The 288,358-nt window shown below is 40.8% G+C and overlaps 6 protein-coding genes across 20 annotated transcripts; 2 read left to right on the top strand and 4 right to left on the bottom strand.

Annotated features, from left to right (window-relative positions):
• Positions 1-5,490: 5,490 nt before the first annotated feature.
• Positions 5,491-31,848, bottom strand: MTURN (maturin, neural progenitor differentiation regulator homolog). Of its 4 annotated transcripts, none has more exons than XM_058182807.1 (5): positions 31,779-31,848; positions 31,381-31,645; positions 19,846-19,968; positions 17,483-17,630; positions 5,491-9,707 (listed from the first exon to the last, which is right to left on the bottom strand). In XM_058182807.1, the coding sequence occupies exons 2-4, from the start codon at positions 31,540-31,542 to the stop codon at positions 17,523-17,525; spliced, it is 393 nt and encodes a 130-aa protein (XP_058038790.1). In that variant the 5' UTR covers positions 31,543-31,645; positions 31,779-31,848; the 3' UTR covers positions 5,491-9,707; positions 17,483-17,522. The 4 variants fall into 4 exon arrangements, with proteins under 4 accessions (XP_058038790.1, XP_058038791.1, XP_058038788.1 ...); XM_058182808.1 differs by having other exon boundaries at positions 31,736-31,836; XM_058182805.1 differs by having other exon boundaries at positions 31,381-31,818.
• Positions 31,849-32,216: 368 nt separating this feature from the next.
• Positions 32,217-49,230, bottom strand: LOC131198232 (uncharacterized protein K02A2.6-like). The gene is made up of 5 exons (XM_058182723.1): positions 48,661-49,230; positions 38,115-38,448; positions 36,566-37,527; positions 35,958-36,463; positions 32,217-32,322 (listed from the first exon to the last, which is right to left on the bottom strand). Exons 1-5 carry the CDS (start codon positions 49,228-49,230, stop codon positions 32,217-32,219), a joined length of 2,478 nt encoding a protein of 825 aa, XP_058038706.1.
• Positions 49,231-102,036: 52,806 nt separating this feature from the next.
• On the bottom strand, positions 102,037-118,479 carry EAF1 (ELL associated factor 1). 2 transcript variants are annotated; one of them, XM_058180209.1, is made up of 6 exons: positions 118,309-118,479; positions 111,412-111,506; positions 109,009-109,145; positions 107,851-108,017; positions 107,229-107,447; positions 102,037-104,573 (listed from the first exon to the last, which is right to left on the bottom strand). In XM_058180209.1, exons 1-6 carry the CDS (start codon positions 118,409-118,411, stop codon positions 104,527-104,529), a joined length of 768 nt encoding a protein of 255 aa, XP_058036192.1. In that variant the 5' UTR covers positions 118,412-118,479; the 3' UTR covers positions 102,037-104,526. The 2 variants fall into 2 exon arrangements, with proteins under 2 accessions (XP_058036192.1, XP_058036193.1); XM_058180210.1 differs by lacking the exon at positions 118,309-118,479 and adding an exon at positions 116,284-117,614.
• Positions 118,474-131,390, top strand: METTL6 (methyltransferase 6, tRNA N3-cytidine). 7 transcript variants are annotated; one of them, XM_058180204.1, is made up of 6 exons: positions 118,474-118,562; positions 119,882-120,286; positions 122,519-122,653; positions 123,753-123,923; positions 124,301-124,442; positions 125,779-130,903. In XM_058180204.1, the coding sequence occupies exons 2-6, from the start codon at positions 119,990-119,992 to the stop codon at positions 125,919-125,921; spliced, it is 888 nt and encodes a 295-aa protein (XP_058036187.1). In that variant the 5' UTR covers positions 118,474-118,562; positions 119,882-119,989; the 3' UTR covers positions 125,922-130,903. The 7 variants fall into 7 exon arrangements, 6 of the variants coding, with proteins under 6 accessions (XP_058036187.1, XP_058036189.1, XP_058036188.1 ...); XM_058180206.1 differs by having other exon boundaries at positions 118,558-118,684; XR_009154834.1 differs by lacking the exon at positions 118,474-118,562 and adding an exon at positions 130,993-131,390 and having other exon boundaries at positions 118,586-120,286; positions 125,779-126,066.
• Positions 131,391-143,032: 11,642 nt separating this feature from the next.
• Positions 143,033-203,372, top strand: SH3BP5 (SH3 domain binding protein 5). Its single transcript, XM_058180021.1, has 8 exons — positions 143,033-143,315; positions 173,373-173,501; positions 192,535-192,699; positions 193,573-193,703; positions 195,007-195,049; positions 196,679-196,898; positions 200,269-200,526; positions 201,764-203,372. Exons 1-8 carry the CDS (start codon positions 143,226-143,228, stop codon positions 201,943-201,945), a joined length of 1,218 nt encoding a protein of 405 aa, XP_058036004.1. The 5' UTR covers positions 143,033-143,225; the 3' UTR covers positions 201,946-203,372.
• Positions 157,921-269,581, bottom strand: CAPN7 (calpain 7). Of its 5 annotated transcripts, none has more exons than XM_058180018.1 (21): positions 269,377-269,581; positions 251,620-251,728; positions 250,222-250,379; positions 246,895-246,962; positions 245,930-246,124; positions 243,659-243,745; positions 242,216-242,342; positions 241,294-241,379; positions 239,817-239,910; positions 239,138-239,284; positions 238,116-238,222; positions 236,990-237,110; positions 235,756-235,900; positions 233,998-234,097; positions 233,364-233,499; positions 214,733-214,808; positions 213,410-213,555; positions 206,792-206,854; positions 205,185-205,315; positions 204,645-204,737; positions 157,921-159,869 (listed from the first exon to the last, which is right to left on the bottom strand). In XM_058180018.1, the coding sequence occupies exons 1-21, from the start codon at positions 269,476-269,478 to the stop codon at positions 159,788-159,790; spliced, it is 2,373 nt and encodes a 790-aa protein (XP_058036001.1). In that variant the 5' UTR covers positions 269,479-269,581; the 3' UTR covers positions 157,921-159,787. The 5 variants fall into 5 exon arrangements, with proteins under 5 accessions (XP_058036001.1, XP_058035999.1, XP_058036000.1 ...); XM_058180016.1 differs by lacking the exon at positions 157,921-159,869 and adding an exon at positions 201,962-204,581; XM_058180017.1 differs by lacking the exon at positions 157,921-159,869 and adding an exon at positions 201,962-204,554.
• Between the last annotated feature and the right edge of the window lie 18,777 nt (positions 269,582-288,358).

Genomic DNA, 288,358 nt, shown 5'->3' with positions numbered 1-288,358 from the left:
CATAGACTTCTGCAAAGTTTTTGACTCAGTAGTACACGATAAACTTCTCCTAAAACTAATATCCTATGGCATCTCAGGACCCCTCCACAAATGGATATCTGTTTTTCTGTCTAACAGACAACAAGTGGTCAAAATTGGCAATGCTTTATCAAATCCTGTTCCTGTCAAGAGTGGCGTTCCTCAAGGCAGCGTCCTTGGACCAACAGGGCCGGAATAGCTCAGGCTGTAAGGAGCCTGTTATTAGAACACAGTAGCCTGCAATTACTGCAGGTTCAAGCCCGGCCCAAGGTTGACTCAGCCTTCCATCCTTTATAAGGTAGGTAAAATGAGGACCCAGATTGTTGGGGGGGCAATAAGTTGACTTTGTATATATACAAATAGAATGAGACTATTGCCTTATACACTGTAAGCCGCCCTGAGTCTTCGGAGAAGGGCGGGATATAAATGTTAAAAAACAAACAAACACTCTTTATACTATACATTAATGATCTTTGTGACCATATCTCAAGTAATTGTGTTCTCTTTGCTGATGATGTCAAACTATTTAACACCACAGACAATATTTCTATCATTCAAAACGACCTTGATCATCTAACCGCTTGGTCTAAAAATTGGCAGCTCCAAATTTCAACCAGCAAATGCTCAGTCTTACATATAGGAAAAAAGAACCCAAAAACTAAGTACATACTAGATGGTCATTACCTTACAGACGACCCCCATCCCGTTAAAGACCTTGGAGTTTTCATGTCAAATGATCTAAGTGCCAAAGCCCACTGCAACTACATAGCAAAAAAACCTCTAAGAGTTGTAAACCTAATTTTGCGTAGCTTCTTTTCCAAAAACACGACACTACTAACAAGAGCATATAAAACATTTGCTAGACCAATTCTAGAATACAGCTCGCCTGTTTGGAACCCTCACCACATCTCTGACATCAATACAATTGAACGTGTCCAAAAATATTTTACAAGAAGAGTTCTCCATTCCTCTGAAAACAATAAAATACCCTATCCCACCAGACTTGAAATCCTAGGCTTAGAAAACTTGGAACTCCGTCGCCTAAGACCTAAGTTTAACTCACAGAATCATCTATTGTAATGTCCTTCCTGTTAAAGACGACTTCAGCTTTAATTGCAATAATACTAGAGCAACTAATAGATTTAAACTTAATGTCAACCGCTTTAATCTAGATTGCAGAAAATATGACTTCTGTAACAGAATCATCAGTGCTTGATATACTTTACCTGACTCTGTGGTCTCTTCCCATAATCCTAAAAGTTTTATCCAAAAACTTTCTACTATTGACTTCACCCCATTCCTAAGAGGACCATAAGGGGCGTGCATAAGCGCACAAACGTGCCTACCATTCCTGTCCTATTGTTTTTCTTTTCTTCTTCCTATATATATGCTTATACCTCCTTATATTTACTCATATATGTGTTTATATACTATATAATATTTTTTGTATGATACCTACATATATTGTTGTGACAAAATAAATAAATAAAATAAAATAAATAAATAAAAAGTAAAAAAGGGACTTTTGATCATTTATGGTGGATAAAGCAAAGAAATTTTGGAGTGATTCATACTTTAATACAGAAAATTCTGAAAATAAATATAAAGATGAAACCAGAAACTTTTCTTTTGGATCTAATGGAAAAAGACTTGGAGAAAAAATTTGGAACTTTAACTCTATATATGTTGATAGACTATTATACGCACAAAAAATGGAAGGACACTTCAATTCCCACTATGGATGAATGTTTGCAGAAGCTGATGGAGTTGGCAGAAATGGCTAAACTATTTTGATTAAAGAAAATAATGTAAGTATCTTTATTTCTACATGGAGACCACTTCTAAACTTTGTGCTTGAGATGGAAAAAAATGAAACAAATGATTTTGGGTTTTACCAATTAGATTGATAGATACTTATAGAAATGGCTAATTTATCTTATTATGAAAAAGCAAAAAGTTTTGTTTGATGTTGCTGCCTTATTTTACTGCAACAGAGGAAGTCTTTTTTCCAACCTTTTCTGACTTCTCCTCCCCACCTTTCCCTCACTGCTTTCCTATTTAGTTTTGTATTTTGTCTTATATTAACTTAATAAAATGTTAAAAAGTTTTTTTAAAAAAAGAAGTGTCTTCAGACAACACCGACTCCCTCAACTAAGAAACAGAGATGAGAACCACCCCTAGAGTTGAACATGATTGGAAAGGGGAAACCTTTACCTTTACCTTTATTTTATTTTATTTTATTTTATTTATTTATTTATTTATACATACAAGCATTTCATAAAGGGTTATATAATATATGAACGTATATATGAGGAGAAACGAGGTACTATAAACATATATATACATAGGGGAAGAAACAATAGGACAGGAACGGTAGGCACGTTTGTGCTCTTATGCACGCCCCTTAGAGTCCTCTTAGGAAAGTGGTGAGGTCAACCGTGGACAGTTTATAAGTAAAGCCTTTGGGGTTATGAGAAGAAACCAGAGTCAGGTAATGCATTCCAAGCATATACAATTCTGTTATAGAAATCGTGTTTTCTGCAATCTAAACTGGAGCGGTTGACATTGAGTTTAAATCTGTTGGTAGCTCTTGTGATATTGTTATTGAAACTAAAAAAGTCATTGACAGGAAGGACATTACAACGGATGATCTTATATGCTAAACCCAGATCCTGTCGAAGGCGACAAAGTTCCAAGTTTTCTAGACCCAGGATATCAAGTCTGGTGGAATAAGGTATTTTATTGGTTTCGGAGGAGTGGAGAATTCTTCTCGTAAAATACCTTTGGACACGCTCAACTGTGTAGATGTCAGATATATGGTATGGGTTCTAGACAGGAGAGCAGTAATCAAGAATTGGCCTAACAAATGTTTTATATGCTCTGGTCAGTAGCGTGGTGTTTTTTGAAAAGAAGCTACGTAAAATTAAGTTAACAACTCTTAGAGCCTTCTTAGCTATATAGTTTACTTTACCTTTATAGAAAATCCTTAATTTACAACTGTAATGAAGCATGCCCATTATGGTTGTAAGTCATGACATTCGTAAAGAACCCACATGACTAACCCAAATTTGACTCATTTTTGCAGCAGAGGTTAAGTGAATGTGGTGTTTGTTAAATGACCTAATTATTTGCTATGTTTTGCTGTGGTCATGTGACCTTGGGACACTGCAAATGGCCATAAATGCAAGCCAGTTGCTAAGCACCCATGCCGTCATGTGACTACAGGGAGGGGGAGCAGCCATTGTAACTTTAGAACTGGGTCATAAGTATCCCCAGGGAGATCTGTTGTAACTCCAACACCTGGTTATAAGTCAAAGTCTACCTGTAACTCTAGAAACCTATGACAAACCAATCCAGCATTTTATTCGCACAGTGGTACAGGGGTGCCAAAGAACCCTACATTCCTATTCAGGATCACAACAACTGTTCAGGGTCAAAAGGAATTGCTTTTGATGCTGGAGATAATATATGTTACATTCCTAGTGAGTAACTGGTAATAGTAGTCTTCTCTTTGATGATTTTTTTCTCTAAGTTTCTTCTAATCCATTATTACTAATCCATTATTACATATTGTGGTAGTGAAATCTAAGCATTGTTCAACTTTACTGAATTCCAATTTTGAGAGAGAGAAAGACAGAGAGATCCTAACTTTTGCCTTCACAATTGAGTGTCTTTCAAATTGATTTGACCAGGTATGGTAAATTCATGGACATATCCATGTTATTCAAACCCATCAAAAAAGAAAAAAAAAATGCCAGTTTAAGACTAGCTTGCCTAATCCAGGTGCAAATATTTACAACGTAGGGATCAGGCATAATAAGCAATTAAATAAACAGTTCTGGTTTCCTCCACATTGCTTTGTATGAACATTGTGCTAAGCTGTAGATAATGTAAAAAGACTGGCTCAAGGTCAGATTGTAAAATTGTCAATCTTCTGGTTTCTAGGCACCTTAACCATTGCACCAAATTCACTTTTTATTTATTGGAATAATACTGATCTGTAGAAAAACAAATGAAAAGAATAAAGCAATTTAGACAATCATTTTAAATTCAAAGACTTGCACTGCCTATATTATTAAAGACATTGCATTCAGTTTTCTGTTGCTTTTATTATCTGATATGTCTCTTTTGTGTTTTGTTAGTGTTAGTATCCTTTTTAAATTGAAGATAGTGCACCAAATTCCACATTTGGATGACAGCTGGATGACAGGAAGCAAACATACTTTGTAAACAAGGACTTAGCAAGGGGTTAGAACTAAATAAATGTCATTGCAATCTAAAGACTATTGCTAATTATTTGGCCTACCTGCTAATAGGCTCTACCCGCCACCACTCTTTGGAGATGGTGTTATTTTATATACTCAGATTAATTGCAACTCCACCAACAATAAAAATAGATTTTTCTCTTTTTTCTTCTGAGCCTTGAATGATTATTTCTAACTTGGTCTAGTTAGGGTTCATGATGGTTCATGAGGAGCTTCTAATAAAGACAGGTTCCTGTGTAATCTCTTGCTAATATTTCATTATTAGCATACTGTAAATATTCCTCCGTGAAATGGGATCATGGCAGAGGTGAAATCTAAAAAATGTTCCTATCGGTTCTGTGGGTGTGGCTTAGTGGGGGGGTGTTCTGTGACTGAGTGGGCATGGCCAACTTGATGTCACGCACAGCCACGCCCAGTCACAAGACCCCCACCAAGCCACGCCCACAGAACTCGGTAGAAAAACTTTTTAAATTTCTATTCTTTTTTTCCCCTTTTTGCTAGATGCCTGCCTCAACCGGGTCAGGGAATGCACCATTTCCCGACTCCGGTCTTGCCCCGGAACCACTGTCTGCTCTCCCTTTGCCATGCGGGATGTCCTTAGAGGAGGGTTAGGAGGGGAAAGAGATGCTGCCTGAGAAATGATCAGATAAAAGAAACAGGAACCCACAACTGAGTAACAGGCAGAGAAAAAACTCTGAAAGGATCTGCCCTAACTTATCAGGTAATAAAAAGAAGCAGTAGGAGAATTGTGCATTCAGCCTGCAAGATTCTATTAATGTAGCCTTACAATAAAGTAGAATTAATTCATCTTGTTTGTTTCCTGTCTGGTCTATTGGGAAGCAGACATCTGATTGTGATTGCTCTCTGGTTTAGGCTGACGCTTCACCAGGTAACAGCTGTTCCATCAGTCTATAGTAGAGTTTGCTAGATAGAAGTAAGGATGCTAAATCCCATTAGCTGTTCTGGAATAACAGCTACATCAAGTTTCTCTTCCTGAACCAAATTTACCTGGTTATTATTTAAGAATCACACAATATAAATAAGTAAAGAAGTCAATGCATACAGTAAATAGTATATATCATTTTATCACTCATTTCATTATAAAACCAAAAAGGAATTGGAAGGTGGATGAAGATTTCATTGCTTGGGATTGTGTGTTTTATTTTACTCAAACAAATAGACATATAACGCTCTGTATAAGACTCTGGCAGTGATACACATATTAGCGAGGCAAATACAGATCAGTGAAAAACAAATCTGATGATCATTTTTCACAGCTGTGAAACAAACTACACATGGTGTAATTGGCAAAACCTGTATGTCACAGCAGGGAAAGATGGTTGTTGCAGTGTACAGTGTAACATTGGCACATCCTCTCATCATTTGTCTTCTGTCTTTTGTTTTGTTCTGGCCTCTCACTATGACCTTCTTGTCAGAAACACAACTCTGAACAGTTGTGCTCTTGCAGCTGTCTTTTCACATGGTTTTACAAGAACTTTACACAATTGAATCCAATAAACATGGTAATAAAGCTTTCTTTCTAGTTGTTCATTAAATAAATCCCATTTTTAAACTTAGAAACAGCATATAAGGAGGGCACCAAGATTGTGAGTCTGATTATTGAAATTATTGAAATAATCATGAAGCTTTTTCTCTTATATCTTTTTCAAGATGTGCAGGAGAAAAAATGTTTTTTTTAGCTTCTTAGCAAACAACATTGTTAAGCCAAAAAATAATTATCTATTGTTAAGAGGAATTTCTTTAGTATTTCCTCAAAATGTAATGCTTCCACTTTTGATTTTAGCATAAACTTAGGAATCTCTCTCAAATACAAAGTCCAAATTAAATTAAAGATAAGATAAACTGAAGCATTTTTCCTAGATCTTCTTTGTGTTACCATTTTTACAAATACTTTTACAGCTGTTCCATTGTAATAGATAGCAAGAGACAAAACTGCAATCCCTACTTTTGGTGCCCCAATTTAAGAATAGCTAGAGATTTAGCTTTTTAGATTTTTTTCAAATGTATTTTATCCTTTTTCTACAAAAATGAAAGTTTAAAAATATTAACTTACAAAAATACAACTGACAACTAGTTACATTTAATACATTTATTTGCAACCATAGTTTTTAGCAAAATTCATATAAAATTACAACAATCTTTATCAGTTTAATTCGTATAACCCCTACAATTAATAGTACTGTCAAAATTGGCATTCATTGTCTTTTTTATGGCCATTTCAGACAACACAGCTTGGTGGTTTTTGTTTTTTTTAATGTACATGTTTATATACGTCAGCCTGAAATAGATTTTTTCTCCTATGCCAGACTGATTAAGCTGGGTTAACAAAAGCATAATTAATCTACTATGGCATAATAAAGGTATAATAAATCTACTATGGGTTCCTGATATAATTTGCAGTGGATCAGATCTTTCACCTGTGAATTAACACAAATACATAAGTGGTGTATAATTGGTAATCCTTTATACCTTCCAATGAACAGGCTGATGGCATTGTCAAAAACAAAACTGTTTTGTGAAAGCTTGTTTCAGGGAAATGGGATGTGAGAGATGTAAATAAATATTCCTTTTCCATCTTTAAGAAATCTGTATTAATTAGCCAACTGAAGCTTGTGTAAGTGCTCTTTATACTCTCTAAAATATTTAATTATATAATAATAATCATCTTTAAATAATGTCTCAATAATGTATGGTAATTTATGTAATTCAACAGTTGTTGATCAGGTAAAAATTGTGAGAATAGTTTGAACATGAATTTGCTTATTCAGTACTGTTGAATTTTTCGTGGAGGCATTGTCTTGCCATGAGAGCTTGTCCTCTATGATGTGAAATTGTTTTTGTTACCCTTATGCAAATCAATGGATGGCCCCCATCTAATTTCAATGCCACTGCTGGTGTACATCAGGGTAAACCAATACTTATGTCACAAATTTTTCCTGGACCATCTCTAATTCCTCTGGTTCACTTAATCCTCAAATTGGAGCTCCCTATGTCTACTAGGGGATCTCATATCTGGCACGTTATTCTTGCTGTTATATATTTTCCATAACATTTAATGAATTGGACACTCAAATGTATGAATGACCTCGCTTATTCTATCTTCTTAAAATCTAGGATTATTTGCTAAAAGGCTAAAGGCCCCTTAAGCCTTTTGGCAAACAATATGATGGCTTTAAATAATCTATTTGTAAGTTTTCTTTTTATAATAAATGCCACATTATTAATGGTTCTCATTCCAATTAATGACCAACAACTAGTTAATCCCCATGACTGCTTGATAAACACAGGTGGGCATAGGAACATATTTTCTTTTCATCTGCAAGTGGAAAGAAATAGCATTGTTTATAGTGTAAATTACACTAACACATTATGTCTTGTTTCAGATATTAAAAAGATTACAAAATAAATGAATTAAGAACTATAGACTTTTTGTTAGGTGTAATTTAAACTTAAATCTTCACCCATGAAGAAATGGGGTAGTGGGGGTGTACAACTTGAGGCTGCACAGAATTTCCAGGTTTGCACCCCTCAAGCCAGCACTTAATTTCTACCCTTTTGTTCTGCTTCATGCCCTAAGCTATTTCTTTCCCTGCTTTATTTAAATTAATTAAGATCCTCACCATTTAATCCCATTTTCTCTCGACTGAAAGACATCATGGGTCTCTCCAACCTTCAAAACTGAGTTTCTGCTTCTTCCAATTCAAATGGAGTTTGATCAGGAGTTAGAGATTCTAATATTTAGTACTTGGACAAAGACAAGATAAATCATATCTTCTTTTCAATTAGTCTATGTAAATGTCTCTGCTCACTTAACAAGGTAGGACTTTGTAAACAATTGTTTTTCCTTTACTAGGGAGTCCTTTTCAGAATCTATTGGAGGTGTGATGTGGTTTACAATTGACAATGACAGTGCTAATTTTCTATCAAAGATACAAGCAAAAGTTACATTGTTAAGAAAATAGAACAGCAAAAATTGGAAGTGCGGTGAAAATCTAGGCTGCACTGGCCCCTAGAGGTTGACAAGAAATGTTGCTAGTTTTTGCTCATGAAAGACTTGCTGCAAGTCTTTGGGTAGGAAAACAAAACAACCTTTATTCTAACTGAAGCATCTGTTTCTATTTCAAATTTCAAATTTGCACAGGTCTACGTTAATGTATACTGTCTTTTCCTGTGGCTTCATTTAGCTTGGAATTGCCTAATTAATGACATTGCAACTCTTCAGTTCTGATGGAACTATTTTCTTGCTCTGTGTCAAGATAACAGAGTAAATGCAGCTTTACAGTATGCAACACATATCATCCATCTATTATCCCCATCCATCTTATTTTATTGAATGAATTTGTTATTTGTTATCAAATTACAAATCCCAAAAAGTTGAGAAAACATAATATAGCTACTCGAACTTATACTGTTAACAAAACAACGGGTTTGTCCAGACACTTAAAACTACAATGAAATAGGCTTGGTCATGGGTTGCTTTTTTCTTATTAAGCTATCACCCTCAACCTTTCCCCTTTAGTCATTTCCTTTAAAGAAAGTGAAAGCGTAGATAGTTTTCTGTGGGCAAAATATTATTCATAGCATACATTCTTCAGTAGAAGTAGAAAAAAAAGACTTCATCATGAAAAAAATGATAACTTTTTAATTGCAAGATAGTGATGCTGAGCTACAGTTTTTATTTTATGCCCAGGCATTTAGGAGAAGGCAACATGAATAAGATTTCATTGAATGACCACTAATTTTAAGCAGGTTAACCAATATCTTTCTTTCTTTTGCAATACATTTGACAGGTTTGCAATCTCTAAATCATCATCATCAACATCATCATCATCACACTAAAGGATTCCTCTTAAAAAGAATTCTTTTTTAAAAAAGGAATCTGTAGCCCTCCAAATGTTGCAGAACTACAATTCCTAAAACATAAAGATGCCAACAAAATGATGAAAACCTGCCTCCCTTCCTTAACGTTATGAACTTGAAATGTAATGTATTTTGGATTCTAGTTAATCAAGGATGTATCTAGTTACAGTGAGGTAACTAATCTCTGTATTGTAAGCCATCTTGTTAAAACATAGAGAATTCAGATATATAAAGAGCACCTTCTTGTGCATAAATATTCAAAAGGTTTTATTGCACTTTGTAACTTTAATGCACTTATTTGTTGAAGGACAATTCCAGCAATCCTCCACCAGCCTGGACAATAGTTGAGAGTTGTTCATTCATTCTTGTGATAGAGGTGCTTTTCTTTTTCCATGTCTTTGTACTTGGATCAATACATGTATTACAAATAAAATGTAAAGTCAATCAGAACAAAACAAACGTTAAGTCAAATTTGAAAACTGAGGTCTTTGAAGTGCAGCAATACCGCTATTCATTGTCAAATAGCCTGATAGAAAGGGAAACCTGAAAAGAAAAAACTCTCCGGTCAATAATCTTATTATGCTATTTCTTTTGGTGCCTTCTCAATGATATTTTCAAATCCAACGAATTTCAGGCTAATGACTATTTCCCATAACTTTTCTAACAAAAAGGCTACACTCAAATCTGTTTTATAGCTTTAGAATTTTTCCCCCTGAGAAAAAAACTACCTTTTTTTACTTTATTTGCAGGGTGCTTGGCATTTACTTTTGAATTTCTTTTAAATGAATTTGCTTGTTGTTGAAAGATGCTTCTTTTCTCTCACACACCTTTCCATAATCCTGAAATAACCCTGGATGTCCACATTTTCCAATCTGAAAGAAGCTCAATGGAGTTTTCTCATGAACTTAACTAACGGCATGGAAAGGCAGGGAGGCTGCAGACCAATAAAGATATTATTGGACAATGAAAGAGAGGATATTTACTCTTTGGCCATCTTACAATGAAGTAAATCTAAGAACATTACATTCCAAATATGAGACTTCTGTCAAAATCTAATTTTCCTTTGAAAGAAATTTCAAAAGAAAAGTTTCTTTCAATTTAAGAGTGAGAACTGATAGGGAAGAAGAAATTTTTGGCGTGGAAATATTTGCATCTTTTGAAAGAATACAAAATTAATCATAATTACTATGAAAATGTCTAATCACAACTATTCTACATTCTTTACAAAGGATTTCTACATTAAAACATCAAATAAGATTACCAAATAAGACATCAGAATGGAAATTACAGATCAGTATCCTCCCCTTTGTCCCTCCTGGCTCTGCTGAAGGGATTATGGGAAGGGAAGAATGGAAGTCACAGGAAAATAGTTCTGTAAGAACTGCTACACAGAGAAATCTACATCACATAATAGAGAAGTTCAAACGGAAGTTGTTTGAACTTGCATTACAGGTTTTGCACATGTATACAGGTAATACTTAGGATACAATCAGACACTTAGCAGTCATTCAAAGTTATGACAGCTATATAAAGCTACATAAAAAGGCCCCAGCTTCTGCTGCTGCTGCTATATGTTGTGCAGATTGTACTCTACCCGGCAGAACATTTTGAGCTGAACTTTTTCTTCAGCTTCTCAATGCAAGCAAGATGCAAAAAAGATTTTCTTTGCTTATATCCTTCCTTTTCTCTGCTCTTCAGCTTGGCAGTTATTCATCATGGTAAGTAACTGATTTTGACACTCTTTTTCTAGGCATGCAGTAAATTTAGTAAATAAAATGGTTAAAAAAGATCAAGATTGGAGGGCAGAAGGGGAGAGTTTAGTTCCAGCACTAATTAGGGAAACAAGTCTGTTTCTTCCCCCCTCCCCCCTCTCTTTTTGATGTTTTCTTTATTGAAGAAATGTGGGTTTTTGAAGGAAGAAGAGGTTAAGCAAAGAAAATGTTTTGGAGAGCTCCTCCTGAGTTTTCACAAAGCCTAGCAAGAGCCTGGTGATATTTGCAATCTTACGATGGCCAACTGTTTGGGGCAGAGGGCCAGCCCACAAGCATGGCTTAATTGGCCAAGCACTGAGGCTTGTTTGAAAGCCTCTCTAGCAATGGAATGTAACACTCAGCCCTAATCTAGTTGAACTCTTTCCCTCTGCTGAGAGGTTTTTGGGTAAACAGAGCTTTCTGCTGCTTGTCTGCCTCCTTTATGGACCTAGCTCAGGCTCCTTTACAGTCATAGGTTGAGGACTACCTGTAACTAGCGTGAAAATGTAGTTTGGCAGAGAATTGGATCTTCTGAGCCAGCATTGCCCAAGGACATCTAAATTTCTTTCTTGGATGAATCATTAATCAAAACAAAGAGACACAGTACCACTATAAATGGCTTCTCAATAACTGCCAAATAAATCCTATTTCTGAAAAAGGGCTTCTGATGAGTCTTATTAAGCATTAGTGAAGAAGCAACATGAGCAGTATTAGCTCCCTTTGATGACTCCTCCCTCCCCCGATGGGAGAAAGCAAAAGGAAGTGGGAAAGTAAATTAAGTTCTGCCTCAATAACAGGAAGCAAGAGAAGAGAAAAATCAAAGAAGACTAAGCTAGCAAAGAACAGGCCAACCCAAGCAGAGAATAAAATGTAGTTCAAATCCAAGTAGACAAGCAGACAGACAGACATCTTGTTCAGTAGGGTAACTGAATCAAAGGTTTTCTTCTCCCTCTGCATTCCTTTTCCTTGGTCATGAATCTTTCAGATTGCCTACCAATTATCCTTATGTACCTATTGAATTGCTGTCTGCATATGAAATTGCTTTGGAAGCTTTTTGGCTAAAGAGCATAGTTCGATATTCTAATAAACAATGTACAATAAAGCAACATTAAAAGAATCCAAGAGCCAGAACTAAAAAGCTGTGTGAATGCAATCACTACACTGACACAGAATATATATATAAATTTCAGAAAAGGAGATACATATACTTTTTCATGTTTCTGTAACAGCAGAGAGAAGGGATGTGTTATTATCATATTAAGTTTCTCAGGACCTACAGATATTTTATTTACTTGTTAAATTTATTTGCTGACTATCTCATCATGAGGCTACTCTAGGCAGCTTACAACAGTAAAAACAGAAATGAACAGAAGTGTAAACATAACAGTAGCAAAATAATGAAACAATAAATTAAACAAATGAAAATGCAATACTATGAAAAGGTAGACGGGAGTGAAGCAGGAAATACAGAGCAAGTAGGGCATGCTATCAATCCAGCAGCCACCTGCAATGTGGAATTTCCCCATTGGGTTCCCAGGCCAAAGAAGGGTGGGGGCAGATCTCACCCTGGGGGTTAGGATGTTCCATGTTCCTATACTAATCATTTCTCACAATTAGCTAGTTTACTTACAATACATTACTTCTGTATAAGAATTGTAATGCAACATTAAAGGGCAGTGGGATAAGAAAAATACTTTTAATTGATATCTAACTAAAAAACTTTGAGATATTGAGAAAACTCAAAATCAGTATAGGGAAAGGTCATTGGATTCTCTCATGCTTGGTATTAATAAAAATTCATCTTAGCTCACATTTGCTACACAGAGAATTGAAATTTTTTTCTTCTGCTCCTTTTATTTAGTCTTTTCTTCAATAAATGCAGTGCCCAAATATAAAACCTCTATGTATTTAACACTGCTCAATTTGAAGGATCTGGCTTTCAATAAGAATTAGATTACAGAAAGCTGGAACTTGTACTTAGTCAGAATTTCCTTCTGCAAACTCTTAAATCTTTCCTTCAAAAACCTCCTTTCCTTCCCACTTTGTAAAAATCCTCGGCTCATTTACTGATCAGCTCAGGCTGTTATGCAATACCGATTGGCATCAATGATGGATAAAATATCACAACTCAGGAAATTTTTCAGTATTGATTGAACATATTTTGCAACAGAATTTTCAAATACTGTATTGGCAGTCTTTGACTTAGGACTGGTTGTTTAGTGACCAAAGTTATGACAAACCCTCCAAAAGCTACTTATGACCTGGTTCTTAAGTTCTGGCAGCAAGCCCCCCCCCCCCCCCCCAAATCATATAACCGCACAAAAAATGTAAATCACACAACTGTGCTTTACATTTTTGCAAAAGCATTTACTTTCAGTTTTGGACAAAAACACCCCATAGTAAACAATGGGTTTGGTTAACATTCATGGTGATTAGCATAAGAACTGCAACAAAAAAGGCTGTAAAATTGGGTGAGTCACTTGGGTGACCTGCTTTAGAACTGTCATGACTTAATGACCATAATGGGCATAATATTTGTAAGTCAAAGACTACCTGTATGTCACTTTTTTCCATTCTTAAAATGAATGTAAATATATATTTATTGAGAAATTAAAATGAAGCAAACAAAAATGCTTCCAGTTTTTGATGCATCCATCCCGATTATCAAACCTCTCTTTTTCATCCTTATCTTTGCACTCTTGATTCTATTTTTGGTCATGTATATGTGAAGCCACTAAATTTAGGCTGCAAAAATCCAGATGCTCCCTTAGCAATGATCTAATAGATATCTGGTTTTTCATAGACCAGATTTGATAGTACTATATAACTGAATGTTGAGAATATATAGCAGATAAGCAGCAAGCTCGATAAGAGCTTATTCCATAATGGCTTTATTCAAATGATACACTTGCCCTGACTGCATAGGTAGCCTAATTAAAAAGCATACAGAACATAAACTGGATTGGATTCACAGATACCAGTCAATAAAGTTAATTTGTAGTTCTATGTCCTTAAAAAAACAGCTAGCAGGTAAACTTATGTCACTTCGTAGCCTGAGTACAATTACACATTACTTTTTCTTCTAGTACCTTCTTGCTAGTGTTAAATGGAACCTATGTCTTTAAATTCAAAACTTTATTTCAGAAGTTTAAATTTACTGTATTATATTTGCAAAGTTTCAGACAGATGTGAATGTGTTAATAATACAATGGATTATCTAGAAAGCTCAACTCTACTTTGATTATTTTGAATTGTTAAATAATAAATGATCGAAGGGTAAGAAGAACTGGTTAACTTCTTTAAATGTTTGAAATGTGTGTGTACACAAACATACACAATTTGATAGTGACATGATTCACAAATCATGCTGAACTGCAATACTCTTAAATTTGGTTTAGCCAAGTTACTGTTTATAAACATGGTTATACAAACCATAGCTTACTGCAACATGTGAACCAACGTGAACAGTAGTTTATGTTTTTTATAAAAGCAGGTAACATAGATGATTCCTATTTTAATAGTGTTCCCTACATGAAAACTTGCTTAACATAATCTGAGACTTTATTCTTAGCTGAATGTGGGAGTTGCATTTAATAATGGAAGGTCTATATACATTGTGATCAAGGTCTACATACTTAGAAGTAAGTCTTATTACATTAAGTAGGACTTATTTCCTGTATACATCTGTAGATTTATAATGCTAAGTTGTTTTAGAGACCAGACATGGAATATAGATAGTGTTGAAGACAGGAGCAGAAAGCAGTGTGGTACGTTTTATTTTGATATTTTCAGCCCTTCATTCTCTTTCAGCCCAATTAACCTCACAGGGTGATTGTTATGGAGAAAACAGGAGACAGGAGTATTACAAATATTCACTGATTTGAATTATATATAAAAAGATGAGAATAATGATAATAATCTTTAAATCTTCAGCAGACACAAATTCCAGAAGAAAATACTGCCTCAAAAAAACCTTTCTTTGGAAATAGTCTTGGCAGAGACAATGACATCAATCATTAGAAATTATAAAAATATTCCTTTATTAAAGACATTTAAAATATGATCTCTTTGTTTTGTAAAAATTAAACTGCACTTAAGAATATTATTTTTCTTCTTGAAAAATCTTAAGATATACAGTTATGCTTATTTTAGTTAGGAACCCAGCTGTGGGTTACATTTGGATATAGAGGTGAATTCATGATAAAATTTTGATCAAAAATTTTTGTCCTTTTTTTAATATGGAAAACTGCTTTTAATTGTTGGTAAGTTAATTTACCCAGAAAGCTAGAAATATAACTTTAAAAATAGTTTTGTAAATGTTGAGATCAAATCTCCAAGAGCTTTGAACAAACTGGGATTATGAACATAACACTGACATGGGGTATCACTTATACAAACTGAAATATAGAAATCAAACCCAAGTCTTACAAAACATGAAAAAGTTGGAGCTGCCTAAGCCAAAGATTTATGCTGCCCTCCAGAAGAGGGAAGCCCCTTTTATATCTTACAAGGTGAAAGGAGCCAACCAAGAAGCAGTGGACAACCACCATTTAAACACTGAAGGATGGCTCATTCAATTAGCTAGGTAAGAGTGAGTAAATTCGGGAAAGATAGAGACAAGTAGAAGAGCTGCTTCTAAATGCAACGCAAGGAAGTGATGCAGTATATGGAACATTGCCAATTACACTATTATTCATTAAAGTTTTCATTGGTTATACACCACATGGGGTTCCACATCAGTTCAGTAGAGGACTCCCAGACCTGCAGTTAATTTATAGACTCTTTCCTCTTTAGGAAATGGCTGGATCTGGGATGGATAATCCAGCAACCTTTAGGGGCCAATAGATACATCTGGAATTTGGAAAACACACTGTGAATCTCCCATAAAATCACAATGTTTGGTCACAAAACACCCATTTATCAAAAGGCAAGTTGATGACATTGCTCTAATATAAAGATTCCCAGGAAGTCTGCTGTCTGCTCCTGACATTAAATACTGAAAAGTTCTATACTAAGATTTCTTCGGCCCTAATATTTACTAAAAGGCAAATCAGTAATAGTTTCCTTGTGCAAAGCAATCACAAAGGATAGTTTTCACTCACCACCACTTCTTGTATTAATATAGAAGATAAGGAGTAAGTCTGTATTTTTAACTTACTTGTGTTTTTTGTTAAAGCAAGATTTGTGTGTGTATTTGATAACAAAAGTATGTAAAACAGATTGATAATGTCAATTCTGCTTTACCCCTTGTCTTTAAATTTAAAAATTCAGAAAATTCTTATTTTAACAAAAGCCTGCACAATATTTAAGTATTATTTGTGAAGAATTAATCTATAGGGATCTTTCTGCAATAATTGTCATTGATTATCTATTGAATATTCTGGCCAAAATAAGTAAATATGATTAGACATTGGATATAACACCTGTTCCCTACCTACACTAATACTCGTCTCCATCCATGTGTTAGTCCCAACTATAATCAGTGCAGCCTTCATTAGTATATGCACTGCATTAGTGTTATTGCAACTTTCAGTATTTTCCAGCCAGAGTCCATGATAATCGGACAATTATTGGAATTGCAACCAGCACACTGGAAGGTGTAACTGATGTAAATGTTGTACCTGGACTGTTACTAATTATGAGTATGACATTTTAACAAAGGTTGCAAATAATTTAGAAGCCAATCACGAGGAAACATGGCCCGAGTTATAATACTATATCAGTGTTAAACCAAAATATAGGAAGGAAAGGAAGAAGTTTGCAAAAGATGGATAAAGGTGTATATGGCTTCTCCCAAGGCTTTTAGGAACTGGTAACATGGGCAACTTTGTTGATGGTGGTGAGCCAAGCCCTGCAGAATTTAAGAAGAGCCTATTAGGAAGGTATCTGGGAAACCACTTTCATTTTTCAGCCATCATGATCACTGTAGGCTGAACGAGATGGGGGGGAAAAGATGACCTGGAGGACACACACAGTTTTGGAACTGAAGATTGTGTCTCAATTAAAGATTTTAATAAAAATAAATACCTGTTTAAATATTTCCAACTAAAGTTAGGGAGACTTGGGAATGCATTATTTGATGGCATGCTATCCATTTGAAACATGACCCTTAATCTGTAATATTTCTTTAAAAACAAAAGTGAGAGAGACACACAGTGAGAGAGGGGGAACCAAAAGTGCTGATTGCATTTATTCTCTGCATGGATGGTCCTCAGTAAGGGCCTGCAAGTATTTAACACACCAACCAGTTCAACATTCAAATCACATTCAGATCAGTGAAATGTTAATCCTTCTTCTATATAAACAAAAATGATAATAATATCAACAACAAAAAAAGACAAGTCTGTGTGAGAAAAAGAAATAAGTTAACAATGGCAGAATGCTACCAAGACAACATCATAAATCTTAACTGAACCAGGAGTTAATTCACATCACATCTTAGCAAAGCTCATCACAGACTTTCAAAAATAATATTGCTGCTTTATTATTAAACTTTGGGTTTGGGTGTCAGGTTTTCCAGTATGATGTGCTAATTAAAAATGCCAATGCAGAAGCATAAGACCCCACCTGGTAAGATAATATATATATATATTAATTCCTCTGAACATTACTGCTGACTGACACCCATCTGCTGGGGATCAGCTTCGGCCTCATCTTCTTCCACATCTGCATGATATTCTTCAAATGCATCATCTACATCTGGAAGCCCCAATAGCTATTTGTAAAGAAGGAAGAAATCAACTGTAAGTTTACAATGAAATAAAGACATGAGAAATATAATTATATTCCAGAACAAACCTGAAAAAAATATCTAAAATGAAAAGGTATGTCAAGTAAGTGGCACTGGTGTAATACTTTTCATATATAAGAAACAAAACTAGATTCTATTTAAAGGCATTTCCAGACAAATTCTCTCTCTGAATCTAGCTTTCAATACAATGAAAATGAAAAGTATTTTGACCAGTTTTTGATGTCTTTTGAATAGAAAGATGAAAGACAACATAGCATTGACTAAGTCACAAGTGGCAGAAAAGCATCAGACAAAACCATGAACTTGCTCGCAAATTTTTAATATCGATTAGTGAATCAAGGCTTCTAAAAATCTAACTCTGTATCATCCATTTCAGAAAAAGCTAGCTGGGAAAGAAAGCAAAGGTGACATAATGACAGATGTTTGCAAGAAAACAAATAATTTGATAAGTGACTAGTTAGAGCACAATTTTATCACCGTGCTTCATCTCACTCAATGTCAGAATTTCACCTTTTACAAAGTATTTTAAAATATTTCTTATTCAGAAGCTGCAGCCAGTTCTAGTTCTCAGACATTCAGACATTCTAAGTAAAATACTTAAGGCTGCAAACTTAAGTCTTATTTGTTCTTAATTTGTACATTCAAGGACATTTTAAAAATCTTCATATGAAAAAATGCAACAGACTTATAAACCTATTGCTGCTCAATTATTGATAAATCTGAAGGGGCTTAGGTATTAAGAGAAATACGAGCATTTCCAAATGAAAGATGTGTAATTGGCTTTCAGATTATTCAAATTATAAACATTGGAATTTGCTTGTAATGTAAGAAAAAAGGTGGAATATATGTTTAATAGTATACTTATAAAAAAATAAGCCCAGCACTGTAACCTTTTTGATTCTATATTTTTAAATTAAAATTCAACTGAAGAGACTGAAGAGATGCACAAATGCTTTTCAATGACAGCATCAGAAAACCTCCAGATGGAAATATCCCTTACAATAAACATCCCTGAAAAACCATTGAAATTATCAAATTAAAACTATATTCGTCTAATACTCTAATTCTATATAAGACTGCTACATATATTTTGAGCTGAGGAACAAAAAGTTAATCTATTGTTCTGCTGATAGGTTCAAATGTATCCTACTTGAATTTTTAAGTTTTCCATGAAAATCCACAGAAAATGTGTGTGTTTAAGTATTAAAATTGAAAACCGCAGAAAGTATATATTAGTAATGTACCTAAAATGTATCTGAATTCATTCATGTACAAAAAGAAGCCATGACTAAAAAATGAACAATACAAATTAGCGTTGTTCATTTTTCAATCTTGGCTTCTTTTGTATGAACGATAGCAGATTATGCATCCCAATATTTCTTATTCTTTTTGAATGAAACTGATGCTTTTATTTACATAAAAAAACACTTTCAAGTTAAATATGCTTATAAATAATTATGTCTATATTGACAAGTCTTTGAAGTATTGCTTAAGTCCTACATTCAATAATTTACAGGATTCTGAATCATAAAATTGTATCTAAAAGTTATACATTCAGGACCAAAGTTTATTTTCCTGCATTTGTCTATCTCACACCAATCTACTAACACAGAAAGAATCATCTGAGGAATTATAAGAATGCTTACCTTCTATGTTATTTGTATCTGAAGAGGGTTTTATTAGTTTTGGAATAAATAAGCCACAAACAGATAGCATATTGTTTTATTATCTATTTTGAGTGTTTTTAGAAGTGTGGAAAAGATCAGGCACTTGAAGTAAACTTTTTTAACAGGATACACATTTTTTCCAGTTTATGAGGAAAAAAGTGCTTGATCATCTATTCCTTCTTGTGAAAGTCAATACATCTACGTTATGAAATTCCATAAAAAGTAGTAGAAAAGAGTTCCACCATAGAAATCAATATAGACATTCTCCCTATAGTTCTTCAGACCCAACATTTAAATATCAAGCCTCACATAATTTCTCATATGGCTGGGGATCCGTCTCTGTCCCAGAGAAAGTCTGTAAAATGGAAGATCGGAGATGGAGAAAATAAATGAGGCTGATGAAAATAAACATTTCTTTGTGTTTTGCCAGACAGCTTATGAGACATTAGAAGAAACATATATTCACCTAGTGTATTGGATCCAAACCATTGGAAAAGAAAATGTGCACTTACAGGTCTAAATGATTTGAAGACTTTTTCCAGAATTTCATGTAGTGTCTTTTTACCACAAGAAGAAATGTAGTCCTGAGCCAGCTGCAGAAAAGGTAAGCAGTCCTCACTTTCACTCCAAACATGCTGAAAGACAAGGTAAGGGTAACCAACCAGAAATGAAAAATGCCAACATACAAATATTACTGGAAACTCTGAAAGAGAAAGATGATATTCTGATGTTCCCTGAACTATAGGTCCCAGCAACTCTAGTCAGCATGGCCAATTGTAAGGGATGCTGGAAGCTGTTGTTCAGCAATATCTGGAAGACAATAGGTTCTAATCTGATCTACAGAGATTATCAAGAAAGAAGAACTTAATACCCGGCACTCTGAATCCCCACCCAGTAATGGAATTCAAAATTTTTTACTACTGGTTCTGTGGACATGGTGTGACTTGGTGGGCATTGTTTGGTGGACGAGGCAGGGGAAGGATAGTGCAAAATCCCCATTCCCTCCTCACTCTGGGGCCAGCCAGAGGTGGTATTTGTTGGTTCTCCAAACTACTCATAATTTCCACTACTGGTTCTCCAGAACCCGTCAAAACCTGCTGAATTTCACCTGTCCCCACCCCCAAATCCAACCTTCTCTAGTTTACTATTACTGTATTATAGTTATATTTAAGTCCTACCTTTTCCATGAATAACATCTGCCATATAGACACAGGAAATACCAAAAAGATATATCTGTACACGTCCGCTATTATGTGACAAGAAAATTTATACTTTTCACCTATGCAACATGCAAGCTCCTTGCCCATAACATAGCAGATGGACAGAAAATGAGCAGGTTCAATGCACAACAATGGCATTGTCAAGCAACTATCAAGGATGCTCAGCCAAACTCCAGAGCTTCTTGAACCTGCTGATGCTTCTTCTGTTCTTAGCAGCTGAATGCCTGTCTTGGGTGAACAAGCTGTAACAGTTTGATATTTTTCCTTGCCTTTCCGTTTAGTCTCCATTAAGCAAAAAGTGCAAATCAACTTAACGGGAATAGTTAATTAGATTACACTTGCAGGTAGAGCAAGGTAGAGGGAGAAAAAAGGGTCCATAAACCCTCTTATGCCAGCGACCTGCTAAGAGATTTTGTCTATTCACAACAAACTGATTTTGGGCCAATATTAGTTACAAAGCACCAATTTAGAAGATTATTTACTAATTTAGAAGATTATTTACTAAGCACCAGAAGATTATTTACTATTCCACTTATCATAACACTCTAATTGCCATTCACTTTTGTCATTTTTTTAGCAATAACTCACACTTCAAACATTGGACTATAATTGCCATATTATTATTTTTTTAGGAAAGCTCCACAATCATAGTTTGAACTTGCAATTGTTCAACTTCTCATTTTTAAAAAAATCTAAAATGCCAGGCATGGCAGTAAATTTAATGGGCACCAATGAAGGCAGATCTTAAAGACACAGATTTTTAAAATCTTAGTCCAAGTTAAAAAAACGAACCTCTTTGATCAAATTGTGGATTAAGTATTTTCAAAAAGATCATCCTTTCCTAAACTAGGAACTTCAAATATGTTGGATGATTGGATATGTTGGCTAGGAATTTTTGCACATTATGTTTCTAAACACTAAGAAAATATAAGAAATTTTTCTTTTTCTTTAAGAAAATCGTTTTCAGATCTTGTATCAATCCATTCTATGTATACATCAAATAACAGCTCAGATTTTAAGATGCTCTAGTATGAGAAATCTTGTTTATCACTGTTAAATGATCATCCAAAGAAATAAATCTGACAGAAGATGATCAAACCAAGCTTTAGCAGACTATAGGAACCACTGAATCCTAGAGCTAGAGAGCAAGTACCAATAGTGCCTCTCAGTATATCTGCATTCCAGATATTCAGCCGGTTCTATCTGGATCGCGCGATCCGGTAGGGTCGACTGCACAAAGCCCCACCCATCCATGTGGATGTCATGATGTCCTTTTTTTGCAACAATTTTCAGCCTCTGCGCATGCGCAGAAGGCTTTGTACATGCACGGATAATGGTGCATGCAAGCAAAGTGAGTGCATACGCAGCACGCGCACATTTGCAAACCAGTAGGGAAGGTAAGTGAATTTCACCCCTGCTGCATTCTCTATCAATCTAATAAAAGTTCAGACACTCTATATCACTTAATGCCTGGAACATCAAAGGAGGACTTATTAACATGCATCTTGAGGGAGGCCAAGCTTTCTCAACACCTGGCACCGCTTCAAAAAAACAAGATTTGTTTTTTTGCAATTTCAACATTCAAGAGATCTTCCAGATGACAGCAAATGGAGCATTTTGGTTGGATTGGTCAGTAGTCTAGCTTGGCAAAAAGTCTGTATGCAATAAACATTATATCCCAACTGATAATGATTTGTATAAAAATAGAGCAGAAGGAACGATAAAAATTGCAAGGTTATTCTATTACATCCTGTTTCATTGTTTTGCTGTGATAGAACCTCTACGATATTATGCATTTGTCATCCAGTTCACGATGGAACTTAAATATTTTAAGCAGACTTTCTTTTTATTCTGGGCATATTGGTAGATAAAATTTTACTGTTTTCATTATGTTTATAAAGTGTCTAGAACCATTAGGAGTGAGTAGAATAAAATCTGTTCAATAAAATAATCACTGATTGCTCATCTACATCAAGAAAAACAGCAGAACTAAGTATGTTCAAATAAAATAAAGGCATGATTGCTTTTTGTTGTTGTTTAATATTTCATTGCCCTTTCCTTTCTCTGTTTATTTTCCCCAGTCTATTGAATTTTAGATTGTAAGATCCTCAGACAGGGATTATCTTTTTATGCTTCATAAAGCCCATCGACGGATGAATGAATAAAAATTCACATTGGAAAAGATTCCGTTAATAGTTGTGTAGGAAGCTGAAAAGGAAAAATAGTAATTAATCTACACTTGAAAGAAGAAGAAAAACAATAACACGTAGAATTTTAAAGGGTTAAGAGTAAATCTTCTGGATTCCCAGATATAAACAAGAACATAAATTATACTACCATGCCATCAGAGATTGGATTCCAAAAAATTTTTACCGGTTCTGCGGGCATGGCTTGGTGGTCATGTGACTGAGTGGACATGGCCAACTCAACGTCACTCATAGCAAGGTGGGGCGGTGCAGAGGGCCGATGCTGCAGAGACAGGGTGATTTCTAGGTACCATTCTGAGCCCCTTCACTCTCACCCTCTTGGGCTGACAAAATAAAAGCCCATCTAAAGAGTGTGACTGCCTGCCGAGGTTGCCTGGCGCATGCTGGCAAAAGGAGGCGGGGGGGGGGGAAAGGGCCAATGGAAACGCTACGTTTTCCGCCTCCATTCGGCTATCTCTGCCATGCTGGACTGCGATGAGGAGTTTGGGGGGGGGAGAAAACAAGCCCACTCGGTCCATATTGTATGTACTCACCAGCACAACAAAGAATCTCTCTTCCAGCTCGCCGATCCAGCATGGCGCAGCCGAATGGAAGCAGAAAATGGGGTGTTTCCATTAGCTATTTTTTGGTCATTTTGGGGCCTTTTTCAAACCCGGAAAATGGCCAAAAATGGCTGAAGCTGCTGCCTCTTTGCCAGTGCAAGCACCCCCCACCCGCCACTCTTTCCCAGATATAACTGAGCTGGCAGCAGCTGCTTAAGGCTGCTTGTGCCAGCAAAGAGTGGCGGCTGGAGGCTTCTTGCACCAAAAAAAGGAGGAGGTGGATGCAGGCATCTCGCGACAAGAGGGGATGACTTGCGGGCTGGCGGGAAGCCGAATGGCAATAGCTCAGCCCTGGCTTGCCTTCCCTCTGCTACCAGCTGTAAGAGGAAGGTAAGGTCATGGGGTGAAGAAAGAGGCAGTCGTGGGGAAGGAAGCAGGGAGATTGAAGGGCCTCTGAAGAAGAGGAAATGGGGCGACGCATGTGTAGGGAAAACGGGTGGCATGCAGGAAGTGGCCCTGGGAAGGCCAGAGCCGGAGACTAATGTGTCCCCGGACCCAAGGTGAAGGGAGAGCAGGCAGCATGCAGGCAGAAGGATGGCGATTGGCAAAAGCCAGGCCCAAAAGACGGCTGAGCCTCGCCATGTTCACCCTGAGGCAGCCGTTCAGCTGAGCGCCTTACTTTCACAGGCAGCTACAGTGAGCAGAACGGGCGAGGTGCGGATATCAGCTGGGTGACATGGCCGGTGTTGTAGGCCGTGATGAAGGCAGGCAAGCTGGCAGTGCCACGTGGGGCAGTGGGAGACAGCTAGCTAGGTGGCTTAGACCGCGACTCACAGGCTTACCCAGGCCAACTAGGAACACTCAGTTGGGCCAGGGCACCGCATGGAAAGGCAGGCAAGCTGGATGGCCTGCAGAGACCATGTGGTCAATGCAAGTGAAGAAACAAACAGAAGCAACAGCTATGCTAGGGAGGCGAAATGAGAAGTGACTAGGTGGGGCAAACGGGCGGGCAGAGCAAGCAGGCTGGGGTGAGCGGCAAGCAGAGCCAGCCAGTGGTGGGATTTGTCAGTTCTCCGAACTGCTCAAAATTTTCACTACTGGTGAAACTGGTGCAAAACGGCTGAATACCACCTCTGCATGCCATCTAAATTGCATATTTGAACATTTATTTAAAGGTTCACAAACTAAACTGAATGAAACTAAAGCATGAATTCCTTCCTTCCCCTCCTACAGAAGGGTAATGCGAGTGGAAATCTTAGTCTGATATAGGACAAGTTCCATATTTTCCTAAATCAAAAGCTATGCTTTGCAGTGGTTAATAATCAGAATCTCATCCTTAACTTAAGCCGCAGTTGAATATTTGTTCCTTAATAAACCAGGAACTCAGCACTCAAGTTCTGGAACAGAAAAAAGAAAGAGAAGCATCATGGATTACGAAGAGATGGAGGAAAACCTGTAAGCTAACAGTGAATGAGAAAGGAAGAGAGAGGGATAAGGAGGTGATACTACAAATGATTTGGCAAGGAATTCAAAAATTACGAACAGAAGTGGGGAATATTGAACAGAGAACAGAGAATATTGAGCAAAGAACAGAAAAAACAGATGAGAATCTACAAGAAATGATGAAAAAATATGAGGAAAGACTTCAAAAAATTGAAGAAAAAGAAGAACAAAGAGATAAAAAATTTAGAGATATTGACAGACTAGATGAAGTTGAAAGAGATAAGAGTGGAATACTGGGATGAGAGGTGGATAGATCAGAATTTTACCTTAGATTTCAAAATATAGAACAGTGGTAGTCAACCTGGGCCCTACCGCCCACTAGTGGGCATTCCAGCTTTCATGGTGGGCAGTAGGGGTTTTGTCCAATACTGAAGCACTTTCCTTTTTAAAAAAATTTAATTGACTTTTTAAAAAAATTTCATGGCATTATTTAAAAACATTTTCATTAGATTTTCATAAAACTCCCTGTGACAATTTAAATTTCTGAAAATATACTATTTGTATTGCCCATGCATAAATTTAGTTCACATTATGTAAGTGAAACTAAATGGCATTATAGTGCGACCGCAAACAAGAGCCTCGTTCCACAATAGCTCGCACATCTCCCCACACACCACCCAGCTGTTAACAGACAAGCAGAGCTGGTAGCCGGCGCTTCCCCCAACCCAATCCACGATGCGCGAGAGGCATGCCCAGACGATGATACACTTTATAAATCACCATTACTGTGGAACCATTACTACTAACAGATACAAAAGTGGGCAGTAGGTATAAAAAGGTTGACTACCGCTGTTATAAATGTACAAGGGTTAACATATTTGCAGATGCTGCAAGAATGAAAAATTTAATGGTATATTCTTGAAATAGCACTATGTTAAATATGTGTAGAACTAGTCACAGAATTAGGTGAATGTTAATTTATTTATTTATTTATTTATTTTTTACATTTATATCCCGCCCTTCTCCGAAGACTCAGGGTGGCTTACAGTGTATAAGGCAATAGTCTCATTCTATTTGTATATTTACAAAGTCAACTTATTGCCCCCCCCCCAACAATCTGGGTCCTCATTTTACCTACCTTATAAAGGATGGAAGGCTGAGTCAACCTTGGGCCGGGCTTGAACCTGCAGTAATTACAGGCTACTGTGTTCTAATAACAGGCTCCTTACAGCCTGAGCTATTCCGGCCCTTAATAAAGCCTTGGAGAGATAAAATCAATGTATACAACCCCTCCTCTGTGATTCAGCACCAAGACAAAAAGTATTTAAATAATTCTCCTTAAATGAAGGTAAAAAGGTCATTGTGCTCTTGCCCAGAGTGTTTTCTGGTTATCCTATCTAATTCTACAGCCCTGAGATTTCCTCAAGGCTTCCTATCAAAATACTGATAGCAGTTAAGGTCAACCCAACATGAATTTTTCAAGAACAGCCAAAAACAGTTAGGTGCTTAATATTAAGAGTATTATTGAAGTAATAGTACACACCCTGTAAAATATATAAGGTTGCTAGCTAACAAAGAGAAAAAAAGGGGAAGAATTGTTTTTGCTTCCACCATAGCAGCTAAAAAAGAATAAGCAAGGTTCATTTTCCCCCCAGTTAAAAACAAAACTGTATACTTAACTAAACAGAGCAGTTTCATGCCAAACTCCTTTGAAGAAGGTACTACTGCACTCAACCAAACCTTCCCAAAACAAATAAAAAATCCTATACATAATTTTGGATCCACTGAGGCCTCTAACAAGTTCTACCCCTCCTAACCCAAAGATTGACTCACTGCTTCTCCCAGATTCTGATATTTTTATTTAAGAATTAGGCTACCCCAAAGAAGCATAACACCCTCAGCTTTTGTAGAATTCAGATAGAGTGATTTCCATTAACTATTCCGTATTTCCAAATGGAAGCTCACTAAGCAGCACTCACTAGATAAATCATGTTATGACACTCACTATATTAAATTCTATATATGCTCTGCACCATTACCTTTCAAAAGCCCCAAATCATTGAGAATATTGTCACAGTATTTTTCAATGTAACACACAATTCCACATATTAATAAATCTCTTTTTAGAATTTAAGAAGTTTAACACTATGTTAAATTAATTTGCAAGGCCATAAATTGCACTAAAGGTCAACAAGTCAGAGCCAGGTCAAATTATTTAATTATTATTTTCCCCTACCTGTTACATAATTCTTAAAATAATGTTGAGTATTTAACTATTAGGTTTTCCTTTTTACATTTTTTATTGATCTGCATTTGTTTCAATAGAACTTTAATTTCCTTTAATCTTAGGGCCAGACTTGGCCTTTTTATTGCCATGTCAATGGTTGCACTTCAAAAAGCAAGCAATGGTATGCAACAAAATTTAAATTTGATTTATCTAGAGTTAAAATTAGAAATATTTTAAAAAGGCAATAGCTCACATCATCTTTTTTTACAATAAAGACTAAAATTCCTGAACAATCTTTGGAGACTTTTTAGCAATTATATCCAATAAGTGGGGAGAATAGTGATTTTTAAAAAAAACACCTTTGTCAGTACTTTGGGGTTCCAATTTGATGAAATGTGAGTTGTTGGAAAGAGATTTTAATTCATTTCTGGATCCACTAGTGAATCGGAAGAATTTTTTTTTTCTTTTTAAAGACCTCCACAGGGACACATCTTTCTCCTTCTGTCCATCTAGGAATTGGTGCCTGAAGTCCTAAGCCTGGTACAAGTCCTTGGCGGCTGGCGCCCCATCCGCTCTTCCGGGTCAAGCAGGAGATCCTATACCAGTGGTTCTCAACCTTTATAGTACTGCGACCCCTTTAATACAATTCCCCATGATGTGGCGACCCCAACCGTAAAATTTTGAATTTATCGCACCTGAAGCCGTATTGGCTAGCGATCTGAACTGCTTGCGATTGCCTTTAGGATGGAGGCATTAAAGCAGAGACTCCTCCCCTATTAAGTTTATCGCGCCTGAAGCCAGGTTAGGCTAGTGATTGGGACTGATTGCAGCTGGCTTGAGAGGGAGACATCAGAGCAAAGATTTCTCTCTTTTTTAATTCATCGCGCCTGAAGCCGAATTCGGCTAGCAATTTGAAGAGCCTGCAGCTGGCTTGTGGAGTCAACCATTGGAGCCTGATTCTTCGACTCACAAGTATACTTTCCATATTTCCGATGGTCTTAGGCGACCCCTGGCAAATCGTCATTCGACCCCCAACAGGGTCGCAACCCACAGGTTGAGAACCGCTATCCTATACCATTTCAGGATCTACTGATATAGGATCTATTTCAGACAAGTGACTATCAGTCTCTTTTTAAAAACGTCCAGTGATGAAGCAACTGCAATATCTGAAGGAAAGCTGGTTAATTGTCTTCACTGAAAAGAAGATTCTTGTGAATTCGAGATTGCTTCTCTCCTTGATTATTTTACATGCATTGTTTCTTGTCCTGCCCTCTGGTGCTCAGGAAAATAAATTGACACCCCCCCTTTGTGATGGCCTCTCAAGTACTGGAATACTTGATGACTACTTCAGCTTCAACCTTAAGCTGGGCAACAATAGATACAAACTCAAAGTAAACCGCTCCAAACTCAATTGCAGAAAATACAACTTCAGCAGCAGAGTGGTCAACGCCTGGAATGCTCTACCTGACTGTTGTTACATCCTCTAACCCTCACAGCTTCAACCATAAACTGTCTACCATGGACCCCACCCCATTCCTAAGAGGTTCGTAAAGGGGGCGTGCATAAGCGCACCAGCATGCCTACCATCCCTGTCCTACTGTCCCTATTTATTTGTACTCATTCCTTGTTCAGGTTCATGTTTATACTTATACCTGTTATCTAGTACATGATCGACAAACTAAATAAATAAATACATAAATACATAAATAAATAAAAAACATAAAGTGAATTTGTGAGATTGCATCTAAAACAGACGGCCTAAATTGATTTATACCAAGAACTTGCAACCCTCTTGATATTATAACACACTTCAAAACTGACTGTTCTTCTATCATTCAAGGTAGTAGGAAAAAATTAAGTATAAAAAAGACACACAGTGGATTCCTATTACATTTATTTTTGCAGCAATCTCTAGGTGTTCAGTTTTCAAAGTCTATATGACTATGGAAATTGCCAATCGTCCAGGTCCTGGTTATCCCAAAGGTGCTTTTTCAAAAAGGCAACTGGACTTTTCTAGGTTTTTTCCTAGAAAACATTTAGCTTCTCATCCAAAAAGCTTTGAAAAAGCACCTTTGGGACTTTTCTATTTTCCAATTCAGACCCTTAATGGTTTTTATTATAAAGATTATACTTAGCCTCTGAACTGGAACATGCAGATGAAATTAAAGGCAGACTAATAACCAGAATAGCAACCCTTTTCTTTTTACCCCTCCCTAAAGAATAGTTCTGGGAGATCAAAGCTTGCACGCTATTTTGTGATCCTGAGTTAGCTGGAATATGGGTTTTATATTTTAACTTTCTAATTTGACTGGAGAATTTGAGTTAATGAGTAGATTAGCAGTTATGGATAAAATAACCTTTTCCCCTTATGGTTAACCAAACTAGATTTGCTTTTTATCTCTATTATTATTAAGAGAAAAGGTGAGACACTTGCTACTTTGGCAAACTAAGACATGCTGTTGGCAGAAAGTAGCTATCTCCTGCCTGTGTCATGTTCTACAGAGAGGCAGATCTGCTTAAGAAAGGTATGTCCCATCCTAAAACCATTTGCTTGTTTAAATTACTAAAGGCAGCAAATCAAAGGCATTCTCCCACAGTGGTTCTTCAGAAAAAGTCTTGGAAGGTGGAGAGGGTATATACATTATTTGTTTCTCTCCCACTCCACCAAGTCACCAACTGATGTGTTTGTGTGTGGGGGTGGGGGGAACATCTACCATCCTCTTCTTAATGCAGTCTGGAGCTGGAACAGGACGTCAGTTTTAATAGATGACTAGACTGTGGGGTTTAGCTTTCTGGCAAAATGTCTCTGGTCTTGCTCAAATATTTTGGGCAGCTATATTCAACGTGACCTAACCACCATTAAACCCCATTCAAAAGTAATATGAAAACTGGCATGGAGAGAATTGTGCCATGGAGAGCATAGGAAAATGAGTTTTTTCTTTTTTTGGTCTACTATACAATCTCACTATAATCACTGATCAGCTGCTTTTCAGGCTGATCCAGTTCTCTGCCCCAAGGATCAGTTTAAGACCTACCAGTACTGATCAAACAGGGTGAGCTGAATTTGAAAAGCCCAGATTTGCTCCCTATCAAAAGCAGACAGTTGAAAACAGTACCAGAATTTGAAGTGGGGTATTTGAATTCATGTAGAAGTCATTGACCAATTAGTAAATGAGTCAGTTTACATCCATCACAAAACCTGTTTGGGGAGAAAACTCTTATTTTGTTATTTAATAGCTTAAAATTACCAGAGTTATGTGCTAGGCATCAGATGAAAATAGAAAAGGGAGGTTGCTATAGATAACTACAAAAGGTGAAATCCATGTATTGAGTAACACTGGGAAACTCTTGGCTCTTCAGATAATATTCAGTATTCTTGATAACTAATCATACTGTCTACTGATGCTTCTATGACATACTAAACCAATAATAGCTAACCAAACAGTTTGGCCCAGCCCGTTGTACAAAACCAAGACCACATAGTTGAAAGTGTTATGGAAACAGGGTAACAAAATACCTGGTCTTGATTAACAAAATAAAGCAGTGTTTCTCAATCTTGACTTGACAATATGTGGACTTCAATTCCCAGAATTCCTCATTCAGTCATGCTGAGGAACTCTGGGAGTGGAAGTCCACATATTTTCAAACTGCCAAGGTTTAGAAAACCAGAATAAACTTTGGGTTCCTTAGCCAAACTGTGGTGAACTCAATCAGTATCTGAAATCCTTGTTCTCAAGATAACCTAGATGTGATTCTACTTCCAAAGCTCAAATTACATACAGTTACATACTCTCCATAACCCCAGAGGTCTTCTGGTACTCTGAAAGTTCCAGAGCGCAAGCACAGCCCTGAGGGGAGACAAATGCTAACCAGAATTTAGGATATCTTCTGAGAGAAGCAACAGTCCTTAGCAAACAAGCAAAGGTATTTCACATGCTGAAGAGATGAGAGAGTGGGAGAAATCACAGTAACTGGTTATTGTTAAGCTGCCACAATAGGCCATGATGTATACCACACCGAAACACACATTTCACCATTTAACCTTCTAGGACCAAACGCAGGTGACATTTTCACTATGTTCTGGGGATGGGAGGGTGGGGGGGTGGGAGAGAGTAGAATAATGCCTTGCTAGACTTCCCGAAAACGATCCAGAATAAACAGGATGGCGGTCCTTCTTGTAAGGCTCTTCCATCTTCCTTCCACCCGGTATGGGTGTGGGGGAAGGAAGGGAAAAACGTTTCTTTTCCGCCATCTCCGCAAAGGAGCGGGGAAAGGAGGAATGAAACTTGGACTAAATCAAAAACCGCGAACAGCCTCCCCATTCCAGCCTTTTGCCTCGGCCAAAAAACGACGGTTCCCGCTCGCTCGCTCACCCATTCACTCGCCCACCTCCTCTTCCTCCACTTACAAAATTGTCTTCGCATCCGTTCTCCGGGCACAAGACATAAAAAGAAATGCCCGGGTCTGCGTAGAAATCCATCCTCCTCTCGGTCTCCTCCGTGGCAATAAGCTCGAAGGGGGTGTTGGAGCACCATTTATCCGCAACGTCAGCCAGCTGCTGGAAATCCATCCTCTTCTGTACTGGCTGCTGCCTTCAGCCTCTCCTTCCTCGGTGTGTGACTGTATCCGATTCTGCTCCGCTCGCCCGCTAGGAAACCGGGCAGTCGGCCCTTCTGTAGGCAGGGAAAAGGAAGGGTTACGGGGTGGGGGGGCGCTTCAGGCCAGGGGCCTCCTTTGCACCCTGGGTGATTGTTGCTGCTTACTGGTTTAAGATTACTTGATAACTTCCATATATTGTTTACATACGGAGTGTAGAGGGCTGCTTGGCTCTGTCGCTCACTGCCTTTTCCCCGCCTCCTGCCGCCGCCTTTTCCTCTTCAGCGGCCGCCTAATATAGGCTCAGGGCAGCTGCGCTAACTTTTGTGTGTGGGGGTCAATTAACGGGTGTGGGTAAAAGCTGGATTTTGCCGGATCCTACTTGGATTTTAAAGGATCCACCCGTTTCTTCTGAAACCCGAGTCTTTATGTTATGCTCGCGAGCTGCACCCATCTCTTCACCTGCTTGAAGGCCCCTCCTATCAATTCGTAAGATAGTAATTTTGGAAATATTCTGCCAGCCCGCATATAGAAAACTGAGTTTTAAATATTTGCCAATATTTGCATGACAACTCTTTCTCTACGTCGATTTTTGCTCCAAAACAAAAACCAAGTTGGGCCTCTTCTACTCCAAAGCAATCCAATGCATTAGCGCCTTGCAAAATCACACTGAGCATTCTGGATCTTACCAAATCCAACCAAAGTGGAACTTGCATTTTCGAATATTAAAATCTGCCTTTGATGAATTTCAAAACTAAAAGTGTAAGAGTGCTCTTTAGTTACATTTCAGTAGTGTAATTTTTTAAAAATTCCAGTCTTGAAAAATATGGGCAATCTGGCCTTATGTTTTACACAGAAGTCTCTTTGTTTGACTAGCATTTAATGATTACTAAATTGGCAGGCAACATGTGTAAGTGAAAAACCTATAAACTCAATCTGCCTCCCCTCCCGCCCACCCCACCCCACCCTCAGGATCTTGTGTGATCAAAAGGCACACTAACATCATGTTCCTTTTAGCCATCAAAATATGATCATGATGCTTTATACAGTAGGTGTTTATTATTGTTTTATAACATGTTTTATGTCCTTTCTTACATTAATCACCAGAGGGTTTTTTATCACTGTGTTGTTGGAAGAAATATCCATCTGGGTTCAGTTCCAAGTGGGGACAAAGACACTGGAAACATGGAGACTGCTTGGAAAGATGGTTTAATGGTGGTCAGGATCACATGGCTTGAGTTCCTGAACAGAAAAGGGCTGAGATCCTGTGTGCTCCCTGGCTTTATGCTTTTTCTGAGCTTTGAACTTTCTGGGGCATAAGAAGAGTACCCTGATTGGCTGTCAGACTCCCAGGGTGTGGGGGTCTTAGCTAGCCTTGCTGGCTGATGTAATCTTCCCAGGTGCCATGTGGTGAGTTTCAGTTGCTAGATGGGTTCTATTATGCAGATGATGGTTGATAAAGGTGGGGGGAAATGAGTGAGCTTGGTTGAGGCTTTAATGGCCCATTGACAAAGGTGGGGGGTGGCAGGAAGTTGCTTTGACTTTAAAACATGTTTCTCCATTTCTCATCCAGGGAAATATATTCTGCCTTTTTAAATATTTTCTAAAATATTTCATTCTTCTAGGAGGGGGGTGGGTGCTAAATTCCTACAGTGTGATAAAAAAAACCTGAATGAACAAACATTAAGACAGTCCTCTCTATAACTGGACACTGTTACTAGACAGAAATAATTTTAGACTGTTCAAAACCATAATATACTTGAGGGACTTTTTGAACTGTCTTTCCTGAATTTTTTTCAACTTAATATGGGCAAAAACCCATATTTTCAGTGTGATTTCATGTATTTGGCCTCTAGATTGAATTTTATTAATTTCATGATTCTTGAACCTCCTCTTCCCCATTGCTCAGCAACACAGGGCACTAATACACTTACAGCCTTTCTGATATGGCATTTGCTCTCTTCCCAAAAATACTTGGAAACAGAGGTCACCTCTGATAGTGCATTTGTTTGCTCACATGCCACCATTTTTGTGAGCAACACACCCAACTCATTTCTGGCCCCAACAGAACAGAAATTGTTGGAATACATTTCTGCAGTTAAAGCTTAAGGGTAGCTGAGTTTTTCTGGGAGAAATTACTGCCTTATCATACCTCTTGGTGTTTTTCCTGTTTTATAACTACTAAACCACCACAGCATCACATTGTCTTTGTGATAATTCTTTTCTCATTGGAACAAAGAAGCAGCCTTCACAGCAAAGGATAATTTTATACTAATTATCTCTGTAACCTCAGTATCAAAACCAATTATTAATGAAATGATTGGCCTTGTGGGAAGGTCTAATTCATCTATTTCCTAATCTAGCCTAGTTAAAATGCCTTTGTTCTCCATCAGGAAAAAAAAGTGAATGAATGTTCTTCATTATATTGCAACTTTTCTATGGATTAGCTGTACAACATGAAGCTTGCAGACCATTGATTAAACATCTGTGTACTAGCTCATACTGTGAATGTTCTCTTGAAACCTACTATTCCATGAATTACTGTACTCTTATTAGGATTTATAAAATAAATCTGTGCAGTGACCTCTAGTGGCCTCTTTCGGCAAGCCAACAATATAATCAGGTGACAAAGTGAACCTAGAAGTTTCCACAAACCAGGCTGCTATCTGACAGAGGTGGTATTTGGTTTGGACCGATTCAGGCGAACCGGTAGTGGAAATTGTTCGGAGAACTGGCAAATGCCACCTTTGGCTGGCCCTGCCCCTGCTTGCTGCTTGCCCCACCCTCTTACTGCTCGCTCTGCCCACTTGCTGCTCGCCCTACCCACCTGCCACTCACCCTGCCACCCAGTCACTCCTCATCTCACCTCCCTGGGATAGCTCTTGCTTGTTTGGCTTCTCACCTGCATTGACCATGCAGTCTCTGCGAGCCAGCCAGCTTGCTGCCTCCCTACATGGTGTCTACAGCCCAGCCAGTTCCTTCGCTTGCTTTCCTGGTTCCCCAGCCATCACAACTTGCTAGACCCTCTCTGATTCCTTCACAGGCTCACCCGCTTTCCTGGCTCCCCAGCCATCACAGCTTGCCTAGGCCCTAGCCTAGACCATGTGGCACCCGCAGCCCAGCTGCTCTCCAGTTTCCTCACTCCTAATCTAAGCTTTTGCCATTCCCTATTTAGGTAAGTTTCTGTTTTACTTACATCTCACCCTTGGGGCCATTGAATGCATCCCCCCCCCCAGAAATCTACATTCGCTGCCCACGCTCACCTAGCAAACCCTGTCCTGGCCTCAAACTGCACCCTTCCCCTGAGCTGAAACAATTTACCCAACCTGCAGCCTGCCACACTGCTTGCCCCACCCCCAAGGGCCATGGGGGTGTCAGCACAGGGGGGGGAAGTGGGGGCATGTGGGAGGTGGCACGGACACAGGTGGGCTGAAGTGGTTTGGGTAAGGTTTTTACCTTACTGTCCCATCCATAAAGCACTGCAGCAGAGAAAAGCAGCTGAGTCAGGTCATTGTCTCAGGAGAACATGTGGAGCATCTCCCTGAGCACCCGAAGTTCGCTGTGCTGTGAAAGACACTCTCCCAGCAAGAGCAGCAGCACTGTTGTGGCTCCAGCACCTCCCCCCCAGGCCTGGCCCCCTGCCAGAGAGTGACTCAGAGAGTGAGGGGGAAGGGCCATCAAGGCTCCCTTCTGCAGGGCCGGCTTCCCTGGCTCAGCTCTAGGAGCCAGAGGCAGGCCAGGTGAAAGAAATAACGAGGCCTCTGTCTCCTATATCTCCCCCTGCCCAGGCAATGCTCCCAGACCCAGCGGAGGACAATCAGTTTGTTTTGTTTACATTTACATTTATATCTCGCCCTTCTCCGAAGACTCAGGGCGGCTTACAGTGTATAAGGCAATAGTCTCATTCTATTTGTATATTTTTTACAAAGTCAACTTATTGCCCCCCCAACAATCTGGGTCCTCATTTTACCTACCTTATAAAGGATGGAAGGCTGAGTCAACCTTGGGCCGGGCTTGAACCTGCAGTAATTGCAGGCTACTGTGTTCTAATAACAGGCTTCGTAACAGCCTGTGTTGTATTCGCAAAACAACAGCAAGAAGTGAAGCAATGCAGGAGAACCATTAACAGTTCTTTTATTAACTACAAACAATTAACTGAGGTGAGCAAGCGAGCAAGCTCTAAACTGACAGCCCTTTTATATTGGAGCTGTAAACAGCTCAGCCAATAGCAGCTCCTTAATTCTCCCGCCGGCTATAGCATCGGCGGTTAACCAATCAACTGCTGGTTACTGGTCATGTGTTCTCCAGCCGAACACAACACCCCTCCCTTCCCGGATTGCACAAGCATAATCGGCCAAGTAGGCTGGACGTCTCCTGGCTCGCTCTGACCTGCGCAGTACAACCGTACCAGGTGCTGTTGATGGGACCCGCACAGGAACTTCACGAACTTCTGGGGCTTGTTCAGCCGCGCTGGATGGAAACTCATTGGACTGGTCCTGATGTGGCCTTTGAGGTAAATCGACAGCTGGTGAAGTTGTGGGTGGACTATCAGGATTGGGCATGATTTCTGGACGGGACTCTTTGCTTTGTACAGGTGGTGGCTGATTCGATGCGGCCAGATCTGTGTTGCTCGGTACATTGGATGGGGGCATGTGGCGGCGGCACAGTTGATCCACATGGCGCCGCCACATGCGACCATCTTCCAACTGAACCCGGTATGAACGGGGGCCGGTCACTTCTTCTATTTGACCTGGCAGCCACCGCGGGTCCCCCCCAAAATGCTGGGCATACACCCAATCCCCCACTTGGAATGCGCGGGCTCCACTGGTAGAATTAGGGGGTTTCTCTGGCGAGTACTCAGGATGCAAACGATCTAACACAGTCCTCAATCGTCGGCTCATCAACAGTTCTGCCGGGCAGTGGTTAGTCGTGGGGCATGGAGTGGTGTGTTGTGCCAATAGGTAGGTCGCTATTTTGTCTCGCCAATCTCCGGAAACTAATTTAGCTAGGACTTCTTTAGCTGAGCGGACTGTCCTTTCAGCCAGGCCATTCGAGGCAGGACGAAATGGAGCAATAGTGGCGTGGCGAATGCCCTGCTTTGCCAGGTATGCTTGGAAGGCCGCTGAGGTTAGCTGCGGCCCATTATCTGACACTAAAACATCAGGCAAACCATGAGTGGCAAAAACTCTCTTAAGTGCATGGATCAGTGCCTCTGAGGTGATAGAGGTCATTGAGACAACCTCGACCCACTTAGAGTAAGCGTCAACGATAATCAACAACATGTGACCTTGGATGGGGCCGGCAAAATCTATGTGGACGCGGGCCCAGGGGCTTTTTGGCATCTCCCATTCAGTGGCCACTGCCGCTGGAGGAGCTGCTCTATGGATCTGGCACCTTGGACACCCGGCCACCCACTCAGCGATTTCCCCATCTAGCCTTGGCCACCACAGGTAACTGTGGGCTAATGCCTTCATGCGGGTGATGCCTGGGTGGCCTTCATGCAAGACATTGAGGATCCGGCCACGGAGCTCATCTGGAATTATCACTCGGGAGCCCCAGAGTAGGCAGCCTCTGATGATAGAAATTTCATGCTGCCTGACCTTGTAAGGTTGAAACTCGGAAGCCAACTGCCCAAGGGGCCACCCCCTCCTCACCCAGTCGGCCACCTGGCGGAGGGTACGGTCCTTGGAAGAGAACTTCGCCACATCTGATGCTGACACTGGAATAGCCTGGTCGTTGATAAACAGGACTGATGAGGCAGGGGCAGGGTCCTCTGCAGGAATTGGAAGGGGGCAACGGCTCAATGCGTCCGCGTGCCCAATAGCCTTGCCTGGCCTGTAGACCAAGGTGTATTGGTATGCTGCTAAGAACCCAACCCATCGTGTCATCCTTGGTGACAGGATGAGGGGGGTTTGACGATCCCCAGCCAGGATGCCCAAGAGTGGCTTGTGGTCGGTGACAAGCGTGAATGCATGGCCGTACAAGTAATCATGAAAACGCTTGATCCCGGCCACGGCTGCCAAAGCCTCCTTATCTACCTGTCCATAGTTACGTTCTGCGGGTGACAAAGTCCTAGCAAAATAAGCAACAGGAGCTTCTGATCCATTTGGTAGAACGTGGCTCAAGACAGCTCCTATCCCGTAGGGTGAAGCATCACATGCCAGGAGCAAAGGTAAGTCCGCATGGTATTGCATGAGGACACTGTCAGAGGTGAGCAGTGCCTTCACGGCCCGGAAAGCTGCGTCCTCTTTTCGTCCCCAATTCAAGGTGTCTTGCTGTTGAGGAGGCGATGGAGAGGTTCTGCGACTGTAGCTTTATGTGGCAAGAATAAGTTATAAAAGTTAAGGAGGCCAAGGAAAGCCTGCAGTTCAGTCTTAGTCGTGGGTGTAGGAGCCTGTTGTACTGCACGTACCTTTGCGGGGGTAGGGTGCAGACCTCGCTTATCGACAAGAAAACCAAGAAATTCGACCTGGCGAACGCCCAGTATGCACTTTTCACGCTTTAGTTTAAGGCCAGCCTTCCGGAAACGGATCAAAACGGCACGGAGGCGGTGTAGCAACTCAGCCTCATCGGTGGCTGACACAAAGATGTCGTCGAAATAGGGGACGACCCCCGGCAACCCATGTAAGAGTCTCTCCATCAGGCATTGGAAAATGCCGGGGGCCACACAGACCCCGAATTGCAGCCGGCGACATTTGAAGGCACCGCGGTGAGTCACGATCGTCTGCGCCTCCGCGGACTCATCATCTACCTCAAGCTGCTGATAGGCCTGTGCCATGTCGAGCTTGGCGAATATGCTGCCGCGGCCCAATGAATGCAGAAGATGTTGGACCACCGGAACAGGATACGGGTTTGCCTGTAGAGCCTTGTTGAGCGTGGCCTTGTAGTCCGCTGTTATGTCCTTGGGAATATGATCCGTGGAGAGAAGGCTTGTTGCTAGCCGTTGCTGATTGGTTAAAGCACGGCTAGTGTAAAGAGCCAATAGGGAGGTTTTGTTGATGGGTTCCGCAGCTTGATAACGAGCTATACTTAAGTAGTATACTTAAGTAGGAGCCGAGCCAAGCTCGGCGTTCCTTTTATTGCCTCCAGTGAGGAGTTGTTAAGAGTTGTTAATAAACCAGTTTTAAGCCAAGCCTCGGACCCTCGCATTGTTCGCAAACAGAACACTGGCGACGAGGAGTGGAACTTTACGTGAGGCGACGGTTTCCGTACTAGCGGTAGGAGCAAAATTTCCTAAATGACAACTGCCATGTTAACCTTCTCCCCTTTTGAGCCTGCTAACGAAGTCTGGGAAGCGTATTTAGAACGTTTTGAATGCTTCCTGCAGGCGAACAATTTATCTGATATCTCGAGCGCTAGGAAGCGTGGGTACTTCCTTAGTTTTTGTGGCCGTCACGTCTTTGCGACGGCTCGGGCTCTTACCGCCCCGCAAGCAGTATCGTCCGTCCCTTGGGACATATTATTGGAGAAACTACAGGCCCATTACTCCCCGAAACCCTCCCGCGTGGCCAGACGACATCTTTTTAGACAGCGGCTCCAGGGTGAGGGTGAGTCTATCAATGATTTTATGGCGTCCCTTCGCGATGCTGCGCTACAGTGCGAGTTCACCGATTTGGAAGACATGTTGTTAGACCAACTAGTTACAGGGGTCAAGGACCTGCGGTTGCAGCGCCGCCTACTGGCCCGCTCTGAATTGACACTTCAGGTGGCTATCGAAGAGGCGCGAGCTTCTGAAATGTCGGAACGGTCGTCAGCAGGGATCCAGCCGGTCCATGTCCGAGCCGCTGCGGCTGCTGCCGTCAAGCCGCTATCAGTCCACCATGAAGACGCAGATGGCGACGTGCCGTTCCCTGCTGATGAAGCTGTGCGCCGCCTCAATGCAGCTCGAAGAAATGAGGGCAATTGCGAGGGGAGGGGAAAACCAGAGATGTGCCTCGGGCGCGGGGGAAACCACAACCGCTCGAGTTGCAGATTTAAAACCGCGATTTGTCGCCGGTGTGGCCGAATGGGCCACCTATCGAGAGTCTGCCGGGCCCTACTTCCAGCTTCAACTACATATTCGACCCCGCTCGAACCGAGGCGCGATGTAAGACGAATGCCGAGCCGCCGTGACGAACGCCAGCCCGTCTCCAAGGGCCATGATGTTGCAACGATTGACGTCAACCACGCCTCTTCCGGTATTCCTGCTCAAAAGATCTTCCTTAGAGTTCTTTTAGAAGATGTACCAATTTCAATGGAGATTGACACCGGCTCCTCTAGATCACTCATCGCGTGGCCGACGCTGCAGAAGTTGATGCCTGTTCTGTTTCCCTTCCCCCAATACTCCCAGCAAAGAGTCCGTCAGAGGCCTTCCTTTTTTCCTTTTATTTACATAGATACATGTCCTGGCCACGTCTACCCACGGGCCTGCCAAGTTTCTGGAGATAACGAGGAAATTATAGATAAGGCCAGAATTACTCACGAATATATTCTTCCCTCCATTGAAACAGTTAGCTCGCGCCAATTCATTACTTTGTCCAAGACAAAAAACCAGGAAGTCCCGCCTCCTATTTATAGTCTCTGCAGATGTCACTGCATGACAATTATGACTTGGCTTTGTCCCAACTCTTCCGCTGCTGCGCACGGCGATCACGTCTACGTAACCTTGCATCACTCCAAAACTGTTCTTGGGGCGTTGCCAAATCAGAAGGAGGCTCCATGGAATCAGGCTGTGCCGGCCCCTCCTCCTCCCTTTGAGTGGGTGCCAGGGAGGGAAAGGGCTCAAGAGAAGCAGGGCTGGCCAGGTCTTCTCCCTCACTTTCTGAATCATCCGAGTCCAGGAGTCCGGGTCCAGGAACCTGGGTCACAACACTATCCCTCACCGCAGGGCCCTTCCCCCGGGGCTGACGATCGGGATGCGGTCGGGCTGGGTTCTGCTCATGGAAGGCCTGCACCAGGTCAGGGGCATGAACGTCGGAGGCATCTACCCAGGAGAAATCAGTCCCGTATCCCTTCCATGCGATCAAATATTGGAAACGACCCTTCAGCCAGCGGGAGTCTCGTACGCTGTGGACTTCGTATTCCTCCGATCCGTCCTCGGCGACAGTGACGGGTGCTGTTGGGCACCGAAGGGGACTCGGTGTGGCCTCAGGAACTAGAAGGGACCGGTGAAAAACGGGGTGGATCCGCATGGATCGTGGCAGGGTCAGTCGGTAGGCTACCGGGTTGATGACTGCCTCGACAGGGAACGGGCCGATGAATCGGTGGTCCAACTTCTTTACTGGGCGGTCGGACGGGAGGTGTTTGGTGGAGAGCCACACCCGGTCTCCAACTGCCAGCGGGGGCGTTGCCCGTCGGGAGCGGTCGGCGTACCGTTTGTAGTCCTCCTTTGCCCGATTCAGCTGCTGACGTACCAACTGTTGGACCGCATGCAATTCCGTCAGGAAGGTCTGCGTTTCGGGAACAGGAGAGTCCGGTGGTGCCAGAGGGAAGAGCCGCGGATGGTACCCCACATTGGCAAAGAATGGGGTCATCTGAGTAGAGGTGTGCTGAGAGTTGTTAAAAGCAAACTCCGCCAGGGACAGGTAGTCGGCCCAGTTGTCCTGTTGCTGGTTGATGAAGCAACGGAGATACTGTTCCAGTATACCGATGACCTTCTCTGTACCCCCGTCGGTCTCCGGATGGTGCGATGACGACAGACACACCTGCACCTCCAACGCGGCCATCAGGCTCTTCCAGAAGCGGGCTGTGAACTGAACTCCCGCGGTCCGAAACCACCCTGTCCGGTAGACCATGGGCGGAAGATGTGCTGCAGAAAGAGGCGGGCGTTTTGCGGCTGTGGGCAGTCCAGCGGCATGGGATGAAGTGTGCCATCTTGGTGAGCATGTCCACCACCACCAGCACCGTGGTGAACCCAGAGGACGGCGGCAGGTCTGTCAGGAAGTCCATAGAGATCGCCCCAGGGTCTGTCGGGTGTCGGCAAGGGCTGGAGGAGCCGGGAGGTGCCCCGTGGCGGTCTTGGCTTGCCGGCACAGTACGCAGGATGTCACGTGAGGCATGTATATCATGCCGCACTGGGCCACCAAAAGGTCCGTGTCACCAGGTGGAGGTCTTGAAGAACCCAAAATGTCCTGCTGCAGGGTTGTCGTGGCACTGGGTCATGACGAGGGCTCGGAGTGGTCCTGTGGGCACATATAATCGCCCGAAACTTGAGTAAGTCCTCCTCCAAGGTCCAAGGAGGCGTGGGGCCCACCTCCGCTCTCCTTTGCTGCGACCAGGCGTCCTGGCGCTGCGCCTCGCACCTGGGCCCGCAAGTCCACTGGCTCCCGTGCTGCGGCCAAGGCTTCTGCCGGCAGCACTGTCCGTGGAGGAAGGGGGTCCTTGGCGCAGAGGTACTCTGGCTTGCGGGACAGGGCATCCGCCCTCCGGTTGTGACCGCTGGGAATGTAGGTCACGCAGAAGTTGAACCGGGCAAAAAACAATGACCACCGGATCTGCCGCTGGTTCAACTTCCGAGCTGTGGTGAGGTGCTCGAGATTCCGATGGTCCGTTCGGACCTCCACCTGATGTCGGGCCCCCTCCAGATGGTGTCGCCAAGCCTCGAATGCAGCCTTGATAGCCAGCAACTCTTTTTCCCAGATAGTGTAGTTGCGCTCGGAAGGATTGAGTTTCCGGGAGTAGTAAGCGCAGGGAAAAAGTGTGCCACCATTCGTCGGAGCCTGTAGCAGCACCGCTCCCAGAGCCACATTGGACGCGTCCGTTTCCACCACAAAAGGCCGGAGCGGGTCGGGATGCCTCAGGACGGGTTCCGTGACGAAGGCTTTCTTGAGGGCTGTGAATGCTTCTTGCTGCGGGGGACCCCACCGGAACGCAACCTTCTTCCTGAGGAGCTGGGTAAGTGGAGCCGTCAGTGTGGCGAAGCCCGGGATGAAGGTCCGGTAGTAGTTGGCGAAGCCCAGCAGGCGCTGAACATCCTTTACCCGACGAGGGGCTTCCCAGCTACACAAAGCTTCTACTTTACATGGGTCCATGGCTATGCCCTCGGGCGAGATGATATGCCCGAGGAATTCTATGGAAGTCCGGAAGAAGACGCATTTCTCCAGCTTCGCATTGAGTTGTTGCTCCATAGCGTTGCAGAACCAGACCGACGTGTCGAAGGTGGCTTTCCCTGGACCGGGAGTAAATCAGGATGTCGATCAGGTAGATAACCACGAACCGATCCAACATGTCTCGGAACACGTCGTTCATGAAGTGCTGGAAAACGGCGGGAGCGTTGGTCAACCCAAATGGCATGACAGTGTATTCGTAGTGTCCGTATCGGTGCGAATGCCGCCTTCCATTCGTCTCCTTCTCGCATCCGCACCAGGTTGTAGACCCCCCGGAGATCGAGCTTGGTGAAGATCGTGGCCTCCCGCAACCTCTCCAGTAGCTCCGGAATGAGCGGCAGGGGGTAGCGATTTCGTACCGTAATGGCATTTAGCCGGCGGTAATCACAGCACAGGCGCAAGTCCCTGTCTTCTTCTTCACGAAGAGGACCGGGGCCGAGAGGGACTTTGAAGGCGGATGAACCCTCGGGCCAGGTTTTTGTCCAGGAAGTCCCTGAGGCGGCCAACTCGGGCTCCGACATGGAATACAGGCGTCCCACAGGCAGTGGTGCGTTGGGCAGAAGGTCCACGGGCAATCGTAGGGCCGATGCGGGGTAGTCGGTCCGCCTCCTTCTCGCTGAACACGTTGGTGAAGTCCGTCAGCTCAGGAGGCAAGGTGATGGCAGCGGTGGGGCGTTCTGGCGGCACAGGTGTGGCGGATGTGATCGACGCACTGCAGACTCGGGAAAGAGATGGCGTTCGCGACCAGGCCACCTGAGGATCGTGGGTCCGAAGCCAGGCCAACCCAAGGACCAAGGAAAATGAAGGTCCGCCGTGACATAAAACTGGATCGCCTCCTCATGGTCCCCAATAGCCAGGCGCAAAGGCTGGGTGGCGAATTTAATGGGGCGGACACCAGTTCTCGTCCATCAATTGTCTCTACCGCATCGGAGGGTCCACGGAACCACGGGACCGCAAACTGGGTCACAAAGGCCTGGTCCATAAAGTTTGTTGTGGCCCGAGTCCACCAGCGCATGCGCCTGGAGCCCGTCCGACTGGTTCCCCAACCATATCCGTGTGTCCAGAATCAGATGCCGAGGGGCCCAGAGTCTACTTCCATAGCGTCCAGTGGGGGCTTAGTACGTGCCCGACCTAGGGTTTCCCAGGTCGGGCCTGCTCCGTTCGATTGGTCACGCTGTGATTCGGGACCGGCGTGCGTGCCCCACCGCTTTCTGGGGCAAGAAGCGCGAAGTGGCCAGGCTCCCACAGTACAGGCACAATCCTCCTTGGCGCCTCGGTTCCGCTCCTGGGCTGTCAGGCGAGGTCTGGCGCTCCCAACTCCATGGGCTCTTCCGCTGCGGTTCCAAAACGTGGGGCGACCCGGGGTGCTGGGGGTGCAGGAAGTGGGGGTGCAGATGTCGACGGCGGGTCCCGGGGGGTGCGATGGGATGGTCGTCGTTGCAGACGGGCATCGAGGCGGAGACAAAGGGGCACCAAGTTGTCGAGGGTCCGCGGCGCCTCCACGTGGGCCAGCTCATCTTGCAATTCCTCTGAGAGTCCCTCCTGGAACGCGTCCACCAGCGCTGCATCATTCCAGTCAGAGTCCTGGCACAAAAGACGAAATTCGCGATGTACTCCTGCAGGGGCGTTTCCTTGACGGAGTTCCTTAAGGCGCCTGGTTGCCGTCAGCATTCGAACGGGTCCTCATACATGGTGCGCAGGTGCTGCCAAAACGCTGTTGGTCCGCCAGCAGGGGCTGTCCTGGAGCAAGAGGGCGTGGCCCATCGAGCAGCCGAGCCGGAAGAAGGTTAATCACGAAGGCCACCTTAGCCCGGTCGTCTGGGAAATCCTCTGGCCTCATAGCCATGTAGAGCTGGCACTGTCCCAAGAAGGTCGGGAACATCTCAGGCTGCCCAGAAAACTTATCCGCACGGTTATCGGGCACTGCGGCGAGGAGGAGGAGTGGGAGGATGGGGGGGGGCTGCAGGCACATTCCTGGCAGCAAGTTGGCCTGCCAAGTGAGCCACTTGCTGCTGGAGCTGTTGATTAGCCGCTTGTAGCTGCTCTAACTGCTGCTGTACTGCTGCTGATCCATCTTTGGTAGAAGATGTTTTAGTCAGGTCTTGGACAAAATGTTCTGTTTCCCTTCCCCCAATACTCCCAAGCAAAGAGTCCGTCAGAGGCCTTCCTTTTTTCCTTTTATTTACATAGATACATGTCCTGGCCACGTCTACCCACGGGCCTGCCAAGTTTCTGGAGATAACGAGGAAATTATAGATAAGGCCAGAATTACTCACGAATATATTCTTCCCTCCATTGAAACAGTTAGCTCGCGCCAATTCATTACTTTGTCCAAGACAAAAAACCAGGAAGTCCCGCCTCCTATTTATAGTCTCTGCAGATGTCACTGCATGACAATTATGACTTGGCTTTGTCCCAACTCTTCCGCTGCTGCGCACGGCGATCACGTCTACGTAACCTTGCATCACTCCAAAACTGTTCTTGGGGCGTTGCCAAATCAGAAGGAGGCTCCATGGAATCAGGTTGTGCCGGCCCCTCCTCCTTCCTTTGAGTGGGTGCCAGGGAGGGAAAGGGCTCAAGAGAAGCAGGGCTGGCCAGGTCTTCTCCCTCACTTTCTGAATCATCCGAGTCCAGGAGTCCGGGTCCAGGAACCTGGGTCACAACAATGTCCCACATCTCTAAACGCTGCCTTCAGCCCTGTCAGATCTCTTTAAGGGACTATCAGGGCCGACAAATTCCGACTGTGGGATGCGGGGTTTTTCGGGTTGCCTATGGGTCCTTCTTGGGGAAATTACCCCTCATTGTAGTTAGGGATAACCTCCCAAGTCTCTTAGGGCTGGACTGGTTTGCTGCCTTACATCTTGAAGTGTCCGGAGTCCATGCTAATGTCCTAGATACTTCAGACAATTTATTTTTAGAGTTTGGGGATGTATTTGACGGCAGTCTGGGCAAGTACACTGGTCGCCCTATTGCGTTTAATCTGGACCCTCAGATAGCTCCCAGGCGCCTTAAGCCTCGGTGGGTTCCCCTAGCGCTCCGTCCCAGGGTAGACAAAGAGCTAGATAAACTTATTTCCCAAGGAGTCCTTGAACCTATAGACCATTCTAATTGGGAAACCCCCATTGTGATTCCATTAAAGCCGGACGGATCCATTAGGATCTGTGCCGACTACAAATGCACCATAAATAGAGCCCTGCAGGATAATCCTTATCCGGTCCCAGTTGTACAACATCTCCTTCACTCATTGGGGCAAGGCAGAATATTTGCTAAATTAGATCTCGCCCAGGCGTATCAGCAACTCCCGGTGGATGAGGAGACCGCCATGGCCCAGGCGATTGTCACCCACCGGGGTGCCTTTAAGTGTAACCGCCTGCAGTTCGGGGTCAGCATAGCCCCCGGGCTATTTCAAGGCTTGATGGAGCGATTGCTCCACGGAATTCCAGGGGTTGTACCCTATTTCGACGATGTTCTGATCTCCGCCAGGGATAGGTCAGAACTCGTCGAACGCTTGAGAGCCGTCCTTAGCCGGTTCCGGGCTGCGGGTCTAAAGCTAAAAAAAGAGAAGTGCCGTATTGGGGTTCCGCGGGTAGAATTCTTGGGATTTTTGGTGGATTCTTCAGGAATCCACCCTGCGCCCTCCAAAGTAGAGGCGATTAAGAATGCCCCGACGCCTGTAAATAAGGCGGAGCTTCAAGCCTTTTTGGGGCTTCTTAATTTTTATGCCATCTTTGTGCCCCATAAGGCCACGTTAGCCGAGCCCTTGCATAGGCTGTTAGATTCCAAAGCCCCATGGCGATGGGACCAAGCTGCGGCCGCCTCGTTTCGAGCTGTCAAAGATGCCCTTACGTCGGCGGCTGTTCTAGTGCAGTATGATCCCTGCCTGCCACTGTCATTAACGTGTGATGCCTCCCCCTATGGCGTGGGCGCCGTTCTGAGCCACCTTCTTCCTGATGGCTCCGAAGCCCCTATTGCTTTCTATTCACGCACTTTATCCCCTCCCGAACGAAACTATAGCCAACTTGATCGGGAGGCCCTAGCTGCAGTAGCTGGAATCAAAAGATTCCATGACTACCTTTATGGTCGGTTTTTCTATCTTGTAACTGACCATAAACCATTGCTGGGGCTGTTGGCAGGCGATCGCCAAACCCCCCAAATTCTATCCCCACGCATGTCCCGCTGGGTGGAATTCCTTGCCGCCTATTCCTACCAACTGTTGTATAAGCCCGGGAAATCTATAGGGCACGCGGACGCGCTTAACCGCTGCCCCTTACCTATAACGGAGGCCGACCCAGCCCCGACGTCCGCTGTCCTTCTTGTTGAGGACTGGGACGTTCCTGTCTCTGCTGTCGATATCGAGAGTTTGTCTGCTAAGGACCCATCTCTGTCTAAAATCATCAATTGGGTGAAAAGGGGTTGGCCGCGGAGATCATTAGCTTCTGAATTCCTTCCATACTCCCGCCGGCAGCATGAACTATCTGTTCTTAAGGGGTGCCTGTTGTGGGGGAATAGGGTAGTAGTACCCCCCGACTTGCGTAAGCGTATCTTGAGTTGTTTGCATGATGCCCACCCAGGAATGGTAAGAATGAAAGCCTTAGGGCGCAGTTACGTTTGGTGGCCAGGGATGGATCAGGAGATCGAGGCCTGGGTGGCAAATTGCCCCCAGTGCCAAGCCTCTAGATCAGCGCCAGCCGCCGCTCCCGTTAGGAACTGGGAGAACCCCAGAAACCCTTGGGCGCGAATCCATGTGGATTTCGCTGGACCTTTTTTGGGCCAAACCTTCCTAATATTAGTCGACGCTTACTCGAAGTGGGTTGACATTGCATTGACACCTTCCCCCACGGCTGGAGCCGACGTCAGGGTCTTGGAAACCCTGTTCGCCACCCATGGACTTCCCGATGTCATTGTCACGGATAATGGGGCCCAATTTACATCGGCCTATTTTCAGCAGTTTATGGCACGGCTGGGAATCCGCCATGCCCCCACGGCTCCTTTCCACCCGGCGGGAAATGGCCGTTAGGGCAGCTAAAGAAGCATTAAGCCGCCTGGGCCCCTCTAACTGGCACCACAAGATCTGCCAATATTTATTGGCACAACATTCAACCCCATGCCCAGATACCAATCGCAGCCCGGCCGAGATGTTGATGGGTCGGCGTTTACGAACCACTCTAGATCGTTTGCATCCGAGTTTCACTCCGGATATACCCAGATGCACAGATTCCAATTATAGGAAGTTCAGGGTGGGGGACCTGGTCTATGCAGAAAATTTCGGGGCTGACGCCCGGTGGCTCCCCGGCACTATTGTGCAATTAACTGGACCCTATTCTTATAGGGTCCAACTGGGAGATGGACGCCAGTGGCGCCGACATATAAATCAGCTGCGCCGAAGAATCGTTGGGCCGGCTGATCCATGTCCTGAGCAAAGCATCGCTGCTCCAACACCTGACCATCTCTTCAGGGGTTCGGTGGCCCAGCCAGACATACCACGTACTTCAACCCCCGAAGTGGTCTCGCCGGCTGCCTTACCTGCGGTTCCCGTTGCTGCAGCGTCGCCAGGGTCTTTTCTCGATCCCGAGGTGCACTCTCCACCCTCGGAGCAGGATGGTAGTCCGGCTCCTCCTACTCCAGCGCCACCGACTCAAGAACTAAGACAATCGGGGCGGAGCCGAAGGCCCCCGGCATATCTCGCAGACTATGCATGTGCCATCCGGAGGGTGAAGGGTGTTATGTCCTCGGGAATATGATCCGTGGAGAGAAGGCTTGTTGCTAGCCGTTGCTGATTGGTTAAAGCACGGCTAGTGTAAAGAGCCAATAGGGAGGTTTTGTTGATGGGTTCCGCAGCTTGATAACGAGCTATACTTAAGTAGTATACTTAAGTAGGAGCCGAGCCAAGCTCGGCGTTCCTTTTATTGCCTCCAGTGAGGAGTTGTTAAGAGTTGTTAATAAACCAGTTTTAAGCCAAGCCTCGGACCCTCGCATTGTTCGCAAACAGAACACTGGCGACGCGTGGCCTTGTAGTCCGCGCAGATCCTTATCGATCCATCGGCCATAATGGGGATCACTATAGGCGTCTCCCAGCGAGCATGGTCCACTGGTTGTAGTATACCTTGTGCCAATAATTTGTCAATTTCCTGATCAACTTTAGTGCGAAGGGCGAAAGGAACCCTGAGAGGCTTAAGGCGAATAGGAGCTATTGAGGGATCTAAATTTAATGAGATGGGAGACCCCTTGTATTTGCCTAATTCCTTACTGAAGACATCAGAGAATTCCTGGAAGAGATCGGAGAAGTGGTCTGATGCAAGAGCATGTATGCCTGTTATGGCCAAACCCAATGCATCGAACCACTCCAGACCTAGCAGAGAGGGGAGAATGCCATCAACAACTATGATTCTAAGGCGATCATTAAAGTTCTTATATTGAACTTGAAAATACCCGGAACCCAAAATGGGAATGTGATTACCTTGGTAATCACGAAGCTTTAGTCGAGCCCGATCTAATTGGTGTTTTCTAAGGGAGGGCACTAAGCGGGAAATGGTGTGCCACGCTATGATAGACACAGAAGATCCCGTGTCAATCTCCATTCTACACGGTTTATTCTCAATATGGACTGTGAGGAAAATTTTTTTCCTAAGTCCTGACCTGGCATGACTTACTCTGGTTTCCCCCTGTTCTGTGCCCTGGTGAATAGAGAAACAATCTTCCTCAATCCATTCAGCCCTATCTCGCTGCCGTGCATCACGATTGGGTCTCACAGGGTTGAAATTAGTATGCTGTTTTGCAGGGTTGGAAATTGAGGGCAGCGTGGCCCTACAGACTCTAGCGAGGTGGCCCTTCTTGCCACAATGCCGACATTCCACGTTCTTAAATTTACACAAAGAACGGTGGTGGTTTCCTCCACAACCTAAGCATGGATTCTGTGGCTTTTTTTCCTCTGTCACCCAACCCTTCTTAGAACTCGAATTAAGACGGCTTATCTCTTCCTTCTCCTCTGAGAACTGATCAGAAACCATCTCCTGCTGATGCACTGTGGCTGGTTTAGCAGCTGCAGCAGTGCTGAAAGGCTTCCTTATTTCAGAAGCTGACTTAGCAGACAGTTCTGAGGTTTGAGCCTCATCTATTGCAGTTTGAAAAGTGATATCTGTTCTGGCCAGTAGGTGGCGCTGCAATTCGATATCCCTGATACCACAAATAAATTGATCCAGAAGGATATCCTCCAGGTCACTAAACTCACAATAAAGGGCAGCCTTCCTTAACGCTGCTGTGTATTGACTTATAGACTCTCCCTCATTCTGGTACCTGTGCCTGAAGGCATGGCGCCTGGCTACTCTTGAGGGCAAGGGAGCATAATGTCCCTTCAGCTTATCTAATAACACCCCCCATGGTACATCCTGAACATTTTGAGGCGCCAACAGCGCTTGGGCTGTTTCAAACATGTCATGCCCACATATACTAAGGAATACTGCTAATTTCCTGTCATCGGGAAGTCTCTTGTAGTCATTTGCGGCCAGGAAACAATTGACCCTGTCTACAAAGCAGTCCCAGGATTCCTTCGCCTGATCGAATGGAGCGAATGTGGAAAGAGTGGCCATTGATCAAGGAGACTTGCCTGAGGTAATTTAGTCCTCAATGTCTTGTTGCCTTGGCTCTGCTCTCTGGCTAGCTCTCATGAATGGCTTTGTTCCCCTGCGATCTCCGCTAACAAAATCCTCGTCGCCAGTGTTGTATTCGCAAAACAACAGCAAGAAGTGAGGCAATGCAAGAGAACCATTAACAGTTCTTTTATTAACTACAAACAATTAACTGAGGTGAGCAAGCGAGCAAGCTCTAAACTGACAGCCCTTTTATATTGGAGCTGTAAACAGCTCAGCCAATAGCAGCTCCTTAATTCTCCCACCGGCTATAGCATCGGCGGTTAACCAATCAACTGCTGGTTACTGGTCATGTGTTCTCCAGCCAAACACAACAGCCTGAGCTATTCCGGCCCTTAATAGTCCTGGTTGGACCCTAGGTTTCATAGACAGGAGAGGCAGGAACAACAGAAGCAAGGTGGGGCAGGCCTAGGAAGTGCTGAGTCACGGAGCCACACCTCACAGGATATAAAGCAGCAGGGGCTGATTCCATAGCGAACAAATCAAGTGCTTAGAGAGAACCTGAGCTGAAGTACTGTTTATTTCTGGTTTCCTGATTGACTCAAGAAAAGCATCAAGAAAAGATAACATAGAAACTTGGCAGACGCTCGCTAGTTTGCTGCCAGAGCTGATAGCTGCTGTGGACTGAACTGCCAGCTAATTAAGTCATCGCTTGTGCCTCCTGGACTGAGGTGGGGGGGTGGGGACAGAACAAGCAGAGAGAAGCAGCTGCTGACCTGGAGAACACATAGAGCCGCTCCATTGGTTCTCCGGGTCGGCAGCTGTTTTCTCTCCACCACTTCTCTTGCTGGGAAAATATCTTGTGCAGCACAATGAAATTTAGCAACCATTAGTTGCCGCTTTGGGTCCTGTAAGTCCCATTGGGAAAGCGCTGCGGCAGAGAGAAACAGCATTCAACCGGGCCACTTCTCTCTGCTGCAATGCTTTCTGGATGGGACTAAGTGGAAAGCAGCAACTCATGGCTGCTAAATTTTGCTGTGAATAAAGGGACAGGCTGTGGCAGCTGCCTTCTGAGCAGCTTTGCTGCAAAGGGAAGTAGAAAAGTTTGGCCCAGTTGTATCCTTCTTCTCAGCATCAAACATACACACAGAGCAAACATGTGCATACCTCATGGCACCAGGACCTTCTGTGAGAAGTTGGCACATGGGTGAGTCCCTCCGGTGCCATGAGATGTGTGCGTGTTTGCTCCGTGTGTATATTTAAGGCTGAGAAGGAGGAGGCAACTTGGCCGAACTTTTCTGCGAAATGGCAGCGAAGCTGCTTGGAAGGCAGCCGCTACAACTCTCCCTTGAAAGTCCCCCTTCTGCCACCTGGCTTCAGTTTACAGAGCAACCGGGTGGGACCAAGAGAATCGAACCCTTTCCTTTTTGCAGCAGTGGCCCTGCTTGGCTGCCTTTGCACAGGGCTGGACAGCGGGCAGCATCAAAGTACCTTAAAGGGACAGGCTGCAGCAGCTGCCTTCCGAGCAGCTTTGTGCCTCTTCTTGGAGGTGCATTTTGGAGAAGTGTGAAGAGAAATGCTAAAAGGGCAATCATTTTGGGATTAAATTCCAAATGAAATTGGGTCTTCAGGATAAGGGAGACATGAAAAACTTTCAACTGCAGGTTTCTAAAAATCTTTTTAAAATGAATGTCTAGAAGCAGCTTTTTAACTCATTAGTCCAGAGGGAGCAAAAGAGATAGGGTCCCAATGAGGGTCTTAGCTATTTAGCTTAGGAATAACAGAATAAATTGTTCTTGTTTTGCCTTCTGCTGCTTTGGAAAATACATTGCCCCACCTTCTTTGTGACAGCCCCTCAAAACCCTGTTTTGTGAGCTGCCTATCACACTCTTGGGCAAAGCATGTGAGCCATTTCACAATACTAGACAACACAGTATCAACAGTAGAAACCTTTAAATTTCTAGGTTCTATCATATCGCAAGATCTAAAATGGACAGCTAACATCAAAAACATCATCAAAAAAGGACAACAAAGAATGTTCTTTCTGCGCCAACTCAGTAAGCTCAAACTGCCCAAGGAGCTGCTGATCCAGTTCTACAGGGGAATTATTGAGTCTGTCATTTGCACCTCTATAACTGTCTGGTTTGGTTCTGCAACCCAACAAGAAAGACATAGACTTCAGAGGATAATTAGAACTGCAGAAAAAATAATTGCTACTAACCTGCCTTCCATTGAGGACCTGTATACTGCACGAATCAAGAAGAGGGCTGTGAAAATATTTACAGATCCCTCACATCCAAGACATAAACTGTTTCAATTCCTACCCTCAAAACGATGCTATAGAGCACTGCACACCAGAACAACTAGACACAAGAACATTTTTTTCCCGAACGCCATCACTCTGCTAAACAAATAATTCCCTCCACACTGTCAAACTATTTAGTTTAGTTTAGTTTAGTTTAGTTTATTTAGACTTTTATACTGCCCTTCTCCCGAAGGACTCAGGGCGGTTCACAGCCAGAGTAAAAAACAACACAATATATACAGTAAAAACAATAATAAAAATCTTATTAGACATCAGGCCAGATTAAAACTATTAAAACATAAAAAAACCCCAAATTAAATCAAAATCTTAAAACTGCTAAAAATTTATTTTTAAAATTTCTATGCCAGTCCTGCGCGAATGAATAGGTAGGTCTTCAACTCGCGGCGAAAGGTCCGAAGGTCAGGAAGTTGTCGTAGTCCTGGGGGAAGTTCATTCCAGAGGGTGGGAGCCCCCACAGAGAAGGCCCTTCCCCTGGGGGCTGCCAACCGACATTGTTTGGCGGACGGCACCCTGAGGAGTCCCTCTCTGTGAGAGCGCATGGGTCAGTGGGAGGCAATCGGTAGCAGTAGGCGGTCCGGTAAGTAACCCGGTCCTAAGCCATGGAGCACTTTGAAGGTAGTAACCAAAACCTTGAAGTGCACCCAAAAGACCATAGGTAGCCAGTGCAGCCAGATTTACTAAATCTGCACTACTATTAATCTTCTCATCATTCCATCACCAATCTCTTTCCACTTATGACTGTATGACTGTAACTTTGTTGCTGGTAAACCTTATGATTTATATTGATATTGATTGTTCCTGATTGCTTATTTGTACCCTATGCTTATCATTAAGTGTTGTATCATTAAGTGTTAAATTGTAACCTATGACCCTCATTTGTGTTGTAAATGTTGTACCTTGATGAAGGTATCTTTTCTTTTATGTACACTGAGAGCATATGCACCAAGACAAATTCCTTGTGTGTCCAATCACACTTGGCCAATAAAATTCTATTCTATTCTATTTTATTTCCTCCTTTCAGTGGTCCATGAAAATACATATATAGTATGTAGAAGCAGATAATAAAGTTAAAAAAGGTGAGCAACATTTTTATAGAACTATAGATACATTGAGGCTGGGGAGAGGGGCTGGGCGAAGCGACCGTTGACATGAGTGACATTGAGTTGGCCATGCGCACCCAGTCACATGACCACCAAGCCACACCACCCAGTCACATGACCACCAAGCCATTTCCATTCCTTCTCAATTTAGCCGCTATTCCACCATTGCAAAACAGTCGGGGAAGAGCGAACTCTGCTGAGCTTCGTGAATTCCCGAGCTGACAAATCACCATCGGGGGGTCTTCGGACCAGATCTGTCCTGTAGGGATGGTGAAGAAGGAGAGGCATCTCGGATGACCGAGAGAAACCAGCAAGTTCCTCAGAGGTCAGAGGGAAAGCTCTTTGACTCAGTGACGGGGACGGTGGCCATAGCAGCCATCATTAAGCTGGAGCAACCGGACCAAGATATTGAGCAGGAGCGGTGATTTGAATGGAATGTTGAAGCTGGGTGAGTGAACATAATTTGAAATTGGCAAAGAAAATTTTTTGGTGGTGGAATAGCGGCTAAATAGAGAAGGAATGGAAATGCAGTAAGAAATAAGAGAAACAGAATCATTTAACCTAAGATCCAAAAGGAATTTGGCCTTTTAAACTGAATTGGAGATCCTCCAAGCAGAAGGGGGGAAAAGGGGAAAAAACCCCTCAAATAAAGCTGGAGAGGTTTGGAGATTTTTAAGTTTGTTTCCGAAATATAAAAGAAAGCTGGGGGACTTAGAATTACAATGTGGTGAAATTTCTCTGACTTCCTTTTTTCCCTGGTGATTTGGATTTAAAATAACTGGACATAGATTCTAAATTGAACTGTTGGGAGAAGATAAAAAGTAAAGCAAAATAAAGTGCAGCTTTAAGAAAAAGAAACAAAATGGATACTGTCGCTAATTGTTGATTGGAACTCTGGATTGGAAAGAGACACCCTTAGGTGGATGGAGAAAGTATATGGACTAACATCTGTTGCGGAAAACTTTCTTGTTGAAGCGATAAGGCTGGTGAGAATTTTAACGGAGGATTTTATGCCTGCATGCTGTTTGACTTTGATAATTAACAAATACCAGCCTGAAAATACAGAATGGCGCAGGAAATAATCGAAATGATGAAAAAGATGCATATGACTTTAAAGCGAGAAATAAAATAATGACAAGACCATATGGATAACTGAAACCAGAAGAACTAGGAGCTGTGTGGGAATTTACAGAAAACAAAGAAATCCTGAAGCAAGAGAGGACTTTGAAAGACAAAGGAACAAAAATTGACTGTGAAATATTAAATGATTGTGAAACATCAAATGAGTATATAGGGAGAGATGAAGGGATTAATAAGGAAAAAAGGGGAAAAGCAAAAGAATTTAGAAGATTACACTGGGATTGACAGTGATAAGAGAAACCATTAAAAGGGGAATGAGAAGAAGAGTAAAAGGGAAAATATTGCAAACAAAGAGGGGAAACAAAAATGAGGGAAGGAAGAGACAAGGAGAGAAAGAAGGGAAGAAAAAATACAAAGTTAAAGGATTGTTTTGGGATGAATAGAATAGAATAGAATAGAATAGAATAGAATAGAATAGAATAGAATAGAATAGAATAGAATAGGATAGGATAGGATAGGATAGGATAGGATAGGATAGAATTTTTTATTGGCCAAGTGTGATTGGACACACAAGGAATTTGTCTTGGTGCGTATGCTCTCAGTGTACATAAAAGAAAAGATACGTTCATCAAGGTACAACATTTACAACACAATTGATGGTCAGTATATCAATATAAATCATAAGGATTGCCAGCAACAAGTTACAGTCATACAGTCATAAGTGGAAAGAGATTGGTGATGGGAACTATGAAAAAATTAATAGTAGTGCAGATTCAGTAAATAGTTTGACAGTGTTGATGGAATTATTTGTTTAGCAGAAACAAAATGGGAAAAAAATGTTCTTGTGTCTAGTTGTTCTGGTGTGCAGTGCTCTATAGCATCGTTTTGAGGGTAGGAGTTGAAACAGTTTATGTCCAGGATGCGAGGGGTCTGTAAATATTTTCACAGCCCTCTTCTTGATTCATGCAGTATACAGGTCCTCAATAGAAGGCAGGTTGGTAACAATTATTTTTTCTGCAGTTCTAATTATCCTCTGAAGTCTGTGTTTTTCTTGTTGGGTTGCAGAACCGAACCAGACAGTTATAGAGGTGCAAATGACAGACTCAATAATTCCTCTGTAAAACTGAATCAGCAGCTCCTTGGGCAGTTTGAGTTTACTGAGTTGGCGCAGAAAGAACATTCTTTGTTGTCCTTTTTTAATGTTGTTTTTGATGTTAGCTGTCCATTTTAGATCTTGCGATATGATAGAACCTAGAAATTTGAAGGTTTCTACTGTTGATACTGTGTTGTCTAGTATTGTGAGAGGTGGAAGTATGGAAGGGTTTCTCCTAAAGTCTACCACCATTTCTACGGTTTTGAGTGTGTTCAGTTTCAGGTTGCACCACAAGGCTAGTCGTTTGACCTCTCGTCTATATGCGGATTCGTCATTGTCTCGAATGAGACCAATCACTGTTGTGTCATCTGTGAACTTCAGTAGCTTAACAGATGGATCATTGGAGATGCAGTCATTGGTATACAGAGAGAAGAGAAGTGGGGAGAGCACAGAGCCTTGGGGGGGCCCCTGTGCTAATTGTACAGGTATTTGATGTGATCTTGCTTAGCTTCATCTGCTGCTTCCTGTTTGTTAGGAAGCTTGTGATCCTCTTACAAGTCTGTTCCGGTATCTGTAGCTAGTTTAGCTTAGTTAGAAGAATGTCTGGAATGATGGTATTGAATGCTGAATTAAAGTCTACAAAAAGGACCCTTGCATAACAGAGAAAAGATAAAAATGGGGGAAGAGGAGACAAGGGAGAATTGATGGAAATACAGGACAAGCAAAGAGAATAGAGAATTTTAAGAGAAAAAAAGCGGAGGAAGAGAAAGAGGAGGAAAATAAAAAAGGATTGAAATGTATACTGTATGTATGTATCCAGCTGGCGGCCTGGCCTAGGGGACGCCCTCCCTATCATCTTGAGGGCGTCTATGGCCGTCTGTGGGGGCTTTTTTGAGTCCTTTGCCCCCCCCCTGGATTTTGGGAGAGAGGCGTCTCGTCGGTGGAGCGGCTGGCCATTAGGCACGTGCTCGGCCTCTTTGTCAACTTGAAGGACGATCACGGGCCATGTGGGCGCCATTTTTATCATCTTAGAGGACGCCTAAGGGCTGGCTGCAAGGGGACCTTTTGAAGATCTTTGGCCCCTAGTGGGGTGAACTGAGGTTGGTCCTGGACAATCCTAGCTGGACTATTGTAGGACTTTATCCTTTTCCCCCTCTCCTCGTCCATAGTCCACCCCTCGGGATAGGAGGGGTTGATGCTCTGACTTAATCATGGCGGTTTTTCATCTACCGCCTAAGAACTATATCTCGTCTGTCTTTCACCCGGAATTACTGGTGTGTCAATTTCCATCTTGACAGGTCCAGGATGGGTCTGCTTGCCGGACTCTTATCATGCGGACATTTACAGCGGCTGACCTTCTTGCCCTGCGAGATTCCCCTCTCTCGCGGGTTTGGCCCTCCACACTATCGAGGGCCCATCTTGAGGACGGGTTTTGGAACCCCGAGAGATGGCATGCCAAAAATAGGAGACTCAGGGGTTTTTTAATTAATTGTTTTAATAGATTTTTTAAGGGGAATTTTAATGGGAATTTTAAGGGGAGGGTGGGGGGGAGGGATTTGACGGGTGGGGGAGAGAACCCGTCGGGGAGGGATCCAGCCCCTGTGCTTGTTCGCGGCACTACTTCATCTGGTCTGAAGGCAGGGGGGGAGGGCTCAGTTCCAGGATTAGAGGGATGTTCGATCTGTACGGTAAGTGGGAGAGGCAGATATGGCGGGGGGGGCCGTATCGAGAGCTGGGAGCACGTGTCTGAAAGCGATCATGTGCTCCGGCCCCCCAGTCCCTACCCGTTCCTTGGGCGGTCATGATCCTCAGAGCTTGGATCTTCGGCTGATGTTGTGTAATGCCCGGTCCGTGGCTAATAAAGCTCCCCTGATTTGTGACCTTATTCAGGGGGAGTCCACGGACCTGATGGGCATTACGGAGACCTGGTTGGGTCCAGAGGGGGGGGTTCCCCTTGTTGAGCTGTGCCCTCCAGGTTTCCGAGCATTTCATCTGCCGAGGGCCCAAGGTAGGGGTGGGGGGGTGGCGGTTGTTATTAAGGAAGATCTAGAGCCGAGGGAGGCCACTGTTCCTCAGATTGCCGGCTGTGAATCCCTCTATGTGCGGTGGGGCCATAGGAATCAGTTGGGCTTGTTGATCGCATACCTGGCTCCTTGCTGCGTGACCACAGCCCTGCCTGAGCTGTTGGAGGTACTTGTCGCTGTGGCGGTTGAGACCCCCAGACTTGTAGTCATGGGGGATTTCAACCTTCCATCAGCTGGCTTGTTATCGACGGCAGCTCAGGAGTTCCAGGCTTCCATGACGGCCTTGGACTTGATTCGAGTAAACGATGGCCCTACGCACTTGGGGGGAGGCACGCTGGATCTAATTTATATCTCTGGACAGTGGTTAAATGATCTGCAATTAGATGATTTAGTAACAGAACCAATGTCATGGTCCGATCATTTTCTCCTTCGCCTAGACTTCCGAACCGCCACTCACCATCGCAGGGAGACGGAACCTATACGCTGGTTCCGTCCCAGGCGCCTGATGGACCCGGAGAGGTTCCTGACGGAGCTTGGGCCATTCCCTGAGGATCTGGCCCGGCACGACTGAGGAACTAGTTGTGGCCTGGGAACAGGCGCGGCTGGGGCCTTGGACCGTGTGGGGCCTTTGCGGCCCCTGACCGGACGTAGATCCCGTCCAGCACCTTGGTTCTCCGAGAGGCTGAGGAGATGAAACGCGGAAGAAGACGCCTAGAGAGCACTTGGAGGTCCAGGCGCTCTGAAGCTGATCGGACACTAGTTAGGTCCTATTCTAGGACCTACCTAGTGGCAATGGGGAGGCGAGGCGTTCTTCGCCTCCACCCTCATTGCGTCGGCAGATAACCACCCGGCCGCCCTGTTTGGTGGCCCGCTCCTCCTTCATCAGGAGGTGCGGGATGACCCTTTGCAGGGACGAGCCGAGGAGTTTAGTGGTTATCTATACGATAAAATCGCTCAGCTCCGGGACGGTCTGGACCAAATTGGGATGATCCAAGCGAGGGAGAGGAGACACGTCTTGTTGAGCCGGTTTGGGATGAGTTTGACCCTGTGGCTCCGAGGGCGTGGACAGGTTGTTGGGAGGCTTCACGCCACGACATGTTTACTGGACCGTGTCCTTCCTGGCTGGTACTGGCCACTCAGGAGGTGACACGAGGCTGGCTCAGAGGATTATCAACGCTTCTTGCTGGAAGGGTTTTCCTGCCGCCTTGAAAGAGGCGGTGGTGAGACCCTCCTCAAGAAGCCCTCCTGGACCCAGCTATTTTGGGTAATTATCGTCCAGTCTCCAACCTTCGCTTTGTTGCGAAGGTTGTAGAGAGTGCTGTGGCGACAGCTACCCCAATACCTGGATGAAGCCGTCTATCTAGACCCGTTCCAGTCCGGCTTCGACCTGGAGACAGCATGGAGACAGCTTTGGTCGCATTGGTGGATGATCTCTGGCGGGCCAGGGACAGGGGGTACTCCTCTGCCCTGGTCCTATTAGACCTCTCAGCGGCTTTTGATACCATCGACCATGGTATCTTGCTGCGCCGGTTGGGGGGATTGGGAGTGGGAGGCACCGTTTATCGGTGGTTCTCCTCCTATCCCTCTGACCGGTCGCAGACGGTGTTGACAGGGGGGCAGAGGTCGGCCGCGAGGTGCCTCACTTGTGGGGTCCCGCAAGGGTCGATTCTCTCGCCCCTGCTGTTCAACATCTACATGAAGCCGTTGGGTGAGATCATCAGTGGCTTCGGGGTGAGATACCAACAGTACGCTGATGACACCCAGCTGTACTTTTCCACCCCAGGCCACCCCAATGAAGTTGTCCCGGTGTTTGGAAGCCGTACAGGTCTGGATGGGGAGAAACAGGCTCAAGCTTAATCCCTCCAAGACGGAGTGGCTGTGGATGCCGGCATCCCGATTCAGTCAACTGCAGCCGCGGTTGACTGTTGGAGGCGAGTTATTGGCCCCAAAGGATAGGGTGCACAACTTGGGTGTCCTCCTGGATGATCGGCTGTCATTTGAAGATCATTTGGCGGCCGTCTCCAGGAGGGCCTTCCACCAGGTCCGCCTGGTTCAGCAGTTGCGCCCCTTCCTTGATCGGGATGCCTTGTGCACAGTCACTCATGCGCTCGTTACCTCTTGCTTGGATTATTGTAATGCTCTCTACATGGGGCTCCCCCTGAAGTGCACTCGGAGGCTTCAGTTAGTCCAGAATGCAGCTGCGCGGGTGATAGAGGGAGCTACGCGTAGCTCCCATGTAACACCGATCCTGCGCAGACTGCACTGGCTACCTGTGGCCTTTCGAGTGCACTTTAAGGTGTTGGTTACGACCTTTAAAGCGCTCCATGGCTTAGGGCCTGGGTACTTACGGGACCACCTGCTGTTACCACATGCCTCCCACCGACCGTGCGCTCTCACAGAGGGACTTCTCAGGGTGCCGTCCGCCAAACAATGTCGGCTGGCGGCCCCAGGGAAGGGCCTTCTCTGTGGGGCTCCCACTCTGGAACGAGCTTCCCCAGGTTTACGCCAAATACCTGACCTTGGACTTTCCGCGAACTGAAGACACACCTTTATCCGCATGAGCTGGCTTAAATTGAATTTTAAATGTTAAATTTTATTAATTTTAAAAGGGTTTTTTTTTTAGTGTATGGTAAATTTGTAAATTTTCAGGCTATTTAAATAAGTTTTTTAAATTCCGTTTTAATTGTATTTTGTATTGTTCGTTTTATTCTGCCTGTACACCGCCCTGAGTCCTTCAGGAGAAGGGCAGTATAAAAATCAAATAAATAAAATAAATAAATAAATAATACTGGTTGAAGTGTAAATGGAGTTCAAAGCACAAAAAGAGTTGGCAATATATTAAATGATTTAAGCATTGAGAATAGAATTTAAAATAAGAAAAAACGTTTGGAACAGAAAAGAGGAAACTTCACTACAGAATGTGTAGGACACAGCAAAAGCTTATATCAGAGAATTAGCTATAACTTATATAGCGAAGAAGAATAAGAAAAAGAAACAATATCAAAGACTTTGGAAGAAGAATATAAAGGATTTGAAATAGAGTTACAAAAAGAACCACACATGGTATGCTTAAAAAAACAAATGGAGATGATTAAACATAAGTTAAATATCATGACAAAAGACGAATTGTCACAACAAATAAAAAGAGCAAAACAAAACTTTTTTGAAAATGCTAATAAACCTAGAAGATGGTTAGCTTATAAATTGAAGAAAGAAAAAGAGAAGTGATGGATAAGTAAATTGCAGGATAAGGAAGGCACACTACAATACCAAACGGGAAAGAAAAAAGATATAATATAGGATTTTTTTTATAAGAAGCTATATGATTATGAAAAAACACCAGAGGAAAAAGTAATACAATATTTGTAAAAAGCTAATTTACCAACAATTCCAGAAACGGTGAAGAATGTGTTGAACGAAAGAATACCAATGGCAGAATTAACAGAAGTGATCAATAGGCAAAAAAATAACAAAACACTAGGTCCAGATGGTTTACCAGCAGAAATTTATAAAGACCTCCAAGATGCTTTGAGTTTGTCAATGTTAAAGGTGTATAATGAGGTCCTATTAGAAGCCAAGATACCAGATATGTAGACAGAAGTCTATATTACTTTGATCCCCAAAGAAGACTCAGATGCAACACAAATAAAGAATCACAGGCCAATATTGCTACTAAATGCAGATTGCTACCAAATACTAAATACAAAATATTTGCTTCAATAATTGCTGAAAGACTAAAAAGATTCCTAATTGAGTTTATACATTCTATTCAAAATGGGTTTTTAACCTAAGAGGCAAATTAGAAACAATGTTAGAATAATCTTGGATACATTGGAATACTATGAAATACATTGTGAAAGCAATTAGCACTAATTTTTTTGGACGCCCAGAAAGCATTTGATAACGTAAATTGGCAATTTATGTTGCAACAGTTAAAATACATGGGCCTTGGAGAGGAATTTACAAATATGGTAAAGGCAATTTACGCACACCAGAGAGCTAAAGTGATGGTGAATGGAGATGTAACAAAAAAAATCAATATAAAAAACAGGAATGAAACAGAGGGTGGAACTGACGTCGCGACGATACAATAGGCAATTGGGTAGCTGCCAGATTGCCCTTGATATCCCCTTCGCTGGTCAGTCCTCTTGGGACCTCACCATCCTGTAGAGATGATGATTGAAAAGGGCACATCCTTACGATCCCAGAGACAGTGCAAAGTCCCTGGTTGATCTAGGAAAAGCCCTTTTTTCCAGCGGAGAAGAGGCAGCCATTAAACTGCTGAAGTTGAGACAGCTCCGGAGCGGAAGAGATTGAAAGCAGCATACTGGTGTGGTAAGAGACTTCTTTTTAAATAAATGATTAGAGAGAACACCCTCAGAAGGAAAAAAACAGTTAAAATTGAGGACAGAAGAAGCTAAGCAGTGGAATTAAGAGTGAGTCGAAGGGTTTTCTTTTTTCTGATTTTTTATTTTATTTTATTTTATTTATGTGGATGCCTATGGATGATTTTATTTGCTAATTGGAACTGAGCTGGATTAAAAACTTTCACTTCTCTCTCTCTCTTTTTTTTTTAAAAAAAACCTTTTAAAACTCCCAGTGCCTTTATAGAATAATTCCTTGCTGGCTCTGTTTTTTTTTAAATCTTTTTTTCCCTTTATTTTTTGTGTATGTTTATTGGACTTTAGGAGGAAAGTTGAGGAAAAATAAGTAACACTGCCATCTACTGGACTGGATTTTTTTTCCTTTTCTCTTTTTGGGTGCAAATAAGTAGCAACTGTTTTACTTCAAAGACCCTGTGCTTATTCCAGATAAGATGGTGGGGAGAGCATCAAAGTCAATTTGCAAGATTGTTTATTCAGGTGCTCTTCTGGGACCTATCAATAGTAAGAGTCTGAAATTGAAATTGAAAAGGAGAAGATTGCAGTGATCCTGGAAAGAGAGCTGCAAATAACATCTGCAAATTTACAAAACAAAGTTTCTCCTTTGCCTCCTCAGCTTTTTTCCTCTCCCATTTTTCCTTTCCTCTTTTTTCTTCTCTGACTGAAAATTGTCAATATGATTATTATGCCTTTAAATAATTGAACTAACTGAATTAAGACATACAAGAGTCTGAAGAGTCTTCTTCCTTTTTTTCTTTTGCTTTTTCCCCCTTTTCTTTATATTTTTCGAATTGTGTTTTTTTTTTCTTTTTGTCCTTCCCCCTTTTCTTTTCTTTTATTGTTATCTGGGAGAATTTTTGCCCTACATATAAGTGGATTAAGGTATAGAAGAACCTGAAGATTATGCTGAAATGAATAGAAAGCCAGCAACATTTGGATCTTCTTCATCTACTCCAGCTTCATCACCATCCGGGAGTCAAAGATCAATACAGACCATGTTACAACAGGAGAAAGAAAAAGAGAGAGAGAAGGATAAGGAGGTGACACTACAAATGATTTGGCAAGGAATTCAAAAATTACGAACAGAAGTGGGGAATATTGAACAGAGAACAGAGAATATTGAGCAAAGAACAGAAAAAACAGATGAGAATCTACAAGAAATGATGAAAAAATATGAGGAAAGGCTTCAAAAAATTGAGGAAAAAGAAGAACAAAGAGATAAAAAATTTAGAGATATTGACAGACTAGATGAAGTTGAAAGAGATAAGAATGGAATACTGGGATGGGAGATGGATAGATCAGAATTTTACCTTAGATTTCAAAATATAGAACAGTGGTAGTCAACCTGGTCCCTACCGCCCACTAGTGGGCATTCCAGCTTTCATGGTGGGCAGTAGGGGTTTTGTCCAATACTGAAGCACTTTCCTTTTTAAAAAAAATTAATTGACTTTTTAAAAAATTTTCATGGCATTATTTAAAAACATTTTCATTAGATTTTCATAAAATTCCCTGTGACAATTTAAATTTCTGAAAATATACTATTTGTATTGCCCATGCATAAATTTAGTTCACATTATGTAAGTGAAACTAAATGGCACTATAGTGCGACCGCAAACAAGAGCCTCGTTCCACAATACTCGCACATCTCCCCCACACTACCCAGCTGTAACAGACAAGCAGAGCTGGTAGCCAGTGTCCCCCCCAAACCCAATCCACGATGTGCAAGAGGCATACGCAGATGACGATACATGGCGCATTACTGGGGAACCGGTGGGCGGTTAGAAAATTTTACTACTAACACAGATACAAAAGTGGGTGGTAGGTATAAAAAGGTTGACTACCCCGATATAGAAGAGAAGGGAGAAAACCTGGCAGAAAAAATGGTAGACATTCTAGCAGAAGCTTTAGAAATCAGTAAGGAAAAGATGATGGATGGTATGGACGAGATATTTCGAGTGTACACAAGATATGCAATGAGGAATAAATTACCAAGAGAAGTCCACATAAGATTTACTAAAAAACCGACTAAAACGAAAAATCATTGCTACATATGAATTAAAGATAAAGATGGTTTATAATATAAATATACCAATATATTTAACAGAATTATAAATAAACCAATATAAAGAGAAGTTTAGCCAAAATTATTCTGTTATATTATTATTATTGTTACCAATATATGTGTTAATATTTTTACTGCCTTTTCTTTGTTTTTCTTTTGTAAATGGTATACCCTGACAATACACTGTATTCAAAATGTTTATGAATAAAAAAATTGAAATAAAGAAGGGGGAGGAATTTTCATGATACTTTAAAACTTTGTCCTCTGTAAAAATCTTAGACTAGCAATTCCCATCCGTGAGTCATGTGCAATCTCCTGAACATAGCAGGGCCATGAAATCATGGTGCCAGGTTTTGATAAAAACTGTTTTATAGGGGATTTCTGCAGTGACTCTAGTACTAGGAACTGTGGATACTGGCTACACATGGTATATCTCTGTTATTGTTATTAAATAAATCCTGGAAGCTTGTAAAAGAATTGGGCATTATCTTGCTTGTTATATATGCTTATTATATTATGCTTTCAACTCTGTTTGCTTGAGCTAATAATAAAGCTTAAATTCTTTTATTCATTGGGGTGTTCATTGTCTTTGGATCCAAAACAGAGGTGGGTTTCAAAACATGTCACTACCGGTTCATTCATGGGTTCATGCATGCTTGCAGGTGGGTGGAGCCTCCCGCTGCCGCAGATACAGTTTGCTCAATTCAGGGTGAACCGGTAGCAACCTACCACTGATCCAAAAGAACCAATTGCCTAAGCCACTGATCACTGCCCTGACAATTGGCAAAACATAATTGGGATGAAGGTGGAATCTGGTGACAATGCTCTGCTTCTGGGAAAGAATATATGCTAGGCATGGTGCTAGTATTCCTAATTATATCCTTGTTTGTCCAAGAACAAGTGTTTGGGGCCAGTGACTCAAATATTAAACCAGGCAACCCACTTGTGACATGCCAGCAGGGGTTGGTACAATTGGGAGATTCAGTTCCCAATGCAGTGCTTAAATGCATGAAGTTACTGTTGGAATGGGACAATTCACCACTGCCAACTTGCTGAGACCAACTCTTTGCTGCCAATTCACTATGGCCAACTCATCGCAGGACAACTTACCACAGGACAATTTAACAATTCAATTTAATTATTTAAAATAAGTTTTTAAAAATTATTTATTTATTTATTTATTTATTTATTAAACTTTTATACCGCCCTTCTCCCGAAGGACTCAGGGCGGTGTACAGCCTTCGTTTAAAACAATATACATATTAAAATAACAATTAAAAAGTTTATTCAATAAAAGGCCGGAATTAAAACCGTCCAATTGACCATATAAAATACCCAGTAAAATTACCATTAAAAATTAAAAATTTAGAATTTAAAAATCAGGCCAGTCCCGCTTGGATAAATAAATAAGTTTTCAGTTCCCGGCGAAAGGTCCGAAGGTCAGGCAATTGGCGTAAACCGGGGGGAAGTTCATTCCAGAGGGTAGGTGCTCCCACAGAGAAGGACCTTCCCCTGGGGGCCGCCAGCCGACACTGCTTGGCGGATGGCACCCTGAGAAGACCCTCTCTGTGAGAGCGTACGGGTCGGTGGGAGGCATATGGAAACAGCAGGTGGTCCGTAAGTACCCGGGCCCTAAGCCATGGAGTGCTTTGAAGGTGGTAACCAAAACCTTGAAGCGCACCCGGAAGACCACAGGTAGCCAGTGCAGACCGCGCAGGAGTGGTGTTACCCGAGAGCAACGTGGTGCTCCCTCAATCACCCGCGCAGCTGCATTCTGGACTAACTGAAGTCTCCGAGTACACTTTAAGGGTAGCCCCATGTAGAGAGCATTGCAATAATCCAGTCGAGAAGTGACGAGAGCATGAGTGACCGTGCATAAGGCATCCCGGTTGAGAAAGGGGCGCAACTGGTGGACCAGGCGGACCTGGTAAAAAGCTTTCCTGGAGACGGCCGTCAAGTGATCTTCAAACGACAGCCGTCCATCCAGGAGAACGCCCAAGTTGCACACCCTTTCCGTTGGGGCCAATGACTCGCCCCGAACAGTCAGCCGCGGTTGCAGCTGACTGTACCGGGATGCCGGCATCCACAGCCACTCCGTCTTGGATGGATTGAGTCTGAGTCTGTTTCTCCCCATCCAGACCCGTACGGCCTCCAAACAACAGGACAGCACTTCGACAGCTTCGCTGGGGTGGCCTGGGGTGGAGAAGTACAGCTGGGTATCATCAGCGTACAGATGATAACTCACCCCAAAGCCACTGATGACCTCGCCCAACGGCTTCATGTAGATGTTGAATAGGAGAGGCGAGAGAATCGACCCCTGCGGCATCCCACAAGTGAGGCGCCTCGCGGCCGATCTCTGCCCCCCTGTCAACACCGTCTGCGACCGGTCGGAGAGGTAGGAGGAGAACCACCGATAAACGGTGCCTCCCACTCCCAACCCCTCCAACCGGCGCAGCAGGATACCATGGTCGATGGTATCAAAAGCCGATGAGAGATCCAACAGGACCAGGGCAGAGGAGCAACCCCTATCCCTGGCCCTCCAGAGGTCATCCACCAACGTGACCAAAGCTGTCTCCGTGCTATACCCAGGCCGGAAGCCGGACTGGAACGGGTCTAGATAGACAGCTTCCTCCAGGTACTGAGGAAACTGCCGTGCCACCACACTCTCTACAACCTTCGCCACAAAGCGAAGGTTGGAGACTGGACGATAATTACCCAAGATAGCTGGGTCCAGGGAAGGCTTCTTGAGGAGGGGTCTCACCACCGCCTCTTTCAAGGCGGCGGGAAAGACCCCCTCCATCAAAGAAGCATTTATAATACCCCGGAGCCAGCCTCGTGTCACATCCTGAGTGGCCAGCACCAGCCAGGAGGGGCACGGGTCCAGTAAACATGTAGTGGCATGCAGCCTCCCCAGCAACCTGTCCACGTCCTCGGGAGCCACAGAATCAAACTCATCCCAAACAACATCAACAAGACGAGCCTCAGTCATCTCATCCGGATCATCGCAATCTTGGTCCAAGCTATCCCGAAGCTGAGCGATTTTATCGTATAGATAACCGCTAAACTCCTCGGCACATCCCTGCAAGGGGTCATCCCGTCCCTCCTGGTGAAGGAGGGAACGGGTCACCCGGAACAGGGCAGCTGGGCGGTTATCTGCCGACGCAATGAGGGAGGAGGCGTAAGAACGCCTCGCCACCCTCAGTGCCACTAGGTAGGTCTTTGAAAAAGACCTAACTAGTGTCCGATCAGCTTCGGAGTGGCTGGACCTCCAGGCACTCTCTAGGCGTCTTCTCCGGCGTTTCATCTCTCTCAGCTCCTCAGAAAACCAAGGAGCTAATTGAGATCTGCGCCGGGTCAGAGGCCGCAAAAACTTCATAATATATGGGAACAATTAGAAACTATTCATAAAAAGGTGCAGCAGCAAGCTGAAGAAATGTAGTGCAGAAGTATGGTATTCCCTATTGAAAAAGCAATTGCTGATAGCCTACTATGCACTACAACATATAGTCCTCCAAGAACTATAGTTCTCCAAGGAATTCTCCAAGATGGTGCCGATGAAGGCTGCCTCGGTGAAATTGTTGTGTCTGCGCCCCCCAAGCTGGGCCTGCTGCCAGAAAGTGACTTGGACAGTGAGGGAGAAGAGCCGTCAGGACTTACCTCGGGAGCACCGGCTTCCCTGGCTCAGCTCCAGGAGTCAGAAGCAGGCCAGGTGGAGGAGGGAACAGCAGAAGCAAGGGTGGGGCAGGCCCAGGAAGTGCTGAGTCATGGAGCCACACCCCACAGGATATAAAAGACAGTGAGAGCTGCTGTGTCTCTTTGTAACAGGCAAATCCACTGATTAAGAGCTGAAGTTTGTTTCTGGGTGACTCACCAGCATCGTGGAAGATAACGAAGGCTCTTGGCAGACGCTGGCTATTCTGCTGCCAGAGCTGATAGTGCTGGCTAATTAAGCCATCACTCGGACAGAGGCGAGGGAGAACACAACAGAAATGTTCTTTAATGGTTTCTTTATTTCTAATTATTCCCTGCGACTCACTACGGATTTCCTATTCACAAGACCATCTGCTAAAAATTAAGCAACATTTCTTTAAGGAGCAGCTTTCTGTAATCTCACCCATCCACCCACTTCCATATTTACAAACGTGGAGGAGATTCTAACACAGAAAGAGGCAATTTCCTCGGAGCCATGGATTACCAAAAAAATCAGATGGTGGAAGCAGTGAAGGAGCGGTAAATAGTCGGGGATTCTAATCAAGCTAAGAAATAAGAGAAATAAAATTCCTCTGCCTTCAGTTTTCCTAACCAATGTACGTTCACTTGCAAATAAGATGGATTAAATACTCCTCTTAAACAAATACAGTTCTGATTTTCACAATTCAACAGTCCTATGCTTCTCTGAAACCTAGTTAAATGAATCAATTGAAGATAGCAGCCTGCATATCCCAAGGTTTCATATTGAACGATTAGACAGAATTACAGAAACTGGTAAAAGAAGGTAAAAAAAGGGAGGAGGCTTATGCCTATATATTAACAGAAGCTGGTGTCAGGATTTAACTGTAATTTACAAATTCTGTGACAAAAATTTAGAGACTTTAATTATCAACTGCAAACCATACTATTCGCCTCGTGAATTTTCCTCATTTCTTCTAATTGCTGTTTATGTCCCACCACAAGCCTGTGTAAACAAGGCATTACGAACTCTAGCTGACCAAATCATGGAGGCTGAAGCCAAATACCCCGATTCACTGGCCATTATTTTGGGAGATCTAAACAAGGCAAACTTAAGGAAAGAGCTACCAAAATACTTTCAGCGTGTCAGTTGTCCCACTAGAGGCAAGAATACTTTAGACCATTGCTACACAACACTAAAAGATGCTTATCGGTCTTTATCACAAGCAGCTGTAGGAAACTCTGATCATTGCATGATTCACCTTGTACCTGCTTACAGGCAAAGACTTAAAGCCACAAAACCAACAATTAAATCAATGAAGACCTGGACTGAAGGCTTTATGTCAGCTTCTGTGAAGACCTATGTGTCTTCACAAGGAACTTGTGAATATACAGTAACAACAAACCTTGGTTCACATCTAAACTTAAGCAGCTACAGCATTCCAAAGAGGAAGCCTACAGAAAAGGTGATAAAATGCTGTACAATCAGGCCAGAAATGTACTAACAAGGGGGATCAGAGCAGCAAAAAGAAGCTACTCTGAAAAGTTGCTTTAACATCTGTAGTCATGAAATCTGTAGTCATGACATCTGTAGTCATGAAAACCTTTGAAAGGCTAGTGCTGTCCCACTTGAAAACCATCACGGATCTGCTGTCAGACCCCTTGCAATTTGCATACCGAGCAAATAGATTAACAGATGATGCTGTTAATATGGCTCTGCACTACATCCTACAACATCTTGAATCTTCAAAGACCTTTGCAAGGGTCCTCTTTAGTAGACTTTAGTTCAGCATTCAATACCATTATCCAGACACTCTTCTAACTAAACTAAACCAGCTACAGGTACCTGAACAGACTTGTAAGTGATCACAAGCTTCCTAACAAACTGGAAGCAGCAGGTGAAGCTAAGCAGGATCACATCAGATGTGTACAATTAGCACAGGGCCCCCCCAAGGCTGTGTGCTCTCCCCACTTCTCTCTGTATACCAATGACTGCATCTCCAATGATCCATCTGTTAAACTACTGAAGTTCACAGGTAGACATAACAGTGATCGGTCTCATTTGAGACAATGATGAATCTGCATACAGACGGGAGATTGACTAGCCTTGTGGTGTGACTGGAACAATCTGGAACTGAACACATTCAAAACTGTAGAAATTTGATCATCCTTATCTTCAAAAATTTGATCATCCCTATCTTCAAAAAAGGAGACCCCAGCCTAGTTGAAAATTACAGACTTATCTCTCTGTGTTGCGTCTCATGTAAAGTAATGGAATCTATCATAAACCAATCCATTACACTCCACCTTGAAACTAATAACCTACTCTCTAATAAACAATTTGGTTTCAGAAAAAAATTGTCTTGTAACTTACAACTTCTCCACTGCAAAAACATATGGACTACCAGCCTTGATCAAGGAAAACCAATAGATGCAATCCACATAGTCTTCTGCAAAATGTCAGGCTGCCTCTGATTATATCTAGGAAAGAAATACACCTTGACTTCATTTGCAAATAAAGAAAAGTACTTTTACTAGACACATCGGGATAGCAGCTGCGTTTAGCGGTGGAAAGTTGAATCTGAGACAAAATATGGCTAACAATCTGTATCACTCTATTCCTCCCTCCCCTTTCCCAAAGGTCATCAGGTTTGGTCCAATGCCAGCTCCTTCCCGGGGTCCCGGGGTAATCTTCTTCCGCAGGCCTCTGGTTGTCAATCATATCAGGAATGCAATGTCCGTTAGAGTCCGCGCCAAACATTCCTGTTGAATTCAAAATAGCTATCTCCCCTCCCACCTTTAATTATGTCAGACCGACACTCTTAAAGGGCTCTCTCTACTTAACTTGAATCCAATAGCTATGTACATTAGAAATACAATCCCATGCTATCTATAACTAGATTTAAGGAGCACAAAGAGATACGAAGGTTGGAGTGGAGGCTGACACAAAGCTTTTGACTCAGTAATACATGACAAACTTCTCTTAAAACTAAAATCCTACGGCATTTCAGGACCTCTCCACAATTGGATAAATGCCTTCCTATCAAACAGACAACAAGTGGTCAAAATTGGCAATGCTCTATCAAATCCTGTTCCTGTCCAAAGTGGCATTCCACAAGGTAGTGTTCTTGGACCAGCTCTTCATACTATACATAAATGATCTCTGTGACCTTATCTCAAGTTATTGTGTTCTCTTTGCTGATGATGTCAAACTATTCAATACCACTAACAATACTTCTACTCTTCAAAATGACCTTGACTTTGTTTCCGATTGGTCTAAAACTTGGCAACTTCAAATATCAACCAGTAAATGCTCAGTCTTACATATTGGTAAAAAGAACCTCAATATCAGGTACAAGCTTGATGGACATTACCTTACTGACGATCCCCTTCCTGTCAAAGACCTTGGAGTTTTCATATCAAATGACCTAAATGCCAAAGCCCACTGCAACTACATAGCAAAAAAAGCTCTAAGAGTTGTAAACTTAATTTTACGTAGTTTCTTTTCCAAAAACTCTACACTACTAACCAAAGCATACAAAACCTTTGCCAGACCTATTCTTGAATACAGCTCATCCGTCTGGAACCCATACCACATCTCTGACATTAATACTATCGAACACGTCCAGAAATATTTTACTAGAAGAGTTCTTCGCTCCTCCGAAAACAACAAAATACCTTATACCACCAGGCTTGAAATCCTGGGTTTAGAAAACTTAGAACTCCGCCGACTCCGACATGATCTGTGTTTAACACACAGAATCATCTATTGTAATATCCTTCCTGTAAAAGACTACTTCAGCTTCAATCACAACAATACAAGAGCAAACAATAGATTTAAACTTAATGTCAACCGCTTCAAAATTGATTGCAGAAAATATGACTTTTGTAACAGAGTTGTTAACGCTTGGAACTCACTACCTGACTCTATAGTCTCTACTCAAAACCCCAAAATCTTCAACCAAAAATTGTCTACTATTGACCTCACCCCATTCCTAAGAGGACTATAAGGGGCATGCATAAGAGCACAAAAGTGCCTACCGTTCCTGTCCTATTGTTCTCTTCATTATAGTATTATATGCATACTTTTACTTATACTTTTACTTATATATACTTTTCCTCTCATGATGGGTTATTATTTATGTTCATGATTGTATATACTTTTGTGACAAAATTAAAAAAAAATGGTGGTAGACTTTAGGAGAAAGCTTTCCATACTTCCACCTCTCACTATACTAGACAATACAGTATCAACAGTAGAAACCTTTAAATTTCTAGGTTCTATCATATCGCAAGATCTAAAATGGACAGCTAACATCAAAAACATCATCAAAAAAGGACAACAAAGAATGTTCTTTCTGCGCCAACTCAGTAAGCTCAAACTGCCCAAGGAGCTGCTGATCCAGTTCTACAGAGGAATTATTGAGTCTGTCATTTGCACATCTATAACTGTCTGGTTCAGTTCTGCAACCCAACAAGAAAGACACAGACTTCAGAGGATAATTAGAACTGCAGAAAAAATAATTGCTACTAACCTGCCTTCCATTGAGGACCTGTATACTGCACGAATCAAGAAGAGGGCTGTGAAAATATTTATAGACCCGTCACATCCTGGACAGAAACTGTTTCAACTCCTACCCTCAAAATAACGCTATAGAGCACACCAGAACAACTAAACACAAGAACATTTTTTCCCAAACGCCATCACTTTGCTAAACAAATAATTCCCTCAACACTGTCAAACTATTTACTAAATCTGCATTATTAATCTTCTCATTGTTCCCATCACCCATCTCCTTCCACTTATGACTGTATGACTAACTTTGTTGCTGGTAATCCTTATGATTTATATTGATATTGATTGTTTCCTGATTGCTTATTTCTACCCTATGATTATCATTAAGTGTTGTATCATTAAGTGTTAAATTTGTACCCTATGACCATCATTAAGTGTTGTAAGTGTTGTATCTTGATGAGGTATCTTTTCTTTTATGTACACTGAGAGCATATGCACCAAGACAAATTCCTTGTGTGTCCAATCACACTTGGCCAATAAAAATTCTATTCTATTCTATTCTATTCTATTCTATTCTATTCTAAAAATCAACCCAAGCAGAATTAAAACAGCACCTAATGGTGGATAAGTGACTCTAAAAGAGAGAGAAAAAAGGTTAAAGTCAATTTAAGTCTGCTTTGGTGAAAGGAAAACCTTATTTATATAAAAAAAGTTGCTCACTTTATCACTATTACGTTTTGAACAAAAGGTAACTTGAAGACCTGTCTCATTCCTGGAAGAAGTTACTAACAATCCCACTCTTCCAGGGATCCCTCTGGCAAATATTAATTGGTTGAGAAAAGCAGTTGGTAAACTATATTTGCCCTCTCTTTTGCAAATTATTTTGATGCCCACACTCTGGCTTTAATGTACAAATGTCTAACTATGGGCACTAAAAAAGCAATTGGACTACATCTCTGGACCTGTAGATCTGGTCTCATTTGTCTACAAATGAAACCAGGTGTTAGGCTGAATCCAGATTACAGAAGAGAACTTTAAGTTGTCCTACATAATAAAGGGACAGCAATATGTTTTTCAAAAGTTACTATTACTAAGTGAAAGGGATTGATAGACCAGAGAATAATATTTTAATGGGTCAGTGTGGATTTACATCCACAAAAAAAAAGAAAAGCCTCATATAGAAAAGCAGATGGTGAACTAGCAAAGAAGTGCTAATAGTAAATGTGTTATTGTTTCCAACTGATTTCTATCTTCTCTTTGAAGAGAAAGAAAAATATTCATGTACATTCTGGATTGCAACGGCTTGTGGAGATAATTGGGGTCACAAGGATATCTAACATGAGTATGACTCAATAAATTATTGTTAAAATAGTTGGATTTGTTCTAATTTATCAGTACATGAGCATTAGTCCTTGAACACAATTGCTGATGTCCTATCATTGTGGCCTGCCATCTGCTATCATCTAGGGAGGAACAGCCATTAAGCAAGAATGCTGTCTATTCATCTTGCATACACAGTTTAAGAAAACCAAACAAGGCCATCATAACTCCAGATGCTGCTGGAGAAGTTTAATACATGTAGTCCTTAACTTACAACAGTTTGTTTAGTGATCATTGGAAGTGGCACTGAAAAAAGTGACATATGACCATTTTCACACTTACGACCATTTCAGCATCCCCAGTCATGTGAGCAAAATTCAGACATTTGGCAACTGACTCATATGTATGACGGTTGCAGTGACCCAGGATCATATGATCACCTTTTGCGATTTTGTGTAAAGCAGAGTCAATTGAAAAGCCAGATTCGGTTAATAATCATCTTACTAACTTAACTTCAGTGATTCAGTTAATAACTATGGCAAGAAAGATTTTAAAATGGGGTAAAACTCACTTAACAAATGTCTCACTTAACAACAGAAATGTTGGGTTCAGTGGTGGGTTTCACTTACCTTTGCTATTGGTTTGCTCATGCATGCGCACTCACTTCACTTGTGCACACACCATTTCTGCACATGCGCAGAGCATATTTGGTGACATGCAGGGGGTGAGCGGAGCCTCCCACCACCGTTGCTACCAGTTCGCCTGAACAAGGTTTAACTGATAGCAACCCACCACTGGTTGGGCTCAATTATGGTTGTAACTTGAGGACTGCTTGCAAAGTGTTTTCAGAATCCAACTATGATCAATATTTTAAATTTGGCATAGCATCCAATAATTATTTTTCTAATAGCTATATGGATATGTATTCTATATGTTAAAGTTAAATGACTGTATGTAAATGTACCATTTGTTACTTGGAGACTTGGAATTCATGCAAAGCAAAACTATGGAGCGAAATTACAATATATCAGTGGTCAAAGGTAGTGGCAATGTGGGAAGAGCATTATTATTTTGAAAAGTTACTGACATATTTTGATTTCTCCATATTAAGAGTAGTCTAATTTAGAACTAGCCTGTTTCTTTTCCACTCTTGCTTGCTGAACAAAGGAGAGTGGGGAGAAATCTTCATGTAGCTTCAAAGCTTCTCTTGCTGTGAAAATCTCAGACTTTCAATTCCCATCCCAGATTCATGTGCCAATCAGTCAAGGTCAGGTCTTCCAGTCTCCTGAACTAAAGTGAAATAACAGTGCCAAGGTTTGATAAAATCTTTAAGATTGTTGCTAATTAGGGAGCTTCGCAAGGGAACCTAGCACTGTGTACTGTTGATAGCATCTGTGCTATCATTTTTAAGGAACTCTTGACAGCCTTTAAGAGATTTGGGTGTTATCTTGCTTGTTATGTATGCTTTTAATTCTGTTTGCTTGAGCTAATAACAGATCTTAAAATCCTTTTATTTACTAGTGTGCTTATTATCTCTGGAACCAAAAAAAACCAAGTGCAATTTACAGGTGCATGTAATTTTTTTTTAGCTTTAGTAACTGAGAAAATTTGTTAGAATCAAACTCAATTTCCCATTACTTTCATAAATGTGCAGATTATCTAAAGACTATTTTTTTCTTTGTTATAGTTTCATAATAGCTTTAAATGTGTTGATTGCATAGTGTCAAGATTAGCAGTGCATTAATTGTTTATTACTATGCACATTAATTTATTTTTAGCACTGATCATTTTTAAAATAAAAGCAATTTCTCCTTCTTGAGCTACTAATGAACTCCAATATCCAATTTTTCAGTCCAATGGGTCACAGAGTTATAGAGTAACTACATTTTTGATTACGTAAGCGGATCTTATCATTAGGTAGTTGTTTCAGGATCAAACAAGGGGAGTAGAGAGTAGTGACGGGGTCTCAGGAGCTAAAACGTGTATTTTAACTCAAAGCAGGCTCTGGGGTCCCTCAGGGCATGCAGTTCAGGATAAAGGAAATTAGGAACCTCTGCCCATCTTCCAATGTGGATTTCAGCCAATCCACAGGTGTGAATATGAATTGCATCAGCCTCTCTGAGAAAGAGAGAGTTTCTTTAAGAATTTCTCAGAGTTCTTTACAATCCATTCGTTCCCCCTTTTTCCTGAGGTGTGAGATTTCTTCAGGGATTCCTGGCGCCAGGCAACGGTGATAAATCAGGGTGAAGTTTATACAAAGAGGATCAGTCAAGAAATTGTATACTCAGGAAAAGACCTAAATGTGACACTCCAAATCCCCCCCCTTCCACAAAGAATGGTAGATACATGGATCTTAGGGGTGAAATCTAAAAATTTTCCCTACTGGTTCTGTGGGCGTGGTATAATTGGTGGCGTGGCTTGGTGGTCAGGTGACTGGGTGGGCGTGGCCAATAACAATAAATAATAAAAATAATAAAGAATACAAAACAATAAGGGATACCAAAAACCAACTTTCACACTTTACACGCATACAACACAACACAACTGACTCACACATAATGTAAAAGCAGCTGCACCTCACCCTAAATGGCCCCTGCAACAAGCAGGAACTTCACACAGCCACAAAAAGCCCAAAAACCAACTTTCACACTTTACATACACACAACACAACTGACTCATACACACTACAGAAACACACCAAATCTCAGAAAGCTGCACAAATATTTTATTTTATTATTTTATTTTATTTATATTTTTAGATAAAAGCAGCTAAATTTAAAACTTCCTTAACTTTAAATTGTTATGTCTAAAAATCAAATAAAAATAGTTAATTGGGATCTAAAAAAAACCCCCAATTGACTATTTTTTAAAGTTCCCCCCCTTACTTACCTAATTCAAGGGGAAAGGCAAGCAGATTGAGTTGCTCATCGATGCAATGGATTGCAGGCAGGCAGATTCAGTTGCTAGCTGATGCAATTGGTTGCAGCAGCTGAAGCAAGGCTGGAATAGCGAGCGAGACTGAAAGAAGCAGGAAGCTGCCAAGCAGGCAAGTGGGGACCGGGTGATTGGGTGGCCGTGAGCAGGGTGGCCAGGGATTTTTGCCACTGATACTCCGAACTACCCGCCCTCATCGCTACCAGATCGCGTGCTCCAGTCCGAACCGGGAGCATTTCACCCAACGGATCTGACATATTACCCTCCTCAGAAAAAAGGAAAATCCACCTAGAAAGACATAAAACATATAATACATTAAGATTTAAGATGGTTTGTGTGAGTATTTCAGGTGGAATTTCCATAACAGTGTGGGGGTTTTTACATGTTTTTTGGCTACCCATTTGTTCTGAGAGGATGGTAAGTGTTTCCATGCCACTAAATATTGTGTGGAGCTGTGGCGAATGCGGGAGTCAAGGATGTCTTTGATTTCAAAATGTTGTTCGCCTTCCACCATAATGGGGATTGGAAATATGAGTAAAGGGGGTCTGACTTTTGAAGTGATTGCTGGCTTGAGTAGGCAGCAGTGAAACACTAGATGAACCTGCCTAAATATCTTAGGAAGGAGGAGTTCTACTGTAACAGAGTTTATGATTCTGGTGATGGAAATGGGCCAATGAATTTTGGTCCCAGTTTCTTAGACAGTTGTAAGGATTTCAGAAACTTTGTGGTTGCCGTCCCCAACCTTGAATGGTTTGGATTCAGAGCGTTTCTTGTCAGCTTGAATTTTAAAAGCTGCTCTAGCCACTTGTAGCGCTAGTCTGACCACTGGCCAAGTGGTTTGTAGGTTGTTTATCCACTCCTTAAGGGAGGGAATGTCAGGTTCCTTAGTTAGTAGCTCTGGCATGGGGTTAAACTCTTGTCCTGTGGCTATTTGAAAAGGGGTGAAACCAGTGCTACGTGGTACAGAGTTTTTGTAAGCTACTTCAGCAAAAGGTAACAGGTCAGTCCAATTGTCCTGTTGGTAGTTAATAAAACATCTTAGATATTGTTCCAATACACTGTTCATTTTTTCAGCCCTCGCATTCATCTGGGGGTGGTGTGAAGAGGACATCCCCTGGGCAGAACCTAATAGATTTTAAAAAGCCTGCCAAAATTTGGAGGTGAATTGGACGCCCCTGTCTGTGATAATCCATTGGGGAGCTTCATGGAGGCGGTAAATGTGGACTAAAAACATTTTTGCTAATGCCTTGGCTATTGGGATCTTCTGGCAGGGTATGAAATGGACTTGTTTTGAAAAGAGGTCCATTACAACCAAAATGGGTTTCTTGAGCTGTCAGGCAGCTCCACTATAAAATCCATAGAAATCTCTCTCCAAAGTGCTGAAGGATCTGTTACAGTTTGTAAGAGCAACGGGAACTTTCCTTGTCGTCTTTTTGCAGCTGTGCAGGTTGGGCAGCTAGCCACATAGCTCTCAATGTCTTTTTAAGGGATGGCCACCAGAATTGCCTTTCGATTAGGTATAGCGTTTTCATAAATCTGAAATGTCCAGCTATCTTGGAGTCATGGCATCATTTCATAAGCTCCAATCTTTGGCTAACAGGGCCAAAGTTTGTTTTCAACCCAGGCTAAATCGTTTTTGAGCAAACATGTGTTTGTGTGCCTGGAACCAGTCATCCTTAAGTAGTGCCTCTTTAAATTTTGAGACCGTTGCATTGTCGGCAAGTGGTTGTTTTTTGACTTGTGCACAGGTAACAACTTTGGTGGCTAGGTGGGGTGTTTGGAGCATAAACAATTTCAGTCTTTTTACTGTTGTATTGGGGCTTCCTGGACAAGGCATCAGCTAAGAAGTTTTTCCCTCCTGGGAGATATTTGAGGGTAAAATTAAAATGTTTAAAGTATTGTGCCCAAAGTATTTATTTGGGGGAGAGTTTTCATGGGGTCTTCAAAGCTTCTAAGTTTTTATGATTTGTCCAGACTTTAAAGGGTATTTTGTTCCCTTCTAAGATGGTCTCCATGTGAAGAGGGCCCATCGTACTGCATAAGCCTCTTTCTCTCATATGGCCCATCTTTGCTCAGTTTCTGGGATGTGTATGCATGTGGTTGCAATTGTCCCTGTTCATTGTTTTGAAGTAGAACTGCTCCTACTGCCATGTTGCTGGTGTCTGCTTGGATGACAAAATGATGTTCTGGGTCTGGGTGTTTTAGGATTGATTCGGCTGAGAATAGCTGTTTAAGTTGTTTGAATGCCACTTGGCATTCCATTGTCCAGTTAAAGGGTTGCCTTTGTTTTGGTTCCCTCCTCCTTTCACCTTTAGCAAGTTCGTAATGGGGAGGGCAATTTTGGCAAAGGCTGGAATGAAGTGACAGTAAAAGTTAGCAAAACCAAGGAAACTTTATAGCTGTTTACGGGTTCGGGGTGACTCCCAGTCAATGACGGCTTTTACTTTAAGTGGATCCATCTCTATCCCCTTGTGGGATATTCTATACCCCAGGTAGTCAATCCTTTCTTGGTGGAACTCGCATTTACAGAATTTTGCATAGAGTTTGGCGGCATGGAATTTTGCAAGAACTGCTTGGACTAGTTTTATGTGTTCTGCTTTTGTTTTGGTGTAAATAACAATGTCATCAAGATAAATCAGGACCCCTTTGTATAAATGTTCATGAAGCACCTCATTAATTAATTGCATAAACACGGCAGGGGCCCCTTTTAATGTGAAAGGGAGTACCTTTAACACCCAATAGGGTGTTAAAAAGCAGTCTTCCACTTGTCTCCTTCCCTAATTCTGATGTGGTAGTATGCCTCTTGTAAATCCAGCTTTGAAAAGATTTTTCCTTTAAAGAGGTGAGCCAGCATGTCCTTCATGAGGGGGAGTGGGTACATATTTTCTATGCTGATCATGTTTAGATTATGGTAGTCAACCCACAGGCATAGAGAGCCATCTTTCTTTTCGTAGAATAACACTGGGGCTGCTATTTTTAGTCAGGTGGGTTCGATGAAGCCCCCTTTTAGGTTTTTGTTGATAAATGCTCTGAGCTCGTCTAGTTCTCTGGGGGACATGCAGTACATTTTTGCTTTTGGACATTTAGCCCCCGGTAAGATCTCAATGGCACAGTCCATGACACAATGGGGTGGAAAATCATTGGACGCCTCCTTGCTAAATAACTGAGCCAAATCCTGGTATTCTTTGAGGATGCTAATGGATACAGCAGGGTAGCTGGTCATTGCTGTTTCCCTGCTTTCCTTTCTTTCCTCTTTCACATTTGTGAAAGTTACATGCCCCTGGAATTTTATGGTTCCTCTTTTCCAGTTTATTTTAGGGTTCCACTTCTGTAGCCACATTAGTCCTAGGACTAGTGGCCATTCCATTCCTGGGGCTACTATGAACGTGAGATTCTCGTTATGATCCCCCAGCTTAATTTGCAATGGTTCCATGGCAAAATTGGCTGCCCCCCCCCCGCTAGTTCTGTCTAGCTGGTAAAAAGTGATGGGGGTTTTTATTTTCCTTAGGTGAATTCCCAATCTCACTGCCAGGGTTGGAGTAATTAGGCATCGGGTGCACCCCGAGTCCAGCAATGCTGCTACTTCCTCCCCTTTTCCTCAGCTGGGGATAAAAAGTCTTAGGGGTAGGGTAAGCTGTTTGATTGGGTTGCTTATACCACTAGGTCATCTTCCAGATCACTTTCAGAGTAGCTCAGGTCCTCTCGGGGCATCCGCAGTCATTCCTCTGATTTTGGAGGGGAATGGAATTTTGCAGCCTCTCAGCTTCTCAGGACAATTTCTTTTCCTCAGGGGGTGGATTTTGCAGGCTTCCCCCCAACAGGCAATCAGGTTTTCCAGCAGGGGTTTTCAACTGGCATTCTGCTGTGCTGTGTCCCTCTTCCCATACTTAAAACAGCCTGATGGCTTTGGTGCCATGGCAGTTTGGGGTTTGAATGGCTCTCACTTCCCCTGGAGTGGGGATCTTCTCCAGGCCCTGCCAGTGCGGTACTGGTTTCAGGTCATGTCAATGTTTTCCTCCTCTGCCATCAGGTACCATTCATGCAGGCAGTTATTTATTTTATTTATTTATTTTATTCAATTTTTATACCGCCCTTCTCCCGAAGGACTCAGGGCAGTGTACAGCCAAGTAAAAAATCACAGTATCAATATTAAAAGAGATTAAAACAAACATATTATAAAGTGGCCAGATTTAAAACGAATTAAAATATTAAAATATAAATAACCCAATAAAATTTTAACCCAATAAAATTTTAGGCCAGTCCCGCTTGAATAAATAAGTGCGTTTTCAGCTCACGGCGAAAGGTTTGAAGATCAGGCACTTGACGTAAACCAGGGGGAAGCTCATTCCAGAGCGTGGGAGCTCCCACAGAGAAGGCCCTTCCCCTGGGGGCCGCCAGCCGACATTGTTTGGCGGACGGCACCCTGAGAAGGCCCTCTCTGTGAGAGCGTACGGGTCGGTGGGAGGCAAACGGTAACAGCAGGCGGTCCCGTAAGTACCCAGGTCCTAAGCCATGGAGCGCTTTAAAGGTGGTGACTAAAATCTTAAAGCGCACCCGGAAGACCACAGGAAGCCAGTGCAGACTGCGCAGGAGAGGTGTTACATGGGAGCAACGAGTTGCTCCCACTATTACCCGCGCAGCTGCATTCTGGACTAATTGCAGCCTCCGGGTGCACTTCAAGGGCAGCCCCATGTAGAGAGCATTGCAATAATCCAGGCGGGAAGTTACGAGGGCATGAGTGACCGTGCATAAGGCATCCCGGTCAAGGAAGGGGCGCAACTGGCGCACCAAGCGTACTTGGTGGAAGGCCCTCTTGGAGACGGCCGCCAAATGATGGTCAAACAACAGCCGCCCATCCAAGAGGACACTCAAGTTGCGCACTCTCTCCGTTGGGGCCAATAACTTGCCCCCCACAGCCAGCTGCGGCTGCAGCTGGCTGAACCGGGGTGCCGGCATCCACAGCCACTCCGTCTTGGAGGGATTGAGCTTGAGTCTGTTTCTCCCCATCCAGACCCGTACGGCTTCCAGACACCGGGACAGCACTTCGATAGCTTCGTTGGGGTGGTCCGGGGTGGAAAAGTACAGCTGCGTATCGTCAGCGTACAGATGATAACTCACCCCAAAACCACTGATGACCTCGCCCAGCAGCTTCATGTAGATGTTGAACAGGAGGGGCGATAGAATCAACCCCTGAGGCACCCCACAAGTGAGGCGCCTCGCGGTCGACCTCTGCCCCCCTGTCAACACCGTCTGCGACCGGTCGGAGAGATAGGAGGAGAACCACCGATAAACGGTGCCTCCCACTCCCAATCCCTCCAACCGGTGCAGCAGGATACCATGATCGATGGTATCGAAAGCTGCTGAGAGATCTAATAGGACCAGGGCAGAGGAACACCCCCTGTCCCTGGCCCTCCAGAGGTCATCCACCAACGCGACCAAAGCTGTCTCTGTGCTGTGACCGGACCGGAAGCGGACTGGAGCAGGTCTAGATAGACGGCTTCATCCAGGTACTGGGAAGCTGCCATGCAACCACTCTCTACAACCTTCGCCTGGCGAAGGTTGGAGATTGGACGATAGTTACCCAAAATAGCTGGGTCCAGGGAAGGCTTCTTGAGGAGGGGTCTCACCACCGCCTCTTTCAAGGCGGCGGGGAAAACCCCTTCCAGCAATGAAGCATTTATAAGTCCCTGGAGCCAGCCTCGTGTCACTTCCTGAGTAGCCAGCACCAGCCAGGAAGGACACGGGTCCAGTAAACATGTGGTTGCATGTAACCTTCCCAGCAACCTGTCCACGTCCTCGAGAGCCACAGACTCAAACTCATCCCAAACTACCTCAACAAGATGTGCCTCCTCCATCCCATCTGGATCATCGCAATTTTGGTCTAAACTATCCTGAAGCTGAACGATTTTATTGTATAGATAACCGTTAAACTCCTCAGCCCGTCCCTGTAGGGGGTCATCCCGCCCCTCCTGATGAAGGAGGGAGCGGGTCACCCGGAACAGGGCGGCTGGGCGGTTATCTGCCGATGCAATGAGGGAGGAAACGTAGGAACGCTTCGTCTCCCTCATTGCCACTAGATAGGTCTTAGTAAAAGACCTCACTAGTGTCCGATCAGCCTCGGAACGGCTAGACCTCCAGGTGCTCTCTAGGCGTCTTCTCCGGCGTTTCATCTCCCTCAGCTCCTCAGAGAACCATGGAGCCAAGTGAGATCTACACCGGGTCAGAGGCCGCAAAGGCACGACACGGTCCAAAGCCCCAGCCGCGGCCTGTTCCCAGGCCGCCACTAGTTCTTCGGTCGTGCCGTGGGCAAGATCCTCAGGAAACGGCCCAAGCTCCGTCTGGAACCTCTCCGGGTCCATCAGGCGCCTGGGACGGAACCAACGCATTGGCTCCGTCTCCCTGCGGTGGTGAGCGGCGGTCCGAAAGTCTAGGCGAAGGAGAAAATGATCTGACCATGACACCGGTTCTGTCACTAAATCTCCTAATTCCAGATCATTAATCCACTGTCCAGAGATAAAAATCAAGTCTAGTGTGCCTCCCCCTGTGTGTATAGGGCCATCAGTTACTTGAATCAGGTCCATGGCCGTCATGGAAGCCAGGAACTCCTGCGCTGCCATCGACGATAAGCCGGCCGATGGCAAGTTGAAATCTCCCATGACCAAGAGTCTGGGAATCTCAACCGCCACGCCAGCAAGCACCTCTAGCAGCTCAGGTAGGGCTGTAGTCACGCAGCAAGGAGCCAGGTACGTGATCAACAGACCCATCTGATTCCTATGGCCCCACTTCACAAGGAGGGATTCACAACCAGCTATCTGAGACACAGTGGACTCCCTCGGCTCTAGGCTTTCCTTAATCACAACCGCCACCCCCCCACCCCTACCTTGGGCCCTCGGCTGATGAAATGCACGGAAACCTGGTGGGCACAACTCAACCAGGGGAACACCCCCCTCTGTGCCCAACCAGGTCTCCGTAATGCCCGTAAAGTCCGCGGACTCCCTCTGGATAAGATCATGAATCAAGGGAGCCTTATTAACCACGGAACGGGCATTTCACAGCATCAGCCTAAGACCCAAGCTCTGAGGATCCTGACCATCCGGGGAACGAGTAAGGACTAAGGGGCCGGAGCACGTGATCACTTTAAAACATCGAGCACGTGCTCCCAGAGAACGATACGACCCCTTGCCTCCGCCATATCTGCCTCTCCCACTCACCGTACAGATGGAATAGCACACTCCGCTCTGATCATCCCCCTCCCCCCCTGTCTTCGGACCCAATAAAATAGTGCCGTGAGCATGCACTGGGACTGGCAATACCCTCCCCCTCTTTAAAAACCCCCCCGACGGGCTACCCCCATTACCCGACCTTACCCTCCCAACCCTTAAAAATTCCCTATTTAAAAAACCCCACAGGTTCTTTTTTTTCCGCATGCCACCTCTGTGGGTCCCAAAACCCGTCATAGAGGCCGGCCCTCGGTAGTGTGGAGGGCCATATCTGCAAGGCGGGGGCACCTCGCAGTTGCAAGAGTTCATAAGAAGAGTAGCGCGTCGTAATAGAAGATAGGACCGGCGAAAGGGGTCCAACTCCGAAAGGCAAGAACGATGGTAAAGTTAATGATGGTATCTGTCCTAGATAAAAACAGGCCTAAAATGATGGCATAAATAAATAAACCAGAATGCTGATAATCCTAATAAGTGTAGACAAGAATAGAAACCACAAAACAGTCCAGATGGTGGTCTGTCGGAAGTCTGAAATCAAACATCCTGGTGTAAGAAGAGGGGGAGGGGGATGTTCCATCATAAGCAATGTCGGCCTCTGTTGCATCTCCTGCATCTTCCAAGGCCCCAAAAGGGCCAACACAGGCCAAGAATGCCAACAAGGCCAGAAGAGGCGTAGCAGATGTTAAACCGTCCAAAGAGGGTCTCCAAGCTGATAAGTCCACAACACCTCCATCGCCTTCCCGCTGTCCTCCAACCACCACATCCAAACCAGGATAGAACACACAGTCCAGGGGTCCCTTCAACTCCAGCACCCCCTAGTGCATCCTCACCCGGTTCGGAGGCCCGGACTCTCCAAGCCTCTCCTTCCGAGGGGCCAAGCCTATCCCGCAGGTTGAACCTCTCCGAGAGGCTGGAGGATAGAAAGGACGCCAAGATCATCCACTGGCAGCAAGGGAAAGCCACAGGCGCCATGGCCGGAGAAAGATGGAACGTCACAAACGCTGTTGCCATTGTCCAGTCCGGGTTAAAAAATCCAAAACCCAAGCGGCCCAGCGCAGCCAGGACGACACGATGTAACACGATATGGTAATCAGGAGGGAGGTCGACCATACCAAGCCAAGACCCAACGCCAATTGCAGGAGCCAACTGAGACTTAGCTGAGAAACCGGCCAGAAAAACGGCCGAGAAAACGCCGAGTCATCGCCGAGTCATCGCCCCACTCGCCCCGCTCCCAGGCCCGAAAACAAACATGGCCGCCGGAACTTCGCTGATTGCTTACCCGGCCCCATTCTCAGCAGCCGTGGGCTCAAAAAAGTCCGAAAACCCTTCCCATGGCTGCCGATCAGATAACAGTCCAGGCCGGGGGCAGCAGGCAGCTGGGCGGCGGTTTAATCATTTGTCAAGCCTCGGAGGCCCCTCAAACGCCGGAGCCGACTCTTCACCGGTGCGCCATCTTGCGCATGCGCAGAACCAAAGTTAGGGGCACCACAGGCCAGGCAGGCAGTGTACAGGACATCATTGAGTCCATCTTTGAACCAGCAGACTAGAATATAGGTGGTTGTGACCTTGCCCTAGTGGCGTGGATATTTGGTAGCGCCGGAGGAAGACCTGCGGGCCCAGCGGATACCCCTCCACTATTTACCATCTCTAAATAATATTTTTACCATCGTTCCTCCCCCCCTTCTTCCATAGTCCACCCCGGGTTGTTTGTATGGGGTGGTTAATTGACTGAGTCAGCGGTTTGGTCATCTACCGCACATGGATTACCTCGAACTGTTTCCCATCAGGACAGACTGGTCATGGTCACTTTACCATCTGCTTTGTCACCTGCTACCAGCTTGACCAGCCCAGGATGGGCCTTTTGCCGGACCTTCTCAGTGATGCGGACATTTACTGCGGCTGACCTACTTGCCCTGCGAGATGCCCCTCTCTCGCGGGTTTGGCCCTCCAGATTATCGAGGGCCCACCTTGAGGACGGGCTTTGGAGTCCCGAGAAGTGGCATGCGAAAAATAGGAGGCTTAGGGGTTTTTTAATTAGTTGTTTTAATAGATTTTTTAAGGGGAGTTTTAAAGGATTTTAAGGGGAGGAAACTGACGGGTTTGGGTTGGGGTGGGGGAGGTTGGGGTAGCCCGTCGGGAAGGAGACCAGTTCTCTGCAGCTCATGCGACTATTTAATGGGTTTGGAGGTTAAGGGGGGAGAATGCGTTCCTTTTTATGAGGGTGGTTCTATTTGCACGGTAAGTGGGAGGGGCAGATATGGCGGAAGGGGGGGATCATATCGGTTTAGGGGGGCACGCGCTCGATGTTTGCAGGCGATCGCGTGCCCCGATCCCTCGGACTTTTCCCGTTCCCCGGATGGTCAAGACCCTCAGAGCCTGGGCCTTCGGCTTATGTTATGCAACGCACGGTCCGTGGCAAATAAGGCCCCCCTAATACATTATCTTATTCAGGGGGGCGCCGCAGATCTTATAGGCGTTACTGAGACCTGGTTGGGCACTGAAGGGGGCGTGCCCCTGGTAGAAATGTGCCTGCCGGGCTTCCGTACATTTCATCAGCCGAGGGCCCAGGGTAGGGGTGGTGGGGTGGCGGTTGTTATTAAAGAGAGTCTAGAGCCGAGGGAGACCACTGTACCTCAGATTGCCGGGTGTGAATCCCTCTTTGTGAGATGGGGTCATAGGTGTCAGATGGGCTTGCTGGTCGCGTACCTGGCTCCTTGCTGCGTGACAGCTGCCCTGCTCGAGCTCCTGGAGGTGCTTGCTGGGGTGGCAGTGGAGACCCCCAGACTTTTAGTCATGGGGGACTTTAACTTGCCATCTGCCGGCTTGTCATCAACAGTGGCTCGGGAGTTCATGGCTTCCATGACGGCCTTGGACCTGACTCAAGTAATGGATGGCCCCACGCACATCGGGGGAGGCACACTGGACTTGATTTTTATCTCTGGTCAGTGGTTGAAGGATCTGGACTTGAGAGATATAGTCACAGAACCTTTGTCATGGTCAGATCACTCTCTCCTTCGCCTAGACTTTCTGTCCGCTACCCAACACCGCAGGGAGACGGAACCATTACGTTGGTACCGTCCCAGGTGCCTGATGGACCCGGAGAGGTTCCGGACGGAGCTTGGGCCATTTCCTGAGGGTCTGGCTCACGGCACGGTAGAGGAACTAGCCGCAGCCTGGGACCGGGCTGCGGCTGGGGCTTTAGACCGTGTCGTGCCTCTGCGGCCTCTGACCCGGCGCAGATCCCAACCGGCTCCTTGGTTCTCCGAGGAGCTGAGGGGGATGAAACGCCGGAGAAGACGCCTAGAGAGTTCCTGGAGGTCCAGCCGTTCGGAGGCTGATCGGACACTAGTTAGATCCTATACTAGGACCTACCTAGTGGCACTGAGGGAAGCGAGGCGTTGCTACGCCTCCTCCCTCATTGCGTCGGCAGATAACCGCCCAGCCGCCCTGTTTCGGGTGACCCGCTCCCTCCTTCACCAGGGGGAGCGGGATGACCCGTTGCAGGGACGTGCTGAGGAGTTTAACGGTTATCTATACAATAAAATCGTTCAGCTTCGGGACGGTGTGGACCAAAATTGCGGCGATTCAGACGGGGCGTCTGAGGGCGGTCTTGGTGATATTGTCTGATATGAGTTTGACCCTGTGGCTCCCGAGGACATGGACAGGTTGCTGGGTAGATTGAATGCCACCACGTGTTTACTGGACCCGTGCCCCTCCTGGCTGGTGCTGGCCACTCAGGAGGTGACACGAGGCTGGCTCCAGGCGATTACGAGCGCTTCCTTGTTGGAGGGAGTTTTTCCGGCCACCTTGAAAGAGGCGGTGGTGAGGCCCCTCCTCAAGAAGCCTTCCCTGGACCCGGCTGTTTTAGGTAATTATTGTCCGGTCTCCAACCTTCGCTTCGCGGCGAAGGTTGTAGAGAGTATGGTGGCATATCAGTTTCCCCTGCACCTGGATGAAACTGTCTATTTAGACCCGTTCCAGTCCGGTTTCCGGCCCGGTTACAGCACTGAGACGGCTTTGGTCGCGTTGGTGGATGATCTCTGGAGGGCCAGGGATAGGGGTTGTTCCTCTGCCCTGGTCCTATTAGACCTCTCAGCGGTTTTTGATACCATCGACCATGGTATCCTGCTGCGCCGGTTGGAGGGATTGGGAGTGAGAGGCACCGTTTATCGGTGGTTCTCCTCCTATCTCTCCGACCAGTCGCAGACGGTGTTGATGGGGGGGGCAGAGGTCAGCCCCGAGGCGCCTCACTTGTGGGGTGCCGCAGGGGTCGATTCTCTCGCCCCTCCTGTTCAACATCTATATGAAGCCGCTGGGTGAGATCATCAGTGGCTTCGGTGTGAGGTACCAGCTGTACGCTGATGACACCCAGCTGTACTTTTCCACACCGGGCCACCCCAATGAAGCCATCGAAGTGCTGTCCCGGTGTTTGGAAGCCGTACGGGTCTGGATGGGGAGAAACAGGCTCAAGCTCAATCCTTCCAAGACAGAGTGACTGTGGATGCCGGCATCCCGGTACAGTCAGCTGAGTCCTCGGCTGACTGTTGGGGGCGATGGAGAGGGTGCGCAATCTGGGCGTTCTCCTGGATGAACGGCTGTCTTTTGAAGACCACCTGGCGGCCGTCTCCAGGAGAGCTTTCCACCAGGTTCGCCTGGTGCGCCAGTTGCGCCCCTTTCTAGACCGGGATGCCTTGTGCACAGTCACTCACGCCCTCGTGACGTCTCGTCTGGATTACTGCAATGCTCTCTACATGGGGCTCCCCTTGAGGGGCATCCGGAGGCTTCAGTTAGTCCAGAATGCGGCTGCGCGGGTGATAGAGGGAGCCCCTCGCGGCTCCCGTGTGACACCTATCCTGCGCAGACTGCACTGGCTACCTGTGGCTTTCTGGGTGCGCTTCAAGGTTTTGGTGAACGTCTTCAAAACGCTCCATGGCATAGGGCCGGGCTATTTACGGGACCGCCTACTGCTACCGAATACCTCTCACCGACCCGTGCGCTCTCACAGAGAGGGACTCCTCAGGGTGCCGTCAGCGAGACAGTGTCGTCTGGCAATGCCCAGAGGAAGGGCCTTCTCTGTGGGGGCTCCTGCCCTCTGGAACGAACTCCCCCCAGGACTTCGTCAACTCCCGGACCTCCGAACCTTTCGTCGCAAGCTTAAGACACACTTATTCATCTGCGCAGGACTGGATTAGGATTAGTTTTAAAATTTGTGGGTTTTTTTAATGGGTTTTTATCATTTATTCTAAATTTTTAATCTCGGCCAATTGAATAAGTTTTTTTTAATTGTATTTTAATAGTATTTATATTGTAATATTATTGTTTATTTTATCTGGCTGTGAACCGCCCTGAGTCCTTCGGGAGAAGGGCGGTATACAAATTTAAATAATAAATAAATAAATAAATAAATAAATAAATAAATAAATAAATAAATAAAAATATCTTATGGCAAGTCGACTCGGCCGGCCAGGTCCTGGAATTCTTCGGTGTATTCCACTACAGAGAGCAGCCTTGCGGTCACGGGCTTTGCGATCGGCTAGGGGATCTTCAAAATGGTGGTGCAGGGCTGTCATGAATTGATTAAGTTTCGCAGCTCTGGAGCATCAAAGTTGTAGAGACTCACCATCCATCTGGCTGCTGCTCCTTCTAGGGCTAGGGTAATGACTCACACTTGTGCCCCCTGGGTGGGAAAATACATACTCTTGCATGTAAGTGAGGATTTGAGACAGGAAAAATCCCAACTTTTGGAGGTCTTCATCAAATTTTACCCCCAAGGGAGGGGCTTTCCTCTCTAGCTGTGGGCCCCTGGGTTGGCAGAGGACGATTGCCTGGGCTGGGACTATGGGAGGTTGGGTACCTGGTGCAGCTGCTGCTCCGCCGGCTTGGTCATCTGCTTGGTCAGCCGTGGCTGGGTCAGGGTGATGGCTTGAGTTTCCTCAGTTACTGATCTGCCTGCTCTCCTTTGTGGGCAACCCTGTACATCTCAACTGTTGAGATTTTCCAGGGCTTCCATCATGATATGGTTGATGTACTGCTTCAGTCGATCATCTGCCAGTGGTTCCTCGGTCAACTCTTCCTGATCAAAAGAGGGTCTCCAGCTCCCTTTTCTACCCAGGCTTATGGCTGCTAGGGGTGAGGGTCACCCCCTTGGCTCTTCCATCCCAGCTGTCTTTTTTTCCTATGCTGATTGACCATCGGGGCTTTATGGGACTATCCAGCTTCGATGTCCTCGATGGGACATATAGCACTGGTGTCTGGCTGGGTGGTTGTTGAGGTTTCTCCCCAGCACTCAACTTCTTCTTGCTTTTCATCTGCAGACTAATGGAGCTGCAGAAAAATTGAATGCGATGGTGGAACAGTATATTCAGAGTAATGTAAACTACCAATAAGAAAACTGGGCGGACCTGTTATCTTTTGCGGAAGTAGCATACAATATTGCCGTACACAGTAGCACGGGGTTAACTCCTTTTTGGATAACCACCGGCATGGATTTTGTGCCGATGCCTGAGCTCCCCGTACAATCTCCAACTTCTGTGTCCCTGACGGACTGGATGAACTCATTGAAAAAGGGTGGGAGGACAAAAAAAAAGCTTTGGCTGAAGCAGCTGAAAAATATAAAACCCAAGCTGAAAAACACTGCTCCCTTCAACCCCCTTTTCGAGTGGGGGATAAAGTGTTTTTGTCTTCTAAATATTTAAGATTAAGATTATCTAGCAAAAAATTTGGTCCTAAATTTTTAGGTCCTTTCCCCATTGTAAAGGTAATTAACCCGATAACTATCCAACTTAGTGTCCCTCGAATATTAGGGAAAGTACACCCAGTGTTTCACAGTAGCTTGTTGAAACCAGCTAGGGAATCTAGGTTGAGACCCTTATCAGCTGCTCCCCCCCTCCTTTGGTAATTCAGGGGGAGACCCACTACAAAATTAAAAAGATCCTTGACTCTAGACTATACAGAGGTCGCTTACAATATTTGGTCCACTTGAAGGGGTACCTATTGTCTGAAGCTACTTGGGTAAAAAGCTAAGATGTAAATGCTGATGCTCTAATCAAACAATTTCATGATAAATTCCCTGACAAACCTGAAGGTCCTCTTGGGGGGGGGGTTAGAAGGGGACATACTAGACGTTAACCCCATTTCTGGCTTTTGTCTGTTTTGTTTTCTAGGATGTATTTTCTTCTGCAAGGGGGGATGTCTGTCAGCTTTGGAAGCCATGCTAGGTCGAAGGCTTCCATGCACTGCCACAATTCTCCTCTGTGGGAAAGGAGGGGAGGAGGGTGGTAGTGCAAGGGATGATTAGATATAACAACATTTTTCTGCCGGTCAAGGTCAGGCTGGGTTCGCATCTGGAGAAGGAGTGGCTGGAGTGATGCTTCGACATGGGACGGTTGAGGATTGGAGCATGTGACCGGCAGAGGGGTCATGAGGTTGGAGATTTTGGGGTTTGTATTACTGAGGGACGAACCGGAATCCCCAGTTTCGGTTTTCATCCAACTGTGCCAGTTTACCTATGCTAGTAAAAGAACTTTGAAAGATGTTGGTTTCGGAGTCTTTTCTGCAGGAGGGGTTTTCTGGAACACTAACACACTGCTTCGTTCAGATGTTGTTAAAGGTCCCCTCAGTAGAGTGGAAATTAAGGGGATTTTTTTTTTTCTCTCCGGGTTGACCACTATTGCAGAGCCTGCTTTATGTAGAACCAACGTCTCCCTACCCTTCCAAGAAAGTATGAACTCTTGAGAACTTTGTATTTCAAAAAGAATCTTTTACTGTAAGGGAAGAAAGCAAGTCAAAAACTCAAAGCAGGCTCTGGGGTCCCTCAGGGCATGCAGTTCAAGATAAAGGAAAATAGGAACCTCTGCCCACCTTCCGATGTGGATTCTAGCCAATCTGCAGGTGTGAGTATGAATTACATCAGCCTCTCTGAGAAACAGATATGAAGAATTTCTCAGGGTTCTTTTTACAATTCACTCTTCCCCCTTTTTCCCGAGGTGTGAGATTTCTTCAGGGATTCCTGGCAATGGTTATAAATCAGGATGAAGTTTATACAAAGAGGATCAGGCAAGAAATTGGATACTTAGGAAAAGTCATAAGTATGACACTCCAAATCCTCCCCCCCCCTTCTTCCATAAAGAATGGCAGATACACGGATCTGACAGCTACACTAAGTAGGGGAGGAGGAAAAATAAGTGCAGAGTAGAGTTTCATTTTGTGCTGCCTTTGTAGGGATAGTTTGAAAAACATAGATGATTAATACTTCATTAATTCTCTCAAAATTGCTTATGTGACAGTTAACTGGAAGGCATTAGTTTGAAGCTAACATTAAGTCCAGTTGAGCCAATTTTATTTTATTAATTAATTAATTAATTAAACTTTTATACCGCCCTTCTCCCGAAGGACTCAGGGCGGTGTACAGCCTTCATTTAAAACAGTTAATATAAGACTTCCGCTTGGCTCCACCTTTCTCGCTGGGTGCTAATTTACGGCACTCCGCGCTAGATAACTGTAAAAGCCGGTGTAAATAGCTTTCGAGCAGCTGTTCCCGACTTAATTTTCCCTCTCTGGTTGAGAGAGCAGGGGAATGAGCAGGGGGAAGAGAGGTAGATTCCCTTAGGGGCTTTGTTTTTGTTATGCAAAGTCCTGGAAGGTGAGTCCCTTCGAATCCCTCCTACCTCCATTATCCAGCGTGTCTCTTGCAACAGCAGGAAAAGAGGAAGGTGTCCTGCTAACAATTGATTTCTTTTTGTGGATTTATAAGCAGGCGGAAGAAGCATGAGTGAATAATTATTGGTTTGCAAGTATTGTTTTTTTTTTTTTATTAAAAAAGTTTTACAACAATTAAATTTTTTCCCCTCCCCCCTCCCTCCTAAACCCCCCTCCCCCCCCCCCGGACTTCCCGGAGCAAACACAAGGTATAGTTCCTTAAACAAAACAGTCATACATTAAACTTTTTAAAATCTAACACAATTATAATCTTTCTCTCTCACATAACCTGACTTCTTCCATTAAAATCAAAAATAACATCCTTCATTCAAAAGCAATCCGAAATTTCTTAATCCGATATCTATTTTGAATATAATCAATCCAGTTCTTCCATTCATTTAAATATTTTTCTTACCAATTTTCTGATCTTCTTTCCATCTAGCCTTTAACTGTCCATATTGAAACCAAGTATAATTCCTCCCTTCTTCTTTTAATGTATCCAAAGATTTTAGTTGTAAATTTCCCCTCTCATTGTATAAAAGATCTTTATAAGTAATCATTTCTTGTTCCTGTTCTATATTTATATTCTCTACTGCGTGCCGAGGACATACCCATATAGGAATTTTATAATTTAACTTATAATAATATTTTTTCCAGACACGCAGAAGAGAAATTCTCAACACATGATTCTTAAAAGCTTTATCTACTTTCTTATCATACAATAAATATGCATGCCAACCATATAATAAATCATAACCTTCTATATTCAAAATCCTTTCCTCCGTCAAATTAAACCAATCACTTATTACCGAAAGAACAACTGCTTCATAATACAGTTTTAAATTAGGCATTTTTAATCCTCCTCTTTCCCGTGTATCTTGCATTATTTTCATTTTAACTCTCGCTTTTTTCCCTTCCCATATAAATTTATTAATTCCAATCTGCCATTCATCCAAATTTTTATCTTTCTTAATTATTGGTATCATCTGAAACAAGAACAAGAATTTAGGCAGAACATTCATTTTTATAGCTGCTATTCTCCCTAACAAAGATAATTGTAATTTTTTCCAAGTATTCATTTCCTTCTGAATTTTTTTCCATAACACATCATAATTATTCTTATACAATTTTCCATTTGATGAAGTAAGAAAGACTCCTAAATATTTAACCTTTTTTACAATTTCAAATCCTGTTATTTCCTCTAGTTTTTCTTTCTGGTTCTTAATCATATTTTTGGTTAACACTTTTGTTTTATTTTGATTCACTTTAAACCCTGAGACCCTTCCATATTGATTAATTACTTCCAACAAATATACACTCGAATTTATAGGCTGAGTCAACATAACAACCAAATCATCTGCAAATGCTCTAACTTTATATTCATATCTTCTAATTCTAATACCCTCTATCTCCCTTAACTCTCTTATCTTATCCAATAAAGGTTCCAAAGATAAAATAAACAATAAAGGTGATAAAGGACACCCCTGCCTTGTTCCTTTCGCAATTTTAAAACTATCTGTCAAACTACCATTAATTATTATCTGAGCTGTTTGCTCTCCATAAATTGCCCTAAGTATTCGTATAAAACCATTTCCAAATTGCATTTTGTCTGTTAATTTAAATAAAAATTCCCAATGCAAACGATCAAAAGCTTTCTCTGCATCCAAGAATATAAACGCTGCCGGAATCTGATTTTTCTTTTCCAAATATTCCAATAAATTCACTATCTGCCTAACATTATTCCTCATTTGTCTCCCTTTTATAAAACCAGACTGGTCAGTGTGAATCCTTTGTTGTACAATTTCCATTAACCTAATTGCCATTATTTTCGCAAAAATCTTATAATCATTATTCAAGAGTGAAATCGGTCTATAATTCCCAGGCTTAGTACAATCCTGATCCTCTTTTGGTATCAATGAAATAAAAGTAGTCCTCCATGATGGTGGTACTCCTCCTCCCATCAATATCTGATTAAATAACTCCATAAGTGGACCAACTATCTCATCCTGTAACTTTTTATAATATATTGCTTTAAGTCCATCTGTGCCTGGGATTTCCTATTTTTAATTGCTTTATTACCAAAATAATTTCCTCAGAAGTTATAGGCTCTTCCCTTTGTTCATTAGTTAAACCTTTAATCTTATATTCTTTCAAATATTTATCAATATCCATATTCAATATTGTATCTCTGGCATATAAATTTGTATAATATTCCAAGAAAGCTTTTTTAATTTTATCCTGTTGAAATCGCACTTTACCCTTGTATTCAATTCCTTCAATAGTACGTGCTTTCTGTCTTTTCCTTAACATATAAGCCAACCACCTCCTGATTTATTGGCATTACAAAAGTTTTATGTTTAGCATATTGTATATTGGTTGCCACCTGATCTGCCATTAACATATTAAATTGACTCTGTAATATCATTATCGCTTCAGTAGTTTTTAAATCATGTGGATTATATACCAATAATTGTTGTTTCCTCTGAATTTCCTCTTCTAAATCCCTCGCTGTTTTTGTAGTTTTCTCCTCTGTCTACTATTAATATATATCAAATTTCCTCTCATAAAGGCCTTGCTCGCGTCCCACACCATTTCTATCGAGGTTCCTTTCCCAAATTATAATCAAAATTCTTTCATTTGTTTTTACATTGATTTACATTATCCTCATATCTAAACAAATTTTCATTTATTCTCCATGATCTTCTTCCACCTTCATATTGCAACTCCATCCATCTATGATCAGTTAAACACCTTGGAAATATCTTTGTTTTCCTAACCCTAGAAAGCAAGTCATTGGTAATTAATATAAAATCAATACGTGAAAAAGATTGATGCCTGTCCGAAAAATAAGTATAATCTCTATCATCAAAATTCTGCCTTCTCCATATATCTTTCAACTCAAAATCTTCCATCAAATCAAAAAAAGATTTAGGCAATTTTGCATGCATAGGAATTTTCTTAGAAAGAGTTCTTTTATCTCTTCTAGTGTCCATTACACCATTCCAATCCCCTAATATAATAAATGTTTTATAGTCCCAAAAAGTCAATTTTTCATGTAACAGTTTATAAAATTTTTCTTGTTGTTGATTAGGTGCATATATGCCAATCACAAGTGTCTTTTCCTTCTAAAATCAATTCAATAGCAATATATCTTCCTTGAATATCCGTTTCAATTAATTTACTTGATATATTTTTCTTCAAATATATAACTATACCATTTTTCTTATTCAGAGCAGAAGAAACAAAATGTTTACCTAATTTCGAATTAATCAAATATTTCTGATCTGATAATTTTATATGTGTCTCTTGCAAACATATCACATCATTTTAAATTGTTTCAAATAATGGAATATTTTTCTTCTTTTCTGTGCTGAATTTAAACCATTAACATTCCATGTCAAAAATTTATTTGCCATCTCTGGCCTCTTGAAGCTTCTGAGCAATTAGCTGAAGACCCTCACTCTTCGACTTGGCTCCTCCCACAGCTTCAGTAGTAGAATCCGTTCCTGTCTTTGAAGTCGTTCCTCCATCTCCTTACGCCTAATAGCTCCCTTGTCACTCTTTGTTCTTGAGATTGTTCTTGAGGTACTGATATCACAGGTGCAGTTTCAGCTTCCCCACTCTGTTTCTCTTGAAGACTTTTATCCACTGTTTCTACATCCACTTTCAATACATTAAAAAGAAAATCTTTTGCTTTCAATTCAGTATCAATTCGATATCTCCTGCCTTGAAAAATACTGTTAAACCAATTGGAACCTCCCATCTATATTGAATCTGATGCTTCTAAGCTCTTGTGTAAAAACCTAAAATCCTTCTATCCTTTAACATTTTAGCAGGGATCTCTTTCAAAACCAACACCTCCTGTTCTGCTATTTGCAATTTCTTTTGGTATGTAGCTTGCAAAATCTGATTTCTTATTGTAGAAGTTAAAAAGTAAATTACAATATCTCTTGGGAGCTTTTTCTGCCTCGCTACCCAAGAATTAACCCTATATGCCTTATCAATTTGAAAATCAACTTCTCGAGGGTCCATGCCTAACATTTCAGCTAAGGCTTCTGATATAACTTATTAAAGATCTTCTTCCTTCGGTCTTGAAGACCTCTAATTCTCAAAGCCTTCTCCAACGCTCTATATTGCAATACCACCACATGATCCTCATTTTTATCCACTTTATTTTGAAGCTCTCCAACTTTATTATCCAAATACTGATTTGCTTGACTAATTACTTCCACTTTATCCTCCATTACTTCCAAATTTTTTGCCAAACCTTGAAAAACCATCAATAAATCTTCTCTAATTTTTTTATTAGTCTCTTTAATTTCTTCCCTAAGTTGATCCTTCACACCATGAATATTATTCATAATTTCTTTAAATCGCTCTTCAGAAACTCTATTCTGTTCCTTTAATATATCTTCTAAATTAGTTTCAGACCCCCTTCTCATCATGGGAACTTTTGGTGGCTTAGAAGCCATTTTAATTTAAGTAAAGTCTCTAATTAGAATTATAAAATCTCAAAGTCTCAAAAAGTCTCCAATTAAAGTTGTAAAATAAAAACTTTCACCTTGCCTCCTCTGGAAAGCTTCTATTCAGCTAAAATCCACAAAGACGAACTTCACTTTCTCTCACAAGCAGCCTCCAATCCACTTCCTCTCAGACGCCATTTCTTCCTTCACTAAGTTCAAGTGAGAAAAAGTTTTCCCCTTTTAAAAAGGAGTAGAAGTCAGCTCTCTTCTTGCTTCCCCAGTAATCGATCACTTGTATTTGTCCCGTCTGCTTTAAGTTATTCAACACAGAATCAATTGAGCAGAGGTGGGCGTTTTCCTCTTGTCCTGCTTAATTAACAGGATCGAGCCGAGTCTGGAGTGAGGCTGGGTTATGCAGGCAGCCCTCCGAGACTCTGCATAAGAAAGCAGAGCCCCTGGGGCAATCTTCTGCTCTCCAGCCGCTCTGGCTAATCTCTTTCACCCAGAGAAAAGCTTTGAAGCTGGCTAACAGCCGTTCTCCCGCTGTTTCACCAGCTTTTACAGAATCTCAGTTCGGGACGCCATTCCAGGCGTCCTCCTCGGGGAAAACGAAACCACCGGAAGCCGGTTTGCAAGTATTGTTGATTTTCTGACTTCCTCCTCTTTTTAAAGAGAGAAAAATTATTCTTTTTTTTCCTTCTCTTAAAATGGCGTTTTAGACTAACTGCAAATAGCTTGCTGCGAAAACGAAACTGAATGGAGACATCATCTTATTGTGTTGGATTCTGGTTTGTTGGATCATATTACGTTGTTTAAGTATTTCATAAGGGGATTTTCAGCAAGAACTTTGTTATGAAGGTTCTTTCAGAAGAATGGATTCGTGACTTTATACAGGATTACACAGAAAGAATGTATTTAATTACTCAAAAATACGAACTGAAACAGGACTTAAATGCAATGGATGAAGATATGATCGTGAATAAACAAGTTGATGTAAAGAAGTTTCCTTTAAATAGTTTGGATGAAATGTCAGAATTAGTGCTACAGGAGGCTGTCTCCCGAACTGAAAAAACTTATAGGCTTAATGTTTATCAAGAATTCCCTCTTTGGACTGATGGAATATATGGTAGTATTTTGTGGATTTTTGAACGTAAGGATTTACTAGGCAATATTGTGACTGACTTTTCAAAAGGAGAAATGAAGGAAAGACAGAGATTAATGCATCAAAAAAAATGGCAAGAGACAAAAGTACTATTCTTTGAATTATTAATAGACAAAAATATTATTGTCCCTGAAAGACAATGACGAAGACCTGGAAGAAATGGGTTGATTATATGTTTTATAAAACATATAGTATAGTATATACTATATAAAAGTATAAAAGACTAGGTATTTGGATTTATACTGGATTTTGACGAGGATGGATTAAATTTGAATAGCTACTGTAACTCTTGGTATTGAAATTTTATAATGTGTTGTATTGTATCTTGAATAGAATATTTTTGAAAGAGTTTATGTAAGGAAGACCTGGGGGGGAAAATTATATGGTTATAGAAGCTATAAGGGAGATATTCTTTGAATTGGATTGGATTTTTATGTTTTAGTTGGTTTTAAATACTTTAGGATTAATTTGTTTTATTGATTTATATATTTTGTTATTCTTAATTCTTAATTTTCTTATTTTTTATATATATTTTTTTCTTCTTGAAGGATTTTGGTTGTGTTAGGAGGAAGTCAGAGGTAGAAAGGGAAAATTGGTATAATAGTTTTGGGGGAAAATTTTCTTAGCATATGTTTGTTTTATTTTTAACTATACCTTGTGCTTCATCCGGGAAGTCAGGGGGGAGGGGGGAAGGGTTTAGTGGAGGGAGGGGTTGGGGGAAAGGGGATTTTTTGTAAAATGTTTTGAATAAAAAAAACAACAACAGTTAATATACATATTAAAATAACAATTAAAAAACTTATTCAATAAAAGACCGAAATTAAAACCGTCCAATCGACCATATAAAATACCCAGTAAAATTACCATTAAAAATTAAAAATTAAAAATTTAGAATTTAAAAATCAGGCCAGTCCCGCTTGTATAAATAAATAAGTTTTCAGTTCCCGGCGAAAGGTCCGAAGGTCAGGCAATTGGCGTAAACCGGGGGGGAAGTTCGTTCCAGAGGGTAGGTGCTCCCACAGAGAAGGACCTTCCCCTGGGGGCCGCCAGCCGACACTGCTTGGCGGACGGCACCCTGAGAAGACCCTCTCTGTGAGAGCGTACGGGTCGGTGGGAGGCATGTGGAAACAGCAGGCGGTCCCGTAAGTACCCGGGCCCTAAGCCATGGAGCGCTTTGAAGGTGGTAACCAAAACCTTGAAGCGCACCCGGAAGACCACAGGTATACAAAATGGTTTGTATAAGCATTACAACTCAATGTGTTATATTTTTGGCTCTTGTTCCTTTTTTCCCACCAAAACATTTTTGCCCATCAGTAAGTTTTGTGAACCGGTTAATTATGCCATTATTTCAGATGACTTGCACATGTTCCCTGTCAGATGAGTTCAGGGTTATAGATTGATAGTTGACAGTTACCTCTATGAATTTATGTAGTCACACCATATCCCAAAGGATTTTGCACACACTGATTATAGCAATAGCAATAAGACTTATATATCTGCTTCAGCATTCTATAGCCCTCTTTAAGTGATTTACAGAGTCAGCATATTGCCTCCCAACAATTTGGATCCTCATTTTACTGACCTTGGAAAATTATATATTGATATTGATTGTTCCTGATTGCTTATTTGTACCCTATGATTATCATTAAGTGTTGTATAATTAAGAGTTAAATTTGTACCCTATGACCATCATTTGTGTTGTAAATGTTGTAACTTGATGAAGGTATCTTTTCTTTTATGTACACTAAGAGCATATGCACCAAGACAAATTCCTTGTGTGTCCAATCACATTTGGCCAATAAAATTCAATTCAATTCAATTCTAGAAGGCTGAGTCAACCTAGAGTTAGGCAGGATTAAACGGCCAGCAGTTAGTTTGCAACACTACATACTGCACCACCACAGCTCTTAAATGTTGGCAGAGAATAAATTTTTTGGACATAAGATTTTAATACTAATGGTGGGCAAAATATAGAACAAGAGCCAGGTTTTGAAATACCTTTGATAAATCAGGAATGCTTTTCTAGTCTACTCTGGATTTCTATACCAAAACCTAGTTTGTTCCACAGTACATCAACTACTGTGGGCTAGGTTCATGCAGCCAACTGGATGGATGCTGTGGATGCTCCTAATCTTCCAATCTCTCTCTCCATTCTTATGCTGGAGTGCAGAAATTCTTTTGCCCTGAGGAACACACAGGCCTTTAAATGCCATATCAGTAAAAGACCAAAAGTACTTGGAGTCAGGATAAAAGCGAAACTGATTTAATGAAAATAATTAAAACAAGCACAATTAAGTATTGCCACATTTTAAATAATTCCCATCTTGTATCACATTTTGAGACACTGTCTAGAAAAGCTGTGGGCCTACTAAATTTCAAGGTGGCGCCAACATGCAAACTTAGCACTGTAGAAAAAGTGTGGAGGAATGTTCAACAGAAAGTACCATCTGTTATTAGGAAAAGCCTGTTAGTGTAGTGCAAAGATCTAGTATACTGATTATATTTGCTTTCTGGTATTTATGGAAAATGCTGGTATTTGTTAATGAGTTAATCATGCCAACTCAATCAAAGGCCAATACAATTATATTGTTAAAATCTATGATATGCACACTACAAACCTATAACAATTCTTCTGTTTCTAAGTCAGGACTATAGGTATATCCAAGATTATGCATTCATGCATTTTACATTTCACCCGTTTTATGCATACTGAATAGCAATTCTTCACTATGCATAAAGCAGGGGTGAAATGTAAAATTTGTTACTACCGGTTCTGTGGGTGTGGCTTGGTGGGGGGGTGGGTAATGTGACTGGGTGGGCAAGGCCAACTTTTTTTTTTTTACTTTTAAAAGCATTTTTTCTACCACCTCTTTGGCCGAAGAAAAAAAGTTTTTAAAAGGCTCCTCTGGCGATCCCAGCTGAGTTGCCTGATTTTCAGAGGCTTTTCTTTTCTTTTAAAAGCATTTTTTTTTGCCTTTAAAAGAAAAAAGAGCCTCTGATGATCAGACAACTCAGCCGGGATCACCAGAGGAGTATTTTAAAAGCATTTTTTCTACAACCTCTTTGGCCAAAGAGCTTGGCTTTTAAAGGGTTCTGACGATCCCAGCTGAGCCACGCGATCATCAGAGGCTTTTTTTTACTTTTAAAAGCATTTTTTCTACCACCTCTTTGGCCGAAGAAAAAAAGTTTTTAAAAGGCTCCTCTGGCGATCCCAGCTGAGTTGCCTGATTTTCAGAGGCTTTTCTTTTCTTTTAAAAGCATTTTTTTTTGCCTTTAAAAGAAAAAAGAGCCTCTGATGATCAGACAACTCAGCCGGGATCACCAGAGGAGTATTTTAAAAGCATTTTTTCTACAACCTCTTTGGCCAAAGAGCTTGGCTTTTAAAGGGTTCTGACGATCCCAGCTGAGCCACGCGATCATCAGAGGCTTTGTTTTTTACTTTTAAAAGCATTTTTTCGGCCGAAGAAAAATTGCTTTTAAAAGTAAAAAAAACAACCCAGCCCTCTAATGATTGCACAGCTCAGCTGGCCATGGGGTGGGGTGGGGGGCAGGGATTTTTGCTACCGGTTCTCCAAACCACCCATCGCCATCGCTACCGGATCACGCAATCCAGTCCGAACCGGGAGCATTTCACCCCTGGTATAACGTACTCAAGCCAGTACTGTATAATTGTATTGTGTGAAACAGTATAAAGGATACTAATTTCTAACAGGTCAGATGTGTTCAAATAGGAGAGAAACCTCTGTTACAGTGTTTGTGCTGAAGCTTATTTTTTTATTTAAATACATTTTTAAAGAAAAACTACAAAATGTTACAAATAATATAATCTAAATTACAGAAATATAAACAAATATTGATAGTACAAGTACAATTGAAGCGAAATTGCATCAAAAATAATGTATTATACTTCTTAGATTTCATTTCATTCCTATTTTTATTCTTTTAATAAATACTTGAATAGTTGAACACTTCAGTTGTCTCAATAGTCCTGCTTTTTTGGCCATATGAATCAGAAGAATTTCCTTTAGGAATGAAAACAGCATCTCCTGTGCAAATATTATAGACTGTGAACAGTTTGGAAGCCCTGTCCCACCTGTTGCAGTATTCTTTTCCTTCAGATTACTATTTGCATGCCTCTATAAAATAATTGAAATTCCATGATAAAATTCATTTTTAAAAAGGCCCTAATTAAGCTGACTTTGGAAGAACCACATATAAGGCTGCAGCCTTGCAGCCATATTAATATTTATATATTTATTAACCAGAACAATTTCTCTTGCTTTAGTCAAAATTATGTAAATAGAACTTCATCTTGCAATGCTACAGAAAAAAATGAATCCTGTTCTGAGATTTCATTGAAACTTCATTTTTACAGCCTTAATGGCATACAATGTGTCAAACAAAACAAAAATGAACAAACATCACCCTCATTCTGAATTTGGGCAGTGATGAAAGACTCATATACCTGATGGTAAGTTTAAAGGGTATTGTTCTCCCTCCCCCTCAAAAAAGATTACCTTACTTCCCGGAATGTACCACAGTTTACCTCCCTCCATTTATTTGTTAGCTCTAGACAAGCAGTCTACCAAAAAGGGCCTACATCAGGGCCTCTGGTGGATCAGACTGCTAAGACAGTCTGTTATTAACACAGCTGCTTGCAATTACTGCAGGTTCAAGTCCCACCAGGCCCAAGGTTGACTCAGCCTTCCATCCTTTATAAGGTAGGTAAAATGAGGACCCAGATTGTTGGGGACAATAAGTTGACATTGTATATAATATACAAATGGATGAAGACTATTGCTTAACATAGTGTAAGCCGTCCTGAGTCTTCGGAGAAGGGCGAGATATAAATGCAAATTAAAAAAATTCATTTAAATTGACTCAACTGAGGAGTTTGACAGATGAGCCTGATCAGTGTTTGAAACAAAAATCTTGTATGGCATGGCTAACAATGGTTCCACAATCAATATGAAACAGTATTTCTGTTATCTCATCTGAAGTTTCAGACCTTATCATTCCATGCTATATGCATTAAATATTAAACAAGAAAATCTAACAATTATTTCTATTCACAGAAATGTTAATCATATGCATACTGTAATGTTAATTTAATTGTGCTTGTGGGCGTGGAGCACTAAACAATACTGATTTCTTCAATACTTAGCAGATATATATGCACAATTTGAAATACTTGCATAAGTAATAAGATGGCATTTGTATGTTTTTTTTATTTGCGCACAAATGGCCATATAAATTTCCTGCAAAAATAAAAAAGCCCTAGTAAATCCTTACAGCTAATTTCACAATTTGTTTTTGAGAAATTCTGTTAATCAGCCTGCTCATATATGCCTTTGCCAAGTGTTTTACAGCCTAAAATATTTTCAGGGCAGCCTGAAAAAAACAGGAGCAGAGTGAGATAGTTTTTGTTTTTTTTAATGATTAAACTTTCCTGGTCACAAGGGAATTTTTATTCACCATAAATATCCACTTTTGTAATTTTGTGCACCTGCCTTAAACTTATGAAATCTAGGTGGTATCATTCTTATTCTGATATCTCATTGAATATCAAATTACAGTATTTTTCGAACTATGAGACGCTCAGGACTATAAGATACACATTAGCTTTAGAAGAAGAAAACAAGAAAAATCTGCCCTTTCACTGTGTCCTGTTCGTTGCCACCGTGGGCCAATTAACGGCGAACAGGCTGCAGCAGTGGCGATAGGCAGCGGTGGCAATCCCCTCCATCTAGAACAGATGATCAGCATTCCACCAACTCCTCTCCCCACCACAATATTTGCTCTATAAAACAGAAATTTCCACCCACTTTTTTTTGGGGGGGGGAGTGTGTCTTATGGTCCGAAAAATATGGTATATATTTCTTTTTAAAATGGTTGACATCTACCTTACCAATAACTTTTGCTTTAAATTTTCAAGGGACTCAAGCAAGAATCTTATTAGAATACATGGTGTATGACATGTTTGAAAATAGATTTCAGTTTTAGATTAAAACTATTTACACCTACTGAAAAAAGTTAGACGTTTATACTACAACAGGTTTAATTTATACATAGAATAAACAGAGGAGAGTTCTATCCAAGAACATTTGTTGTTCCCTTCAGGTCACATAATGTTAACAATTCTATTTATATAGATGGGTTCCAGTCAGTCAGTTACCACTTTTGTATTACTCTTCATTAAATCTGCATTTTTATTTGCCGGGAAACCAAAGCAGCAAATGTAATTTAATTGTCGCTGTCACTCCCAGATTCACTCAACTGCAAGTCATTTCCTGTTGTTAAAAAAAGAGAATTATTTTAATTTCCAATTAAATTCTACATTGATGAATTATGAAATGTTAGCTATCAGAGACACCAAGAGCAAAAATAGGCAGCAATTTATAAGACCATTAAAGAGTTTACTCCAAGTGGATTTAGATTTTGGTATTCTATTATTTCTCTGTTCCTAATGTTCTTTGGTATGATTCATGAGAAGCCCAAATGTTGCAATGATTCCTGTGAAAATCACAAACTCATAGCTTTCTTTAATAGAATTTAGGGTTTTTTATTTGTTCGGTCACAGATTTGATCTACTAATGGACAAATATGAACTGAAGAAACTGTATGCACTGCTAATATCAATTTCTTTAGACTAGATCTGAATCAGTCAGACCAATAACAACTGCTCTAAGTTATGAGACCATGCTGAATAATGCAAGTCAGTACTATCTATAGAAAGATCATGACATAAATATTAACTGAAGTGTATAAATGAAGTATGTCTTGGAAAATAGGTGTTTCCAACAGAAGAGAATACATTTAGCTTAGGGTTGAACTATGGAGTCCTTGGTGCGCTCTGAGTTTGATTGTTTGCTTGCAGATATAACAGCCACTATGATGGATAGACAAGAAGACCAATAGATGCATGAACACCAATTGGTAGTCAGAAAACACTCATTAATCTCATAACATGTGGACAGACTCAATCATAGCTTGAAATGAAAACTGTGAGCATCCTAGACCAAGCTAAATCCAGTATCTCTAGGAAATTCCTGGAAGCTTAGCATTCTGACAAATCAGCTATTAAAGATATAGACAGATAATCACATTCACAAATCATTCAAGAGAGATAGTAAAAAACCTAAGGAGGAAATAAAAAGACCAGAACATATCCTCTCCAGCAGCCTATACCCAGAAAAGCAGGGATTAATATCAGACAATCAATCAAGCATAAAGCAATGTCCTAGTCAAGGAACCCATGATCTTATGACAAAAAGCCTCGATGGTGCAGTGGTTAAAATGAAGATTGTAGGCAAACTCTGCCCACAGCCTGGAGTTTGAGCCTGATAGGGCTCAAGATTGACTCAGCCTTCCATCCTTCTAAACCTGGTGAAATGAGGAACCAGATTGTTGGGGGCAATATGCAAATAATATGTCTATATTGTAAACCATCTAGAGAGTGCTGTAAAGCACAACTGAGTGTTATACAAGTTTAAATGCTATTGCTATTTCTTAGCCAAATAATGACACATCAGCAAGCAAAACAACCAACCAAGGACTCAACAGAAAATAAGTGTGTTTGTGAGTAATGTGCACAAATGTCATTTGTTATCTGCAGTCTCCTATCCACAAATAATTATAGAAATTAAGCCTACAAATATTTTTGTATGTATGAAATATTTTGTGGCTGTATAAAATAAGAAGAAAAGAAGAAGAAGAAGAAGAAGAAGAAGAAGAAGAAGAAGAAGAAGAAGAAGAAGAAGAAGAAGAAGAAGAAGAAGAAGAAGAAGAAGAAGAAGAAGAAGAAGAAGAAGAAGAAGAAGAAGAAGAAGAAGAAGAAGAAGAAGAAGAAGAGTTGGAAGGGACCTTGGAGGTCTTCTGGTTCAACACCCTACACCATTTCAAACAAATGGCTATCCAACATTTTCTTAAAAAATTCCAGTGTTGGAGCATTCACAACTTCTGCAGGCAAGTGATTCCACTGATTAATTGTTCTGTCAGGAAATTTCTCCTTAGTTCTAAGTTGCTTCTCTCCTTGATTAGTTTCCACCCATTGCTTCTTGTTCTACCCTCAGGTGCTTTGGAGAATAGTTTGACTCCCTCTTCTTTGTGGCAACCCCTGAGATATTGGAACACTGCTATCATGTCTCCCCTAGTCCTTCTTTTCATTAAACTAGACATACCGAATTCCTGCAACCGTTCTTTAGTCTCCATTGTTATTTTTGAAAAGATTATATTATCTAAGCAAGATGCCTATACTTATTCTTCCCTCTCACTTAGTTGCAACTTGATTGTGAGATCTAAGTAGCTTCTTTGTAACTTTTATCTCCTTTCAAATTACTTTCCTAGCTGATGATGGGAGCTGCCCGTCTTATACTATATGGCTTATCCACTGCCTGCAGTTGTTTCAGGATCTCTATAGACAACTTCTTGAATGTGCCACTGGATGCTCATCTTCTCCACATATAATTTATGAATAACTGAATTGCATACGTTGTGTGTGGGCAGCATTAACATCTAGCAGCCTGACAGAAATTAATGCAAGCAAATTATAGGCAGCATCACCATTTTATGGGGCTTTTGAATGCTTGTGCTGCTTGCTGACTGTTCCCACAGTAAGTCACTTGAAAGAGGCTAATTGCCCAAAGGGAACCACATGGATCCCTCCTGATTGGGATGATTGGGACATGAAAGACGAGCAAGTAGACATCATTACACATACAACTCCTATAGGAAGACAACCACAGATTCTCGTACATTATTCCCCAATTCCCATAAATGAAAAATCTTGTTATTTCAATGTTATTGCCCAGGAATGAACTTGTACTTAGAGCAGCTTTCTGAGCATAATGCTCTCATGAAATCTTGGTCTATACTTCTCATAATTTCCAGGTTGCATTTATGTTGTATGAATTATGTTATATGATACTTAGTAAAAATAAACTTACTGAGAGTATTCATGAGTTGATTGTTGCCTTGTGCCCTGCCAGTACCATTGGCAACTACATTCTTGTTGTTACACTGCTGAGAAGGAGGAGGATGTGCAGTTTCACCCCCATCATTGCTGGAAGTTTCATCACCGCTCCCAGAGGAACTCTCGGATTCAGATGAACTGCTACCACTACTGCTACTCATCTGCTCAATAATTTCAACCTCAGCTCTTAGCTCTAGAGTAAAAATAGGATGGTCATTTTTTTAATGTTTATTTATTCATTAAAAATATAGCCTAAGTTTTCTTAAGTGATTCCAGGTCAGATAGATAGCACTTGTCCCTGCAATTCTAATTCTCTGTATGGCTGATTTTGCCCTAGAATTGAGATTCTAACTATAATGCCCCCTTGGCTCTCAATTATTTAGCCCACCACAGATAGTCCATGGTTGTAAGAGATGTAACAGTCTTAATCAAATTAGATTTGGTTTCAACTAATATAATTGTGAGGTGGCTGGCTGGTAAAGGTTATAAACTGTACTGCCATTGGAAAAATATATCAAAGAAAATTTCAGGGTGGTGGTGGTGAGTAATAGATTTTCTTCCCATCTCAGGCAATAGGTAGGCTATAAGTGTTCTACCTCTTTTAATATCATCCAATTGAGGCTCTGGTGAAGGATTGTCTTTCAGTGGTGAAGTTTTAGGTCCAGCTGCAGGCTTTGTTGGAGCTCTAAACTGGGTGGAAGATTGTGCAGCTCGAGCAGATTGCTGTTCTATCCGTGCTTGGATTTTACTGCTGCCTTCAGCTCTGAAAGGAAATGTTTAAAATAGATAACATGTATAATATGTAATTGCTTTCATAACTTATCATAACCTTAATGTATTTTGAACCACATTATTTAATTATTTTAAGAAAAAGAAACCTTTACTACTGCTCTCATATTGGAAATAATTTCAATATAATTTTGGATCCTTCCTTTCAAACAAAGAAACTTTATTTCTAATGTATCTAAGAAGGCTGCCTCTGCCCAACTCCTGCATTTTCCAAAATTATTAATTTTGTTGGCTATTCTGCCAGTTATAATTAAAATATTACTAGCTGTGAATTTAAGTGTGTAGACATTTCTGTAAGAGTAATTGGGTCTGCTCTGCAAATGTTTGTTCTCTCCCATTGCTTTTCCTTTGTAGCTATATACGGAGTTTTTCCAATTCTAATCCTTCTTGGTCACTGAGAGAATTAAGGAATTAGTATTGATACAGTCTTTGAGAGAGATGGGCATCTTAGAAATATGAAATATAAACAAACAAATAAAACCTAATTTCTACTCTCTCATTTTATCTAATCTTACTAAATCTTAAATCAGAATTGTATAAATAAATAATACTAATGTACTATTTATGGAACTGTTAAATTCCTGTTCTTTCAACTGGAAAAGGAAAATTAAGTACCAGCTACACTTTCCCAAGAATTAATTTTTAAAAATTGAAAACATCACCTAGGTCATCCTTTGGTAATTTTGACTAATGACTGATAAGATCAGTGATGATTAAAGTTTTAATATGGAGAGAAAGCGTATTGGATATACTTGAAATAGCCATTTCATCTAAGAGTGGAGGTTATAGATTATGTACTAGATTAGTTTGCTTCTCATTATTTTGATATTTAATGTTTATTATTTTATATAGTCAAGATACAAGCAGGAGATAGAAGAACAGTTTACAAGCAGGAGATAGAAGAACAGAAGGAATTATACTTTGTGCTGATCAATATTGGCTTCCCATGTTTGTGCCTGGGTTACCTTGTCTTTTTGACTTGAATGCTGCTGCTTAGCTTTTCAAGCACATATTCACCAGTATCATGGTTGATAATAAGTACACAATCTTTTTGGTAAGGCCTTTTGTTTCCTTTGAATACAGTCATTGGAGGTGTAGAACCCTGATGTTCAAGAAAAGTAAATAATATATTTAAATATAAACAAGTATTTATGTGCAGGTCAAGAAAATCAGATAAACTGGTAATAACATAATCAAAGTCTAAAATCCAACTCAGAAGATTATGCTTTAATCAGTATTTTCTTAATATTTTGTTCTATGATGGTCATTATTATATTTTTATATGCAAGAAATAAATCAAATTTATTTCTTGCATATAAATTTTTGGCAAAATTATTATATATATACAGTATAAAGGTAAAGGTTCCCCTCGCACATATGTGCTAGTCATTGCCAACTCTAGGGGGCGGTGCTCATCTCCGTTTCAAAGCCGAAGAGCCAGCGCTGTCCAAAGACGTCTCTGTGGTCATGTGGCTGGCATGACTCAATGCCAAAGGCGCACGGAACGCTGTTACCTTCCCACCAAAGGTGGTCCCTATTTTTTCTACTTGCATTTTTACGTGCTTTCGAAACTGCTAGGTTGGCAGAAGCTGGGGCAAGTAATGGGAGCTCACCCCGTTGCACGGCAGCACTAGGGATTTGAACCATTGAGCTGCTGACCTTTCGATCGCCAAGCTCAATGTCCTAGCCCCTGAGCCACCGCGTCCCTTTTATATACAGTATAGAACTTGCTATTTACAAAAATGATTTATTCATTTGCTAATTTTCCAAAAATACCAACAATTGTCTGTATACTGTCTGCTACAGGGAAGAAATACCTGAAATTAGAATGACAATGCTCATAAACCAACAGAGAAATATTTGTTGATTTTGCTACAATAGACTAATATGGCTAACTTTGTGACTATAAACATTTCATATTAAATATTCTTCTCTATGCATAGGCAATGCAACAAAATATTTTATAGTTCATATTCTATAGTTCAAAATATTATATAGTTCAGAATATAGTTTATAAAGAAATCAAACAGAAAGTTTAGTTATGCTTCAATATCTTAAACAAATATATCAGGAATGTCAAACTGAAGGCCCACGGGCCAGATCCAGGCCACAGGGTGCTTAAATCTGGTCCACGGAGCCAGCCTGGAAATAGCAAAGGACCAGCTTGCGGTACCTCTGGCAGCCAAGACAGGGCATTGGGAGGACACCCACGCTCCCTGCACCCCATTTTGGTTGGCAGAGTGCTGCGGGAGGCCGTCCAGGGCAAAAACAGGGCATGGGGGGAGCATGCCCCCCCACACTCTGTTTTAATCAGCAGGGTGCTGCAGGAGGCGTCCATCCTTTCTCCCACATTAGAATTCATACATAGCCAAAATAATATTAGGCAATGAAAACAGTAATCCATTAATTAAACAATAATTAATGTTTTTAATATCTATATAGAAAATTGCCAAAAATTGAAAGGGACTCACAGACATATTTGCCTTAGATTATCACAGGTGTGCATGCTCTGAAACATCAGACTATTACAAAACTCATAAGTAATCATAATAATAAGTAATCTTTATACAGATTCCAAACAAGGCTGAAAAAAAAAGTTGTAAGGCCCTGCCTCAGCTATCTTCTCAGGAAAGTAGGACTCTTGAAACAGTGGTAGTTTAAAAGGAAACTTTTACTGAGAAAAAGTGATTGCAGAGAAATCAGTAGAATCTGAAGTTTCTACGCAAGTGTTAAACTATTTTTCCCTCTTCAAACCCCACTCCGATTCCCCAGTCCACAAGTAGCCAATAATATGTTGCAAAAGAGTTTTGAGAACTCCGAGTGGTTAGCTTGATACCAGTTCACACTCAGGGTGCTGTGATCTTGGAGAGCTAGAACTGGCTGGGAGGAAGCGAAGCCCATCCATTGTCCCCTCCATAAATCCCACGCATTACAGCAAAAGCAAAAGCATGCAAAGAATTCAGCTCCAACAATTTGCCTCCTCCCTCCTCAGAATGGCAGCGTTCCTAAGTGGACCTGACAAAAGTACTGTAAACCCTATATAAAGATGCATTATACTGATGATTTGATTCATTGATGCAGCAGCATCTTTCTTCAAGTTTGCCTGGAAATCAGAAGTGCTTATTTAAATGATACAGTAAAAAGTTGTATTTGTTGTCATGCCAAAATATTTTTTTGCAATTATTCTCAAGGAATGCATGGCACATTCATTAGTTGTTAAAAGCAGTATTCTCTTAAGTGTTAGTTCCCACAAGTTGTTTTTATAAAGTACATCATGTTCCCCTTGGCTACATATGAAAAGTTCAGAGCAAAGCTTGTAAGAAGCGTGACACAGAAGACAAATCTGCAATGTGATATGGTAAACTTACAGGAATATGCGGTAATGTAATTGTGACTTCATCTCCTTTACCAACTTGAAGCTCCCCTTCACAAGACGTATCTATAGATGCTGGTTTAAAATCATCTAGAGGATATAATAATTGATGATTAATAAATAAATGATATTAAATGTACATTAGACTATAAAGGGTGTTTTATAGTATTTATTTAGAAACAATCTCATTACTACTTTTATTTTATTTTATTCTTTTCATTGGCATTCAAATAATTTTGGAGCCAATTTATTAGAGTGAATGTGCAGAATAGGAATTAAATAGAATTACCACCTTATAATGTTCTTCTAATATTCATTCTCTGTTAGCCAATAACACAAAAAACTCTAACACAGCATGCATCATTTTTTATCTGCTTTATCTATTAACTGCTACAAAAAAATAAAAATGAAAAGCCTTAATTTTTTAAAATTTTGTTCATCCATTTTTTTTTGAAGTTCATCTATAAGGCCAGCTTTTGTTTTAAAACTCTGGCAACTCTGTAAGTAGTCAACTGTGCCACCATTTTTTGGAAATAACTATTCTTCCCTGGTGCTCCAAACAGATATTAATCAATGTCCTATGCTATTAAATGTATTTATAATTTTTAACTTATGCTTTGAGAACTCAAGACGGCATGCATACGGCTTTTCTTATTTCAAGTCAAGTCTCTGGATATGACATGACATTATATATAATTATACATTATAAAATAAAATTTGGTTTTAGTAAGATAATTCGAGGGGGGAGTGTTTGTTAAACATGAATGCCCATATTTGTCATTTGCCTATTATGCAAAATATGTCATTTGGACTATGTTATACCGTATTTTTCGGAGTATAAAACGCAATCCCCCCCCCCCCAAAAAAAGAGGGTGGAAATGTCTGTGCATCTTATAGCTAATGTTGCTAAAGTCCTGCCCACCCCCATCCTTTGGCTGTTTTCAGCCTCTGCGCATCACGTTTTTGGCCTCTGTGCGTTGTTTTCAGCCTCCGCATGCCCCATTTATGAACTCTGCGTATTGCGTTTTCGGCCATTTCCAAGCAGTGGGGATTGGCTGCAGCAGCGATTCTGCCAAAAACACCATGCGCCAAAAATAGGGCACGGGGAGGCCAAAAATACAATATGCAGAGGTGACGATGGGCTGTGGCGATCCCTGCAGCCTGGAACAGCTGATTGGCAGTATTCTGGGAGGCCAATCCAACTGCCAATCAGCTTCTCATGCTGAATCAGGCTGCGATAACGTGCTGAAGCTGACCAGGCTATTTGCTGTAAGGATGCTAGCCAGATGAATACTGATGGATACTGGTAGGCAGAGACAGATTTTTTTTTCTTGTTTTCCTCCCCCAAAACTAATGTGCGTCTTATACTCCAGAGCATCTTATACTCCAAAAATACAGTATTTCTTTTGTGATGATACACAAAGAATTGTAAACTGATTCAGTAACTGAGGTTTTACTGTACTTGTACTTGGATTGGCACAAAAGACTAAGAAATCAGCTTAGTGTGGAGCCAAGGTAAAAACCCTTTCTTTTTCTTTTCTTTCAATACTGAAGTTTGTGGGCAGCTTTTTAAAATTGGTTTTGCTTTTAATACACTTTTTCTGGGTGCAAGCAGCTCAGTCTATACTAGAGAAGGGATAGAAGCAAATTAAAGACGCTCTGGAATTAAGATTACTACCATGCAGGCCTTTTAAGCATGATTATGGAAATGGCTTGCAAATGCTTCCTTTCTGGTCAGTTTCAAAATCTCCATAAAACAATTGTCCAATACGCAGCCTTTGTGAAATGTTTAGCTCACACATCTTCTGGCCTCAAGCATGCCCCTACCCATCACTGCCTGGATGCTCTACTGTACATTACAATCTACAACCATGTTTAAAGATTCTGTAAAGATAACTAGCAGAGGCTTTTATTACAAATAGAAGAAATTGAGCCTTAACAGCAGGGTGTCTTTAGCTCATAAGAACATTTTCAGCAGGAATGGCAAGCATGTACCTAACGTGTATTTAAAGTAAGGATGGTGGTGAGAGGAGATTAGCAATATTTTCTCTCCTTTTTGCATGGAATGTTACTTGAAATGATTCTTGTCAGTATAGAGCAGGTGTCAAACTCACATCATCATGGTGACTTTTTTCCCTTTGGCTAAACTGGGCATATGCATGACCAGTGTATGACGCATCTGGCCCATGGGCTGGGATTTTGACAGCCCTGCTATAGAGGTTTTGGCAATTCAGAAGGTGGGTTATAGGAGGAGGCCCACTTTTTGAACCTCTTCTGTTGAACATCTGGAGGGAGAATTGATTGACTCATGATATTCCTTGCTAGTTTTAATTTCTTTTTAACTGAGCAGCTTCTTCACTCATAAACTTCAACTGATTGTTGAGAAATTGGAAACTGAAACTGAAAATTGTAGAAACTCCTTTTATGCTTGAAGACTGAAACCTCTCAACTGTGTCCAAAGGTGAAGCTCTTTACAGAAGGGACAGGTAAAGATAAAGTAGGGCTAGATTTGCTTAAAATGATAATCCATAACTAACAATCATAGTCCACTAATTTAATTTAATTGCCTGGGTTTGAAAACACTAAACTGTCAACTAACCACATCACTTATGTCAGAGTTTGTTGCAGCACACACAATCAGACATAATTAAATGAAGTTCAGCATGATTCAAATTACATAAGAAACTTATTTATACACAATACTATACAGGAGAGTTAGCATACAATATCAGAAGCAATATTCACAGAAGCAAGTCATTACAGAATAGAGAGATACAGAGACAAATATACTGCACAGAGGCACTTATTACAGAGGCCAAGCCAACTCTCTCATATGTATGTATGTATGTATGTATGTATGTATGTATGTATGTATGTTTGTTTTCTGAGGTTTTCACGGGTGTTTGTATGTAGGTCTTTGGTTATTCGGGTTTTCTCCTGTGTAAAATTGGAGGTGTCTTGGCGATGTTTCGACAAAGTCTCATTCGTCATCTTCAGGCTTCAACTTCGTGCTTCTGGGAGCAAATGGATTCCAGAGAAATAAGATTACCAAACTAATCCAAAAAGAACCCCCCACTAAAATCCAAGACAGAGAACAAGAAAACGGCACAGCCCTCCTCCCATATATAAAAGGCACCACAGACAGAATCAGCAAGATCCTCCACAAACACAACATCAAGACAGCATTCTGCACAAACAGAAAAATATCCACCATCCTAAGAAACCCCAAAGACAAAATTGAGTTAGAAAATCAAGGAGTATATGAAATCCCATGCCCCACCTGCCCCACCACATACATTGGACAAACCAACAGAAGAATAAGTGCACGCATTGAAGAACACAAGAACTCAGTCAAAAAAGAGGAACCAACTTCTTCCCTGGTCCAACACTTTAAAGTCACAGGACATGATATTGACTTTAAAAAGACCAGAACTATCGCCAAAACTGAACACTTTAACAACAGAATAATCAGAGAAGCCATTGAGATAGAAAAACGCCCACACAGCATGAACAAACGAGATGACACCTCCCGCCTACCAGCCATTTGGAAACCCGCCCTTATTGACAAACGAGTCCCTAACACGAGGAATGACACCAGACCCACACTCACAAGGTCCACACAGGATGTCACCACCGCACATCCACCCAGAAAGCAGACCCAAACCCACACTGATCATGAAGCACGACCAAGGACCAGAAGCCAGACCGCAGCTGCAACATTAGCCATTTCAAACCCCTCCAATCCATACATGCAGCAGACTGACACCCACTATGAAGATGTAGCACGACCACAAAGCCAAACAACAGCTATGCAACTCACCAGCTCAAATCCCCCTGCAACACAGACTAAACTGAGCACAACCAAGCCCCCACCCAAACAGGACACACCCCCAGCCAATCAGAGCACAAAAAAACCCCTTCCAATCAGAGCACAGCTAAGCTCCCACCCAATCAGTTCAAACCCCACTAGCAGTTAAAAGGAAGAAACAGCTGCGATCACACATTGCTCCCAGAAGCACGGTTGAAGCCTGAAGATGACGAATGAGACTTCGTCGAAACGTCGCCAAGACACTTCCAATTTTACGGGAGAAAACCCGAACAACCAAAGACCTATATACAAACACCGTGAAGACCTCAGAAAACATATATATATATATATATATATATATATATATATATATATATATATATATATATATATATATATATATATATATATATATATACACACACACACACATACATACATACACACACACACACATACATGAATTTATATCCCGCCCTTCTCCGAAGACTCAGGGTGGCTTACACTGTGTTAAGCAATAGTCTTCATCCATTTGTATATTATATACAAAGTCAACTTTTATTGCCCCCAACAATCTGGGTCCTCATTTTACCTACCTTATAAAGGATGGAAGGCTGAGTCAACCTTGGGCCTGGTGGGACTTGATCTTGCAGTAATTGCAAGCAGCTGTGTTAATAACAGACAGACTTAGTCTGCTGAGCCACCAGAGGCCCGTTCAGCAAATCTAAGCCACGCCCAGACTCCAAACTGTCTCTTATGGCCCCACACAAATACTGTTTCAGTTTCCAAACAGTCCCCATTGGCTGATCTGTTACCATGTCTATTCCAGCTATGAATATTCATACTCTGACATTTCTCCCTTCATAACTGGAATAGAAATAAAACCAAATAACTTAATATTCTTCCCATGGTGCACTCCACCCAATGGCTTGGTCATTATGTCTGCCAAATTGTCCTCTGAAGAACAGTGAAGCAAGCTAATCAATTTACATTTGATGGCTTCTCTGACATTACAATATTTAATGTCCACATGCTTGCTTTTAGTTTTTACTCTATCACCTGTTGTCATTCCATTCATGGAGTCTGTCAGTTTCTTGATTTGTTGACGATCATCTTTTTGTGCAGCAGCAACCACAATCTCCCAGACACTTCAGAGTATACTGTTTTTCTTCACCATAAATCTCCCATTTATGAAGGACCCACAAATTTTCAATAGGATGTAGGTCAGGTGAGAAAAGAGCCCATGTCATTATTCTTTCATCTTTTAAGGCCTTTACTGGCTAGCCACACAGTGGAGTACTTTGATGCATGTGATGGAGCATTGTTCTCCATAAAAATCATGGTCTTTTTGAAAGATGCAGACTTTTTTCCTGTACTACTGTTCGAAAAAAGTGTCTTCTAAAAATTGGCAGTAGGTTTGGAAGTTGAGTCAATCTTCAACCCAAAAAGGTCCAACTAGCTCATCTTTAATAATACCAGCCCATATCAATACCCCACCTTCACTTTGCTGGTGTCTGAGTCAAAGTGGAGCTCTGTACCAGTTACTGATCCAGCCATGGGCCCATCCATCTGGTCTGTCAAAAGTCACTCATTTCATCAGTCCAGAAAACCTTTGAAAAATCTGTCTTCAGATATTTCTTGGCCCAGTCTTGCTTATATGTCCTGTTCAGTGGTGGTTGGATTTCAGCCTTCCTTACCTTGGCTATGTCTCTGAGCACTGAACACCTTGTACTTCTGGGCACGCCAGGTAGGTTGTAGTTCTGGAATATGACAGCACTGGAGGATAATGGATTCCTGGTAGCTTCACATTTAATTCTCCTCAAACCTTTGGCAGTTAATGCCAAAGATATTTTTCTTTTTCTCTCAACACATTTCTTGCGATCCTGTTGACCATTTGCAACAAAATGTTTGATGGTTCTGTGATCACACCCCAATATCTTAGCAATTTCAAGAGTGCTGCATGCCTCTGAAAGACTTTTTATAATTTTTGACTTTTCAGAGTCAGTTAAATCTCTTTAGTGGCCTATTTTGCCTGAGGAAAAGAAGCTGCCTAATAATTACGTACATCTTGATACGTGTTGATTTCCTTAGGCCACACACCCCTTCATTACACAAAAACTCATCACCTGATATCCTTATATCCACTAAGGATTCGAGTTTATACAGCTTGGAGGTGTATAAAAATGATATGGTCAAAATACTCACTTGCCTAACGTAAAGTGCCTCTCTTGCACATAGTGTAAATCAACCTTATTGTGTTTTAACATAGTAGCCTCATCCCACAAGAATACAACTGGCTCTGTCCTCAGAACACAGGGATCCACACAATATCCAACCTTATTAGGACTTTTTGTAGATATTAGTTATAAAAACCTCTAGATCAGGGGTGTCCAAACCTGGTCTCTTTAAGACTTGTGGACTTCAATTCCCAGAGTTCCTCAGCCAGCTTTGCTGGCTGAGGGACTCTGGGAGTTGAAGTCCACAAGTCTTAAAGAGACCAAGTTTGGACACCCCTGCTCTAGATCATCATCCCCCTCCAAGTGAAATCTGCATCCATCCCTTTGGCCTGTGGAAAGGGCCTGAAAACCTGGCTCTACCAATTGTCCTGGGCCCCAATGGAAACATGTCATGCTGGAGGTGACTGAGGTGAAACCTCCATCTCCTCCCTGTGTCTTTCCTCTAGGCGAGATAGGCAGCATAGAAATCTAATAAAGAAGCAAACAAACTATTCTCTAAATACTAAAACCAACCACGTATCAGAAAGCGAGTTCAATTGGGCTTACTCCCACAGAACTGTAGGTATGCCTACCCCAACATAGTGCGCTCCCAAAGTACTGAACCCCAGCTATCGCTTGTCTGAGGATGATGGCGCTTGTAATCAAGCCTTAGGCTGGGGAAGGCTATTCTACCCACTTATCGGGGAGTAAGTCACACTGAACTCAGTGGAACCTGTTTTCGGTTAGGCAGGCATAGGCTACCGCGGTTAAGGCCCACTTTTGACATGGGGCCAGGCCTGCTTAATCAAGCGGCTTGTTTTGGGTCACCGGCCTGGCTCATAAGCGCCACCTCTGCCGGGGCACTCACAGCGAATGGTGTGGAAGGAGGCTTTAGGGTGCCGTTCGAAGCTTTCGCCCAGCTGCAGAGGATGCTCCTCCTTGTCCAGCAGCGGGTTCGCCACGCCGTTCATGGCTACCGTGGCGCCCCGCGACAACAACAAGAAGCCCCGGTGCCGCCCCGCCCCGCCCGGCCGCCTTCTCTTCCGGGCTCGGAGCAGCGTGCAACTGGGAAAACGCTCCCCGTCCGGGGGAACCGATCGAGAGGGACCACGCGGCTTGGCGGTGCTGTAAAGGGGTCCTGGTGGTTTTTGGGCAGGGGGGGCGGAATCCGGGAATCTTTTGAGGGGAAAGAAGGGAATGCGGGTGGCGGGACCAGGAAGGTTTTTACCGGCCCCGGTAAATAGGTAGGTAGATCGGAGGTAGGAGGTAGCACTAGGGAAAACACTGACGCGTTTGGCCTCATTTGCAAAGGTTCTCGAATTGATAGCAGCTCTCAGAACCGGCAGATTTAATCCAGCTCCATAATTGGGCCTTTCTGCCTGATACGCTCTTCCTCAGAGCCGAACGAGAATCGATCACCTGGGGACACTTTCTGCTGTGTTATCTCGGAAAACAGGAATGTAAAAAGGTGTATTGAGGTGCTATCGGGTGAATAGTTTTCGTATTTAATTGATTTTAAGCAAAAAGCAGGTGAAGGCAGGAGAATTCATCTCTTGGTAATTTCAGATTGGTCTTTGAATATTGATTTGGCTACAGAATGTAAGTGGTTGGCCGTTGCCCTTTTTCAGGTCGTTGGTATAGATTGCCCTTCATTTACAACAGTTCATTTAGTGACCATTTGAAGTTAAAATGGGTCTGAAAAAAGTGACATGACTGTTTTTCACATTTACGACCGTTGCAGCATTCCCATGTTTATGTGAGCATAATTCAGACACTTGGCAACTGACTCATATTTATGATGGTTGCAGTGTCCCAGGATCATGTGATCACCTTTTGAGACCTTCTGACAAGCAAAGTTAATGGGGAAGTTAATGGGGAAGATTCACTTAACAACCGGGTTACTAACTTAAGAACTGGAGTGACTCATTTAACAACTGAGGCAAGAAAAAGTCATAAATGGGGCAAAACTCATTTGACAAATGTCTCACTTAGTAACAGAAATTTCTTGCTCAACGTTGATCATAAGTTGAGAACTACCTCTAATTTAGACTGATAGTTTCTTTATTCAGAACTAAACAGAGGTCTCGCTTTGAAGGACTGCCTCTGCTTAGTTCTGAGCTCAATAACTCAGCCAGGGTTTACACATCAAACTAAACTGAAACTAAATTATATCTGGGCTTAAAGTGCCATAAGAATTGAGTTAATGTTATCTAGTCCTTCTTGGTGGTCTATTCATTAGTGAAGAACTATAATTGGTTACATTATTTCTCTTTGTGACCTGTCAGTTCATGCAGAGAGCATGCTCTTTATATATTAATTAAAATATGCTTTTAAAAGATGAAAATAAGGGAAATGATGATATTGTCAACATGTTTTTATCATTTGGTATCCAGAGAAAATTGTGAAATAGTAACTTTTCTTTATTGTGTTTTTACATCTAGTTCTTACATGATACATGATATGGGCAATTATTTAATTAAGGATTGATATACCTTTGAATCTGCTTAAGGATTGATATACCTTTGAATCTGCTTTGTCCAGTAATTAAGATGATTAAATCCAAAATTCTGAAAAGTCACTCATCTATTCCTCATACTGATGAGGTAATAACTGCTTGTGAAGATGGGTCTTTTCAAAAAACAGGGCAGAAAATTGTAAGTCCTGAAGAAGCAAAACAATTAGCCCAAAATCAGGTATCTGATTTAGTATCTGACTTCAAGCAACAGAAACTTGAGAAAGAAGCACAAAAGAACTGGGATCTATTCTACAAAAGGAACAGCACCAATTTTTTCAAGGACAGACACTGGACAACTAGAGAGTTTGAAGAATTAAAAGCCTGTAAAAAAGTGAGCTTCACATTCTCTGGCACCAGAGGGCAATAAAGAACTACTATAGAAAAATCTCTGAATTGGAAGCCTCTAACTCACAGGTGTCAAACTTACCATGTCACATTGCTGACATGTGACCTATCACACTACTTTTTTCCGTTGTGGAGCTGGGGTGGGTGTGGCTTGCATGTGACACATCTGGCCTGTGGGCCACCAGTTTGACACCCCTGCATCTAACTGATCTTATTATGTGATGCATGCTATAAAATTCAGGCTAGGCTGGTGCAGTATATTTGTTTTGTTCCATGATAAAATTTGAGATGGAAATGTTAATATTAATGTCAGTCAGTTCCTTGGTATCAATATGACTGAAGATGATTCATTTTTGTAGTGGTGAATCTGGTCCCAATTCCCAAAAGAGGGGGGTGTTGTGCTGTTTGAAACAAGTATCCACTCAATGAACCAATGGAGTTCCTGGACTATATTCTTAACATTTTGTCTCTATCAAAAACAGTAAGGTTCAGCTGAATGGTAAATGTTGTTTTCTATTCAGCGTGACACATCAAAAGGGTTAGATGGATTCTGGGCAATTTTGTCCATTGCTGATAAAGTAACTTCCATGACTGTAATAACTCCTTTTCTTATAAAATACAAAAGTATTATGAATTCTGTTTTTAATTTAATCTTTAATTTCAAGAAACTATCTTTGACTAATCTTATGCTTCTAATTCACTAGATCCGTGATGGCAAATTATGGCATGTGTGCTAGAGGTGGCACACAGAGCCCTCTCTGCTGGCATGCACGCCATCACCCCAGGTCAGATCTCCGTAGCATTTCTTTAGTGAGTTTCTGTTTCCCTGTAAATGACGAAACAGAATCTCATGAAAGAAAAAGATCTTGCCGCGCTGCCGGTGTTGGGATGCTGCGCTTCCCGCCAGCCAACTGATCTTCGGGTCTTTTCTGCACATGTGCACGTACCCATGCATGCCCATGCACACGTGTATGCCTGTGCATGTTTGCATGTGCACATACACATGTGTGTGCACTCACATGCCTTTCAGTCTGGACATGGTACATGGAGTTTAGGCACTCAGTATCTAAAAGGTTTGCCATCACTGCACTAGATCAGTGGTCACCAACTGGTGGTCCGTAGACCATTGGTGGTCTGTGAGAAAATTTTAGTGGTCCACAGAAAAATTATTTACATTTTTTTATATTTTTTATATTGCACTAAATTGGGGGTCCTCAAACTATGGTCCCTGCACCAGATACATGCAATGAACGTTTGTGTTGCTGCAGAGAGTCTTCCCCTTCAGGGTCTTTTTGTGCGGGTCCGAGGGAAGCAGAAATTCCAACTTGGGGTCTGCTTCAGCCTCCTGGTGGGGGGCTTTGGGCAAAGGCAGGAGGGAAGTTGTGCTGGTGGCGAAGAGGGACTGTATCATGGCCGGGAACTGGCTGACCATCTCAGCCCGCTGAGCCTCCAGGCACCGGTACCTGGCCTTGCATTCCCGCAGGTCTTCCCTCTGCTTGGAAAGCCTATGCTCCTAGTCTTCAGTGAGGTGCTTCTGCTGAGCCTCCTTCTCAGTCAGATCCAATTTGAACTAATTTAGCTCTTTTGCCAACTCTTTCTTGTGATGGCTGCTTAGCTCCAACAAGTGCTTCCTTTTGGAGCCCTAAGCAGCCCGGGTGGGGAGGCAAGGAGTAACTGGCAGAGGAGGGGTGAGTAGAGGCCAACAAGGCACCCCAGGATGTGAGTGACATCGAGTTGGCCCAACCACGCCCACCCAGTCACATGACCACCTAACCATGCCCACCCAGCTGGTCATTAGGCAGATCATATTAGTGGTCCATGGGATTTAAAATTATGAATTTAGTGGTCCCTGAGGTCCAAAAGGTTGGGGACCCCTGCACTAGATGATTCCATCTGCTGTAAGTATCAAGTGTAACACTTGAATAAATTATATGACTTGAATCACAATAGGTGTTAGTTTTAGTTGCTTTTAAATGAAGGTTTTCTTGCTTTTCATTAAAACCACTAGTTAATGGGAGTATTATAAAACCACATTTTATTTTCAGTCATCAATTTGGGAATACATCTGTGATGATTGGATAATCTGTTGTGCAGGATCCAGTGAATGGAGGTTCACTGCAATAAATTTGATTCTAAAAGCTAATGTTAGTCCAAAAATTAATTCACTTCACTTTGAAAGGATCAGACAATTACAACTATTATTTTCTCATGTCTTCAGTTTGAAGATCAAAAATTGACAATTCTGGAAGCAGGTTGTGGTGTTGGGAACTGTTTATTTCCACTTCTAGAAGAAGATTTGAATATGTTTGCTTATGCTTGTGACTTCTCTCCCCGAGCGGTGGAATATGTAAAGGTTAGTAAAATATTCGTCATTTTTTTCTTCCGTTAAGTGAATACATGTATTTGAAAGATAAGTGTCTTTAAAAATAAATGAAGAGAAAGCAAAAATGGCATCAAGACTTGGTATCATTGGTTTAGATCTGATAAAATTAATTAGATAATCATTATTAACTGAAATCCTATTTTTAATGTCTATGTATAGCACTGTCAGAATCTATATTTAGGTCATTTAGGAACTAATACTTTTTCATTTGAACTACCTATTTACCCATTTGTTTAATTTGATAGGGTAATCCATTAAATTATCTTAACCTGGAATTTGAATTTTGTTCTTAGTAGTTAAATATTACTCAGAAGATTATGGAACTGAGCATCTAAATTACTTATTTTAAATAAATAAGTAAGGCCTTAAAATTTTGTAAGGCCACCTATGATGCTGACTCACTATAGTAAAAACAAATATCTAATATAATAAAAGATCCACACCCAAAAGCTGGAAGAAATACATATGTACAATTTTATATATTACAATAATCAGGTCTGCTTTTTCTGTCTTATACTGCATTGAACAGAGAAGAAAACGTGTATGCAGAAAAAATTGAAAAATTTCTTCTGCATGTGCATAAACAAAATAATCTCAGCAACCTTAAGAAGTGTGGATTTGAAGTCCATGCATCTTAAAGTATATTTGTATATAAATATACAAATAGAATGAGACTATTGCCTTACACAATGTAAGCCACCCTGAGTCTTTGGAGAAGGGCGGGATATAAATGTTGGGGAAAAAAAAAGTTGCTGAAATTGAAAATTTAAAAATACTAGTTTGGAAAGGTTGTGATTCATATTTATTATCTACTTTTCTGCTTGGTTGTCTTCAAGTCAACACTAAGTGAGATTATAATGAATAGCTTCAAAATATCCACTATCTAAACCAGTATTTTCCAAACTTGGCAATTTTACGTATAAAGATTTCAGCTCCCGGAATTCCCTAGCCAAGCTATTCTGTATTATTATGTGTTCCATTTTTCTGTTTGATTTATTGTGCTAGCTTCAGGTTTCAAAATAAGAACTTAAATAAAGGTATACCATATGTTTGTATGTTCATTTCACAGCAAAATCCTCTTTATGATGCCAAAAGATGCAAAGTATTCCTGTGTGACCTGACCAAAGATGATCTTGTGGAAAATGTACCATTAGAGTCAGTAGATGTGATTATGTTAATATTTGTACTTTCTGCCATTCATCCTGAAAAGATGCATTTAGTTTTGAACAATATTTATAAGGCAAGTCTGCAGGGCTATAATAATATTTTTTGTCATAAGCATGTATTTCTGCTTTGAAAAGTTGTAATACGGAATCTGTGAGATAATTGTCTTAAATGCAAACTAAGGTTATTCTCATATTCAAGCAAATAACTGATTCAAGCTGTGAAATATGTTTTATGACAACTGTGAAATTTATTTTTCTACTGTAGTTATAATTAATATGGAATGATATTTGAATAAAACTCACCCTTTTAAACCCTTTTATAATGAAATGAAATTGTATAAAGTCTGTTTAATAGGGCCAAGCCAAAGTGGCACAAAATGTTCCACTTTTATCATTACATGATTTTGTGTATTAATTAAGTCCAGCTTAATATGTTTCATATTTTTCTCAGGTATTAAAACCAGGTAAATATGTTCTATTCAGAGATTATGGCCTTTATGACCATGCAATGCTGAGGTTTAAATCTGCTTGCAAGCTGGGAGAAAACTTCTACGTACGACAAGATGGAACCAGATCATACTTTTTTTCTGATGGTGAGATCTTAATTAAGATATTATATCTTAATTAATTGATATTAATATTATCTGAAATAATACACACACATGTTAACACCCAACAAATACTGTGAAATAGAAAAAGTTTACAAAACAAAAATCTGTCAGAACAAAAATACTATGTATTTATAGTAATTTATAAATAAACCCAAGGTATTTGTATTGAAAGGTTTTCTACAGTACAAACATACTGATGAAGAAAATCATTTGTTCAACAATAAAGGAAAGTAGATACGTTTAAACATCAAAAAGCTGCAAACAGCAGCCTCAATATCAGAAAAAGTTATTTAACAACTCATTCATTTTGGTATATATATAATCCTTTTCTAATAATGTAAATTTGTGTAACTTCAAATTTAATAACAGTCACTGCAAGTATAAACCTAAAGAAACTATGTCCTCCAACATTCCTTTTATATCCAATTTCAGCCACTAAAGATTTAAAGATTTCTTCCTTCTTAAGATAATACTTTCTTGTATTCTTGAAAGCAATGAGAATCTGACTAAATTAGCATTTCTCAATCTTTGTAACTTTCAGATATGCTGATTTCAGCTCTCAGACAAATAGGATTTGAAGTCCACATATCTGAAAGCTGCTGAGGTTGAAAAACACTGAACTAAATTATACTAAAAAGTTTAGTCCAGTTTCTTCTTACTCACCATGGCTGGGCAGGTGCATAGGGAAGCCCCTGGTAGGACAATCTACTTCTACTTTTCAAGGAAATAAAAATGTTATTGACCTTCAACTGTCAAATGGTGATAGAAGGTAAAGAATATGAGAGCAGTCTCATATAATAATAATTTGTAATTTGTAAGATGCCCATAGTTACTTTGTAGGGAAAATGAGTGGCATACACATTTAATAAAAACATAAAATATAACCCACCAAAGATATTTCTATTTTATAACCAGCTACAAAAGGATTTGACAATTGCCCAATTTCAGTAAGAACTTTGATTGAGATATCTTTGAAGCTGAGTCCTGCTGCTCAAATAATGTCCAGATTTTCTCAAAAAAAATACTTTATTAAAAAAACTATATTGACTGTTAATGATACTTAGATTATTTAAAAGATATATCTTAAGGTATATCTTAAGTACCTCATAAAGGAGCAATCCATACTTAATAGCTTTCTTGGGCAAATGGAAGGAAAATCTGACTTTGGATATTGCATATTTTCTGCATTGATGCCTATCTCTTTTTAAACAATCAATAATCATTTTTTGTTTTGAAAGAATAACCTGCTTGTTTAGGATTTGTATCATTTCATCTTTGTACTTTAATACAAATTTGTTAAAAATATTCTTCCTTTTAGAGTTTTTGGCAGAACTTTTCCAGTCTGTGGGATATGAAGAAATAGTCAATGAATATGTGTTTCGAGAAACTCTGAACAAAAAAGAAAATTTATGTGTGCCAAGAGTTTTCCTCCAAAGCAAATTTCGAAAGCCTCAGAAATAAGTTTTTGCTGATAAATTGTTGGAACAGTTGAAGTTCAAGGCTATTTTCTTACGTTATTCAGTTTAAACCAAGTTTTATATCAGGCCTGTGGGACAAAATAAACCTAGTACTTGCCTAGTCATCTTCTATTGAAAAAATCCTGAAGGTAGTTGAAAACTCTGCTTCTATTTTAAATATAATTCAATAATTTTGGGATTAAACTACCAGCTTCCAGCTTTATAATTCAGGATCACAATGTTTTCCCTGGCAAGAATGCTTATTATCAAGCAGATTCCAGAAGTTATAAACTCATATATAAGCAGTGCCTGAGTACACATGACAGCTTTCTTGATACAACATAGTGAGCTAGTACTAGCTGACTACATCTACTTAGCCTAACCTGTTATGTGCATACCTAGCCAGTATGATTGGCTAGTTTACAGATCAGTGTGACTTTTATTTATTTATTTTTTATTTTATTTTTCATATTTATATACCGCCCTATCTCCCTAAGGACTCAGGGCGGTTCACAGGCAGTTAAAATACATATAAATACAATTAAAAATGACAATTAAAAAACTTATTCTATAGCCCAAATTATTAAAAACAGTATAAATAGTAAAAACCCCTTAAAACCAGTTACTTTAAAATCTAATCCAGTCCCGCGCAGATAAATAAGTGTGTTTTAAGCTCGCGACGAAAGGTTCGGAGGTCTGGAAGTTGACGAAGTCCTGGAGGGAGTTCGTTCCAGAGGGTGGGAGCCCCCACAGAGAAGGCCCTTCCCCTGGGTGTCGCCAGACGGCACTGCCTAGCTGACGGCACCCTGAAGCTTTTGTTTTGTTAACCCATTTTAGTCATAGCTGTAGAAATGTAGTATGTCACTAAGCCTGTAGTTTAGTTTGTTGGTTATGAGCCCCTTTTGTGGGTTATGAATCTTAAATTGTGATTTAATATTTTGTGCAATCCCAGCTAATGGTGGTTCTTTTAATTGATTGTTAAATAAATTGTAGTTTATCATAATGAAAGCTAGCTAGGTGAACTGATATTGGGCCAGTCACTCTTATCACAGCTGAACTCACCTCCAAGGGTTATTGTTCTGGGGAAAATAGGAGGAGGAAGGAATATTGAATATGTTTGTATCTTAAGTTATTTGTAAAAATAATAAAGGCAGGAAATAGATGATAGGGAGAGAGGGAGAGGGAGAGGGAGAGAACTCAGCTAATGGACACACTGGATGCCAAAATTAGAAAGATAGCTGAAAGATAGCTTCATACACATATATGTTCATACACATATATCTTGCTAACATACTTTAAAATACTCTGCTGCTGAACAAAATATTTTTGTACATAGAAATAGAATAGAATAGAATAGAATAGAATAGAATAGAATAGAATAGAATAGAATAGAATTCTTTATTGGCAAAGTGTGATTGGACACACAAGGAATTTGTCTTTGATGCATATGCTCTCAGTGTACATAAAAAGAACATTCGTCAAGAATCATAAAATATAACACTTAATGATAGTCAGAGGGTACAAATAAGCAATCAGGAAACAATATCAGTATAAATTGTAAGGATACAAGCAACAAAGTTACAGTCATGCAATCATAAGTGGGAGGAGATGGGTGATAGGAATGATGAGAAGACTAATAGTAATAGTAATGCAGCCTTAGTGAATAGTTTGACAGTGTTGTGGGAATTATTTGTTTAGCAGAGTGATGGCCTTCGGGGAAAAACTGTTCTTGTGTCTAGTTGTCTTGGTGTGCAGTGCTCTATAGCATTGTTTTGAGGGTAGGAGTTGAAACAATTTATGTCCAGTTTGTGAGGGGACTGTAAATATTTTCACAGCCCTCTTTTTGATTCGTGCAGTATACAGGTGCTCAATGGAAGGCATATGGTCCTGCAGTTTTTACCTTGTGATGATATTGAGTGAAAGGATTAATGATGTGTTCTGAGAATTCTAATGATGGCAGTGTTTCTGTTTTCATGCGATTCTGATCCTAGCTTTTTGGTGCCTGTCCCAAAAGTTAGGTTCAGAATCACATTATTGCAGCTACATGATTGCAGTTTGCAATCAAACACAATAATGATGAAACCAGCAGGAAGTCAGAAGTTCCAGTGATTTGAGGTTCTCACTTAATAACCTCACTGTAGTCCTCACTTAAAAATGTTAGCTATATAACAAGAATTGCTCTTGTTATATAACACGATCATGTGACATTACACTTCATGACTGCATCATAGTGATAGCAATTCTGGTTCCATTTCCATTGAACTAATTGAATATTGTAAATTGGAGGAACAAGCAAATGCTTCCTAGAATGCAGAAGGCAGTTGTCTGCCATCAGACAGAAAAACAAGACATAGTTTGATTGATAGAGCTGGGATGAAGCTAGAAATTATCTTATTTAGCATATTGGACTATATTTACTTGCCATGCACATTTGAAGGCCTAGCTATGTTCACACAACTCATTAACCAATTTTAAGTGAACTGTTGTCAATGTTCAAAAAGTACATTGAAGCATAGATCATACTGGCTGAAATAACAGAATGCCCTAATAGAATCAAGAACACATGAAGTGTTACCACTTTATAATGCCTTGGTAAGGCCACACTTGAATATTGCATTCAGTTTTGGTCGCCACGATGTAAAAAAGATGTTGAGACTCTAGAAAGAGTGCAGAGAAGAGCAACGAAGATGATTAGGGGACTGGAGGCTAAAACATATGAAGAACGGTTGCAGGAACTCAGTATGTCTCATTTAATGAAAAGAAGGCCTAGGGGAGACATGATAGCAGTGTTCCAATTTCTCAGGGGTTGCCACAAAAAAGAGGGAGTCAAACTATTCTCCAAAGTACCTGAGGGTAGAACAAGAAGCAATGGGTGGAAACTAATCAAGGAGAGAAGCAACTTAGAACTAAAGAGAAATTTCCTGACAGTTAGAACAATTAATCAGTGGAACCACTTGCCTGCAGAAGTTATGAATGCTCCAACACTAGAAATTTTTAAGAAAATGTTGGATAGCCATTTGTCTGAAATGGTGTAGGGTTTCCTGCCTGGGCAGGGGGTTGGACTAGAAGACCTCCAAGGTCCCTTCCAACTCTGTTGTTGTTGTTGCTGCTGCTTCTGTTGTTGTTGTTGTTGTTATTATTATTATTATTATTAAGACACAAACCCAAATGACGGTATAGTCATTGATACTGGTTTGATTCAATCTATTAGACTAGGCTAAATCTGTATGTTTCAGAATGTTGTTTCCACTTGAAATGGGGAAAATTGTTAAAGGAGGATGGTTACTTCTATTCTAATAAGAACATACTTTAGTGTCTTCAGTTTTCCGGCATTACCTATTATAGGTAATAAGAAGTAAGCAGGTTGTGTTTGAAACATTCCATCAGTGTTGGTGTTACAGCTTCTTGCATCCAAAGTACAATGAGCCCAAATTATGTCCTATGTTAGGCAACTTATTTTTTTTAAATGTTGCAAAAGCTGGGCTCTCTTAGTACACTAAATATTTTCTTAACTATGATTAATTGACCAAACTGCAATTGGCTTGGCCTTTGTGCCATTAAATAACAAAAATGTTGGATTAGACATGAGTTGAGAGGTCTGTGATAGGAATTTCCTGATGTTTTCCTGGCCCAAATAGATGGGAAATTTGGGTCATGTGACCCTTGACCAAATTGCAAAATCATTCTCCTAGTAATCATTATGACGGATCAAAACAATCTGTCTCTTGTGCTGGCAGCCCATTAGTCAGGAAGTAAGAGGGAGGGAAGGAGAAACAGATGTAAAAAAACAGGGCTGGCAGAAAAAGAGTAAGGGGAAAAGATGGCTGTGTTCACTTTAGGCCAGGGTGTCGAACTCACGTTGTAATGACATCGTCACGTGACGTATTGGGACTTTCCCCCCTTTGCTAAATGCGTGGCCAGCACATGATGCATCCGGCCCTTGGCCTGGAGTTTGACAGCCCTGCTCTAGGCTATGCTTTCCCTATCACATAATCCTATGAAATCTCAGTGCTCATTCAGGCTTAAAACCAGTTAGCAGAAAAGCCAAGTTTCAGTCAGATCATAGCGGTGGGCTGAAAAGCTAATCTTTTATTCTTGAGTTATGTACCTCGTTTTCATTTTATGAAACTTTTTAAGTCACAACAGATTAGAAGAAGGTACCTTCTCCTCTTTATTTATTGCTGGCATAAAAACTTGTATAAAGAAAGCTGCATCCCAGTCAGCTATTATACTCAGGTTAAGGAAGCCATGACTTAGTGTATGAACACTCCCATTGTAACTTAAGAAACCATGTTTAAAACCAAACAATGGCCTAGAATGATATATTGACCTGGTACTAAATTTAATATTTGAATATTTTCAATCTATTCTTGATTTAAAAGTTGATTGGTAAAAAAGGCATAATTTGGGGTGTTCTATTGACTATATTGAGTATTGTATAATTCATAGCTAATTAGTTCATGCTTTTCTTTTTGATCAGAGTTATATTCAATTTCATTTACACTACAGTATAGTTTTATACTACCGAAGAAGGCAGGTAAAGTGTAATACTGATAGATTGGAATGTACTTGCACAATATTTTGTTGGGATGATTACTTAGTAACTGTTTTCAAAACAAATTCAGAGACTATCTCACTTTAACTGGGTTCGTGTGATATCACTAGTCCATACAGGAAATCTCTGTGCAACATTGTGACATAGCCAATTCTTCTACATTTCTGTTACATGGATCACTTCTTGTTTTGTTTATGTTTTCTGTGTATTTTCATCCACGTGCCTTATTATTTGTTACTAAAGTTATAAAAAGACATTCATTGTTGATTCTTCTGTCTGGCATATACACAACTGGATCAGTGGTTTATAAACTTCTTCTGTATTGTTACTGTTAGAGTGATTGTCTAAAATTACATGATATCAGAGGAAAAAAGGGGATAATTATTTGACAATCCCATTTTTGCTGTTAAGATAATTAGATCATAGTAGTAATCTAAGAGTTATATTTCATCATTCAGAAGATCCAAAATAAAGTGCGCTGACTAAGTATTGGTTTGTTTTTTCCCCGTTCTACCATTAGAAATGGATCCTTACACTGTGTTCCTTACTCTATGATCCCGGACCCAAAGTTCATAGTTCCACTTTGGGAATTGGAACTTCCCACCATTTTCTTAACTTTGATATCAAAAAAGTATCCTATCGAGGAATTATACGTGGTTTCAATATGGACAGTTAAAGGCTAGATGGAAAGAAGATCAGAAAATTGGTATTATTCAAAATGAAGAAAATTTGGTTAAACAAATTAGAAATCAAACCCAGGGGCATATAAAGAGATTGTATACTGTGTTGATAGAAATAGATTCTGAAAGAGATTCAATAAAGGATTGTATGATAAAATAGGCACAGAATATTCAAGAACCAATAATGTTGGAAACATGGGAAAAAATTTGGATTAAAAATGTTAAATTTATGCAAGCGCAGAATTTAAGGAAAATTTTTATAAGATGTTTTATTGATGGCATTTAGATCCTAAGAAATTATCATGTATGTATCCAGATATGCAAGCGAAATGTTGGAGATGTAATTGTGATGATGCTACATATTTTCATGTATGGTGGACTTGTAAGAAAATTAAGTCTTTCTGGATAAGAATCTGGTGGATTATGCAGAATGTTCTGAAGAAGAAGATAAAGTTCCTACCGCAATTTTTTCTTTTGGGAATAACAACGGACTGTACAGTGATTGAGACTAAGTTGATTTTGAACTTAATAACAGCAGCAAGACTGTTGATTGGACAATATTGGAAGAAAAAAGAATTACCCACAATAGAAGAATGGATATTGAAAGTTTCCAATTTGGCTGAGATGGCTAAAATTTCAGCCTTCTTGAAAGACAGTACTCAAGAAAAATATTTAAATGAATGGAAGAACTGGATTGATTATATTCAAAATAGATATCAGATTAAGAAATTTCGGATTGCCTTTGAATGAAGGATTTTGTTTTTGATTTTAATGGAAGAAGTCAGGTTATGTGGGAGAGAAGGATTATAATTGTGTTAGATTTTAAAATTTTAATGTATGACTGTTTGTTTAATGAACTATACCTTGTGTTTGCTCCGGGAAGTCGGGGGCTGGGAGGGGGTTTTGGAGGGAGGGGGGAAGGTGGGGGAGGGGGAAAAATTTAATTGTTGTTTTAAAACTTTTTCAATTAAAAAAAAAAGTATCCTATCTTCTGCTAATACCAATTTATTATATCTCTTTGCCAAGGCATGATACAAATCTCTGTAACACAGTAATTACAAAATTACATATTGAGGATACTGTGTTAATGATAAAATGATAAAAGTTAATGATAAAAGTTAATGATAAAAGTATTTATTATGAAGTTGGAAATTCAAATTAGTTAAAAAGTTGCATAATTGTTTTAGCACTGTGAATTGTGGTCACATGTTCCGAAAGCATTCATGGTGACTATTAGATTTGGAAAACTTTTAATCCCTCATAAGGGATCCCTCATAAGGCTTTTATGGGGATTTGGTATATGTACCAGTGTCTTTACTCTGTAGAACATCGTTATTGATTTTCTTAATACTTTCACAGCAAACATTTTTCAGCATGATCTAGAGCCATGATGGTGAACCTATGGCACCTGTGCCCAAAGTGGCACGTGGAGCCATGTTGCCCGGCACACGCTGCCTTGCCTGTTTGTTTTCTGGATTTCTGGCACATATGCGCGCACAACTATCAGCTGTCCTTTGTGCACACGGCAGTGCTGAAAACCAGCCTGCTGATTGTCGGATGCGCATGCGTGCCAGAATCCAGAAGTTTGGCTTTTCTGGAGTACAATCCCTTCGTGCGTGTGGCAAGGCTGAAAACTGGCCTGTGCATGCGCGCTGGCCAGCTGATCGTTGGGCATGCATGTGCACTAGAACCAGCGGGACGTTCAGTTTTTCCAGAGCGCAGCCCCAATAAGTGGAAGCCCGTGTGTCATTTCCGTGTGACCTTTTTGGCACTCGGTGCCGAAAAGATTCGTCATCACTGATCTAGAGTGTCCTATTTTCTACCTCTCTACGTCATGCCTGTGCAAATATCCTACAGGAATACTACACATTTGTTTTCCTCATGAAAGTCATTGGGGCACAAAATAACATTTTCACTCCCATGTCCTCTAGCACAATGGTTCTCAACCTTTACAGTGCTGCGACCCCTTTAATACAATTCCCCACGATGTGGTGACCCCTTTAATACAATTCCCCACAATGTGGCGACCCCAACCATAAAATTATTTTTGTTTTGAATTTATCGCGCCTGAAGCTGTATTGGCTAGCGATTGGGAATGATTGCAGCTGGCTTGTGGAGTCAACCATTGGAGCGCGATTCTTCGACTCGCAAGTATACTTCCCATATTTCCGATGGTCTTAGGCGACCCCTGGCAAATCGTCATTCGACCCCCAAGGGGGTCCCGACCCACAGGTTGAGAACCACTGCTCTAGCACAAAGTGTATTTCTGAGAATGTATTTCTCATATAGAAGGTGTGGATTCAGTCCAGTTATTTTCCTCTTCAGAAATCAGGCAGATTTCTACCTGAATCCATGGGGAGCTGAACTTCTGAAACTGAAGAATTTCAGTTCGCCTTCCATATGTGTATTGTAAAGGACAGTTCAGTTTCACTTGGGTCAATCATTAAAATACTGCCATCTTTTATGGTTTTAATCTGTATGTTACACCTTAGGTTATGTACCTCATGATATCTATGTTAAGGACAATTTTTGCTGTACAGTGAGATTTATAATGGAGCACATCAGGCAAACGTGGTAGTGTTACTAAATCATGCTTTATTTTATCACAGTTTACAGTCTACAATGACTTGATCAGTGCAGCAAGTTAAACTACAATTAATTTTATTGCTTAGTGTAATGTATGAATTAAACAATATTTAAAAAATCTATTAAATGATGAAATAGGTTCACTGCATCTTTGATTTGTAAGACAAGGAAACCTGCATATGAAATTACCCTATATAAGTGGCACCTTTTTGTGGTTGTGATGGTAAGTGCTATAAATATAAGTAGGGTATTCTTCAAGGTACTTAATCATGTCCTAACTTTGAAACTGATGGGAATAGTATCCAGAAATCTGTCAGTTTCATAAACAAAGAAGCTTACATTTTAAAAGCATTTGTAGGAAGGAAATTAAATGAGAAGATATAGAAACCAAGAAAGTACAAAAGTAGCTCAGAGGAAACAGCTGTTTTAAATGTGGATTTCCCCCAAGAATTTACATTCATTTGAAATGTAGAAGATATAAGAATATATCTGTACTGTATGTCCATTTACATCTCAGATAGTGTGGGTTGATCCAATGATTACAAGTCCTTTTCTGTAACATGGTTACAAAGTTAGTATATTCACTTTGGGATTTCTCTGTTATGTAAGAGAGACAGAAAATACTCATATTTCTTCTTTTCCTTTTCAATACTAGGAAACTCGAATATCTCTGATTTGTGTTTGGGGAAATGATTTGGAATCATATTGTGCTAATTAGTAATTTGATGAGTCAGCCACAAATGGTTCTTTATATGCTAAATTTTCAGAAATGGTTACCTGGCTTTGTTCTCATAACATGCTAAATCAAAACAAATATTAAGATTATAGTTTACACAGTCTTTTGATTCACATAAGATTCTAAGAGATAATATGATTTGATTCATCTTAACCACTGAAGCTTATAAAGCATAGATCAGTTTGTGATTTCATACACAAAACTAAGTCATACCTCGTGATCTACAGACCACAATGGCTAGGTTCACATAATATTAGAAGTGATCAGGCAACTACAGTACTTATTAAAGTTTTTCCTATTTTGTGCCTCAGAATGTGAACAACATTCTGAGGCACAAAACACAGTGTGGCTCAACCAGCAGTGGGCAATTTGTGGTCCGCAAGGTAAATTCAGATCTCTATATCAGAAATTCTAATCTCTACAAGAGCTGACATGCCTCTCCTGGGAGAAAATGGTACTAGGAGAAAAGGGAATATGGCTTGTGCAAGGCTTTGTGCAAAAGATACTTCATGAGGCAATGCTGCTTTCCTTCTAAAAATAAAAGGAAATGAAGTGTGGTGTTGCTTCACTTGTGTCACTCTTGAGTCTGAAGTCCAGCAACCTCACTTTGCAGAAGAGATTGAAACATTTTAGTGAAAGATACTGGGTCATACATAGCACCTCATTGAAGAGATTCAATACTGCCTTGAAAAGGAGAATTGTGATGATGCTTTGGCATGAAATGCTTTGTTGTACAAGGCTTAGTTGCCTCACGTGAATCTACTGTTGCAATATTTTTAGCTCTGGGTTATTTCAATGATTTAACCCCCCCACAAAAAAAAGGCTGGGCTTTAATAATGGAATTGACATCTTGACTTTTGAATGCCCCTAGATTTCCCAACAGATTTATCCTAAAGAAAGGAAAATAAAAATTCCCTATATTCCCAAATCAAAATTAATGAAATTGAATATCCTATTGTAAATTAGCAGAAAGACACTGTAACTCAAGTTTCCAGGCTCTGAAAAATAGATTAATAGAACAAACATTCAAATAATAATTATTCAAGACTGGTTGCAATTGTTTTCTTGGTTATATGATCAGACTTGCAATTGACAAATAATAACTGGGGTCCCTTGGCTTAAGCATTTGTCAAAATCAATTACAGCTGTTTTATTTATTATATGATTATATAATTTTCATTCATAAAGTGATAAATGAAACAATTCATTTGATCAGTTTGGGGGGTTACAATATTGCACTCTTTGATAACTAATGCTCTAATTTATTAAATGGTAAAAGGATATTTCTAGTTCTATGCTATGTCTCAGAGTCTTTGTTTTCATTTCATTCAATGATGTTTCATTCAAGAATTACTTTGGGTTACATACATAAATATAGTACTGTTGAGTCAATATTGACTCCTGGTGACTGCCTGGACAAGTCTCTGCAGTTTTCCTGGCAAGATTTCAGAAATACGGTAGTTTGTCATTGTTTCCATCTTATGGTCAGGAGAAAGTGACTGGACCAAGGCAGTGGTGGGCTGCTACCGGTTCACCTCAGATTGGGTGAACTGGTGGCGGTGGCGGGAGGCTCCATCCACCTGCCAGTGTTGCACATGCCCATGAGCAAACAGGTAGTGACAGGTTTTGAAACCCGCCACTAGACCACGGTCATGCAGCTGACTTAGTGTCTAAGGGACTAGAACCTCTAGTTTTCTAGTTTCTAGTTCAGTTCCTTAACCACTACACCAGTTCCTTAACCACTACACTGGCTTTCAGATTTGGCTTAACTAATCATAAGTATTCATAGATGAGAGCTGAAGATCTCAAAGGTGAAGATGAAATAGAAAGGAATAGCACAGAATGTTCAGATAAGGCTGAGCAGAACTCTAAAATGACTGGGTAACAGAAAAACCTCATAAAACAGAATAGATATCATCAGAATCCATGGAGACAAGAAATTATTTGTTGAGCAAGTTCAGAAAGAAAAGGCGGGTTATGCAAATTGTCAGATGTATAGGAAACCACCTGCACTGTTAACAAAGTCCCAGAAAGACTCGGTGAATGAGGAAGCAAATGGTAAGTGGGTGGGGGAAAAATAAGACCATCTTAATAGATCTCCCAGAACCTATTCTGTTCAAATTAAAAAAACAATATCCTCCTACTCCATCTTGCTTAAGTTCTGTATATGTTCATATTGCAGTGTCGGTGTCAATGGGGAAGCTAGATTGACTTAGCAACCATCTTATTAACTTAACAACTGCAGTGATTCACTTAACTACTGTGGCAAGAAAAGTCATAAAATGGGGCAAAATTCACTCAACAAATATCTCACTTAGCAACAGAAATTTTGGACTCAATTGTGGTAAATTGAAGACACTGTATAATCTATAAACTCATGAAGCCAGTGTGCAAGTGCACCCAGGCATATGTTTGTATTTTGGTTTGTAGTTTACATTCACCATTCTGGCCAATTTTGGTCTTCTGAATGCAAAGAAATGTAAACAAAAACATGTACAATATATGCTAATTTAGATACAATTTTAGGAATAGCTGTATTCCAATAAAACAAAAATAAGTCAGCTCTGCCTTTGGAGATACTGTGTGGTATCTTGTCCTGGAGCACATGTTGAAATGTAGCTGCATAGAGAAACCAGAGGGGCCTGGAAAAGAATGGGAAGCTCCTGGAAGTGATCATATAAAGAATAACTGAAGACAAAATTTGAGCAATAGTCAGTAGGTTCCAAAAGATCTCTAGACACGGAAGATGAAGGTATATATTCTCCTCCTAAGAGACCAGAGCTTAAGTGCCATTTTTTACTTCTGTGGGATGCTGAGCTGCCCTGAAAGGGCAAAAAAAAAAAAAATAGGACAGCCCCGAAAAGAAGCCCTAACCATTTTTTTGGGAGTCAAAAGAAAATAAGACCCGGTCTTATTTTCAGGGAAACACGGTATCTAAAGCTGTTTAACTTTGAGATATTTGCTCAGTTATATATTCTCTTGAAATAATATTACCAGCTTTTTTTCTTAAACAGTTTGGCATTTCTACTGCTACCTCTCTCTTCTTTCTAACTATAAAATAATGCAATTGCATGATCTCATCCTATAGCCCTAAGATTTTTCATTGGTCTTCTATCATATCAATACATCTATCACATCATATTCAGTGGTCTTAATGCATCATGTTGTATAACAAATTGTATTATATGGTATTGTATCATGTTAGATCATTATTTGATCCTTCTTAACTTTTTAAGATCAATCAAGGTCAATTTGCCATCCAGTTAGATTTAGTGACATCACATATAGATAAACAAACAAAATCACTCTGTAGCATTACTTTTCCAACTGAACACAATAGATTTGAAATCCACAGCTTAGTTTCACATCCTGTTTTGTTTACAATATTACAGAATATATCTTCACAATGTTACCGATGCCTCAGCCACAGGTCATCACAGAGGCATCTTACATTCAGCTTTAGCTGTTCAAATTTTTCAAATCTTGATAATTATTCCAGACAAGAAGCTCACTCAGAAGTACTAGCTCTGTCTTTTTTGCACGGTTATGTTGCAACTCCAAAAGTACATCTCTCCCTCATATTCTTTTGCAGTGTGAAAAGCTAAGGAGGTTTCTCTGAGGAGTTTGCTACCGGTACATCCCCATTTCTTCTCAAAACTCAGCTACTCCTTGTCTGACTGTAGTCTAGATTGTGGCTCTTGCACCTGTCCTCTAAGATTGTTCCCATATACTGTTACAAGTTTTAAAATACTGTTTTCTCCCTTCAGTCCATATAAGCCATATAATCTGAAGTGCCCCAGTGACAATGTTGAGTTGGAGGCTAGATTGCCCCAGCTCCTGCTGGCTGTTTGGAGCTGCAGACACTTGAATCTTCAGGAACCTTATCTACATGATTTTGGAAGACCACTAAAATTGTTTTAAATATTCATCTAGCAATCTCCTAAAATAACCCAGATCTTTGATTAAACAAAAAAAAAAAAGGGGGGGGGGAGATTGTTTCTTCCTCATGATCAGGAAACAACATGAATCAGGAAAAAGCGTGAAGAATATGTGTGCTGCTTATTCTAAAGAATGCATTACATTTTGCTTCAGTTGACGAGCTTGGCATGCCATATTTTTATGACATTTTTATATTTTGGAGGAGGGAGGAGATTCACTTTATATACTTGAACACCATTTTGTGCACTCATCGACTACTACTAGGCCAGTGATGGCAAACCTTTTGGACTCAGCATGACAAAAATTCAGAAAATGCCTACCTTGACTCTGCTGGCATGTCACATGAACATGTGATGTGATGAAAATTTTTAAGAAGAGATTGGACAGCCATTTGTCAGAAATGGCATAGGGTCTCCTGCATGAGCAGGGGGTTGGAGTAGATGACCTACAAGGTCCTATTTTTACAGTATGCTACAATACAATACAATACATTTTATTACTTAATTATCAGACCACATCAAAAAGGTACAAAAAAGATTATAGAAAGAACAGTAGGACATATTCAATAACAATTGTCATTTCTCCAATCAGCCCAAAACATTTTTTCTAGCCAATCCTTCTCAAAATAGTCTTTGATGTGGAAATTATAGTCTTGGTAATATACATATTCATTTTCTACAAGAGATATGATATTTTATCCTGAATGCCCCAATATTTCTGAGATTTTTAAAATAAAGATCTAAGTAAATAGCTTTCCATAAAAAGTAGTTTGTAATCAAACAGATCGTGTATGATATATTCAATAATTGGTATAGTACATATGCACAATCTTTCTGCACCTTTCTAGTTACCAGAGAAGGGCTCTGTACTACATTTAGAGTCTAGATCATGGGTATCAAACTCATGGCGTCATGTTGCTCTCATGTGATGTATCATGATGTTTTCCCCCTTTGTGGAGCTAGGGTGGGCGTCGCCTGCATGTGACACATCTGGCCCATGGGCCACCAGTTTGGCACCCCTGATCTAGATGATCTAAAAGGAAGAATGTTCATAGCCCAGGAAACCTTAATTTAGAATAATTTCTTCCAATCTATTAATTGGGTTTATGTACCATACTGAGCCATAAGGCAGTTCACGAATTTGTGGTTTAGTGTGCTATGTGACCTCATACAATGTGTTTAATAAACTGTATTTTGATTTACTAAGTTACATTAAGTAAGGTTCACTGGGAAAGATTGAGGGCAAAAGAAGAATGGGATGACAGAGAATGAGGTGGCTGGATGGAGTCACTGGAGTAGTAGGCGTGAGCTTAAATGGACTCCAGAGGGTGGTGGAGAATAGGAAGGCCTGGAGGAACATTGTCCATGGGGTCGTGATGGGTTGGACACGACTTCGCAACTAACAACAACATTAAATAAGGCAATTACGTGTGGCATAAACTATTAAACAAAGCATGAGTTAGGATGCTATGGGAAAATAGTTACCCTGTGCAGACACCATTACTTCACAGTTTATGGATCTGCAAGTTCAGAAGTAATTGTTTAATGGATTGCATGACACACTAAATGAAATATCTCACAAATGAAATATGTGTCTCAGGATAATGTTGTAGGATCTAATCTGGGTTAGTCACCAGGACCAGAGGTTTAGTTTTCCAAACTTCCGGTTGGGCTGAAGCCCAATCTCATGGAACTTCTTTCTTATCAGAGTATGTCATACACCACACATTCTAGTAAGTTCCTTGATGATGGGTTCCAGCACAAGTCTGAAAGCTTGGTAGACTAAACCTTTGGTCCTGGTGATTGACCCAGAAAATATTATCTTTAATCATCCTATTTTAGCTAAATATATTAAGTAATACACTGTTGTCTGACCTCAGAAAATCTGTCTTAAATAAACCCCAAATTAAAAATTACTCATGCTATATATAGATAATGGCTCATGTTATTTTACGGAATCGTAATTCCCAACATCCCTCAGACTATTCATCATTGCTGGGATTTATAATTCAGGAATATCTGAAAGTCGACAACTTCCATACCCTTAAAAACTAAGGGACTTTATTAAAACGTTGCTTATACTCCTCTCTTTCATGTTTATGAGTTCGGTGGAAAGATCTCTCCCCTTTAGTCTTCAGGAGGACTTTAAGATTTGGCTGAGGGCAAATACCTCTTGATGTGCTCTAATTGTGGCTTTTGTTCTTGTCTTTTTTATTGTTGGTGTGATGTGATTTTGTATTCATTATTGTAAGCTGCCTAGAGTAGCTTTCTGCGACTTTGATGTACAAATAAATCAACCAATCAATGGCTGTTTACCTGTGGTAGGTCTACATCCATTCCCTACATGCAGTGCACACCTACCCGCTGATGTGTGTCTACTGAAGCAACTGCCCTCAGCAAAAGCTTCCGGGCCATCTCGAATCCTTTAAACCTGTCAGGCGCCCACCAATCTCCTTGCGGGTTCACCAGAAAGCAGCCAGGATGGCTTCCCAGGACACTCGAGGGTATGAGTCTGGAGCCTCCTAGTTCGCGAGGTAACTGGAGTAGGCTGGTGATACCTGAGGATTGCCGAAGCGATCCCAGGCAGAGGGGAGCAATTCTGCAGCACTAAAAGAATCGAATGGTCCGGGGGGAGCTTATATTACTTAACCGCATTTAACCGCTTTGTTGCGGCTATTGTATTATTCTTCAGAGGCCTTGCTTTAATTGCTTCGAGGAAGGAGGCGTCTGATACAGTGGGACTCGCATATAGGTATCAAGGAGGGACAGAGCCACTCTGTGAGTACACCGCCGCCGCTGCTTTGATAACAGCAGTTGCGGCGGCAGCAAGGGGGCGAGGCACATTTCCTTCCCCTTTTCCCTAACAGAGAAGCGAGTCCTACTTTCTGGCGCAGCCTCGCGCCGAGGAGCAAAAGGGTCAGACCAACGCGCAAGGGCGGCGCAGTCGTCTATTAGCGAAACCTAGACTGCTGGAGCAGCTTGGCTGCGGTCCTTCGGCTCCCCAAAGCGCAGAGGTAGGATCAGTTTCCTCCTCTTGATCGGCAAATCACGCTCAGCCAACATGGATCCTGGCTCTAAGAGGACCACGGCGGAGGAAGGAGGCGTCTGATACAGTGGGACTCGCATATAGGTATCAAGGAGGGACAGAGCCACTCTGTGAGTACACCGCCGCCGCTGCTTTGATAACAGCAGTTGCGGCGGCAGCAAGGGGGCGAGGCACATTTCCTTCCCCTTTTCCCTAACAGAGAAGCGAGTCCTACTTTCTGGCGCAGCCTCGCGCCGAGGAGCAAAAGGGTCAGACCAACGCGCAAGGGCGGCGCAGTCGTCTATTAGCGAAACCTAGACTGCTGGAGCAGCTTGGCTGCGGTCCTTCGGCTCCCCAAAGCGCAGAGGTAGGATCAGTTTCCTCCTCTTGATCGGCAAATCACGCTCAGCCAACATGGATCCTGGCTCTAAGAGGACCACGGCGGAGGAAGGGAGCCCGTTGCAGCTCCCGGAAGAAGAGGAAGAAGTGGACCCCAGGATTCAAGTAAGCGGAGCCTCCGATCGCCCTACCCAAGATCCTTGGGAGAGTGGCCCCAGAAGCGCGATTGCAGTGGAAAGTGGGTGGGGTGATAGGATCGGGGCGCGGGCAAGTCTGTAAATACAAAGTAAACGCTTGTTGTACGCCCTTGGTTAGGTTCTTTTAGCATGGCGGAACTACGCGAACCGGGAGCTGGGTCGAAAAGGAGATAGGAGACCACCAAGGGATGCTGCGCCTGGGCTAGAAGGACCCTAAAAGATTGGGGGCAAATTAGAAGGGATTGGAAAAGGCCTTGGGGGTAATTTAATCCATGTGCAGGATCTTGCTGTAGTTCTATTAAAATGCAGTACTTCATCATTGTTGGTAGATGATACCAGCTCCTGCTCTAAATGTCACCATGACCCTATCATGAAGATAGTTCAGTCTCTGGATGTCCTCAAATTCTGATGTGTTGTAGTATTTCAGGTCTTCCCCAAGTTGGTCTGCAGATCTCAAGTGACGGCATTTAACTGGTAACAGCTGACCTTGAAAAGTGGGTTGGTGCCTGGATGGAAAACAGCTATGAAATATAAAGATGGACAAAAAAAAAAATCATCTTGGAAAAAGGAGGGTGGCAAATCAGTTTCATATCATTGCCAATAAAAGTGTATGTGTGACAGTTTGACTTCAGGAAAAGACATCTTTACCAGAGCCAGAAGGCTGTTGGCAAGATCTCGTAATAAATGCAGATTTAATATAACTTGAAGGCAGGGGTGAAATTAGCCAGTTCTATCCAGCTCGGGCGAACCAGTAGCGGCGGCTGCGGGAGACTCCGCCCATCAGTGTCATGATGTCCCTTTTTTGCAATGATTTTCAGCCTCTGTGCATGTGCAGAAGGCTTTGCGCATGGGCAGATGACAGCGCACATGCATTTGGGAATGGGTAGGGAAGGTAAGTGAATTTCACCCCGGCTTGAAGGATCAGGTTGGGGAGGTTAATATAAAGACTGATGCCTCTCTGACAGAATACATAGGAAGGAATGTTATATATTCTCTCTCACTTTTCCCATTCCTGCCAAAATTGACAAAGGAAGCATCTCCTTCCCTTTCCCTAACAGAGAAGCGAGTCCTACTTTCTGGCGCAGCCTCGCGCCGAGGAGCAAAAGGGTCAGACCAACGCGCAAGGGCGGCGCAGTCGTCTATTAGCGAAACCTAGACTGCTGGAGCAGCTTGGCTGCGGTCCTTCGGCTCCCCAAAGCGCAGAGGTAGGATCAGTTTCCTCCTCTTGATCGGCAAATCACGCTCAGCCAACATGGATCCTGGCTCTAAGAGGACCACGGCGGAGGAAGGGAGCCCGTTGCAGCTCCCGGAAGAAGAGGAAGAAGTGGACCCCAGGATTCAAGTAAGCGGAGCCTCCGATCGCCCTACCCAAGATCCTTGGGAGAGTGGCCCCAGAAGCGCGATTGCAGTGGAAAGTGGGTGGGGTGATAGGATCGGGGCGCGGGCAAGTCTGTAAATACAAAGTAAACGCTTGTTGTACGCTTTTCTTTGCTGTTTTAGCTAATCATCCAGCTATATTTCTTTTACTTATTTCAGCTGGAAAATATTTATTTAGATTTTTGCAGAAGAAACTGATGAAAACATTTTTATGGATTAAATCTGTGAATGAAGGAAAAGAAAGTCAACTATATCATCTCTGATACTGAAATTGGATGAAACGTTCTGTGCATAGTACCATGGATTCCATTAATAATCTTTATTAATCTTACACTACCCAAAAAAATCATGCTTAGGAATCCAAGTGGCAATTAATGTTGCTTCATTTTCTTAAGGTATAAAAATTAGAAAACAGGAAAGTAAACTTATAAATAGAATTCATTTATCCCAAAACTATATAGACTATTAAAAATAAAAGTGTTAAATCATATAGAAAAATACAGTAGTAACAAAATTATTGTATTTCTAAATTCCTAAAAACAACACAAAACAGCTGTAATGTCCTTCCTGCCAATGACTACTTCAGTTTCAACTATAATAACACAAGAGCTACCAACAGATTTAAACTTAATGTCAACCGCACCAGTTTAGATTGCAGAAAACACGATTTCTGTAACAGAATTATCTATGCTTGGAATGCATTACCTGACTTCGTGGTCTCTTCTCATAACCCCAAAAGTTTTATTAAAAATCTATCCACTGTTGACCTCACCACATTTCTAAGAGGACTCTCATAAGAGCACAAATGTGCCTACTGTTCCTGTCCTATTGTTTCTTCCCCTATATATATATATGCTTATACTACCTTGTTTCTCCCCATATATATGTTTATATATTATATAATCTTTTATTATAGATATGGGAAGGAATCTGGAGGCAAGTCCTATGAAGAAAAAGAGTGCTAGTATTTGATATAAATATGGTGAAGTAATAATAACAATATATGAACATGAAATGATTAAATGATAGCCATCTTCAAGAATTATAGTATAGCCTTTATTGTCATTGTACATCATATATACAACAAAATTGGTTTAGCTTCTCTGGTGCAATTCATAACAGAAATACAAAACAACATAAATAGTATAGAGAATAATCCCTATACAATTAATCAGGGGAAAAAAGACTAGTCATAAATTTTCATATGTGCGTGGATTGTGATTGTGTTTGAGTCTGACAGTTCCTGGGTAGAAGCTGTTTTTAAACCTATTTGTCCAGCTGGCTATGTTTCAATGTCTTCTGCCCAGTGGTAGAAGCGCAAAGAGACACTGACCAGGGTGTGAATCATCCCTAAGTATCTTCCTTACTCTGCTGAAACAGTGAGACCTTGCGATGTCATCCAGTGGTGTTAGAGGGCAACCAATGGTTTCTTGTGCTGAATTGATCACTCTCATTGATCATTTTTGATCAATGACTTTTTTTTATCAATCAATTGATCATTCCTGTCCGCAGCTGTTAGACCAACATACCATACTGTTATACAGTGTATGAGGACACTTTCTATATAGTACAATAGAAAGAAGTCATCAGCCGTTGTTCCACCTGATTTTTCCACAGGACTCTAAAGAAATGAAGTCTTTGTTGAGCCTTACTAACCACCAGGGACGTGTTGTTTTTCCAGGTGAGATCTTGACTAATGAGCTCTCCCAAGAATTTAAAAGAGGAAACCCTCTCCACACAGCCCCCCCTTGATATACAATGGGGCAGGTTCTCTGTGCTTCCGGAAATCTAGCACCATCTCCTTTGTTTTGCTAGTATTTAGATGTAAATTGTTTTATGAACACCATATGGATACTTTCTGGACTCCTTCCCTGTATGCTGATTTGTCCCCTCTAGTTAAAAGCCCCAACACTGTTGTGTCATCTACAAACTTTATTATGGTATTAGATGGATTCGAGGATATGCAATCATATGTATACAATGAGTACAGGAAGGGGCTCAGGACGCAGCCCTGAGGGGAGCCTGTGCTGAACTCAGAAGTTACACACAGAAGAAGCTTGTAATGTTTGTTCATATTACATGCTTTTAATTAAACAATAGGAAAAAAAACTATCCATGTGATGAGTTATTAGATATAGAACAGATTATTTTAATCCACTATGAGGTTCTTAAGAAAATGTTATCTTTATTATCTTTATTTCATGCTTAGCTGTTGGAATACTATAGAAGTACACATCCTGTGTAGGTAGGAGTTTGGACTCAATGAACTTATTATTTGAGTCTGTCTGTTTTATAAAGCTTTTATTGCCACTTGCTTTAAATCCAGAGTACACAAACTAAAATTATGGACAAAGTTTATATTTTGTATTTAACTTCTTGTGGATTTTTTAAAATCAAAAAGTAATGTGAGAAGTACCATGTTTCCCTGAAAATAGACCTCCCTCAAAAGTAAGCCCTATCACCTTATTGGCTCATGCACTAAATATAACCTAACCCCCAAAATAAGACCTATTTAAGTCCTGTTGCAGTTGATTAGTGCACATGGTATGGCACTCACTATTGATTGGTTTTGCTTGACAGCAGGACTGATAAACTTACCCACACAGACATCTATGTTACATGCACTGATAACCATATTAATTTTGGATTGCTGGGGACAGAAATGTTCTGTATCAATTAATTCTCTGTCCCTGCTGTTCAGTTTAAATGTTTCTCTAGAAAATCTGTGAATTTATTGCTAAGTAACTCAGTCCCTTTCTTTGATGGATGCAATCCATCTCTTTTGTACAATTTTTCATTGGATCAGTTGCAGACATCATGACTAATAAAACCAAAGCCTTCCCTTTTATACTACTCCTTTAGCCACACATTAGACTCCGCTACATGCTGACCTTTCCTTTTTTGTTCCTTATATACTGGTAAAACCTTTGAAAAGATAAACCTACAACCTATACTACTAAGTTCATACCCCAAGCTCTGGAAATCATTCTGCGCAGAAAGTACATCCTTTTGGGACAGATCATTTGTGCCAAGATGTATAATAGCATCAACATCACAGTCCTTACTGGCATTCTTGACTATCTTAAGAATATGCCTCTTGTCTCTGCTGGCAATGGCACCTGGCAGACACCTGACTTTTTTCAAAACCTCCATATATTTTCCTAAATTTACATCCATTAGAAATAAATCATCAACCAGATGGTGGCTTCTCTTTTTGGATACTGTGCTCTTCTTGTGTGACTGATGTGTAATACCTGATTTACACTTTCCCCTTTCCAAAGTAAGTTCTTCATGTCGGACCGCGATCCCCTGCTTATTTGAGTTATCAGTATCACAAATACCTTGACCTGTCACTTTAGTGTCCCTATTAAGGTCAGCAAGGGACCTTAATAGGGACACTAAGTATATCTGCTATACTGGGTAACAGCAAAAGCTTTGTGTTTATGGTTCACAGCTCTCACCCTGCCAGATCCCATGGTTGTCTATCGGGTAGAGGGGACTAATGGTGCAGCAGCTCAGCAGAGTGGAATGGCTGAATTGGGCACCTAATTTCTGCTTGGAGAGCCCAGATTTGAGATTCTAGATAGGTAATTTGCAATTGTGTCATCATAAATTGCCAGTTCACATTATCAAACGCTTTCTGTGCATCCAAAAATAACAATGCCATTTGCTTTTCTGGATGTCCTTCATAGAATGGAATAGAATAGAATAGAATAGAATAGAATAGAATTTTTTATTGGCCAAGTGTGATTGGACACACAAGGAATTTGTCTTGGTGCATATGCTCTCAGTGTACATAAAAGAAAAGATACGTTCATCAAGGTACAACATTTACAACACAAATGATGGTCAGTATATCAATATAAATCATAAAGATTGCCAGCAACAAAGTTACAGTCATACAGTCATAAATGGAAAGAGATTGGTGATGGGAACGATGAGAAGATTAATAGTAGTGCAGATTTAGTAAATAGTTTGACAGTGTTGAGGGAATTATTTGTTTAGTAAGTGATGGCCTTCGGGAAAAAACTGTTCTTGTGTCTAGTTGTTCTGGTGTGCAGTGCTCTATAGCGTCGTTTTGAGGGTAGGAGTTGAAATCGTTTATGTCCTGGATGTGAGGGATCTGTAAATATTTTCATGGCCCTCTTCTTGATTCGTGCAGTATACAGGTCCTCAATGGAAAGCAGGTTGGTAGCAATTATTTTTTCTGCAGTTCTAATTATCCTCTGAAGTCTGTGTCTTTCTCGTTGGGTTGCAAAACTGATCCAGACAGTTATAGAGGTGCAAATGACAGACTCAGTAATTCCTCTGTAGAACTGAATCAGCAGCTCCTTGGGCAGTTTGAGCTTACTGAGTTGGCGCAGAAAGAACATTCTTTGTTGTCCTTTTTTGATGATGTTTTTGATGTTAGCTGTCCATTTTAGATCTTGCGATATGATAGAACCTAGAAATTTAAAGGTTTCTACTGTTGATACTGTGTTGTCTAGTATTTTGAGAGGTGGAAGTATGGAAGGGTTTCTCCTAAATTCTACCACCATTTCTACGGTTTTGAGTGTGTTCAGTTCCAGATTGTTTTAGTTGCACCACAAGGCTAGTCGTTCGACCTCTTGTCTATATGCGGATTCGTCATTGTCTCAAATGAGACCAATCACTGTTATGTCATCTGTGAACTTCAGTAGCTTAACAGATGGATCGTTGGAGATGCAGTCATTGGTATACAGAGAGAAGAGAAGTGGGGAGAGCACACAGCCTTGGGGGGCCCCTGTGCTAATTATACAGATATTTGATGTGAATTTGTATTTGTATTTGTATTTGAATTTGTAAATTATTTTAAAATCTTGACACCAGTTGCTGTTAATATATAGGCATAAGCCTCCTTCTTTGTTTTTACCAGATGTTTCTGGAATCCTGTCTGATTGTTCAATCTGAAACCCTGGAATGTTCAGGCTGCTATCTTCAATTGATTCATTTAACCAGGTTTCAGAGAAGCATAGGACTGCTGAATTGCGAAAATCAGAATAGTATTTGTTTAAGAGGAGTATTTTATCCATCTTATTTGCAAGTGAGCGTATATTTGTTAGGAAAATTGAAGCAGAGGAGTTTTAATGCGATTTCTTAATCTGTTTAAGATCCCAGATCGTTTACCTCTCTTCCTTCGCTTCCGTCGATTTTATTTTAGTAATCCATGCAAATAAATGCAAATAAAAAGAAAAACAGAGGATGAGTGCTTAGCAACAGAGGGTGTTTAGCAACACAGATTTTTACCTGATGTAACCCTGCCAAACCATGACATACCCTGCCCCAGGACTGAGTTGTACAGAAAAAGAAGATAACAGGAGTTAGATCACTGGTAGAAGCAAATGGCAGAGGCAATTCTAATTCTTACAGGAGCAAAGCAATTCTTACATAAGCGAAATAGCAAGTTATTATTATGTCCCAGTAATTCTACCTATTCTACCATTATTATGTGTCTTCACTGGTAATCTAGTTTACATATTCTCTATCTTTTAATAAAGCATTATCTGAATGTGTTGATAAACTGAAACTAAAATAGGTAGCCAAATGAAATGTTTATCAGCCCGTCTGCTAAAGGTTGTGATATGTAGAGAATTATAATTTCAAATTTAAGAGAGCAAATGCTAAAGGAGCACAATGGATAAATGAAATGAAAGAAAGAAAAATATGTTTGGTGCTTTTAGAGTAAGAGAAAGGAAACAATATAATATATTTGAATGAAAATAGTCTATTCTTGTGAAGTTCAGTTGTGAATTAGATTCAGAGGTGTGATGGGTTAATTCTGAATAAAAGGGCTGAAATGTATGTCATAAATTTTATATTGTTTGTATGGATGAATGAATGTAGAAATCCATAGTGGGAGATAGTTGTTTCATTCTAGGGAATGGTGAAATAAGGGATTAGCTTCTGTGAAAAAATAAACTGCATGGAAGAGAAAGTAAATGATACATTCATCTGAGGATAAATTGAAAGATGATATAAGAAAAGAGAGTATGAAATTGCTTGTGAGAGTAAAAAGAATTATGTTACAAAATGCTATAGAAGTGTTTGGATGTTAAATAACAATAACAGAGGTATCACAATAAATTTTGCAAAAATATGTAATATTTTGAATGAATGTAAAACAGGATAAAAAGTTATTTTGCTATATGAGATGAAAGGCGGAAATAAGATGTGGGGATACAGGGAAGGTAATTTCAGAGACCAAAGAATGAATAACAATAATTTAGTGAATATTTGCTTAGAAAAAGGACTCCTCCCCAGTACTTAGCTTAAGGATACATTCCTACATAGATATAGTAAAAAAAAAATTAGACAAAAATAAAAGTGTGATTGATTTGATAGTTTGTGTGCATGTACATATATCATATACCCACACATATAGCTTTTCATCACTTCTTTGGATAAAAGAAGCATAATGTGACTTTGTCATTTTATTGGAAAACAATTGGTGTGCAGTCATAGCCTGTTTAATTTCAATTTTGAGAAACAAGACTTTCATTATTGCTAAAATTAAAAATACGAAGCAGGGGTGAAATGCTTCCGGTTCGGACTGGATTGTACGATCCAGTAGTGATGGGGGCAGGTAGTTCGGAGAACCAGTAGCAAAAATCCCTGCCCCCCCCACCCCACTGTCCATGCCTCGCTGTTCCTCTTCTCTGTCCCTGAAGCACTCGGTGGTGATATAGCTGCAAACGGCCTTAAATGACTGCTGCGGCACTTCAAAGGGCTGCACTACAGCTGATCAGTGCTGTAGGCAGCTAGTAGATCAGTGCCTCTATTTTTAAAGAAGGTAGACTGGTGCCTGTCAAAAAACGGCATTTGGTAGACCTGTGCCTCTCAATAAAAGGCAATTGGTAGACCTGGGCCTCTATTTTTAAAGAAGGTAGACCGGTGCCTCACAATAAAAGGCAAATGGTAGACCGGGGCCCCTCAGTAAAAAGCAATTGGTAGACCGGGGCTTCTATTTTTAAAGAAAGTAGACCAGTGTCTCCCAAGTTTTGTATACTTTATTATTTTTATTATTTATTATTATTGACCATGCCCATTCAGTCACCTGATCACCAAGCCACACCCACCAATTAAACCACGCCCACAGAACCGGTAGGGAAAATTTTTAGATTTCACCCCTGATATGAAGTATTTATTTTGTCCAGAAAAAGAAAATTATTTCTAGAAGAGAAGAGAAGAGAAGAGAATTCTTTATTGGACAAGAGTGATTGAACACACAAGGAATTTGTCTTTGGTACATGAAAATACATTCATCAAGAATAAGCAATCAAATCATACTAGGAAACTAAATAAAACAGTATAAATAGTAAAGATACAAGTAACAAGGTTATAAACAGGAGATAGGTAATACAAAGGATGAGAATAATAATAGTAATACAGTCTTAGTAAATAGTTTGACAGTGTTGTGGGAATTAGTTGTTAAGCAGAGTGATGGCATTTATTTATTTATTTATTTTATTTATTAATTTAATTTTATATACCACCCTTCTCCCAAAGGACTCAGGGCGGTTTACAGCCAGGTAAAAACCAATTTCACAAAAAATTAAAAAACATTTTAAAAATCTGATTCAATTAGGCCGAAAGCAAGTTAAAACTATAATAAAACCATAATAAAACCCATGTTAAAATTACATTAGGCCAGCCCTGTGTGATAAAACAGAAAAGTCTTTAACATGCGTCGAAAGGTCCGGAGGTCAGGGAGTTGACGTATCCCCGGTGGCAATTCATTCCAGAGGGCAGGAGCTCCCACGGAGAAGGCCCTCTACCTGGGGGTCGCCAGTCGACATTGTCTGACTGATGGCACCCTGAGGAGACCCTCCCTATGGGAATGCACAGGTCGATGGGAGGCTATTGGTGGCAGCAGGCGATCCCGTAAATACCCCAGTCCTATGCCATGGAGCGCTTTAAAGGTGGTAACCAACACCTTGAATTGCACCCGGAAGACCACCGGAAGCCAGTGCAGCTTGCACAGGAGAGGTGTTACATGGGAGCCTCGAGTTGCTCCCTCAATTACCTGCGCAGCCACATTCTGGACCAGTTGGAGCCTCCGGGTGCTCTTCAAGGGGAGCCCCATGTAGAGAGCATTACAGTAGACCAGGCGGGAAGTGATGAGAGCATGAGTGACCGTGCATAGGGAATCCCGGTCTAGAAAGGGACGCAACTGGTGTATCAGGCAAACCTGATAAAAAGCTCCTCTGGCGACGGCCGTCATATGATCATTTAAGGACAGCCTTACATCCAGGAGGATGCCTAAGTTGCGGACCCTCTCCATAGGGGCCAATAACTCGCCCCCAACAGTCAGTGATGGAATCAGCTGGCTGTACCGGGGTGCCGGCATCCACAGCCACTCAGTCTTGGAAGGGTTGAGTCAAAGCCTGTTCTTCCCCATCCAGACCCGCACGGCCTCCAGACACTGGGACATCACTTCAACGGCCTCGTTGGGGTGATTAGGGGTAGAAATGTACAGCTGAGTATCATCAGCGTACAGATGACATTGCACCCCAAAACCACGGATGATCTCACCTAGCGGCTTCATGTAGATGTTGAACAGAAGAGGCAAGAGAACTGACCCCTGTGGCACCCCACACATGAGGCGCCTCATAGCCGATCTCTGCCCTCCTGCCAACACCATCTGTGACAGGTCAGAAAGATAGGAGGAGAACCACCGCAAAGCAGTGCCTCCACTCCTAAGCCCCCCTGGTCGATGGTATCAAAAGCCGCTGAGAGATCTAATAGGATCAGGGCAGAGGAACAACCCCTGTCCCGAGCCCTCCAGAGATCATCAACCAACGTGACCAATGCCGTCTTCGTGCTGTACCCAGACCGGAAGCCGGACTGGAACGGGTCAAGATAGACAGTTTCATCCGGGTACTGGGGGAGCTGTCGTGCCACCACACTCTCAACAACCTTCGCCGTAAAACGCAAGTTGGAGATGGGATGATAGTTCAGTAAAACAGCTGGGTCCAGGGAGGGCTTCTTGAGGAGGGGCCTCACCACTGCCTCTTTCAAGGCAGTAGGGAAGACACCCTCCGTCAAAGAAGCGTTGACAATTCCCTGAAGCCAGCCTCATGTAACCTCCTGTGTGGCCAGTACCAACCAGGAGGGACACGGGTCCAAAGTTTGGGAAAAAACTGTCCTTGTGTCTAGTTGTTCTGATGTGCAGTGCCCTATAACGTTGTTTTGAGGGTAGACATTGAAACAGTTCAAAGGATGGACATCCATTCCAGGATGTGAGTGGTCTGTAGATACTTTCTCAGCCCTCAATGGAAGGCAGGTTGGTAGCAATTATTATTTCTGCAGTTCTAATTATCCTCTGAAGTCTGTGTCTGTCTTGTTTGGTTGCAGAACCAAACTAGTAGGTCAGTGGTAGGATTGAAATAATTTAGCAACAGGTCCTGTGGGTGTGGCTAGGTGGGCATGTGACTGGGTGGGCATGGCCAACTCAACATCATTTCTTTGCCGTAATTACTGTTTTAAGTATAAAAAAAGATATACCAAAAGTTAGATTTATTTTATGCATTTAATACTTAAATAAGAATAAGAGGTACACAAAAGGAGTAGATTTTGTTACAAGAGTTTTACAATATGAATGAAAAACTATACAACACTATACAAGTTTTACAATATGAATAAAAGCTATTTATACAAAACTACACAAGAGTTTTACAATATGAATGAAAAATTATTAAATAATAGCTGGCAAAAATTAAAAATTACGTTAGGCATCTTCAGATTGCTGCTTGATTATGTCTTCCTCACTTTCACTTTTCTTCAGTTTTATTCGAGCATCATCAGCTGTGTGATTCACTTGTAACCATTTTTTGACTATAGGAATAGGGTCCCAGTCCTTTAGAGGTAGGCCAATTAAATTAATAGTCATTATGTTTGCTATATTGGAAATGGACAGGCGATTTCTCTTCTTGGAATATATGAGGTTCATTTTTGAAAAACCCCTTTCTGCTTCTGCTGAACTTACAGCAGTTGTTCTGACAACATTTTTAACTTTTTGAATACTGTCAGGAATTGCATATTTATTGGAATCTTTTAAAAAAATTTCTACAAAATCCCTATAATCATTAATATTAATTTTATAATTAAAAATGTCACTAAATTCAAGCAATTGTTCTTCAGCTGCTTTCCATGGAACTACTAATTGTCTAATATTCCAGTAATCTGGCTTCAGAAAATTGAGAAATTGTAGTTTGTTCCTGTCTTGAAATTGGCTACCTGTTTTTAAATATTCACAATCCATTAGTTTTTTATTCAAATTTGTTATAATACTTTCCAGAAGTCTTTCCTAAGGAAGTCCAACAAATCGACAGTTTTCTACAAATTTTATACTTTTGAATGTTTCTGAAATAATTAATCCATCAATTTTTTTGTAATATACACCAGTGATGGCTAACTTTTTTGTTGTTGTGTGCTGAAAGACGGTGTGTGCACACGATAGTGTGTGCATGTGGTGGCACTCATAATGCAATGTGCCCCCTCATGCATGCATGCATAATCCCCCCACACTCACCCTGTGCATGCGCCCCGGGCTGTGCATATGCAGATGCCCCACGCATGTGACCCACCCGTTTTGGGCCTGGAAAGCCAACATGGAACCCAAAACACAGTGGGTGGCTACTTCTGGCTAGTCGCTTCCCTGCACCTGCCTGCCTGCCTGCCTGGAAATGCCATGAAGCTGTGCTGCCCAAGATCCACGTTGGAGGCACTGCCTCTTTGCCAGTGCCACTGCCTCTTTCTAATTTCTTTTGCAATGAAATCTACTATTTTCACTGCAGTTTTATGTGAATGTAATCCTATTCCCATATCTAATCCATTTTTAATTTGCAATTCTATCTCATCTTCTATGTCTGAAAATGGTTTACATCTTTGTGCCAGACTGTAAACTGTATTAAATACTCTACAAGTAGTAGATAAATATTTTTCAGTCATCTTATCTATTGCTTTTGTCATAGAATCCAGCTCACATTGTTTTAGGGTTTCTTTTCAAATGTTATGAGCTTTTGATGAAAAATGTTTTTTCATTTTTTTCCTTAGAGAAACTTGTTGTATCTCTTTGTTTTTCCCTGATGCTTCAATCTGAAAATATTTCCATTCTTCTGACAGATGAACCCCTTTCTCTTTCATGTTGTCATGTTTTGTGCAATACTCGCAACCTAACTGTTTGTTAGAACAGTCCATCATATTTTTCTTTAAAATTGTTGCATTGTAGCACTGTCCAGCATTCAGGAAGACTATTTTCAATTTTGGAACTATTTCAATTGATGTGCTGCTTTCTCCAAGTTGGAGTGATTTTGCTTCAGACTGTGTTGTTTCCTCCAAGGCCAATTCTGATACAACTGGTTCCAATCTTGGTTTCTTACTGAAAAAAATCTGTCAAATTCTGTTGCCTTTTCATTCTGTTAAGGGCTACTGCAAACAAATAAAAAAAGTTTCAGTTTTGACTCGATTGTGGTTGTAAGTTGAGGACTAACTGTACATGTGAGACAGCGACTTTCCAAATAACAGTGGGCACAATCCCTGTTCCCCCTACGAGGATTCCCCCTCTGGATCTTTTGCAATCCCCCAAAGGGTCAAAGGAAACTTATACTTGTTTTTCACACTTACCACCATTGTAGTGTCCCCATAGTCATGTGATAAAAATTCTCATGCTTGGCAACAGGTTCTTATTTATGATAGTTGCAGTTCCCAGAGTCATGTGATACACTTTTGCAACCATCTGACAAGCAAAGTCAATGGGGAAGCCAGATTCACAGATTAACAATGGTGTTACTAAGAACTGCAGTGGTTGACTTAACCACTGTGGCAAGAAAGATCGTAAAATGGAGCAAAACTCATTTAACAGCCATCTTGCTTAGCAATAGAAATGGGGATCAATTGTCTTAAATCAAGGACTACCTGCATCTGAAAGATCAAGTTGTAATATTCACTCTCCCTGCTAAATCTGGCTACTTGTAACATTTATTTTTTATTTTTCATTTTTTTGTGGCTTAGGGAGCCAGGCCAGAAAAGGAGTTTATTAGGTAAGCAGGTTAATTAAGCGGGTTGCATAAACCCAGCTATCTGTACTTTGAGACAAACTTGGTTGGGAACTTTCTGAAGCTAGTCGACTTTTAGGATGGCGCTGAAGGCTTCAGCCATTGGAAAGGAACTGCGATCCTGCAACCTTCTCTTCCTTTATGCGTGAGGATGTCTGCTGCAAACCATCGATCCTAAGGCTCAGGATAGGAGAGGGTGGGGAGGGGGTGCAGGCTTGCAGTACCACCTGACATTAGCATCCTCTTGATTGTAAGCACTCTCCCAGGGAGCCCCCTTCCCTTTCGTCATCCTCCAAGGTGCTTCTCCTTCACACATGTGCGTGGGCCTTCGCTCATCCGGGGGAAAAGCCATGTTAGCAACTGCATGATGCTTCCTCATCCTGCGCCCATTACCCTGCCACCCCAGCCTGGCTTCCTGGGGCTCCCACAACTTCCAGCTGGGTGTGTGCCACTCCAACCCGGAACCAGCATGGTGGGTTGTGGTGGGTGGGTACCACGCTACAAGGGACAAAGTGGGAAAGCAGCAGTGGCCAAAGGCTCTAGACCAAGGGCTGCCCCCACCACATTCAACTTTCTTTGCCCATGGAGAAGTTCCTTGCCTAGAGCAGCGCCCAAGTTCAGCCAGCCAGAAAGTCATGGTGCACCAGAGAGGAAACCGGGAAGCCACAGCTGGGCCGCCACCTTCCTGCCTGCCATGGAATGACAGACCAGCTGCCGGGCTTGCCTGAAATTGGCCTTGCTGGATGGTGCATGGTGGAGGAGCTGCACCTGAACCATATTTTGCCAGCAGGGGGCCAGGCTGCAAAGGATGACCCGCCAGGATAGACTGCTGCTGCCCTGGCAGGAGGTGGATGCAGGCCTACTGGGCCGGCTGCAGCCTGCAGGGTGAGGTGATCAGATGGGGGTAGGCTGTAGCTGGTGGCCAGGTGGGCACAGGTCGACCACCCTTCGCAGCCCCGCTTTCCCGAGGGGGCACCTGGCTGTGCTTACCTGTTCTGCTGCTGGAGTGGTCAGGAGCAGCCTGAGGCAGGTGTTTGGGAGAAGGCCCAGATGAGCGGGAGGCCGCCACCTCATAGGGCACAGCAAAAGCAGGCAGGTAGGCTGGGTATGTGGGGAGGGGGTGAAGGTTGAGTCAAGGGAGCCAATGAGTAATTGTAGCTATGCCGTAGTGTGATTCTAAGGCACCAGCCAAGGCATGCGAGGCCAATAAGTAGAAGTTTATTGGCCTTATGGGCAGGGCTGGGTGGGGCCAGCCAGCCAGCAACTAACGATTCACCTGAACTGGTCCGAGCCAGATGAATCACACCCCTGCAGACAGTTATAGAGGTACAGATGACAGACTCAATAATTCCTCTGTTGAACTGAATCAACAGCTCCTTGGGCAGTCTGAGCTTTCTGAGTTGGCGCAGAAAGAACATTCTTTGCTGTGTTTTTTTGGTGATGTTTTTGATATTAGGTGTCCATTTTAAGTCTTGAGATATGATAGAATCTAGAAACTTGAGGATCTCTAGTGTTGGTACTGTGTTGTCTATTATTGTAAGAGGTGATAGTATAGGAGGGTTTCTCCTAAAATCTACCACAATTTCTATGGTTTTGAGTGTGTTTAGTTTAAGATTGTTCCAGTTGTACCACAAGGCTAGTTGTTCAACCTCCCATTCGTATGCAGATTTGCCATTGTCTCGAATGAGACGAATCACTGTTCTATCATCTGCAAACTTCAGTAGTTTAACAGAGGGATCTTTTGAGATTCAGTCATTGATATATATAGAGAGAAGAGAAGTGGAGAGAGCACAGATATCTGAAGTGATTTTGCCTAGCTTCACCTGCTGCTTCCTGTTTGTTAAGAAGCTTATGATCCATTTACAAGTTGGTTAGGTACAGCTGATTTAGTTAGAAGAATATCTGGAATGATAGTATTGAATGCTGAGTATTTAATGCATTTAGCAATAAAGCAAACATCTCTAACCTGTCCAAAGTCTATCTATTTCTTTGTCACTTGAGTAACTGTGTTTATGGGTGCCATCCATTTTTGTAACTTAAGCTCCTGGAAAAAATAGGTGAGCGCATCATGACAAAACACACACACCTGCAAATCCTTGGATCTGCAATAATATGAGGAGAGTTTAGTTCTGCTTTTTTTTTAAAAAGAATTTTTTGTGAAATTAAAGACTTCAATCTATGACTAATATGATTAAAGAAATAAATAATTATTTAATTTTGTATTTAAGGTTTATTTAAAAAAAAAGAAAAAAAATTAAAAAACTTATCGGGCAATAAAAACTGCCACCTACTTCTTTCAACTCTCACAAATATAGTCCAATATGCCCAGAGGAAAAAGTATTCTTTTTTTCATTTTGAATAGATATAATTATATACCAAAACCCAGAATCTATCCACATATCAGTGCTGATTTCCAAACAAAACCCCCCAAGAAAAGATGTAAAATCATGTACAAGAAACAGTATAATCAGTGCATCTGTTTAAGATATATTATTAACAGGCAACTATATCTATGTTATGGTTCTTCTCTTGGGCTAATTAATATCCACAGCTGTGACCATATCCTACACATATTGTTTCAAAATGTGTTTCAACATTGCTTTTTTGCAAAGTTTTGGGGAACTGAAGAATATTCTAATTATAAGAATGTTTTCCTTTGGTTATAAAAGAAAGATGCTTTATTTAAATGCAGGGCAATTGATTCCTTATGGATGCATTGATTAACTGAATGCAGTATATGTATGTGTGGGGAAGTTGTATCAGTCAATGTAAGCTGCTTGGAATGATAGGACGATATTCAAGTTTTAGTAATAAACAATACATATGCATTTACTATTTAATGTTGAAATATATGCATACTGGTTTACCTGAAATTATAGTAATGACAGGTTTCCATTCATACAGGTTATAGAGAGAATATTACGTCTCCAGGAAGCTAGATTAGAAAATAACTACTTACTGCAGATGAGTCTGGGACTGAATTTTATTCTATTTTCAATCTTTATCATATAAGAAGATAGTTGTATTATCATATTAACAATTCAGAATGCAGGAACTGCTTGCACTATAAAGGAGCTGATTGAGATACTTTGCTCTAGGGCATTCTATAAAACTGCATTATATCCAGCATTAAACATTCAAATATTCAATATAAAGTCAAAATTTCTATTTCAAATTGCTATACATTAAAACCTAAACACTGGGACATATAGACTGCATTCACATGCATAGGTGAAACAGATTTCTGAAAATCCCAAGTGTAGAAGTATTGGCTCAAAATAACATAGAAATAATATTCTATTCTGTTTCAGGCTTTAGAATGGAACATGATGCTTGCTGAGTTTTCTGTCTCTTCTGACTTCTTGTACATCATTTTTTAAATTAAATAATTAGTTACAAAGCTGGTATACTTAAAAAAATGCTTTGTGTTCTGTTCGGGAGAACGAGGGTGGCTATTATCTGAGGTACAGACAACTGAAGGCTAATTTCTTTATTAATGGTAACAGCTAACATGCTAACAAGAATGCAGGAACTGGCAACAACAACATTCAGGCAAGCTGCTATTTATATAAAGGTAAAGATAAAGGTTCCCCTCACACATACGTGTTAGTCGTTGCCGATTCTAGGGGGCGGTGCTCATCTCTGTTTCAAAGCTGAAGAGCCAGCGCTGTCCGAAGACGTCTCCGTGGTCATGTGGCCGGCATGACTCAATGCCAAGGGCGCACGGAACGCTGTTACCTTCCCACCAAAGGTGGTCCCTATTTTTTCTACTTGCATTTTTATGTGCTTTTCAAACTGCTAGGTTGGCAGAAGCTGGGACAAGTAACGGGAGCTCACCCCATTACACGGCAGCACTAGGGATTCGAACTGCTGAGCTGCCGACCTTTCGATTGACAAGCTCAACATCCTAGCCCCTGAGCCACCGCGTCCCACGTTATTTATATAGCAGCTGTCAAAAGGTAATCTAATAGCATGCATCCATTTCTCCCACTGGCAGAGCTGTCATGCTTTAGCCAATGGGAGCCGTTCCCACATTAACTATGTGATGGTGTGGCTGAAAGACGCAACACTCCTCCCCCCTTGGATGGCGCAAGTATAATCTTTCAAATATGCTGGACGCCTGCGACTTCTCCAGGAGCGATGTAGTTCAGGAGCATTTACGACACAAGAAGGTGGTGATGCTGGCTGTCCAGGAACCTTGGGAACTACCAGCGGCTGTTGCTCCATCCTGCCTGAAGACTCTACCATTGGGAGAAGACCAATTTCCCCAGGTGAGTTGGGCACCAGGATCGATGAGCGAGAAGAAGCGCTGGGTATGTTTGCTACGTTGGAATCGTTCTCACACTCCGCCGCCATACCTAGTTCAGGACGAGCCGCAACCTGCAAGTTGCCCTCGGAGTTGATCGATGGAGTACCGCCAGTTCTGTCTGTCCTCCAGCTCGACCCTATAAAAATAGGGTCCCATTACAATGAAGATTTGGCCCGGTAACTGGCACCCCGTTACACAGCAGCACTAGGGGTTCGAACCGCTGAGCTGCCGACCTTTCGATTGACAAGCTCAACATCCTAGCCCCTGAGCCACCACGTTCCCTTGCCTAACAACAAATGGGCAACATGCTAGACACTGCAACAGAACTTGACATTGATCCTTCATTCACCAGAGTTTCAGTTTGTGAGCCTCTCATTTCACTGAGTGACAGCATTTTAAAGGATCTCTCTACTGATCGAGTGTATGGATATAGGATTACACGGGCAATAAGGACAGGAAAACTTCCCACAGATCTGGCTCTTCTTGAAAGCCATTCATGCTGAGTGACAATTGCAAATAGGTTTTGTTGAGTATGGGATTCAAAACATGGTTTTAAAGGCAAAACTTAAGAATGATAGTGGGATACATAATTGGTGTATACTATCCTTGCTGGATCAATATCAAAACAGAACATTCATGGATTGAAGGCCCACATCATGTGTTGTTCCAGCTGCAGCAAGTCAGACTGCAAAAGAAGGCTGTAGTAGATACTATTTTGCCAACCATTCACACTCAGCATGGTAGCCTTTTAGTGTGTTCAGATGACTTTCAAGAGAGGAGTGCTGATGTGCAAGAAAAACGCCTTTAATCAAACATCAGAGCATCCATTCTGCTGGAGGTGATTGAATGGTCTGAAGGTATATGTGAGCCATCTTTGATGTGCAAATTGACTACAGCAGAAATAAAAAAGTTCATTGATGAACCAATGCAAGTATCACAGTGGCCCTGTGATGCCCAATCAATAGAAGATGTGTGAAACAGGTCACAGAGGCAGAAAGCCAAGTGTATCCACATGACACATGACAAATGTGAGGGTTATATCAGAGGCCAAGAAGCAAGTTGGCTGCTGATGTCAAAGAACAGAAAAAAACAAGATTTTATGAAGGAAGGTTCCAAGATGGGGGCAATGGAAGAAGCATTGTTACATTGTGGGGAAAACAGTTGCTATTAAACTAAGATAAAATGGTAGGAGGATAGATGGAGAGGGAAAGATAAAGTCATAGAAAAAGAAAAAAGACTAGAGGGAAGACTGGAGAAATTAAGAGAGAGAGAGAGAGAGAGAAGCCCAGCTGCACCTGAGAGGCCTACCCAAGAGAATGGAGGCCAATTGAAGTGAGGTGAGCTGAGAAGCAAACCAACTGTGGGCAGCAAAACAAACCAGTGGAGAATAAAGAGGCGAGCCATGAGTGAGTGGGACCTGCTGCGGAGCAGGGAGGAAAATCAGCTGTGGATCTGAAAGCAGCAGACCGAGGGCAGCACAACAATTGGCAGAGAACAAAGAATGAGAGAGATTGAGAAAGAGTGAGAGAGAGCTGGTAAGAGAGCAGAGCAGGGAAGAGGAGAAGAGAGGAGAGGTGAGCGTGCTGACCATCCAGACAGTCCTGTTTGCTGATGGACACTGCATCTCAGTGCGATGGACCAGCAAATGGGACCTGTTCCCATGTTGCTATACAATGGCATGGCTGAAAGATGCAACACTTTGTATAATTTTTATTTACAGTGATGTCTCTAGAATTGCATGGACAATTTTAGAAAAAAAAATGGCTACAATCCAATGTATCTGGAAATAAATTCATTTTTAGTGCGTATATGTGTTCCTCTGTGGTGGAACGCAAAGCAGATAGTATATTCTCCTCATAACCTGGAAATAGTTTGTGCATGACTGGCTCAAACCCTTGGTAGCCATTTTATTAACAGACAACCCCCCCCCATGTCAGCCATTTTGTGAAACCATCCCCAACATTCTAGCTGCACTTGTGACATTGAGAATACAGCATCATATCTGAAAGCAAAAGCACTCTCTGTATTTTTATGCTATCACTTTAGCTCTTTTATAATAAATTTCAGTACAATAATTAGAACTAAATGAGAAAAATTTATTCCTTGATTGTTTGTTTTCAGTCCTGATTTGTCTCAGAGAGTTCTGTCAGGCTATCCCTTATTCTTTACTCTTCTCAGTAGCTCTAGCTGTTTAATTAATCACAAAAAGTCTATATTTGATGATCCGATTTCTCCCATTTTTTAGAGACCTGAATTATATCAGAGCTTGTCTATGACTTATAAACCAAAGCTTGTAAAAAACAAATAAGTCAAGCTTCTGCAGTTTACCAAGTGCTACATTCTTATATTAATATAAGGAGGAACAGGTTGAATAGGCTACATGTATCTGCACATACTGCATTTACATTATTTTTTGTGAATATCCCCACAGCTGTTTTCTTTTATTATTATTATTTTATTATATTAAAATATTTAATGTTTGTGTTACAGCATCATAAGTATAAAACAACTCATTGCACACAAGACTGATTTGACATCTACACACATATGCACCTAAATACAAAAACAAAATAAAGAGATATTTTTTACATTGTGAGGCAGGTGGAAAAGCAATGCAGGAAGTATGCAGGTGAAACAAAATTAAGAGAAAATGTCCAAAGTGAGATAGAACTATTTCTAGAATATTCCTTGTCTGTGACAAGATGAGAAAAGACAAAACAAACTTAATAGCCCACATTAGCCTTCACTGCCTTGAATATGTTGCACTTTAGCTTCTAGAACTTCCAACCACTTTGAATGGTGATTGATATAAGAAGAAAAGCTGAAGTCAAGCTTAAGCTCTGGAAACTGTGAATGCAAGCAATACAGCTTTTCTGATTATATTATTGTCAATATCTGCCATTAACTATTTCCAGGATGTTTTTTCAATTTGTAATCTCTGATAGGATGGTTTTCTTTGAAATATTAGCCAGGCTCAACCCTGATTAGCATCAAAGCCTAGATAATTTTGCTCAGATATCCTTGTTGATATCTAGTTAATAATGTATGAATCCCTTAATGAGCAACATTGTGTTTTGAAATGAAGTAGCCATTATTAAAGTTGATCTTATCAAATCATACTAAATCAGTAGGTCCATTCTAACCCAATTTTGTACTGGTATCCAATTTTAGAAATTCATTAAGAAGAACAATTTTATTTACCAAATATTGCTTCCACTGATTTAAGAAATCAAAGTACTAAATTTTTAATGTACAGGTAGTGTCTGCACAGTAAAACATAGGAGCAATCCTCTCTATTTGTTCACATAAGGCATCTCTCTCCAGCTCACAACCCCCACCTAAATGCCAACCTTCCCCTCCCGGTTACTGTGGCAGCAGATAGCAAACAAGCATCATAGGCTGACAGATAGTCCTTGATTTATCACTGGTTGTTTAAGCTTCAGAAAGAGTCCCTAAAACATTTCCAGCTGTCATAAAGTGTTGTGCCACTCCCCATGTCCCATGATCATAATATGGGTGCTTGAAAGCATGTTTGCACTTACGACCAGTTGCCAAGCACCTCACCAGTTGCCAAGCACCTCACCGTCCTGTAATCACCATTACAGAATACCATAATATTCTCTGAGGACTTCTCCAGAAAGTCAGTGGGGAGGCTGGAAGAGAAAGTTGCAAGCTGCTGCTGCCTACTGAGAGGGCTTGCTGTAGTCTTTAGGAGCTGGCTGAAAGTTGTCTGTTGAGGGAATCTCAGTTCTGTTTCTCTGTTTCCCCCCCCCCAACCTGAGATTTTTAACCCAATGAAAGATTTTTCCTCTCCTCCTTCAACTGCAAGAAGAGAGTTAAAATCCTAAAGATTTTAGCTCTATTCTTGCAGCCCAACAAGAATCCTCTTCCCCATGGATTCTCCCAGGGTCTTTCTCTGACAGGCAGTTCATGCTCTTTACCAGACATTCTGCCCTCTTAACTACCAGGAGATTAACAACCAGCACTGGAGTTCCAGAATTAGAGTCAATAAGCAAAGCAGCCTTGTCAGCATCTCGCTTAATGACCACTTTGCTCAATGTCTGGGATTTTTAGCTCTATTTTGGTCACATTTGTATTTCCCAAATGTCATTATATAAACAGCAGCCAAGCCAGTCTGTAATTTGTTTTTCTATTCCTTAACCAAATCAGATAAGCAAAAGAATACTGCATTGTATTCTATTGCAGTATAATAATAACATTATAGCTTTTAAATCACATCCTTAAAAGTGGTAGTAAAATGAATGAAGCAAAGCTGGCTGAGGAACTCTGGAGTTGAAGTCCACAAGTCTTAAAGGGACCAAGGTTGGAGACCCCTGCTCTGGATAAAGAACCACATTAATCAGTTCAGTGCTCTGGAGTCATTCTGCCATTGTTTACAGCTATTCTTTGCTATTCCTCTGTCCTCTCTGCATTTGATCAGCTGTTCTGCATCAATGGACAATGGATACTTTCTTCTGTTCTATATCACAACTGTGCTTTTTTTTAAATCACCATCAGCCTTCTAATTCTGTTTTTGTTTATTTGTTTATTTTTTATTTTTATTTACATTTATATCCCGCCCTTCTCCGAAGACTCAGGGCGGCTTACAGTGTATAAGGCAATAGTCTCATTCTATTTGTATATTTACAAAGTCAACTTATTGCCCCCCCAACAATCTGGGTCCTCATTTTACCTACCTTATAAAGGATGGAAGGCTGAGTCAACCTTGGGCCGGGCTTGAATCTGCAGTAATTGCAGGCTATTGTGTTCTAATAACAGGCTCCTTACAGCCTGAGCTATTCCGGCCCCTATTTCAGGCTGCAAATACTTCTGACAATTAAATTCCACTTTAAAATATTCTCTGTTATTCACAAGTTTGTATATGAATGAATTAGGTAGATGGTACTTTCAAATTAGTTGAATTTAAAGAGACTAACTCAGTGTTAAAGGACTCAGATGTTTTTGATGTCCTGAAATTTCCAGCTGGGAAATTTATTTTTCTTTGGTTGTTCAAGCCAAATAAATATTTGTCAAAAGTTCTGAAAGGGATCCCATGGCAACATCTTACTGTGTCTCACAAATACTGAAGTCTATGCTAGTTTCAGCAGCCTTCTCTACTTGGAATTCTCCATGGTTCTTAATAAAGACTGAAAATTCAATTCCTCAGGATTTTTTATTATTTATTGTTATTGCCATTTCTTTTAGCAAGGTCGCCTGAAAGCTAGACATACATTTTTACATTGTCACATATTGCTAAGTTCATGCATAGGGCTGAGGTGTAATGTGATTTACTTACCTTGGGAGTTAGTATATTATTTGAACTTTGCTACCATAGTTGCTAAACCAAGGTTCATGTTTTACTTACGGGACTGTCTACTGCCACCGATTGCCTCCCATCAACCCGTACGCTCTCACAGGGAGGGACTCCTCAGGGTGCCATCAGCCAGGCAGTGCCAGCTGGCGACGCCCAGGGGAAGGGCCTTTTCTGTGGGGTCTCCCACCCTCTGGAACGAACTTCCCCCAGGACTTCGCCAACTTCCTGACCTTCGAACCTTTCGCCGCGAGCTTAAGACACATCTTTTTATCTGCACAGGACTGGACTAGAATTTTAAATTTTAAATTTGGTTTTAATGGGGTTTTACTATTTTATTGGGGTTTTAATATTCAGCCGTATTTAATAAGTTTTTTAAATTGGGGTTTTAACTTGTATTTATTTATGTGTATATTTTACTTGGCTGTAAACCGCCCTGAGTCCCTTGGGAGATAGGGCGGTATAAAAATATGATTAAATAAATAAATAAATAAATAAACTCCTACATATGATCCAGACTTGCAAGGTGCCGGATGAGCTGAAACAATCATTCAAACAAGCAGAGGAAACCTGTTTAGCTATTACTTAGCATTAAATGTGCACATGACAGAGTTATAGGGTATAGAGCCCAAATAAAATAGCCAAATGTGAAACACTTTAAGTGTCTGTGCTAAATGCTTTTCACACAGCCACCCTGATTGTACATCTCAGTTCCTGATTGCTGTTTTCCCATTATCAAAAGCTGACGTGTGAAATCCTAATCAATTCATGTGAAACAGAAAAACTGGGTACTTGCTTTGAGGAAACCCACCTCTTTCAAGCTATTAACAAAGCATATACAGACACAAATACCCATCATGATTTCCTTCCAGAGTAAGCAATAATATTACAGAATGAAAGAAGGAATAAGGATAAGGCACAAAAATTAAAAGCATAATAGAAGCATGCAGTATAAAGTTTAGTCTATGCCAAACTATTTAAAATAGCTTTCAATATTTTTCTGTCCCCTTGCAAATCATCCTTGCTTCCATTAAATCCATATACCACTTTTTTATAGTCTCTTTTGCTTGTTAAACTTCTCACTTCTCTAAAGAAGTTGAAGAAGCTTCTTGGATGAGAAGTGAAACATCTTCAAAGAAAACCAGAAAGTCCAGTTGCCTCTTGAAAAAGTACCTTTGGGATTCTCACTTCTCTCTTTCTAGGATCTCATCAACCCCAACCAGTTACAAATCTCTCAGACTTCTTCTTGCCCTATTTTTCCTTCCTTCATATTGTACAGGCTTTTTTTTTGTCACAACAGCATAAATCAGCAAAATATCATATAAGCATATATATGAGCAAAAGTATGTAATAATTGTATTAATTTGTATTAATTAAACAATCTGGAACTGAACACACTCAAAACCGTAGAAATGGTGGTAGACTTTAGGAGAAACCCTTCCATACTTCCACCTCTCACAATACTAGACAACACAGTATCAACAGTAGAAACCTTCAAATCTCTAGGTTCTATCATATCGCAAGATCTAAAATGGACAGCTAACATCAAAAACATCATTAAAAAAGGACAACAAAGAAGTAAGCTCAAACTGCCCATGGAGCTGCTGATTCAGTTCTACAGAGGAATTATTGAGTCTGTCATTTGCACCTCTATAACTGTCTGGTTCGGTTCTGCAACCCAACAAGAAAGACACAGACTTCAGAGGATAATTAGAACTGCAGAAAAAATAATTGCTACCAACCTGCCTTCCATTGAGGACCTGTATACTGCACGAATCAAAAAGAGGGCTGTGAAAATATTTACAGACCCCTCGCATCCTGGACATAAACTGTTTCAACTCCTACCCTCAAAACGACGCTATAGAGCTCTGCACACCAGAACAACTAGACACAAGAACAGTTTTTTCCCGAAGGCCATCACTCTGCTAAACAAATAATTCCATCAACACTGTCAAACTATTTACTGAATCTGCACTACTATTAATTGTCTCATAGTTCCCATCACCAATCTCTTTCCACTTATGACTGTATGACTATAACTTGTTGCTGGCAATCCTTATGATTTATATTGATATATTGACCATCAATTGTGTTGTAAATGTTGTACCTTGATGAACGTATCTTTTCTTTTATGTACACTGAGAGCATATGCACCAAGACAAATTCCTTGTGTGTCCAATCACACTTGGCCAATAAAATTCTATTCTATTCTATTCTATTCTATTCTATTCTATTCTATTCTATTCTATTCTATTCTATTCTATTCTATTTGATATAATGAAAGGAAACATTAGGACAGGAACGGTAGGCACTTTTGTGCTCTTATGCACGCCTCTTATAGTCCTCTTAGGAATGGGGTGAGATCAATGGTAGACAGTTTTTGGTTAAAGCTTTTGGGAGTTTGAGAAGAGACCACAGAGTCAGGCAGTGTGTTCCAAGCGTTAACAACTCTGTTACAAAAATCATATTTTCTGCAATCAAGATTGAAGCGGTTAACATTAAGTTTGAATCTATTGTTTGCTCTTGTATTATTGCGATTGAAGCTGAAGTAGTCTTTAACAGGAAGGACATTGCAATAGATGATTCTCTGTATTAAACACAGGTCTTGACGGAGTCGGCGGAGTTCTAAATTTTCTAATCCCAGGATTTCAAGTTTGGTGGTGTAGGGTATTTTGTTGTTTTCAGAGGAGCGGAGAACTCTTCTTGTAAAATATTTCTGGACATGTTCAATTGTATTAATTTCAGAGATGTGGTATGGGTTCCAGACAGGTGAGCTGTATTCAAGAATAGGTCTAGCAAATGTTTTGTATGCTCTGGTTAGTAGTGTAGAGTTTTTGGAAAAGAAGCTATGCAAAATTAGGTTTACAACTCTTAGAGCCTTTTTTGCTATGTAGTTGCAGTGGGCTTTGGCACTTAGATCATTTGATATGTAAACTCCAAGGTCTTTAACAGGGTGGGGGTCATCTGTAAGGTAATGTCCATCAAGCTTGTACTTAGTGTTTGGGTTCTTTTTCCCTGATATGTAAGACTGAGCATTTGCTGGTTGAGATTTGGAGTTGCCAAGTTTTAGACCAATCGGATACAAAGGTCTTTTTGAAGGGTAGAAGTATTGTTTATGGTGTTAAATAGTTTGACATCGTCAGCAAAGAGAACACAATAACTTGAGATAAGGTCACAGAGATCATTTATGTATAGTATGAAGAGCCTTGGTCCATGAACACTGCCTTGGGGAACGCCACTTTTGACAGGAACAGGATTTGATAGAGCATTGCCAATTTTGATCACTTGTCTGTTTGATAGGAAGGCATTTATCCATCAAAAGCTTTGCAGAAGTCAATGTAGATTGCATCTATTGCTTTGCCTTGATTAAGATTAGTAGTCCATATGTTTTTGCAATGGAGAAGTTGTAAGTTACATGATAATTTTTTTCTGAAACCAAATTGTTTATTAGAGAGTAGGTTGTTTATTTCTAGGTGGAGGGTAATGGATTGGTTGATGATAGATTCCATTACTTTGCAGGTGACGCAGCATAGAGAGATTGGTCTGTAATTTTCAACTAGGCTGGGATCTCCTTTTTTGAAGATAGGGATGACTGTGGCAGAGACCAAAGTTTGGGAAGGGAACTAGTCTTGAAAGCTAAATCAAAGATTATGCTTAGGGGTCCTGCTATATTAATTGAAAGTTTTTTTAAGAAGTATGCACATAGTCCATCAGCATTCTCATTCATTTCTCATTCATTCTTTTTATATTTTTTAATGTTCTTTTTTATATTTTTATATTTATATTTTTATAATTTTATATTTTTTATATTTTATATTTTATATATTTTATATTTTTATATGTTCAGTTCTCATTCATACTTTTTATATGACCAAACTACTATATAGTGTTTTTTTCATGCTGGTCATTCACTTCTGTTTATATTTTTTCACTCTGCAGATCTACCTTTCATGTATACATAACAAAGTAATAAGAAGCACAATATTATACATTGCTTCTTTTGACAAATATTCATTACTCACAAAAGATTGCATATTATTCACATTTCTGTCAGTATCTGCACATCTTAAAATTTTGCAATTTCTACATATTTTGTAATTATTTACCAGAATGCATGAATTAATCTCGTGAACCAAGTGCATTTTTTTGATTTATGAATAACTTGGACTTGTTTATTTCCTCATCAAATATAAGTACCTTGGTCTTGAAAGTATGAATTTTCATAACTATACTGCACATTGCATCAGGCAGTTTAATGTGTTTTGCAAATCATTTGGATTCTGAGCCAACAATATAGTATCATCTGCAAATAAAACAACACATATATTTTACATCCCCAACCAATTCATCTTTAATGTTATCATAATATTCTTTATATGATGATAATAATACTAGTAGTTCAGGTAGTCATTGCTTAAACCTAATTAGGATTGTCTATTCCATATCTAAATGAAGTGGTAGTTAAGTAAAAATCATAACGGTCCTGGTTAGTGACAGCAATTTTGATAGTCCCACAACCAGTGATTGTTAAGCAAATCACCATGGTCATTAAATGAGATATCCCATGAGGTATGGCACTGTTGTCCTCATCAGAAACATCTCAGAAAAGTCCAATTTGGCCTAGTGATTAAAACATCGGGCTAGAAAGCAGAAGATTGTGTTGTTTTTTAATACAAGTTTTATTAGAATTTTTCTTTCATCATACATATTTTATGAACAGAATGTTGATCGGGTCACATCTTATACATTTTATACATAATCATAATCATAGTTATAATGTATTTTAATCTTCCCCTCTATTCATCTCTTTTATATAATCCTTTATCACAAATTAGACATTTTTCACCATATCTTATTATTTCAACTTCTGCCATCTTGTTCTCTTTCCATAATTCTTCATCATTTTCAATTTTATTCACAAATAGGATCATTTTATGCCTTATATTTCTCCTCAGTTTCAATTATTCCAGTTATTTACCATATTTATTCATTTCTGGAAGTATAATTCCTTTTTCCTAATCATTAGCATTTGAATTATTCATCTTAATTTACGTTGTTATCAAAATTAATGTTGTTAAAGTACTTATTTCCACATTTCCATCTGCTGAGATTTATCACAAACAAGTTCTATTCATTCTTCTTTACAATAATAATCACTTACATGATTTCAACATTGTTATTCTCTTTACAATTGACATTTTAAATTTTCATCTTAATTTATATTGTTATCAAAATTAATAATATTATCAGTTTACTTATTTTCACATTTCTATCTTCAGATATTTAATATAAACAAATTTTATTCATTCTTTTTGATATAATCATTTATAGTCATTTTTCACCATATCTTATTATTTCAACATCTGCCATATTATTCTCTTTACATAATTCTTTCTCATTTCATATTCAATGCATTCACTCTTCTCTCTTACCAATACAATAACAATTTAAGTTTAAGACTATCAAAATCACTATTATTGTTATAATGTCTACTTTCCCATTACCATTCATTAATCTACCTTATTATATATATGTACTAATATTTACCTCATCATCATTCATCTTTAACCATCATTTCTCAATCTTTTCCCATTTTCTTATAGTTTTTTGCTCAACCCCTTATCTTGCTTTAACTTCTCCTCTATTTTTTTCTTTATATATATGTTAGATCTTCTGGATTCCTTTTATCTTTTTTTGTTGTACTTTTTGAGCATCCCTCACCAAGACTTTTCCTTGTCTCTCCCAGATATTTCCTTTTCCCCTTTTAACTGTTTCTTTTTTAGGGGGAATTTCCCCATTTTCCTCTCTACTCTTTTTACATTCCCAAAAATTTCTATAAGATTATATATCTGATTTTTATTTTTTAATATTTTCTCTTCAACATTGTTAACTTCTTGCTTCTCGTTTACAATTCCCTCTTCAAACTCCTCTTCGCTTTCTTTTTCTATATCTTTCAGTGAATTTTTTGTTTCTTCTTTGCCTAATAAGGATTCACGCATACTTTTAAACATCAAAATTAATTCTTCATATATCTGCAACTTCAATTTATAGCAATTTAAAAGATGATTAAAACCTCCTTCTGGGAGGCCCCACAGAAGCCATGAGCCAAGCCCAAAAGGCAGCTGAGGCTCACTCCCAAGGAAGGGCACCCTCCCAACGTTATATTGTTTTTAATTTGTATTATATGTATTTTGTTTTTATTGGCTGTGAACTGCCCTGAGTCCTTCGGAAGAAGGGCGGTATACAAATATAATAAATAAATAAATAAATAAATAAATAAATAAATAAATAAATAAAATAAACATGGCCCTTCAGCCTAGAACAGTGGGTCCAGGGTGGATTTCCATCCCCGCTGTTGACCTTACCTTCCAGTTCCAGTGGGGCTCATACTACTCTGCTCATCATGGCTGCCTGTGAAAGTAAGGCACATGCTCAGCCGAAGGTTGCAGGGTGGTGGGGAATGCCAGCTGGCAGAGGGGCAATGCAGGTGGCGCAACCTCATGGTCCCTGGCTGCTGGCATCTGTGGCAGGTGAAACCCAGCAGCTGCAGAGAGTCTGGGCAGTGGGTGAGATATAGGCTGGGGGGTGGGTGGGCTAGTGACAGTGGCTTGCATTCCTCTCTGCCACGAGCCATGGGAGAAAGGGAAGACTGGTGGGGGGGATCAGGGGTTGTGGCCAGCTGGGAAAGCCGAACTGCTGCCCAGCCTACAGCAGTGAAAGGCGGCTGAGCCTCACTGTGTCCACTCCCATCCCCCTGAGATGGCCCTTCAGCCTTACCTTCCAGTTTCAGCCCACTGGGCTCACACCACTTTTTTCACCATGGCTCCCTGCAAAAGTAAGGCCTGCACTTGGCTGAAAGGTGAGGCTGGTGGTGGGCAGGGTGATGTGGGCGGGGCAGCCTCATAGTGCTGTGCAGGCTGGATTAATTGCTTCAATCTATTGGAAATTTATAACATTGGTGGCATTACATTTCTTTCAGTCCTAGAATGGGATGATTGTTTCGGGAAAGTGAAAGAGTAGCAATTTTTCAATTTCCTATTTTGTGTCTGTTTCTAAGGACAGATATTTATTTGCCTCAGATGTCAAAATCATTTGATCAGCTTAGGGTACATTGAAGCTTATGCAGATAGTCCTCAATTTACAACTATTAGTTTAGTGACAGTGACACTGCAAAAAATAACTTACAACCTGTTCTTGTAGCATCCCTATAGACGTGAGCAAAATTTGGGTATTTGGCAACTGGAGATTGCAGTATCCTGGGGTCATGTGATTGCCATATACAACTTTCCCAATCAGTTTCTGACAAGCAGAGTCAGGGGGAGGAATTTGGATTTGCTTAATGATCATGTGATTTATTTAACAACTGTGGGAAAAAAGGCATAAAATTGGGCATATCTCATTTAACAATTATTTACAGACTTACAGAACCTTACAGAACCACAGAGTTGTCCCTCCCTTTAGAACGGTTTATGCTTTTTATCTTAGTATTGTCAGTAATATATGCACTATCTGGGTGCTTTTCCAAATGTCATTGGATAAGTTAATCTGCTCAGAAATCTTCTAGCCTGTTGGAGATGTGAATAATATCCATTTTGAATTTTCCATCTCCAAGTTTTAGATTTAAGAATAGCATTATATTGTATAGCTAAACAAAGCAATTAACGAGGTCATTTTGGCTAATTGAAGAATAATCACATGTTCCTACTTTAGGTAGTTGAAGAAAAAGAAGTAATATACAAAACAAGGAGCAGGGGTGATTGAAGAAAAGAGATTGAAAATACCTAATTTTGTTCAGCAAAGCTATTGATTGAATATTGGTATGAAATTAAATAGGGTTCCCCTCCTTCCTTTAATTAGTAGTTAGTCATTTGGAAAAAGTAACCTGTTAAGAAATGTGGAAAGGGATTAATGTTTCTGAAGAGCCAAAGGATTTTCTCCCTGAAAATATAAAAAATTGTATACTTATGTTGGTCTCAATGCTACATTAAGACTTGAGGCCCAGGACAGACCAGATGTTGTGCAATATTGCTTTTTATTTAGATTAAAGCTCAATGAAGATTACTTGATTATGCGAACAAAAATTCACATCTTTTAAAAAGTCTCTCTCTTTTTAGATTAGGTTGTGTCAGAAAGTGTTAGAAATTTAGTAAAATTGGGAAGTGTAATACATTATGTTTAACACTATCTCAGGTTTTCATTGATTTTTATTAAGTTTGAAATTGAGCTACACAAATATTGTTCTGCTAGGTAACTAATCCTAATTTTACCTAGTTGCTAGTGATTGGTGAAGAATATATATTAGTGGATTTGCTGTGTTTTTCTTTGTAGGATGCACGTCAGAAATTCCGTTCAATTCTGGTGGAAGCTACGATAAAACTAGATGAACTTGTGAAGAAGATTGGAAAATCTGTAGAAGATTCAAAGCCTTACTGGGAAGCCCGAAGGATTGCTAGGCAGGTAAGAATACAATTGAAAAAACTATGCAATTAGTTGATTGGAATACAACTTTAGCTAATAAAGGCATAATAAAAACGCAATAGTATTGTTTATAGCACATGATCTGCATGCTATGATGAGTATTTCAACTGCTTCCTATGAGACAATGACTTTTTTCTCCTTCCAAGTGTGATGAATACCACCCACATGGATCTTATCTATTAAAAGGCTTGTTTGTTCTTTTTCTCAATCTCTACTATTAATGATCACAGCAAAATGACTAGTAATCCATTTATACTTCTTCACTGCAGTTATTGTAAATGCATCACAATAGAATCAATTATTGGCCCTAGAATTTCTCTTTTTCTTCAATTATGACTTATAAAAAACTGTCCTGTAGATTTTTCCTTTTCTAAGCAAAAGGAAAAAATAATTGTGATATCACCTAAATCAGTGATGGCTAACCTTTTTGCTGTCACGTGCCAAAAGCATGGGAAGCATGGGAGGGGGGTTGTGCACGTGCCCATACCCATAATTTAATGACCCCCTGCAGCTCCCCCCCATGTATGTGCACACGACCCCCCCTTGCTCCCCCCACTTTTGACACATGATGGCATGATGATTCTGGTAGGCCCGTTTTTCACCTTCCCCAGGCTTCCCCCTTCTTGGAGCCTGGGGAGGGCGAAAATGGGTCAGTGACCCTCTGGAGGCTGGAAACAGTCTGTTTCCTGACTTCCAGTGGGCCCGGAAGGCCTGTTTTTTGCTCTTTCCAGCCTCCAGATGCTTTCTTGGAGCCTGGAGAGGGCAAAAATGACCTTTCCCACCCCCCTGGAGGTCCTCTGGAGGCTGGAAACAGCCCATTTCCTTACTTCCGATGGGCCTGGAAGGCCCAAATATCAGCTGGCCAGCACGCACATGCACGCTGGAACTGAGCTAGGGCAATGCTCGTGATAGGTTTGCCATCATGGATCTAAATGTTTCTTCATACAGTGAAATTGTAGGTGGGTTCACTTAACTTGTGATAGACAGTCTGAAAATACTGCAGCCTTCCAACCAAGCTGTCAAAAAACTGAATTGGCACAGACTGAATGTTAACCTTCAAAGTAAACGTATTATTGGCTTATTTTTGAAGATTTTCTAAAAAGCTACTTCCTGGATCTGCTTCTAAAATGAATTAGAAATGGAGACACCAAAAGCGTTGTGGCGAGACTGGCTGGAAAAATAGCGGGCTCTGACGAGCTTCATGAAAGTCCAGCTGGACAAATCACTGTCGGGGGTTCTTCAGACTGGAACTGTCCTATAGGGATGGTGAATAAAGAGAGGTGTCTCAGAAGACCAAGAGGAATAGGCAAGTTCCTCAAAAGTCAGAGGCAGCTCTTCGGACTGGCGGCGGGGGTGGCAGCCATTGTAAAATGACCGCTCTGAAGCTGGGGCAACCGGACTAAGTTTTTGTGCAGGAACGGTGTTTGAACAGAGTGCTGGTACTGAGTGAGTGATTCACAGGTAAAAGAAAATTTCGAATTGGAACATTGAAAGGTGTCCCAGAGCTGAAATGAGCAGCTAATTGACATATTTGGAAATTCTGTGGAGGGAGAAGAACAAAGGGGAGGCTAAAATAACAAAGCCCAAAAAAGTTTTCCTATCTACAATTGGATTTGGAGAAACTAAAAATAACAAAAGAAAAGAACCAGCAGAAAAGTATTTTTTATGTAGATTTAAAACATTTTGACAGATTTGACAGTTAGTTTGAGATATTATGGATTTGAGAGAGACATCTGCTGGCAGAAAAAGAGTACTACAATATTTATTGGAAGTTAAAAGATAATTTGGAAACTGTGAGAACTTTTAAGGAATATTTGTCTTCCTACATTGCCTGGTTTCGATTCTCAATGGCTGTGGAAGATAACAAATCTTTAACTTGGAGTGGACTGGATAAATATTTGAACTGGACATTATTTGAAAACAAAGAGAGACTATATGGATTTTAAGTTTTAATTAAAAGTAACATAACTCAAAAGTTTTAACAATTTATTAAATTGGCAATATGGTGTCTTGGATGTGTGAGGAATTAATTGAGATGTTTAAAAATATGTGCGAATCACTAAAAGATAATAAAAAAATCAGAAATTTTGTTGGAATACACAGAACAGGAAATAAGGGAGAAGGCGGCAAAAGAGAGTATAAATGAGGAACCAGAAAATAACATTGAAGAAAAAGGAATTGAACGCAAAAAGCAGTTAGATGATTTCAGTGGGATCCACAGTGGCAAAAAAGAGTGGATGGAGGGAACATCCCCCAAAAAAGAATCAATCAAAAGATAAAGAGGAAAATAGTGAAAAGAGATTAGGAGAAAGCTTGGGGAGAACTAACGAATAATATATCTAAAAGTGAGAAAGTGAGAAAAAAGTTTCAGAAGAAAAGATATAATCAAGATAAAAAAAGAAGAAGAGAATGGGATAAAAGGAGAAAATTATCAAGAAGTGGAATTTTGGAGAGACCAAGAGAAAATGGTTAAAAAGGGGAAGATTAGTGGAAAGGAGGAAGGGAAATAAGGTATATATTAGTAGATTTAAAGGAACTATATTAATATTATTAATTGTGGATGGTCAACTAAATTAAGGGGTTTTAATGTAAGATTTGAATACGATGATGTACATTGCTTATAGTAAAACAGAATAGCAGATGAACTGTGAAATAGCAATTTGGTTTAATTTTGAAGACAATTTAAATTAAGATAAAGTTGAAATATTAAAAACGGATGGGGATTTTGAGAAATATATTTTGTAATGGAGAAATAAGTAATTAATTGATGTTATTGTAAGAGATTAGGAATTAAGGGCAGATAGTGACATTGTTTATGTATTAAGAAGAATTAAGATAAGATAAAGATATATGGAAAAAGAATATTATGGCTGAAATTGGAAATATGTAAAATGGACTTTTAAAAAAAAGAACAATATAGCAAAAGCTGAAATAACAGGAAATGGTGAAAAATTATTAATTTGTGATAAATAATTATATTTTTTGTAAAGTTTTTTTTATTTTTTTTACACACAAACAACAACATACAATGCATCTTTTCTGAACAGAATATCGGCCAGGTAACATGATCATATCAGATTTAGTTCTTTTCCAACACTTCTTACATGCTTTCATCAATATATTTTCTCTCATTTTTATTTTCCTATTTACATTTCTCTTTATAAATCTAATCTTACCCTTCACTCCCAATTTTAATCTTTTATCAAATTTCCCCTCTTTTCCCCCTTTTTCTGCCCCCATTTATATTAAACCCTTATATTCCCATTTAATAATTATATTCTTTTATATCTTCTACTTATCCAACATCAACATCATTCATGTCTTTGCATTTCAGTGACAATTCATAGATTGTTAATCATAATCAAAAAAAGAAAAGAAAAAACAAGAAAAAACTCAGTTTTTCTTCATAATATCATTTCTAAAATATCATTAATACATCCATAAAAACCTTCAAACATTTTTCCTCATTTTAAATTCCAATTCAATATTTAAATCATTTAGTATAATGCCAACTCTATTTTGTGCTTTAAATTCCATTAGTATTTCAACCAGTAATTTATTTCAGTCCTTTTTTATTTTCCTCTTTTTTCTTTTTTTCTCTTAAAATTCTTTACTCTTTGCTTGTCCTGTATTTCCATCCACTCTCCTTTTCCCCACTTCCCCAATTTTTATCTTTTCTCTATTAATCCCTAGATCAGTGGTTCTCAACCTTTATAGTGCTTTAATACAATTCCCCATGATGTGGCAACCCCTTTAATACAATTCCCCACAATGCGGCGATCCCCAACCGTAAAATTATTTTCGTTTTGAATTTATCACACCTGAAGCCATATTGGCTAGCGATCTGAACTGCTTGCGATTGCCTTGAGGACGGAGGCATTAAAGCGGAGACTCCTCCCCTATTAAGTTTATCGCGCTTGAAGCCAGATTAGGCTAGCAATTGGGAGTGATTGCAGCTGGCTTGAAAGGGAGACATCAGAGCAAAGATTTCTCTTTTTTAATCCATCGCGCCTGAAGCCGAATTCGGCTAGCGATTTGAAGAGCCTGCAGCTGGCTTATGAAGTCAACCATTGGAGCGCGATTCTTCAATTCACAACTATACTTCCCATATTTCTGATGGTCTTAGGCGACCCCTGGCAAATCATCATTCGACCCCCAACAGGGTCTCGACCCACAGGTTGAGAACCGCTGCCCTAGATGATTGTTTAATTTTGTTTTTTTTCTTTCCTTCTTTCTCTCCTTGTCTCTTCCTTCCCTCCTTATTTTTATTTGCCCTTCTTGTTTGCAATATTTTTCCATCTACTATCCTAATTCCCCTTTTAAAAATTTCTTTTTTATTACTGCAGCTCCCAGTGTAATCTTCTAAATTCTTTGTTCTATTTCCCTTCTTATTTTCCCCTTCTTTATAAGTCCCTTCACCTCTCCCTCATTTAATATTTCATAATCATTTATTAATTCATCATCAATATTTTTTCCTTTGTCTTCCAACGCTCTCTCTTGCTTCATGGTTTCTTTGTTTGCTGTAAGTTCCAGTGCAACTCCAAATTCTTCTCATTTCTGTTTTTCATATGGTCTTGTAATTATTTCTTTTATTTCTCGCTTTAAAGTCATATGCATCTTTTTCATCATTTCGATTATTTCCTGTGCTATTCTGTATTTTCGGGGTTGTATTTTTATTTTATCAAAGTCAAACAGCTTGCAGGCAAAATCCTCCCTTTTAGTTCTCACCAGCCTTATTGCTTCAGCAAGGGAATTTTCCACAACAAATGTTAGTCAGTGTAATTTTCCCTTCCATCTGAAGGTATCTCTTTCCAATCCACAGTTCTAATCAACAATTAACGAAAGTATCCATTTTGTTTCTTTTTCTTAAAGCCGCACTTTATTTTGCTTTTACTTTTTAACTGTTCCAATTAGTTCAATTTGAAGTTTATGTCCCAACTGAATTAAGTCCAACTCACAGGGGAAGAGCAAGTTAGAGAGATTTCACCACGTTGTAATTTTAAATCCCCCAGCTTTCTTTTTATATTTTAGAAACAGATTTTAAAAATCTCCAAACTTCTCCAACTTTATTTAAGGGTTTCATTTCCCCACCTTCTGTTTGAGGGGTCTCCAATTCAATTTGAAAAGCCAAATTTCTTTCAGATCTTAGGGTAACTGCTTCCGTTTCTCTTATTTTACTATGTTTACATTCCTTCTTAGTTTAGCCACTATTCTACCGCCAAATATTTTTTTTTGCCAATGTCAAATTAAAGTATTTTCTTGTGAGTTGGTGTTCACTCCCCTGACTTCAACGTTCCATCCAAATCACCGCTTCTGCTCAAAATCTTGGTCTGGTTGCCCCAGCTTAATGATGGCTGCTATAGCCACTGCCGAGTTGAAGAGCTTTCCTTTGACCTCCGAGGAATTTGCCGGTTTCTCTTAGTCATCTGAGGTGCCTCTCCTTCTTCACTTCCTTACAGGACAGTTCTGATCCAAAGACCCCTCAAATGGCAGTTTGTCGGCCTGGGAATTTGCAGAGCTCGCTGTTCCGTGACCGTCTTGCCACGATGCTTCTGGTCAAATCCAATAATAAATCGGATGATAAATAATTATATAAAAGAGATGAATATGGAAAAATAGGAAGATTGGAATAGATTATAAAGATCGATAAATATAAGATGTGTAAGATGTGACCCAGTCAACACTTTATTCATAAAATATGTATGATGAAAGAAAAATTCTAATAAAACTTGTTTTTCAAAAAAAATATGAATTAGAAATACTGCCTAATATACTTCTCAGTTATTGATTTATTGTGCTCTGTGTTTGTTACTTATTTTAGAATAATATTTCTGCAGTCTCTGCAGAAGGAAGAAAGTGTGATATTTTCTCTATCTCTCCAAAGCTAAAAAGTCTAATCCAGGAGTGTCAAACTCAATTTCACTAAGGGCTCAATTTCATCAGGGCTGTGGTTGACCTCAAGAGACCGGCTGGCCATGGCCAACTGAGTGGGTGTGGCCGACTGGGTGGATGTGGTTGACTTGGTGGGTGTGGCCAACAGGGTGGGCAGGGCCATCTTGATGTCATTTACCAAACTGCTGGCATGTTTCCTCTTCGCATTGGGTAGACGGGGCTGAAGCCACACTGATCCAATGTTTCCTCTTTGCATTGGGTAGACCGGGCCAAAGTAGGGCTGGCCCAATGTTTCCCCTTTGCATTGAGCCAAAGCAACGTGGGTAGACTGGGCTGAAGCAACATGGGCCGGCCCCTTACATTTTCCAGGATAGCCCAGTAGGCCAGATCTGACCACATCGTGGGCTGGATCTGGCCCATGGGCCTTGTGTTTGACATCTCTGGTCTAATCCATATTGTCTATTCCCTTACAGCTGTTCTGATCTTGTTGCCCTTTTCAAAAGTTGCCAGAATGCATAGTGGTTCATTAAGAATTAATTTGCTACAGTGCAGGGACTATAGCAGAAATCTACATCTACATGTATAAATCTACATCTACGGCCTATCAGATGTAGCTTCCTAGATGACAGAACCCATAACATGTCCATCTGGTGGAGCAGGCAGATGAAATCAGGAAAAGGTGGTCCCTCAAATAGCGCAGTCACATTCTACATAGGGCTTTAAAGAGCAATGCCAAAACCTTGAATTGGATCCAGAAACAAATGCAGCTTGTGCAGCATAGATGCAATGTATGTTCTACCAGAACTTCTTGGTGTTTATATTTGAAGTTTTGACAATCATCTATACATCTTTTTATAAAAATTCTTTTTTAAGATTGTAGCACAATGTAAATTTCAACCCCTTTGTACTTTGTACTCCCACTGCTGTATTTGTATATTATACAAATGAATGGATGTGAATATGAAATATTTAGTCCATTTTTTCATAGTCTTTAACTTCTTGGTATTCTGTTTTTATTTTTGACAAAACTTTGTACATTTTAGCAATAAGATGTTTATCACTTATATGCAATTTGATTTGTTTTAATCATTTTTAGTGATTAATTTTTAAATCAAGTTCAATTTTTTCTGAGAAATGAAAAACAGTGTTATTTATACCCTTCTGATACTAAATCTCCTCTTGATTTTATTTTAAATTGAGTGTATTCTAGCAATTCAATATACCTTAACTATTTTATTTAGTTGCCATTTTTTTCTATAATGTGCTTCTTATGGGAATGGCCAAAAAGGTATTTTTGAACATATTCTAGATTTAAGTTTATTCCAAATTCTCAATGACATGTCTTAACAAAATTATTTCTGACATCTATATGAAACTTTATCATATTGTAAATATGCATGCAACCAGTGGTGAGACCGAAATAATTTAACAACTGGTTCTCTGCCCTAATGACTATTTTAAGAAAATTAAACAGTCTGGCAGCAAAAACCCAGGAGCAGGGGAAGCCCCCCCCCCATTGTTTTGAGACACCAGACTAGTGTGCACTCATGTGCCTCCAACCCCCTTGCGTGCTGCAAAGCCAGATTCTAGCAGCAAGGGATTGGAGGCACATGAATGCATGATAGTCTGGCAATTTTGGAGTCAGTTTGCCAAACTCAATAAAAAATTAGGTATTGGTTCTGCCAAACTGGTGTAAACCAGCTGAATCCCACCACTGGATGGAAGGAAGACTCAACCTTAAGCCACTGAGAATTGAACTGCTGGCAGTCGACAGAATTAACCTGCAATGCTGCATTCTAACCACTGCAGTACCACCGTTCTTGGGGATAGGGGAGCAGAAAAGGAGCAATTCTGATCTGTCATCATTACCCTATTACCAATCCACCACTTTTTCTTCCTCATAGACCTACACCTACCTTTGCTTTTACTTCTAATGTGTGTGAAGAATATGTTTTAAGTTACTTTTGTTGTTCGTCAAGTGAGCTCTCTGTGTAGCCACAGAGATGAACAGTTAGGAGAGTCTCCTACATTCACAATTCTCATCAGAGCAGGAAGTAAAAGTTGCAGTCAGAGGAGCCTTTCATCAGCTTCAACATACTTGCTAGTTTTGACCTTTCCTGGACTAGATGACACTGAAGACAGTGACTTATGCCCTTACATCTCCTAGCTTGACTACCATCATTTTCTACATATGTTGTTATCCTTAAAATAACCTAAAAGCTACAGATAGCACAAAATCCACCTACTGCTGGACTTCCGGCTGACGTCATGGTGAGATCAGACGTGAGGAGTGATTTCCACGCTCCCACACCAAGTTCTCCCCGTTAGAGGGCTCCGAAAGGAGCTAAACCCATCTTGGAGGAGCGGTGAAGAAAAAAGGGGTGCCCTGCAGGTTATGGAGAGTTGCAATCTCTCCCACTTGATTCAGGGCTTTCTTCTCTCTACCTCACGATGAGGAAAAGAGACAGCCAAAAATGGCTGCCATGAAGCTGGGACAGCCGAAGCAACAAAGAAAGCGTAGGAGCAGTGTAAATGAACAGTGAATGGAACTAAATGAGATGATTTCTTTTTTACCTAAAACCTAATCCTAAAAAGAAAAGAGGAAAAAAAATTCAGAAGAGACTCTTAACTATTTGTTAAAATGGCAAATAACCACATAGAGAAAAACTACAGACCTGAAAAAAAGGAACTAAGAGGGAAAAAGTTAAAAATTCCAAAGCATAGAAAATTGTATGGTTAAATTGGACAGGCGTTATCTTGGAAAGGCATTTTAAAATGCTGGATCTATTTACTTTAATAATTAACTTTGCTTTTATAAATCAAATTAAAATTGGATTAAATACCTGTTAGAACTGAGACAATGCTGAAACCTAAACTGAGAGTGCCATCTACCGATGAATGAAAATATACCATACTCTATAAGCCTGGAAATTTTTTGATAAGAAAAATAAATATTTATTTGGAGAACTGTGCTGATACTTACTTTTTAAATTTTTTTTCAATTACAAGGATATAAACATTCCATCTTTTCTTAAGCAGTGTGTCATCTGGGTACAAGCATCTCTGTGCAACTTCTTTCACCATTTGCAACATCATTCACATTCACATTAATATTTCTCTAAACTTATAGTATATTAAACAATTAAACATTTCCAAACTCCTTTTTTATTCTCCGACCATTGATAAAATTCTTCCCATATCATATAATATTCAGTTTGTTCTTTCTCCATAATTGCTAATGTTAATCTGTTCATTTCTGCACATTCTAATATTTTCCTAACCACCTTATCAATGGGAATAGAAATAGAATAACAGAGTTGGAAGGGACCTTGGAAGTCTTCTAGTCCAATCCCCTGCCTAGGCAGGAAATCCTACAATACTTCAGACAAATGGTTATCCAACATCTTCTTAAAAACTTCCAGTGTTGGAGTATTCGCAACTTCTAGAGGCAAGTTGTTCCATTGATTAATTGTTCTAATTGTCAGGAAATTTCTCCTTAGTTCTAAGTTGCTTCTCTCCTTGATTAGTTTCCACCCATTGCTTCTTGTCCTGCCCTCAGTTGCTTTGGAGATTAGTTTGACTCCCTCTTCTTTGTGGCAGCCCCTGAGATATTGGAACACTGCTATTATGTGTCCTTCTTTTCATTAAACTAGACATACCCAGTTCCTGCAACTGTTCATGTTTTAGCCTCCAGTCCCCTAATCATCTTTGTCAGTAGTGAATTTCTTCACTTTTCCAATGTTGTGCAAATACAATTTTAGCTGTGGTTAATAAATAAATAATTAAATATACATTCTCTTTATTATACATTTCAGGTAAAATTCCTAGCAGAAATATTTCTGTTTTCAACTCAATACATTGCTGTACCATCTCTTCCAACCATGTCTTAATTTTTGTCCATTAATTCTTTGCTTCTCCACATGTCCGCCACATATGATAGTAAGATCCAGATATTTGGTGGCACTTCCAGCATTTAGCTGATTTATTTTTAAACATCTTTGCCAGTGCAAGATGCCATCTGTAAAACATCTTATACAAATTCTCTTTATATGCAGTTGACATTGTTAATTTATAATTCCTGTCCCACAATTTCTGCCATTTATCTAGTTCTATCGTATAACAAAAGTTTTTCGCCCATGCTATCATTGTCTCTTTTACTTGTTCCTATTCCAATTTTATACCCAGTAAGTAACTCTACAGTTTCTTTATTAACCTTTCTTCTATTCCTGTTAAGATTTTATTTAACTGTTAATTCTTTGTAAAAACCCTGTACTTTAGCATCTTTTTCATATCTAGACTGTATCTGCACTTGTGAATACCACATTATATCAGTCCTTTGCTCACTCATTTCTTCTTTTGTTTTAAGTTCTCCCTTTTCACTCAAAATCTTTTTATATCTGACAATATTTTCCCTATTAATAATATTTGGGTGAATCAATGCTTCCATTGTTGAAAGCCAAACTGGCATCCTCAAATAGTGGTGTTGTTTAGTTTTCTCCCACACTGACATTAGTGCATTCCTTATGTAATGTCTTTGGAAATATCCATGTATCTTATTTTTCCCATATCATAAGAAAGCGTGCCACCTCAATTGTAAATCAAGTCCTTCCAAAGTCAGTAATCTTATAGTCCTCAGTACAATCCACTCTTTCATCCATGTTAGTACAGCAACCTGATAGTACAATTTCCAGTTTGGTAGTCCAAAGCCGCCTCTACTTCTTATAGCCACAATTGCATTAAAATCTCCCAGGACACACATATTTCCATACCTAAATTCTGTTATTTTTAAATGAACTTTTCTATAAAATTCCTCTTGGTTAACATTTGGTGCATATATTGCTACCAAAAGTATCAGTTTGTTATTCATCATTATTTCCATTATCAAAATTCTTCCTCATTCATAAAAATTTGTTTAACATTTATTGTCTCTTTTATATATAAGGTTTTTCTTTTATAGTGGTAAAGAAGTATATAACGTCCCAATTTAAGGATATTCCAATACTTTCATATGTTGTTTTTTATGTGTACTTCTTGCAAATAAATTATGTCTAATTTTAATTTTTCTAGTCTATGGAAAGTCCTTTTCCTTTTTATTACCAAATTCAGTCCATTTATATTAATATTATATTAATTTGAATTCTTCCATAGTTATTTGTAGATAGGTTTTGTTGTTCTAATCTTATCTCTCTTGGTTCTTTTGCTCTTGCCCCCTCTCTTATTGCTATTTCCTACCAGTCTCTTTCATCTTCTTTTTTTGTGTACTTCTCTCTTCACCTCTCCTTCTCATTGTCTTGGCTCTTCTTTGTCACTTATTCTCATTTCCTCTTGTGGTCCAAAATATGACTCATAAAATTGTCCTGCTTGTTCTATAGCATCCAGTCTGGGTCTTTGCTCCATCCAGGTCATCAATATTCCCTCCGGAATCAACTATGTGAAATTTACTCCATGCTTCATTAATTGTCTTGTTAAGAATTGATATTCTTTCCTTATTTCTCTTACTCTCCTCGGGACCTATTTTAGTACCACTATTCCATTCTCCTTATATTTTAAAGCCTTGTCTCTTGCTCTTTGTAGAATTTCTGCCTTCATTGGGCTCCTGCCAATAACTCTGACATTATTTCTGCTAAATTTTCTCCTTTTTTTTCTTCCATATTCTGAAATCACAGGTAATAGTCAGCCCTGTTCATTTCCAATGAGATTATTATTCTTTCTTTATTTTTGTCTGTTAATGTAAGACTATTATCAACTTCATCCACTTTTTTCTCTACATGTTCAACTTTTTCTTCTACTTTTCTTCTACGTTCATTATTTGCCATCATTTGTTGGACATTCTCTAGCTTATCTTCTACTTTCTTTAATTTATCATCTACTTTCCCTATTTTTTCTTTAATTTCTTTGAAATCATCATGCAATAATTGGATCATTCCTTTCAATTCTACCTATATTGCATTTGCTTTTTCTTGTTGTACTAGAGCATCCAAGGTCCTTTGTCCAGAGAGGCTCAAAGCTGCTGAGGAGGATGCTGATGATAATGCTGACATTGTTTTTCCCATCTTGAATCTTTTTAGAATTTGTAATCCACAAGGAAAAGAGAGTGTAGCAATCAATTATAATCCAAAAATGAAAACAGAAAAAAAGAAAAAGAAAACAGAGTAGACAAAAAACAAAACAAAAGAAAAACCACAAGTTACCATAATCCAAAAATCCAAAGGTTCCAAAATTTTCAATTTTTTAACTCCCCTTCTTATGCTTGTTATTTTCTTTGGGTTCTTCAGACCCTAATCCTTTAATATACAGCCAAAAGGGATAGTATATTGATAAATTGTAATCCACATAGGCCCACCAAACCCAATTGTTTTATATTGCCTAAGAAAGGGTTCACAGAGTTCACAGAGCCAGAGGGGGAAAAAAGGAAAAAAATAGTCTTTTACTGCCTATGTTTCCCTTTGAGTTTCAAGAGCTAAGCTATTTAAAGAGAACAGGTTTCAGTCTTACGCTTTTTATCTCAGTTATTAGTCTGAACAACTTGTAACACCAAGGTTATTTCTAATAGCCTGTTCATATCTTTATTTACACAATTTCTCAAGGTTTTATCTGCAGCTGCAGCTCCCAGTTTCCACTTCCAACGTCTGCCCATAGATGGCACTCTGGCTCTGCTACTCTCTCTTCTGTCCTTTCTCTTTCAAACAGTATATCTGGTTTAGTCTTTAAGAAAAATAAAATAAACTAGTAGCAAAAAAGGAAATTTAGCTTATCCAAGTATTATGGAATTCAAAACTTCTCTCCAATCCAATAATATATTTGAGATTCCAGTCCCACTTTTAGTACAGAATATTTTCATTCTTTTCTAAAAGTTTCTCCAGCCAAACTTCCCGTTCCAAGCCAGCTCTAAAAGCTCTTCTCACCACTTTGCAGGGGAGGTGGATTAAAAAAACAAAACAAATCCACCTCCTTTTAGGCATCCCACTTCCACCAGCTACTTCCCAGGGGGACTCTTAACTCCACTTCTAGAAAACAATTCGGAGTTGGAAATCTCTCACCCAGATTGATCACACTGACAGTCTCTCTCTTCAATGCGTCTTTCCTGTGGCTGCCCCAGCTTCAGTCCGGCACACAATAGCCATCTTTTCCACTCTGTCAGGTTTTGGAGCCTTCTCTGGATCAATCAGGGTGTTTGTGGACTCCCTGAGATCAGCAGAGTGCACTCTTTTTGTTCCTTGCCTGTTCAAGATGATTCTGTTCCAAACGGATTGTCCCAGCAGCTGGATTCGGCGCTGTCCCCCAGACCTCCCAAGGGATGTGTCGTCTTGCTGCTAGCCACACCCTCTCCTGTGCTGATTCTTACTGTCCTATATTTATCTACTCTATGACTATAGGTTCAACTGTGAGAACAAGGAAGATACCTCAGTAAAGCAATATTTGAATGCTAAGATATTTGTCTAAACTCATAGAGGCGATACAAGGAGATATTTGGAGAGCTTCCTGGACTACCTGAACATCTGATGGAATAATCCTGGGACATAAAAGAACTGTGACTATTGTATTCTTTGAGGAGCAACTTTAGGCATGAATATATGGTTTTTGGATTATTGAGTAAGAGTAGACTTTATCAAAATAAGATGAGATGCTCCACATGGGGGATATGAGTAGAAGTTCAAAAGAAATACTGTTGATGTTCCAAAGCATTAAGGATACTATGACAAAGAACTTTAGGGACGTAAACAATTTAATGCAAAGCATAGATGGGAAAATAGAAAATATTTTACAAGGGCCAATGAATAAAGATCAAGATGTCCAGGAAAGGAGGAGACAACAGAAAGAATGGAGGAAAAGACAGAACAGACAAATCAGCAAACAAAACAAGAAGATAAGAACAAGAAGATTATAAGGATTATAATGACTAATGGAATAAATCAGGGAAAAAGTATCTTAAGAGATTTAAAAATGGAATGGGAAGATACCATTGAAAGAGAGATAAGGGTTTGGGCAGATACTCTGAAGGCTTGGCAATAGAATAGAAATAGAAATAGAACAGAATTCTTTATTGGCTGATTGGACACACAAGGAATTTATCTTTGGTGTATATGCTTTCAGTGTACATAGGGAAAATAAAATGCATTCATCAAGAATAAAAAGTTATAACACTTAGTAATCGTCAAGGTTACTAATAAGCTATCAAATCATACTAGCAAATAAAAACAATATAAATTGAAAGATAAAGTGACATGGTTATAGTAATAAGTGGGAAGAGATAGATATTAGTAAGGAAGAGAAGAATAATAGTAATACAGTCTTAGTAAATTATTTGACAGTGTTGCGGGAATTAGTTGTTAAGCAGAGTGATGGCATTTGAAAAAAAATTGTCCTTGTGTCTATTTGTTCTGGTGCGCAGTGCCCTATAGCATAGTTTTGAGGTAGAAGTTGAAACTATTTATGTCCAGGATGTGAGGGGTCTGTAGCAGGGGTGAAATGCTCCCGGATCGGAAGGGATCGCGTGATCCGGTAGCGATGGTGGCTGCTGGTTCGGAGGACCGGTAGCAAAAATCCCTGGCCCTGGCCCCTGCCTCTGCTGAGCCGCACCATCTGCAGAGGTTTTTTTTTTTTACTTTTAAAAGCCGGTTTTGCTTCAGCCGAAACAGGCCTTTAAAAGTAAAAAACAGCAGAACCTTACTTGTACTCTTACTTGTAGAAAACATGTTTTCTACAAGTAAGAGTAAAGATTCTAAGGCACTTCCCTGATTACTGAGGAACGCATGGCCACAGCCCGAAAGCAGTTTCAGTTTCAGCCAGACAGCATCAATCGGTCAGCTAATCTATTTCCTCGGTGATCAACTGGCTGGCTTTGCTAGCTGAGGAACTCTGAGATTTGAAGTCCAAAATAAAATAAAATAAAATAATAAAATAAAATATTTGTGCAGCTTTCTGAGATTTGTTGTGTTTCTGTAATGTTTCACTCTACACAAACACACAAAATCTCAGAAAGCTGTATTGTGTGTGTGTGTGTGTTAGGTGTGTGTGTAAAGTGTGAAAGTTGGTTTTTGAGCTTTTTGTGGCTATGTGAAGTGTTAAGTGCAGCTGCTTTTACATTGTGTGTGTGTGTGTTAGTTGTGTGTGTAAAGTGTGAAAGTTGGTTTTTGAGCTTTTTGTGGCTATGTGAAGTGTTAAGTGCAGCTGCTTTTACATTGTGTGTGTGTCAGTTGTGTTGTGTTGTGTGTGTGTAAAGTGTGAAAGTTGGTTTTTGAGCTTTTTATGGCTATGTGAAGTGTGAAGTGCAGCTGCTTTTACATTGTGAGTCAGTTGTGTTGTGTTGTGTGTGTGTAAAATGTGAAAGTTGGTTTTTGAGCTTTTTGTGGCTATGTGAAGTGCAGCTGCTTTTACATTGTGTGTGAGTCAGTTGTGTTGTGTGTGTCTAAAGTGTGAAAGTTGGTTTTTGGTACCTCTTATTGTTTTTTTATACTTTGTTTATTATTTTTATTATTTATTGTTATTGGCCACACCCACCAAGCCATCTGACCACCAAGCCACGCCCACCAATTAAGCCACGCCCACAGAACTGGTAGGGAAAATTTTTAGATTTCACCCCTGGTCTGTAGATATTTTCACAGCCCCCTTTTTGACTTATGCAGTATACAGGTCCTCAATTGAAGGCAGGTTGGTAGCATTTGTTTTTTCTGCAGTTCTAATTATCCGTTGAAGTCGGTATTTGTCTTGTTTGATTGCAAAGCCAAACCAGACAGTTATGGAGGTGCAAATGACAGACTGAATAATTCGTGTGTAGAACTGGATCAGCAGCTCTTTGGGCAGTTTGAGCTTCCTGAGTTGGTGCAGAAAGAACATTCTTGGTTGAACTTCATTGATGATGTTTTTGATGTTATATGTCCATTTTAAGTCTTGAGATATGATAAGAAACTTGAAGGTCTCTACTGTTGATACTGTGTTGTCTAGTATTGTAAGAGGTGGTAGTATGGGAGAGTTTCTCCTAAAATCTACCACCATTTCTACGGTTTTGAGTGTGTTTAGTTCAAGATTGTTCTGGTTGCACCACAAAGCTAGTTGTTCAACATCTGTATGCAGATTCATCATTGTCTCGAAAGAGACCAGTCATTGTTGTATCATCTGCAAACTTCAGTATTTTAACAGAGGGATCTTTTGAGATGTAATCATTGGTAAATAGAGAGAAGTGGAGAGAGTACACAGATTGGGGGGCTCCTGTGGTAATTGGATAGTTATCAGATGTGATTTTGCCTAGCTTCACTAGCTGCTTCCTATCGGTTAGGAAGCTTATAATTCATTTACAAGTGTGGTCAAGTACAGCTAGCTGATTTAGTTTAGTTAGAAGAATATATGGAATGATGGTATTAAATGTTGAGCTGAAGTCTACAAAGAGGACCCTTGCATAATCTTTGGAAATTCAAGATGCTGTAGGATGTAGTGCAGAGTCATATTAACATCATCATCTGTCAATCTATTTGCTCGATAGGCAAATTGTAAGGGGTCTAATAGTGTATCCATGATGGTTTTCAGGTAGGACAGCACTAGCCTTTCAAAGTTCTTCATAATAACAGATGTCAGAGCAACTGGTCTTAAGTAATTCAGTTCCTTGATGTAGGGTTTCTTCGGCACTGGGATGATAGTAGAGCATTTGAAGCAAGAAGGAACATAGCACATTTCTAGAGATTAAAGATGTGGGTGAAGATGGGGGCCAGTTGGTCAGCACTAGCTTTTAAGCAAGGAGGAGTTATCTTGTCTGGGCCTGGTGCTTTTCCTGGCTTTTGTCTATGAAATAGACCTTGCACCTCCTTCTCTGTAATCACCAGAGATGGTGGGCCCAATGGGATGGGGTAGGTTGTAGGAGGCTTGGCTGATGTTGGTGTGTCTGAGATGGGCATTGTGGAGAAGGGTGGTAGTAGTTTTTTCTCAAATCTACAGTAAAACACATTCAGGTCATAGAATAGAATTTTATTGGCCAAGTGTGATTGGACACACAAGGAATTTGTCTTGGTGCAGTGTACTCTCAGTGTACATAAAAGAAAATCTGTCAGTTGTTGATTTCCTTCAGCATGGGATGAAGGTTTGCTGTAACCGGTGATATTTTTAAGAGTTTTCCACTTGTTTGCTGAGTGTCATTGTTGAGAATTGAGTCCTTATCTTTTCAAAGTAACTACTTTTTGCTGCTCTGATCTCTCTTGTTAATACATTTCTGGCTTAATTGTATAGCATTCTATCGCCTTTTTTGTAGGCTTCCTTTTTGGAATGACGTAGCTGCTTAAGTTTAGCCGTGAACCAAGGTTTATTGTTACTGTATAACACTGTAGTGTAGTTCACTGTCTTGATTTCTAGTTTTTATATTTTTCATTGGAAATTATTTTCCTATGAGCCTTCTTTCATGTTCAATCAAGTCTTGGTTGTGAGTAAATTATGTAGGTATATGTTGACTGTCAAGGGAAAATATTTTATAAGATAATAGTTGCAGTCATAAGATATCAATCAACTAATGCTGGTAAGAAATACATATTACAAAATATTTCTTTCATGCTACATGTTTTGTGTGTGTATATGCATGTGTGCATTTAGCACCAGCTTTTCTGTAATTTAGGAGTGGAAAACTCCATCAGTGTATTATTGCTAATCATGTGAATAAAATAAAGTCTTTGGAAGAATGACTATATTGAATTGGCTGCTAGCACATAAGCAAATATTTGGTTTCTTGCTTGTAACTTTAATGAATAGCCTCTGCCTCTTGTCAGTTGTGATAACTCTTACATCAATAACCTATGAACTTTTGTTTGTGGGAAAAGTTGTCTTTAGATACTTTCTATACAACTAAGGATTTTTTTAAAAAAGCAAAATGACTATATGAACTGAATGAACTGCTGTTATGGTGCAAATTATTCTGGAATACTTCCTTGTATTGTTCCAAATAATATTACGGGGTGTTTCCCAGTTTACCTTATGTGTGTGAGAGAGAAATTTGTTGGAGACTAAGTCTCTGAATTAAATTATATAGATTGGCAGAAAATGTCAGTTACAATTATTCTTTGAAACATTTCATTAAGAGATGATACTGTCATAACAAAGAAGAGAGAAGTCAAAGGAACGTAAGAATGGTCATTAGATGAAAACAACTGGATATTTATCAACAATGTAACTGACTTTCTCAGCAAGGTTCTGACAAGGGGTATTTTACTGACATCTGAAGGGCCAAAATTTCCCCACTCCTACATTAAGCTTCCTTAATTACTAAATAACTAAAATAATGGTTTGTGGTAAAATCTGATTACTGATTATTATATTTCCAAAAACAACTTTCAGCATTAGAGGATAGAGGACTGGATCAGATTTTTTGCTATTAGAGTAGTTAATAGGAATTATTAACTGCTCTAAAGATTATATGTCGCTACTTAAGTTGGATTTCAATAATAATACATGTCTTAAATCTTGTTGATTTTTTGTTCTGCTTTAAATAAAGCAAATCTGGATCCTAAAAATCAAAGATATTGCTTTTAATTTATTAGAAAAGTGATATTTTAAAATAAGTGTTCTGCACTCGGTGTGGTGTCTTAGCAACAAGACTTGATTATGTAAATGAGCATGACTTTGAAAAAATACTATGTGTCTTTTTGTGCAAATGGAACCTCAAATGGTTAATTAGCTAGCATTTATAGTTACAAAATGGTGGTTTAAAATTGAACGCTATAATGTCGGTTATAAAACTGTTGGAGCAAGCAATTCATAGCCATGATTTTGCTGTTATATTTTTTGAGAGAGAAGAAAAGGAACTTCATCATCAAAATGTGAAGGGAAGATGGTTCAGGCCTAACTTATAACATCCTACATGAATTGTCTTTCATGAATTGAAGTGAGACTATAGAATAAGTTATACATTTTTGGAAACAACAACACTGAAGTAAGCAGTGATCAACATAAATCTGTTTAATGATATAATGAGATGAGGAATGTTACATGTAAGCAGGATCTAATCAATATAATCAATAGATATAGTCAATACTAGCGTCTATTGTATTGACATTTTAAGATCAGCAAATGAAAATCAGAAGAAATCATAGGGTATTTATCCTTTCCTTCTAAAGTACTAGACTAATTTAATCTTTCATTGCAGGCTCAGCTAGAAGCTCAGAAAGCAACACAGGATTTTCAGCGAGCAACAGAGGTGCTACGGGCTGCTAAGGAAACCATTTCTCTTGCAGAACAGAGGCTGCTGGAAGATGATAAACGTCAATTTGATTCTGCATGGCAAGAAATGCTCAATCATGCCACCCAGCGGGTAGGTTGTATTACTATTCTTCCTATAAGTTTTTAAGCATTTTAGGAAGGAGACAGAATTAATACTTTACAGAATATTGCACAGGTTCTATCACTTACTTCAGGGACAGTTTATTCATAGATATCAGGAGAAAAGGAGCAAGACTATTTGCATGTAACTTTTCTAACTTCTAAAACAGGTAAAGCAATTATAGGTTAGTAACATGTAGAAAAAGGCTGAATCTGTCCATGAATGATATACAACTGGCCTGCTACTGCACAAATAAACATTTTGATTTAAAGGCACATAACTTATTCCTTCAGGTCTTTCATCAATAGCCATCAAAACTGAGTCCATCCACCTGCTGCTGGTCATGGTTTTCTCCCCCCCCCCATTTTCCAAGCATTCAGAAAGCTAGGTGGATTGATTTGTAATAATTGTTTAATAATCAGACTTCGGGCATTATTTATGATTAAAGGAAAGTAGCTTTTTTTTAAAGCAGGAAAATGGCTAAAGAGCCATGGTTAAAAATGGTTAAAAAGAAAAGTAATTGCCTTTTTAGAAAGACCGTGACATAGTAATCTAAACAGACTCTTCAAATTCAGTGATTCCATGATTCTGTGATTGAGTTTAATTTACATGGAAGTTTATCAATTTTTGCATTTTTGTAACACTGATAGAAGTATAGTCAAGTGGCCAATGGCATGTTGCTAACTTTAATAAATTATAGCAAGATATTTGTAACTCAGATTCCACTGAGCCCTCTTTTTCTATGTGGTTGTGCTATTTTACCAGATATTACTTAGACATTTGAGGAATATTGTTACTAAAAACAAACCAAGCTTTGCATATAGTAGCTTAAACTCAAAAATATTTTCATAATGCTTTTTAAAGGTTATGGAAGCAGAGCAGACAAAAACTAGAAGTGAACTTGTACATAAAGAAACAGCAGCCAAATACAATGCTGCCATGGTCAGAATGAAACAGTTGGAGAAGAAACTGAAAAGAGCTATCAACAAATCCAAGTAAGTTTAAATCTCTAAGGGATCACGTGATGTTATGATTGTTGAGTGATTTTCTGTCATGGTAAATAGAACCATGAGAAACCATGGGAAATGTCAAAGGCAGCCTTGAATCACAAACTCCTTCCAAATGCCCAATGCAAGACAAATGCAGAAGTCACAGAAATAAATATAATGGGATTGTAGCTCAGCAGTATAGTGTGTGATTCAGTGCAACTCATTTATCTGTGACATTGCCAGATAGGGATTAAAAAAGTCTTGCTTAGAGTTCTTCATAAAATCTTCTGTCAATCTGAATTAACAGCTAAGAGGCTTAAACTGTGGTTTAACTGTGGTATTAAGTTGCCTGAAAAACCACAGGAAAATTACATTATGGCTTAGCCACTGTAAAAAAGACCAGCTTGATGAATTGTACTGTGCCCTAATATTTGGTGCTTCATTTATCAGTTTGAGCTACTACTGTCTTGTGTTTGGAATGCCTTTCAGGATTGTTTAAAAGCATATCTTACTCACATTATATTAGCAAAATTATTGCTTGAGGCTGGTAAAATGAAACCATCTCACTATTCTAGTAGTTTTTCTGTTACAGTACAGTATTGTTTTTCAGTCTCTGCTTGACGGTAATAATAATTTAATCCAAGGGTTTTCAGATTCTGGATCAGATGCCTCTAGGTGGTTCTGAGCAACTGGGCAAAGTGGATCAGGTTTCATTTGAACTTGTTCTTGCTTGTTAGAGGCAGAAAATTTCCAAAGTTCTCCAGGTTTCACTCCTTGCTAGGTAGATTAGATCAAGAAGACAACTCCACAAGAAGCCTAAGCTACTTTTATTAATACTGGCTTTAATAACAGAATTTTGCAAATCTTATTGTATTCTTCCTCCTTCATACAGTTCAATAAATTGTCTATTTGAATTACTTCTGGATATTCTGAATTTAAGTGTTTTACTCCTCTTTACCTTGATAGTGGGATGCCTTTTATATCTTCATCAACATCATTGTTCTTACTCTCACTATTCTATTAGGCAATTTGAGAATCTGTATGCTGTCATAGATTAAGTTTAGGTACATTTATTGCCCAACCCGAAGCCCAATGAAATTTTTAGGGTTTTTTGGTAGGTAGGAGTGTCACATGAATTCATTAGCACAGAATTATGGTATATTTTGTATAAACAAATTCCACATATTGAAGTGAGAGGAGGGCTAGATTTTTTACTATCAACAGTATCGTAAATGGCTGATTGGATAGGGATTAAAAGGGAGTGCATTGTTCTACCAGTAATAAAGCTATTATGTTCCTATCCTTATAGGCCTTATTTTGAACTCAAAGCAAAATATTATGTACAATTAGAGGTATGTACTTTTTATTTATTTTATGTAGAAGATAAGTACAGTAGTTGATTGAGTTGTGGAGTCCTTGATGTTTCTGTGCTTGATTGTTTTCAGGTATTTCATTACCCAATTAGGTAGTTATTGATTTTTCTATTTAAAGCCATCAGACTCCCCCAAAAACAATAGAAAAAAATCCCTCACTACACTTGTTACTGTTGTAGTGGTTGTCTCATTTTAACAATGATGAAACTTATAGATAATGCAATATTTTGTATAAGTGGGTGGTATTGTCTTATGAAATTTGAGGAAGAATTCCCAGCATTTAGAATATTCAGTTCTAATTAATTTTATATCACATTTGCAGGAACCAAATTTTCAAAGTATAATTATAATGTATTAAAAGAATAAATCAAGTGTGGTAAGTTTTCTCATAGGACAGTTGACCCTATAGAAAAGGGGACAATCAAGTTTCTCCCTCCCCACCCCCCCCCGCCCCAGAACATTGCTATTATTTGCCTTGTAGTGTGGAGAATGTAGACAATATATTTCACTGAGGTGGAAGTTTTGCTCTGAGTAATGGGTAGTAACCTTTTAGTATGGAAATATTTTTCCTAAAAATAGTTAATCTGCAAATATGTGGAGTAATGACTTTTATATGATAATGTTAGAAATATATATCCACGGTGAAAAGTATCTCTACCTGCCACAATAGTCCACAAAAGTGTGTGTGTGTGTGTGTGTGTGCATGAAGTGCTTTTCTATCACAGCACTTGGTCTGCCCCAATATGGGAGGAAGCATACTGCTTCCCTTTTGCCTTTCAACTCCAATCCAGGATCCCTCAGGCAGTTGCTTTCATGACAAACTATTTTGTACCAAATTTGTGTTTTGCTGATAAAGAAATAAAGGGAGACTAGTATAGATCTATTTAGCTCTCATCAGCCAGCCATACCCTTACTTGGGATTCGAACTTGGGCTGGCTGCATACTAGGCAGTTGTATTAACCTCTGAGCCGACAAGTTCTCCTCTCTTTATCAGCTGAGCCAGGAGAGAGATTAAATGTTTTTCTGTCTGTATTGGGGCAGACCAGGTGCTTTGACGGAAAAACACACACACACACACACCCCACATATATTTAACACACACACAAACACATGTATGTATGTATGTGTATATATATGTGTGTGTGTGTGTGTGTGTGTGTATGTTTGATCTATAAGCTTTCACTCAAACCTTTATCTGATCCAGCAGCAACAGAACTTGAAAAAACATTTTCATCATGATTTCTTTAACTAGTATCCTCCTTAAGTGTTGGACTCCCATAATCAATTATCTCATAAGTTATTGGATTGTTTTGCTTTATGAATCAAGAAATGAAAGTCTGGAAGGATCTTAAAATTGGGCAGAGTTGTTTTAAAGTTAGAATATTTCATTCTACATGTTAGATTGAATGATCAGGCAATTGTATAAGAAAAAAAATTCAATTCTCTGTAAATCTGCTGATTGTGACAGCTGGGGAAGCTTTTTTCGTTTGAAATATGTGGGACTTCATTTATATTTTTTGTCTCAACAAAAAAAGTAATGCAATTTATTGTATATGGACGTTTGAAGTTTTTCTTTGAGTAAGGAAATCTTTCTACCTGCTTCATTAGCAATTAAAGAAGATAGTAGATGATCTGCAAGCAAATTTGGCTTTGGCAAAGGGTGAATACAAAACAGCCTTAAAGAACTTGGAGATGATCTCTGATGAGATTCATGAGAGGCGGCGAGCTTCATCAATGGGGCCTAGAGGATGTGGCGTTGGGGCTGAAGGAAATAGTACTTCAGCAGAAGACCTTTCAACATGCAAGTTAGATTCAGATAATGTTTCTAGTAAGTAATAGAAAAAGGCATAGAGCTTTGGCCATGTCATTTCCCCCCCCCTCAAAGTTTATATATCAGTAACTAAGAACTGGTCAGAAAGTACCAGATGTCAAGGAACCAATTATAATTAATTAATATAGTGCCAAAGTGATTTTTTCCCCCCAGCGCCGTTGTAACTTTATTTTTTATTTTTGTAAATTTTCAGTCATAAAATTTTTTGAAAAACAGTGCATTGTCAAAGCATTGTTTACAAATAGAACAAAACCAATGAAAGTTGATAGTAAATCTTAGCACACAAACTAATAGCAATAATAATAATAATATAATAGTAATAATAACATAACCAAAAAATTTAAACTACTACTTCTTACATTAGCTTATTTATATTTTTATCAATTACTAGGTTTATAGTTATATTACCTCTTTACTTTCAATACTTATATTAACATTCATAATCTTACTTTCTCTAATTTTTACCTCTTTTCTCTATCCATTCATAAAATTTATTCCATATCTGATAGTATTCTAAATATTCTTTATCTTTAATTTTTAAAGTGTCTGTCCATTTCAGCACATCCCAAATTTTTCTAATTACAACCTTGTCCCGTGAAATGTTCGTATTTTTCCAGTATTTAGCATTTGTATTCCTTGCTGCCGTCAGTATGTATAACACTAAATATCTGGTCGCTTTAGCATAATTCTCTGATAGTATACCTAAAAGGCATGTTTCTGGTTTAAATTCAATATTTTGTTCAGTTATCATTTCCAGCCAGTTATATATGTTCTCCCAATATTTTCTTGCTTTACCACATGTCCACTCAGTAGCGGGTTCCACTTACCTAAGCAACCGGTTCGGAATTGTGAGCTTGTGCGTGCGGTGCTTCTGTGCATGAGAGAACGTCTGTGATGACGTCTGATTTGGTGGGCAGAGCCTCCTGCTGCCTCTACTACTGGTTCACCCGAACCGGGGCGAACTGGTAGAAACTCACCACTGTGTCCACCACATGTGGTAATAGGTGCCTGGGGTCTGGTTGCATTTCCAGCATTTGGCGGGTAGGTTGCTGAACATTTTCACCAGTCTTGCAGGTGGTAAATGCCACCTGTAAAACATCTTATAGAGATTTTCTTTGTATGCCGAGGGCATAGTCGATTTGTAATTTCTATCCCAAAGTTTTTGCCATTTCTCTAATTCTATATTATAACTGATTTTTTTTGCCCAAGCCATCATCATTTCTTTAACTATTTCTTCCTCCATTTTGTAGTTCAGTAAATAATTTTATATATATATATATGTAGGTAGGTCTTTGGTTATTCGGGTTTTCTCCCGCGTAAAATTGGAAGTGTCTTGGCGACGTTTCGACGAAGTCTCATTCGTCATCTTCAGGCTAGGTGTTTACAGCTTCGTGCTTCTGGGAGCAAACCAGTGCTTCTGGGAGCAATGTGGACATTGCTGCAGAAGCACGAAGCTGAAGCCTGAAGATGACGAATGAGACTTCGTCGAAATGTCGCCAAGACACTTCCAATTTTACGCAGGAGAAAACCCAAATAATCAAAGATCTACATACAAACACCTGTGAAACCCTCAGAAAACAAATGTGTGTGTGTGTGTGTGTACGTACGTATAAAAAAAAATCAGGTTTTCACCCGCTCCCATTAAAATTTCCATCCCCAAAGTGATTTTCAATTTACCAAACATTTTTTCCCATTTCCAAGGTACTTTAAAAAATTTTTTTGAGGTTTGGTTGAAATCGATAGTTGTGAGAAAGTGTTGTTTTTACTTTTTCTGTTATGCAACTGCCTGATGCTTCTCATACTTTGAATCTGATAAAAGTCCTTTGGGAGAACTCATGGGAATTTCTCAGATTTAGTAGAAACAGGACAAATCAGGAAGCTGGAAATCCCAGGAGATGATTGTACCATGAAAAATGGGACAAGCTGCATTCTCAACTTTGTTTTAATAATAGTAAAATTTTGCCAAATCTATTTTCAATTTTGATTTCGTTAAAAAAATGTTTTAAAAAACCACACAAAATGGTTTAAAACAGGTATTAAAAATATTTAGCACAACTATCTATGAAAACAAGAGAGTTAGTTTCATAGGAGCCATAATGACGCAATGATTAGAATGCAGTAATAATAATAATAACAGCAGAGTTGGAAGGGACCTTGGAGGCCTTCTAGTCCAACCCCCTGCCCAGGCAGGAAACCGTACACCATCTCTGACAGATGGTTATCCAACATTTGCTTAAAAATTTCCAGTATTGGAGGCTTATTCTGCCCACTACTAGGTGTTTGATCCTGACCAGCTCAAGGTTGACACAGCCATCCATCCTTTCAAGGCCAGTAAAATGAGGACCCCAGGATTGTTGGGGGCAATATGCTGACTCTGTAAACTGCTTAGAGAGGCTATAAAGCACTATGAACCGGTATATCAGTAAGTGCTGTTGCTGTAATGGTAAAGGCATGAGGTTAGAAACTAGGAGACCATGAGCTCTCTTTCTGTAAAACAGGCATTATAGTCTGGCTTGGACACTGGACATGGCTAATATTTTGAAAATGCATGAAATGAAAGGCAGGGTTTTAGTATTTATCATTCTCTAGCTGAACTTTTCCAATGAAAATGACATGACATAAACAGGAGTGTGAATGTAGCTTGTTTTTTATGACAGCTCACTTTTTTAAAAAGTGCTGCTGCTGTGAGGAGGCAGCTGCAAGCGCCCACACTGGCTTACCCCAGGGTCCCTGCAGCTAGGCCACCCACTCCCCAACACCTGCCTCACAGCAGTGACTCTAAGAGCTCTGTCCAGGGCCCCGCATGGCTGCTGGCACACTTTTCTGCTTGCTTGTGGCCGCAATGGAGCAGGAGACCGAGTGATGCACCACTGCCACAGCACTGAGGCAGGGGTTGGGCGTGAGTGGCCTGGCTGTGGGGGCCCTTTGGTAAGCTGTGGGGATGCGTGGGGCAGCTCCAACCCTACCTTGCCTTGTGGCCATCACTTCACAAGCAACCATGGCTTTGCGAGCTGGAATGGGTGGCCAGGCAGTTGCACAGGCTCTTGAGTAGGGCTTATTTTGGGGGAAGGGCTTATATTAGGTACATGTGTAAAACATGCTAGGTCTTATTTTGGGGATAGATCTTATTTTGGGGGAAACAGGGTAATACTCATTAATATATTGCTGAGAATAAACAGTAGTTGATTGAAGTGGTTTGGGATAGGGGAACAGAAGTCCTAAATGGGAAAATAATGCTAAATTTTGTTTTGTTTTGATCTAAGTTAAGAATTGTATTACTCTCAATTAGTTGTGATTGAGATGGCCTGTAAGCTTGTTCATTCTTTAATTAATTAATGCTAATTAATTTTTTTGAACATTTGCACAGTGGCATCAGAAGTATTTGAGGATGACAACTGCAGCAGCTTTGTGTCTGAAGAAGACTCTGAAACTCAGTCTTTATCTAGTTTCAGTTCTGGTCCAACAAGCCCTTTTGATATACCAGCTCAGTTTCTTCCAATGACTCGACCTAAAAGCTTGGATTTGTCTAGCCCTATATCACTATCTGAATTTGGCGCATTTCCTCTATTAGGACCTCGCAGTGAATGTAGTGGGGCATCCTCTCCTGAATGTGAAATTGAAAGAGGTAAGTTAGATTGATGAAAGCAAAGCTCAATATAAGACAGAAATAAGAGAATGGCTAAGGACAAACAGTGCAGATGTGAGATACGTAACTTTGAGAACAGTATATGCTGTTTCATTGCCATATTTCAAAAGAATACTGTAGATATAGTGAAAGCCAGAAAAGGGAACAAAATGATCTGGAAGTTTTGAAGAAAGGTGATAACTTTACCTGCCTTTTGTAACATACAACTTCTCAGCCAGATTTGCACTAAAAAGCATAAAGCCTTATCCCAAAGGTGCCTTTTCAAGAGGCAACTGGACTTTCTTATTACTGCTTCCGTCTTCAGCTCTGACAGGATAATGGGGAATGGAAGGATTTATACTGCTTGCAGACAACTGGTAATTTGCATCCTTTTAGAGGGTAGTTGAAGCACTTGGAGGTTTATCTGTGTCTTCAGGGTCACCTGAGTAGTGCTCCTGGTTTCTGTAGTCTGCAATTTTTCTCTGAAAATCCATTCCTACTCCCACACCATTCAAAGGGTGTTCATCCCAAATTGAATAGCTAAAAGTCTGTAAAGATTCTCAGTCATCTAGGTCATGGTTGTCCCAAAAGGGCTTTTTTTCACACCAGTGGCCTCCTGAAAATGCACCTTTGGGACAATCATGACCTGGATGACTGAGAATCTCTACAGATTTTTAGCTATTCAATTTGGGATGAACAACTTTTGAATGGTGTGAGAGTAGGAATGGATTTCCAGAGGAAAAATTGTAGTCTACAGGAACCTGGAGCACCTCCAAGTGCTTCAATGACCTGCTATAAGGATACAAATGACCAGCTGTCTGCAAGGAATATAAATCCTTCCATTCCCCACTATCCTGCCAGAGCTGAAGAAGCTTCTTGGGTGATAAGCAAAACATCTTCAAAAGAAAAAACCAGAAAGTTCAGTTGCCTCCTGAAAAAGCACCTTTGGGACAACCATGACCTGGATGACTGAGAATCTCTACAGACATAAAGTCTTGTAGTAAAATGTATGGTTTTGTGGCCATAGAATACAGTGGAATCAAGATTGATAGGATTTATAGTTTATTCCAAATTTTCCAAGTTTAGTGATTAATTAAAAATCTTTTGGGGCTGAATTCAGAAGCACACATATTTTGTAAGCTGAATATGAATCAAACCCAAGTTATGATTATATTGTGGAATTTTACTCTTGTTTTATAGTCCAAAGCTGCAAAATCTTTCCATCTCATCTTCACAGGAGACAGGGCAGAAGGAGCTGAGAACAAGATACTTGACAGAGTGAACAAGAACAAGAATGTAGGCAGCAGCTCTTCTTCCAGTGGCCCAGTGCTGGACAATCAGTTGAAGCAGCTTTCCCTACAATGCCTGAAAGTCAAGGATGGGGCTTGTGCAGACAAACAAATAGTACAAGTTGGATGAAGTAATATTCAGGGGCTAATGAGGAATTAATTTATTTATACACAAATGTTTTCTGATTGTCAGAACCGTGTGCCAACAACTCATATGTGCCAAATTTATAAGTCTTTTCTGCACAATAAAAGCTTACATAATTGCTGAGGGCTAAAATATGTGCATTGAAATATGTAACAGAAATCTTGGTCAGGACAGAAATTGTAAAGGACAGAAATACCAACCCTTAAGATATTTTGTAATAGTTTGGGAGAAGCAATAACTAATATGAGTCCTCTGTGAAGTTTAGGGCATTCTGGCACTCAGAGCAAAGCCAGGTTGGGAGGATTAGCTGGTATCTTGTTAGTTTGAGCTGCTTTTTAATGTCATAAAATTCCAGGATGCTAGCAGCATATCCTTTGAAATACCTTGTATTGTGTTTGGGTTACAAAAGGAAGCTGCTGCATGTAACAGAATTTAAGAATCCAGTCTTTCTATAGATTCATGAGTGTTGATACATTATACTCAAAGGTAATTAAAATGTTAATATTGGTTCACAGGATCCCTTTAGCTTTTTACATGGCTGGGGAGAGGATGGAGATAGGACATAGTTTTCATTTATATATATTATGATTGAACAAAATGGTCAGTGAAAACATTAATGCAGGACATCACTTTGTTGTGAAGTACCAATCATGATAATCACCAAGCATAAACAGGAAGATTCTCCCACATCCCATCAAGTAAAAAAGAAAAATGTGCATGAATGGAATAGTTGCTATAGCATTGATATGGGGAACATTTTTTGGTATCTCTGTATTATTAAGTATAGCATTTCAGGAGTAGTTAAAAAGCGTTAGATGTTAGTATTCTTTAAGCAAAAATATACCGTAAATAAGCTGGAAAGGAAGCTGAAGCATGTAAGCAACAGCTAGTAGAGAATTGGAATTTATGCTAGTAAGAAACACTTAAAAGCATAAAGTTGCTTTAGTAAACTAGTTAACTAGTAGTTAACATTGCAAAAATTGGCCTAGGTCATCTTTAATGAATGTATTTTTTGAGCATTACTGATTAGCAATAACCCTTTCAGTAATTTTTTATTTGGCTTAATTTTGTTTTATTTTTGTCAGTTATGTGTGTATTCTTAAAACAAATGTAAAGATTATTTCACACAAAGTCTCCTCTGCCCTTTTTGTTTTCATGTGTAATATGGTTATTTTTAATCTTTACAACTTCATTCTTCAAATATATATAAGTCTTCCATATATGTTTTGGTTATACTTTGGCTGAGGATCTTTGCAAGGAACAAATGAAATGGTAATAATAAAATGAGAACTAGAAACGTTAGTAGTAAGTCTGTGTCTGTGTATAAGTACTACCTGTAATAAAATTCAAAGTTTAGGGATTACCTTTATAAAAACTATGAGATATAAAATTAAACCATTTTGTTTCATGAATGTTATGAGTCAGTAATTTTTCTGTGCTAAATTCTGACCATTACACATTACCAGCAACTGTCAACATTCTAGTTAAGGAACAAGTGGCCATTTTCTCTGTTTGCTGATTTGCTATAAAGACCATTAGGATTATACTACAGAATTTATTATACTTTTTTGTACCCTTCCCATTTTATTTGCAGTGCATTGGCTGATTCAGCTATTCTAAAAGTTTTTTATGGTAGAAAACTTTTAGAATGGCTCTTTGCTGGGGAAATTGGCCATAATAGCAAAAGTTCAGGTGTTTGTGTATAGTTTTAATACAACTGAATTTCTGGTGTGAAACTATATTGGAGGATTTTATAACAGAGCTCAGGAAATAAAAGTGGGAGATGTGTTTTAGTCTTAAGGATGAAGCTTTTAACTCAAAGAAAATATATCAGTCATGCCCCATACTTTGACAAACATGTATGATAAATCAAGAACCAAGATCTCTAAAGCATGCCACAGATTTATGGATTCTGTATATCCAATTCTTTCAACCCTTGTATGAAGATAGCTGTGGCTACCAAGCAGTGATATATAAGAATCAATTTTACTCCCTCCTCAGATAAATCAGCTGATACTGTACTCAATAAGGCAGTAGGAAAAATTGCTATTTTTCTCCAGGACAACTATCCCATATTAAGCAGATAGAATTGAAGATGTTTGACATACTACTTAGAAAAAACAAAGCTGATGAGGAAAATGGAATTTTAAAAATCTCCGTAATATATTGCCAATTTTATATAAACAAAGCCATGCAAAATATCAGGTGCGTGAGCAAATCTTTTTGCTTGCCTCAACTCTGCCACAGCACAAATAACAAACCCATGTTTTCCACTGTTTGCAAACCATGAAGATTAGGCAGTTCTAATTCTGAGTGTAATTCTTCTTATGACAGTCCACATTCCTTTTCTGTATCCCATATAAACATTTTCTCAGTAGGTTCTTAGATAGTTCTTCAATGTGACAGCTATATTTTGCCATTTTTATTAAAAATGGTTTTGCTGGTAACCTCATTGCAGCTGTGATATTTTAAGAGGGATAGCAGTATTGAAGTCCAAAAAAAATGGTCCTTCTTGTTGTGGAAGGAAAGTGCTTGGAATAATATTGTAAGTACCAGGAGATACATTCTCAATTTCCAGATAGCAAAAGCCACACCTTGGAAAGTGAAATACAGAGAAAAGGCTACTGTAATATAAAATCTCATATGATAGCGATAAAATATGCAAAAATTAGATGAGCTATTACCTGTAATCACCACTATTTTTCTTCTGAAAACCCAAAGATCCTGGATCTCCTATTGAAGATACTGTTACAACTTCAAGTCCAACACTGTACTGCCTATAAATGAATCAGAAGTTGGAAGCTTCTGAGTTTAAAATAAAATTAGAATTTTTAAAAAGTGGTGTATATTCTCTGATTCTATCTGGATCCATATCTGATTCACAATTTATGCTGTCATAATAGTGTTTAACTTCTCCCAAAGGTGCCATGCAAATCTAGTCACTGAAGTCTGTAATATTTGTTTATGGATTAATGTGATGTATGAAGGCAGCCTCAGAGTTTGAGGTCGGGTTCAGAATGTGAACATAATAAACAATTCTTTTAAAAAGAATTAATTAAAAAGAATCTACTATTTAGTTCTAATTACTGACAATATGGCCTGAAAATTATGGATAATATAATTTAATTCTAACTGGTTAATCTAAATATTTTTGAGTCAGGAACTGCAAGTCTTACCTATAAGTGGTTAACTGTATTGTTCTAATTATTAAACACTATACAAACCTTGGTCCTCTTAGTTCAAGCAGGAGTGGCCCAGTCTTGTCCACTTGAACCTGGTATATAGGGTTATTCTTGCAAGTATCTCTAAAATTTCCACATCCTCCAGCGCTGCGACCTTTCCACTGTCCATTTGCCTGAAAGAAAATCACTCCAAAAGCTTCTTAGCTAGCACATCAATTTTCTTCTTTCTTAAAAAAACTACTTTTAATTTAATTTCATCTCTCCTATTTAATCATTCCTCATTATTCATTTCAAAGGTAAAGTTCATTCCTCAGCAAATCACATTAAGTTAATTTGACCCCATGCTTAGTACAAGTAGTCCTCAATTTACAACAGTTTGTTTAGGGACTGTTCAAAGTTACAATGGCACTGAAAAATGTGACTCATGTCCAGTGGTATTCAGCAAGTTTGCACCAGTTCGGGAGAACCAGTTGTTAACTTTCTGAGCAATTTGCAAACTGGTTGTTGGAAGAAATCATTAGGGCAGAGAACCAGTTGTTAAATTACTTGAATCCCACCACTTATGTCCGTTTTTCAGAGTTATAACCTTTGCAACATCCTTATTATCATGTGATCAAAATTCATATGCATGGCAACTGGCTCATATTTATGACCACTGCTATATCCCAAGGTCATGTGATAACCTTTTGTGACCTTCTAATAAATAAAGTCAATGGGAAATTCAGATTCACTTAATAACTGGACTACTAACTAGTGATTCACTTAACTGTGGCAAGGAAGATAGTAAAATGGGACAAAACTCACTTAAAATGGCTCAATTAACAACAGAAACGTTGGGCTCAATTGTGGTCCTAAGTCGAGCACTACCTTACCTACATTTAAGGACACAAGAATAGATGTTCCGGAAAGGGGAATTGGATTTGAATCAGTAACACCACATTTTTCTAATTATCAGGCTCCTTTCTAGCTCGTATCTCTGTATAATCTGGCTGTAATAATACATCAGAAACAAACTGTGAGGGATCATTTAATTTTGGCAAAAGGATCTGGAAACCTATTTACTATGGCTTAATGAGAAAGACTATGCCTTATTGCACCAAGACAAATTCCTTGTGTGTCCAATCACACTTGGCCAATAAAAAATTCTATTCTATTCTATTCTATTCTATTCTATTCTATTCTATTCTATTCTATTCTATTCTATTCTAGTAGTTTTCTCCCAATCTGGTGACCTCTATATATGTTGGGACCAGAATTTTCAGCCAGTGAGCTATTCTAAGACCCTTAAAGGTTCTCCTGTTTGGAGGCAGTCCAAGAGAGATCTGAGCCATTCTGACTAACACAGGATTTTAAAGGTTGTTTGCAATTACATTATACCCATGCTATTAAAATTGGATAAAGAATTCCGGTCATGCAATCAAATGTTCTTTAACTATCATGCATCCCAGCACATCTGAACATTAGGAACAGCTTTTCTATTTAATCTAATCCAAGAGGTAGTTAATGCAATATTATGTAATAAAACCCATAAAAGAAGACTAAGAAATATTTATCTTACTTTGCATGACTAGATAACTAACATTTATATAGTTTGGTTTGTGTAACACATAGTAGCTAAATTTTAACTACAAAATTTAATTATTTCTTACCCTTTTTGATATAGCATATGGTGTTGGAATCTTAGAAAAGGTAAACTTGCATGCTGAATACACCTAAGATCAAGAAGAAACTAATCTTTAGCCCAGAATGATTCATACTACCAAGAAAAAGAAAGTGTATTGGGAAAACATACAAAGCAGGAACTGAATGGAACTATACAATTTTAATTTCTTCTCACTGAACAGCCATATAATTATACAGCTTTTCTGCAAATATTAACTTTCTGATATATATCAGATATATATATATATATTGATGAAGACCTGAGAATAATTGGAAAACCTTATTTTTAAAGTAAATGTAATACTCATAAAAATAATACTTCAGACTACTATTGCCTATTTTGTATCCATGATAGCTAAATGAGTATTAAGTTTTTATCTGTAGTAATCTTCTTCTGGTATTCCAGATCCCCTAGTGTCCAACATAGTTATGACCTACTTTTTATGCAAAGGAAGTAATTACCTCAAATAAAACTACTTGATGAAACAGGATTACAGATGGAAATTCTCCTTAAAGTTGGCAGTAGGATTTTAAGTACCCCTGAGATACAAAAATTCCTGTATCTCCAATCCAATTCTTTATTTGGCAATATTTTCATGCAATTTAAACTTGTGGCATTTCTCATGTGTTCAGATTACAGAGCCCCAAAAAATAAAGGTTCTGCGCATGTCAAAGATGGAGGCTTGACGAGTTCTCGGCAGGGCGGAGATGTCCCGACCGTTGAAGCAGTCTATGATCGGCCTGGCTGACTTTGCCTGTCTGGCCGGATGATCTTCTCAGCAACCTCGAGAGGGGTTTTGCGCCCTCGAGGAGTTCGCGGTTGCTGAGTACCGAGCCAGGGGCTGAATTGGCGAGTTGAGTCAGCGAAATGGCGGCAGTTGTTGATGGGGCAGGGTGGCGGCGCTCCGGCCTATCTTTCCGGCCTGTTCCCCGGCAGCATTGTTGGACTTGGCTGCAGCGTGGTGACGGCGCCGATGAGGGCTGTTTTAACTTCTGTGCCTAACAACTTAAGAGCCCCGGCTAAGCAACGGAATGGAAGAACTTTGGTGAGGTCCCCACGGAACGGAGATCGCTGTGAGGGGGGGGGGCATGACCGCGGCTGCGGTGACGACGGCGAAGACAACTTGTTGGGGTTGGTGGTAGACGTCGGAGCTTTCCTTGGCGGCGGTGGCGGCAGGCTCTCCCCTCCTTCTCTCCTCTTTTCCTTGGAATTCCCTCTGGACCCGATGCGGCCGTCATCGGACCAGCTATTTCTGTTATTTCTGCCCAGGCTGTCTGTGTGTGTGGTGGTGCTCAATTTATGGAGATCTTCCTCCCCCCTGGACTCTGAGCTTGGATGGGGAGTTAGGACTCTGGAGCTTAGACTCCCCCTCCCTTTAGACTTTGGATGGGGGTTATAGGCGGTCGAGGCCACCATACCAGGATTGCCATAAGATCAGGTAAGGGCTTTGGGACAGCATGTGATTGCTAATTGTCCTGGCTAATCCATGTTAAGATCAGCCTTATCCTGGACCTCTCCCCCCGCACTCCCTTTTGTTGGGAGTGAGGTGTTTACAAGGGGGGAGCAGGCTGGCAGCGACGACTCTTTTAACATCCTGAAGGGGGATTTCATGAGAGAACGTCCATCTTTCTTTTATCATCTGTGGGCTCCACGTTATCGACTCCTAGAATGACTGCTATGTCATCATCATCATCGGTTAGGGGTGAACTCATTTTTGTGCCAAGTTCTGCCCGATACGAGATATGAGATATTCTTCGTTGGAACTCCGTCGCCTGCGAGGTTCCTCTGCCTCGCAGGAATGACCCACTACATTATTGGGGGCCTATCTCAATGACGGGTTTTGGGACCCAGAGGGATGGCATGTGTCAAGAAAGAACCTTTGGGGATTTTTAGATAAAAGGTTTTTAAGGGGAGGGAGGGTAAAGTCAGGTAACGGGGGAAACCCATTGGGGAGGGAGCCAGTCCTTGCGAGTGCTCATGGCGATATTTTATTAGGTTCGGAGGTGAAGGGAGGCTCATTTTCTACTCTAGAGGGTTGTTCCATCAGCACGGTAAGTGGGTGGGGCAGATATGACGGGAGCGGGGGTCGCATCATGTTCAGGGGTGCACACTCGCTGTTTAAGAGCGATTGCGCTCCGGCCTATCTTTCCGGCCTGTTCCCCGGCAGCATTGTTGGACTTGGCTGCAGCGTGGTGACGGCGCCGATGAGGGCTGTTTTAACTTCTGTGCCTAACAACGGTACGTAAGAGCCCCGGCTAAGCAACGGAATGGAAGAACTTTGACGAGGTCCCCACGGAACAGAGATCGCTGTAAGGGGGGGGGCATGACCGCGGCTGCGGTGACGACGGCGAAGACAACTTGTTGGGGTTGGTGGTAGACGTCGGAGCTTTCCTTGGCGGCGGTGGCGGCAGGCTCTCCCCTCCTTCTTTCCTCTTTTCCTTGGAATTCCCTCTGGACCCGATGTGGCCGTCATCGGACCAGCTATTTCTGTTATTTCTGCCCAGGCTGTCTGTGTGTGTGATGGTGCTCAATTTATGGAGATCTTCCTCCCCCCTGGACTCTGAGCTTGGATGGGGAGTTAGGACTCTGGAGCTTAGACTCCCCCTCCCTTTAGACTTTGGATGGGGGTTATAGGCGGTCGAGGCCGCCATACCAGGATTGCCATAAGATCAGGTAAGGGCTTTGGGACAGCATGTGATTGCTAATTGTCCTGGCTAATCCATGTTAAGATCAGCCTTATCCTGGACCTCTCCCCCCGCACTCCCTTTTGTTGGGAGTGAGGTGTTTACAAGGAGGGAGCAGGCTGGCAGCGACGACTCTTTTAACATCCTGAAGGGGGATTTCATGAGAGAACGTCCATCTTTCTTTTATCATCTGTGGGCTCCACGTTATCGACTCCTAGAATGACTGCTATATCATCATCATCAGCGGTTAGGGGTGAACTCATTTTTGTGCCAAGTTCTGCCCGATACGAGATATGAGATATTCTTCGTTGGAACTCCGTCGCCTGCAAGGTTTCTCTGCCTCGCAGGAATGACCCACTACATTATCGGGGGCCTATCTCAATGACGGGTTTTGGGACCCAGAGGGATGGCATGTGTCAAGAAAGAACCTTTGGGATTTTTAGATAAAAGGTTTTTAAGGGGAGGGAGGGTAAAGTCAGGTAACGGGGGAAACCCATTGGGGAGGGAGCCAGTCCTTGCGAGTGCTCATGGCGATATTTTATTAGGTTCGGAGGTGAAGGGAGAGGCTCATTTTTCTACTCTAGAGGGTTGTTCCATCAGCACGGTAAGTGGGTGGGGCAGATATGACGGGAGCGGGGGTCGCATCATGTTCAGGGGGTGCACACTCGCTGTTTAAGAGTGATTGCGTGCTCCGGCCCCTCAGACTCTTCCCTTTCCCCGAGTGGTCAGCATCCCCAGGGCTTGGACCTTCGGCTGATGTTATGCAATGCAAGGTCCGTAGTGAACAAAGCCCCCCTGATTTATGATCTTATACGGGGAGGGGGAGCTGCGGACCTTATGGGCATTTCGGAGACCTGGTTGGGCATTGAAGGGGGGGTTCCCCTTGTAGATATGTGCCCACCGGGTTTCCGAGCATTTCAGCTGAGGGCCCAAGGTAGCGGTGGGGGGGTGGCGGTTGTTATTAAGGAGAGTCTGGAGCCAAGGGAGGCCACTGTACCTCAGATAGCCGGGTGTGAATCCCTTTACGTGAAGTGGGGGCGTAGGATGCGGGTGGGCTTGTTGATCACATACCTGGCTCCTTGCTCCGTGTCAACGGCCCTGCCCGAGTTGCTTGAGGTGATAGCCAGAATGGCAGTTGATACCCCTAGGCTTATGGTCATGGGGGACTTCAACTTGCCGTTGGCCGTCGTAGCATCAATGGCAGCCCGTGAGTTCATGGCCTCAATGACGGCCATGGACCTGACCCAATTAGTTGACGGCCCCACCCACGTTGGGGGAAGCACACTGGACCTGATTTTTGTCTCTGGACAGTGGCTGAATGATCTGGAACTAGGAGAATTAGTCATTGAACCTTTGTCGTAGTCAGATCATTCTCTCCTTCGCCTGGACTTTTGGACCGCCACTCAACACCGCAAGGAGACGGGACCAATGCGTTGGTTCCGTCCCAGGCGACTGATGGACCCAGAGAGGTTCCTGATGGAGCTTGGGCCGTTCCCTGGTTATCTGGCCTACGGCTCGGCCGAGGAGCTCGTTGCGACCTGGGAACGGGCTGCGACGGGCGCTTTGGACTGTGTCATGCCTTAGCGGTCTCAACCGGCTCCCTTATTTTCCGAGGAGCTGAGGGAGATGAAACGCCAGAAAAGACGCCTAGAGAGTGTCTGGAGGTCCAGCCGTTCGGAAGCTGACTGAACACTAGTTAGGTCCTATATTCAGACCTACCTAGTGGCATTGAGGGAGACCAAGCGTGCTTACGTTTCCACCCTCAATGCATCGGCAGATAACCACCCGGCCACCCTGTTTAGGGTGACTCGCTCTCTCCTTCATCAGGAGGTGCATGATGATCCCTTACAGGGGTGTGCTGAGGACTTTAGTAAGTATCTGTACGATAAAATCGCTCAGCTTTGGGACAGTTTGGACCAAAATTGGGTAGACTCAGGCGAGATGACGGGAGGCTAGTCTTGTTGAGACCATCTGGGAGGAGTTTGACCCTGTGGCTTCTGAGGACATGGACAGGCTGCTGGGACGACTGAATGCCACCACATGTTTATTGGACCTGTGTCCCTCCTGGTTGGAACTGGCCACTCAGGAGGTTACACGAGGCTGGCTCCAGGGAATTGTTAACGCTTCTCTGGGGGAGGGTGTTGTTCCCACTGCCTTGAAAGAGGCGGTGGTGAGGCCCCTCCTCAAGAAGCCCTCCCTGGACCCAGCTGTTTTGGGAAATTATCGTCCAGTCTCCAACCTTCGCTTTGTGGTGAAGGTTGTTGAGTGTGGTGGCATATCAGTTACCCCAGTACCTGGATGAATCTGTCTATCTAGATCCGTTCCAATCCGGTTTTCGGCCCGGGTACAGCACGGAGACGGCTTTGGTCGCGTTGGTAGATGATCTCTGGAGGGCTCGGGACAGGGGTTATTCCTCTGCCCTGGTCCTCTTAGATCTCTCAGCGGCTTTTGATACCATCAACCATGGTATCCTGCTGCAACGGTTGAGGAGTTTGGGAGTGGAGGGCACCGCTTTTCGGTGGTTCTTATCCTACCTCTCCAACCGATCGCAGACGGTATTGGCAAGGGGGCAGAGATCGACCGCGAGGCGCCTCGTGTGGGGCGCCTCTCCTGTTCAACATCTATATGAAGCCGCTGGGTGACATCATCAGTGGTTTTGGGGTGAGATACCAACTGTACGCTGATGATACTCAGCTGTACATTTCCACCCCGGACCACCCCAATGAAACTGTCGAACTGTTGTCTCGGTGTCTGGAGGCCGTGCGGGTCTGATGGGGAGAAACAGGCTCAAGCTCAACCCCTCCAAGACTGAGTGGCTGTGGAAGCATCCCGGTACAGTCAGCTGCAACCGCTGCTGACTGTTGGGGGCGAATCATTGGCCCCAATGGAGAGGGTGCGCAATCTAGGTGTTCTCCTGGATGGACGGTTGTCTTTTGAGGAACATCTGGCGACCATCTCCAGGAGGGCTTTTTACCAGGTACACCTGGTTTGCCAGTTGCGCCCCTTTCTAGACCGGGATTCCCTATGCACAGTCACTCATGCCCTCGTCACTTCTCGCCTGGACTACTGCAATGCTCTCTACATGGGGCTTCCCTTGAAGAGCACCCGGAGGCTCCAGTTGGTCCAGAATGCAGCTGCGCGGGTGATAGAGGGAGCCCCTTGGGGCTCCCATATAACACCTCTCCTGCGCAGGCTGCACTGGCTGCCTGTGGTCTTCCGGGTGCACTTCAAGGTGTTGGTTACCACCTTTAAAGCACTCCATAGCTTAGGACCGGGATATTTACGGGACCGCCTTCTGCTACCAGTTGCCTCCCATCGACCGGTGCGCTCCCATAGAGAGGGTCTCCTCAGGGTGCCGTCAGCCAATCAATGTCAGCTGGCGACCCCCAGGGGGAGAGCCTTCTCTGTGGGAGCACCTACCCTCTGGAATGAGCTTCCTCCAGGACTTCGTCAACTCCCTGACCTCTGGACCTTTCGCCGCGAGCTGAAGACATATTTATTTTTTCGCGCAGGACTAGCATAAAAATGGGTTTTAATAGGATTTTAAATGGGATCTTAAATTGGGTTTTATTTTATGTATTGTATTTTAAATTATTGCCTAAATTGAATAAGTTTTTTAATTTTGGTTTTATTGTATTGTATGTTATTGTTATTTTATCTGGTTGTTAACCGCCCTGAATCCTTCGGGAGAAGGGCGGTATAAAAATTAAATTGTTGTTGTTGTTGTTGTTATTATTATTAAATGAAAACAAAGTCACTGTGGATTTTGTTGGTAACTCTAATCAGTGGCAGACTGATGGTCATTATCAAGCTTATTAGATACACATGATTTTTTTCAGAATGGGGATCATGGAAGTTGAAGATATGGCAGTACTATTGATTTCAATTTAATATTTTTAAAAGCTTACATATACACTTACCCTGAGGGTGTAATGAATTGTATTCTGTTTTTCGTATTGAGAAACCACAAGTGTAAATGTATGAATTCCTGGAGAAGTGAGTGTTATTTTGGTTAGATAGTGGGGACTATTGATTCGAATCCCATCAATGTATGGTGGAGGATCAGCTGGGAAAAAAAAGCACATTTATGTTTAAAAATAATTTAGAATAGACCAATCTGAAATTACTCTAATTAAAATAATAAATTAATATTCTACTAGGGCACTGTAGTGAAGCACTCTTAGTTTTCTAAAATAAATTATCTGCACTAAAACATGGAGAGATAGGCAGATCTTACATTTCTAGTTCATATTTTCAATTCAAGAAATCAATATATTTTAAGGTGAATGAGTGAAGCTTTATGATTGTCATGGCCATGACCCTCCCCTCCAGCCACGCCTACCTAGCCGGTCATCACACAGCAGAGAACCGGTTGTTAAATTATTTGCCCTGCCCGGCCCCGCCTCACCCCTCCCCTCCCCTCCCAGCCACCTCTTGTCACACCTATCTCTCTTTCTCTCTCTCTCTCTGCCCCTCTCTGTGTATCTCTCTCTCTCTCTCTATTTCTCTCTCTCCTCTCTCTGTCTCTGTGTGTGTCTATTTCTTCTCTTCCTTCCTTCCTTCCTTCCTTCCTTCCTTCCTTCCTTCCTTCCTTCCTTCCTTCCTTCCTTCCTTCCTTCCTTCCTTCCTCTCTCTCTCTCTCTCTCTCTCTCTCTGATGCTGCTGTTGTTGCCAGGGGTGAGTGGAGCAGGGTTGTATTGTGGCTCCGCATCATAATGGGCTCCAGGAGAAGGAACCTCTTCTTCCCCATTGTGAAGCATGCTAAATTTTACTGTGCTGTGCAAGGTGCTGCAAGAGCAGCAGGCCGGCCATGGAGGCAGCAACAGCTCCGAGGCCAAAACGGCTTACAGCTCTGAGCCCAAAGCAGCGGGAGGTGAGGGCTGCTTTGAATGCAAATGTACTACAATGAAGGCAGAATGCTATTGCTGCACAAAGGCAAGTACAGGGGCGACATCTCCCACTATCTCAGGCCAGGCAAGGAGTGACTGGGAGGGGAGGGGCCAGCCAGGGGTGGGATCAGCCGACAGGGAGTCGCAGCAGAGGGCCGAAAGAGCCACATGCGGCTCCAGAGCCATGGGTTGCCAACCCCTGCTCTAGTCCTAGCGAACACTGTGGTTAGCAAACATATTTCTCACAGAAAAGTTACATCCACATTTCCTATCTTTCTTCACCAACAAATCAAGAAGAAAGGAAAGTTGTAGGAAAGAGATTATGTGCGGGAAAGAAAATTGTGATATACATACCTGGATAATATACCTTTTTCCCATCAGTTTTATAGACTACCATTGTAATGAATTCTTGATTGTGTGCAAAGTCATCCTATAGAAAAGTGATTACAAAAATTACTTTAATCCTCAAAACCAAATATTTATATACTATTTATGACCACAATTTCATTTAACATTCTTCCTTGTCTAAATTATAATCGTTTCAGACCTTCCAAACCAAGCAGATTTCTCATATCTACTGTAACTATCTCTGAATTTATTGGACTTCAGCTTCCATAATTGCCAGACATCAATTATGCTAAATGCTGGAAACTAGTGTAACCCAAATGATCTGGGATATACCTGATTAATGGATTGCAAATTCATAGGGAAAATGTTTCTTCGTTTTAAATAAGCTTTCTTTTTACAGGATAAATATTAATGCCAAATCTTTATCAACCACCACTGAACTTTGATTGGGATCTGAAATGAGATGACACCTGGTTATAGCCTTTGATCCTCACAAGGATAACCAGGTTTTATCTCATTTCAGATCCCAATCAGATCTTATCTTTTTTCTACTCATGTCTAATTTACAAAGCAATTTGTGAAGTATCACTGTAATTGGACACCGTGTTGTGTGATCAGGCATAAGAACACAGCATCTTGTGAAAGATGGAGATATACATCTAGTATGTTTTTTATATTTGAGCTATACTTTTGGTAGTTCAATTGTCATAAAGAACTCCCGTATCTTGGAGACCTTAGAAGTGGAGGAGTAAAAAGGGGCCCCAGGAAGGAGGAGGATGCAAGCAGCCCTTCTTGAGAAATAGCAGCGAAGGCAAGAGATCGCTGCGCTAGATTAACTTGAACTGGTAAAACAGGAATTTACGATTTAAAGGCTTTTTCTTCTTCTTCTGACTATCATTAAATTTGGAAGTAACTAGAAGGCAGAGACTGAGAGTTAAGCATTGTTATTCTGGAGACTATTGACACCGGGGAGAGACTCTTTCTACTGAGTCATACAGGAAGAGATAAGGAAGACATCTGCTGTCCAAGAAGGAAATAAGAAGCTCGATGAAAGGAATGTGACTATTGTAAGAAGGACTAATTAAAGGACAAATTTAAAGATAGGAAAATAAAAATAACCCGTAGAGAGGAGGGAAAGGGGAAAAAAATCTTTATTGTAACTTCTATAATTGCATAGTTTGATATTTGAATTTAAATATAAATTGGAAAGGAGTACTGTTAGTGTATTTAACTATTGAGGATATCTGTTAGTTATTGGTGATATTATTACTAATACTATAAACAATAAGCTATTGTTTATGAATTCTAGATATAGATTGATGTAACAAATTGATTATTTTAAATAGTGATTTTGATATAAGTACCAAATCTGGACATCCCAATTAACATGTTTAAATATCAACTTTCATTGGCTAATCCCAGAAGGCATTATGGTAACCTGGCGGGAAAAGAGATTTAGGAGAAAGTGGAGGAATTCTATAGACAAAACTTCGGTAATGTTGATGAACTAGAGGAAAGAAAACTAAGAGAAGAAGGAGATCTAAGGGACCAGGCTGTGGAAGTGACAGAATCCTCAACAAAAGAAGAAAGAATTGGGAAGGAAGGAAGAAAGGACATAGAAGGTCATGATGGAAGCAAATACAAAGAATATACAGAAGTCAGACAGACAAGGGCGACAAGACCCAAACAAAAGTAGAGAAGTGCAAGAGGGATTAACACTTTTATCAGTTAATGTCAATGGCCTAAACTCACCAGTAAAGAGGAAAATTTATCTCAATAAACTTAGCAAATTGTAATTAGATATCATTGTGTTACAGGAAACACATAAAGGAATCACAACAGCTATTAGAGTATCCTAAATTGAGGTATATATACGCTTTTGATACCATCGACCATGGTATCCTGCTGCGACGGTTGGGGAGTTTGGGAGTGGGGGGCACTGTCTTTCGGTGGTTCTCATCCTATTTGGCGGTGTTGGCAGGAGGGCAGAGATCGACTGCAAGGCGCCTCATGTGTGGGGTGCCACAGGGATCGGTTCTCTCGCCTCTCCTGTTCAACATCTATATGAAGCCGCTGGGTGAGGTCATCAGTGGTTTTGGGGTGAGATACCAGCTGTATGCTGATGCTATACATCAGCTATACATTTCCACCCCTGACCACTCCAATGAAGCTGTCAAAGTGTTGTCTTGGTGTCTGGAGGCCGTGCGCGTCTGGATGGCGAGAAACAGGCTCAAACTCAACCTCTCCAAGACTGAGTGGCTGTGGATGCCGGCATCCCGGTACAGTCAGCTGCAACCGCTGCTGACTGTTGGGGGCGAGTCATTGGCCCCAATGGAGAGGGTGCGCAATCTACCACTTGCTTCCCACCAACCGGTGCGCTCCCATAGAGAGGGTCTCCTCAGGGTGCCGTCAGCCAAACAATGTCAGCTGGCGACCCCCAGAGGGAGAGCCTTCTCTGTGGGGGCACCTACCCTCTGGAATGAGCTTCCTCCAGGACTTTGTCAACTTCCCAACCTCCGGACCTTTCGCCGCGAGCTGAAGACGTGTTTATTCTTCCGCGCAGGACTGGCATAAAACGGGTTTTATTAGGACTTTTAATGGGGTTTTATGATGTTATGTATTTTATATTTAAATCATCGGCTAAATTGAATAAACTTTTTAATTCTGGTTTTGTTGGATTGTATTTGATTGTTATTTTAACTGGCTGTTAACCGCCCTGAGTCCTTCGGGAGAAGGGCGGTATAGAAATTAAATTATTATTATTATTATTATTATTATTATTATTATTATTATTATTATTATTATTATTATTATTATTATTATTATTATTATTATACACAACTTTATCACAACAAAAAAAAAGGGGGGATTGCAATATATACTAAAGAGGGAATTTCAGTAAAACAGATTAGTAAAGACAAAAAGGGAAGGATATTAATACTTGAGTTAAGATTCAATGGGAAGAAAGTTATCTTGGTGGGATTACATGCACCTAATGAGGGCCAAATGGGATTTTATAAAAAATTGTATAAGATGATAAGAGAAACAGAATATTTATTATTTATTTATTTATTTATTATTTAAATTTGTATACCGCCCTTCTCCCAAAGGACTCAGGGCGGTTCACAGCCAAGTAAAATGCACAATACATACAATTAAAATACTAATAAAAAACTTATTTAAATTGGCCATAATTAAAATTTGGAAGTAAAACCCATTTAAAAACCCATAACTTAAAAAACTAACCCAGTCCAGCGCAGATAAATAAGTAAGTTTTGAGCTCGCGGCGAAAGGTTCGGAGGTCCGGGAGTTGACGAAGTCCTGGGGGGAGCTCGTTCCAGAGGCGGGGCCCCACAGAGAAGGCCCGTCCCTGGGTGTCGCCAGACGACATTGTCGCTACCGACGGCACCCTGAGGAGTCCCTCTGTGAGAGCGCACGGGTCGGTGAGAGGTATTTGGTAGCAGCAGGCGGTCCCGTAAGTAACCCGGCCCTATGCCATGGAGCGCTTTAAAGACGCTCACCAACACCTTGAAGCGCACCCGAAGGCCACAGGTAGCCAGTGCAGCCTGCGCAGGATAGGTGTCACTCGGGAGCCACGAGGGGCTCCCTCTATCACCCGCGCAGCTGCATTCTGGACCAACTGCAGCCTCCGGATGCCCTTCAGGGGGAGCCCCATGTAGAGAGCATTGCAGTAGTCCAGACGAGACGTCACAAGGGCGTGAGTGACTGTGCACAAGGCATCCCGGTCAAGAAAGGGGCGCAACTGGCGCACCAGGCGAACCTGGTGGAAAGCTCTCCTGGAGACGGCCGTCAAATGATCTTCAAAAGACAGCCGTGCATCCAGGAGAACGCCCAAATTACGCACCCTCTCCATCGGGGCCAATGACTCGCTCCCGACAGTCAGCCGCGGACTCAGCTGACTGTACCGGGATGCCGGCATCCACAGCCACTCCGTCTTGGAGGGATTGAGCTTGAGCCTGTTTCTCCCCATCCAGACCCGTACGGCTTCCAAACACCGGGACAGCACTTGATAGCTTCATTGGGGTGGCCCGTGTGAAAGGTACAGCTGGGTGTCATCAGCGTACAGCTGGTACCTCACACCAAAGCCACTGATGATCTCACCCAGCGGCTTCATATAGATGTTGAACAGAAGGGGCGAGAGAATCGACCCCTGCGGCACCCCACAAGTGAGGCGCCGCGGGGTCGACCTCTGCCCCCCCGTCAACACCGTCTGCGACCGGTCGGAGAGATAGGAGGAGAACCACCGATAAACGGTGCCTCCCACTCCCAACCCCCCCAACCGGCGCAGCAGGATACCATGGTCGATGGTATCAAAAGCCGCTGAGAGGTCTAATAGGACCAGGGCAGAGGAATAACCCCTATCCCTGGCCCTCCAGAGATCATCCACCAACGCGACCAAAGCCGTCTCAGTGCTGTAACCGGCCGGAAGCCGGACTGGAGCAGGTCCAGATAGACAGTTTCCTCCAGGTGCAGGGGAAACTGATATGCCACCATACTCTCTACAACCTTCGCGAGCGGGTTGGAGACCGGACGATAATTACCTAAAACAGCGGGTCAGGAAGGCTTCTTGAGGAGGGCCTCACCACCGCCTCTTTCAAGGCGGCCGGAAAGACTCCTCCAACAAGGAAGCGCTCGTAATCCCTGGAGCCAGCCTCGTGTCACCTCCTGGTGGCCAGCACCAGCCAGGAGGGGCACGGGTCCAGTAAACACGTGGTGGCATTCAATCTACCCAGCAACCTGTCCATGTCCTCGGAGTCACAGGGTCAAACTCATCCCACACAACATCACCAAGACCGCCTCAGATACCTCGTCTGAATCGCCACAATTTTGGTCCAGACCGTCCCTAAGCTGAGCGATTTTATCGTATAGATAACCGTTAAACTCCTCAGCACGTCCCTGCAGCGGGTCATCCCGCTCCCCTGGTGAAGGAGGGCGGGTCACCCAAACAGGGCAGCTGGGCGGTTATCTGCCGGCGCAATGAGGGAGGAGGCGAGCGCCTCGCTTCCTCAGTGCCACTAGGTAGGTCCTAGTATAGGATCTAACTAGTGTCCGATCAACCTCTGAGCGGCTGGACCTCCAGGAACTCTCTAGGCGTCTTCTCCGGCGTTTCATCCCCTCAGCTCCTCGGAGAACCAAGGAGCCGGTTGGGATCTGCGCCGGGTCAGAGGTCGCAAAGGCACGACACGGTCTAAAGCCCCAGCCGCGGCCCGTCCCCAGGCTGCAGCTAGTTCCTCTGCCGTGCCGTGAGCCAGACCCTCAGGAAGTGGCCCAAGCTCCGTCCGAAACCTCTCTGGGCCCATCAGGCGCCTGGGACGGTACCACCGTAATGGTTCCGTCTCCCTGCGGTGTTGGGTGGCGGTCAGAAAGTCCAGGCGAAGGAGAGTGATCTGACCATGACAAAGGTTCAATGACTATTTCCTTTAAGTCCAGATCTCTCAACCACTGACCAGAGACAAAATCAGGTCCAGTGTGCCTCCCCGATGTGAGTGGGGCCATCACTACTTGAGTCAGGTCCAAGGCCGTCATGGAGGCCAGGAACTCCCGAGCTACCGTCGATGACGAGCCGGCAGATGGCAAGTTAAAGTCCCCCATGACTAAAAGTCTGGGGTCTCCACTGCCACCCGGCAAGCACCTCCAGGAGCTCGGGCAGGGCAGCTGTCACGCAGCAAGGAGCCAGGTGCGACCAGCAAGCCCATCTGACATCTATGACCCCACCTCACAAAGAGGGATTCACACCGCAATCTGAGGTACAGTGGTCTCCTCGGCTCTAGACTCTCTTTAATAGCAACCGCCACCCTCCACCCCTACCCTGGGCCTCGGCTGATGGAATGCACGGAAACCCGGTGGGCACATCTCGACCAGGGCACACCTTCAGTGCCCAACCAGGTCTCCGTAACGCCTATAATATCCGCGCACCCCTGAATCAGATCATGTATTAGGGGCCTTATTGGCCACGGACCGTGCGTTGCATAACATCAGACGAAGGCCCAGGCTCTGAGGGTCTTGGCCATCCGGGAACGGAGAAGTCAGATCGGGCACGCGATCGCCTGCAAACATCGAACGCGTGACCCCTATGTCGATACGATCCCCCTTCCGCCATATCTGCCCCTCCACTTACCGTGCAAATAGACTCACCTCACATAAAGGAACACACTCCCCCATAACCTCCGAACCCAATTGATAGTCGCCACGAGCATGCGCTGGAACTGGTTTCCTCCCGACGGGCTACCCCTCACCCACCCTAACCTCCCACCCCACCCAACACTACCTCCTCCAACCCAGACCCGTCAGTTCCCACCCTCCCCTTAAAAGTCCCATTAAAATTCCCCTTAAGAACCCTATTAAAATAATTAACTAAAAATCCCCTGAGTCTCCTATTTTTGGCATGCCATCTCTCGGGGTTCCAAAACCCGTCCTCAAGATGGGCCCTCGATAATGTGGGGGGCCAGACCATGAGAGGGGAGTCTCGCAGGGCAAGAAGGTCAGCCGCTGTAAATGTCCGCATGATAAAAGTCCGGCGAACAGACCCATCCTGGACCTGTCAAGATGGAAATTGACGCGCCAGTAGTTCCGAGTAGAAGACAGCCGGGATATAGGTCTTGGGCGGTAGATGAACAAACCGCCATGATTCAGTCAGAGCTCCAACCCCTCATCTCCAGTCCCGAGGGGTGGTCTATGGGCGCGGGGGGGGAGAGAGAGGATATAGTCCTACAATAGACAGGCTAGGATTGTCCAGGACAATCCTCAATTCCCCCTGTTGGGGACCAAAGGTCTTCAAAAGATCCCCTACCGACGAGGCATCTCTCTCCAAACTGGGCCAAAGGATTCAAAAAAGCCCCCATAGACGGTCCATAGACGTCCTCTAGATGGTAGCGAGGGCGTCCCCTGGACCCGTGGACAACCTTCAAGATGACAAAGAAGGCGACCATCGGGCCTCTTCGTGGCCGCCAAGCCAGGCCTCCAGCTGGAATAGGCCACTCACCCGTCGGGTTTGCTGGGTCAAGCCACGGTTCGCCGGACCCAGTCAACCACCAACAGGCTAGGCCCTGGCCAAGCCGGTCCAGCCAGGCCGCCACCGCCACCGCCACCGCCACTGCCGGGGAAGGAGCCTCAGGCCAGGCCGCCGCCGCCACTGAAGAACTCGGCCGCCGCCGCCATTGTTGGAAAAGGCCAGGCTGCTCACACCACCGGCACCACAGACGAGGGTAACAAAGGGAGAGAGGTTCTAACCCCCGCCGGAAGCAGGCCCAGCCAAGCCCCCCGACCCCCGCCGCCGGAAAACCACCGGAAAAACCGGGCTGCCACCGCCGCCGCCGTCGCTGGAAAAGCCGGGCCGCTGCCGCCCAGCCAGGCCGCTGCCGCCCAGCCTGGAGAAGGCCGGACCGCTGGCGCCGCTGGAAAAGGGCCGGCCGCTGGAAAAGGCCGGGCCGCCGTCGCCGTCGCTGGAAAAGGGCCGGGCGCTGGAAAAGGCCGGGCCGCTGCCGCCCAGCCAGGCCGCCGACCACCGCCGCCGCCGCCGCCGTCGCTGGAAAAGCCGGGCCGCTGCCGCCCAGCCAGGCCGCCGCCGCTGGAAAAGGCCCGGCCGCTGGAAAAGCCGGGCCGCTGCCGCCCAGCCAGGCCGCTGCCGCCCAGCCAGGCCGCCGACCACCGCCGCCGCCGCTGGAAAAGCCGGGCCGCTGCCGCCCAGCCAGGCCGCTGCCGCCCAGCCAGGCCGCCGACCACCGCCGCCGCCGTCGCTGGAAAAGGCCCGGCCGCTGGAAAAGGCCCGCCGCATCAGCTGTTCAGCGGTGCGGCCGCCATCTTGGACATGCGCACATGACATCTGCATAGTTGGGGACTTTAATGGAATCGTTGAGAGGGAAGTGGACCACAAATGGGATAAAACGAGGAACAGTACTAAAAGGATACTTCCTGCTTTGTTCTTTCAAATGGTGGAGGAAGCAGGTGTCAGAGACAGCTGGAGAGAAAGAAATAGAGATGCGAAACAATATACTTTTTATTCGGCAAGACATAACACATGGTCTAGGATAGATATGGCATGGGTGTCACCAAAATTGGATGCAGAAATTGAAGAGGTTAAAATTGATACAAACTCATGGGCAGATCACAATCCCATTGGAATTTAATGGAGAGGACAGAAAAGGACAAAAAGATGGACCTTGAAAAAAGCAATCCTAAACCAAACTGAATTTAAACAGAGAATGGACGAACAAATGAGTTTATTCTTACAAGATAATAAAAAAGAAGATACAAACATTCAAAATCTCTGGGATATGGCGAAAGCTTTCATGAGAGGAATCACAATAGAGTACATGGCTAAGGAAAATAAACCAAAAAAAAAAAAAAAAGAAAAGAAAAAGAAAACCTAGAAAGAGAATTGAGTGAAATGGAGAAGAAACTACAAAAGGAGCCAAATAAACTAGAGTTCAAACAGAGAATTGGGGAAATTAAACATAAACTAAATATTATTGAAAAAGAGGGGTTAGCCGGACTTCTGGTGGCTTCCGTCTTCCCCGGAGGACATCTGGAATGGCATCCCAAACTGAGATCCTGTAAAAGCTGGTGAAACAGTGGAGAATAGTTGTTAGCCAGCTTCAAAGCTTTTCTCTGGGTGAAAGAGAATAGCGAAGAGTGGCTGGAGAGCAGAAGATTGCCCCAGGGGCTCTGCTTTGTTATACAGAGTCTCGGAGGGGTGCCTGCCTAACCCAGCCCTACTCCAGACTCGGCTCGATCCTGCTAATTAGGCAGGACAAGAGGAAGACGCCCAACTCTGCTCAATTGATTCCGTTTTGAATACTAGAACCAGACGGGACAAATACAAGTGATCAATTACTGGGGAAGCAAGAAGAGAGCTGACTTCTACTTCTTTTAAAAAAGGGGAAAACTTTTTCTCACTTTAACTTAGTGAAGGAAAAAATGGCGTCTGAGAGGAAGTGGATTGGAGGCTGCTTGTGAGAGAAAGCGAAGTTCGTCTTTGTGGATTTTAGCTGAATAGAAGCTCTCCATAGGAGGCAAGGTGAAAGTTTTTATTTTACAACTTTAATTTGAGACTTTTTGAGACTTTGAGATTTTACAATTCTAATTAGAGACTTTACTTAAATTAAAATGGCTTTTAAACCACCAAAAGTTCCCATGACGAGAAGGGGGTCTGAAACTAATTTAGAAGATATGTTAAAGGAACAGAAGAGAGTTTCTGAAGAAAGATTTAAAGGACTTATGAATAATATTCATGGTGTGAAAGATCAACTTAGGGAGGAAATTAAAGAGACTAATAAAAAAATTAGAGAAGATTTATTGATGGCTTTTCAAGGTTTGGCAAAAAATTTGGAAGTAATGGAGGATAAAGTGGAAGTAATTAGTCAAGCAAATCAGTATTTGGATAATAAAGTCGGAGAGCTCCAAAATAAAGTGGATAAAAATGAGGACCATGTGGTGGTATTGCAATATAGAGCGTTGGAGAAGGCTTTGAGAATTAGGGGTCTCCAGGATCAGAAGGAAGAAGATCTTTAAAAAGTTATATCAGAAGCCTTAGCTGAAATGTTAGGAATGGACCCTCGAGAAGTTGATTTTCAAATTGATAAGGCATACAGGGTTAATTCTTGGGTAGTGAGGCAGAAAAAGCTCCCAAGAGACATTGTAATTTATTTTTTGACTTCTACAATAAGAAATCAGATTTTGCAAGCTACATACCAAAAGAAATTGCAAATAGGAGAACAGGAGGTATTGGTTTTGAAAGAGATCCCTGCTAAAATGTTAAAGGATAGAAGGGACTTTCGGTTTTTTACACAAGAGCTTAAGAAGCATCAAATTCAATATAGATGGGAGGTTCCAATTGGCTTAACAGTAATTTTTCACGGCAGGAGATATCGAATTGATACTGAGTTGAAAGCAAAAGATTTTCTTTTTAATGTATTGAAAGTGGATGTAGAAACAGTGGATAAAAGTCTTCAAGAGAAACAGAGTGGGGAAGTTGAAACTGCACCTGTGATGTCAGTACCTCAAGAACAACCTCAAGAACAAAGAGTGACAAGAGGAGCTATTAGGCGTAAGGAGATAGAGGAACGACTTCAAAGACAGGAACGGGATTATACTACTGAAGCTGTGGGAGGAGCCAAGCCGAAGAGTGAGAGTCTTCAGCTAATTGCTCAGAAGCTTCAAGAGGCCAGGGATGGCAAATAAATTTTTGACATGGAATGTTAATGGTTTGAATTCAGCACAGAAAAGAAGAAAAATATTCCATTATTTGAAACAATTTAAAAACGATGTGATATGTTTGCAAGAGACACAAATAAAATTATCAGATCAGAAATATTTGATTAATTCGAAATTAGGTAAACATTTTGTTTCTTCTGCTCCAAATAAGAAAAATGGTATAGTTATATATTTGAAGAAAAATATATCAGCTAAATTAATTGAAACGGACATTCAAGTAAGATATATTGCTATTGAATTGATTTTAGAAGGAAAAAAGACACTTGTGATTGGCATATATGCACCTAATCAACAACAAGAATTTTTTTATAAACTGTTACATGAAAAATGAACTCTTTGGGACTATAAAACATTTATTATATTAGGGGATTGGAATGGTGTAATGGATATTAGAAAAGATAAAAGAACTCTTTCTAAGAAAATTCCTACGCATGCAAAACTGCCTAAATCTTTTTTTGATTTGATAGAAGATTTTGAGTTGAAAGATATATGGAGAAGGCAGAATTTTGATGATAGAGACTATATTTATTTTTCAGACAGGCATCAATCTTTTTCACGTATTGATTTTATATTAATTACCAATGACTTGCTTTCTAGGGTTAAGAAAACAAAGATATTTCCATGGTGTTTAACTGATCATAGTCCGGTATGGATGGAGTTGCAATATGAAGGAGGAAGAAGATCATGGAGAATAAATGAAAATTTGTTTAGATATGAGGATAATGTAAATCAACGTAAAAAACAAATGAAAGAATTTTTTGATTATAATTTGAATAAGGGAACTTCGATAGAAATGGTGTGGAACGCTAGCAAGGCCTTTATGAGAGGAAATTTGATATATATTAATAGTAGACAGAGGAGAAAATTACTAAAACAGCGTAGGGATTTAGAAGAGGAAATTCAGAGAAAACAACAATTACTGGTATATAATCCACATGATTTAAAAATTAATGAGGCGATAAAGATATTACAGAGTCAATTTAATATGTTAACGGCAGATCAGGTGGCAACCAATATACAATATGCTAAACATAATACTTTTTGTAATGCCAATAAATCAGGGAGGTGGTTGGCTTATATGTTAAGGAAAAGACAGAAAGTACGTACTATTGAAAGAATTGAATACAAGGGTAAAGTGCGATTTCAACAGGATAAATTAAAAAAGCTTTCTTAGAATATTATACAAATTTATATGCCAGAGATACAATATTGAATATGGATATTGATAAATATTTGAAAGAATATAAGGTTAAAGGTTTAACTAATGAACAAAGGGAAGAGTTGAATCGGCCTATAACTTCTGAGGAAATTATTCTGGTAATAAAGCAATTAAAAATAGGGAAATCCTCGGGCACAGATGGATGTAGAGAATGTGGTTGCATGGCAGCTTCCCCGGCACCTGGAGGAAGCTGTCTATCTAGACCCGTTCCAGTCCGGCTTCCGACCCGGTTACAGCACGGAGACGGCTTTGGTCGCGTTGGTGGATGACCTCTGGAGGGCTAGGGACAGGGGTTGTTCCTCTGCCCTGGTCCTATTAGATCTCTCAGCGGCTTTTGATACCATCGACCATGGTATCCTGCTGCGCCGGTTGGAGGGATTGGGAGTGGGAGGCACCGTTTATCAGTGGTTCTCCTCCTATCTTTCCGACCGGTCGCAGACGGTGTTGACAGGGGGGCAGAGGTCGTCCTTGAGGTGCCTTACTTGTAGGGTACCTCAGGGGTTGATTCTCTCGCCTACCCTGTTCAACATCTATATGAAGCCGCTGGGTGAGGTCATCAGTGGCTTTGGGGTGAGTTACCATCTGTACGCAGATGATACCCAGCTGTACTTTTCCACCCCGGACCACCCCAACGAAGCGGTCGAAGTGTTGTCCCGGTGCCTGGAAGCTGTACGGGTCTGGATGGGGAGAAACAGACTCAAGCTCAATCCCGCCAAGACGGAGTGGCTGTGGATGCCGGCACCCTGGTACAGTCAGCCTCATCCGCAGTTGACTGTTGGGGGCGAGTTAGTGGCCCCAAAGGAGGTGGTTCGCAACTTGGGCGTCCTCCTGGATGGGCGGCTGTCCTTTGATGAACATCTGGCGGTCGTCTCCAGGAGGGCCTTTTACCAAGTCCGCTTGGTCCGCCAGTTGCGTCCCTTCCTTGACCGGGATGCCTTATGCACAGTCACTCACGCTCTGGTTACGTCTCGGCTGGATTACTGCAATGCTCTCTACATGGGGCTGCCCTTGAGGTGCACCCGGAGGCTGCAGTTAGTCCAGAATGCAGCTGCGCGAGTAGTAATGGGAGCCGCTCGTGGCTCCCACGTAACACCACTGCTCCGCAGTCTGCACTGGCTTCCTGTGGTCTTTCGGGTGCGCTTCAAGATTCTGGTCACCACCTTTAAAGCGCTCCATGGCTTAGGACCCGGGTACTTACGAGACCGCCTGCTGCTACCCTATGCCTCCCACCGACCCGTACGCTCTCATAGAGAGGGTCTCCTCAGGGTGCCGTCCGCCAAACAATGTCGGCTGGCGGCCCCCAGGAGTAGGGCCTTCTCTGTGGGAGCATCGACGCTCTGGAATGAACTCCCCCCTGGTCTACGTCAAGTGCCTGATCTTCGGACCTTCCGTCGTGAGCTAAAAACATATTTATTCATTCAAGCGGGACTGGCATAAATGGATTGATTTTAAATTGGGTTTTAATTGTATATATTTTGTATTTTACTCTGGCTGTACACCGCCCTGAGTCCTTCGGGAGAAGGGCGGTATAAAAATTTAATAAATAATAAAATAATAATAATAAATAAAAATAACTTACACCAATATATTATAAAAAGTTACAGGATGAGATAGTTGGTCCACTTATGGAGTTATTTAATCAGATACTGATGGGAGGAGGAGTGCCACCATCATGGAGGACTACTTTTATTTCATTGATACCAAAAGAGGATCAGGATTGTACTAAGCCTGGGAATTATAGACCGATTTCACCCTTGAATAATGATTATAAGATTTTTGCGAAAATAATGGCAGATAGGTTAATGGAAATTGTACAACAAATGATTCATACTGGCCAGTCTGGTTTTATAAAAGGGAGACAAATGAGGAATAATGTTAGGCAGATAGTGAATTTATTGGAATATTTGGAAAAGAAAAATCAGATTCCGGCAGCATTTATATTTTTGGATGCAGAGAAAGCTTTTGATCATTTGCATTGGGAATTTTTATTTAAATTAACAGACAAAATGCAATTTGGAAATGGTTTTATATGAATACTTAGGGCAATTTATGGAGAGCAAACAGCTCAGATAATAATTAATGGTAGTTTGACAGATAGTTTTAAAATTGCGAAAGGAACAAGGCAGGGGTGTTCTTTATCACCTTTATTGTTTATTTTGTCTTTGGAACCGTTATTGGATAAGATAAGGGAGATAAGGGAGATAAGGGAGATAGAGGGTATTAGAATTAGAAGACATGAATACAAAGTCAGAGCATTTGCAGATGATTTGGTTGTTATGTTGACTCAGCCTATAAATTCGAGTGTATATTTGTTGGAAGTAATTAATCAATATGGAAGGGTCTCAGGGTTTAAAGTGAATCAAAATAAAACAAAAGTGTTAACCAAAAATATGATTAAGAACCAGAAAGAAAAACTAGAGGAAATAACAGGATTTGAAATTGTAAAAAAGGTTAAATATTTAGGAGTCTTTCTTACTTCATCAAATGTAAAATTGTATAAGAATAATTATGATGTGTTATGGAAAAAAATTCAGAACGAAATGAATACTTGGAAAAAATTACAATTATCCTTATTGGGGAGAATAGCAGCTATAAAAATGAATGTTTTGCCTAAATTCTTGTTCTTGTTTCAGATGATACCAATAATTAAGAAAGACAAAAATTTGGAAGAATGGCAGATTGGAATTAATAAATTTATATGGGAAGAGAAAAAAGCGAGAGTCAAAATGAAAATAATGCAAGATACACAGGAAAGAGGAGGATTAAAAATGCCTAATTTAAAATTATATTATGAAGCAGTTGTTCTTTTTGTAATAAGCGATTGGTTTAATTTGACGGAGGAAAGGATTTTGAATATAGAAGGTTATGATTTATTATATGGTTGGCATGCATATTTATTGTATGATAAGAAAATAGATAAAGCTTTTAAGAATCATGTGTTGAGAATTTCTCTTTTGCGTGTCTGGAAAAAATATTATAAGTTAAACTATAAAATGCCTATATGGGCAAGTCCTCGGCACGCAGTAGAGAATATAAATATAGGACAGGAACAAGAATTGATTACTTATAAAGATCTTTTATATAATGAGAGGGAAAATTTACAGCTAAAATCTTTGTATACATTAAAAGAAGAAGGGAGGAATTATACTTGGTTTCAATATGAACAGTTAAAGGCTAGATGGAAAGAAGATCAGAAAATCAGTATTATTCAAAATGAAGAAAATTTGGTTAAACAAATTAGAAATCAAACCCAGGGACATATAAAGAGATTGTATAATGTCTTGATAGAAATAGACTTTGAAAGAGATTTAATAAAGGAGTGTATGATAAAATGGGCACAGAATATTCAGGAACCAATAATGTTGGACACATGAGAGAAAATTTGGGTTAGAAATGTTAAATTTACGCAAGCGCAGAATTTAAGGGAAAATTTTTATAAGATGTTTTACAGATGGCATTTAGATCCTAAGAAATTATCATGTATGTATCCAGATATGCAAGCGAAATATTGGAGATGTAACTGTGATGATGCTACATATTTTCATGTATGGTGGACTTGTAAGAAAATTAAGTCTTTCTGGATAAGAATCTGGTGGATTATGCAAAATGTTTTGAAGAAGAAGATAAAGTTCCTGCTGCAATTTTTCCTTTTGGGAATAGTAACAGACTGTACAGTGACTGAGACGAAATTGATTTTGAACTTAATAACAGCAGCAAGACTGTTAATTGGACAATATTGGAAGAAAAAAGAATTACCCACAATAGAAGAATGGATATTGAAAGTTTCTAATTTGGCTGAGATGGCTAAAATCTCAGCCTTCTTGAAAGACAGTACTCAAGAAAAATATCTAAACGAATGGAAGAATTGGATTGCTTATATTCAAAATAGATATCAGATTAAGAAATTTCAGACTGCCTTTGAATGAAGGACGTTGTTTTTGATTTTAATGGAAGAAGTCAGGTTATGTGAGAGAAAAGGATTATAATTGGGTTAGATTTTAAAAATTTAATGTATGACTGTTTGTTTATTGAACGATATCTTGTGTTTGCTCCGGAAAGTCAGGTGGGGGAGGGGGGTTTTGGAGGGAGGGGGAAAGGAGGGGGAGGGGAAAATTTAATTATTGTTGTAAAACTTTTTCAATTAAAAAAAAAAGAAAGAAAGAAAAAAGAGGGGTTAGCCCAGCAAATTAAAAGTGCGAAACAGACTTTTTTTGAAAATGCAAATAAACCAGGGTAGTGGCTAGCATATAGACTACAGAAACAGAGAGATGCCAGATGGATTAATAAACTATATAATGATGAGGGTAAAATGATGTACCAAAATGAAGAAAAGAAAGTTGTAGTGTATGAGTTCTTTAAAAAATTATATGAGGATAAAGAAAAGATTGGGGAAGATAAAATTTGAAGTTATTTTCAGAAAACAGGACTGCCCAAAGTCCCAATAGAATATAAAGAGATGCTAAATAAAGAGGTAACACCATCAGAACTAATGGTGGTAATCAAAAAGCAAAAGATAAATAAAGCACCAAGACCAGATGGGTTACCATCAGAGATATATAAGAACCATCAGGGGGTACTGAGTTCTGTCCTGTTAGATGTATATAATGACGTTTTAAATGAGGCAAAAACTCCAACTTCCTGCAGGGAAGAGACTATTGCACTGATTCCAAAGGAAAATTCTGACTTGACACATATCAAAAACTTTAGACCGATATCTGTATTAAATTCAGATTATAATTTTTTTATGATGATTATGGCCGAAAGACTTAAGAATTTCTTAGAAAATTTTATCCACTCAGATCAAAATGGTTTTTTGCCAGGACGACATATTAGGAATAATATTAGAACAATATTAGATATTATAGAATACTATGAGTCCCATAATGAAAAACAGATGGTATTAATATTTGCAGATGCGTAAAAGGCATTTGATAATGTCACATGGAAATTTATTTTGAATCAATTAAAATATATGGACTTTGGGGACAAATTTATAAAGATGTGTGGAGCAATCTACTCGGAACAAGAAGCAAAAGTTGTAATTAATGGGGAAGCAATAATGAATTTTCAAATCCAGAAAGGGATTAGACAGGGCTGTCCGCTGTCACCGCTACTGTTTATTTATCCTTAGAAACACTGAATAGAGTAATTCATGAGGACAATCAAATTAGGGGTTTGAGAATTAGAAATGAAATCTTCAACGTGCAAGCATTTGCAGACAACCTGGTCTTTATTATTGAGGAGCCACTGCAGTCTGGTGTACGGCTGATGGAAATACTGGAGGAATATGGGGAGATCGCTGGCTTAAAGATAAATAAGGATAAAACAAAAATGTTAGTTAGAGGAGCAAAAAAAAAAAAAAGAATTAGAAGGGAAAATGGATATTCAAATAGCCAAAAAAATCAGGTACTTGGGGATTCAATTAACATCTAGATGTGTGATGATTCAAGAAGAGAATTATGACAAACTGATTGAACAAATCAAAATTGATCTAGAGATGGGGAAGATTGCAACTCTCTTTTATGGGAAGGATTGCCACAGTTAAGATGAATGTGCTACCCAAAATACTATATTTGTTCCAATTCGGCTCAAAAAAGATTTTTTTTACAAATTTGAATAGAATTATAGCAAAATTTATATGGGAAGGCAAAAAACCGAGAATTAAATTAAAACTATTGAGGGATGCAAAAGAGAGTGGGGGGGATTCGGCCTTCTGGATTGGGAGAAACATCAATAAGCAGCGTCGCTGGTCTGGGTAAATGATTGGCTGCATCTCAAAAATAGAAGATTGTTGACATTAGAAGGGCATGATCTTCAAACAGGGTGGCACACTATCATCTGGGAAGAGAAACACAAAACACACCAGTACTTCCAAAGGCACTACATTAGGAGGGCACTCTTGATAAATGGCTCAAAACTAAAAGAAGCAACTACATAGAGGTTCCGAATTGGATATCGGTAGTAGAAACGCTCACACATCCTAATCTTCTTAAAACTGGAGGGATTGCTACATACAAAGAACTATTGAATGTGAAAGGGAATTGAAATCAAGGCACAAACTAAAGGAAGAGGGAATAGAATCAGAATGGTGGGTTTACCTACAAATATAGTCCAAATTCTTGAAAGACAAAAAAGAAAAGGGCATAAAGTCAGAACTATCAGAGTTCGATAAAATTTTACTAAATACGGAGAAAAAGGTCATAGGGAAACTATATAGGTATCTATTAGAACAAGATAAGTATGAAGAACAAGTCAAGGAGAATAGGATAACTTGGGGCAGATGCTTTGGGTACAGTATTGATTTGGATAAGTGATTAAATTTATGAGAAAAAAATATTAAAATTACATTATACAGAAAACCTGTATAAAATGTTTTACAGGTGGCATATCCCACCCACAAGATTGGCAAAGATTAATAAAAAATATTCTCCAATTTGGTGGAAATGTGAAATGGAATTAGGAACATATTACCATATGTGGTAGAAATGCCAAAAAACAAAAAAAATTTGGCAGCAAATAAGAAGTTGGTTATGGAAATGTTAATGATCAAAATTGAGGTCAAACCAGAATTTTTCTTATTGGGTATGACGGATGACAAACAAGATAAAAGTGTTACTTATTTAATATTGCACATACTAACCGCGGCAAGACTAACATTTGCCCAAAAGTGAAAGTGCAAAGATGTACCCTTGGAAGAAGACATAATAAATAAAATTTACAACTGTGCAGAGATGGATAGACTTACCCTAGAACTTAAAAGATAAATGTGAATCAAGGTATTATACAGTCTGGAATAAATTTTATGACTGGCTTGAGGAGGAAGAATGCCAGAAAGTAGGGATAAAGAGTGTCTGGAAATGTATATATCAATGTATATTGTATATCGTATTTATGAGGGTAGAATAGTTTTATTAAACATGTATAGAGTTGTAATAGTAGTAATAACATGGTATACACTTGATATAAATGGAATTAGGAGATATGTAAACCTATATATAAACTGAGAACACATGACATAGTAATTAGATTTGACATAGATGTTAAAAACCAGAGACGTGGAGCAAAGTGCAATGTTTTTGTTTTGTTTTTTTAAACTCAATAAAAATTTCTGGAAAAAAAAGAACTCCCGTATCTTAGAACTTCATTTTGTTTCCCTTACACATTATTTGGAAAAATGATTAATACCTTGTCAGTAATGTGTCGACTGAGTAGAACCCAGACTGCAGCACCACCTTGTGGGCACTGAATCTCCAGCCTGTACTGTGGATTGTTAGCCAAACTGTAAGCATCTTTCACAGGACCCTGTTTTGCATCCCAGGTACTGTTCAGAAAAGAGAAAAGTGGAAATAGAGTTCTGTGTATTTAAAAAAATTGCAATCAACAATTATACCCTGGTTTCCCCAAAATAAGACATCCCCGGATAATAAGCCCAATAGGGCTTTTGAGCACATGGCAATAAGGCCAAGTGCTTATTTTAGGGCAAAAAAAAAAGACAGGGTCACCGAAAATACCAAAAATTTGCTCTCAATTTGTTCTTGCAAATTAGCATGAAATACTAGGGAAAAATAATAAATCAAAAACAACTGCAGATGTACAAGTCTTAGCTTATAAATGCTCAAAAAGTATCACTTTTCAACAATTTATACACGAATCATTTATTCTTGGATCAGGCTTCAAAATGTAGAGAGACGCATCACAGATTAATACTTGAATATTAGGCTAAGGGAGGCTGATAACATGCCTGCTACTTCCATCTCTACACTCTGCAATAAGCATACAAGAAGAATAAACATTTTATATCCTTTTCTATTGGACAAACCTGTGAATGCAGGTGGATTCCTTAAAAAGACCTGGATTCCAACTCAAATAAATAACATCATAATATTTGTATAAGTCTTCCCAAGCAATCCAGAAAATTCCTATATAAAAACATGCAGATTAAACTCTTTTAATTATTTTTACCAATGACTTATCATACAATACCAGTGATTGAATATTAAATTATCAAATGGTAGGAAAAATAACTAAAGATACTACAATCTTGGACATTTTTATTCATAGATAAGTTCCATAGAATTCAATGAAATGAACTCCCAGAATGTATGCACACTATTGCAAGACTGTATTATATATTATTTATTTATTTATTTATTTATTAAATTTTTATACCGCCCTTCTCCCGAAGGACTCAGTATTAGTACTGAGAAGTTCCTAAATCAAAGTAGCTTACAATTTTTCACCTATTCAAAAGTGGCAATAGGTTTCAGCTTAGCACTTAAATACTATGCATACATATACATATACATATACATATACATATACATATACATATACTATGTATTTGTTTCGTTTTACAATTGCAGAAATTATCTGTAAAGTAATTTTATCAAGATCTTTTAAAACTGATGAGCACAGATTCCAATTTTTAATAAAGCAAAATTCATACTTATTTCTTGCATTGTGTTATTTCCTACATTTATATTTCACCCTAGATCTGTGAGATTAGTAAATATAAATTAGGATGAACAAAAGCAGGGTTAGCCCTAATTCACACATAAGTGTGATAAAAGCTAAATGATAAAATAAATTACACTGGCTCTCACTTACTATCTTTCTTCTGGCAAACCTAAAATGCCAGTGGAGGGGTGCTTGACTTCACTCACCCAATCAACAACTTTATCCAGATAAAACTTTCCTTTGAAGTTACAGTTGCTTATTCACAATTACTCCAATGTTAACGTCACTACTTCAGTGGTGTTTATCCCTGGTAAATATGCACTAGTCTGTATCATATGTCATTAACAGTCTTGGTAAATTTTAGTCGGGCAAGGGGATTCTAAACAGTTATGGAGCAGAAGATTCATTCAATGATTCTCTGCTTATGTTGTGCCTCATCCTCCCTCCTCTCCTTAGCCGGGTCCCTCCCATCTCCTGCCGGGCCTGCTATCAGATTCAGAGACTGATAATGAAGAGGAACAGCCTGGCATGCCTCCAGCCCCCAGCCCTGGCACCATGCCCGGACAGAATGTCAGGAATGAACAAGCAAACCTCACTCCTACAGCGTGTGAGCACAAAGCCAGCCACGTGTTAAAATTGCCGGCAGCAGATCCGGAGGAAGGGAATTTACAGTGGACGGATCCCCGCTTCCGGAGAATTGAGAGGCGACGTCAGCAGAAGGAAGGGAGGGGCAGGCCTGGATAAGTGCTGAGTCATGGAGCCACACCCCATGGCCTATATAAAAGACCAGCTTGAGTCAAGCAAAGTCTCATCTGGTTTGCTGAAGTCACACCTTGGATTCCTGCCTGCCTGAGAAATCTGAAAGGAATTTGGCAAAGCTGCAGAGGCTTCATGGCCACACTGGATACAGACTTCCCAGACCCGGTCGTCAGAGTGCGAGTGGGACACGACAGCTTAACTTTGCATCCTTGATAGTAATCTTATTTCAGATTGATGAGAGATGTGATTCCTCTGCCATCTCTGAAGTTTTTCTCTTGGACCACAAAGGGGTACGAAGAGAAACCAATCATTTGTAGCCCTGTTTTTTTTTTTCTCTTCAAAAACTATTCTGATCTTTTACCGTTGTCTATTTTTTGAGCTGTTCTGGGATCAAAGTTTAAGTATTTCTGAAGTTCAGGAGTCCAGCTCTTGATATCATTTTCACTGTATCTCCCTTTCCAACGTAGGTGGCTCCAGGGATTTTTCAATTGGAGGAAGCGAAGACCCTGAAAAAGAGACAACACAAAACATGACTTTATAATACATTTCTTTTTGAGAATAAAGAGAATAAGTTAAATGTCATTAATTTTATTAATCATGGATTACAATAGATGTACCTTGTTTCTCTATCTGCTGTTTAATTCCTAAATGACCTGGTAAAATCAGATTTTTAATAGCATTATATTGCAATATCTGAAATAAGCCACTCTTGTATTTGAAAGAATTCAACTACCACAGATGAAAAGGGCCACGGAGAAGTCACGTGAGGGATATGGAGAGGACACATGATATCACAAAAAGCAGGAGTGATGTTTTTAAGATTTTTCTTTTTATGTTCAGGTTTTTTTAAGGACATTCAATATATCAAAACAATTTGAGCTTTATTTTATTTCTAAGAAGTACTGAAAATCTATGAAGTTTCCTCACCAAATTTCAAGGATAAGACGGGAAAGAGGGCTCCAATGGCTTCAAAGAAAGAACTAAGCAGGAGTGAAATGCTACCGGATCGGACTGGATTGGGCGAGTAGGTAGTGGAGATTGGTTCTGGTTCACCGATCTGGTAGCAATCGCTGGCTGGCCACGCCTCCGAACCAGTCCACGGCCCGCAGTCCATCCTTCGCAAGCTGGATACCGGAACACCGGGAAGGCAGCTCGCCACCTGCTCGCCCTTAGAGGCCCCAGAGCCACCACCTGCCCCAACCAGGTCAGGGAATGCAACATTCCCCGACTCCGGCCTTTCCCCGGAGCCGCCGCCTGCTCTTCCTTTGCCACTTGCTGCCCGCTTGCCACCTGTTCCCCCTTCGCCTTTGGTCAGGGCCCAGGGATACCCACAGAACAGGTAGTAAAAAATTTTAGATTTCACCCCTGGAACTAAGGGTTCATCTCTGCTATTGACTTGTTTACTTCTCTAATATTATTCCATTATTTTAAGCATTTTAATCTCACTTGGGACCAAAAAGATGAATTGGACAGATTTTTCAAAGTTTTTCTTCTCCTCAGTTTTTGAGTAATAGTACAAGAGATCAGATTAAAAAAAAAAAAAGCAAACCATGTCAAATTAAGAATAGGTCCAAAGGTTCTTATTTCAGAGTTACCTTGTATTCTCTAATATCCAAAACGGCATAGGCATGGGTTGGTACTAAACCCCAGTGTTCCCCTTCTTCGTCAGTCATCACTCCTGTAGCTGTTGTAATAAGCACATCCCCCTTGTGAAATCTGGCCAAGAACAAAAAGTTTACTTCAGACTTGGCTGCTAATGTTTCCCCATGCAATGTTTGCCTATTTAGTTTTCTAAAGGAAAAAAAAACCCCCACATATAGTATTTTGGAAAATATAACTACATGTTGGTAGAAATGATGTTCAAGAAAATTCTAGGAAATAATGGAGCAAATTTCAACCTCTGGGTGGTGGCCCAATTCCCCTCTTCCCCCCGGCCAGGCTGTCAAGCAACAAATATTGGGAACTACTGCATTATGTCAATCCATGGCAGCTGAATCCTGGAATATTAAACATAACACATTTTTATCTTCACACTTGGAATTGGATTCTTTGATCCTGTTTATAATTCTGCCTCACATTGTCCCATATATCTTACTTTCAGGACTACATCTCTGGGTCTTGGCCCCCATATATCTCCCCAAAATGGGGAACCACCAGCTGCTTTTCTTAAATAAAATCAGTCAGGCCAGTTCTAGTGGAACAACATAGTCATGAAGATAACTTGAGAGTCAAGATATAAACATGTTTAAAGTTAACACCAGTCACACCAACTACATGTAGAAGTCAAGAGAAAACCAATTCAAGGACTTGTACAAGTGCGGGTAAATACAGGTATAATATACTCCACCGAATAACTGCAAGGTAATATGTGGGGTATTGAATTTTAGGTCAAGTGAACGGTGATGGAGCCATGAGCCATTGCAGCCAGGTTTTCTCATTTGAGGTTGGGCCATAAATAGCACATTACATGCAGCTTGACAAAGAGTCCCTTGGCCATGGCTTCCATTTTCAGATTCAACAGGAGCCACAAGTTCAGGAGGATTTCTGAGTTGCATTAGCAAGTATTTATGCACAGTCAGTTTCATTCTTCAACCATTTACTCTCTAGGCACTGCTTCTCTTGGAAGCTGTGCAAAAATCAGGGTCCACTATGGATTTAAAAAAACAACCCTTGAATTTTTACAACACTGTGACAACATTTTTGGAAATAAGCAAAAATTACCTTTGGTAAAGCATTCTGAAGGAACTATCCTTGTTAAATGTTTGATTGTCTGAGTGCATGGCAATCCTCTCAGGTATCCAACCAGTCAAAGCATGAAGATCAATATTCTGTCATCATCAACAAAAAATGCATAATCCAGATTAATGAAATCATACTTCCAGGAAAGTACAGTTTCGATAACCATACATTTCAATAATAATTCCACAGCTATGTAAAATTCATTTTTTTCCAAAGCAGGCATATAAGGAAGACAGAATAGTAATCTTGCATTTTGTAATAGTTTTCAAGTAAGAACTGTATTACGTGAGTCAGTTCTTTTTTTCTTCTTTGTTGGATGGCAAATACAATGGTTCTTTAATAAAAAAATTACATTTAAAATGTGATTGTAATAAGGCCAAAAGGATTTCATCACACACACACACATGTGCACACACACAAATACACACATACCCTCAGAAGGAAATGAAATTTGTTTCTAGAATTTTATTTTAAAGCTCAGTATTAGCTTTCAAGAAAATTTCTCATATTTACAGAGGGCACTGAAATACTGATGCCAATTCCAAATATGGTTAATTCCAAGATACATTATTTGCCATACTGAAAAAAGAAAGAAACCATAATACATATTGTTCACAGGTTTCAAATAGAAGAAAGTATTGTCACTACTCTGTGTACATTGAAGCATACTTTCAATGTTCAATCTTTCTCAACAAACTGTTTTGGACTACAATATTTTTATACTACAATTTTTTGTACTTTGTTTCTAATTTTACAATTTTAATTACAGCTTTGTAACTTGCTTTTAATTTTAATTTTTAAATACAATTTTTGTAGTTTTTGCACTACATTCTTTTTGAAATGCAGTTTTATCATCCTTAACCTTGTTGACAGTTACCCCCCAAAATACTTGGAGGCCAATGTAGTGAAAAAAACTGAACTAGATTAAAAGGAAAATTATCTCCTAAAAGACCTTTGCCAGCCTACTTTTTCTAACATCTTGCCAAGAATCATATAACACTCACCGAATTTGAACCTGGAAAATCATAACCTCCCATGACTTTCATGTAAGCTTTTTCTATCAACGATACCCAGAGCTCATTTTTGTTGTTTGAATAGGAGCAGAGAAGTTCTCCACTGTGATCTACTGGTAACAAATCATCAATGACCACCTGCTCAAAACAGATGGAACAAGATCAAACAATATGCAATGCAAAGCTGCAACCATTAATCTTTCAGTAAAATGTTTGATGAAATTATTACAAAAGGAAGGTTTGCAGAAGCAAGCTACACGACTGTCAAAAACCCAGTGGATGATGGGATAGAGGGCTTGTAAGGTAAAGGTAAAGGTTCCCCTCGCATATATGTGCTAGTCGTTCGCAACTCTAGGGGGTGGTGCTCATCTCAGTTTGTAAGCCGAAGAGCCAGCACTGTCTAATGATAATTCTGTGGTCATATGGCCGGCATGACTAAATGCCAAAGGCACATGGAACACTGTTACCTTCCCACCAAGGTGGTCCCTATTTTTCTACTTGCATTTTCTACTTGTTTGGGCAAATAACGGGAGCTCACTCCATTATGTGGCGCTAGGAATTTGAACCGCCGAGCTGCCACCTTTCTGATCAACAAGCTCAGTGTCTTAGCCACTGAGCCACCGCATCCCCTTCAGGGCTTGTAGAACTTGTTAAAAGTTTAAATCTCTACCTTTCTAGGAACACCATTGATGTGCAGCTTGACCATGTATTTTCCACATGGATTATATTCTGGTTCTCCTTTTTTATTCTGTGGGTAAATGATGCTATGTTGACAAAAAAAATGTAAACAAAATTAGACTACATTCTGTATACATTTATATTATATATAAATACATCATTTAAGCCAGCGGTCCCAACCTTTTCAGCTTAGCAGCCCGACAGGGAGAAGAGGGATGGCTTCATGTGAGACAGGAATATGCATGAGCAGCTCTACTGTGCAAGTAATGCACACATACGTTGCTTGCAGAAATGGAGTTTCACACGAGTGCCAGTACCCATTGCTTGCAAAATGGTGCTGTGCACGTGAGTACGAGTGCCAGCCACTCATGCAAGTGGAAGTGTGTGATTGCACACAATGGGCCACAATCAGGAGGGTGGGGTCCCTGATTTTAGCTCTATATCATTAACCAAAAATTCAGACAGAAATTAGGCTAGAAGATATTACAACTGATAATACTGTATGAAAAAGTAAAATGAAGCATAAAGATAGCACTTACCAGAAGAACTTAATAGCAAATATAGATTATTATTGCTTTTCACTTTTATGGGAAAATTTACTTTTGGTGTATTTTTCTTAACAAAATGATAGCATCACCCAATTAAACAACTTAAAAATTAAACAAGGATTATAAATTATAGTGGATTTATCCTGAAGTGTTTTACATTTAGAATTCAAATATTGCCACTGATATGCAGGAACTTAACCTTTAACTGGGAAGGTCAAACTGTATTTCTTTGAGGGCTGATCAGCATTGTAGTTCTCTGTGGGCTAGCTGGGTGGGGAGATGGGATGGATGCCTCCTACAGCACCCTGCTGGCCAAAACAGGGCATGGGTAACCATCCCTGTTTCAACCTGGATGGCCTCCTGCAGCACTCTGCAGCCATAATGGGGCACAGGGGGGCTGCATGCGCCCCCCCATGCCCCATTTTGGCTGCCAGAGGCACCGCAGGCCGGTCTTTTGCTATTTCCAGGCTGCCCCCATGGGCCAGATTTAAGCACCCCGTGGGCCAGATCCTTGAATTTGACACCCCTGCATTAAACCTTATAACCAGACCAGTGTTTCTCAGTCTTAGGAATTTTAAGATGGATGGACTTCATTCCCCCAGCTAGGGCATTCTATTTTTGAATGATTTGTCTCTTTCCTTTATCGCATGACCAGCAATAAATATACTCAATAAATGAAAAGGCAATTTGACAAATTATGTTGAAACTATCATCTAAAATCAAAGGTATCAATTTCTAAAGTAAAAATTTAAATCAGAATAAAGTGTATCCCAAGTTAAGTGCTACTGGCAACAAATAAAATTATTAAAGAAAACTGCATGTCACAAAAAAGTGTACCTTGTAATCAATTTCTTGATTATCAACTTGTAATCAACTGCAATAAAATTATTAAAGAAAACTGCATGTCACAAAAAAGTGTACCTTGTAATCAATTTCTTGTTATATCTTCTCTCATAAGCTGCACTGATAGCAAGTGAAGCAACAAAGGAACAATCTGATACAATTGTCTAAGAAGCAAACACAACAAACAAATACAAACAGAATTCAAGAATTTAGTTCTTACAGTTCAGCATAATAATGGAGACAACTTTGATCCAACTCAAGTATTTTTATTTCCTTAGTTGAGTTAGAAACCTGTCAATTCTCTGTATTCTCAGTGTGTTTTAATGATAACTCTTGTTCTCTTTCCCTCTTCTCCCTCCTTGTCACAAAACAAGTGGTTTTAATGGGTGTGAAACTGCAAATGGAATGGTAGTTGTACTCTTGGACAATATTCCAAGAACCTATTAACACAGGATGATGATAAGACTAGAGAAGAAATACTGAGTCTGTAGGGCTTGCAAAAAGAGAGAAGTGACTGAGTAAGGCAACATCCAATCTTTTTTTTCCAGTAAAAACAAATATAGGTGAAGTTACAGGTATACCTTATCTAGTGACTGCCCTGCTTAGTGACTGTTCAAAGTTGCAATGATGCTGGAAAAGTAACATTACCACTGGTCCTTCAATTTATGACCATTGCAATGTCTCCATAGTCATGTGATTGAGATTCAGTGCTTTGCAACCAGCATTTATTTATGGTTGCTACAGTCTCCTATCATCATGTGATTACTATCTGTGCATTTCACAGCTGGCTTTTGAAAGCAGAATTAATGGAAAAGCAGCAGTAAAATCACAAGTTAATGGTCACATGTTGTCTAACTTAAAAACCATGTTGATTAGAGATGAAGTTGTAAATCCCAATTGTAATTGTTAAACTTTCACAAAACTGTAAGTATACAATATATACTAGAAAGGAAGTTTGCAGGCGACAGATAAAAAGAGAAACAAAAAAAATCAGGCTTACCTGTTTAATGCTGAAGCTTGACACAGTATAGATCATAGTGGGATTATTTGTTATATCGTTTGGTCGCACCCAACGAGAAAACATAGCCTTTTGCTTAGGAGACAAGGGCAATGGGCCACATTTATCTCTGAAATCAAAACTACTTGGTAAGTATACTATCCTTAGCAAACATCATTTCATCAAATATTATTATTCAGGATAAATTTTTTAAAAAATGAAATCTAAGCATTTTCAGTGCATACAACCAGCAACTACGTTTTTTTGGTTTTCCTCTTAGCTTCCTAGTTCTTAATAAAAGTAATTTAATTCCTATTCTGAATTAGAGCCCATGACATTTCAGTCAAACTAGTCTCTTTATTATAGAACATTCCTTATTTTCATTCTGATTTGTATTTTTTATTTGAACATATGTCCTCTAACTCACCCTGGTTCTATTAAGACACAAGCTATTCCCTCATTGGCTAAAATCTACATCATACTAAACCAGGGGTCCTCAAACTTTTTAAACAGGGGCCAACTTATGATCCTTCAGACTGTTGGGGCCCCGGACCGGCTGGGTGGGTGTGGCTAGGTGGTCATGTGACTGGGTGGTCATGGCTAGGTGGTCATGTGTTAGTGGTCATGGCCAATTTAGGAGTCCATTAAACAATATACACAAATTAAACTTTAAATTATTTTGCTACTGGGAGTTTCATTTGTTTTTGTTTGCATGTTGCTCTTTTGATGGACTTTTGATACTTTTTTCAGCCTCTGCAACCTCCGTTTGAGAAGCTGGGCGGGGCTACATTCGGATTATAAGATGCACCCAGATTTTCACCCTCTTTTTTGGGGGGAAAGGTGCATCTTATACTCTGACAAATATGGTACCCCAAATAATAGTTGTAAATTATATTTTTTAATTACCAAGATTCTGCTCACCCTTTCTGTAAATTAAATATCTCCCCAAAGACTATCTGCTAACACTTGTTTACATGTTGCGCTAAATTACTGAATAAGCCATAGTAGCTTTATTCACACATCATAGCAGACCATAAGTCATGGTTTACAAACCATAAGGGTAGGGTTTATCCACTGCACTAGACTATAATGTGTTAGTTAGTCTTGGTTTAGCCCAGGGGTCCTCAAACTACAGCCTGTGGGCCAGATACGCCCCTCCGAATCCATTAATTCGGCCCACGAGGACCACGAGTATCAGAAACAGAGCTTCAGAAAAAAAGCCCCAAACGGAGCGTAGAAAAACCACCAAATGGAGCTTAGAAAAACAACAATCCAGAGCTTAGGAAAAAAAAACCAAACGGAGCTTAGAAAAAAAGCCCGAAATGGAGCTTCAGAAAAACGTCCCGATATGTCATGTGACGATGCTGTGATGATGTGAGTTTGACACCCCTGCTCTAAATGGTGAGCAGTGAAAAAAGTATTTGATGAGTACAAAGATAAACTTACGAGAAAGGTATTGGAAAAGCAAAACGTTCTCTCAGGTCAACACTCATGAAAGGGACATATTCAATCCCATTTATTTTTGATGTCTTCCTAAATACAAAGGACAAGATTTAGAAAAACAGATCTGTTCAAATTCTACTTCTTTCTCTTCATGCCAACCATTTAATGTGGATTTGTTCTGCCTTCCTGCTATGAGACTTGAATTAAACATATAGGTCTTCAGTATAATTTTTCTTCAGTTTGCATTGAAAGTTTTGTTTACAGAGCAAGCTATTGTTTTAAAAGTATTCCAATATTCCATCTTTCAAAGTGACAGAGCAATGGAGATATATGATAGAATAATTAAAACTATATGATGATCACTTTGAAAGCTTAAAAACTGTGTTTAAATAAATTTCCGGCTGAGAAGACCCTAGATCCCTTTGCTTATGGCAAGTGCTGCTATTAAACAATTTCTATGGTTAAATCCAAGTATTTTTCTTGATGTTACTACAAGATGGTTGCTATGGTCTTTTTCCAGAAAGTTTTTTCAACTTCCAAATCTAAGAGACCTAGAATTCCACATACAGGTTGTCCTCAAGTTACAAATGTAACATTCGTAACCTGAGAATTCGTGGGAGTGAATTTCATACCTTGAACGGGATCACTCCCTCCTTTCGCTCATGCATTCGCTAATCAAATGCATGGCTTGTTAAGTGCATGTGAAGTATTTCAGGGTGGGGAAGGCCATGTGGGGGCTAGTGATGGAACAGGTCACCTGCTTAAGACCACCCAGGACTCCCCAACCCAATGAAATAACTCATGCTCCCCACAATTGCTTCCCCTCCCACCCAATCTCCCGCACTGGGTCACTTACCATGTGAAGCTCTAGCAAGCTGTCTCTCTCCAGCATCTCAGCCATGTTTGCCAGATCAACTAGATCTAGTCTTTCCCATGCTATTACTTCCTATCATACAATGAGTACCAACTCCTCAAATCTCCATGAACTCTATTCTAAATATCTGCAGCCTATCACATCTGAAAGGGAGCAGCTTGAAGAAAGTTGATTCAATTATTTGTTATGCAATATTATAACCATCTCCAAAAAAAAGTGGAAGCATCTAGCTGAACTTATTTAATGAAAAAAGTTAAGATGGACAATCTGGGAATTTCCAGGCAAATGGTCAGATTAGGCCAGGGGTCCCCAACCTATGGGCTATGACCCATTACCAGGCCGCGGTCTGTTGACCACTGGAATGTGGCCCCGTTTGTGTCATTCTCATGCTCCGCATGTGCACATGCATGAGTTAAGGTGCCTGCAAACCCCCCACATCCTCCCAGCTGCCAACCCAGAAAGGTTGGGGAACTCTGGATCAGACAATGGATAAAAGCACCCAGAAGGTGGCAGCAATAAACTTCTCTACTAAGATAGGAAAAATATATGGATGTGTCTATGTAAATTATCCAGAGCTAAGCTTGGCATGAAGGAAGTTTCAGACCAGAATATTAGCAACAGTTTTTTTCTTTCATTTGCTTCCTGAAGAAAATGTGTTTAACTTCCTGATATTTTGAATACACTCATCAATAAGTAAGTCTGCATGCTGATTTTAAGACTTATGAAATAGCAAATTTAGTTTATATAGACAATCTGCTGCATTTATCTCTAGGATAGTATTTTTCAGCATGAAAATCTACATTCATTTATTTAAAAGTTAGCCTATTCAATAAACTAGGCTGTAGCCTAGATTAGAAACTACATCTATATATATAAAAGCCAAATACCACTCACTCATCACAAAATCTCCAGAACGATAAAGCCTACAAACTTGAAATTTGGCATGTATGTTCCTCTTGGCTTCTAGGTGCTGGCTAAGAAAGGATTTTTGAAATGACCATCAGATCATTAGTATTTCAGATACAGTATTATATTCACATGCTCTGATGCTAAGGAGTTAAACGTTTTACTCCCACTCCCCACCTGACAAGAACTGCCAACTGCCTTATGTTAACATGCTCTGATGCTACCCCTTCACTAAACCGGGTGTGGGTGTGGCCAGCGCGTGACTCATCCAGCCTATGGGCTGGGACATTCTATTCCCCCTCCCCCTCTGTTCCAACTGCCAGCTGCCTTATATTAATTAACACACTCTGATGCTACAGAGTTACACATTCTACATTAAGTTTCAGGCTTTAAGTGTCAATTTATCATGCCCGATAACATAGTTTCATAGCGAAGCACGGGTGTCCAGCTAGTTTTATATAAACATGTTGCAGAATGTATTTTTCTTCTCTTACCTGAGCACTTGGATCTCCTCCACAGTATATCGCTGACCTTGAGGTTCACTAGCATGAACAGGTCTGATGGACTGTGGCTTATCATTCAAGGAAAAATCAGGTCCCAATGGGAAAAAAGTTCTCAGTGGCTGATTTTGCTTCACTGAAGCTGGCTTGTCTTTCTGAGATGCCTTTGAATCTTTTAGTGCTTCAGCTCTACAATCAAGTTAAAAGAAATGGCAATTGTGATACTAGCAAAAAGAAAGGTTCATTCTTAAACCTTTGCTTTTATATGCTTCCCTACAGACATAAAAACCACAAGGGTCAAACAAAACTGTGGATTTTGCTTTCACCAACTAAACTGATGAGTAGCTGGGAATTAAGTTCAATGCAATTATTTCAAGTTACTTTACACAAAACCTAAATCATATGTATATGAGCTAGGATAACATATATTATTTTTGATTTAATAATTATGCCAAGCCTTGTTTTTTACCAATATTGAACAAACCAGAATGAAAAAGTATTCAGCATTATTTTCAAACAGTTAAAATGTTTTCTGGTATACCTCAGACATTTTTTATGCCATAGTTCTGGATCGCAATCTGGATCATGAGTATAGAAACCTAAGGCTCTCCAGACATTGCAGAACAAATACGATAGGGTTCCTACCAAGTCAACGGTAAATTGCTTAAAACTGGAAAAAGATACATTTAGAGTGATCCTGCTTTATATTTTATTATATTTATAATCCTGCTTTATAATTTTATTTTGTATATTAAAATAGCAGAGAAATTAATTAGTTTTAGGCTGAAAAATAAAAGTGCAGTGATGGTTGTAAATACATTTGAAACTTTTTAGTTATTTAGTTGTTGAAACCTGTCTCTCCTCTGTTTGAACTTATAATGTTATAAGCTCAATGTTATAAGCTATGAAATAATGAAACTATCACATAATACACATGTATAAAATTCCAAGAAGTTTACCTGTCCAATGCCTGCCGAGCTAGTTGCTTCAGTTTGGTTTGAAGTACTGTTTCTGATGTTTCACTAGACTGGGGTAAAAAATAAGAAGGAAAATGGTCTATTAAATTATCTATAAAATAAATCAGCTCAGTAATTTTTTTTCCCATTTACTACACAACTGTTTATAGAAAATGGAGACGGTATAATCATATCAGGCTATTATTAGCACCTTCCGTCACCAATACATAAACTAAAATTGCTCAGATACAACTAATTAGAAGCTAATGTTGCACAGTGAATAAAAACTAGATCCATTACCATGTTTCTCCAAAAAGGAGGTCAGGTCTTATTTTCTTTTACGCCTCCAAAAAACAGCTAGGCCCTCTTTTTGGAGGGTTTTAATTATTGACTCACTTCACGGCGGTGGCACTGACAGCCCCACCCAGCAGGAGCCCACTGCTGGTCCACTTCTTCTGCGGCCACTTGCTGCCACTCGCAAGCATCACCTCGGCCTCCATTTTGCCTTCAGATCCCTTTTGGCAGGCATCTGAAGGCGAAATGGAGACCGGGGTGATGCGTGCGAGTGGTGGCAAGTGGCCGCAGAAGAAACTGCCGCAGAAGAAGGCAAGGCAGGGGTTGGGGTGTGCGAGGCCTGGTAAGTAGGGCAGCTCTACCCCTCATCCCCACCATAGCTTATTTTTTACCTGTGTGCCTTGTCCCTGCACCCTGGGGTGGGCGGGATCTTAATTAGGGCTAATTTTGTGGGTGGGGCTTAATTTGATCACATGCTCTCAAAAGCGTGATAGGGCTTCTTTTCAAGGTGGGTCATCTTTTTGGAGAAACATGGTATTTTCTACATTTATGGTTTGGTATTCTGAGATGCTGTTGAGACTTTTGCTCATAGTCACTTCACAATGGTTTCATCCAGTGGTGTGTTGTTACCGGTTCGCCTCGGATTGGGCAAACTGGTAGCGGTGGCAGCAGGAAGCTCTGCCCACCTGCTCACTTTGCACATGCGCAGAAGTGTTGCATGCCCACGAGCAAACCGATAGCAATGGGTTTTGAAACCCATCATTAGTTTTGTCTGCTTACCCACAACCCAATTTGTGATTCACAAAGCATGCTATACCATAATTACTGTACCTATGCTGCAAAGATATAACAGGTTAAATGAAAATATACCTGGCTAGTTGTCATACAAATATCTCTATCATGGGTCCTTGGTGCTTTCTGAGCTTGGCTGTTTTCTTGCAGACATTACTCAAATTAGCACTGATGCTAACACCGAGAATAATACACTTTGGATAATGAAATGTCGACCAGAAAACAACCAATCTTATAGAGCACCAAGGAGCTTAATTTCAATCCTGGGCTACAAATATTCTCCTTTATTGGAAACATCACTACTGTAATCAATCCAACCATCTAAGTAAACATAATTCTCAATTAGAACGGAACAATTATGTGTTCTTTCAATCCTTGAACATATAATTATTGTAGACGTGTAGAAGGAAAAATATTTCATCTGTAGTAAGTCTAGCTTTAATTAATTAACAAAGCATATCTATTGATGCTAATGCCAGCAGTTAAAACAGAGAGATTTCAAGAATTTAAGGAAATAAAGCAAAACTAAATTCAATTTTACTCAAAATATCAAGGATCTTTCAAGAAGGGGAAGAAGAAGAGGACAAGAGAGAGGGAAAGGAGAGGAGTCATACTTGGTGGAGTTACATCATGATTGTGAGCTCTTCCTCTAAGATGTTTTGCCTATAATACTCACTAAAACAGTATAAAAAAATGGTACCTGCAACATCCAAAGTATTAACACTGGACTGAGTTTGCAAATCAAATGAATGCAGCTGTGCTGTGCTTTCCCCAAATCTAGCCAACTATTCTCCATAACATTTTGGAGGACTCTATTGACTCATCTCACGGCAGTGACACTGACAGTCCCACCCAGCAGTAGCTTGCAGGGAAAAGAGCTGTTTAGGATTTATAGATATGAATGCTCCTATGTACTCTGAAGCTTCTTTTTTGCTTCAGACATGAAACGGTTAAGTTATTGTGAGTAGGTTTTTACAAATTCAAATTCAGTCCAGGGTTGTGTTTTAATTTATCTGATCACCAGTTTCACTGATATCACTGGAGCAAATTTATTATAACCATAGACAAGTTTTACTGATTTTAACAACTCCTGAAACATTTTTTTTTGCCCTTAATATTTACTGTATTTTTCAGACTATAAAGCATACTTTTTTGTCTCTCAAAAGGGGGTGAAAATGTCTGTGTGCCTTATAGACCGAATATTGCCAAAGCCCCACCCACTCATCAGTCATTTTTTGCCCGCCAGATGCCCCATTTTCAGGCCCATTTTGGGGGCTTTTTTCAGCCTGGGTTTTTTTTTTTTTTGGCCTGTTTTTGAGGCTTTTTTCAGGCAGTTTTTTAGGAAAAAAATGGGCAGAAAAAAGCCTTGAAAACAGGCCAAAGAAAAGCCCCCCCCAAAGCCAAAAAAGTCTCAAAAACAGGCCGAAAAAAGGCTCGAAAATGGGCTGAAAAAAGCCTAAAAAATGGACTGAAAAAAGGCTGGAAAAGGCCCTAAAAAGGCCCCAAAATGGGGTGTGCAGAGGACAAAAACTTTTTTTTCCTCGTCTAAATTTATGTGCATCTTATAGTCAGGTGTGTCTTAAGTCCAAAAAATACAGTAACTTAATGGATAAAGAATAGAAATCAGAGATATTCTCCATTAGGGAAATGGGAGCTCACAAATTCTAAAAATGTCTGTTCCTATTTCAGTAACAGTATTTTAACTTATTTGTTGGAAAAAAGTACCTAAAATTGTTCTAGATTGTTCTTTTAATATGAAAAATGTAAAATTAACATTGTGATGAGAAGGGCAGCAAACAATTTAGTAAACAAATAAACAAAAATAAAATAAAAAATAATAAATCTGAAATAAAGGCTCAGGACAATTAATTCTCAACAGTATTCCAAATCACAAAAACCTTCCTGAATAGAAACATAGGTACCACTTTTTTATCCACGGGTGAAGGGTATGTGCATACATCATATTTTCTGCTATAAAAATTATAAGCTAATTCAAAGAGCTAACCAAAACACTGGTTGGTTATTTATCTTATTGAAATTTCTCTCCATAAAAATAAAGAGATTTGCTTTATTGCTTTCCTTAGTCTTTCTTGTTGGCGCTAACCAGGTATAGTATATTCAAGTTTCTAAAACAATCAAGAAAATATGGATGTATGTGCACATCTGCTTGAAAGTCACCTGAATAAAGGGAAGAATTTCTTACCATAACATAAATCCACCAAGTTAAGTGGTAGGTTAACGTACTGTTTTCAGACAGAGCTCCACCGCTTCTGTGTACAGCTCTATGGCTTCCTCATTGTTGCCTTTTTCATCTTCATCAAAAGCTTGGGTAACCAGGAAATGGGCACGCTCCAAGTCCAGCTGCTGCTTTGATTTCAAGGGATCAACTCTCTGCAATTGAACTAAATTAGGGAGAAAATTATTATCTCACCTTATTTAGTAACTGATGAACTTTTCTTATTAGAGATGGATATACATTTTACTAATAATAGCTAAGTAATTAAATAAAAATATTCATTAGCAAATCAGGGGTTTACACATGAAAACTGTTACTGGTATGTATTTATGGTAAACCATATGCAAGAACAATTTAACAAATTCTCTCAAAAACTGAGAGTTTGGACAACAAAATACAATGGAAGAAACTTCAAAAGGACTAACCACTCAGTTTAAGAGAAATAATGGCATATTTTTGCTCTTAAAAGGAATTAGATACTGAGCTGAATAAATGTATTGGTAAAGTGGCCATCACATTTTCCAGACTTCCAAAGAGAGTATGGCTTAATAAGAAGCTGACGGAACATACGAAGATCCAGGTCTATAGAACCTGAGTCCTGAGCACACTCTTGTACTGCAGTGAGTGTTGGACCCTTTATGCACGGCAGGAGAGAAAGTTGAACACCTTCCATATGCACTGTCTCCGATGTATTTTTGGCATCACCTGGTAGGAAAAAGTTCTAAATAGCGCAGTCTTGGAACGTGCTGGAATTTCTAGCATGTATACACTACTGAAACATCGACATCTACGCTGGCTTGGGCATGTCGTGAGAATGGCTGATGGTCGGCTTCCAAAAGATTTCCTGTATGGAGAATTAATGCAGGGAATGCACCTCAGAGGGAGACCACAGCTGCGCTATAAGGATATCTGCAATAGGGACCTAAAGGCCCTGGAAGTGGACATTAACAACTGGGAAACCCTGAGCTCTGATCGTTCAGCTTGGAGGCTAAAGACGCAGCATGGCCTTCTCCAATTCGAAGAGACATTTCTTCAGCAGGCTGAGACAAAGATGCAGTCCCGGAACCAGCGAAATCTGGGGGCTGGGCAGGGGACAGAATGTATCTGCCCTCAGTGTGGAAGGGATTGCCACTCTCAAATTGGCCTTTTTAGTCACACTAGATGATGTTTCCAGAGCCTTTTGAGACTGAAGGATGCCAATAGACAAAAGGAATTAAGACATTTCATACATTACAAAATTCCTTTATCTCCAGAAAAGAAAAAATGGGACCCCTCTCTGTAAATTTTGTAAGTCCATGAAAAGTATTCACTTCCCGTATGAAGAGATGTTCTGGATTTGGGAAACAATACTGTATTAGACTGCTGTGTAACATGGTAGTGAAAACAAAAAGTATTTTTATTATTACCTGCAGTATATAAAGCTTGAACTCTTTCTAAATATTCACTTATTTTCCCTGGAATATTTTCTAAGGTTGATCCTGCCATTGCAGCATAAATCAAGGCTTGTGCAGCTTCCTGAGGAAAGAAAACATATCCCAAATATGAAATTTTCTAATACCAGTGGCTTTAATGATATCAGTATAAATAGATGTGGCAAGTGATTTTCAAAGGACTCATTTTAGAGTTTTGCAAAGGATTCCCAAAATTTGTAAGCTTATACACAACTACTTTTCTAGTTATGGATAAAACTAAAGTTTTGGTTTTTTAAAAAATGAGAATTCAGGGTAGTTAGGTAAATGATATCAGCAAGAGCATGGCCAAAATGTTCATTTTTTAAAAAAACGAAGTTATAAAGGCCACAGTAGATTGTTTAAACTTTAAAGCTTCATTTGAGCCTCTTTAAATATCTAAAAGCAGAGTTTAGATATGCCCTTAAGATGGGACAGTCATCTTAATGAGGTTGCAGCCTCATTAAAGAAGCTATCAGTTAGGCTTAAAAAGGCATGAACCCAAACAGGATGCCAATGCATTAAGATATGTTGGGCTGATTTATCTTGTAGTAAAAGGTATGTGCTTGTGCTCACTCAGGGTCAAAGTACTGAAAATAATTCTTAAAACACATATCTGATTGTCTAGTAGATAAGTGGTTTGGGATATTCCCAAATTTAAATCCTTGGGGAGAAGCCAAAGAGACATATGGATATGATCTTAAGATATTTTAAAAAGTTTGGTTATAATTTATGAACACACAAAATATCCATGCTTTTTAAAATAAAGTGAGATTTTTCCTGCAAATAATTAGTGTCATGGCACAACATATAATTTTACATACTGTTGTTGCTCTCTAGCCCCATCTAATGGCCAGAGAGACAACTATGCCCTAACTATATTGTTTGAAGCTTTCTCTACCCATTTACCCATCAGCCTGGATTCTCAAACCAAGTGCATGCTGGGAAGCCAGGCTCCATTTCCTTTAGCATTTGGAGAAGGCAGAAGCACAAAGAAGCAGCCATCTTAATCTGTAGACAAACCCACATCCCACACACAGAGCATTGCTGGTAAGATTCAAACTGCTTGTATTTATTAATTGTTATGTTCAGCAGTAACTTAATACTGTCTATCTTATATTTGATTCTCCTTGTATGTATCCCTATTTTCTTCAGTTTCACCATATCCTGTTCTCTCAATAAAGTATTCAGATCTATGCACACAGTCAGTTTTATTGAAGAATAGGTGGGTTTAGCTGCATGTCAAGCTGCACGTAGACTAATGTGTAGTAGGGACAGAACAGTAAAACAGTGGCTACCCAGCAAGTGGGATCCAGGGTAAAGACTATATAGAGGCCTGCTATTATGCCAACACAGCTGCTGTATGTGTAGTATTTTCCCAAAAATAAGACTAGGTCCCATTTTCTTTTGACCCCCAAAAAAACGGCTAGGGCTTCTTTTCGGGAGGGTCTTATTTCCCCCCCATGTACCTGTATGAGGCAGGGAATGAATGGCCCTTTGCGCCAGCTTCCCAAAGGGTCGCAGCAGGCCATCCCACCATCCATGAAACAGCTGCTTTGCGGGTGCCGCTCAGGCTGCAGCCTCCAGCAAGCATGGCTGCTTTTGCAGCCACAAAGTGACAGGAGGCCAAGTGATGCACCTCATGCGTCACTTGACCTCCTCGTTGCTTGCTGTGCAGACAACATGAGTTGAGGAGGTGAGGCCAGAGTGGGGGAAAGGAGGGGAACATGCCCCATGCGCCCCACACCCTTACCTAATAGTTGCACCTCCCATCCATCCAAAACAGCCTTGCAGCGGCCACTCCAGCAACCCTGCCCACTGGGGCACTTTTTCTGCAGCTGCAAAGAATGGGAGGCTGAGCAACCCTGCCCCAAGTACTGCCTGAACTAACATTTGCACAAGCCATCCACAATTGTTTAAACAGTGTTTATTTTGTACCAACCCACATGGCCCGGCGCAGCAAAGAAGAGCTGCCTTTTCTTTGCAAAAAAGGCCCCTCATTGCAGGAGGTTTGGGATTCTGTGCTCTTGGCTGGGATATTTGCAACCTCCTCTTTCCAAATGTCCCACTGAAACAAAAGTGACATATGCCCGTTTTCCATCCAAATGCTAATGGCAACATTGCCAAAGTATACATGGTCAACATTCAGTACAGAGAGAGCACATCATCGCCAGCTCTCTGAGGTTGGATTGGATCAAAACTCTTTCTCTCTCTCACATACACACACATACCTACACCCCCCCACACACACAGAGGTCCCTCACACATCCCCACCCCCTTCAAAGCAGCCACATCCCTTCACTAACCTGCTTTCCAACTCTATTCTTTACTACAATAAAAAAATCTCGTAATTCAGACCTTCCAACTTCTCATGAAAAATAAATCTCACGAAGTTAGAAGGTCTCAAATATTTTTTAACCGTAGTCCCATAGACTTCTTGCCCTGCACACAAAGTGGAGAATGGAGTGGAAAGCAGATTAGTGAAGGGATGCTGCTGCCTTTAGGGAGAAGAGGGACCTCTGTGTGTGTGTGTGAGAGAGAGAGAGAGGGGAGGGAGGGGGAGAGAAAGAGACAGGGTGTCCTGTGATCCCAAATAAAGAACCATTGGTAGGAAAATGGGGGGGGGGGCGTGGATTTTCCTGTGCAATTCTGCATAGGGAAGGAGGTTTGCTCCTAAGCTATGACAGAGCGCTGCACTGGAAGGCTTCCACACGTAATACCGGTATTGAATTGCACATCTTGCTCCAGTGAGAGAGGTGTAGGGAGGGGGCTCGGCAGCCATGGAAGAGACCTGGTTGGGTCCGGAGGGGGGGGTTCCCCTCGTTGAGCTGTGCCCTCCAGGTTTCCGAGCATTTCATCAGCCGAGGGCCCAAGGTAGGGGTGGGGTGGTGGTGGTTGTCATTAAGGAAGATCTAGAACCGAGGGAGGCCACTGTTCCTCAGATTGCCGGTTGTGAATCCCTCTATGTGAGGTGGGGCCATAGGAATCAGTTGGGCTTGTTGATCGCGTACCTGGCTCCTTGCTGCGTGACCACAGCCCTGCCCGAGCTGTTGGAGGTACTTGTGTCTGTGGCGGTTGAGACCCCCAGACTCATAGTCATGGGGGATTTCAACTTGCCATCGGCTGGCTTGCTATTGACTGCAGCTCGGGAGTTCCAGGCTTCCATGAGGGCCTTGGACCTGATTCGGGTAAATGATGGCCCCACGCACATGGGGGGAGGCACACTGGACATGATTTATATCTCTGGTCAGTGGTTAAATGATCTGGAATTAGATGATTTAGTAACAGAACCGATGTCATGGTCCGATCATTTTCTCCTTCGACTAGACTTCCGAACCGCCATCCACCATCGCAGGGAGACGGAACCTATACGGTGGTTCCGTCCCAGGCGCCTGATGGACCCTGAGAGGTTCCTGACGGAGCTTGGGCCATTCCCTGAGGATCTGGCCCACGGCACAACTGAGGAACTAGTTGCGGCCTGGGAGCGGGCCGCGGCTGGGGCCTTGGACCGTGTCGTGCCTTTGCGACCTCTGACCCGGCGTAGATCTCGTTTGGCCCCTTGGTTCTCCGAGGGGCTGAGGGAGATGAAACGCCGGAGAAGACGTCTAGAGAGCACCTGGAGGTCCAGCCATTCCGAAGCTGATCGGACACTAGTTAGGTCCTATTCTAGGACCTACCTAGTGGCAATGAGGGAGGCGAGGCGTTCATATGCCTCCACTCTCATTGCGTCGGCAGATAACCGCCCGGCCGCCCTGTTTCGGGTGACCCGCTCCCTCCTTCATCAGGAGGTGCGGGATGACCCGTTGCAGGGACGTGCTGAGGAGTTTAGTGGTTATCTATACAATAAAATCGCTCAGCTCCGGGATGGTCTGGACCGAAATTGGGATGATCCAAGCGAGGGAGAGGAGACACGTCTTGTTGAGTCCATTTGGGATGAGTTTGACCCTGTGGCTCCCGAGGACGTGGACAGGTTGTTGGGGAGGCTTCACGCCATTACATGTTTACTGGACCCGTGTCCTTCCTGGTTGGTACTGGCCACTCAGGAGGTGACACGAGGCTGGCTCCAGGAGATTATCAACGCTTCTTTGTTGGAAGGGGTTTTCCCTGCCACCTTGAAAGAGGCGGTGGTGAGACCCCTCCTCAAGAAGCCCTCCCTGGACCCAGCTATTTTGGGTAATTATCGTCCAGTCCCCAACCTTCGCTTTGTTGCGAAGGTTGTAGAGAGTGCTGTGGCGCGACAGCTACCCCAATACCTGGATGAAGCCGTCTATCTAGACCCGTTCCAGTCCGGCTTCCGACCCAGGTACAGCACGGAGACAGCTTTGGTCGCATTGGTGGATGATCTCTGGAGGGCCAGGGACAGGGGTTATTCCTCTGCCCTGGTCCTATTAGATCTCTCAGCGGCTTTTGATACCATCGACCATGGTGTCCTGCTGCGCCGGTTGGGGGGATTGGGAGTGGGAGGCACCGTGTATCGGTGGTTCTCCTCCTATCTCTCTGACTGGTCACAGACGGTGTTGACAGGGGGGCAGAGGTCGACCGCGAGGGACCTCACTTGTGGGGTGCCGCAGGGGTCGATTCTCTCGCCCCTTCTGTTCAACATCTATATGAAGCCGTTGGGGGAGATCATCAGTGGCTTTGGGGTGAGATACCAGCTGTACGCTGACGACACCCAGCTGTACTTCTCCACCCCAGGCCACCCCAATGAAGCTGTTGAAGTGCTGTCCCGGTGTGTGGAAGCCGACGGGTCTGGATGGGGAGAAACAGGCTCAAGCTTAATCCTCCAAGACGGAGTGGCTGTGGATGCCGGCACCCGATTCAGTCAGCTGCAGCCGCGCTGACTGTTGGAGGCGAGTTATTGGCCCCAAAGGATAGGGTGCGCAACTTAGGTGTCCTCCTGGATGAACGGCTGTCGCTTGAAGATCATTTGACGGCCGTCTCCAGGGGGCCTTCCACCAGGTTCGCCTGGTTCGCAGTTGCGCCTTCCTTGATCGGGACGCCTTGTGCACGGTCACTCATGCGCTCGTTACCTCTCGCTTGGATTATTGTAATGCTCTCACATGGGCTTCCTTGAAGTGCACTCGGAGGCTTCAGTTAGTCCAGAATGCAGCTGCGCTGGTGATAGAAGGAGCTCCGCGTAGCTCCCATATAACACCGCCTCCCGCGCAGACTGCACTGGCTACCTGTGGCCTTTCGAGTGCACTTTAAGGTGTTGGTTACTACCTTTAAAGCGCTCCATGGCTTAGGGCCTGGGTACTTACGGGACCGCCTGCTGTTACCACATGCCTCCCACCGTCCCATACGTTCTCACAGAGAGGGACTTCTCAGGGTGCCGTCCGCCAAGCAATGTCGGCTGGCGGCCCCCAGGGGAAGGTCCTTCTCTGTGGGGGCTCCCACACTCTGGAACGAACTTCCCCCGGGTTTACGCCAAATACCTGACCTTCGGACATTCCGTCGCGAACTGAAGACACATCTTTTTATTCGCGCGGGGCTGGCTTAAATTGATTTTAACAAATTTTTAAATTCTTAGTAATTAATTTTAAATGGGGTTTTTTAGCTTATTATATATTTTACTTCTCAGGCCAATTTCAAAATAAGTTTTTTAACTGCATTTTAAATTTGTATATTGTACCGTCTGTTTTATTCTTGCCTGTACACCGCCCTGAGTCCTTCGGGAGAAGGGCGGTATAGAAATCAAATAAATAAATAAATAAATAAATAAAATAAGATGGGGTTTCGGGGTGCAAAGGAAGAGGGGGTGATCTTCCAATCCCTCCTGCTGCAGGGCCGCCATGGAGCTCATGCAGGGCAGCGTGACTATTGGCGAAGAGGCCTGGCAGGCTGGTGGTTGGGGAGGAGCTCCAGAGATCTGGCCCAAGTTGCCTGGCCCTCACTGTCTCAGCTGATCCATGGGCCACAATTAAGGGGCTGAACCTCCATGAGATGACCAGAGAAGAGAAGGGCTGCCTCCTGTGCTGACCACGCCCAGCCTTTCACTAGGGCTTATTTTTTGGAGTAGGGCTTATAATTAGGCTCTCCCCTCAAAAAACAGGTTGGGCTTATTTTGGGGGTAGGTTGTATTTTCGGGAAAACATGGTAGACAGTCAAGCACCACTGGAAGATACCATGTCACAGAGCCGGATGTCTTCACAAAAGACAAGCTCTCAAGTCTAATTCATCCAAATGATTATCAGCATGTGATGCATTGGCCATTGCCAGCGCAAAGGCTGAAATAGCAAAAGCACAAGCAGCCTTTGCTCAGCAAGAAATAGAAATAAAAAAAGAGAAAGCCCTGTTAGAGACAAGAGTGGATAACCATAGAGAAAGAAGTCGCAGCTGCTACAGCGAAAGTCAAAGCCTTAGAGTGGTATATTCTGATGACGAATGGAGTTACACAGCAATGTGCTTAAGCCAGAAGCTGAATCCCAAGATCTGCAATGCACCTCAGAGTACATCTATCAGCATTCCAGGCCAAGCAGTAACCCCTTCCTCGATAGGGAAGACAACCTTCAAGAAACAAGCTAAGTGGTACTTAGCACCACTACAGGCTAACGACAAGCCCCAAGCCTACAAACAAGAAAGCTTCAAGCAAAGTTGCACCTGTGATAGCAGACCCCTCACACCCAAGGTACTTAATCCTGCAATTTATCCCACAGGATCAGACTTCATGCCAGAGCTGCATAAAAAAGACTAGCTGGGAGGAGGCGTGGCCAGTGTCGCAACGGAATGGACACAAACCCCGAGAGCTCCGGGGTGGGTGCCGAATATCCCCTCGATATGGGGGTCCGGTCTGGACCATAGCTGCCCTGCAGGGGCAGCGAAGAATGAGGGAACTGCTGGAGCGGACAGGGAAGTTGCAAATTCCCTGTAGCTCTGGCTTTTTTCCCTCGACCCAGGGAACTGCAGCCATCACCAGCTGCTTGAAGTCAGGACGGCCATAAGAACGGGCAGGAGGATAAAGCATAAGTACTGAACAAGATATTGAAGCTGGGTGAGTTAGTACCAGCTCATGAAGAGGCGCAATTTTGCAAACAAGCATTTAAAGAAAAATTGAGAAATAGCGGCTAATTTAAACAGGAAATGAAAATGGAAGGAAATAATTAATGATACCTAAAACCTGACAAAAACTGGCTTGGAATCTAAGTCTAGAGCCCTATCGGAATAGAGAAAACAGAGAAAAATATGACTTTTAATTAAAATTGACTCTGGAGAATTTTGGAGGCTTTTATCGATTATTTAAAGATTATAAGCAAGAAGAAAAAAGAGAGAGGAATTAACTAAGATTTTAAAAAGGGATTTTAATTGAGCATTTCCCAGTTCCTCTATCCTTTATAAATTTGGATTTAAAGGATTATAATGAAACTATTTAAACAGGACTGAAAAGAGGCAACAAATTGAAACAAAGAGAAAAAAGGTGCGGCTAAAAAATGGATACTTTGTTAATTGTGCCTTGTAACTGTAGACTAAAGACTGACACCTTATTACTATTATTATTATTATTATTATTATTATTATTATTATTATTATTATTATTATTATTATTATTATTATTATTATTAATTTGATTTTTATACCGCCCTTCTCCCGAAACACTCAGGGCGGTTTACAGCCAACATAAAAACAAGTTTATAAATAGAATTAAAAACATTTTTAAAAATCTTATTCAATTTGGCTAACCCCATTTAAAACTATAATAAAGAAATGATAAAAAGCCTCAATTAAAAACCGTAGTATATTAGGCCATCCCTGCGCGGTAAAAAAGAAAGGTCTTGAGTTCACGGCGGAAGGTCCGGAGGTTGGGGAGTAATCGTAACCCCAGAGGAAGCTCATTCCAGAGGGTAGGTGCTCGCACAGAGAAGTGTCGTGTCCCACTCCTCCGCTGACGGCTGGGTCAGGGAAATCCGAATCAGGCTTGCCTCTGCAGCTCTGCCCAAAGTCCTAGCAAAGTCCTCAGAGCAGGCAGGAGACCAGTAAGTGACTTCAGCAAGATAAGTTCGACTTTTGCCTGACTCAGAGACTGCCAGAAAGCAGATCCTTTATATAGGCCATGGGGTGTGGCTCCATGACTCAGCACTCATTAAGGCCTGCCCCTCCCTTCATTCTGTTGCCTCCGCCTATCCAATCTTCTGATGCGAGGGTCACTCCAATCAGCAGTTGGTAATAAACCCTCCTCAGGCTCACATGCTGTGGAGGAGGGGGAGGGGTCTAGCTGCTCCGTTTGCCTGGGCATGGAGTCAGGGCTGGGGCCGGGAGGTGCTCCTTCTTCTGCAGTTTGTCTGGGCATGGAGCCAGGACTGGGGCCGGGAGGCATACATTCCTCCGTGTTCGGGAGCAGATAAGAAGGCCCCGGCTGCTCTGAGGGCGGGCAAGACACAACAGAGAAGGCTCTCCCCCTGGGGGTCGCCAGCCAACATTGTTTGGCTGACGGCACCCTGAGGAGACCCTCCCTGTGTGAGCACACAGGTCGGTGGGAGGCTATCGGTCGCAGCAGGCGGTCCCGTAAATAGGCCGTAAATAGCCCGGTCCTATGCCTATACCTACAGTCACTTCAGGCAGAAGAAGAAATACAAAAGGGAAATGTCTTTGTGATTCCAGGACAATTTCAAAGGAGAATTTCAGCAACTAGATGGATGACCTTTAAGACTCATAACATCAAAGAATAAAACAGAAAACAATGGACAATAAGAAGTATACAATTGTCATTTAAGCAAGAAATATAATAAATGATTACAGAACTGGAATATTAAAGAAATGAGCTGCATGCAGCAATGATAGAAAAGAATATAAAAAGCATGATATAATAATGTAAAACTAAAATTTATGTTAAAGATTAGAGGATTATAAAAATGTTGAGAAGAGGAGGAATAGGGTTACAAGAAATCAAGTAAGTTAAGAAAATATGCAGTTTTAGTTTTAAGCATATGCAGTTTTAAGCATATGTCATGAAATTGAAATAATTTGAGATAAAACTTCCAATAGAATTTTTTTTAAATTTGCATTTATATCCTGCCCTTCTCCGAAGACTCAGGGCGTCTTACACTATGTCAAGCAATAGTCTTCATCCATTTGTATATTATATACAAAGTCAACTTATTGCCCCCAACAATCTGGGTCCTCATTTTACCTACCTTATAAAGGATGGAAGGCTGAGCCAACCTTTGAATATAACTATGGAATTATGTGAGAAATGGGATATGTTTGCTCCTTTTCATTTTGCTCTTTTTATCTTGTTTATTATTTTAAACTATATTCTTATTTGGAATGGGATTATGAAATAATAAGTGATGGGAATTTTGAAATTAAGGTGAGATTTAATGTAGGAGAGATTTTTATAGAGATTACCTTTTTTTTGTTTTTTTTGTTACTGGTCTGTCTTTGATAACATTAGGTATAAGTATGGCTATATTTTGTTTAATGAAGAAGGGAGGGGCAAGAAAGGGGGCAAAAATGTGGGAACTAGATTTGATTAAATACCATTCAGGATAAAGGGGTGGAACAGATGTTTTGATAGAAATGTGCAAATAATAACATTTTAAAAGGGGAAGGGAAAAATATTGCATAAACAATGCAATGAGGGGGTGAAATTTGAAAAGTGTTTAATTATCTACCTGACTGATATCTTGTTCAAAAGATTTGTATGTGGTTTTTCAAAAAAAAAAAGACTAGCTAAAACTGGAGATTCCTAAAAGGTATGACTACTCAACACCTTTTCACCACAGCAATACACAATTGACTAATCAAGCCACCATGGAGCTTGCCAAATTCCTTGCACAACATGAGTAGTCATACAAGGATTTGAAAAGTTTATGATCGTCCTGAAAGCTATAGAGCCATGATGGTGAACCTATGACATGCATGCCAGAGGTGGCATGCAGCGCCCTCTCTGTGGGCACACGAGCCATCGCCCCAATTCAGTTTTGCCGTGCATGTGCATGTGCCTCCCACCAACCAACTGGTTGTCAGGTGTCTGCCGCACATGCGCAACATGCATGGCCGCGCATGCATACACAGGGTGCATGCACAGGTGCCACACATACATGGTGCATGTACAGAGGCCACACACACATTGTATTTTGGGGGTTCACGCGTGCGCGCTTTGGGCACTCAATCCGGAAAAGGTTAGCCATCACTGCTATAGAGTTTGGCAATCTTCCTTCCAAAATGAGACTTGTTTCTGTGAGGAGATAAATCTAGATCTAATAATTAAATGGCTTGTAATTGAATCTGCTGAGCATGCAAAGCGAATCAGGATAATAAATATAAACTACCTGAAACAGGCCTTAAAACAATATGGGAGAAACTTGATGAGTGCTATGGCTCAGCAGAAACAGTGAAGAATGCACTGTTCAAAATATTTGATAGGTTTGATAGGTCTGCCAGTTCCTCTCACATAGAAATGGAGATCAGAGATCCTGGTAAGCAGTGTCCTCTACACCAGAAGCCACGTTCTCTCCTAAAATGCGGAGTCTTCAGGGAGAAGTCTAAAGAAGACTGCAAAGCTTTCCTGAAAGTGAACAAAATCTGCTACAAGTGCTGCGCATGAGTCTCCCACCTTGCCAATGACTGTGTTCTGTCCTTAACTGTCATTAAGGTCAGTGTAAAATGCATGGAATATGGCAGCACAGGCCACAACACAGCTTTACACTCAGGGCCAGCACCATGGACTTTACAACATACTTATAGTGGCAATGAGCATGGCAGAAAGGAAGAACACACTGCTACAACCACAGCAGAAATCAATACAAAATGCACAGAAGTCTGCAAAGAGATGGCAGACAGCAAGACCTGCTCCAAAATCTGTTTAGTCAGAGTCTACCCAGCAGGCCAAAAAGACAAAGCTGTTAAGCTTTATGCTACTCTAGATGACCAAAGTAACAGGTCTTTAGCCAGCGTAGCCTTCTTTGATGCCTTTGGCATTAAAGACCCCAGCACTCCATATTCCTTAAAAACTTGTGCAGGAATTGTGGAGATGCCGCGGAGAAGAGTATCTGGTTACCAAGTCAAGTTGGTAGATGGGAAAACATGCCTGACTTTACCAACTCTTATTGAATGCAACCAGATCCTGCGTGTCTACCGTCCTTGTCCTAATATTCCTTTTTACTTACTCTTTTCATGTATCCAAATTACACTTATACTTTTACTGTTATCTTATATATGATTGACAAAATAAATAAATAAAAAAGATCTGAAATCCCTACATCAGATGCAGCAATTCATCACCCACATTTGAACGACACAGCACATCTGATAACACAGCTCAATCCACAGGCTCAGATAGTCTTGCTCCTAGGGAGAGATATTTTACGAGTCCACAAGGTAAGAGCTCAGATCAATGGTCCCCACAATGTCCACTATGGTCAGAATTTAGACCTAGGGTGGGTCATTATAGAAGATTCTGTTTAGGAAGCATGCATAAACCAACTTCCATTAGCAGCATGCTGACAAGCACATTAGAGAACAGACATCCTTCTATCTTTCAGCCATGTCACAACAAATTCCTCTTAAAGGAACCATCGCATATTACCCGTTTGCCTTGTCCCTTCATAGGGTCCTTTAGTAACAACCTTGCCTGTGACAGTGACCAAAGTTATTTGAGGGAGATGGTAATCAGGTGACAGAATCTACTGAGGACAAACTCCCTTTAGAAAAGACAGGGCAAGGATTAATCAAAGAAGATAGTGACAACCGAGTCACCTGTCTTCTCTTCAGACCACAGAGCCAGCACCAACCTAACAATGCAGAACAAATTGTAACATGCTCCCTTATCACAAGCAACATCAAAGGTCAAAGAGCAATTGGACCAGGCTTCTGCAGTGTCTTCCATGGTATTTGTTCAAAAGCAACTTGCATTCAGTCAGTAACAAGAGGATCCTGACACAAGGTGTGTAACAAATACATCAGAGACTGTTGGATCCTCAGAACAAACTGGTTTCCTCATTTCAAAGGCCGGTTCCCCCAGCAAGCAAGATGGATAAAAATTGATGATTTTTAAAAAAAAATTAAAAAACAAACTTTTTTTATTTAAATCAGATTTTTTTATTTTTATCAAATTTATTTTAATAAAATGCTTTTGAAGTAAAAATCTATCTAAATATAGTTTTTTATTTAAGATACATTAATAATTTAGTTTATTCAGCATGAAATGGAGCTTAGTTACGTAGCATGGTGCTTTATATTCTGCAATACTAGGACTGTTGGTGAGTCAACAGCGGGTCAGAGGAGCTGCTGGACAGTGATGACAGTTGCTCTTTAAAAATTATGATCTAAATCAAGTTGATTTAAATCAAATCCACCCTGCCAGCAAGTATGGCAAAGATTCTGTTTCATCTGTCCAAACCAAATGCAGAGAAAGAAACAGCAGTTCGCAGAAGGGCAAATCCCCTGATCTGCATCTACTAATGGACATAGCTTGCAAGCCAAGAACATTTTCTTAAGGAAGAATGTGCAACATCTCACAGATCTGGGATGAATGGAGATTCTTCATCCAACACAGAATCTGAAAGCAATCTCACAGTAACAAGAGCAGTGACATGCATGTCTCAAACCTTCTGGCATGACTCCGGTCCCATTGCCAGAGAATGGTGCTGGATATATATCAAAGGACCTCAGCAAGCATAAGGTGAAGCTAGCAATGGGATGTTATATTACAGATTTAGATCATTGTCAAGTTCCCAGAAGCCTCATTGGAAACAGCAGTGGCACCACCTCAGTGACAACCATATCAGCAAAAAAGCGATAACAGCTCACCTACGGCTACCACCTCAGAAGTCAAATAGTAGTATCTGTTCATACCAGGCAGAGAGTGTCAGGACACAACATATAATTTTACATACTGTTGTTGCTCTCTAGCCCCATCTAGTGGCCAGAGAGACAACTATGCCCCAACTATATTGTTTGAAGCTTTCTCTACCCATTTACCCATCAGCCTGGACTCTCAAACCAAGTGCATGCTGGGAAGCCAGGCTCCATTTCCTTTAGCATTTGGAGAAGGCAGAAGCACAAAGAAGCAGCCATCTTAATCTGTAGACAAACCCACATCCCACACGCAGAGCATCGCTGGTAGAATTCAAACTGCTTGTATTAATTGTTATGTTCAACAGTAACTTAATACTGTCTATCTTATATTTGATTCTCATTGTATGTATTCCTATTTTCCTCAGTTTCATCACATCCTGTTCTCCCAATAAAGCATTCAGATCTATGCACATGGTCAATTTTATTGAAGAATAGGTGGGTTTAGCTGCATGTCAAGCTGCACACAGCCCAATGTATAGTGGGGACAGAACGATTTGCTTACATAGAAATATTAACTGTAAAAAAACTACATACGTGGAATAAGGAGACAAAGGGATAATTCATTATTACTCCACTACACATAATATAACTATGCAGGATGGAGATTAGTTTTCCCAATATTTTTTTAATCTTTAGAAACCATATATCATGATTGATGATGATTTTATGTATGTCTGTTTGTTAAAAATAAAAAAAAAATCCTTAAAAAACAAACATATATTTGAATTTGAATACTTATTTACCTTACAAAATATCTACCTTACAAAAGTGATTTAAGCTGCCAAATCTTAATTAATCACTGAATTTCTTCAGTGGGCATGACTGAATAAATTTTTACAAATATTTTAGAGATTTCCGAGGAATTATATGGTAACAGGAAGAGATTGTGCTAGTTCTTTGAGCAGGCTGAACCATTACTGACCACAATATTATTTCAGAATACCAAGAAAGAACAGAACACCCATTGGAAAATTATATCTTCCAGACTAGAGCAATAGTATCACGGGGAGGGGTGGAGGTATATTACCATATCTCCGTTCCAGAACCAACAATGTTAATGCCCACTGAGGTAAATATTTTTCTGTAAAGAACAGAATAAGTTCTATTCTAGAGGGTGCGGCTGCTGCTTCTATGCTAAGGGAATTTACACTGACCCTTCTGAAAATTGAAGTGGAGGTTGTGTGGCTTAACTTTATATATCTTCTTCATGCCAATGAGAATTGTAAATGTTAGTAAATTACCTCCCTAACACCAGCTTTAAAAACTCATTGATTGGCCAGAGTTCGATCAAAAGCAAGTTTGACTGATGAGCAGGCAGGCTGCAGAACAAGTTGATTCACAATAGCTCAATTCACTACAGCATCATGCTAAATCATGTGCCAGGAAATATTTCTCTTGTTCTAGATATAGTTCAGAGATTTGACTCAATCTCCAAGGGGAAACTATGAAATTAATGCATAGATTCACATCAAATTTATCAGACCAATTACAGTGCTCTACAAAAAAGTAGATATTTGCAAGTGAGATGTATAGTACTTAGATCTTTCAAGCACAATTCCACTGAAGTGGAGTTAACAAGAATATATTCAGACACCTTCTCTATTTAATCTTAAGTATCAATTGAATGCAAACTTTGTCAAATATAAATTTCATCCTCAAATATTCTACAATACTATTCTAATATCTATTTTGCTCTAGAAATCAGGGGTGTCAAATTGGCGGTCTGCAGGCCAGATGCACAGGCCAGGCCCAACCCAGCTCTGCAAAGGCAAAAAAGTCGCAATACGTCATGTGATGCAATTGAGTTTGACACCTGTGCTCTAGATAGATGATGCTCATCCTTTCCCTGATATAGGAAATCTTTGATGGAGCCTAATACGTTAGGCACTGTAGTGAGGAAATAGCAGAAATTACAAACTAATAAGCTAATGTTTCCCATTTGTGCTAAATTAACAGTAAACAGAATCAGCAAATTAAGTTTTTTAATCATATAAGAATTATCTTCTAATGTGTGGAATGAAGAAATAAAACCATCTCATCTCATGCACAAAACTTTCAATGCTACATTAGATTTTCCAGTCATTACGGAAATTACGGAGAAGACGCCTAGAGAGCGTTTGGAGGTCCAGCCGTTCCGAAGCTGATCGGACACTAGTTAGGTCTTTTTCAAAGACCTACCTAGTGGCACTGAGGGTGGCGAGGCGCTCCTACGCTTCCTCCCTCATTGCGTCGGCAGATAACCGCCCGGCCGCCCTGTTTCGGGTAACCCATTCCCTCCTTCACCAGGGGGAGCGGGATGACCCCTTACAGGGACGTGCCGAGGAGTTTAACAGTTATCTATACGATAAAATTGCTCAGCTCCGGGATAGCTTGGACCAAGATTGCGATGATCCGGATGAGATGACTGAGGTGCGTCTTGTTGATACTGTTTGGGATGAGTTCGATTCTGTGACTCCCGAGGACGTGGACAGGCTGCTGGGGAGGCTGCATGCCACTACATGTTTACTGGACCCGTGCCCCTCCTGGCTGGTGCTGGCCACTCAGGAGGTGACACGAGGCTGGCTCCAGGGGATTATAAATGCTTCTTTGATGGAGGGGATCTTCCCCGCCGCCTTGAAAGAGGCGGTGGTGAGACCCCTCCTCAAGAAGCCTTCCCTGGACCCAGCTATTTTGGGTAATTACATCCAGTCTCCAACCTTCGCTATGCGAAGGTTGTAGAGAGTGTGGTGGCGTGGCAGTTTCCTCAGTACCTGGAGGAAGCTGTCTATCTAGACCCGTTCAGTCCGGCTTCCGGCCCGGCATAGCACGGAGACAGCTTTGGTCGCGTTGGTGGATGACCTCTGAGGGCCAGGGACAGGGTTGCCCCTCTGCCTTGGTCCTGTTAGATCTCTCATCGGCTTTTGATACCATCGACCATGGTATCTTGCTGCGCCGGTTGGAGGGGTTGGGAGTGGGAGGCACCGTTTATCGGTGGTTCTCCTCCTACCTCTCTGACCGGTCGCAGACGGTGTTGACAGGAGGGCAGAGATCGACCGCGAGGCACCTCACTTGTGGGATGCCGCAGGGGTCGATTCTCTCGCCTCTCCTGTTCAACATCTATATGAAGCCGTTGGGCGAGGTCATCAGTGGCTTTGGGGTGAGCTATCATCTGTACGCTGATGATACTCAGCTGTACTTTTCCACCCCAGGCCACCCCAGCGAAGCTGTCGAAGTGCTGTCCCGTTGTCTGGAGGCCGTACAGGTCTGGATGGGGAGAAACAGACTCAGACTCAATCCATCCAAGACGGAGTGGCTTGGATGCCGGCATCTTGGTACAGTCAGCTGCAACCGCAGCTGACTGTTGGGGGTGAGTCATTGGCCCCGATGGAAAGGGTGCGCAACTTGGGCGTTCTCCTGGATGGACAGCTGTCGTTTGAAGACCATGTGGCGGCCGTCTCCAGGAGAGCTTTTTACCAGGTTCGCCTGGTTCGCCAGTTGCGCCCCTTTCTGGACCGGGATGCCTTATGCACGGTCACTCATGCTCTCATCACTTCTCGCCTGGATTATTGCAATGCTCTCTACATGGGGCTACCCCTGAGGTGCACCCGGAGACTTCAGCTAGTCCAGAATGCAGCTGCGCGGGTGATTGAGGGAGCACCACGTTGCTCCCGGGTAACACCACTCCTGCGCAGTCTGCACTGGCTACCTGTGGTCTTTCGGGTGCGCTTCAAGGTTCTGGTTACCACCTTTAAAGCGCTCCATGGCTTAGGGCCCGGGTACTTACGGGACCGCCTGCTGTTACCTTATGCCTCCCATCGACCCGTACGCTCTCACAGAGAGGGCCTTCCCAGGGTGCCGCCCGCCAAGCAATGCCGGCTGGCGGCCCCCAGGGGAAGGGCCTTCTCTGTTGGAGCACCTACTCTCTGGAACGACCTTCCCCCCCGGTTTGCGCCAAATATCTGACCTTCGGACCTTTCGTCGGGAATTAAAAACTCATTTATTCATTCAAGCGGGACTGGACTGATTTTTTAGATTTTTTAAATTTCTAAATTTTAAATTTTTAAATCTTCTGTAATTTTATATGGGGTATTTTAGGTTGGTCAATTTGACGGTTTTAATTCGGCCACTATTGAATAGGTATTTTAAATTGATTTTTAACTTTGTATACTTATTGCTTTTTATCTTGGCTGTACACCGCCCTGAGTCCTTCGGGAGAAGGGCGGTATAAAAGTTTAATAAATAAATAAATAAATAAAATAAATAACTACATACCACTGTTTGCAATGCAGGGCCAAATTGTTATACCTCACATTTTGCAAGGTGTGGATTTGTGCCTATTAAAAAAGTATAAGACTCATACTTAATGAGTATAAGATAATTCAGTCCACGTTTTTTTAAAAGCTGTGCTCATGCTTTTGGTGCTTATTAACCTCAGTGCAATCCTGAGGTTAGAGTTCATCTGTATATCAACAAACATGCATGAAGATCACTGAACAGAAATGTGAATTAAAGTGAGTTTATTCATGTAATTATCACGAATAAGTTTTGATTCCCTGTGTTTTCTCTATCCAGTTACTATATATACGAATGAGAAAGTAAATAGATGGAGAAAAAAATTGGAAATAGAATCACAGACCCCCCTAATCAATCACATTAACCTCAGCCAATCGGATCTCTATTTAAGAAGCTACAAATAACGATTTTGAGAAAAAGAAACTCAAGCAGTTATTATTCCACCGAGTTCTTAATCCCCAAAGGCTAATTCAGTGAGGAGTCGCATAGGTTCCAGGTTTGATGAAGCTGCGGGAAGTAATTTTAGCCCAATGAATAGGCAGCAGAGCAAATACGAATTGCTTCGTCAATCAGCGCCCTATCTTCTCTCGCTACCCGCCTCTTCCGACTGGATGAACACTAAGGCGCCCAGCCACCCCTTGCCTGCACCTTGTAGTAAAACGCCGCTTCTTGATATTTCCCTTCTTGGTCTTTCTGAACGGCCAGCTGCGCGAACTTCACCGCGTCTCGTTCCTGCGCTGCACCGTCCATGGCAGAGGAAGAGCCGCGCGATCCAAGATCCCCCTCGCTTCAGCGGCCCAAACACCGGGCAGTTATTTTCGGTCTCCGCTTCCTCCTCGCTGACGTCAGGGCAATCCCCGTAGCCCCGCCCCATCCCGGAAAAGGGAAAGGCGCGTTTTTCTTGCAGGAATATTTTTTTTTCTGTAGACGCATGCGGACTAGACCTCTCCGCCTTAATGTCTGGCGCTAAAATACAGTCGAATCTCATGGCACTCGAAAGAATCGTCTATTGATTTTGGCTTGTTTCAGAGGGCAAACATTTTATCACAGGCATTTAAAACAACAATTTTGCTCTCCGACGCGGAATTTCTCTTATTCTCTCGACTTACAGGAACAGCTGCCAATATCGATTCAAGTTGGATTCACACCTATAATTAACTGTTCCTTCTACCGAATCGTCTTTTTGTGGAGTATCAGATCTAAACTGCACATAATTGGGCGACCATTCGATCGAGTCCGGGAGCTCCAGTTTCTTGCATGTCTTCTGGTGGTGGTGAACTCCCACCACCATCACCACCAAGAGGCGCAGATGCAATCGATTTGGACTTTTCAGATCTGAATCTCCATGACCCACGGAGATATGAACTAGCCTGCAACCAGTTTACATGTTACTTATATCGCTATTCATCCCTGCCCAAATTCTCTGCCCGATTCTATAATGACGTGTCCTTTTGATTTCCAAAGCGTCTCATTATAAACCTCTTTTGCGCGCGCGCGCGCGTGCTGTTGAGCAAAAGAGCATGAATGAGCCTCTGCTTGTTAACATCTTTATTACTTCACGGTTTTGCATTATTTTGTTTTTACTCTCAGCTGCAAATTGGTGTTTAGTGACAATCCGGCTATAAATTGTGAGAAAAATTTAACCACCACAAAGAATCCTGATATAGCGAAGACCCACAAATGCATGAAAATTCCTGTACTAAATCCTTAACATTAATTTTTGTTAAGTTTGAAATAGCAATAACCCTTCTCCACTCCTAATTCTATAACTCTGGGAATGGTGTTAGAGAAAGTCGGGACAATGTAGATACAAAACCCACCATGCTTCACCAAGTGGTGGCAGCAAAAGTGAAGCCGCTAGGATAGAGGTGTCAAACTCAATTTCACTGAAGACTGTGTTGTGGTTGACTTGGGGGGCGGGCGAGGCCAGGGTATGTGTGGCTGAGATGGTGTGGTCAGGATGGACATGGCCAGCTCCCACTGCTGCTGTGATCAGTCTCCTTGGCCAGGTAGCTCATGTGTGGGGGAAGGCAAAGTGTGTTGTTCAGAGGGAGGCCCACTCCATCTCCTTATGAGGAGAGCTGGCTTGGTAACCAAAGCATCCTCAGTGATAGGGTGGGAGACTACCAAGAGAGGTCAGGAAGAGGGGAAAAGGCAGCAGGACTGCAGGTAGCCAAGTGCTAAGGCAGGGTTTAACTCAGACCCTCACTCGCTCTGATTATAATCTCCTTCCTTCCTTTTTCCCTTTTCTTTTTCTTTTCCTCTTTATTCTCCTTTCTTCCTTCCCATTTTCCCCTCTTTTTCCTTCCTTGCTCTCTTCCCCTCTTTCCTTTTTTTCTTTATCTTTTCTGTCCCTTCTTGGATGCTCAAATGCAAAAGGGGAAACATTTCTCAATGCCTCCTTGCCTTGTGATCAAATGCCACTTTTACTAGTAAGGCTAGTGCTTTCCTACTTGAAAACCATCATGGATCCGCTGTTAGATCCCTTGCAATTTGCATACCGAGCAAATAGATCAACGGATGATGCTGTTAATATGGCTCTGCACTACATCCTACAACATCTGGAGTCTTTATTTATTTATTTATTTATTTATTTTGTCACAACATCATACAAAAAGATTATATAGTATATACACATATAAACATATATAGGAAGAAGAAAAGAAAAACAATAGGACAGGAACGGTAGGCACGTTTGTGCGCTTATGCATGCCCCTTATGGTCCTCTTAGGAATGGGGTGAGGTCAATAGTAGAAAGTTTTTGGTTAAAGCTTTTAGGATTATGGGAAGAGACCACAGAGTCAGGTAAAGTATTCCAAGCACTGATGATTCTGTTGCAGAAGTCATATTTTCTGCAATCTAGATTAAAGCGGTTTACATTAAGTTTAAATCTATTGGTTGCCCTTGTATTATTGCAATTAAAGCTGAAGTAGTCTTTGACAGGAAGGACATTACAATAGATGATTCTGTGAGTTAAACTTAGGTCTTGTCGAAGGTGACGGAGTTCCAAGTTTTCTAAGCCTAGGATTTCAAGTCTGGTGGGATAAGGTATTTTGTTGTTTTCAGAGGAATGGAGAACTCTTCTTGTAAAATATTTCTGGACACGTTCAATTGTATTGATGTCAGAGATGTGGTGAGGGTTCCAAACAGGTGAGCTGTATTCTAGAATTGGTCTAGCAAATGTTTTATATGCTCTGGTTAGTAGTGTGGTGTTTTTGGAAAAGAAGCTACGCAAAATTAGGTTTACAACTCTTAGAGCTTTTTTTGCTATGTAGTTGCAGTGGGCTTTGGCATTTAGATCATTTGACATGAAAACTCCAAGGTCTTTAACGGGATGGGAGTCGTCTGTAAGGTAATGTCCATCTAGTATGTACTTAGTTTTAGGGTTCTTTTTTCCTATATGTAAGACTGAGCATTTGCTGGTTGAAATTTGGAGCTGCCAATTTTTAGACCAAGCGGTTGAATGATAGAAGTGTTGTCTGTGGTGTTAAATAGTTTGACATCGTCAGCAAAGAGAACACAATTACTTGAGATATGGTCACAAAGATCATTAATGTATAGAATAAAGAGTGTTGGTCCAAGGATGCTGCCTTGAGGAACGCCACTCTTGACAGGAACAGGATTTGATAAAGCATTGCCAATTTTGACCACTTGTTGTCTGTTAGACAGAAAAGCAGATATCCATTTGTGGGGGGGTCCTGAGATGCCATAGGATGTTAGTTTAAGGAGAAGTTTATCGTGTACTACTGAGTCAAAAGCTTTGCAGAAGTCTATGTAGATTGCATCTATTGATTTGCCTTGATCTAGATTTGAAGTCCATATGTTTTTGCAGTGGAGAAGTTGTAAGTTACATGATAACTTTTTCCTGAAACCAAATTGTTTGTTGGAGAGTAGGTTGTTAGTTTCTAAGTGTGAGGTAATGGATTGGTTGATGATAGATTCCATGACTTTGCAGGTGACGCAGCAAAGGGAGATCGGTCTGTAGTTTTCGACTAAGCTGGGGTCTCCTTTTTTGAAGATGGGGATGACTGTGGCTAGTGACCAAAGTTTGGGAAGAGAACTGGTAGTGAAAGCTTTATCAAAGATAATACTTAGGGGTTCAGCTATATTAATGGAAAGTTTTTTTAAGAAATATGCACATAGTCCATCGGGTCCAATAGAAAGCGATGGTTTTAAGTTGTGAAGAGCTTTACCAACGTTGTCTTCTGTGAAATCTATATGAGTTAAATCATCATAGTCATTGCCGGTTCGTTTGTGGAATGTTGGATTCTCCAAAGACCTATGCAAGGGTCCTTTTTGTAGACTTTAGTTCAGCATTCAATACCATCATTCCAGACATTCTTCTAACTAAGCTAAACCAGCTACAGGTACCGGAACAGACTTGTAAGTGGATCACAAGCTTCCTAACAAACAGGAAGCAGCAGGTGAAGCTAAGAGAGATCACATCAAATATCTGTACAATTAGCACAGGGGCCCCCCAAGGCTGTGTGCTCTCCCCACTTCACTTCTCTCTCTATATCAATGACTGCATCTTCAATGATCCATCTGTTAAGCTACTGAAGTTCACAGATGACACAACAGTGATTGATCTCATTCGAGACAATGACGAATCCGCATATAGACGAGAGGTCGAACAACTAGCCTTGTGGTGCAACTAAAACAATCTGGAACTGAACACACTCAAAACCGTAGAAATGGTGGTAGACTTTAGGAGAAACCCTTCCATACTTCCACCTCTCACAATACTAGACAACACAATATCAACAGTAGAAACCTTCAAATTTCTAGGTTCTATCATATCGCAAGATCTAAAATGGACAGCTAACATCAAAAACATCATTAAAAAAGGACAACAAAGAATGTTCTTTCTGCGCCAACTCAGTAAGCTCAAACTGCCCAAGGAGCTGCTGATTCAGTTCAACAGAGCAATTATTGAGTCTGTCATTTGCACCTCTATAACTGTCTGGTTCGGTTCTGCAACCCAACAAGAAAGACACAGACTTCAGAGGATAATTAGAACTGCAGAAAAAATAATTGCTACCAACCTGCCTTCCATTGAGGACCTGTATACTGCACGAATCAAGAAGAGGGCCGTGAAAATATTTACAGATCCCTCGCATCCAGGACATAAACTGTTTCAACTCCTACCCTCAAAACGATGCTATAGAGCACTGCACACCAGAACAACTAGACACAAGAACAGTTTTTTCCCGAAGGCCATCACTCTGCTAAACAAATAATTCCATCAACACTGTCAAATATTTACTGAATCTGCACTACTATTAATCGTCTCATAGTTCCCATCACCAATCTCTTTCCACTTATGACTGTATGACTATAACTTGTTGCTGGCAATCCTTATGATTTATATTGATATATTGACCATCAATTGTGTTGTAAATGTTGTACCTTGATGAAGGTATCTTTTCTTTTATGTACACTGAGAGCATATGCACCAAGACAAATTCCTTGTGTATCCAATCACACTTGGCCAATAAAAATTCTATTCTATTCTATTCTATTCTATTCTATTCTATTCTATTCTATTCTATTCTATTCTATTCTATTCTATTCTAGTAGTTTGTGGCCACTTAAAAGACTGATAAAAACTAGGCTCAGTTTATCCCATGCTTGCATGTCATGGGGCTGTCCTCAGACAACAGTACAGGAAAACTATTATTATTATATTATATTATTATATTATATAACTATTATCTACTATTGACCTCATCTCATTCCTAAAAGAACTATAAGGGGCATGCATAAGAGCACAAAAGTGCCTATCGTTCCTGTCCTATTGTTTCCTTTCATTGTATCAGATTGATATAGTTGTTGCATACTTTTGCTCATATATATGCTTGTGTGATGTGTTGTTGTTTTATGTTGATGCTTGTATATACTGTTGTGACAAAATAAAAAAAACTGTCGAAATGATGGTTCTAATAGTTGATCAGAGCTGCTCTGTTTTTTATGTGCAACAGCTTTAGCATTTAAGAACAGAAGTAAGTTAGTTGCTTTTCTATATACATAATCCTTAAAAGGGTTCTCCTGTAGGAAACCTTCCATGGTCTAATTCAGACTGGAAATATAGCAAAGGAAAATATTTTCCCCCACTTGCTTCATCCTGTTTTTTCCACTGGAAATGGTTGTTTGCAACACATAAGGAGGGGATACTTTCCCAAGAGCTCACAATTCAAGAATACCAATGTGCTGTTTGTTAAGTGCACATGAGATATCTCAAGGTGGGGAAGGCCATGTGGGGGGGGAGGGGCCAGTGATAGAAAAAGCGCAAAAGGCATCCCCAACCCACTAAGACAGTGGTCGCCAACTTTTTGGACCTTAGGGACCACTAAATTCATAATTTTAAATCCTGCAGACCACTAGTATGAATTTTTTAAAAAGATAAATGTCAGGGTTCCAAATAACACCCCTGGCAGAAGTAAAATTTCAAGACAGGCATTATCCTCAAAGTTCCATTTTATTAGAGATGTCATATCAGCACATCTGGGAAAACCCAAAAGGTCTCCTGGTTTTCCCTACCCAAATCAATATCAAAGTTCCTTCCTCTGCAGCCACATGTCCATCATATGGTCCAATCATGTCCCAGTCCCCCAACTGGAGTTGCTTCCCAGTTACGCCTCTCCAGGTTGAACATCCTTGACTCCCAGGGAAAAGAATGTTATTACATACATCTCATCCTGTCTCCATCCAACCCCCCTCCTGTTTTCCACAGCATTCCCATCCACCAAGTCTGGCAGCCCTGAAGATCCAAAGTAAAAGATGGCCTCCAGGGCTGACAGGCTGCCCCCCCTCAACCAATGAGCATGTCCTGAAACAAGATAAATGTAGGAGATTAGACCAGTCAGTTCCTAATTGCCTCTCCCTCTGCCCAGGAGGATCCTTTGGTTATTAGAGAATTTATCATGGAATTGTTTCACTAGCCTATCCGCCTCTACATCCCAGCTCTTAATCCAGTAGTTTCAGACAAAGGGTACCTTTTCCCATGGACCAAATACTGCAAATGACCCCTATGCAATTTGGAGTCCAAAATTTTCTTAACCTCATAATGGGTTTCCCCTTGCACTAACATCAGTTTAGGTGCTGTGGAAGACTGGATGCACTTTCCCTAATAGACATGGGAGGTTAAGTTAAACCATGACTGGGTTAATTACTTTCACTATTGAAAATGGCTCTAAGAACTTAGGTCCTAGCTTCTTGCTGGGCAATTTCAATTTAATGTATTTGGTGGAAAGGTAAACACGATCTCCCATGTGAAAGGGGGTTGTAGAGATTGGTGTTTATCTGCTTGATTCTTGTATGCTTTTGCTGCTTCTGCTAGTGCTCTCTTGATATTTTCCCAACCCCTCTTGAGTGACTCCATTCATTCAGCTAGAATCATGGAGGAGGGTGGCTCTCTCAGCAACTCAGGCATGGGAACAAATTCCATGCCGCTAGTGACTTGAAAAGTTAGGTTAGTCTGGTGCTGCTACACACTGCGTTCTTGTAAGCCACTTCCGTAAAAGGCACCAGATCTGCCCAGTTTTCTTGTTGGTAATCCATAACATCTTATGTACTGCTCTACCATGGCATTTTTACGTTCCGCAGTTCCGTTCATGCTCGGATGAAAAGCAGAGCTAAGTCCTTGCATCAACCTGATGGATTTCAGGAATTCTCTCCAGAATTTAGTGGTGAACTGAACGCCTCTGTCAGAGATTACCTGGCAGGGCACTCCATGCAGTCAGTAGACCTGCTTGATGAACATTTTAGCCAGTTTCTTGGCCAAGGGTAACTCGGAGCAGGCAGTGGGCTTGCTTAGAGAATAAGTCAATCACAGTCCAAATGACTGTATCCCCCCCACCCCGCTCTCTGGAAGCTTGACTATAAAGTCCATAGCAATCTCCTCCTGGGCCCAGCTGGGGTCAGCTACTTGTTGGAGAAATCCAGGAAGTATTGCTGGCCTCATCTTTATAATGACGTAAGTAGCACAACTTTTTACATAGTCCTCCAAATCAGCTTTTATCTTTGGTCACCAGAATTGCCTCCAGGCTAAGTGGAGGGTTTTTAGGAAGTTGAAGTGACTGGCCAGTCGGGAGTCATGGCTGCGCTGCAGGAGTTGCGGCCTCAAACACATAATTTGGATCCTTTCCAAGTTAGTCCCTGATTGGCTGGGAGCTCAGGTTTTAGTCTGGCTGTCATTTGCTGCACTCTGGGGTCATTTTGGCATTTGGCTTGGCACCTGAGGGTGACTTGCGCAGCTTGTTGAGAAGGGGGGATGATCGCATGGACGACTTCCTCCCTTCGACTATTGAATTGAGACTTTCTGGATAGTGCGTCTGTTAGACTTCGAAAGGCACTCTACTCCCCTCCAAGAAGTGTCTCCAGGAAAGGAGAACCCAGTGGACTGCGTAAGCCTCCTTCTTCCATATTACCCACCATCTCTTGGTGTCAGTGACAATGGCTGACCTGTGGGTCCTTTTGGAAAAGCACTGCTGCCACGGCTAGGTCGCTGGTATCGGCTTGGATGATGAATTGTTGCTCAGGATCAGGGTGCTGGAAAATCAGCTCCATGGTGAAAGGTTTAATTTTTCTATTTTTAATTTTTTTATTAATAATGCAAATTAAAAACAATAGACATGGTTTAATGTCACTGGTTTTAAACATTGTCATCAAATTTAAGCTAATAAATGATATACTTTTTTATCTTTGTACAAATTTACATTACTTCTTACATGTCAAGTATGTAGGTTAATTCCTTTTAAACATCCATACTCAATATAATCACATCTCACAAGTTTAACATACATTGACATATTCATTTCCAGACATTCATCACACCTTCATCTTAGCATTCCTTTTCCTGTCCAACAATTCATAAAATTTAGTCCAGATTTCATAGTACACTGATTCACTTTTATTCTTGAGCTCCAAGGTAAGTCTGTCCATTTCTGCACAATTAAAGATTTTAGTTAGCACTTCTTCTTATGAGGGGGTTTCTTTGCTCTTCCATTTTTGGACAAAAGCTATTCTTGCTGCTGTTAATACATGTAATATTAGATAGGTTGTATTCTTGTTATATTTGCCCTCTATAATGCATAATAAGAAAAGTTCCAGTTTTGGGGTGGTTTTGGGGTGAGGTGTCATCTGTATGCTGACGATACACAGCTGTACATTTCCATCCCAAACCAACCCAGTGAAGCCGTCGAAGTGATCCCGGTGCCTGGAGGCCGTATGGGTCTGGATGGGGAAAAACAGTGTTGTGTCTTGCCCACCCTCAGAGCAGCCGGGGCCTTCTTACCTGCTCCCGAACACTGAGGAATGTATGCCTTCCAGCCCCAGTCCTGGCTCCATGCCCAGACAAACTGCAGAAGAAGGAGCATCTCCCTGCCCCAGCCCTGACTCCATGCCCAGGCAAACGGAGCAGCTAGACCCCTCCCCCTCCTCCACAGCAGGTGAGCCTGAGGAGGGTTTACTCCCAACAACAGCTGATTGGAGTGACCCTCGCATCAGAAGATTGGAGAGGTGGAGGCAACAGAAGGAAGGGAGGGGGCAGGCCTTAATGAGTGCTGAGTCATGGAGCCACACCCCATGGCCTATATAAAGGATCTACTTTCTGGCAGTCTCTGAGTCAGGCAAAAGTTGAACTTATCTTGCTGAAGTCACTTACTGGTCTCCTGCCTGCTCTGAGGACTTTGCTAGGACTTTGGGCAGAGCTGCAGAGGCAAGCCTGATTCGGATTTCCCTGACCCAGCCGTCAGCGGAGGAGTGGGACACGACAAACAGGCTCCAGCTCAATCCAGCCAAGACCGAGTGGCTGTGGGTGCCGGCATCCCAGTATAATCAACTGAGGCCATCGCTGACTGTGGGGGATGAATCTTTGGCCCCCACAGAGAAGGTTCATAATCTAGGCGTCCTTCTGGATGCACAGCTGTCGTTACAAGAACATATGACAGTCGTCGCCAGAGGAGCTTTTTATCAGGTATGCCTGATACGCCAGTTACATCCCTTCTTGGACTAGGATTCCCTATGCACAGTCACTCACGCCCTCATCATTTCCCGCCTGGATTACTGCAACGCTCTCTACATGGGGCTCCCCTTGAAGAGTACCCAGAGGCTTCAACTGGTCCAGAATGCGGCCTCGCAGGTGATAGAGGGAGTGGCTCGAAGCTCCCATATAACACCTATCCTGCGCAGGCTGCACTGGCTTCCGGTTGCCTTCCGAGTGCAATTCAAGGTGTTGGTTCTCACCTTTAAAGCGCTCCATGGCGGGGCGTGGCCATGACCGTGGTGGGGTAAGGACCTTTCCTTCACTTCACAGGGCTTATTAATGAAGATTTATGAGGATTTATGCTGTTTGGAATGCACCGTTTTGGATGAAAGTTAATAAATCATGAAATGAAAGTGTTAATAGCCCAGCAGACTGAATTTAAAACTGGTAGGTCATCTGAAACTGCTTGAATTAAGGAGTTTTTACAGCGTGGGGGTGACCGAGCCGACTGGCAGACACGATAAGTTTGGAATAAATTGTTGTCTTTTGCTTTCCTATTATAACTATCGTGTTCTGTGTTAAAAAATTTTTTTATATTGCTGAGGCTAAGGAATGAATATTAAAGACTGAATTTGTTAATGAGAAGAATTTAACTGAAGAGAAACCGATCTTTTGTGTTGGACTGACTGCCAGCAATAGGATTTCACTGGGCGGATAATTTTTTTTAAATTTTTTTTTATTTTGAGAGGAAATTAATAGCTTGTTTATATCACAGAAAACAAAAAAAGGACTTTGTTTTGAAGCTTAAGTTGGTCTTTTTTTTTCTTTCTCCTTTGCTGACGTGGAGAAAAAATGGCGCTGATTATTGTTTAAAAGCTGGGAGGTATCTGTGTTTCTTTGTGGAGTAACTATGAGTCACAAGCTACTGAGAGATAACGAGTGCAAATAAGCCGCTTCGCTTCAATTAAAAGACTGCCGTCCCTTGATCTTCATTAAGACCCTCTGTAAAATTGGTTTGAAATACTAGCTTGGAAAAAAGTTTTTTAAGATTATTTAAAATGACTCAACAACTTTCAGAAACGCAGCAACTTGCTGCAGCTTTAAATAAAATTGGGGAAAAAATAGTAGGACTATCAGAGCGTATGGACAATATGAGACTGGAAATGATATCGGAAATGAAAAATATGAAACAAGAGATGAATGAAAATTTTGCAAAGCAAAGAGAGGAAATGACAATTATTAAAGATGAAATGGAGCAGATCCATGTACATGAGATAAAAGTAGATCGGCAAATTGGTGAAATATATTATAAAAATGAGCAGCAAGATAAGAGAATTTGTCTCTTGGAAGAAGAGATGAGGAAATATAATTTGGTTATCCGCGGGATTTCAGAAGAAAAGGAGGATAAATTGAAACAGCGGGTTTTGAAATGGATTAATGATTTGGATACGCAACTTACGTTCACAATAGCAGATCTGGCAAGTGTTTTTAGAATTGGATATAGAAGGCAAAATGGTTTTAACAGGAATGTGCTTGTCAGGTTTGCAAATCTTGGGATAAGCTGGAAGTTATGGCCAAGGTGAGAGAGATGGGAGATGCTTTAAAGTTTGAAGGGAAGACTATTCAAGTCTTCCCGGATATATCAAGAGAAGAAAGGGCATGGAGATTTTTTTAAAAACCAATTACAAAAGTTTTGAGAGATAATGGAATTAAATATAATTGGAGGCCACCACAACAATTGAAATTTTTTTATAAAGGAAGGATGCGTAAAATCACCCCAGACATAGATGCACTATTATATTTACGGGAACTTGGACTGATTGAGATGGAGGATTTAATGGAGATAAAAGACCAAATGCATAAGATGGGTGGAACACACGTGGAAACATCAACCCCAGAAGAAGAAAAAGGGGCTATTGGAGGGCAAGACCCCAAAGGGTTAAAGAGGAAAGAAATATCACCTGTGTTGGTTGAACAGAAGAAAAGTCGTGAGTATACAGTAGGAGAAGAAGCAGATAAGAGTCTTGGAAAATATGAAGTTGAATGCGGGAGAGAGCCATCATTATCTTATTTTTTGAGTGATGAATTTAAATAGACAGCCCGAAAGAAGTGGCCCGGACATTGGCACGTCCCCTCTTCCCCATTCTCTTTATGGAGGCGAAATCGATGAGGATGTGGGGGAAGAAGATTGTTTGTATTTTGTTGTTTGTCTTGTTTTTTTTTGGTTTTCTTGTTTTTTATATGTTAAATGTTGGTTATGTGGGAGTTTGGTGTTGGGTTTTGGGCACAGAAAGGAAGATGCGGGGATAGGATTGAAAGATTTATATTTTGAATGGGAGTTATAAAGATAATGTCATGGAATGTGAAGGGTACAGGGAATCAGATTAAAAGAAGAAGATTGGAATTTAAGATTAAAAGAGATTTACCAGATATTTTATTTCTACAAGAAACCCATCAGAAATCTGAAGATTCAAATAGAATGTATATAAAAGGTATGCAAATATATGAAAAAGCATTTGGAACTTCAAAAGCCAGAGGAGTTGCAACACTGATATCAGATAGGGTGTATTTTGAAAAACATCAGGTAATTTTGGATGAGGATGGAAGATATGTAATAATTGTTGGAAATCTTAATGAGGAAAAAGTGACACTTGTTAATTTATATTTACGAATGAAAACAAAGAGAATTTCTTGAAAAATAACAAAATTTTGGAGAAGGAAAGTGTAGGGAAAGTAATTGTGGCTGGGGATTTTAATTTAATCAGAGATAAAATAGACAGTACTAACCCCAACCGCTGTGGAGGAGCAAATAAAATGGGGATTTTAAATACATGGATGCTTCGAAACGGCGTGGTGGATGTGTGGAGAGAGGTCAAAGGAATTGAAAGAGTATATACTTTTTTCTCTAAGATATATAATACATATTCTAGAATTGATTATATTTTTCTTTCTAAAGATTTGTTGAATAATGTGGACAAGGTAGATGTGGGAATTTTTAAAGATTCTGATCATGCAGAAGTTATGGTGGATTTAGATTTTAATTTTGAGAAAAAAAGAAGCTATTGGAGATATGAGGAGAAATTGTATAAAAATGAAAAGGATAAAAAATGGATACTTAAAAAATTGGAGGAAAGTTGGAGATTAAATGATAATGGGGAGGTTAAATTTGAAATTGTTTGGGACGCGATGAAAGCGGTGTTTAGAGGGGAGAGTATTAAATTATCAAGTAGGAAATATAAAAATTATAAAATTAAAATGGAAAGAGATAAAAACCAGATTAAAGAATTGGAAAATCAATTTTTGCTTACTAAAGAAAAAAAAATTCTTCAGGAGCTTAATATGTTAAGAAATAAAATGATAGAAGAGGATACAGAGTTGGTAAAAAGAAATTTGAGATATTTAAATAGGAATTTTTTTGAATTTAGTAACAGAAATTCTAAGTTATTGGCAAAGATGGCGAAAAATAAAAGAGAGAAGAGAGAAATTGGAGTTTTGATAGATGACAGAGGTATAAGATGTTATAAAAAATTAGAGAAATGTGAAGTGGTTAGAAATTTTTTTCAGAATCTATATTCAAAGAAATCAGTTAATCGGGGAAAATTGCAAAGCTATTTAGAAAAATATGCGGTGAAAATCGATCAAACATATAAGGAATTGATGGAAGAAGACATAACACAAGATGAGATTAATGGAGTTATACAAAAAATAAAATTAGGGAAAGCTCCAGGTGAAGATGGATTACCTGCTGAGTTCTATAAAGAATTTAAAGAATTAATAATACCAAGATTGCAAAAATTATTTAATGGAATATTACATGGTGGAGAAGTACCTTCGTCATGGAATAGAACGGTGATATCCCTAATTCCTAAGCCAGATAAAGATTTAGAAAGGATTGAGTCCTATCGGCCCATTTCTTTAATTAATCAGGATGCAAAGATATTTACTGCTATTATAAGTAATAGATTAAATAGATTTATAGATAGATATATAAGTTACAACCAAGTAGGTTTCGTGAAGGGTAGATATATGAGTGATATTGTTAGAAGAGTATTAAATATTATAGATGTAGCTGAATATAACGGTGATAAAATTGGTATAATATCATTGGATATTTTTAAAGCTTTTGATTCTGTACAATGGGAAACTATTAAAGTAATTGTGGAGGCTTTAGGCTTTGGTAATAAGTTTATACATGTTATTTCAAAATTGTATCAAAAAAGCAGTGCAAGAGTGAAGGTGAATGGAATATTAACTGAAGAGATAAAATTAGAAGCAGGTACGAGACAAGGATGTCCCTGTCCCCAACATTATTTTTATTGGCTATGGAAATTTTGACAAAATGATAGATAAAGATGAAGAATTAGAAGGATATAAGGGGTATAAGATAAATTTGTATGCGGATGATACTTTAATTATTTTGAAAAATGCAGAGAAAGACCTGAAAAAGATATATAAGCATTTGAAAGAATTTGAGGAAATGACAGGTCTGAAAGTAAATTGGTCAAAGTCAGAATTATTGATGGATAGTAATGGTAATGAGTCTGAGAATATGCAAGAGCAATTTGGGATAAGGATTAAAAATACATTGAAATATTTGGGTATAGTGCTTTCACTCAAGGTTAAAGAATTGAAAAAACTTAATTATGATGTGGTGATTAATGAAATTGAGAAGAAGATAGACAAATATAAAATGTTAAAGTTGTCTTGGTTCGGTAGAATTGCAATGTGTAAGATGATGTTGTTGCCCAAGTTTAACTTTTTATTCGAGATGCTTCCGTTAAATCTGACAGAGAAAGATATTGAAGGATATCAGAAAAAATTGGATAAATTTTGTAATGGTGGGAAGAGACCTAGATTAGTGAAGAAAATGTGGTATCAAAATCAAAAGGAAGGTGGATTGGGAATCCCCAAATTATTTAATTATTACTGTGCGTATGGTATCCGGATAGTGGTAAAAATATTTAAAGGTGAAGACAACTATTGGAGAGACTTAGAGTTAAGGGATATAGAGAAATTTGGATCAAGGTGGTTTTTAGATAAAGCAAATTCAAAATGTGTAATTAGAAGTTATTGGTTAAAGGGATTAAGTAAAATGTGGAATAAATTTGTTAAAATTTTAATTCCGGATATAATCTTTTTGGGGGAGACAATTGGAAATTGGCCGATTAAAAATAATATAAAACGTAATGAAATGATTAAAGAGGAAAATATAGAAATTATTAGAGATTGGATAAAAGTTATGGAAAATGAAAGGAGGAATAAAGAAATTATTGAAAAATTAGGGTTAAGTTGGTTTGAAAAAATACAGATAGAAAAATGGATAAAAAAATTAAGGGAAAACTATTTGATAAATAGATGTGAAACTGAATTTGAATATTTAGTATCTCGGATTATGAAAGATGAAATTGGGCTAAAGGGACTCGTTAGTAGGGTTTATAAGATTATAAATTTGATGAAAAATTACAAAGAGTGATGAGGACAAATTGGGAAAAAGATCTTAATATTGAAATACCAGAGTCAGATTGGAATGTGAATTGGAATAGTAGAATTATGAGAACTTTATCTATAAGGATTAAAGAGCATAATTATAAAGTTGTTTGAAATGGTATTTGACTCCAGTAAGATTGTCACAAATGGATAAAAAATTAGTAAAAATGTTGGAGATGTGAGATGGAATTGGGGACTTATGAACATATGTGGTATAAATGTGATAAGGTTAAAAAGTTTTGGCAACAATTGGAGAAAATGATATTTGAAATGATGGGGAAAGTAATAATATTGCGAGTGGAAACTATATTATTGTTGGTAATTAAGGAAATAGAATTAACAAAATATGAAAAAGAATTGATTAGAATTATGATTATAATAGGTAGAATTATAATAGCTAGATATTGGAAATTAGATGTGATTTTTAGAATAGAAGAGTGGAATTCTGAAATGTGGAAATTAGCCTTAAATGATAAACTGACATGTGATATTAAAATTAGAAGTGGTGTGTATAAAGAAGATATTTTCTGGAAGACTTGGAAACCATTTGTGGACTATGCGCTTGGAAAATTGGACGCTTCAGTACCTGTACCTCGAGAACGTGGATTTTGGCAATCATGAGGATATATCCGAAGACCCAAATCTTCCTTTTATGTATAGCACAAGGGTGTAATAATGTATTTTCTTTTTTGTTTGTTGAAAAAAATTTAAAAATAAAAATAATAAAAAAAAATAAAAAAATAAATAAAGCGCTCCATGGCTTAGGACCGGGTTACTTACGGGACCGCCTCCTGCTACCGGTGGCCTCCCATCGACCACTGCGCTCCCACAGAGAGGGTCTCCTCAGGGTGCCGTTGGCCAGACAGTGTCAACTGGCGACCCCCAGGGGGAGGGCCTTCTCTGTGGGGGCTCCAGCCCTTTGGAACGAGCTACCCCCAGGGATACGCCAACTCCCTGAACTCTGGGCCTTCCGGCGTGAGTTGAAGACTCTTTTATTCCATCGTGCAGGACTGGCCTAATAGTTTTAATGGGGATTTTAATAGTTCTTTAGTATTTTCAGCCTATCTAAATTAATTCTTTTAAATCTGTTTTAATTTTTGTATCCGTTGTTCTTAGTTGGCTGTAAACCGCCCTGAGTCCTTCGGGAGAAGGGCGGTATAGAAATTGAATAAACATAAACATATTTCTATTTTTAACGTTAAGATCTCTTCCAGGCAATATCTTATTTGTTGCCAAAATTTTTTGGCCTTTGGGCATTCCCACCACATATGGTAAAAGATTCCTGGGACTATCTCACATTTCCAACACATTAAAGAGTATTTTTACTTATACTTGCTAATCTTGTGGGTGGGAAATGCCACCTGTAAAACATCTTATATAATTTTTCTTTGTATGATGTTACTAGAGTAATTTTTATGTTTTTTTCCTATAAGTTCTGCCAATTTTCCAAATCAATACTATAGGCGAAATATTTACCCCAAATTATCATGGTATCCTTTACTTGCTCTTCTAACATTTCCTGTTCTAATAAATAGTGATGTAGCTTCCTTATGGCCTGCTACCCGTACCTAGTAAAATTTTATCTAGTTCTGTTACTTCTGTTTTTATACCCCATTCCTTCTTGTCCTTCATATATTTAGATTGTATTTGGAGATATGCCCACCATTCTAGTTCAATTCCTTCCTCCTTTAAATTATTCCTTGATTTCAATTTAATACATCTTTATATGTGACAGCCCCTCCTAATTTAGTAAAATTTGGATGTGTGAGCATCTCCAACGTTTATAGCCAATTGGGGACTTCCATATTAATACCTCTTTTACTTTTTATCCAAGTATCTAGGAGCGCCCATCTGATGTAGTGCCTCAGGAAGTACTGCACACCAGAATAACTAAACACAAGAACAGTTTTTTCCCGAAGGCCATCACTCTGCTAAACAAATAATTCCCTCAACACTGTCAAACTATTTACTGAATCTACATTACTATTAATCTTCTCATAGTTTCCACCAATCTCTTTCCACTTATGACTGTATGACTGTAACTTTGTTGCTGGCAATCCTTATGATTTATATTGATATATTGACCATCAATTGTGTTGTAAATGTTGTACCTTGATGAACGTATCTTTTCTTTTATGTACACTGAGAGCATATGCACCAAGACAAATTCCTTGTGTGTACAATCACACTTGGCCAATAAAGAATTTTATTCTATTCTATTCTATATAAAGAGAATTTGTATAAGATGTTTTATAGATGGCATTTACCACCAGCAAGGTTGGCAAAGAAGTTTAAAGATAAATCAGCTAAATGTTGGAAGTGCCACAAAATACCATAAATTTTTTGGTATTGGACCAAAATTAAGATATGGTTATTAAAGAAGTATTGGACCAAAATTAAGATATGGTTATTAAAATTAAGATATCATCAAGAAATGATACAATGTATTGAATTGAAACCAGAAATATTTCTGCTAGGAATCTTACCTGAAATGTATAATAAAGAGAATATATATTTAATTATTCATGTATTAATTGCAGCTAGAATTGTATTTGCACAACATTAGAAAAATGGAAATATTCCTATTGATGAGTAGATGATAAGGAAAATAGTAGAATATTCAAAAATGAACAGATTAACATTAGCAATCAAGGAGAAAGAGCAAACTGAATATTAATATGATATGGGAAGTATTTTATCAATGGTTGGAGAATAAAGGAGTTTGGAAATGAAGAAGGCTAAGGAAAAACTAGAAAATACATTAAGATAGAGATATAAATAAGATGAAAATTGTTAGTATATGTATGATGAAAATAATGATGTTTAATCTTAATATGGTATTATCATTAGAAGATATTAAGAAAAAAATGGAGAGCTTTACAATGTTTAAATGTTTAATATATTATAATATTAATTTTAGAGAAATAATGTGAATGTGAATGTGAATGATATGGCAAATGGTGAACGATGTTGCACAGAGATGTTTGTACCCAGACGACACACTGCGTAAGGAAAGATGGAGTGTTTATCTTTGTAATTGAAAAATGAAAAACTTTTTATAAAAAAAACAATTGCTGAAACTATATCCTGATCAGGTCCTGGTCCCCATAGCAGTCGAAGTGGGATCAAATTCAGTTCAGGAAATAGGCCAGCTTTCCTAGGGTTCTGTCGAATGTTGCCCTGAACCATGGGGACGGCTGGCAGTGTAGGCTGCGGGGCCGGTATAGGCTGTGGGCCTGGAACTGGCATCCTCTGGTACTGCACCCATCCCTGGCTGGGGTAAAAGGCCCAGTCAGGAGGGATTTGGTCGGCTGGAGGCAGTCTGACAGCTGGCTGGCAAGGGAGGGTGTTGGGTCTCAGAGCCCCAACAGCAATCCTGGGCTGGATTGGCCTAATGGCCTTTGCTGCATGGCGCCAATTCCCACAGAAACTGTCATCCCGATGGACTGGGCCTGGCGAGGGAGGCTAAGTTGTGATGCCCTTTGTGCCAAGTGAAACCAAGCTGAAGCTCCACTCTGAACAGTCATGACTCCTCAAGTTGGGAAGGTGAATGTCGGTTGGGCCAAGACCCAGCCAGGCTGGCCACTTGGGAGAAGCTGGGTGACACCCAAGCAGTATTGGGTGAGTTGGTCAAATTGTTCTGGAAGACCCACTAGCGACTGGCTCTGCAATGGTGGCGGGAAACTCCATTCCTTAGAATGTCTGGGCTCAGGAGATCTCACCGTTGTCCACTCGAAGACCTGTGCATGCTCTGCTCTTTCTGTTGTGATGCAGGGCTCCTGAAGCATCGCCCCGACTGCCAATTCCTGAGACGGCGTGGCTCCCGGGGCTTTGCCCCATTGGGAAAGATCTGACTGAGTGATTTGCCAGGGTGCCAGTTCTTTGGGCCACATGCCTCACCAATGGTTAGTGGTCTTCCAGTGCTGCCACCACACTCTCCAAAGGGGAGTAGATAGTCTTGAGGGTTACTTCTGAGCTAGTCCTTGTAGCTCCTTCCATGGTTGCCATTTTCTCCTCCATATTTTTTTTTATTATTTTATTTTATTTTTATACCGCCCTTCTCCCAAAGGACTCAGGGCGGTGTACAGCCAAGTAAAAAATCACAGTATAAATATTAAAAGAAATTAAAACAAACATATTATAAGGTGGCTGAATTTA

The sequence above is a fragment of the Ahaetulla prasina genome, chromosome 4 (genome assembly GCF_028640845.1).
Source record: "Ahaetulla prasina isolate Xishuangbanna chromosome 4, ASM2864084v1, whole genome shotgun sequence".
Lineage (NCBI taxonomy): Eukaryota > Metazoa > Chordata > Lepidosauria > Squamata > Colubridae > Ahaetulla > Ahaetulla prasina.
This window is presented reverse-complemented; position numbering and strand designations above follow the sequence as displayed.

What these genes read in the sequence shown, in the direction of transcription:
- MTURN (XM_058182807.1), bottom strand. Translation starts at nt 31,542, where the DNA reads ATGGATTTCCAGCAGCTGGCTGACGTTGCGGATAAATGGTGCTCCAAC. An exon ending in ACGGATGCGAAGACAATTTT is followed by an intron (nt 19,969 to 31,380) that starts GTAAGTGGAGGA and finishes CTTGTCTTTCAG; the next exon opens with CATGTTTGGAGTGAAAGTGA. An exon ending in TCTTCAAATCATTTAGACCT is followed by an intron (nt 17,631 to 19,845) that starts GTAAGTGCACAT and finishes CTTTACAAATAG; the next exon opens with CTATTGGGGCTTCCAGATGT.
- LOC131198232 (XM_058182723.1), bottom strand. Translation starts at nt 49,230, where the DNA reads ATGGAGATTGACACGGGATCTTCTGTGTCTATCATAGCGTGGCACACC. An exon ending in AAGAAGTCCTAGCTAAATTA is followed by an intron (nt 36,464 to 36,565) that starts GTTTCCGGAGAT and finishes CTGTTGATGAGC; the next exon opens with CGACGATTGAGGACTGTGTT. An exon ending in GGTACGGTTGTACTGCGCAG is followed by an intron (nt 32,323 to 35,957) that starts GTCAGAGCGAGC and finishes TTACACTTTTAG; the next exon opens with TTTTGAAATTCATCAAAGGC.
- EAF1 (XM_058180209.1), bottom strand. Translation starts at nt 118,411, where the DNA reads ATGAACGGCGTGGCGAACCCGCTGCTGGACAAGGAGGAGCATCCTCTG. An exon ending in CTCCTTCCACACCATTCGCT is followed by an intron (nt 111,507 to 118,308) that starts GTGAGTGCCCCG and finishes TATATCCTCTAG; the next exon opens with ATGATTTTAAACCAGCATCT. An exon ending in ATTCAAGTCAAAAAGACAAG is followed by an intron (nt 108,018 to 109,008) that starts GTAACCCAGGCA and finishes ATTTCCTTTCAG; the next exon opens with AGCTGAAGGCAGCAGTAAAA.
- METTL6 (XM_058180204.1), top strand. Translation starts at nt 119,990, where the DNA reads ATGATTAAATCCAAAATTCTGAAAAGTCACTCATCTATTCCTCATACT. An exon ending in GAGCGGTGGAATATGTAAAG is followed by an intron (nt 122,654 to 123,752) that starts GTTAGTAAAATA and finishes TTCATTTCACAG; the next exon opens with CAAAATCCTCTTTATGATGC. An exon ending in TTTTGAACAATATTTATAAG is followed by an intron (nt 123,924 to 124,300) that starts GCAAGTCTGCAG and finishes TATTTTTCTCAG; the next exon opens with GTATTAAAACCAGGTAAATA.
- SH3BP5 (XM_058180021.1), top strand. Translation starts at nt 143,226, where the DNA reads ATGGATCCTGGCTCTAAGAGGACCACGGCGGAGGAAGGGAGCCCGTTG. An exon ending in AAGTGGACCCCAGGATTCAA is followed by an intron (nt 143,316 to 173,372) that starts GTAAGCGGAGCC and finishes TTTTCTTTGTAG; the next exon opens with GATGCACGTCAGAAATTCCG. An exon ending in AGATTCAGATAATGTTTCTA is followed by an intron (nt 196,899 to 200,268) that starts GTAAGTAATAGA and finishes ACATTTGCACAG; the next exon opens with TGGCATCAGAAGTATTTGAG.
- CAPN7 (XM_058180016.1), bottom strand. Translation starts at nt 269,478, where the DNA reads ATGGACGGTGCAGCGCAGGAACGAGACGCGGTGAAGTTCGCGCAGCTG. An exon ending in AAGCGGCGTTTTACTACAAG is followed by an intron (nt 251,729 to 269,376) that starts GTGCAGGCAAGG and finishes TTCTTTCCTCAG; the next exon opens with GAAGCTGCACAAGCCTTGAT. An exon ending in GAGGAGATCCAAGTGCTCAG is followed by an intron (nt 243,746 to 245,929) that starts GTAAGAGAAGAA and finishes CTTTGTATTTAG; the next exon opens with GAAGACATCAAAAATAAATG.